The sequence below is a fragment of the Tachypleus tridentatus genome, chromosome 12 (assembly GCF_004210375.1).
Source record: "Tachypleus tridentatus isolate NWPU-2018 chromosome 12, ASM421037v1, whole genome shotgun sequence".
Taxonomy (NCBI): domain Eukaryota; kingdom Metazoa; phylum Arthropoda; class Merostomata; order Xiphosura; family Limulidae; genus Tachypleus; species Tachypleus tridentatus.
In genome coordinates, this window is record NC_134836.1 from 18,911,552 (window position 1) to 19,174,641 (window position 263,090).

General features: G+C 34.8%; 4 protein-coding genes and 1 long non-coding RNA gene across 10 annotated transcripts in view; 3 read left to right on the forward strand and 2 right to left on the reverse strand.

Moving 5' to 3' along the window:
• LOC143235063 (prolyl 4-hydroxylase subunit alpha-1-like) overlaps positions 1 to 7,306 on the forward strand; it is a 29,264-nt gene extending 21,958 nt beyond the window's left edge. For 2 of the 4 annotated variants that reach the window (XM_076472836.1, XM_076472835.1), the window contains exons 13-16: positions 1,115 to 1,156; positions 4,076 to 4,144; positions 5,897 to 5,993; positions 6,266 to 6,822. In XM_076472836.1, coding sequence (XP_076328951.1) covers positions 1,115 to 1,156; positions 4,076 to 4,144; positions 5,897 to 5,993; positions 6,266 to 6,453 — 396 coding nt within the window. In that variant the 3' untranslated portion in view covers positions 6,454 to 6,822. Of the gene's footprint in view, positions 1 to 1,114; positions 1,157 to 4,075; positions 4,145 to 5,896; positions 5,994 to 6,265; positions 6,824 to 7,180 lie in introns of those variants that run through there. The other 2 variants (XM_076472838.1, XM_076472837.1) reach the window with 2 other exon arrangements.
• A 5,007-nt stretch (positions 7,307 to 12,313) lies between these two features.
• LOC143235065 (oplophorus-luciferin 2-monooxygenase non-catalytic subunit-like) lies at positions 12,314 to 16,192 on the reverse strand. The gene is made up of 3 exons (XM_076472839.1): positions 15,916 to 16,192; positions 14,227 to 15,066; positions 12,314 to 12,593 (listed from the first exon to the last, which is right to left on the reverse strand). The coding sequence occupies exons 1-3, from the start codon at positions 15,920 to 15,922 to the stop codon at positions 12,457 to 12,459; spliced, it is 984 nt and encodes a 327-aa protein (XP_076328954.1). The 5' UTR covers positions 15,923 to 16,192; the 3' UTR covers positions 12,314 to 12,456.
• Positions 16,193 to 24,683: 8,491 nt separating this feature from the next.
• LOC143235067 (transmembrane protein 117-like) lies at positions 24,684 to 179,616 on the forward strand. 3 transcript variants are annotated; one of them, XM_076472843.1, is made up of 8 exons: positions 24,684 to 24,982; positions 67,679 to 68,779; positions 85,220 to 85,479; positions 89,124 to 89,359; positions 92,786 to 93,046; positions 96,707 to 96,833; positions 97,739 to 97,894; positions 179,256 to 179,616. In XM_076472843.1, the coding sequence occupies exons 2-8, from the start codon at positions 67,731 to 67,733 to the stop codon at positions 179,330 to 179,332; spliced, it is 2,166 nt and encodes a 721-aa protein (XP_076328958.1). In that variant the 5' UTR covers positions 24,684 to 24,982; positions 67,679 to 67,730; the 3' UTR covers positions 179,333 to 179,616. The 3 variants fall into 3 exon arrangements, with proteins under 3 accessions (XP_076328958.1, XP_076328956.1, XP_076328957.1); XM_076472841.1 differs by lacking the exon at positions 179,256 to 179,616 and adding an exon at positions 101,154 to 110,777; XM_076472842.1 differs by lacking the exon at positions 179,256 to 179,616 and adding an exon at positions 101,154 to 110,777 and having other exon boundaries at positions 67,682 to 68,779.
• Positions 125,631 to 235,710, reverse strand: LOC143235071 (uncharacterized). The gene is made up of 3 exons (XR_013018912.1): positions 235,591 to 235,710; positions 193,544 to 193,675; positions 125,631 to 126,082 (listed from the first exon to the last, which is right to left on the reverse strand). It is a non-coding gene; the product is annotated as an uncharacterized LOC143235071 (long non-coding RNA).
• Positions 190,394 to 235,427, forward strand: LOC143235069 (embryonic protein UVS.2-like). The gene is made up of 3 exons (XM_076472844.1): positions 190,394 to 191,159; positions 201,519 to 201,863; positions 234,754 to 235,427. The coding sequence occupies exons 1-3, from the start codon at positions 190,646 to 190,648 to the stop codon at positions 235,029 to 235,031; spliced, it is 1,137 nt and encodes a 378-aa protein (XP_076328959.1). The 5' UTR covers positions 190,394 to 190,645; the 3' UTR covers positions 235,032 to 235,427.
• Positions 235,711 to 263,090: the final 27,380 nt, after the last annotated feature.

The following is a 263,090-nucleotide window of genomic DNA, read 5'->3' on the forward strand; positions in this document are numbered from 1 at the left end:
TATCCGCGGGGGGTGACAGAACAGATGGTAGCTTTGTGTTTAAACAATAAAAGTTTCATTTCTTTCCTATGTTTAAATAATTTGAAAAAAAAATTAAAAGAAACAACTGCTCATTATTTAGAACACAAACAGAACGGTCACTTTTAATCCTAGTTCAAAGATTGCCATAATGATAGCTTATATTTGATTTTTCTATACTTGTATGGCCCGGCATGGTCAGGTGGTTAGGGCGCTCGACTCGGAATTTGAGAGTCGCAGGTTTGAATCTCCGTCACACTACACATGCTCACTCTTTCAGTGATGGGGTTATTATAATGTGACGCTTAATCTCACTATTCGTCGGTAAAAAAGTAGCCCAAGAGTTGGCAGTGGGTACTGATGACTAACTGCCTTTCCTCTAGTATATCACTGCTAAATTAGGAACGGCTAACTCAGATAGCCCTCATGTAGCTTTGCGTGAAATTCAAAACAAAACAAATATAATCTTCCAGCTGTAAAAATCCAGTTATGTCAGTCACATTTTTGTTTACATCGCTGTAACTGAACTGATTTCAGGGTATTTCGATATAACACAGAAGACTTACTAAACTATTAAATTATTCGTTGTTGTTGTTGTTGATAGAAGCCATTTATTTAGGAATGCAATTTATTAATGAATGATAAGAATACGTGACATTCTTCAACGACTTCGGTTTCACAAAAATTATTGTGTTTAAGTCTGTTTGTTTTTTTATTTGTGGTAAACTCCTATTATTATATTATACAAAATCATTAACAAGTACAAAGCTAGCTATCTGTGCCCACTACGAGTATTTAAAGGGTTCCTGCGGAAGGATAAAAACAAATAAAAATAAAAACTACAAATAATAAAAAAGCTTGATGTATTTTAATTTTTTTTTATTAAAGTTGATATGTTATTATATCTTAATAGTTTTTTCATCCTGACTCTTTACGTGTATAGGATATTCATTTTTTTCTCAGTATTCTTTTCTCTTAACCCATGATGAACCTTCCGCATCTATCCCATTATTTTAATAATAATGTTAAATTTGTATAAATAAAATCGATTATTTTTATGCCTTTTAATCAACAATAATTTTTATTTCATCTGTAGGATTGTGGCAGTGACAGATATGGAGCCAAAATAATGTTTTTCGTAAGTATCAGAATTCGTGTTGTTAATGAGAAAACGTATAATTGTCTGAAACGTCTGCTATCTTCTGCTTAGGGAACAAAAATTGTTTAATTAGTCCTAAGGTTTTGGACTGATGAACCATCATTTGTCAAAGAATAAAAGAAACACAGTGTAATTGATTGAAATTCGAATTTAAGTGAAAATCAATAATATGTTAATATGCATGAACGTGTTACGAGAGCATTATTTTTAAATGAAGTATCGTTGAGGTAAAAAACTTGAGATACGTATAGTTATTGCAGTTTGAATAAAAGTCATAAAAATGGATGCTTATACAGATAATGCCGGTGTTGGGGCACTTTTCCAAACTGCTACATCGTAGGCGAACTGTGATGAATATCCATGATTAGGATCTTTCAGTAGCAATTGTTCATATACGTATCTTTGGACTTACAATGCAAGAAACCAGGTTTCGATATCCGTGATGGGCAGAGAACAGATAGCCCTTTGTGTCACTTTGTGCTTAACGTTAAAAATCAAACTAGCCATCTCAGTATAAAATTTTCTTTTATCTATCAACGTAGAAATTAGGCCAACTCCTTTTAAAATTTAATTACAGCTAAAATTGGATAAAAAATGCAACATTTAAAAACAACATTTCGCCACATTAACAACATTTTTTTCTATCCCATTTTATCTGTGTTTGAATTTTAAATTTTGTAGCGTGTGGGGTACCTTCATCATTGAAAGTTGAACTTTTCTCAATAGAATTTTTTAACAGTTACACATCAGGATCAGAGAATCAAATTAAATTTAAGATTGTGATAATTCTTACATTGTAGACACTAGCCAAAACTTCCAACAACACTGAAAGAACATTTGAAAGTCCCCTCTCATATAGTTAAACATAAGGTGAAACGTAATTATTCCTTTGATGTTTGAAGTGTTGGAATCATTGACAGAGAAAACAATATAAATCATAGAAAAATTAAAGAAGTTCTCTTTGTTAAAAAAGGAAAAATTAATATTAACAAATATATAGATGCAAATTTGTATTTGTTGAACATTTTTCGTTACTCAGCTATTCTTTATTTTTGTTACGTTGCTGTTAAAGTTTGTTACGTATTTCAGGTAAGCGTTGTGCTTAATTGCATACAAACAAATTGTTTTTGGTCTGGAACTTGCTTGATGTTTTATCAAGGATTTACGATGAGCGAGCTAATTTCGAGTTGATATAATTACAATTCACTTAGCAGAGAGCAAGCAAGTTCTGCTTTCTTCACATTTAGCTGATCACACGTCGAGGTTTTTACCGCTGAAGTTATATAGCGTCTTCGATATCCGATGTGAATCCGCTGAAGTTAAATGGTTTGTAATGTTCGAAATCTATAAACATTCTTGGTCAATTATCTAAAGTTTTTCGATTAATAAGTGTAAGTAACAGTTATGGCTTTTGAAGTTTATAGTATACCAAATATGTGTAATTGTTTGCTATATACTGTGTCTTGGCTTGCCGCGTTGGTTACCTTTGTGGACATGAGGAAAGTTTCTAGAAATTTAAGCCTGCACAACAATATACGCGATACACTAGTGTTTACGTACACACATATATTGTTGATTCTACGCTGGAAAATCTTTTACAATTTTAGAGAATAGTCAGGGATTTCAGAATACAGATTTAACAGCATAAGTTCCGTGCATTTCTAAATATAAATTTAACTTAAACAAACATTGATATTAAAATATATGTGTAATAATAAATCCGTCACAAGTTACATAATATAATTCCTGACATTATAATACGTGGCAGTTTGAAATAATCTGCAATTCTGCTTGCCATGTGATGAGGGTCACACACACACTTTTTAAAAGAGGTTTAAAACCTCTTTATTTATTTCTGTATTCTTAAATAAAAATGTTTTAAAATTTCAATAGGGCTGAAAGTTTATTCTTCTGAGTAATATTTATAAACATTTTTGGGAGTTAATGTATGAAAATATTATGTCTTATATACTGATTGTAATTATAAATGTTATCATTTTTTTACAAATTTAAGCAAAAAATATTTTCAGTGTAAATTAAATTTAATAAATATAAGTTTATTGTTACCAAACAAAAATAGAAGTGAAACACTTTTTAGCTGTGCAAAATTATTATTTTTTTAGTTTATCAAAGGTAATTTTTCACCAAAACCTTTTATCTCAAGCTATTTAGGTTAATCCAAACAAGTCTTTAAAAATAAAACAACTTTAGTCCATTTTTCCATTGTTAGTGGACTCAGCAGATAGTCCAGTGTGATTTTGCTATAAGAAAAACAAACAAAAACAGAAACAAACAATCCATTGTTAGTAATAAATGACTCGCCCTTAGTGGCGTAGCGGGATGTCTGTGGACTTATAATGCTGCAATCCGGGTCTCAATGCCCGCACTGGGCAGAGCACAGACAGCCTATTGCTATTGCTTTGTACTTAACTTCAAGCAAACAATAAACTTCTCAACCATACATTTTGATAATGAAGTTAGAAAGGAAGAGAAACGACCTCTACAATCCAAATGATTATAATAGTGTTTTTGTTTTATTTCAACCCACATATCGTTTTGGAGGCTTTTATGTGGCTAGTAAATAAAACTGTGATATCAAGCATATTTATGTAACAGCCTTGAAGAAGGCGCAAAGGCGTAATTTCGGTTTAAATGAAGGTTTCTTATAATAATTTGGGGTGTAGAGGTCTTTTTTATTCTTATGTGTAAATCCCTTTTGTACGCTCTAGAAATTCTAAAAGATAATAAAATATTTGTTTTATCATTTCCTTTGCTTTGTATTGACCCTGTAACTCAAGTCAACAAACTGTACAATATCAGTCAAACTTAACAATCTGACGAAAGACGACAGAAGTCCTTAAAATGTTTCTTATCTCTCGTGACTTTCCTTTTTCGCAGCTCAATGGTGTAAAGAAAGGAGGTTCTACAGTTTTCCCGAAAATTGGAGTTGGAGTCGTGCCAATAAAAGTAATTAGTTCATTAATTTTCAATCTGAAACTCATTTAATGTCAGTCTTTGACACTTAAAATTCTGAATTTCTAATATGAATAAAGAAGTGAGTTTGGAACATTTATATTATTTGTTTTTATTTGATAGAAATAAAGTAAAACTTTCCGTAATTCCATGACTGTTAAGTGAAGAAAGATACAAAGTTTATTTTAAAGAGTCTCCGCGGGTACAGCGGTAAGCCTACGGATATACAACGCTAAAATAAGGGGTTCTATTCACGGCGGTGGACTCACTAGATAGCGCGATGTGAATGTTGCTATTAAGAAAACACATACATGTATTGTTTAAGAGAAGTGAAATTTTTCTTAGTTGTTGATTTTTGTTAATTTCGCGCAGAGCTACACGACGCCTATCTGCTCTAACCATCCCTAAATTACTAGCATAAGACTAGAGGGAAGGCAGCTAATAACCACCGCCAACTCCTGAATGCTCTTTTGTCAACGAATAGTGGGACTGCCGAACTTTATAATGTCCTCACGGCTGAAAGGGCGAGCGTGTTTGGTTGACGGGGATTCGAACCCGTGACTCAAATTGCAAGTCGAACGCCCTAACCACCTGGCCACAAAGCGAAAGTTATTTGAATTCTTGTGTTGCAGAAAACAGCTTTATTGTTAAACATAAAGTTTTAGTTTGTTTTTTTATCAACATTTTCATGTTTCATATGATCGTTGTTTAGTCATATGACCTGGGAGGATCCGTTACATCTGGACTTCTACATTCCTCCTTGACTATTGATTTGGTTCTTGAGTATCGTGGATGAAGCCTGTAATAATTCTTCAGTAGAATAAGATCCTGTAACTAAGAACATCCGTTCTTACATCATGTAGTCACAGCGGGCATGTAACAATAGTTTTCATCAACATAATTCTGTTTTTGTTTGTTTTGAATTTCGCGCAAAGGTACTCGGGGGCTGTTTACATTAGCAATACCTAATTCTGAAGTGATAGACTAGAGGGAAAGACAGCTAGTTAACTTCGCCCTCCACCAGCTTTTGGGTTACTATTTTACGAACGAATGATAAGATTGATCGATACATTATAACGCTCGAACAACTGAAAGAGGAGTACATGTTTGGCGACTGATTTGAATCTCACGACCCGCATATCGAGAGTCAAACTCCCTAACCAATAAGTCACGAACTTCACATCAAGAGGTCGTATTAAAAATTAAGATTTTCTTTATCATCACTGATTACCTTCGTCAACAAAACTCGTATTTACACTCAAAGTAAAATTATATTTTTACCTATGAAATAATAGATAAATATATAGTTCCAGATATGTAAAAGCCGTTGTTATTATATGTAGAATTTGATAAAGAACAAACACCAGTAGACTGAACCCTACAAGATACGTAACATTTACTTTGTCTCTCTCTTCACGTATTTGATTATCAAGATCTCCTAGTGCTAATGAACAAAGTTACTTCACGCAAAAACATTAATGGATTAATTTCGAAAAACAAGGAACAGGATCCTCAAATTTTCCAGAATTAATCTTTCGGGAAATCTATGTATTAAAGTTGATTCCATCTTTCTAGTGCTAACGAGAAATAAATATTTATTTATTTTATGTATTTTATGTTGCGTTTCTTACTGTTCTATTTATTTTTGAAACTTTTAAGTCAATCGAATACAACAGGAAAGCATACTTGTTAGATACTGGGTGTTTAATGAACACATATTATATATAATGTATGACTTATTTACAGGGAGCAGCTCTTTTGTGGTACGACTTTCCTCAAAATGGCGAAAAGGGTGTTAGGACAATGCAAACCACGTGCCCAGTACTTATGGGATCAAAATGGGGTATGGTTATTTATTACTTAATATCGCAACGATAATTCGACAGTGTCAGTTTTTCTATTTAATATGAATATGAAAAAGTTTATAAAATTCACTTTAACTTTCATTCTTATAAAAATATTTGATAAAATTCTGTAATAGGGAATAGAAAATGATAAAATAACCCAAGGTTTTGTGAAATTTACTTGGAAATTATTTTCTAACATGAACTTCCATTAAATAACACTGCACAACAAAGTTTTTGTTTCTTGAACACTGTTGGGTGTTCCTTATAGATTTTTGGCTGCTGATCACGAAAACCACATCCAAATTTGCCCATCACGTGCCGTTTCATCGAAATCTTCAGTTTCACCAGGACATTGCTACAATGGAAAAACGATATCAGGGCAACTGGAATCCGTCAATGCTTGCTGACTACTGTTGGACACTGCAACGTAATGCACCGGACATTGAATACAAATGAAAATCAGGAGCAAAACATTTTTAATTATGTTGAACTTAATAGCATATTAGAAACATAAACGCAATTAAATATGTTATTGCCGGTAAACAGTTAAATGTCTATTTCTCAGAGTTCCTACGTGATGAAGCAAAACCACAACTATATTTGTGCATACCCACCAGGTACCTGTCACAATCAGCAAAAACTTGTCAGGAAGCAAAACTTTTCAAAAAATTGTTGTGCAGTGTAATTATTTGAATTTCCACGACGTGTTTGTAAGAATTAACTTTAGGATTTTTGAAATTCAGTTCATGGGTTCTAATAGTTTGAAAAGTTGCAATACTTTTGCTTTATCTCTAAATAAAGAAAATGATAAATCAGCATTTCTATTACGTATAATACTTGTTAATCTAGTTTGTTCTTCAACTCTTTTTGTATTTATTTAAAAGTTGGAAATTATGAATTAATAGTATTATAAAAGGTATTTAGGCTAGAAATATTTTAAACAAAATCTAGAATTTTTAACATTGTTTTATATACTCCATTAAAATAAAATACTTTAATTCCCTTACCTTTATTTCATCTTAATAAATGTTAAAAGGAGGTATAGTTGTTTCCGAATTCAGATGAAGGTTCTTAATACAAACGTTTAATGCTAAAACGGTAGATCATGTATCTATTTTAATTTCTATGTCATCGTTTTATTTCTAGTCAATTTATTACTTTTTTCTCTCTGTATATTTTTTAGTTGCAAGTAAGTGCATCAGGAGGGTAAGAACGAGATGATACTGCAAAACACATTCATAAATTGAAATAAATAAAAGGTTTGTGGGTAAGAATTGAAAGAGAGGTATTAAAAATATTTTCATATAAATACCAATTTGTTTTTATTAATTTACAAATAAGTATACATTATTAAGAGGTATTTGGTATTTAAAAGCAATTATATGGAAATCACTAATCGTGTTTTGAATAAATGTTTTAATTTACTGAAAAGGTAAACTGACGCACTGGAAAATTATTAGCTACCATCCTAGAAAAGAAGATGAAACACTTATAGAATATACTCAAATGGTTTATCACCTAATCGCCTTAATTATAATCTAAACATGTCAGTAAAAAAAAAAAAAAAATCCTTCTGTTGTGGCTCAACAGTAATATTGAGATCTTATAACGCTTTTGGGGCTCAATTCCCTTCAGTTAGAACAGTGCAGATAGCTCGTTGTAAAACCTGAGTTTGAAAGAAACTAACAAGATAAAACATCAAATTTTGTTAAAATATTAAGTTATTTCTCAGATAAAGATATTTCTCGTAAACGAATAAGTAGCTCTGGTTGAACTGGTTCCAGCATGGTTGCAAGCTCCAATGGTGTGGATACTTCCTGCCCCTTGTCTTTCGTCCTGGTAATTAGCCAGTCCAACTGGTATACCTCCACTGTGAGGTCATCCTCTGCCACACCATAGTTTGCTGCCATTCCTAAGAGTACTTGCTTGTCCAGAAATGTGGAGTGTTTGGGGTTCAGTGCAGTTGCACCCATAGAACACTGCAGGCATCAGAGGAGAATCTTCTTTTCAGCTCGTTGAGCATCCTTCTATGATGACATAGAAGGTGTGTCTCCTGGCGTCGAGAACATATCCGTGAAATACTGTTGGAGAAAGTGTTTATCTTTAACCACATAGCACAAGTACTTAATTAGAGGGTAGTGATAATGTAAAATTACAGGGCTAATTAGGGAACACAAACACAGCTTTGGTAAGGGCATGTTGTAAAACTGTGGGCAGTTAATGGGTGTGAGTGGGGGCGTGCGGGTGGCATCTGGATCTCGATCGGGCTGAGCCGATCGTTAGCTGTATGAAGAGCGTACACCATGGTCAGCGACTCGGTGATCATGCGCTTAAGGCGTTCGAGACGGGAATCGTGCGCTCGAACAAAGCAAACCCGCGGCCTGGATATTGAATGATCATAGTAGCACCAAAACAAAATGTCTAAATTGCAGTTGACCTTCACATAAAGGCTGGTTTCTTCATAAGTTCACATTATTCATACAGGCCAAACTGTGATTGTTCTTATTATCATAAATGTGACAAGAACTGTTACAATAATGTAACTACTTCCTTACATTAAATTAGGCACTTCTAAATAGTCCAATGACAATTTCAAAATTCATTGTAGAATTGTTTAGAAATATTATTTGGTCAGTTAACATGTAAGGTTATTATCTAATCACAAGTATAACATTAATTGGATTGTAAGTCACAATTTTAAGTGTATGCCACAATCATCAGTACAATTTTGGATGGCTGATACACAATGCAAAATGATCTCACAGAGGACACAACACCGGCTAAATGCTTCATAGTTTTGACCTATACACAATACGCTTATACATGCATGCTATGTTTTACTTTTTAATAAAAGATAAATGAAATTAATGGGTAAATATCTGTGAAACCTTTGGTTTATCCAGTAAATTCCCTGATGACCTGTTGTAACTTGAAATCAAAGTGGTTGTCTAATCTTCATCAAAGCTCAAGACAGAATGGCATTACGCAGGGAGCGGCAATACAGCGCATGAGTTTCAGTGCATTCAGTACATTGCTATGGGACGCATGACATATACTTTCGTTATAATGAAGACGTCGAGTTCTACAGATCTATGTCTCTTTGATGTTAATTGTTAAGCAACAACGACGATTGTGTTTTTCATATTTTAAGAATATATGTAGGTAACAATATTGGGGCGCTGAGGGGGGCTTGGTTCATTTGGGGGGCTCAAGCCCCCTTGGCGCCGCCACTGATGTTCTAAAAGATCTAAAGAAAGCAGCTTTTATGAAAGAACCAGATTTAAGCTATTTGTACTAGTGACTTTCTGTTTATATATATATCATGTGATAATTATCAATTTTTTAATTCGCTCCGATATCATGCCTAAACGAAACTATTAATTAAATGTTTTAAATAATTCATAAAGATTGTGAAAAGTCATCATACTTTTCTCAGATTTTACCAAGAAATATTTAGGAAATAAATATAAAAGTATATTTTTATCGATTAATATATACATATATATATAAAACGTTTAAGATGCATTCCGAAAAATAGTAAGAGAAAAAAATTCCACGAGTTTCCAAAAATGGTCTGTCTCTTCACGTGTTTTTATGGTTTGATGTTAGATAACTGTGTGTGTTGAAAGGAAGCCTAAAACAATGAATCTTTCACAACAGTTTTACTCGCGTCGAGAATTAACCAAATTTGTAACATTGTCCAAAAACGTTATAAATCTATAGGAAAATGAAAAGTGGCGCCATTGCAAAAAGGAAAAAAGCTTTTAAGCACGTATTACTAATCTATAATAATATTACAGACGTTTGGAAGTCACCCAACTGGTTTGTTAGCTTATGTATTGTTACGAATAATGACCAGTAAAGCTAGTTGTTGAATGTTTACCACTTACGTGTGAATCTACGACTTCAGGTAGCCATGTGGAATGTGCAAATAACTAACAAGCATACATGCATATAAGGTGTTATATCCTATTGTATTTGTCAAATAGTTTAAACGTATTTAAAATTTTGTGGTTAAAAAAGTTCGATTATTTTCAACTCAAAAATACAACTTTTTTTCGTAATCAAGATAAGACGCTTTAGGAATAGCAAAAAATTAAAAAAATGACAACAATTTTACGACATCTGATATCGGTAGGTGGACAACGTATTGTTTTATAATACATTTCGACATGTTTTAGAAATTATAATTAGTGTACTGACGTCTCTTAAAACAACTTTTTTAACTAATTGGTTTTGTATATGAAGGCTGACGCTTGAAATATATGTGACTGTATGTCACACAACAAATAAGTTATAAGCTACTTTTGTACATTCAGTGACAAAGGGATATTTTTCTGTTTCTTGTTACTCACGTAATTGCGATGTTTCTTTTTTAGTAACGTTTGCAGCTGTGAGTGTATGTCTTAGAATTAATTCTCTGCACAAGACGACATTGATACACGATGGCCAGGTGGTTAGGGCGCTCGACTTCCCCTTATGAAGGTCGCGGGTTCAAATCCCACGTACTATCAAACAGAATCGCCTTTTCAAACATGATGGCGTTATAATATGAAAGTCAATTTCTCTTTTCGTTAGTAAAAGAGTAGCCCAAGAGTTGGTGATGGGTGGTGATGACTAGCTCCCTTCCCTCTAGTTTTTCACTGCTTAATTAGGGATGGCTAGCGCAGGTAGCCGTCGTGTAGTTTTGCACAAAATTAAAAAAACAAACGATTTTCCAATAAAAACTTTTTGGCATTTGTATCAAAATCACTTTCAACATCTGACTGACTACCTGTTTTATTGTTGGAAATGTTGCTTTTTTTATAGTCATTTGATATGATTTTTAACTGCAGTAATACGTATTCCAACCCCCCCCCCCCAGCAGAGCTACAAGGCTAGAAATCGGATTTCGATAGGCGTGGTGGTCAGAGAACCTTCAAACAAATGTATCCAAATGTGATTGATTGTTTTGCACCAATAATAATTTTAGTTATGTACGTAAATGTTATCTAATATTTTTTTATGGTTAATTTCTAATACGCTATTTAATTGTCTGATTCATATCTTTTAATGGCCAAGTGAATATTTGGTGAATGTGCAAGCTTAATTACTTATTAATTAAATATAATGCTGCAGAGAAGGTTGTATGTGAGGTTTTTTTTGTAGCAAAGCCACATCTGATTGACTCCCGAGTGCACCGCGAGGAGTCGAATCACTAATTTCAGGGTTGTAAATTCATAGACTTACCGCTGTAAGAGCGCGGAACTGTGGAAAAGGGAAAAATAAGCAAGCAAATAGATATATTCAAATTCTCGAACTTAATTATTGAATGAAATGACACGTTTTAATAAAAATAACCCAGTTCAGACAATAGATTAACATTGACGTGCTATTGTTATCAACCCATAAAGCTTCTAACAGTGGTTACAAACAACTGATTTTTTGGTTTGCTAACTTGCATGACCCATTTTTGGTGTTTTTGTTAAGTTACAACCGGGCGTCAAAACTATTGTAAATAGCAAATACCGTTCTTAATAATAAAGTTTTCAATTACCATTTAATTTGTCTAGGAAGTTGCTTAAACATGAGACTAAAATAAACAGAAGGTATATTTTCGTTTTTTATTGCTGATTTTCGCACAAAGCTATACGAGGGCTATCTGCGCTAGCCGTTCCTAATTTAGCAGTGTAAAACAAGCGGGAGGGCAGCTAGTCATCACCATCTACCGCCAACTCTTGGTCTACTCTTTGGCCAACGAATAGTGGGATTGACCATCACAGTATAATGCCTCCATGGCTAAATGGGCGAGCATGTTTGGTGTGACAGGAATTCGAACCGGGGACCCTCGGATTACGAGGCGAGCGCCTTAACCACCTGGCCATACCGGGCCCACATGTTTTCGTAATGTCATTAGATGTTCTTAATTTAGTGTACGACGTTCCTTTTTTATTGCTAAGTTACAGAGGTTAAAGAAACTATGGATAATTCCTGTTTCCACAGGCTTGGGTTTTGTAGTTCAGTGTTATCAGTAAGGAAAGGATTCAGAATATTGAATATCGTCTGCCTGGTTACTGAATTTAACCGTTTGTCTTCATATGAAAGACTATGGCTATTACATATCTTTATTAAAACAGTTCAAATGCAAGATTGGGTTTCCTTTGAGTGATATCACTCTTAGAAAAACACCAAATAAATCTGATAAAATAGTGAAGTGTAGAAAACTGTTCGACCTTTATTGTGTTTCGAGTCGGTTTACCGCATGTTTATTCCACTTTTTACCATATATATTTATACAACTGTGTTATTAGAGACAGAATTAAATGAAGAATTACACTTTACTGTATAAACTAAAGCACATTTATTCCAGAGCGTATGTAAAACACAAAAAAATATTGCAAATGCATGAAGCGAATCGTCAAACAGATACGTGATATTGTTTAGACTCGTCACCAATATTTGCATCTCTTTGGCATCAATCTAACACTCTTCAAGCTCTTCCACTGTGTATGACTGTATAGCTCTACCATCGTGACAAATCATTGCGCCGATATACGGCCAATAACTTTTGTTTTCGACGATCCATTTGACGTGACAGTCGCAGTAGAACGGGTTATCTAGATACATAAACAAAAGGCAAACTGAAATTTCCTGTTTAAATCATATTCGTGAAAAAGAAAATGTTCTTTTAAAAAGGTTGTAGTTAAGGTTAACACATTTCTTATACAAAACGTAACTAATAATATTCACGTATTATAAGTTTTCGTATTGACTTGTTTAAACAAAATTTTAAATTTAGTTCCATTATAACAACATAATTTTACAGTACTTAGAACTTTCAACTAAGCAGAGACCCAAAAATATCTAGAACCATAGACGCAAAGCGTATGCATAATTACTTGTACTAAATGCATAAAAATAACGTCATTTGCATGAAAACATACAAATAAACGAATATTTTGTATGACAAGAATCATACTTTTGTTAAGAAGCAAGCCAAATTTATAAGACTCCAAATTACAAGTAATTGAGATTATAAAACCTAATTCAGCAGGTATTCAAACTATAAGGAGAGAGGGTCTTTAACAGAGTATGGAAACACAATTTCATACGATTATAGCTGTGCTTCTAAAATTACGATCATGTGATAGTAATATATCCTATACATAAAACCAAATGCTATAAAATGGCCCTAAAATGTTATCAATGAGATTATCGATATAACATCTGTCCAAAGGGCAAAAACATTCGAATAACTAGTCTTCACTGTTCTTGTGGAAACAGAAAAGTTTGAACAGCTTAACTTTAACAGAATTATGGTCCCACAAACAACACAATAAGTGCTTCGTGGCAATACCCTAACCTGCAAAGTGAAGACTATAGTCATGGTAGGTAACTCCCCCCCCGATAAAAAAAAACTGCTCTTTGGAGCTGGACTTTCCTTCTGGAGCCACTAACAGTGTAGTAAACAAAGATTTGAAGTTAACGCAAGCTCACCAGTTCCGAGTTTACAAGCATCCAAATACACTTTGAAATCAACGAATATTTTTGTAAGAAAGACATCTGAAGAAAGTATATCACGGCAATTCCTTTTTACTACATACCTGTCAAGTCTTACGATACAGCTTCAATTAACTATTATGTTTTGTACCTTCTTAAACTTCTACTTGAAAGTCGCAAACCCACGGCATTAGCTACCTTGTAGAAAGGTACATAAGAGGTTAGAACAGCATTGGGATGGCTCTTGCCCGAGGAAACACAATATTGTGGAAATATTACTATAGTACACTGTTTAGAAGCAGGGAAATGGAAAAACAAGATCATAGAGGAAGGTACAATTTTTAATATTTACACTTTAATTATCGTTTCCAAAAAAAATGTTAATGATCCGTTGTACTTTATTACATTTGTTGTACTTGAGTAACTGATTATCCAGTTTAACGTACTTTCACATAAAAGGTTAACATGTTGTAAAAATGTGTAAAATTTTTGAATCCCGCAACTGAAGTTATCGAACAGAAACTCTCATCAGTTAAGTTACTTCATTTTACTCACTATACTTTTTTTACTCACTATACTCTTACTTTTCGCTTCATTGATTACGAAGAGAAACATTTGGCAGGTCTTATTGGCAATGCCTTGCCGCTGGTAAATCTTAGAATTAGCTTATGGCAATTCATTGGTTGGAAATTAAAACATTTGATTAAAATATTTGGAAATGAAAGTAAATTACCAATAGACTAGTCTCACCTTTCAGAACAATTGCCCTTCCTTCGAATTTGACAATATTCTCGAGATATGGCTGGAAAGCTTCAGCTTTTAAAGTTGTCAGTAAATTATTAATTAGAAGAAGTTCGGATCTCTTTAGACCTACTAAAGCGCCATTAGACACATCATAAATCTTATTGTTTTCTAGAGCAATAGAAATATAATCCACCGTTGTCTGAACAAAGTAAAAAACATTATCTTGTAACATAGTGATTAGGTTATCTCGTAGGTCTAATCTCTGAAGGCTTGCTAGATGTTGGAAAGCGTACTGACCAACACTTTGAATTTTATTGTTTCTCAAAGATATGAATTGTAGTAATTGTTTTCCAAATGCGTTATCGGGGACCTCTATAAGACTATTATTTTCTAAGTTTATATATTGTAGTCGGCCCAGTTTGGATATTGCTTGAAATACAGATGATGAAAAAATGGCATTGTTTGACATATCTATCAATTCTGCAAAAGGCTCGGAACCAGCAAATGCGTTGTCTTCTACAGTATAAAGGTTAAGATTACCAGTTATTCTAAAAGAATAAAATTTTGCCGGTCCGAAGAGCCGAGACGGTATTTTAGATACGGTAGTGTTTTTCATGTGGAATGTACCAAATGCTCCGAAATCTTCGAATTTTTGCTTAAAGGATTCAACAACTTCGTCAGTAGTTTCAGCTTTGTTGCATTGAATTACAGCAGACCCTTCACATTTACATGGCAAGAAGAGCTCTTCTGATGGGCAACCTGATGTGGGAACCCCTTGCCCAGGACCTATGCCCCTGTCTCCTGCTGTGAATATAAGCATGCAGGCAATAGTCACCAAATGTAAACCTGTGGGGAATAAACAAACACAAAATATTCAGTCAACGCTAAAACATATCATGCTCAACGTGTTGAGAAATAATAACTACACTATGAATTATACTGCATATATATATGTGCATGTGTATAGACATATTTACTTGAAATATAGCTTTCATTATAGTAATCAACTCAAAGTTGTTAGCATGTAAAGAAAGAAATAACAAGCATATGAATATGATGCTACAACCAACATAGAATATGATACCATGCAATTTGCGCCGCATTCAGTAGAAAGATCTACTGATATATATCTGAAAAACGCTTCAATAACCAGTGTCAAAGTAAAAAATTGTGTTTAGTTTGTTTCTAAACTCGCGCAAAGCTACAAAAACAATATGCGCGTCAGCTATCCATAATTTTGGACAGATGGCAACTAGTCAAAAACACCCCTGTTACTTTAATCGAAAAAATATATTTCATTTTTACTGCCACAGCACATCCACACCCCCAAAACACGAAAAGTGTTTCTGTTCAATGGGCCACAAACCACAAATCCTCGGAATTAGAGTTTGGCATTGTAACCATTTGGCCACATTAGATGTTAGAGAAATTTTCCTTTCTGATTTAATACACTTTAATTTGAAAGATGCTAGAATAGAAAGAAAACGTGTTGTTATTATTTGCTATTAAGCCTAAAGCTACACAAGGACTATTTGTGCTCTGTTCACAAAAGTGTACGTCCGTAGAATACCATTGTCTCACTGAAGAGCACAGAAAAAATGCTTACAACATAGCAATTTAAAATATATTTACACCTATGAGAATATATATATATAACGTTCTTACCTTATGAGTATATATCTATACCGTTCTTACCTTTCATTTTCAACGACGTACAGGAAACACCACCTTCTGTTCAGTGTCTAATTACAACTAACCACGACTTATTTATGACACACACGATAGTGAACTTTCGTCTAAGTCTCTTGAAGCTATTTGCACGGGTTATCTCTTCCAAATATATAACAACGAACAGAAAGCGTTTCGTGGAAATAGTTAGCTGATAGCAACGGTTGTGAAACGCAGCCCCAAACTAATGTCAGGTTTTTAAGAGTGTTTTCAAGTTTATCGTGTTTCTTGGAAAACAACTCACTCGGTTTGCAGCAATGCCCTGTAAACCAGTCGTGAGCACGTGTCGTAGGAATAAAGTTTTCTGATTGGCTATAAATAATGATTATTATTTTAATATCTTGAGCTAAAATCTGAATGTGAATCTCTAGCCAGTCAACTGTAAAGAACCTGTTTTTGAAGTAATCTCAGTGTCGAAACCTATGGACAAATATATGTCTAAATAAGATGGAACGCTACTTAAAAATAGTTGTTTTTTATCCACAACCTTGCTACTGGTTCATTTTCATGGCATTTGAGCAACATTGTTAATGTTGAATGTTAATTAAAACACAATAACCGCTTATTGTTAACAATGATTATAACACAAAGTAGAATTATAGTTAGTAACAAAAACTCTTAATATCTTGCAGTAAAATTTTGTTATATCATTTCGTTTCCACAGCCATTAATGTACTGTTGTAAAGCTTTCCGAAGTCGTTTCATTATTGCAAAGAAATGATAGCTTTAATTTTTGTATATATATATAAACGATTGCTTAACTCTTGAAAATAAGAAACCCACTTGAAATAAAAATGTATCTCAGAACAGCTGGTATGAGTATTAACACTTTTATTGATAAAGCAGCAAACAACGTTTTGACCTTCTTAGGTCATATTCAGGATAAGATGGCCTAGAAAGGTCGAAACGTATTCTCTGCTTTATTAATAAATGTATTAATACCAATACCAGCCGTTCTGAGATTGCTTAACGTTTTTACTGCCCTCTATAATATATATATCCCTATACAACGAAACACCGCCACGTGAGTTGGGAAGTTTTCACTACCACGAAGAAAGAACATTCCTCTTTAAACTTCACAAAGTTTAACAGTTTCATGACAGAAGTAACGAAGTAGTAAACACACTTCCAGGAAAGAACATCTGTTACTTTATTTAACAGCGACGTTTAGGATAACTGTGCTTCATTGGGTTTAGCAGGACAAGTGTACGACATAGAAAGGATTTGTTTTCGTATACACATGTACGACTTACGACATCCAGTGTATATCGATAACACCAGCTTGAAACATTATACATACACATTCATGTATGTAAATATAAACACTGCTAACTGGTGACATACGTACATAGGTATATATATATATATATAAATGTGCTTGCTCTCTACCAAATGAACCTAGTAAACCAGAACAGGAAGTTGTCAGTTTCAATATGTCGGTGACTGCATTAACCCTCGTTTTGGTTTCTTTTGGAAGATGAATTTGAAGACGATCATAATGAATGAAGTGGAAATGGAACAAAAATTGATTTATTTTTAACAATTTTAATTGATAACAATTGTTTTGTTAGTCACAGTAGTGATTATTAAACGACCAGTGTTGTTGTAGACAGCAGATGTGAATTTATATTTGTAAAACATGTTCTACACTGAAGCAAAATATTTCTCGCACTGGTACACTTATGTTGACATCTTCATGATGTCATTGTGTAATTTACAAAAGAACAATCGGTTTGGTTTGTTTTGAATTTCGCGTAAAGCTACACGAGGGCTATCTGCGCTAGCCATCCCTAATTTAGCAGTGTAAGACTAGAGGGAAGGTACCTAGTCATCATCACCTACCATCACACCACAACTCCTGAGATACTCTTTTACTAACGAATAGTGGGATTGGCTGTCACATTGCCTCCCGCTAGTACAGTGGTAAGTATACGGATTTACAACGCTAAAATTAGGGGTTAAATTTCTCTCAGTGGGCTCAGCAGATAGTCCGATGTGACTTTGCTATAACACACACCGTCAAATTATAATGCCCCCACGGTTAAAAGGGCGAGAATGTTTGGTGTGGATTCGAACCCGCGACCCTCGGAAGAAACCCTGACACGGTTACGAATCACTATATTGTTGTGGATGAAGTTCTGTTCGAGGTTTTTTTAAAGTATACAAATATAATAATGACCAGAATAACTAAAATAGTTAGCACTAAAATAGTGCTAAAGTCTTGTAGGCTAAATTTTATATTAGATAGAATTATTGCGTTATTTTTACCTCAAATTTCAGTTCTTATAAAATGTTATCACACTTTTATAAACAAGAATTCCATGTAATTGATACTTTTCATTTATAGGTGTGTACTTAACAATAATATAAGTATGGAATTTACCAAATTTCATAACAGTTTGTTTCTAAGATACTGATATTCCTGTTATCATGTCTTGATAAAAACGTGTTGTGTACCACACTGCTCGTGAACGCACAGCAGTTACCGACGGCATCTATCGATGGATAACATTAATCTAGGCAATATTTCAATTTATCATAATTCTGTGGTGTCATAATTTCTGTTAGTCGAACAATATAATGAAAATTTATCTTTCGTAATAGTGTCCATTAATTAAGTGATATAAGCTAATATGAAGTAAAAGAAAGGCAATTTTTCGCGCATGCGTGAAAATAATGCGGATACGACATGTGAAAAAAAAAGTTTCAAATTCTCAATTATTAGGGAAACTGAACAAACATTTTCTCATAAATTAATACATAAAACAGTGTGAACCATTTAAGTTTTTTCTTATTTTGGAGTATTTAAACTTCTATTTATAAACTTTCAGTCAGTTTTTTAATGGAGGAATAGGAAAATTACAGAATACACGATGAAATTAAAGAAATATTCTTTTAAACTAAAAATTGAGAAGTAAAGAAAATTCCCATCTTTGCAGAGTTCGTTAAAAAAAGTTGAATTTTAAAGCACATCGATTTTTTTATATTTTTGTAAATCTAATTCTAAAATAGAATATTTTTGTATGAAGTTTTAGAAACTGCAATATTTTTCTCACTATTTTTCAAACAAGTGAAAAATAGTTAAATAGAACTAGAGAAAGTAGCTTCTACATTTGTCAAATAATATAGACAAAAAACAAACAATATCCGTTTTTACGAAAAAATATTCCTTTTCTACACAGAGAGATGTAAAAATCTGCTAACCTAAACTTGTAAAGAGCATCGTTCATAGCCCATTAAAGAAGTTTTTTATACGATTTTCTCACTAAGTCAAAAAAGCGCAAAATCTCCAATATAGCTTTACAATTGTTCTGGCTTGTATAGAAAATCATTTAAATATTACGTAAATTTACGTCACTTAATTACCAATACCCAGCGAAAACCATATGATAGACATCTCTCCCGCCAATCGCATTGAGCGAGCTTGAAAATAGTTTTCCAAACGTGATGAGCGACTGGAAGTTTAAGAAGATGTTACTTTCAAAAAAAGAATCATTTATACAACGAGGTTATAAAGAAATACAGAGAGAGCCATAGAAAACATCAAATTTATTACTACTTGTTGAGTATAGTGAAAATATTTTTTATTCGTGCATTTTACAGTGCTTGTTTGTTTTTGAATTTCGCGCAAAGAAACTCGAGGGCTATCTGCACTAGCCGTCCCTAATTTAGCAGTGTAAGACTAGAGGGAAGGCAGCTAGTCATCACCACCCACCGCTAACTCTTGGGCTACTCTTTTACCAACGAATTGGCCGCAACATTATAACGCCCCTACGGCTGAAAGGGCGAGCGTGTTTGGTGCAACGGCAATTCTAACCCGCGACCCTCAGATTATGAGTCGCACGCCTTAACCTCCTGGCTATGCCAGGCCATTTTACAGTGTAACATGAACTTTTAATATTGGAAGTCGTGTAGGGATGATCTTTTATAGCTAGCTGTATTATCCCTATATTCTTGTTTCATGGTTTTTGACACTGCCATTCCTATATCTTTTTAAGTTTACAAAATTTGTTTACTATTTAACTTGTAATGTTTTTTTCATGACTGAAAGTTATAATATTTTATGAATGTATGTAATAAAATTTAATATTATGTATATTGATTTTTTTATTCCTTTATTTGACACATAACATAGGGATGGCTCCCTAAAAACACCTACTGTAGAGTGTACAAAGCATCGAGTATTCTATATGTTACATTAATCTAATGTTCATTTATTATTAGCTGGTAATTCTTGTTAAAAACAAAAGCAAAAACAAAAACTATGGCAGGTATTTAGTTTTGAGGAAAGTTATTCCACTTTTCCAACTGGAGTGTTCAGGGATATAGGTTATCCCCCTTCACTCCGCTCGCGAATAAATATTTAATAAAGTAAAGAAATTTCTTCTTTCGAAGTCAGTAGAAAGTTCAATTAATGCCAATTGTGAGAATGATAAGATTTCGTAAATGTCTAGAGGGCGTGGAGGCAAGCGAAGCCTACAGTAATGGAGGTGGTGACTTCAAAGATGTCGACGGAGTTGTAAAGAATTAATGGAAAAAAGCAAGATGGCAGGATCTTGACAGACCATTACCAGAGCCACTTGGTGGCAGGGATCTATAAATCCAATGTCTAGGCTAAGATGAACCGTACGAGTCAGAGAATTAGATGTTGGAGGAAAACCCATTTTTACAGAATAGGCGCCGAATAATCTACCTATTCTGTGCTCATGTCTGTAAAAGAAATTAGCACAGTTATAAACATATGAAAGTAACTTCAGTGTGTTTCTTGTTGTTTTAGTGTTAGATACAAGTTGTACGAAAACGTTGTTTTCTAAGGGGCGCTTGTCATTGTCTTTAGGGTGTCCGTGAGAGGGTTTCGTTGTTCTGTTTTGTTGTAGTATTTTGTTGAAAGAGAGACTAATCTGTCATCGATTGTTTCAATGTTACATTATTTACGTAGATAGGCAATCGGGTTGTATTTGAGAAGTCTTAAAGCTTATCTAAGAACTCTGTTTTGTTGTATTTAGTCATAATATCTAGCAGTAGTTTAAAAAATCATATCATACTTATAGTGTAAACGATGTTATCATTTACCCCTTGAAGTGAACTTTTTTTATAAAAATCCTATGCTCCTTTGTAAAGCTTACGTGCTTTTATGAAACAAGAATTCAGCACTATCCAGGAACACATAGAATGAATTCAGGTTTAAGCTTACATTAATGAGTAATTAAATGTATAGTTATCTCGACTGAAACAAAAATAATGATAAACAATTTAATGGGCTGGTCACTTTCTGGTTTGGTATTTTAAAAATGTTTTTTTTTGGTAAAGAAACAAATGAACGTTGGTAGCAATCAACTTTTAAAGTAAAACTTTCTGTCACTGTTGATTATTACCGTACATATTTGTATTATGTCTTTTAAGTATGTTGATCATCTCTAAATTTAGTCTACAATAAAAAAACTTCAATCTTTAATAAACACAAGAAAGACAGAAGTAAGGTGAAAAATGCGCCATTATGATGTCACATCGAAGCTACATAATGAGTTATCTGTGTTTTCCTCAACACTAGTACCGAAACCTAATTTATTTAATGTTATAAGTCTACAGACGTATCACAGACACAATGGGTGAGAAGATAGACAAGAAAACAATAGTGCAAAGTTGGATCTAAGAAAATTGGTTTCTTATTTGGTATCTTCGACCTGACCGACACCTTTAGGGCACGTGAACTAAACGACCAGATCAGAGGTCAATATTGTGTTGAGGTATAGCCATCTCTAATTTTGAAATACTAACCAGAGAGATAGCAACACCATCCGCTACAAGGATTTTGTTTTACTTTAAACAGGATAATAGGCACTATTATAACGCTAAATCAAATGAAGTGCTGATTGTGTTCAGTGACATTACAGCGCGAGTTTTATACCTATCGGTACAGACCTGTATATTAACAAGTAGAAAACGTCAGACCCAAAAATGTGACTCTGTGGAAGAGTTATCTGCGCCACCACCCCCCCACCCCCAGAGGCACAGCGACGTGTCTGTGGACTTAAATGTTTGTTTGTTTTTTTAATTTTGTACAAAACTACACGAGGACTATCTGCACTAGCCGTCCCTAATTTAGCAGTGTAAGACAAGAGGAAAAGCAACTAGTCATCACCACCCACAGCCTACTCTTGGGTTACTCTTTTACTAATGAATAGTGGGATTGACCGTCACATTATAACGACACCACGGCTGAAAGGAAGAGCATGTTTGGTGTGACAGGGATTCGAACCCACGCCCTTCGGATTACGAGTCAGTATCTTAACCACCTGGCCATACCGGGTCTCTGTGAACTTGTAACGCTAGAAACTGGGTTTATACTCGTGGTGGACACAGCCCATTGTGTAGCATTGTGTTTAACTACAAACAAAGAAAGAGTTATCTGTGAAAGTGAGATTCGTTTTAAATTTAAATTATAGGAATTAAGTGAGAAAATTACATTTTATATTTTCTTTGTTTCAGTCTTGTTGTTGAAATGATATTATAAATATATTTTAACGCTTCCTCGTAAAACTCTATGGATATAATTTATACTGCAATAGTTGATTACGTAAAACTATTTTTGGATGCATCGAATTTCATTTTAACATAAGTCACTTTCCAGTTTGAACATTAGAAAATTTTTGTTTTGCACCATATTTTAATCACCAGAAAGAGATTATATGTTGGTTGACTCCATATTATTTACCGTACATATATACACTGCTGGCCAAAATCTTAACTAAAGGCCAATGAACATAAAGACAAAATATGCATTTTGAGTTGTTAGACTCAACCACTTATTTAAGTAGAGCTTTGAGAGATGAAAATAAAATAAAAACTATTTTACCATTTAATAAAGAACATGTGAACACTATGAAATTAGCCTAAATACTAGGTGGTCGAAACACGTAACGAAATTTAGTCATTTGTGTTCAAACATTAGCGTTGTCAACATCTCCCACTAACATCTTCTGTGTTACATTAAGTAAAAACATGGTAAAGGCTAAAAATTTGACAGTGTTTGAACGTGGCAGAATTGTCGAGCTGCAAGAGCAAGGTCTCTCTCAACGTAACATCGCTGGTGAGATTGGGCATAGTAAAACTGCCGTTGCAAATTTCTTAAAAGACCCTGAAGGATACGGAACGAGAATTTTAAGTGGTCGGCTTAAGAAAATTTCGCCGGCGTTGAGCAGGAGGATTCAGCGGGTTGTCCGGCAAGACAACAGCCGATCATCGAACTAGATTAAGGCCCTTATTATGGAGAATTCATATCAAGAACAATAAGATGGCATTTACGAACGAGAGAAAGGCTTTAAAACCCGTAAACGTCTTCAAAGGCCACGCCTCCTTCCACACCACGAAATAGCTTGGTTAAACTTTGCTGAGAAGCACCAAACATGGGACGTAGAAAAGTGGACGAAAGTTTTGTTCTCTGATGAGAAAAATTTAACCTGGATGGTCCAGATGGTTTCCAAAATTACTGGCACGATAAGGATATCCCACTGGAGACATTTTCTACACGACATAGTGGAGGAGGTTCCATCATGATCTCGGGTGCTTTCTCCTTCCATGGAACAATGGAGCTTAAGGTTATAAAGGGGCGTCAAACAGCAGCTGGCTACATTGGCATGTTGTAGAGAGCATCCTTATTGACTGAAGGCTCTCGCTTGTGTGGAAATGACTGGATCTTTCAGCAGGACAACGCTGCAATCCATAATGCCCGTAGGACAAAGGACTTTTTCATAGCGAATAACGTGATTCTTTTGAACCATCCAGCTTGTTCGCCCGAACTGAACCCCATTGAAAATGTTTAGGGGTGGATGGCAAAGGAAGTCTATAGAAATGGATGTCAATTCCAAACAGTGCATGATCTTCGTGAAGCCATCTTCACCACTTGGAATAACATTCCAGCCAGCCTTCTTCAAACGCTTATATCGATCATGCCAAAGCGAATGTTTGCAGTTATTCGCAATGACGGCCGTGTAACTCAGTACTGAGACCTCTTTTTGGGCATTTCCTACCCGGTTTAGGACTTCTTTTTGGTATGGTCTTAAACTTTTGACCAACTAATATTTAGGCTAATTTCATAGTGTTCACATTTTCACTATTAAATGCTAAAAAAGTTTTTTATTTTTATTTTCCCTTTTCTTATTTTCATCTTTCGAAGCTCTACTCAAATAAGTGGTTGAGTTTAACAACGCAAAATGTATATTTTTATCTTTATCTCCATTGGTCTTAAGATTTTGTCAGCAGTATATATGTGTGTGTGTGTGACAGAGAGAGACATAGACAGTGGAGTGAAAGCAAAAATCTATTTTTTTGTTTGTCTAAAGTCATTGGATATTTACTTATTTTTCTCCCTGCTGCAGTTAAAAATTTGTTCGAATTTTTATGACCTGTTAACCTAAGTCTATGTTTTTCATCGACATTCATTCACAACTATCATGTTTCGACGTTTGTATAAGTTTGATTTTTGGTCAATTTCCGCTTTCACTTTTATGTGTATAATAATTAACTTTAAAGCTGTATTAATAACTGAAACAGAGATGAACTCGCAGCTCACATTTCTAACACCAATAAATAAATTGTAAGGAAAAAAACATATTTATTAACTTAGGGAGAAAGAAGGTGGAAGCTCTTTCGAAATCGCAGCGTTATGATAGTAGATCTATATTTTACTCTCAAACTATGTGTTTGAGAAAAATACCCACTAGAGGGCAGGAAAGTTTCTATTCGCCAGGTCTGAAAGTGGACGAGACAGTGATATGATACCAGCTAGTTAAGTATAGCTTGTGAATGGAAAAGTCAAGTCCTTTTGCTGTGTATTGAGATAAAATCTATCGAGGATTATTATCTCAGTAAAACAACCTACACATACTTCATTTGATCAGGGTACAGTGTGGTCTTGTTTGTCTTAATGAGTCGTGTACCGTCGAATATCTTCCTATGCATGGCATGACTCGGGGATGTTACACCACCGTTACCCGTCGGCGGCGCCTATGTCCAGGTCATCAAACGTTTTTTAGTAAGCTAATGTTTTATATGTGTTAATTGAGAGATGAGATTTATGAGAAATATTTCTTAGTGGAGAGAAAAGAAGGTTGATTCTATACCAAATATGAAAAGATGATTCGATTACATATATAATATACTTGTTCTTAAGCAGTTGGTTGTAGGTACAGTGAGTGCCCTTAAGTTTAGGCCTACAACTTATAGTACAACTAAGGAGCTCTCGATTCTCATGTTATTTCAGAACAGTAAAAAAAGTCGCATAAAATTAGCTTCTCATTTTTCCAGCTTATAAAAAGACGAAATTTTCAATTATGTAGCTGGTCAATTTAACACAAACTTATATTTGTCATACTGATAAGTAACCTGTATGTAAATATTGTTCACAACGCTATAAAATCATTAATACAAGAAAAATGCACGTTAAGATAACATTTGAACAGTGGTATTATTTGTGTTCGTACGAATAATGCAAGGTAAGAGAAACGTTTGGGAAGGTAAGATGAACTATCACTAATGGTAATACCACCTGTGATAGTTAAGATAAATTGGAATTGGTTTGATGGTTCTGCAGTAACAAAATTGGAGCGATAGTGGAGCTTTTATTAATAACAAAAATATTGGGGTAAGACGGAATACGATAAGATCAATAGCAGAAATTGTTGATGTTTGACTTGTATAGTGTTTCTGTTAGCAACAGAAGGTAAGATAAGGTTTAACTGATAGTACTGCTTGCGTTAGCATGTATAATTTGAGTAAGGTAAGATTTAACAACTTGAAATGTTTGTGTTATTAACATAAATCATTGAAGTCAGATACAGTTTAATTGGTGAAACTGCTTACGTTAGCACAAATTATATGTGTATGTTTGTTTGTTTTGGAATTTCGCACAAAGCTACTCGAGGGCTATCTGTGCTAGCCCTAAACTAAAATCATTTTAGTTTATTCCTCCCATCTGAGCTAATTCGGAATAATAACTCCTAGGAGCTTAATCGAATAAATACTGGACTCAAATCATCATTAACAATTCCTTAGATATACTCATGTATTGGGTCGAGCAAACTATTGAAAACCAAGTAGCGATAGAAAACAACTCATTACTGAATAAATTAAAACAGTTGGAAAGATTCAACTTTTATTGTAAGAGTCATTTTGTCAGTATATACAGTCATGTGAAAAAGTTAGGACACCCTATGAAAGCCTGTGTATTTTTGTAACATTTTTGGATATATTGATATTTAATCTCAATTTTAACAATACTGATAGATTATAGGAATGTAACTAAACAATTAAAACTGAAGAAAAGACTTTTCAAGATCTTCTTTAAATGTAATCCTACAAAAATGCATATTCTAACTGAGGAAAAAATTAGGACACCCCCACATTTATTCCCACTTAAAATGGCTCAACTCACACACAGGTGTATCACACCAGGTGCACATGATTAAAAGATTGTTACTCAGCATTTTGAATGAGGCTTGCCCTATTTAAACCTCAGACATTTAGTTTGGTGTGCTCCTGACTGTTGAAGTGAGAATGAGCACCATGGTGAGAGTAAAAGAGCTGTCTGAGGCCTTCAGAAAGAAAATTGTAGCAGCTTATGAGTCTGGTAAGGGATTTAAAAAGATCCCAAAATATTTTTAAATCAGCCATTCCACTGTCCTGAAAATAGTCAACAAGTGGAGGGCTTTCAAAACAACTGCCAACATGCCCAGGTCTGGTCGTCCAAGCAAGTTCACCCCGAGAGCAGATTGCAAGATGCTAAAAGAGGTCTCCAAACACCCTAACATGTCATCACGGGACCTACAGCAGGTTCTGGCTACTGTTGATATGAAAGTGCATACCTCTACAATCAGAAAGAGACTGCACAAGTTTGACTTGCATGGGAGGTGTGCAAGGAGGAAACCTTTGCTCTCTGAGAGAAACATCAAGGCCAGACTGAAGTTTGCCAGAGAGAAAGTAGACAAAGACCAGGACTTTTGGAATAATGTTCTTTGGACAAATGAGTCCAAAATTGAATTATTTGGACACCAGAACAGAGGACATATTTGACGTAAACTAAATACATCATTCCAGGAAAAGAACCTCATACCAACTGTGAAGCATGGAGGTGGAAGTGTCATGGTTTGGGGGCTGCTTTACTGCAGCAGGACCTGGACAACTCACAATCATAGAATCCATCATGAATTCTATTGTGTATCAGAGGGTGCTTGAGGATCATGTGAGACCATCTGTACGAAAATTAAAACTGAAGCGAAACTTGACCCTGCAACATGACAATGACCCAAAACATACCAGTAAATCCACAAAGGACTGGCTGAAAACTAAGGAATGGATAGTCCTGGAATGGCCAAGTCAAAGCCCAGATCTTAATCCCATTGAGATGCTGTGGGGTGACTTGAAACGGGCTGTACATGCAAGAAACCCCTCAAATATCTCACGGCTGAAAGAATTCTGCATTGAGGAGTGGGGCAAACTTTCTTCAGACTGATGTCAGAGACTGGTAGATGGCTACAAGAAGCGTCTCACTACAGTTATTTCAGCCAAAGAGGGTAACACTAGCTATTAGGGCGTAGGGTGTCCTAACTTTTCCTCAGTTAGAATATGCATTTTTGTAGAATTACATTTACAGAATATCTTGAAAAGTCTTTTCTTCAGTTTTAGTTATTTAGTTATATTCTTATAATCTCTGAGTATTGTTAAAATTGGAATTAAATATCTATATATCCAAAAATGTTACACAAATACACAGGCTTTCATAGGGTGTCCTAACTTTTTCACAAGACTGCAGATTCCAATTATTCTTGAACGTAACGAAACGGAATCAAACCATTTACATAAATAAGCGAGTTCAAAAATTCATCCTTTATTTCTTCATTATGGTGTGTCATCACCTATTTATCTGGTAAGTTTTAATAATATCCTAAATATTTTCACATGGGCCACAATGAGCATATTCAAATGCCTTAGCAATATTTGAGCCTCGTATCGTCAAATAAGCTTTGTAGAATTGCCAATAGACAATTTTCAGAAGATTTATGATTACTAAAACCAAATTTCGAATACTTAAGATTTCTGTGTTCCAGAGAAACACAATATTGTATAGTGTATCTTCAATTATACGAATGCAGACAAAATTGAAATAAGCCGATTAAGATCACTGCCCTTCGTACAGCCTTAGTAACGTGAATAATTTTAAGTAATCTACCAGGAATAGATACTGTTATTAACAGCTTAACAGATCAATATCATCCTATCCGGCAAATGAAGTTGTGGGACCCAGCATGGCCAGGTGGTTAAGGCACTGGACTCGTAATTTGAGGGTCGTGGGTTCGAATCCCCGTCGCACCAAACATGCTCGCTCTTTCAGCTGTGAGGGCGTTGTAATGTGATTGTCAACCCTACTATTGGTAAAAGAGTAGCCCAAGAATTGGCGGTGGATGGTGATGATTAGCTGCCTTCCCTCTAGTCTTACACTGCTAAATTAAGGACAGCTAACGCAGATAGCCCTCGTGTAGCTTTGCGCGAAATTCAAAGAACAAACAAACAATGAAGCTGTGGAGAGTGTCTTAATTAAAGGTGAAACAAAAATTATTTAGAATTAACTGTTTAAAAATGGTTATTTTATGGCTAAATGATAAAATAATCGTAGACTGAATTATTGTTTATGAATATTACATTGTCCAATTTCATTTTTGCTTCCATTATTTGTTTTTAAATTATAATACAACGAACTTCTGTGATTTTCCTCTGTCTTTTTAAATAAACAGATCCCGTTCGTGGATTTACCAGATTCAGATAGTTTCGAATGAAATAAATTTGCATGTATTATATTTCGTTGATGCTTGTTTATTAACAGCTTTCTCTCCTATCTGTAACTTGGTGCGTCGAATGTTGGGTCAGCGATGCGTGTACAAATTTACAATATTAATATCAGTGGTTCGATTCCCGTCGAAAGATAGTTGTATGTTTTAGAGCAAAGTCATATAAGGCTACCTGCTATGTCCAGAGTGGGTAATCGAACTCTTGATTTTAGCATTGTAAGTCACCTTACTGCTGCCCAACCGGGGGACTCTGAAAACAGAGCGCAGATGTGTCATTGTGTAGCTTTGTACCAAAACAGCAACGGCAACTCACTGGTGTAGGTCAAGATACAAATATAGAAGTTTTAAAACTGTTAAAAGTGTTAATAATTTCACTTGACCCTTGACAACCTTACAGGACGAATGTAAAATAATACCTTCTTTTAACACTTCACGTTTATCAAATTCTCATTTAAATAAATGTATAGATACTACATGAAAATAGATATTGTTTTTTTTAAATACTAGATTTAATTTGGCACAGTATGTAAGAGTCAAGTCGAAATTTTTTTTTTTTTTGAATACGAACGACACTCAGTCCAGAAATTCACAAAGAAAAGACACGTTCTAATAATTATACAGGCCTATCAATGTAACAAAGATCTAATTTAAGTCACTGGTCTCTCAAAACAAGAATAAGCTGAAGTTTGGAAACAACCGACAGACCATTATAGCACGGTTGACATATTGTTATTTTTCTTTACTTTCGATCGTAAGTTCTCAAAATTAATTAGTGAAAAAAGGATGATTTAACACACAAGTTAAATCCATGAACCATGTTGTGCTTGCTGAAATGTCTTGGTGTTTATTTAAAAAAATATCCTTTTATAATTTTATCGTCTTTAAAATTAGAGGAAAATGAATTATTTTGTAAGTATTTTACCAGAAATTTCATGTATAAGTAAACTTTAAGATAGGTAGTTTCAACTGTATAACTCTATTCTCATATGACGTCAATTTTCTCTCTCTTATTCAGAGTTCAGGTAGTTTTATTATTGTGAAAACATGCAACTAGACTGGTGGTATTTCACTTAAGGAAGGCTGCCTTATAGTTGTTCTTTGTTATAAACCACAAAACTCTAGAAAGGGCTATCTGTGCTCTGCCTATCACGGCATTTTTTAGGGTAAAACCTCTTTTCTTATATAATTAAATTTAATGTTTATAGTCATGTGAGGCAAAGAACAAGTTGTACTTTGTTAAAGTTAAAATAGCTGTAATAGATTCATCTGGAAACTGTTGATTAATTACGCTTTTAACATTTGGTAAAATCATCAAGGTTAATATTTATTGTGTTATTTCGCTCCGGGATAATAGATACGTAGTGCAACTGACAAAAAATCAAAGTGCCTTTCGAAAACCTACTCATTTCTAAATGATCTATGAAAACATTATGACGTAGTTTTAAAGCAACTTGAAATCTGTTGTTGTGACCCATTTGTTACATGGAAGTTGGTTTTTAAATGTATTGTTTTGTTTGTTTTTGAATTTCGCACAAAGCTACTCGAGGGCTATCTGTGCTAGCCGTCCCTAATTTAGCAGTATAAGACCAGAGGGAAGGCAGCTAGTCATCACCACCCACCGTCAACTCTTGGGCTACTCTTTTAGCAACGAATAGTGGGATTGACCGTACATTATAACGCCCCCACGGCTGAAAGGGCGAGCATGTTTGGCGCGACGGGGATGCGAACCCGCGACCCTCAGATTACAAGTCGCACGCCTTAACACGCTTGTCCATGCCGGGCCTTTTAAATGTTGGTCTTATATGATGAGCTTGTTAAAAATCAAGGGAAATGTTGACTTTGAGGACCCGGTAATACATCACGGAACATTTAGGTTAATTGAGCGAGCTTGTTCTGTTTTGTTTTACCTTTTTCTGACTTTCAAACTAAATACGACAGTCATGAATGGAAAGTAAAATATGAAAGTCAAAATCGAAGTTATTTTAATATTGATACTTGCACTGCTACTACTATGTAGAGTTACGAATATTTACTCTGTAATAGAGATTTATTTACAGACCATAGCAGGTGGACTTTCTTTTTATTTCCCTGCACTCGGATTTAGCGTTTGAGTGACATTGTTTTATCTGAGCGATATGTCGTGCCGTAAAAAAAACACACAAATCTACAGGTCATCTTATAACATATTTTATTCTCAGCGTAGCATGACCAAACCGCTGGTTGTCTAGGGAACTCTTCTGTAGGCTTGACAGCAATAGTTGTCGGAACACAATATTTATACACACACACACACACGTAAAGGATTTCATGGCGTCGAACGAAACCAAGTTTGTTCACCGTGAATATGACATGACAATGAGTTATAATAAGAAATTTGAACAGATTGTTTACTTTACAACAACAAACATAAACCTCACAGTATTGTAGATGTGACACGACAGTAAGTAGTAGTGAGAAATTGTGACATATTACTCCTATATAATAACACACATAAACCTCACGACGTTATGGATGTGACATAACAGTAAGATCTAAAACGAAATTTCATCATTTTGTTTGCTTTACATTAATGCAGATAAACCTCACGACATGGTGGATGTGACATGGCAGTAAGTTGTAATAAGAAATTCTAGCAGATTGTTCGGTTTACAGTATTAAACTTAAACTTCATGACATCAACTTCTCAAATTTCATCTACTATTAATGTAAACCTTCACAGATACTGAAAATTTGGATGGAGTAACTTGAAATAAACAGCAAATGAAGTCGTAAGTTCGTCATGTCCAAAGCACATTACTTTTTTGTGCTCGCTTTCCATAATACAGCTCCTGAACAAAAACGACGGTATCTCAGATTCCGTTTGAAGAAACTGAATGCACAGAATTACTTAAGTATAGTGTTGGGCGACTTAACTAGTAAGGATACTCGTTTTAACCTCAAGCTACTTGTAGTATATGACGGTTGAAGAGATATGATATAGAAGCAACATGTGAACATGTAAGTTGTGTTACTTTTCCAAATGGAAATCCGTTTTGGTTAAGTCACGAACTGTTGCTTAGCAGACTTGGACAGTTTATGCCACTGACCTGTGTGTTATAGATTTCTACCTGTTACAAGACGCCGCAGTTTGCTTATCACGACTTTTTAAATATTTCTTTTTTAATATACCTGGCTCTCTGAGTTGATCCATATTATTTTGTTCTCCATTGACATTACGTACAAGAAGTACGCTTATCCTTATGTGTGTTTCAGAATTGAACCCACCTTTATGGTATGAGTGTACGACTATTTTGCGTTTGGAAGGGGTGTTACATATTTTCCCCGAAACTATCAGTTTTCAGTGACATCACTATATATACGATCGCCAAACAATGTTAAATATGGTTCTTTTACATGCCGTTCCAACACGATTTTATATCTGTTGTAACTGTCAAATGGCTTGCATATTCAAAATCGTTTTAATGTAAAATACGCAACCCTTTGTGTTTGAACGTAATCACCATTCCACAGTTGAATGTACACCCATGTGATTGTACTTAACTGAAATTCTCGAATTGGTTTGTTATCCAACGTTTACGTAATGTACTTATCTGTCGCTTTATAGCCAGCTGTATACAGTCAACTCGTGCGCTATCTGTAAGTAGTGCTGCACTATGTTTATTACGTAGTAAAGGAAAATAGGAAAATTTTCGTGCCAAATGAAAATTAGTGACAATTGCAAATGGTAATTTGTAATAATATTTCTATATAGTTAACATATACGTTCTCAGTTTAAAGACAATAAAACGTTAAACTTAATGTTTCAGTCTATTATTACCCCGTTTTACTTTTTTATGCTGAAAATCACAATAATTTAATTTTTTAAAGCGTCTAAAATACTCCTTAAACTTCCTTAGAGCGTTGAATATTTTGTTCATTTGTCATAATTTTGCGAAAACATTTTATGAGGTCTTTCAAAATTCCACTAGAGGTCGATTATTACAATTTTCTGTAAATGTTTTGTGTATTTTAAGTTTGCAAAGACGTGTTATATGGTCTTCCTAAATCATCCTGGAGCGTTGAATATTATTAATCAATGTATCGCGGAGCTTTAAATGTGGTAATTTTACAAAATTTCCAAAATTCCTCTGAAGCGTTCAGTAATATTTTCAGTTTTTTTTTGTTTGTTGGGTAGCTTTCATATTCTATAAAGCAAACAACACTCACAATGATATGATTTAAAAAAATGAAATGTTTTAATATTTATTGCAGTCCTACTTCCAATATAATTAAAACTCCTATTAATAAAAATCATTACACAGATAACAATATCGAAAAAAAAATAAGATCCGAAAACTATGTTAAATGGAAAACCCTCGCCGTCCCTAATTTAGCAGTGTAAGACAAGAGGGAAGGCATCTTGTCATCATCACCCACCGACAACTCTTGGGCTACTCTTTTACCAACGAATAGAGAGATTGATCGATACATTATAACGCACCAACGGATGAAAGGGCGAGCTTGTGTGGTGTGACGAAGATTGGAACCCGCGACCCTCCGATTACGAGTCGAGTTCCTTAACCACCTGACCATGACGGGCCGATAATTTGTTATTTACGTAATAGTATTTTCTGTTACAGTTAAAACGTATTTTAAGGTATATCATATAATATAAAATATATTACTTTTTAACATGACCGTTTTACATTTAATATGGATATTAATCTGTTAATTAGAAGTATACTTGTGAAATATGCTTTTTAATAAAATAAGACTGGGCATAGTCTAGTGGTTAACGTATTAGACTGCGAATTAGAAGGCACAAAGTTCGAGCCACGATATTCTGTTTAATACATCCAGTGTCTTCAGCCGCGGATGGCATTATAACCATAACAGTCAGTTCCATTATATGATTTAGCGGTCTCTAACGGGTGTTGCCTCTGGTCAACAGCTTCAAATTATTGGATGGCTATGCTTGAACCTTAGTGTTTCCCACCTTCCATGTCCCGCACAAGGTGATTCTCAGATTGAAATACCATATACTATCTAGTAAAATACATATTTTGGGTAATAAGGTTATAGTTTTGCTTTATCTCATGTATAACAAATATACATTTTTTAATTACATGGAGCTTTGGCCGTTACACATTAATGAGCTGAAATAACATGAAAACTTGAAAGTACTTTAAAAACCCAGTTATATAATGGGCTAAAACAACATGAAAACTCAAAAAGTACTTTAAAAACCCAGCTATATGATTCGCTAAAACAACACGAAAACTCAAGTAATACTTAAAAAACCTAACTGTATGATGATCTAAATCAATATGAAAACTCGAACAATACATAAAAAACACTAACTGTATAACGGGCTAAAACAACATGAAAACTCGAAAGAACGTAAAAAACTCCAACCCTATAATGTTTTTCCTACTGGTTGTACTCCGCAGATAAGTGATGTCGTCTGGTGAATAGCACATAAAACTTAGTATTAATATGCACGCTGACGTAATCACGTCAGAAACAAATATCTTAAACGTTACCTTAAAAGAAGAACGTTATAAAAGAAATTGCCACAACATTTGAATATCTCATGAATATGTATGTATGCATATTTAGCCTATTAGTGATAATGTGCTTAGTAAGTTAAAAGATAATATAAAAGTTTGAAAGATATGGTCTTCCTTCGATTCCAGGTCCACTCTCCTGTCCACACCACCTACTTTGTTTTCTGTGCTTTGAAAAAAACTAATAAGTTTTAGGCATTTGTCAACGTAACACCGGAGGAAACCCGTTTCTTCCTGTAGGCTGAGGTTAATGGTTTGAGTCTCCAACAGTTACCCCCCCTTCAGTGGTACAGCGGTATGTCTGAAGACTCCGATCTCTAGAACTGGGTTTCGATACTCATGGTGGGCAGAGCACAGATAGCCCAGTTGTGCAGTTTTGTTCTTAATTCCAAACAAACAGACTTCCAAAATTTATACTGCAAGCTTGTATATATATATAATTTCATGATTTTGTACTCATTTTCTTCTGATATCTTTATAAATTATTTAACATTTTGTATTTGTTATTCGTAAGAGAGCATCTGCATATATAAAAGTTATCTTGCATGTTAATGTTCCTTAATTTCTTAAAATTATTTTTGTTTGTAATTAAGCACAAAGGTACACAAAAAGATAGTGGTGCTCTGCCCACCACAGGTATCGAAAGGCGGTTTTGAGCACTATGAGTCCGCAGACCGCTGTGCCACTGGGGATCAATCATTTTTGGAAAGATACTGTACAAAAACCAAGCAAAGTAGCTTCATTAATAAATCAAGAGATAGTTCAGGACCGTTAAAAACCAAAGGTTTAATTCTGTTCTTCTGATGAAACTAATTTACGAGAAGTTGTAGAAGGTAAATAAAAATGACAATTCACTTTGTTATTACGCTTAGATTAATGTGCAGAATTACAGGGCTATGTAGTCGTTACCACGTGTTTTGAAATTCTTCTCGTAATTTGAACGTTATTATATATATATGTTGATGATACATAGGTATAGAGGGTTTTGTATTCGTTACTATTAGAGCAACAGTGAGCAGTTTAGGACTTCTCATTGGGCTAATTGACAAACTGCTGTTGCCTAGTAACTAACTGAGTTTCCCATTATAGTTAACGAACGGATAAACTTTTTTCTTGTATTTTTTAGAACTAAAGGTCACTTGGAGCTATATCTTAGGATGATGTTGACAGAAAGAGTTTCATTGAAAGATACTTCTACAGATTTAAGACTGGTTTATTTAACCAATCAACTTCAGATCTTATCACATATTTATGTAACAGTTTCATTTAGAGGAAATTTTTAATCCTCGAAATAAACTTTTAGAAAGCTAGTTTTCTTATTCATAGTGTGATGATTTGGGAGTTTTTACAGGGGGTTTAGCACGTACTGTAACATGGGAAAGAGCGAAGTAAACGGTTCTGATCTGGTACTTTGGACACTCCACAACACGAACAGATCACAAGAGATTGTATTTAGTTGCACTCTTTTTGCAAGATGCCAACTGAGCAAATTAAACTGATGTTACAAATATCGACATGCTATCCATTGTAACTAGTCATATATTAAAGACTGAACCTACGAATAATATTACGCGTGATTGACCGTAAGGGGTAACACAAAAAGAACCATTTCCAGTATCATTTGACAGAAATTAAAAGCAACAAATGAAATTAAAGGATTTATGTACACTACTAAACATCTAGATAGCAGTACACCAGAAGTTTAAATTGCAACAGCCAATGAAATGCTGATATCGTTGAACAGAAAGTGATATCCGTTATGAACTGACATGCCAATATTAAGACGACTACTAAAGGACATTACAACTGTACAGTTGTTGTTTGATATTAAGCACAAAGCCACACAAAGGACTATTCAGTCTTCCCGTCACGGGTATCGAAAGCCGGTTTCTAGAAGTACAAGTCCGCTGTGTTTCTGAGGAGCATAACTTGACAGAGTATGGTGGAAGGTGTCACAACACGTGATTTAAATTATGGTTTAATAAGACCTGTAAACGCAAAAAAATAGTTTATTTTGTGGTTTTACCCGTGTGAACACCGCAATTATTATTTACAATAGCCTGACAGTTGCTGGTGAACGTGACCACAGATATGGTGTTCGTTATTACTTGATAGACCTGAGTACAGTTCATAGTGATCGTAATGGCTTGACGAATACCAGAACTCACCAAACCGGCTGGAATACGACAGACAGGCGCTACGTATATTATCCATTTCACGAACAATAACTGTGAACAAGATAAACTAAGTAAATGTAATTATTGTAACTTTTACCAACATAAATTAGACTAAGGACTGATAACAGAAAACGATGAAACTCTATTCATTATTATTTGTTTGTTTTGAATTTCGCGCAAAGCTATACGAGGGTTATCTGCGCTAGCCGTCCCTAATTTAGCAGTGTAAGGCTATAGGGAAGGCAGCTAGTCATCACCACTCACCGCCAACTCTTTGGCTACTCTTTTACCAACGAATAGTGGGACTGACCAAACATTATAACGCTCCCATGACTGAAAGGGCAAGCACGTTTGGTGTGACGAGGATTCGAACCCGCGACCCTCAGATTACAAGTCGAATGCCTTAAACAACTGGTCATACCGGGCCTTATTCATTATTACTGACACATGTTGATGAATGTGAACGTAACATTTAGGTAAACATGAATACACATGATAATGTTGAGGGAGTTAAAACTATCGTATATATGTTAAATTTACAGGATAAAATACTTGTCTTACGAATAAAGCTGTATCCCTACTTCGTAAAAAGAACCAGAATTACTATATATGTTGCATAAAAAAACAATAACAAAAAACAGTGGCACAACGGTATGTCTGCGAACAATCAGTTTTTCGATATTCGTGGTGGGCACAGCACGGATAACACATTCTGTATCTTTGTGCTTAACTACAAACAAATAAAAATGTATACTATCTCATTTCTAATAACGGAATGCATTCAGCAAGATTTACTAAAACGCATTTTAAAAAGTATATATTTTTATGTATCTAAAATTCCTACAAGAATTTCAACTGGTTACTCTTAAACACAGACGTGATTTTTAGGAACAGATAATTGTGATTTTTATTGTCATGTTTCGCATTATGTATTGTAGATATTATTTACAGAGATAATGTTCCAAAGTTTAGCGTCAATATGTATATATATATACATTCTGAGTATAATAGTGTTAAGTATTCAGTGATATATGTTTATATTTATATTTATGGTCAAGCTAGAAAGACTACTTGTCGATATCCCTACTTTTGAACTTCTGACACCTCCCCCCCAAAAAAAAAACCAAAAGCAGCTACTCGATCAGCACTATCCTACCAGCCATCATTAAGCTAAAGTCATTACCGCCATTCTTTTTGTAACATACAGATACTTTAAAGTACCGAAAGTGTTTTGTGGTACCGCACAAATTCGAACCTGGTTCGCCAGCTCCGAAATCCAGAAATCTTCCATGTGATCAGTCTATGCCCAAGTTTCCTCTAACCTAAAATTACCGGTGGGGATCAATAAAATCCCATTGAATTTTAAACATGATTTTGTTGGTCACTAATAACGTATGTGCTTTTCTGTAAGACAGAGCAAACAAATACCGTAAATATTGTAATAAATTTACATAATTACTACAGATGGCTTCCTGTAAATTTTGCATTAAATGAAATGGCAAGGTGGACCTTACTACATCTGTGGACTTACAACGCTAGAAACTGAGTTTCGATACTCGTGGTGGGCACACCACAGATAGCCCATTGTGTAGCTTTGTGGTTAAAAATACAGTAAACAACAATTTTCCTATTGCTTAACTTCTAAGAAACACAATCTGAGAATCGCAGTTTTGTATTCACGTCCCCCAAATATACTTGTCTCTTCAGCCGTAGGAGCATTATAATGTGACGGTCAATCCTACTATTCGATTGTAAAACAGAGAGTTGGAGACGGGCGGTAATCACTAGTCGCCTTCTTTCTAGTCTTTCACTATTAAATTAGGGACGGCTAGCGCAGATAATTCTCGTGTGGCTTTGCGAGAATTCAAACCAAAACAACCCCGAAACGCCAAATTGTTGAAGTAATGGTTTTATAATGCTTGTCGAAGTAAAAGAAAACAAACAAACAAAACTATTCAATACGGGAACCCAATCCGTAATGAATTATATATAAATGAGTGAGTATCTGCATATTTGAGATTCGTGTGTAGAAGTACATAACTGAAGTTCTAACTTAAAAACAACATTGTTCGCTCCTCTACATAAAGCTTTCTCTATCCATACCAGCCGTTCTTACGCATATAATTTTCTCTACAAGTGGGATTTTTCGTCATCACGGATTATTGGTCATGAAAATCGATTGAGATGATAGATACTGATGATACCACTAGAGATGATTTGGTACGACTTAAAAAATGACGTCATGTAATTTTCAAATTAGCAAAGTACCAAGCCCGGCATTGTCGGGTGGTTAGGGCGCTTGACGGGCAATGTGAAGGTCGCAGGTTCAAATCCCCTGTACCACCAAACATGCTCTCCTTTCAACCTAATGGTGTTAGAATGCGACTGTCAATTCCTCAATTCGTTGGTAAAAGAGTAGCCCAAGAGTTGGCGATGGGTGGTGATGATTAGCTGCCTTCCCTCTAGCTTTACAATAGTAAATTAGGGACGGCTAGCGCAGATAATCCTGGTGTAGCTTTGCGAGAAATTCAAAACCAAACAAACGAATTAGAAAAGTGCCTAAACATTTATCTTAGATCAAAATAACAAAACCGTATTTTACAGCTTATATCTCAGTAAGTTTACTAAGCAAGGTACAGAATATATTTTACATTCTATAATCAGTAATATAGTTCTATTGATGCACATGTGTAAACCAATATTTTATAAGATCAAACTCTAAATGTAACATAACCTTCTAATAACAGATTCCATTTAAATAACAAGTTATACTTGTTATTCTAGTATGTATTTTATATGGTTTGTTAATAATAAGTGACTATTTTATTGATAGATTGAGTTTCGGTACGAATACACCAGATCACAATAATTTTCCTCTTATAATAGATGGCCCGGCATGGCCAAGCATGTTAAGGCGTGCGACTCGTAATCTGAGAGTCGCGGGTTCGCATCCCCGTCACGCGAAACATGCTCGCCCTTTCAGCCGTGGGGGCGTTATAATGTACGGTTAATCCCACTATTCGTTGATAAAAGAGTAGCCCAAGAGTTGGCGGTGGGCGGTGATGACTAGCTGCCTTCCCTCTAGTCTTACACTGCTAAATTAGGGACGGCTAGCTCAGATTACCCTGGAGTAGCGTTGTGCAAAATTGAAAACAAACTTATAATAGATAGGCTTCCACAGGATCTGCGAAGGAGTTCTGGTTCAAGAATAAATAAGAACAAAGTTGGGAGTAATAAATATTCGTGTTTCTTGCTTTCGAAGTTATATATCATCTTGTGGTGTAACCTACAAAGTGCAAGATTCTTCTCCTGATTCATGATATGCGCACGTTTTACTGATATTACGATAGTATGAATTGCAACTTTAAGCGTCCCTTATGTGATGTTATTCTAGTATCTATTGACTGGCGAGTGGTTAAAACAGGTGACCTTTCCAGGTCTTCGCCCACCCACCCCCCTCCTCCCACCGTTTTTAGGAAATTATTTTCTCCTGCTTTTGACCATAATCAATGATTTATATACTATTACAACATACAGCAGGCTCTCTTCTAAGTTCGTAAGGCTTTTTCTTCGATACCGATCTTCAATACTTGTACATAAGTTTAAGTGAAATGTATATAAAGTATATTTTGAGTACATTTTGAGGGTTTTTAAAATGATAAAAATTGAAATATCTTTTGTCTTTTTTTAGTGAGGAATGATAAAGTTAAATTCTTTTTCATTAGTAAAAGTTAGAAGTTTTTTTCTGAATATTATCACTTGCGTTGCCAAAGATTCAGATATCTTTGTTCTGTATTTTGTATATGTAACCAAATAACTAAATCTATCTAACGGTATTTCTAATCTTGAGCTATCGACTGGTGAGAAGGCTGCCAATCTGTTTCTTTGTTGTTGTTTTTTAATTTCACGCAAAGCTACACGAATGCTTTCTGCGCTAGCCGTCCCTAATTTAGCAATGTAAGACCAGAGGGAAGGTAGCTAATCTTTAACACCCGCCGCCGAATAGTGGATTGACTGTAACATTATAACGTCCTCACGGCTGTAATGTTCGTGTGATGGAGACTCGAATCCGTCACCCTCAGATTACGAGTCGAACGCCTTAACCACTTGGCCATGCTGCCAGTCAGCAGCACCCTATCATTCACTACCCACGTTTAAGGGCTAACTCTCACTATTATAACGCACCTAAAGTTCAAGAAATATTTTGTGGTATTGTATGGATTCGAACCCTACTCACCAGCTCCAGAAAGCCAGAGTTCTATCACAGGATTAAGTAACAAAAGTTTGCTTTATTGACATTTACTTAAGTTTTTTTTAATCACTTAAAAGCAAACTTAAGAAGAATCGAGTCCCAGAGAAAAGAACGTTGTAGGTATCTTTGTAGTGTAAATGATGCAACTGATAGAGTGGCGTATTAAATATAACTTGTTGTTCCGTAAAGGAATGTGCATGAAAAGCTGAAAAATGGCATTATAATTCATGAAAAAGTAAAAAAAAAAAAACAGAAAAGAACGAACAAAAAAAAAGTATAACATCTGTTACAAGTCAGGACATGTTACAAAAATCACGTGCTAGATAAGAAAAGCATCTTGTGGTGGATTGCTTTCTTTTTTTTTTTCTAAATGGGAGGATCTAGTAGGAGGGGATTATTTTTTCTAGATTATTTCTGTAGTTTTACTAACATAAATATGAATTCTGAATGCAAAAATTGTAAAAATAGTCTAAAGTTATATAAAAGTGAACGCATCTTTGTTAATAGGCTACTCTAAACACCGAGAGCTCATCTCTGAGAAATTTGTAATTTAATGAAGCGAGCTTTTATCTCTGTTGAGAAAAGTATTTCAGGATTTACTGAGTTTGAGGCAGTACTTAAGGAAACACTAATAATTATTTTTTTTCGAAGCAATGATTTATGTCGGAAAGAGCCATACGTTGTTAATTGCAGCAAATTTCTGAAGAAGAATTATAAACTAGAATATTAGTACGTATTAAATAGGCGCTATCATTTTTATGTATTTGCATTTCAAGGTTTTTGAAATAGTCTTTTCATTCCTGCCCCTTGACGATATGAACTTATGAGCTAAGCCTTTTACGAGTTATCCATGATTTGGAGTTATTAAATGTATGTTATAGTGACACAGTGCCAGAAAGTGCAGAGAGTCTGATGATGAAGCAAATATTCTAACTGGTTTACAGAATATAAAGTTTTGAGGTTTTTTTAAAAACTTCTAAATGAGCAACATTAAAAATGTTAATAGTGTTGAAGAACCAGCATATTTTTACCAGTTTTTATCGTGTTTGTGAATCCAAATAATTCACCAGTAATGTAATTTGAAACGTTCCACTTGTATAATTATTTTCCAGTATATTAAATAATCAACATAAGAAGAAAGGCAAAAAATAGGTTCTTTTCAGAGTGGACATAAAATTTTAGTGGTTTTGAGATGGTAACGAGCTTATACAAAATAATCTTGATAACCAAGTGAAAGTATAAGAGCCTTAGGAAAATCGGCTCTTTATAGTGAAAGTAATATGTGAATGCAAATATTTTGAGCTGTCCAGACTTTGTAGTTTAAGCACTTAAGAGAAGATGATGTTAAGTTTAATTCCCAAGTCTTGAGATTCATCATGACTTGAACAGAAAATTTGTTTCTTTATAAAATTGATTTCTTGTTTCTTGGCATCACGATATTTATAATCTTATAAACTACGTATCATAAGTTCGATAGATATTTTTGTACTGCAATTTTCGATATCAGGAGATCTCTTAGCTTTTAGATAAGTGGATTTACTAGTGAAAGACAGACTGTATTAAATGCCAAATGTGTCCAAACATAGTAAAAATTAACAGACTAAGTCAGACATAATGTCAAGGATTAAAATTGAAGGCTTGTTTAAAAATAGCTTTCCCAAAAATATGTAGTAGTGTTATGTATAAATAAAATAAATTCATATACAAATTCATAAACTCTCCTAAATATTTTACAGTTTACCCACAATTGCATAAAGAAAGGATGCCTTTTAAATTCACCAACGCTTGCAACAACAGTCCAACTTACTCATTAGTCAAACACTTAACCAAAAGTTTGTTATATATACAAGACTCACACAAGTACATCGCAAAGAACTCTGAAAAACATCAACCTCAAAGACAAGTAGATGGTAGCATTTGATGTAAAAAGCTTGTTCATGAGATTAACTGGGGCTCTAGATGTTTTATTTAAAAAAAAAGTGAGGAGGCAAGCACACCTTCAGCAGAAAAGTCATTATCCTATTAAAATCATGTCTTAATAACTCCTATTTTCGATTCTACAATGAATATCACTAACAGAATCACGGACCTCGCATGCGAAGTCCTCTATCACCTCTCATCTGTAATATTTTCATTGATGACTTTGAAAACAATTTGTTCATCTAGATACTACTAAAACCATATTTCTACATATGCTCTGCGATGACATTTTCACTGTTACAACAAAAAATAACTGTTGATTAAGAAAATTCCGTGACTCATTTAACTCCATTGATTCTTCCATACAAGTCCCTTATAAAGCCTAAAGTGATACTAAAATTGCCTTTCTAGATATTTTAACCACAAGAATTCCAGATGACAAAATTGAAACAGAAATTTATCGAAAACCAGATAAAACTATGATTGCCACAAAAAATTGGTGTTTACAAAACATGAATTTTGGCGCATACTCGAACCTGCTCAAACCAAAAAAGGAAATCATCTACGTAAAAATCGTTGTTTTGTCACGAGGATTTGATACAGATTTAATTAACAAGTTGTTACACAAAATCAAAAACTAATTAGATAAACAAAGCCAAGAATATAATGTGGGAAAAAACAGTAGAATATACATGCGTATCTTATTACCCGGAATTCTTAAGTGGAATAGGTACATTATTGAACAACAACCAAATCAGAACAATTTTCAGATCTAGTGGACAACTTTCAAGTTAACTAAATAAAGGGAATTACCTTATCAACAGTTTCCAGAAACATGGAATATATTGATCCAGTTATCATGGTACAAAGTATGCATAGGTCAAACTAAACAATCATTGAATATAAGAATAAAAGGACATGAGATCACTGCTGTTTGGAAATAGAAACATCAGTCGTCATCTTTCAGGTATAGCAAAGTGACCACATAAGCAAATTCACAGAAACAAAATTAATTGCAGAACCTAAATATTTTCACCAAAGAAATATTAAGAGAACCTATTGAAATACACAAGAATGTAGACGAACTCGTAAATATTGATATAAATTTACAACTACACTCATTGTGGAAGACATTTTTCAACGAAATATGTATCAAGAAATCAAACTGAGAAAACAACACTCCCGAGATGTTGCTGTATACAAGTACAGTATACTCTTGGAAATGACGTACGTGGTACGTCGAGAATAGTCATCTTCATATCTTCCAAATTTGTGTTTGTTTTTCATCACATAAGTTGTGTTTACAAAGCTGTTACTCTTTGCAACAATAATTTTATCTGATTAAATGCCTATATGTATTAAGATATTTTCGAAAGGAAGATCATGGATAAGTAGTGACATAATCAAAGAATAATCTTTCCATAAAAGTCAGTCATTATAAAATATTATATTAGTAACAGGTTTTCTAAGAAAATTTTAAACATGCCAGAATGACCAACTGACATTTATCTGAAATCTCCTACGACAATATTCAAACCACCGTTTCCTTGACAACGAAATCAATTTTCAGTCCAGTCGCCATCTACTTACTGTTTACTAAGTTAGGACTAGTAAGTACCGGTTTTATAGTAGGGAAAGTTGGCATGGAAGAAGGAAAACATTTCATTACGCAGCAGTTTCCACCACAAACCCAGCATCTAAATCCATCCTTTTGCTAAGCAGCTTTAACTCAGGTGTATTTGTTATAGTTTCAAAAATTTGCGTTCCTCTTGTAGAAAAGATGATTTAAGTTGCGATGGCCAATATGAGTTCACACAGAGATGAATAAATCTCGTCGATCATTTTCCTTTTCATATGTTTTCTAATTGATTTTAAAGAAAAGGTTTTTAAATACGATCGTAGGAAAAGTAAAAAGAAACAAAAAAACTTCAAATATTACTCTGAAGCCCACCAACGTTTATCACCTATGTTGTTACGTATGTAAATTACGGAAGAACTTTTCTCTACGTTAAAATAATTTTATTTGTGAATTGATAATTTTAGTCCATTAGGTATTAAGATGCACAAATGACATCTGTTGAGAATGGTTAAATGGTTTTTACTTCTCGATAGCTTATTGCTCGTATTTTTTAATTGCTTAAGAATATTTACAACACACCAGCTGTATCGAGTTTTGGCTCGGCATGGCCAGGTGTTTAGGGCTCTTGACTCGTAATTTGATGGTCGCGGATTCGAATCCCCGTCACACCAGAGATGATCACCATTTCAGTCGTGGGGGCGTTATTATGTGTCGGCCAATCCTACTATTCGTGGGTAAAAGAGTAGCCCAAGACTGGGCGTGGGTTGTAATGACTAATTGCATTCCCTCTAGTCTTACACTGCTAAATTAGGGGCGGCTAGTGCAGAGAGCTCTCGTTGAGCTTTGGTCAAAATTAAAAAAAAAACAAAGAAACAAACCATATCGAGTTGATATGTTTAAGACTTGTGGTAAATTAATATTATTTACATATTATTATTATATATTTTATATCAATTATTTCTGAATAAAAGTACTTTAACCTGGAGATGCTTCTGTCTATAATTCTACATATTAACTTACCTACGTTAAGAGTTTTAAACAGCACATTTGTTGTTACACTGAAACGTCGTTCTATCATATTGCAATATTAATTTCATTGTTTGCTGGAGATTTGTCTTCTTTATAGTTTTCATATAAAGAGGCTTAACTTATACAGCTTAAGTTATTCAAGGTTTGAATAATTTTTATATTTTTTCATGTTAATTGTTTGTTAACCGAGACAAAATTATAAAATATTTGATCCCTTTTTAATGTGAATAAGATTCAATTATAAAACCGCTGTTTGTCAAATTTTGTAGTGATGTGTAACGGCTTCATGTAGCGGTTCTATATAGATCCGCGCTGTCACAGAATGAACATGGCATATACATGTACACATATACACACGTGTGGTTTCACTTTAATATAATAACATTTACGAACATATCATAGTTTGTACTATCATGTTTTCTTACCTTTAACAGGATAAAACATGAAATTTATATACATTTTCTCGCAGTTTAACAGAAGAAAATTCAACTTTAAGAGCATGAAAGTTGACACATACATACATGTGTTTGTAACAACATTCTTTGTTACATTTTAATGTAATAAAACTTAAAATTTATTTACATATGTTTATAATAACTTCATTGCTTATAGTTTCACAGGATAAAGTATTCCATATCAATATCAGTCATTTAGCTTTTTTTTTGTTCCGAATTACAGTTGATGTATATACAACTTAATCCATGGTTATGCAGCAGATGTCTTCAGGATATCCATAACTTAAACTGATTCCCTATCTTTGTGAACTTCAAAACTATGAATCCCAAGTTGCAATAAGTTTAAAATGTTGGTAGAGTCTTAGAAAACTGACATTTATTTTATAAAGTAACTTATAAATCATTTTAATTCATTTCAGAATTGAAACTTATTCCACTTTTACGTGCCCATTTTCCGTTATTTAGTAACGTGTGTGTGAGTTGTTTTTTAGCAAAGCCACATTGGGCTATCTGCTGAACATCCCGAGGGGAGTGAGCTCGTAAAGGGTGGTGACAATGAGAGTTAATCTCACATTAGTATCTATGGGCACTGCGACCTTCAATTCCTAACACTTGACTATGCGTAACAGTTTGAGTGTGCTATACTTGTCAGCAAAACGAATCATGCTAGCATGTCACAATGAAATGATGCCAATGGTTCATGATGACTTGAGATATAATTTATCATAAAATATTTGTAAACAACATGTGTCTTTAAAATCTTAAATAGAAGGGTAACTGTTTCGAAAAGAAGAAAAGCATAGTTTTTAATTTTCTATTTTCTGTGGGTGGTTATTTGTTTTTCAAATTTTTGCGCAAACTTATTTAACGACTCTCTGCGCTCGCCATTTTTAAGTTGATCTGGTAAATTAAAGGGAAGACGGCTGGTCAATTGCACCAATTGCCATATCTTAGGCTACTCTTGTTTGATCGAATAGTGAGATTGACCGTCATCCTTATAATGCATCTAAGGACCTAAGTTGCGTAGCGCGACATTTTCATTTTTTTCGGAACTCTAAGTGTTGGCTTTTCTGTTTTGATCTACTGATTGATACTTTCTAAAGTTATTACAAATGGAATAGAACTATGAGCAGTAAACATAAACTCTTTACGTTTAGTGATGTGGTATTTCCGAACTCGGATCACGAAGTGTACATCTTCGTGGCCTTCTATCCATAATGACAAAATTTCAATGTATACCCTTCGGAGGAGGAAGCGTAATGAAAGAGACAAGATACGGTGATAAGGCACAAATAAGGTAATAACGTTATTCACAACTTTCGAAATAACGGCAGACCACCTTAAACACTGAGCAACTTGAATCGATGTCATATGAGCGTGGCTGGTGCTGACCCGTAGGGGGGGGGGATGAAGCGGTGATTACAAGAAATAAAAGTGCATTTAATTTCAGATAAAATTATGCATTACACTGAACCAGACTTTTGGTACCTGTGGATACACGCTTGAATTTTCTAATAACATACAGCAATCGGTGTTTGGTAGCAATGTGTTGTATTATGTCAGCTTTGATTCTGAGTCATTGTTTACAACTATGACTTTACTACCTTTAGAAAAAAAATACAGTTGGATGCTGATTAAACTTTTAATACACCAACTCTGAAAACTTGAGTATTTATTGCCAAACCAGTATTTTCAAAATTGACGAATTTTGCAACTAAGAAATCGCATTTTCGGATTAACGACAAGTTTTTATCAAGAGATTAGTGCAGTTTGCATGGATCCCAGATTGGCGCCATCTTTGGACAATGTTTCTGTGTTATCATGAAAAGCACTATTTGAAAAACTGTCCAGAGCCGTTTAAACCGTTTATACGGTATACAGAACCAATATGTCGTGGCTCGAATCCCCGTCGCACCAAACATGCTCGCCCTTTCAGCCGTTGGACGTTATTATGTTACGATCAATCCCGCTATTTGTTGGTAAAAGAGTAGCCCAAGAGTTGGCGGTTGGTGATTATGTTTTTTTTTATAAACTTCCCATTAAGTTTCTCATTTTCTTTAGCACGTGAACAGTAAACGTAAGAATATAAAACTGAACATTAACAATGTTATAACTTGTTTATAATTGTGATGGTCACTTCTAACATTAAACTTACCATGTAACAAGAACAAAAGGTGTACTGATTTTTATTTCAACTTCGTAAGATTCGTACTAAATTTTAAAGAAATCTTTCTTTAACTCATACATCATCATGTCTACAAGCAGGAAAATGCTTAGGAAGTTTAGCACAGATAATTTAATATTATTAAATAATTCTTATAAAAAAATTGTTTTCCATGTATTCTGTTGACAAAATGCTTATTAGTTATGTGAATGAGCTGAGTTTTGATAAATCATCTTCATATGAAGTTCCTAAATATCTTTGATATATAATTTTGCCACATACTGGTAAATATTCATTGAACATCAAAAATCAATTAACAAAAATACTTTGTAGGTTGCTCCCCAGTGGCTCAGCGGTATGTCTGCGGACTTATAATGCTAAAAACCGGGTTTCAATACCCGTGGTGGGCAGAGTACAGATAGCCCATTGAATAGCTTGGTAGGTAATATCCTCAGATCTATCTGAGATGTGTTTTTAAGCCTAATTATTAACTACAAAATAATTTTAAGCTTAAGGCTCGTATTTCTACATCAAGTCCATTCAAATTACGATAAGCATAGCTTTCTAGAAAAATAGCTTCCCCAAACAAAAACGGAGACGAGAATCATTTAGATTCATGTACAAATGACTTTTTTTTTAGAATTAATAAGTCTAAAAGTGGCGAAACTATTTTTTTAAATTCACATTATCTTTATTCATACGTGAAATTCTAAGAATTATCTTTACTTCATGTGACGATCATCAAATACCCATTCATCTAACTTTAAACCTTCGCGTCTCCACGTTGTAACTGTAGGTTGATTAATCGAACTTTTTGCTGTCATACGTATACTCTAAATGTTGATTCAATTCTTCTGACTTTAAACTGTCACACGTGTATGTTGTAACTATTACTTCCATTCATCGCACTTCAAGTTGTAACTGCAGGTTCAGTTCATCTAACTTTACACTGTCACTTGTGTATGTTGTAACTGCAGGTTCAGTTAATCTAACTTTACACTGCTACACGTGTATGTTGTAACTGTTGACTTTATTCACCAATTTTCTGTTTTATTGCTGGTTTTACATGTCTACTTGTAGTATCTTATATACCAGTCTATTCTACTGTGCACTGGGTTTCATTTAACAGATTTGTCACAAATTATTTATTTTTCAGGTTTTTAAACATATGTGAAGCTGTATTGTTAACATGGCCCGGCATAGCCAAGCGTGTTAAGGCGTGCGACTCATAATCTAAAGGTCGCGGGTTCGCATCCCCCTCGCGTCAAACATACTCGCCCTTTCAGCCGTGAGGGCGTTATAATGTGACGCTCAATCCCACTATTCGTTGGTAAAAGAGTAGCCCAAGAGTTGGAGATGGGTGGTGATGACTAGCTGCCTTCCGTCTAGTCTTACACTGCTAAATTAGGGACGACTAGCACAGATAGCACTCGAGTATCTTTGTGTGAATTTCAAAAAACAAAACAAACAAATATATTGTTAACAACAATTAAATATAAGTACGTCTTTTACTAATATTTCAGAACTTTTATTTAGGTTTTTAAGTTCGTACTTTTGTAAAATGTTATAGATAATATAATACGCCATATAATATGCCAGAATTTTCCAGTAATTATCCAAGAAGGTTCTAAGTCTTTAAATAGGATCGTAATATTTAAACTAAACACGTAAAAGTTTTATTATTTCAATAACTTATTCTTATGTCTAATACTGTGATGACGTGATTTGTTTTCGTTGAGGTTGGTGATGCTTGTTGGGCTATAACATCAGGCGAAACTTAATTTACCTCTTACAGGTTGTTTTGTAAGGAAATAAAAAGTCTAGAAGCGCCAGGCCTAACGTAAGCAAACGTTAATTTGGAAATTAAGCAGATTATAATAACCTTAATTTATATTTCAATTTGTTTATTTTTTCTCTGCCCTGGTACTGTGGCCACGGAATTACCAATTGAAAATTTCTCTCTGTGGTCCAGCAGGTTTGATTTCAGTTGTGTGTCCTTGTGCTTATTGCATTCTGTTAAAATTTGACTGATTACAGTTTTATATAAATTAAGATGAAACACTAAATATTTTAAACAATTAATGAATAGGAAAAAATGTATTGAAAATAAGAAAAAAATCGTTCGTCATAGAGCAGAACCGGAAGACTTAATTCACACCAGGGGCGTAGATTTCTTACACCTTATGGGGGGGATGATTTTTCCAACCACTTATGTGGACCGTTCAATTTGCAAATTGGTAATCTCTGATTACGTGAACCTGAAAACTGTAAACATGCAGTCACAGAGTAATCTTGTTGCCACGATACTTCAAGGTTTCCATGTAGGTTTGTATAAGTGAGGTGTTGTGAACAGTTTTCAAAATGTCAATAGAATAAAGACAAATGTGTCACAAATTAACTGCCACATGAATTTATTCCTGCACACTGCACAGTATAAAAGATGGCCATTATACTTCACAAGGTTACTAATAACTTTCATTGCATGAATTACGTTTTCAAATATTAATAAAATTAGTAATTACCCTTGATAAGTTTATATCTACTGAAAAACTGTTCATGTTGTTTGATAAAAATAATTAAAATGTTTTTGCGAACTCTTGAAAATTGCACATCAATACAATGTAGCACATAATTATCCATACTTTTCATTCAAGTAAGATTCATTTAGTTCTCTAGTCTACATGTTCCCAAACGTAGACCTCCTTTGTTATGATATGTTTATGATTTTTTTTCATAAGCTCTTCTATATTTATCTTGTCGACCTCATCTTTGTGAGTTTGACAAACTGCCACATGGTTGAGGCGGCACTGAGACATAGTTGATCTTAACCACGTCTTCAGTCGTCTTAATGCAGAATAGCTGCGTTCACATTCGCAGCTGGATACTGGACATACAAGCAAAATTTTCATGAGAAGAAACACTTCACTAAACATCTGCTGGCTTGTTTCATGCATTTTATAGTAAGCATCCTTCGCACCTTTCAGAGATACTGCTTTTGTTGTTCCTTTGAACATGGGCAACTGAAACTAGAGCCGTTGGGCAGAGATTTCTGGATAGAAGTGTATAACCGAGTTGTCAATCTTGCCAGATGTGATAATGTTCTGAAGTGCCAGATATTGCCTCAAGTCATTGTTGTCTGCATTGAATCTAGTGGTCAGATGTTGTATGATTGTGTCCACAAATTCGAAATATTAGCTTCTGTAGTAATCTCTAGCTGTTGCAGAATGGTGTGCTGAGCCATCACCTGTGATCCTTCTGGGGGGTCTGTGAATGCATGGTAGTTCAATAGGCACCAGATCTAGGGAAGTTACCTTTTTCTTAGCTTCATCAAATATCTTGTTGAAATTTTCCTCTGTTCGCAATACCCACAGTTGCTCAACTGTCATTGCAGATGCTTCAATCATGCCAGATACTGTCACTGATTTTGCTTGAAATGCACGGTTTAGTTCCTTTAATGCATCTAATGGATGCTGAGCCATCAACAATTCTAAAACTGTCTTTTCTTTGTCAAATCTATCCAGCAGACCTCATGCATTCACTACTATATCTGATTTTTCATTTGCTAATTCACACAAAGAATCAACAATGTCATTGTAGTGATCATTAGCACATGTAATTGCAGATAGGCGGCACAACCAGCGTGTTGCACACAGTGGGCAGACGTATTTAACTGGATCATTGTGGCTGTCTGACGATACAATATTTTCAAAGATTGTCTTGTATTTGCCTGACCTCTGAAGCAAGATACCAAGTTCATGTACCCACTGGATAGAATCTCGAACACATTCACAGGCTTCAACTAAATATTGCATTATTATATTAGCTTTGTGTGCTCCGCAGTGAAAAAACAAAGCTGACGGTTGCTTCTCTTTTATTTTTGCTTGGCATCCACTGTACGCACCATTCATGTCAGCGGCTCCATAATAAGTTTGAAGTCTTAATCTTGACAGTAGAAAATTGAGTCTAGTCAGTATATTAAGTATAGTCGAGGATATTGTTTCACCAGTTGTATTGGAAACACTGTATAAACCAAGAAATGTCTCATGAACGTCAAAGTTCTCATCTACGTATCGTACACGTATTGCTTCCTGTTCGGCACCTGTAACATCTTGAGTGCCATCAACCATTAATGCAAAGATTTTACTTTGCTGCATTTCGTGTGCTATGTTCCTCAGTATTTGATGGCTGAACATCTCCATTATTTCATTCTGAGTCTGGGGTGATGTGAATGTGGTTTTCTTTGACAAGTAGGCCATCAACTCAGGATCTTCCTCTTCCAGGAGCTTCATGAACTGTAGGAAGTTCCCCTCCGTATCAGTGTGTCCACGTAATGCTAAACCGTGATGCAGTGAGAAACGTAAACTATTTTGGCTAGACTTCTTTTGCATTCTTCCTGCTGCTTCTTTTTTTTTTCCATCATGTAGCTGGACAATCACTGGAGTTACATCAAATGAACCTTCTGGAGATATAACGAATCTGTGCTGAGAGGAGGATTGGTGTTCGTTGAATTTCTGTTTTGCCTTTTTCCAGTTGCAAAAATCGGTGGATATGAAGGTATACTTCACTGGCCTCTCCAATTTCCTTGTAAAAAGGCCTCTATTTTCCGCCTTAGCACAATGAAAGCATATGACTTTTTGAGTCTGATTGTCGAAGTGCAGCCATGGGAACTCATCAAACCACTTCCCCTGTAAGTTGATATTTTGAGATTTTGCTTTCTGTCGTGGTATTAGTTGTGCGTCTGGATGATATGGCTTTCCACACTGTATCTGTGGAGTGTCAGATTTTTCATTACTGCACAAACTTGTTTTACAACTGTCTGGTGGTTCATGATGTGCAATAGTTGCACAAGCATTTTCAGACTCAAGTAATTGCAAGTTTCTTGAAAAATACTTAAACAATCATAAATATATTATATTCCTGTTAAAGCTCATCAAAAGGCAAACACGTTGTGATATAATGTCTATAAGCACGTCTATTAAATAAAAACACCTAAACAAAAACTAGCAATACAATTCGAGTAGAGGCTTCAGGCCGTTGAAATCGCTCCTTTTGTGTTTTAATTGTACAAGAAAATACAATATTTTTACTATCTATGATAAGAGAATATATTGTTCTTTTACCATAAAGCACCAGCACTTTATTAGAGGGCGGTGATAATCTGAAATTTCATGAATTAATGAGGTCCACAAACACAGGTCTAATGAGCCCTGTTGTAAAATCGAGGCTTGGACTAAAGGGAGCGGAGGGGGTGATGTAGGGCGCGTCTGGATCCGAGCGGCCCGAACCTGTCGTTAACTGTACACTAAACGTACACTGTGGTCAGCGGCTTCGGCAGCTAGGGAGAGTAAGGCGTTCGACAATAAAACCGGCTAGACATGCATAAGAACAAATGGCGTAGGAAAACCTCACAATATACAAAAAAGATTGATGCAGCTACAAGCTACAAATGGCCTGCCAGATCTAGATCACAGGAGTTTACGCTTGGGAGTAATATTTTCGAATTTCATGCTCTGTTCAATCTGTTGTGATGAAAAGTTTACTTAATCTTACATTACGTACAAGACGTAGGTAGATTCTGTGATAGTGCTTGCAAGCCTTGCATGTATACTTAGGCCTACTGACTGATACTTACGAACTATCGCTTAGATCGAAAAGCTTAGAAGCACGCCTATATTAAAGATGTACATTTCGGCTACTTAAAAAGCCTACATCTAGGCCTAATTATGTAATTCGATTTGTAAGAACACGAGAATCACAAGAACAAACACACAATTTGTAGACCTCTGATGCAATAAAACAATGCAACAGACCAAACTGTAGAGGGGTATGATTGTATGCACCATACCCACCAACTAAAATGAAGGGGGGATGTATACCCCATCCCCCAGGATCTACGCCCCTGATTCACACAAAGTTAGAATTACTTTGATATCATCAAAAGAGTTTACATAATTAACTGTCAGAGGAAACTACTTTTTTACACCATGACTGAAGGAACAGAGTAAATGTCAATTACTTGAAGTGAAATACAAACTTAATCCCAGAACTCAATCTGATTACACATAGGTATTGAAGATACGAATTCTAGAACACTGGTTTAAGTGCCTTTTATGAAATCTTGATGTCTGGTTTAATTCCATGGTGATCAGGGTCTCGACTCGAAGTTTGGTGTTCGCGATTTGAAACTCTTAAATAACTAAACATACTCCCCCTTTCAGATGTGAAGAGCGTTGTAATGTGATGTTAATATCACAGTTCATTGGTAACTAGTAGCCACAGAGATGGCGACAAGTGGTATTGGCTAGCTGTTTTCTCTCTGTCGTCTTACCATTAAAAATTCGGATGACTGGCTATGCGAGAAATTCAGCAAAAGAGAACAACATAAACTGATATAAGCATCATAATCTCTCAGCATATTCTAGCAGATCTCATCAGAAACTTTGCCATAATAATTCAGTAATTAGAAAATGAACTTAACAGAGAGCTTTGAAAGGAAAAATATATATATATTGTGTGTTCAAAGAACTGAAAAACAAACTGTTATGTTAATCGAAGTGTTGGTAGGAGCTACGCGTTCACTTGTTCCATTTTTTCATTTATTTGAATGCACGAAGGATAAATATTATGTAATGTATACAAAGATATGACTACGACAGCTATATAAGAAATAAGTAGAAGTCATGTTATCATTGCGGTCAACACTTATCAGGTTAATATCAAGTTCCCGATAAATGCTTGTAATTTAACAGAAACCTTCTTGTCGTTACTGTCTTATTATGCTCGTTGTGTTTGGTGAATGATTGGAATGAAGTATATCGTTTAATTTAACGTGTTTGTTTTAGGACTATTTAAATCACGTCGAATTGCAGATCAGAGGGTCCGAGATTCGAGACGCCACGCACTGCCATGTCAGCTGTGGCCATATCTTGAAACTGGCAGCTAATCTTGTTATTTGGTTTCAAGAGCCGGACAAAACCCGTGTGGCGGCAGGTGTTGCTGTCTGCCTTCTTTTCCTATATTGAGCAGTTCAACTTTAGGGATGGCTGTACCTGAAACCTAAAAATACCTGGCTGTTTAGCTCATGAGTATGTAAGATGCATTCAGGTTGAAAATATCAGTTATCTGTGATTTTATCAAACTCTTTACATATACAAAAATCGTTCAAGTTAGAATAAAAGAATGAACTTTACAAAGATTTGATATTTAAATAAAAGAGCAACTAAAACGCAGTCTTAATCGAATTCACTATTCCCTCATTTCAAAATTTCCACCTACTACATGTATTAGGGAATTAAATTATTAGGCTTAACTTGGTGGCTCTATTGAGCAATTCATTATAACAATTATCGAAAAATATGTATAATAAATGTGAATATACGTATTAAACCCTGAGATATTCTGTTAATATAAACCAATAAAATTTTCCTTTTTTACCGGTCCTCATTTGTTTACAATATATTTTGAGTCTTCTTTTGTCTACTTATTTCTTTTAACCTGAAACAGATACGACGTTTCTGTTATTAATGTGATGTAAGATTTCTTTTATATATTGTTTTATACATATATATATTCCGAGAGGTAAGAGTAGTGATTGTTCCAACGTTTGGAATAACTGTAAATAAGATATATTACTTTAAATAAGCATTATCTTGTCATTTTATAGTTAGTTAATAGTTAACTTTTGGATTATTTTTCAAAAAATGTTTTTGTTAAAATTCGACAAATATAGATAATTTTGTGTGTGAGTATTTGATATTAACCACAAAGATACATAGTGGGCTGTTTGTGCTCTGCCCACCACAAGTATCAAAACCCGATTTCTAGTGTTGTAAGTCCGCAGCCATCAATTTTAACGTTTTTTTTATAGGGTGTCACAAAAATACAGGAACTGAACAAGTAAATTTTCAGAGCTAAACATGAAAATCCGAAACAAATTAGGAACTTAGCTTTATTTTAATTAATATCATTAGCGCTAGCATGTTCAAATAACAATAGGCAGGTCTCACAGCCCGACGGGATTTCCAATAGCCTGTACTTTACATTTTTAGGACAATAACCTCTTTTCGAACAGGGTGCTTTTAGTTTTATTTCAACTGAATTAATTTAATGCAGTGTTCTACACCTTTAGTAACAAAGGCGCATTATAATTTTACTCCTTAATTAGTGGAAACTAGTTAGTTTAAGTTTTAACAGTTGGCATCAAGTAGCATACTTAACCTGAATTTTAACGTTTTAATGACCGATGATTCTGTTTAGCAGAATATTTTAAACCAATTTATTCTGAATCTTAAAACCGTAGCTGCCAAGAACTCAATTATAATCCCAGATGTTAAGTATATGACTGTGTCTTACTTTTTTCATTGCCCATAAACGATGTCATGGATTTTTACGTTTTCTTTTCAGAGGGACAAAGCTTGATTGCTATTGTTTTTTATCCTATTTCTAGTATACGGTAATACACGAAGCAAAACGCTATTGTTTGTATGTTTCTTAATTAAATATTACTAGAAGTAGGATAAACTATTATTTTCTTTAACTTTACTTTCAGTAACAGTATTATTTCCAATGTTTAATGCATCCATTTTTATTATCATAATCGTATTATAAATATTATATTGCAATGTAAGCTAGTGTATATTTAGGGCTCGTCTAAATATTATAAAAACTAACACAGTATATTCTACAAACTACCAACAGGAACTTTACAAGAGCTAACACGTCACATTACAGAAACTGTTAACAGAAACTTTACAAGAGCTAGCATGTCATATTACAGAAACTACTAACAGGGTCTTTACAAGAGCTAACACGGTATATTACAGGAACTATTAACAGGAACTTTACAAGAGCTAACACGGTATATTACAGGAACTATTAACAGGATCTTTACAAGAGCTAACACGGTATATTACAGGAACTATTAACAGGAACTTTACAAGAGCTAACACGTTACGTTACAGAAACTACAAACAGAAACTATACAAGAGCTAACACGGTACGTTACAGAAACTACAAACAGAAACTATACAAGAGCTAAGACGGTAAATTAAAGAAACTCTTAAAAGAAACTTTACCAGAGCTAACATGATATATTACAGAAACTACTAATTCAAACTTTACAAGAGCTAACACGGTTCCTTACAGAAACTACTAATTCAAATTTTACAAGAGCTAACACGGTTCCTTACAAAAACTACTAATACAACTTTACAAGAGCTAACACGGTTCCTTACAGAAGCTACCAATAGAAACTTTACACATGATAATACAGTGTATACTCATAAAATATGATTGATTGTGGCTGAAAATATCGCTAATAGAGATTGGCACCCATCTGATGAAACAAAGCATTTTAATTTTTATAAATAAAATTGTAAGAATAGTGTATTTAATTAGCTGTACTCATTAACGAATTGATATTTAATTATGATTTGTGTAAGTAGTTTCTTTGATCTGAAGCCACTTTGTAAGAAAAAGTCTCAAGCGGTGAGAACATGGCGACTTTCTTTGAGTTGATTGTGAAATGGGCGTCACCTGTTTATTACAGAAACACTTGTAGAAAAATATTTGGTGATTATACAACTTAGGTGTGTACGTCTAGTGCAGAGAATGATGTTTCCAAAACGTGATGATGAAAGTAGAAGAGTTTCGAAATATCGTCCTCTATACTTAGCTGCATAAATAGATTGCATGGTCATCAATATATTTCTAAAGGTCTTGTTGTTGTTTTTTTTATTTCTTACAAAGCTACTCAAAGGCTATCTGCGCTAGCCGTCCCTAATTTAGCAGTGTAAGACAAGAGGGAAGGCAGCTAGTCATCACCATCCACCGTCAAATCTTGGGTTTCTCTTTTACCAACGAATGGTGGGATTTACAGTCACTGTATAATGCTCCCATGGCTGAAAGAGCGAGCATTTTTGGTGTGACGGGGATTCGAACCCGCGACCCTCGGATTACCTCTAAAGGTCTATCTCTAATAGTTGTTGCCGCCGTCAACTAAACATGAATAATCTGTCTAAACTATCAAACCATACCTTTGATACCCTTGTTCTGTTATTTTTCTTTTTTTTTTCTTGAGGATGTTTAAGTTAATGAAAGATTTTTGCAAAGTTTGGACAAACTGGAAACTGAGTGTAAATACAACCCATTAGTTTTTATTTTATTCAGAAACATTATCACCCTACATGTACTCTCATAATTGACATGCATAAAAATTGTACTTTTTAACTGCAAATGTTTCTGATCATTCGTGCATGAACGTAACAATACTAACGTGTACTTTCTGTTTATACTGCTTTGAATGCATTAATAAGTTTCATGTTCATACTTTTTTCTTTCTTTTTAGGTTTACGAATCTTATAAATGTTTGAATTAAGTTATTCTAATATGAGATAGAAATGTTTTATTCAATCTTTGCTACTTTTTTCTTTCTAAACGTTTTTTTCACAAACTTAAGAATTTAGAACATTTCGTGATCCGAAGAAAATTTTAATAACACTTTTCTAAAAATGCTGCCATCAAAGGATATTAAAACATTTTTTATAATGAAAAATATTTTGTTTTAATTTGATTCACTTGTAGTTATGTAATAGGTTTATAAAGAGAAAAAAGTCCTTCCTTTAGGTCGTACCAAGATGGCGTTACGATTAATATGCAATGGTAAGATTAACTGAAACAGCTTATTATATTTAGTAAGATACAGAAAAATGACTTAACAAATTCTGCTCGTCCAGTCTGTTAAGCAGGATTAAAACAAAAATGTGACCTTTTCCCTTTATACTTTGCATTAAAGCTAGTTTTGCTGCAAATAACCATGTAATCAGATTAAATGACTTCTTGCTGAAGACATGCCTCACGTATTAATAATGTAACTTAGCAACTGTACGTGCGAACAGTTCTACCCATTGTACTAAGCTTAGTTTGGTTTCGTGAAGTGTTAGTACGGTTCCTCTTGGGGTGTACAAGAAGTTTTATTTTGTTTGTTTCTAAATTTCGCGTAAAGCTACACGAGAGTTATCTGCACTAACCCTCCTTAATTTAGCAGTGTAAGACTAGTGGGAAGGCAGCTAATCATCACCACCCACCGCTAACTCTTTGGCTACTCTTTTACCGACGAATAGTGTGATTGAGTATCACATTTATAACACCCACAAGGCTGAAAGGGCGAACATGTTTGGTGTGTTTCGAACCCGCGACCTTCAGATTACGAGTCGAGGGTCCTAACCATCTGACCTTGCCGGGCACCACATGATAAGGATTGCGTGGATTTTTGTTTAGTTAACCATTGATCCAGCAACTCCTTCTTGACGACGAGAAACCCACTTGAAATAAAAATGTTTCTCAAAGCGCCTTGTATGGGTATTAACACTTTTATTGATAAGGAGAGAACAACGTTTCGACCTTCGTAGGTCGTCTTCTTAACCTGAAGATGACCTAGAAAGGTCAAAACGTTGTTATCTCCTTACCAATAAAAGTTTTAATACCCATATCAGGTGTTCTGAAATACATTTTGACCCAGCAAGTGTTGCAAAGACAAAACTTCGTGTGGATTTTTTATTTGCTGATTCAATGGAAATCTTGGAAATCTTGGAAATCTTTCCTTGATATACGCGTTTATCGTAAGCCGTTTTGTTATCTATTTATTAAATTAAATATTTTACATAAACTGGGAACGTGGATTCGTATGTGTGTGTGTGTGTGAATGCCTAGAGAATAAATATTTGCAATTATTTCCAAACGAATCTCTTTACACTAAGTCTGTAACAGTAATGTACACGTAAATGTCCATTGTAGATTTCAGTTTACAACGGTGATATTGTTTCTGTTTTACTATTACTTGTACAGACAATTTCCCATTTAAGTTGTTATTTGAGTTCTTTCAAAAGTAATAAATCTGGTTTCACTGAAAATTGTGTTATGAAAAACACACTAATCTTTTTTTTTACAAAATTATTATTTCTCGTCATGGAAAATATAGATTTTGCCCTTTAGTAATTTAAATGAAAATATGTATTAATGTTGATATAATCGGAGAGTGCCCTAGCATTCTCTACGTAAGGGTCACAAGAACGCTCCTATAAAGCAATACGAAAGCCATATGGATTTTCTTCACTGTTCATCAAAAGCTATCCCCATCGCACCAAACATGCTTGCCCTTTCAGTTATGGGGGCGTTATAATGTGATGGTCAATCTAACTATTCGTTGGTAAAAGAGTAGCCTAAGAGTTGGCGGTAGGTGGTGATGACTAGCTGCCTTTCCTTTAGTCTTACATTGCTAAGTTAGGGACGACTAGCACAGATAGCCCTTGTGTGGCTTTGCGTGAAATTAAAAAAACAGCAACAAACAAACAATCATCAAAAGCTAAATATACTACTTCGCAAAGTAGTTCTATCTCCGGTGTATATGCTGCTTTCAGCTATCCCGAGCGTCCCAAAGTCAAAACATGTGAGTAGCCAAAAGCAAGATTTCTTATTTTAATTTATCATAATCTTTCTTCAACGGGCCTAACACCGACCAAGTTCTAACAGTAACTATAATTTTACTGTCTTCTGATATAGTATAAAGGTCTTTACTATCTGTTTTTTTATTATTATAGGCAAAAATTCATAGAGCTTTATAATACACTCTATAACCTAATAACCCACGTACACTATCTTATAAAAGTAAACAAACAAGTATTAGGGGAAAAAATCATCTGTTGAAATAAAAAAGCTACATAGAGCTGGTTACTGAACTTGAAAAAGGAATCAAACAAGATGACGATGGAAGTAGACAAATCACTTGATCGGGTTAATAACCGCATAGAACATTAAGTCGTCTTGACTTTACATAGACATTAAAATACATATATTACTGGATTTCCCACTAGCACAACAAATGAACCAAACTTTCCAAATAAATTGTTATTCTATTGTAAAAGAGTTATAAAAGTAGTATTCTGAAATTAACTAAAGAAAAGGTGACATTGACAAAACATGTTTATAGCTACTTAAAACATAATTGCAGCATCTGAAAACAATACTGGAAAACATAAGTTCTGTCCAGTGAATAGTCATGATTCTTGCTTCTGTTGTCCATGGTGTGGATTTAAATACTGGAAGACATAAATCCTGTCCAGTGGACAGAATTGCTGCTTCCTAGATTTCATGACCATGGTGTGAATTTCAATACTAGAAAACATAAGTCCCGTCCAGTATATAGTCCTGTTTCCTGCTTCAAAGGTCCATGGTGTAAATCATAAGTCTTGCCAAATGGGTAAAGCTCCTTTTTCCTGCTTCTTAAGTCCATGGTGCGAATTTCACGAACAGTTCTTTTCACTTGATGATCGTAGCAATCCAGTCGAAAGGTACTGCCAGAATTAGTTAAAGGTTAGGATAGATAAAGAATTATATATAAAAAAAGTTAAGTAATGAAATAAGACGACTTATGTACCATTAACTAATAGTAAAGTCAGCGCTAGTATTAGAGATAGAGTCTTTAAAACATTTACTTTTAAAGTGTGTTATTTAGTCTTACAACTCAACGTTACAGTTGATCTGTTCTTCACTCCCCTCTTCTTATCAAGCCTTCATTCGTAGAATCATTAAACCTTCATTTGATATATCATACTGTAGAATAATGTTTCTTTAGCTACGTTAAAAACAAGGATTTCTTATGCATGTTTAATATATCCATGATGTTTATGAACGTGTATGTTAACAATACATGACATAGAGTTCTTCTCACTTAGAGGTAAACGAGATTCCATGAATAGATTTAATATATAAAAATAATCGAATGTTATTACACACGGGGTAGTGTGGTGGTAAAAGTAATGATCAAGTAATTTTCTATCTTGTCTAGTATAACATAAAAAATGATAATAATTGAGTGTGCCTATTAAGGAAGCTCAAATTATATAAAGGACAACATTAGATTCTCTTTCTTTCTTTTTGTTAATAAATAAATCCCTAATGAACTCATTAGATGCTAACATCATCCCTTTTTGTGTAAGATAATAATTGACTCATTAAACCGAGTAAGTACTCGTGTCTTTCAATTCAGAAACAACAGTTTAAAGAAAAATGAACATATGTTCTATTTCAGCGTCTTTTTATTCCCTATCTTTTGTAAAATCCCTAAAACAAATTAGTCCATGCACATCGTCGAATAGTTTCAACTAGCCAAATCTGAATATTGAATACCAACAAACAAACACGTAAGGTTGAAAAAAACCTACTACAGTAAGAAGTGTTTAGTAATAATGTCATTTTGTACACAGAGTATGTGCACTTCATTGCAAATAGCAAACATTAAAGAACTCAAGTTATACTCAAGTCATCATGGTAAAGTTTAGTAGACTAACTAATAATTTATAAAATCTCTTATTTTTTTCCTAAAAGAATAAAGAAGAAAATCCCGATAAAAGGTATGTGCTAGGAAAACTTAAAAAAAATTTGGTTTAGATACCATGTGTTTATGCTAAGAAAACGTGTACATTTATTTATTTTAGATACCACGTGCTTATGGAGAAATTAAAATTGCACGTAAGTTGTGTGTGTGCCTACTAACTACCGTATTTTACGCCTTGTAAGACGTTTCACCGTGAAAAACGCACCCTAATTCTGTAAAGACAATTCTAAGAAAAAAAATATTTTGACTCAGCAACCAACACCTTGATGCAGCTTTGACGTTTCTTCAACCTACTGAGTAAATACAGTCAAATACAGCATATTTTTATCGACAGTATTAGTTAAATTGAATGTTTTATGCGATTGCAAATACTTGTAATTGGTAAATAATGAGATTACAATCTGTATGAGAGGCTGTTTTGAGTAGGCTTTAAACTAACCTTTTGCCTTAACCCATCACTTTTGTCTTGGAAAACGCATGGGGATTTTCCAAGGTATTTTTAAAGAAAGAGTGCGCCTTACAAGGCGTAAAATACGGTAGTTCAGAAAAAAATTAGTAACTTCACACATTTTGTTGGACATTTATTTGTATTTTCCACTTGCCACTAGAAAGAGAATGTTTGTATTGTGTATTTATGGCAATGCTACTAAGACCATTTGCCGGCATCTATATTTTAAAAGGACAGACCAGAAAGAACTTAGCCGGTCTTTCATTTTTATAACGCACCCACAGCTTAAATATGTGGAATATTTTTTGTGATCGCATGGATTCGAACTTGTCTCGCTAATTTTGAAATCTAAATCGAGCCCTACTACAAGAATAACCCGTGTTCTCAGAAAGAGACACCCCAAAATTTAATACCCCTGTGTGGTTCAGTCAAGAATGGAAATTGAAACTATCTGAATTGTGCAAAGATAATTAAAATACAACAACCTAAAATTCGCTAATATTCTCTTCACATTTTAAAATTTGATTTTTTTTAAATATTACCTAATTAAAAATAAAAAGCTTTCACACAGGTATTTCCTCACACGTGCCAGTTATATTGATATGTAAATAATGTAAAAATATCTTGTAAATGTAAAATAATGTAGAAATGGCAGTGCCAAAAAGACTGCAAACAAGAATATAGGGATGATACCGCTATAAATAAATCATCGATATTAAAGTTGGATGTTACATTGTAAAAAGCACGAATGCAAAATGGCTACGAGATTCTTATAGCGAGAGTCTGTAATACGAACAGTCTTTAAGATCAAGACATGTTTTGATTCAACTTGATTTTCTTTGTACGTGATTCATAGACACTTAGTTACACTACAATGATGTCTACCCTGACATGACCATAATATTATGATAAATATACTTCATACTAACTGTTAATCAGAAATATATAACTACCAACTGCAGTAATATTGAAGTCAAATTACGTTAACATAATCTTAATACAACCTATATACACACATACGTCTGTATGTATACTTGAACGTCTTTCTACACGTACTTTGACTAAATAGCAACTCAGAGACCTCAGGGTTCAGGTATAAATAGTCAATACGATTATCCTCTATTCTTAGCTACTGATAAGTAGGTAGAAAGTCAGCACCACCAGTGGCCACAAGAGCTTTAAATCGAATTGAATAATGAAGTTGATTGCTACTCTTATATCGCACCCACAGCTAAAATCAACCTTGAATCTTCAGATGAGCAGCCTAGCACACTAACCACTAAGCCACGCCCAGCTAGATAATATAAACATAGTTAGACATATTACTGTTAATAGGGATATTGGATGGACAACGATGTATTTTGGAATGAGTGCTTCAGTTAGAAAAAATAGGAAAGGAAGAGTTAAATGACTTGAAACAGTTCTTTATGTCTGTAGAAACAACATTATCTTTACGGAGTATAGTGTCAAGGGAGAATCCGAAAGTTAGTCTTCACTCTATTCGATTTGTGTTTGAAGCCAGCAAAGTTAACATTTTTAACGCATTTTATAAGAAAGAAACTGATCCCTATTTGCAACCAAAATTTAGATAAACACTACTTGATTTCATTCGGTCTGTTGAACTTGCGGATAGTTTTATTTCTTAGTAGTAATCGCATGCTAATTAAAATAGTAACAAATGTTACTAATCTGAGTTAATTCTGAACAGAAGCACTCAGATATTCCGAATTTGTAAGTAGATTGTCTTTATTGCGTTCCAAGAAGAGTGGAATATTTATAACCGTAAACTGAGAAGCTAGAAAAATATCATTATAGAACGTTTAAATAACTTTTTCTTAATTCAAAGGTATACAAGGACATAAAAAGACATTAATAATAATAATAATTAATAATTACATATATATATATTCTTCCACTAAATATACGTACATCTTTCCGGTTATATTTAAAGTTGAAGAATTAAAATTGTTTCCTGATGGGACACGGTAATTCTATAGACTTACAACACTAAAATCCTGTGTTCGATTCCAAGCAGTGGATATAGCAAATAGCTCAGTGTGACTTTGCTTTAAAATAAACGGAACTAGAATTATATCTCATGTAAAATAAATAGGCAAATGATTTTCAACTAGAGAAATTACACTTAATGAGATAATTAGTCGGATCCCCTTCCCTTCGCTATGGGTGGAATGATTTAACTGGATATTCTATAGATAAGTTGATTACATCATTTAATAAATAGTGTAACCTATTTCTAATACGTGTTGTTTATTTTAGAGGTACATTCGATAATAAAAACTAACATATTTCTTCTTCTTGTGTTTTCTTCTCGTGTGTTTGCTGAAAAAACCTATTGATGATTAAAAGTTAAATTCTACATCTTCCTGGGTATTGTGCAAATAAATTTATGTTTCCCTTTAGGATTATTAATTTGTCTTATACTTAGGATGTGATTTCATACTTAAGAGATGTACTGACTGCTTTTTATTTCTTGTTTTCCGGTTCTACACAGTCAGTTATCATCTTCCGACAAAATATTTGGAATTTGTAATACGTTTTTTTTTGGTCATGTCTCCCAGTGACACAGCGTAAGTTTGACGAATCTACAACGCTGAAATCCGAGATTCAGTTACACTAGGGCTATCTGCGCTAGCCGTTCCTAATTTAGCAGTGTAAGGCTAGTGAGAAGGCAGCTAGTTATCATCACCCAACGCCAACTCTTGAGCCACTTTTTTATCAACAAATAGTGGAACTGACCGTCACATTATAACGCCTTCACGGCATGTTTGGTGCGACGGGGGCTCGAACCTGCAACACTTAGAGTACGAGTTAAGCGCCCTAACCACCTGGTCATGCCAGGCCTTCTCACAAGGTTCGGCCACCTTTGAGATTTGGGTTAGTCCTAAATCTACATAGCAAGGCCAACAGTGCAAATAATTTGTATGTTAAAATTACGAAAATTAATAAAAAATAATGTCAAATAGAAAGAAGCATAGGATAATCTTTTCTTACCCATACGTCATACAAATATTGTTTCCTAAGGTAACAGTACAAAATAATCTAAACAATAAAATCACAATAATAAATTTAATAACTTGTAATTATAACGTACAAGAATAAAATAGTTTTCTAACCTATTGTTTTGTTCGTTTGTTTGAAGTTAAGCAAAAATCTACACTGTGATCTATCGCTACTCAGCACGGTAATCGAAACCTAGTTTAGAGCGTTCTAAGTACGTATATTTACCGCTGTGCCACTGAGGAGTGGATTTTAACTTTCCAATGAACAACAGTGTAAATGACAAAATAAGAAAATAAATTCGAAGTTGATATCTTGTACAGTTTTCATCTTTAGTGCGAAGTAGAAGTAAATTATACACACTGTACTAAAAAGTGTGAGTTTCCACCATATTAAGTTCCCGAGAGTTAAAAAATACACATGCACATCACATCAAAGGAAATATTTCTGCCTTGTTGAATAGATTGGTTTCAAACTTCTGATACACAAGCCTGATTTATATTTAACAGGAAAACTTGTAGTACACTTTTTATCTATCAGAAGTATATAAAAACACTGGTATCTGTTCTTGAGTTTGATGAGTAGCCCATGTAGATAAAAGTAGGTACATGAAATGTTTTTAGAATTGCGCAGGCGTGTTAGGTTAATGTTCTTTGAAGAAGACTAAAATTTAAAAAGAGTTTCTATTATTATCTGTCTCCATCATGCATAAACAATACTTTTATTTAACTAATTGAGAGGACGTCTCCGATAGGCAGGCGCTACTGGCAAGATGGAGTACTCACTAATTAGCTAGCTTTGTTTTTAAATGAAAAAAAACAACAAAAAAACCGAATTACATTACATTTTAACCCCGACAGGTTCGACATAAATTGCCTTTTCTGGATGAAATAAAATGTTAAATCACGTTGTGGGTAAAAATGTAAACATAATTAAAGATCGTTTTTACTTGTTGACGTGCACTTGTTAACTTGGGGAAATGTTATAAGTCTAATTAAATACGTTTCTCTTTCTTTTTATATGGTATCCCTTTTAAAACCTCCAATTTCAAAGTGATGAACAGTATAGTTGATATGACAGTTTAAAAATCAGTTAATATCTGTAATTTGTATTTATGACATAGCTACTAAGTCTATCGGCCCCGTCTCAAATTTTGTGTTACTAACCAGAGGAATGTCATGAATTCAACTGCACCCTACACCCATCATCCATGTTAGAGAATTAACTGTCACTTTTACAAGGTACCCACAATTTAAAGTATGAGGAATACTTTATAGTTCGGTTGGACTCGAACCAGGCTTATCATAAGCATAATTCTGATTGCAAGGTGGTCAGTTTTTGTTTGTTGAATTTCGTATAAAGCTACTAGAGGGCTCTCTGCGCTAGCAGTCTCTGATGTTGAAATGGTAGACTAGATGGAAGGCAACTAGTCAACATCACCCACCACCGTGTCTTAGGTTACTCTTGTAACATGGAAATATAGGATTTGGAATAATGGGTACTCACGCTTCTTAACTAAGGAGCTGCAATACAGGATCCGCAGTCTGGCATACTAGCCATTAGGCCACACTCAGCTAAGTGTAATATTTAAACTAACATACATATTTCTTCCATTTCAGAACGAACATGCTTGATCGTTTCATTATGTGCTTTTCACCTCATTATTCTGTGCTGTAATCGTTTTCGTTTTACTTGACCGTACCTGCTTTGGTATACAGGATTACTGTATATGATAAGAAAACATAAGGTGTGTTAGATGTGTTTTCGTACATGTTCAGCCGTAACTAGATTTTCTGGTGTGGAAATATAAACTTAGCAAGCGTTGTGACATGCAAAACAGTGAAACTGTAGTAGGCACTTCCTAACGTTTTCAAAAGCCATTCAGAGCAACTGATTTTTCTATTTCAGTAGATCCACTAAAAGGAATGACTAGAACAATGCTCAAAAACCATTCCCAACCATGCCATTGCTATTGAGTCCCTTAGTTAGTGTCATGTGTATGATGGAGCAAAAGGAGAGTTGGAATTACTGCTTCAGTAATGATACCTCAAAATCATGGATGACAACTACTAATCAGTCTTATCATCAAATGGAAGACGAGTCGGATTCTGACGAGAGTGAATCTTGGAAGACGAGTAATAACCTATTCTTTCCTCACGAGGAAGACCAGACTGATTCTGAAGACAGGGAATCGTGGGTAACAACTTCTAATCTATCTCTTAATCAGAGGGTAGACCAAGGGTGTTTGAACTCATTCTCAGATTCTGAAAAAATTCATTCATGGCCTGCAGCTACTAGCACAATACTTTGCCAAAGTCATGGTCTAAAGGTTTTAAAATCTTGTTGCGATTCAAAGGAGATAGAGTCATGGATAGTTGCGACTAACGCTGCTATTCGTAAAATGGAAGAAAGATGTCATAGAAGAATCAGAGGTCCTCAGCTGATGTGCTCAGAACCACCACTAATTGAAACCAGGCTTTCCGTGTCATGTCCTGCAAAACTTCTAATTTGGAAAGACAGACTAAAATCAGACCCTTTTGTAGAAGAGAAGTTTAAATTGAAATCTTTTGTCGCGCTCAGGACACTCTCAGACCATCGGCAACTTTCAGCTACTTTTCAGACATCATCTGATCCTCTTCCCAAACGTGGAGTGTCTAATCAAGCCTCGTTTTTGGATGATATTATGTATATTGATGATAGTACTAGAAGCTCTGTTTCTACTGGTCACATAGATTCGTATACTTTACCACCGATTTCAACCCCACGTCGTCTCTCAATGATAGCAGACAAAGTTTCGAGTTCCTTGAAACTCGACAAATCCACGTTTTCCAAGAATGAAAGACTCTTGTTCCCAAAAAACTCTTCACAAGAAAAAAATTATTACGACTTGCCTGAGGATGACACCTCCGAAGTACCCAAGAGTGATGTACAGCATCCACTTACTGGACCTTCGCAATGGGATTTTGATGGCCAAAGCGTGTATTCACTACATATGGAGAAAGATTTCAGGTAAGTCTGGATAATATTAACATTTGTTGTTGTTTACATTAATAGAAATAAGTGACATCATATATCTCCAGAATTTATTTTTATTTGCTCAATAGTTCAGTATTCAGTAATCCGGTTTTAACTATTCAAGTACCTAGTAATAAACTCCAATATGTATTAAAATGTTGGAAATATTATTACCTTATAAAAACTCAAAAGGACAACGTTGAAATTACATAATATAAAGACTTTTAAAACCCTTATTCAAAGCATCAGACTCTTTCTAAAAACATTCTAAACGTTTCACTTAGTTACAAGGAAGAGACAGTATTGAGACATTATTCCAATGTTTACATATTTTTCTATTTTACACAAAGCAAAGCTTCGACCAAGCAATTCACATATGGTGCTCTCACCTATTTATATTTCTCTTTTATAACAGATTTCCAGAAGTAAAGTTCTGCAACTTCTGAACCGCAATCTCTGTTTAAAATTAACTTCAAGTTCTTGGAAAATCCGAACGATTCCTTTATATTTATTTCGTATGTAGAATATCTCATAAATATAACACTGATTCACTCTAACCCTATGAGAACGAGGATTATTCGCCATAACCTTCAGCTAAACTCAGTTCATGCTATTTAATGCTAATGCTAACTTATGCAAATTAAATCTATATTTTAAACCTATACATATGACGAAAGTCACGAGAGATTTTTATAAATACCACATTTATGAGTTAATCTAATTTTGTCATGAAGTCTAATATTAAAATGAGTGAGTTTGACACGAGGTAAAAATCTTACACAGCAGCTACATATTTCTTATATAATTACCAATATAGGGAAATCAATTCAACATATACGTATATAAAAAGATACTAACATTATGTTACCGTTAGTAACCGTAAACTTGAAACTTTGTGAAACTCTTAAATATCTTATTTTTTATGTAATTATTATAAACTCAAGTATACACATACACACTACATGGCTAAAAGTATGTGGACATCCGATCATCACACTCGTATGTGCTTGTTGAACATCTCGTTCCAAAACCATGGGTATTATATGGAGTTGGTCCCCTCTTTGCTGCTATAACAGTCTCCACTCTTCTTGGAAGGCTTTTCACTAGATTTTGGATCATAGCTGCGGGGATTCGCTCCGCTTCTATTCAGCTACAAGAGCATTAGTGAGGTCGGGCACTGATGTCAGGCGAGAAGGCCTGGCTCACAGTCGGCGTTTAAATTCATCCCAAAGGTATTCGATGGGATTGAGCTCAGGACTCTGTGCAGACCAGTCAAGTTCTTCCATACCAACCTCGGCAAACCATGTCTTTATGGACCTCGCTTTGTGCACGGGGTCATTGTCATGTTCAAACAAAGTTGGAAGCAGACAATTCTCTAGAATGTCATTGTATGCTCTAGCATTAAGATTTCCCTTCATTGAAACTAAAGAGCCTAGCCCAAACAATGAGAAACAGCCCCAGGCTACTATTCCTCCTCCACAAAACTTTACAATTGGCACTATGCATTCAGGCAGGTAGCATTCTCCTGGCATCCGCCAAATCCAGATTCGTCCGTCAGACTGCCAGATAGTGAAGCGTGATTCATCACTGCAGGGACGCGTTTCCACTGCTCCAAAGTCCAATAACGGTGTGCTTTACACCACTCCAGCTGACGCTTGGCGTTGTGCATGGTGATCTTAGGTTTGTATGCGGCTGCTCGGCCATGGAAGCCTATTTTATAAAGCTCTCGACGAACAGTTCTTATGCTGACGTTGCTTTCAGTGGCAGTTTGGAACTCGGTAGAAAATGTTGCAACTATGGACAGACGATTTTTACGCGCTACGCGCTTCAGCACTCGGCGATCCCGTTCTGTGAGCTTGTGCAGCTTACTGCTTCGTGGCTGAGCTTTTGTTGCTTCTAGACGTTTCCACTTCACAATAACAACACTTACACCGGTGCAGCTCTAGCAAGGTGGAAATTTGACGAACTGATTTGTTGGAAAGGTGGCGTCCTATGACAGTGTCACTTTGAAAGTCACTGAGCTCTTCAGTACGACCCATTATACAGCCAGTATTTGTCAATGGAGATTGCATGGCTGTACGCTTGATTTTATGCACCTGTTAGCAATGGTTGTGGCTGAAATAGCCGAACTCACTAATTAAAAAGGGTGTCCTCACACTTTTGGCCATGTGTATTTTTATAATCACAATTACGCCCCAAATTATTACGACATGTGGACTTCGATGTGTTTTTCGATCCACTTTTCCATCGTTAATTTGAGGTGCATCGAATAGTCTCAAACGAACAATGATTTATTTTCTTGTTTTAAAATGTTGGCGCACGAGGAGTATTTGCGAATATTCGTCCTTAATTTTGAACTTAATAAACTAGAGAGAGAGGGCAGCTAGTCAACAGTACCCACTGTCAACTTTTGAGGTACTCTTGTTCGGTCGAACGGTGAGATTTGAATATTACTCTTGTAGCTTACTCGTCACCACAAAGTCCGAAGAGCAGTTTTGCAACAACGGGACGCGAGCCATAAACACTCAGATCCACAGTCCTGAAGGGATGCACCTCTTGTTTGATTGAATGATAGGGTTTGACTATTAATTTTTAGTTCACTCATGACCCTAAAACCAAAATCACGGTTTTGCAAAAGGGGGCACGAACCATGAAATCTCGAATCCACAGTCCTGACATGCCAACATCTAGTTCGCGCCTGGTCCAGTGACTAATTTAGAGGAGCTTAAAAACAAAAGATCAGTTAATACGAAACTACTGCAGAAACTAACTTAATCCCTGAGCCACAGAGGGGGTCTACTTTCCTAAATACGTGACTCCGTTCGTTACGGAATTCTGACAGTACACAAAATAAAGGCCTGAAGATAGTAATCCCACTAATTATTGTGAGGATTTCCTTATTTGAGTGATTTCACTTTAACTTTTTCCGATCAGTTATTTATAGATGCAAAAACAAAACAGTAAATTATTTAACATAATATGATACATTTATATCAACCCCCCCCCCCAACGGAAAACCACCCCAGTGATACAGCGAGTTGTCTGCGGACTCACACCACTGTTAACCGAGTTTCAATGCCCGTGATGGTCAGACCACAGGAAGCCCATTGCGTAGCTTTATGTTTAATTCCCCAAAAAACAAACTAAACAGGTAACCGTTAAGATTAAAATATTGCCGGATTTACCTTTCTACCATATCGCAGCGTAAACTTTTATGTATTTATAAATGTATGAGACCTCTTGGAAGAGAGAAGCACATTTGTGAAATTCACACAAATTTCGACTTCCCTTAACCATTTGAATACTTCACTGGGTTTATGACGTGATATGGTCCTTTTTTTTTTTGTAAGATTGTTTGTTATGGATTTCACATAAAGTTACACGAGAACTATTAGTCCAAGCAAGTCTCTAATTTATCAGTGATAGGCAAGATGGAAGGCAAATAGTTATCACCAGCAGCCACCAACACTGGGTCAACTGTTTTCCCAATGAACGGTGGGAATAATCGTCACATTATAACGTCCCTACGACTGCCAGAGTAAGCATGTTTAGTGAGACAGAAATTCGAATCCGCGACCCGCAGATTCCAAGTCGACTGTCCTAACCACCTGGCCATGCCGAGCCTGTTTTACGAGAGACAAGAAGAATCTAACAGACACCTTTAACCAGTGTTGGAAGCAAACATTTCTTTCAGGATGTAAGATATTTTTCGTCTGTGCAAGTGTTTGTTTGTCCCGGATGTTCACGCAAAGTTACATAAGGATTATCTTTTCGTCATCCCTAGTTTTGAACTGATAGACTAGGATCTAGAACGAAGGCAACAGCATCCCGTGTTAGCTCTTGGATTACTTGTGTCTAATAGAATAGTGGGATTTTACCGTCACTCTTGTAATACACTCATCACACTAAAATGCATAGTGCAACTTAATGGGACGCGAACCATGGATCCTTGGATCTACAGTTTTACACGCTAAGTTTTGGGCTATTAGACACATTGTGAGGAAGTAAATTTGTTCTCCATTTTACGGTCACAAGGAAAATGTCTATTCTGTGATGTAAAAACTAACTAGAAAATTAAAATAATTTAAACCTATTAAAGTTGATTGCTGTGCGAACGATTTAGTTTCTCTTGTTCTTCAAATAATATATGAAAGTAATAAAATATGACTGTTCGAGGAAAGTAATTTAAAACTGCGTTATTTTTATGTATATTTAATGTTGAATATTTAGCTATTACTCGCGATGTGGCCCGGCATGGCCAAGCGTGTTAAGGCGTTCAACTCGTAATCCGAGGGTCGCGGGTTCGCATCCCCGTCGCGCCAAACTTGCTCGCCCTTTCAGCCATGGGGGCGTTATAATGCTATAGTCAATCCCACTATTCGTTGGGAAAAGAATAGCCCAAGAGTTGGCGGTGGGTGATGATGACTAGCTGCCTTCCCTCTAGTCTTACACTGCTAAATTAGGGACGGCTACGCAAATAGCCCTCGAGTAGCTTTGCGCGAAATTCAAAACAAACAAGCATACTCGTGATGTACGTTTCCGTATATAGGTTTGCAAACTAAATGTCAAAACGAATGCGGTTCAAAGAAAAAACTTACTATATAACGCTCATCTGTTGAAACTTTTTAAAATTAATATTAAGTGTTTTCCCATTGTCTCTTTCTTCACCTCTGTTATTGATATTCTATCCTCGAAACATGTACATTAAGCCACAATGAAACATTTATTACAATGACTTCTGACTCTAAAATGTTGTTTGGATTAATTGTTATTTTAAGAAATAGTAGATTCTTATACATTATTGGTTCGATGCAAGTTAACCTTTCTCATTTTAATGTCAGTAAAATGTTATGTTTAAATGCATTTAATATTAGCAAATATTCATGAAATTATACTGTTTTTGTGTATGGATACATAAATGTATATATAGTTTGTATAACGTAAAAACAAGCCGAAACAAAAATAAATTAAAAAAGAATAAACGTGAAACTTTGTACTAATTGAAAAGATCCCAGGGATATAAATGTACCCTAGGTTTTGAAGGTATATAAAGTGTTAGGCCTATTTACCAAAGTTTATTTCGCTAGCTAGTATACCTTCAAAAAACATGTACATTTTTGTTTTATCTTCTAAAATTTAATTTTTATATTTATTTAGAAAATTCATCTAAAGAGTAAATTAATAATTTTATGTATCATTATTTGATACAGTCAGTCCTCCCAGACATCGTTTTTTATGTACGTTTTCCTGTCATGGTGAGTGTGGTGGTTAGGATGCTTCATTCACAATCTGCAGGTTCGAATTCCTATCACTAGATATGCCCAGCGTTAAGAGCGATGTAGTATACTCTCAATACCACCATTCATTAGTAAAAGAATAGCCCAAAAGTTGGCGGTGGATGGTACTGACTATCTGCCTTCCGTTTAGTCTGTCATCGCTAAATTAGGGACGACTAGTGCAGACAGTGAAATCCAAAACAAGACATGACTGTTCGATCGTGTCGGTCTACACACTAGATGGTTATGATTTAAACGTCGTCACCTGTAGAAAATATAAAGTTCAATACGAGATTTCGTAGTTTTTGAGAGGTAGGACCAATGGCTACAGGTACGCTACTGAAAAGAAACACTCAAGAATTCTCCATTTGAAGGCTTTCGTATACAACCAATAGAATTCTTAACATATGAAAATTTAAATTACTTACGCACTAAACTTGTGAAAGTAGAGGACTATAGAATGAAAGCATTAGATACAGTTTGCTTCTATTGATTTAAAGGCCCGGCATGGCCAAGCGTGTTAAGGCGTGTGCTTCGTAATCTGAGGGTCGCGGGTTCGCATCCCCCTCGCGCCAAACATGCTCGCCCTTTCAGCCGTGGGGGCGTTATAATGTTACAGTCAATCCCACTCTTCGTTTGTAAAAGAGTAGTCCAAGAGTCGGCGGTGGGTGGTGATGACTCGCTGCCTTCCCTCTCGTCTTACACTGCTAAATTAGGGACGGGTAGCGCAGATAGCCTTTCAGTAGCTTTGGGCGAATTTCAAAAACAAAACAGACAAACAAACTATTGACTTAAAGACCGAATTGAAAAAGACACTAATGTTTCTGAAGAATGTCGATTATTAAATAATACTCTTTGTTTGTTTGTTTGTTTGAAATTGCTTACACGCTGACAACATGGCCATAGGTGCAGAAACAGAACAAACAGCTGGGTGCATACTCCTTGTTAGTCCTTGGGACATAAAATAAAATTTAAAGACCGTGAAAGTGCTTGAAGAGGAGCCTTTTATTTCATTTTATTTTTTGCAAAAGTACGTGAATGATACTTTAAAATATTATAATAGTAGAATACATTAGTGTATTAATGTTGCGGAATTGAGCGCAATAAATAAAGTATTTTCTGTTTTTTTTTAGTCTGTATTCATACGTTGAGCAAATAAATAGGAATTTTATAAAATTTCATTGGAATCCCATTAGGTTTGACGTAGATTTTAGCTTTCAAAAAGTGCTTGAAAAATATAGTGAGAGTGCTTCGTAAGTCATTAGAAAGTGCTTGAAATTGATCTGAGCAAATCAGTATGAACCATGAAACAGGGTTACAACACGGGATAATTTACTTATGAACCGCCTAGAAGTTTTATCAAACAAAATATCTCGGAGACTTATATCTTGCCAGGGATATCAGACAGTACATTTACCCGTGTTCAATTGAATATGTGTGTCATCAATGTGGACTGTCTCCTAAAGTTAATGAACCCTTATCGTATAGTTCCATTTATTGGTTTCTTTTGAATTTCGCGTAAAGCTACACAAATGCTAACTGTGTTAGCCAACCCTAATTTAGCAGTGGTAGATTAGATAGAAGACAGTTAGTCACCACTAAATACCATGAACTCTTAGGTTACTCTTTTACCGAGAAATAGTGGGATTGACTAACTCCTTATAACGCTCCGACGGCTGAAAACACAAGTATGTTCGGTGTTGCATATTCGAATGCAGAAGTTTTTAGCGCAAAGCTACACAATGAGCTATTTGCGTTTTGTTGACCGTGTATAGAATAATTAAATTACTGTCGGTAGTCAGAGACATTTCTATTCAACATTTATTACCTAACTCTTGCGAAGTATCCAACTATTAGCAATTCTTTAAAAGGACCGTCGGAAGTAACATCTTTAATTTTAAAACTGAGTTAGATATATATTTAGTAAATAACTAAGTAACATGTTGTCCAGTAAATGCGAACGTAGCTTGGTTTTTGAATTTCGCGCAAAGCTATACGAGAGCTATCTGCGCTAGCCGTCCCTAATTTAGCAGTATAAGACTAGACGGAAGGCAGCTAGTCTTCATCACTTGAGCTACTCTTTTAGCAACGAATAGTGGGATTGGATGTATCATTATAACGCCCCCACGGCTGAAAGGGCGATCATGTTTGGTGATACGGGGATTCGAATCCGCGACCCTCAGATTACGAGTCGAGCGCCCTAACCACCTGGCCATGCTGGGCCACCGAACGTAGTTTATCTCCTTAGAGTTATTCTTCCCTTGGCCACGTTCTCACCGGTAACTTTCACATATTGACCAACGAAGGTGTATCACTGCTAATGAAGAACGGAAATGTCCAGAGACTAACTGGAAACGCACCAAACAGATAATTAGTAAATTACTAAGTTAGGTTATATCTAAAGAGAATAAAAAAGGAAAATTTAGAAAATGGATTAAAAATTAGACCCATAATCAACAACGAATATAATTAAAGAAATTCATTTGTAACAACAATGAATTGGTCATGAGTAAGAAAGACGTTAATGAGTAATTAGTTAGTTAATTTACATAGTAGATATTTCATAACTTCCTCAGATAAAGCAGCTAGTAACTTCCTTTTCATTTGTAAAAAGCTGTTTTCTACTTGAACCTTATGTAAAGAACTAAAATTTAATTTTAAAACATTAAAATATTCGGGTGACAAAGTATATAAAGACGTTAAAATCAGTATAGTAAATATCATAATTTTATCAGTGCCCTGCATGGCCAGATGGTTAAGGCACTGGACTCGTAATCTGAGGGTCGCGGGTTCAAATCCCTATCACACCAAACATATTTGCCCTTTCAGCCGTGGGGGTGTTATAATATTACGGTCAATTCCACTATACGTAACCCAAGTAACCCAAAAGTTGGCGGTGGGTGGTGATGACTCGCTGCCTTCCCTCTCGTCTTACACTGCTAAATTAGGGACGGGTAGCGCAGATAGCCTTTCAGTAGCTTTGGGCGAATTTCAAAAACAAAACAGACAAACAAACTATTGACTTAAAGACCGAATTGAAAAAGACACTAATGTTTCTGAAGAATGTCGATTATTAAATAATACTCTTTGTTTGTTTGTTTGTTTGAAATTGCTTACACGCTGACAACATGGCCATAGGTGCAGAAACAGAACAAACAGCTGGGTGCATACTCCTTGTTAGTCCTTGGGACATAAAATAAAATTTAAAGACCGTGAAAGTGCTTGAAGAGGAGCCTTTTATTTCATTTTATTTTTTGCAAAAGTACGTGAATGATACTTTAAAATATTATAATAGTAGAATACATTAGTGTATTAATGTTGCGGAATTGAGCGCAATAAATAAAGTATTTTCTGTTTTTTTTTAGTCTGTATTCATACGTTGAGCAAATAAATAGGAATTTTATAAAATTTCATTGGAATCCCATTAGGTTTGACGTAGATTTTAGCTTTCAAAAAGTGCTTGAAAAATATAGTGAGAGTGCTTCGTAAGTCATTAGAAAGTGCTTGAAATTGATCTGAGCAAATCAGTATGAACCATGAAACAGGGTTACAACACGGGATAATTTACTTATGAACCGCCTAGAAGTTTTATCAAACAAAATATCTCGGAGACTTATATCTTGCCAGGGATATCAGACAGTACATTTACCCGTGTTCAATTGAATATGTGTGTCATCAATGTGGACTGTCTCCTAAAGTTAATGAACCCTTATCGTATAGTTCCATTTATTGGTTTCTTTTGAATTTCGCGTAAAGCTACACAAATGCTAACTGTGTTAGCCAACCCTAATTTAGCAGTGGTAGATTAGATAGAAGACAGTTAGTCACCACTAAATACCATGAACTCTTAGGTTACTCTTTTACCGAGAAATAGTGGGATTGACTAACTCCTTATAACGCTCCGACGGCTGAAAACACAAGTATGTTCGGTGTTGCATATTCGAATGCAGAAGTTTTTAGCGCAAAGCTACACAATGAGCTATTTGCGTTTTGTTGACCGTGTATAGAATAATTAAATTACTGTCGGTAGTCAGAGACATTTCTATTCAACATTTATTACCTAACTCTTGCGAAGTATCCAACTATTAGCAATTCTTTAAAAGGACCGTCGGAAGTAACATCTTTAATTTTAAAACTGAGTTAGATATATATTTAGTAAATAACTAAGTAACATGTTGTCCAGTAAATGCGAACGTAGCTTGGTTTTTGAATTTCGCGCAAAGCTATACGAGAGCTATCTGCGCTAGCCGTCCCTAATTTAGCAGTATAAGACTAGACGGAAGGCAGCTAGTCTTCATCACTTGAGCTACTCTTTTAGCAACGAATAGTGGGATTGGATGTATCATTATAACGCCCCCACGGCTGAAAGGGCGATCATGTTTGGTGACACGGGGATTCGAATCCGCGACCCTCAGATTACGAGTCGAGCGCCCTAACCACCTGGCCATGCTGGGCCACCGAACGTAGTTTATCTCCTTAGAGTTATTCTTCCCTTGGCCACGTTCTCACCGGTAACTTTCACATATTGACCAACGAAGGTGTATCACTGCTAATGAAGAACGGAAATGTCCAGAGACTAACTGGAAACGCACCAAACAGATAATTAGTAAATTACTAAGTTAGGTTATATCTAAAGAGAATAAAAAAGGAAAATTTAGAAAATGGATTAAAAATTAGACCCATAATCAACAACGAATATAATTAAAGAAATTCATTTGTAACAACAATGAATTGGTCATGAGTAAGAAAGACGTTAATGAGTAATTAGTTAGTTAATTTACATAGTAGATATTTCATAACTTCCTCAGATAAAGCAGCTAGTAACTTCCTTTTCATTTGTAAAAAGCTGTTTTCTACTTGAACCTTATGTAAAGAACTAAAATTTAATTTTAAAACATTAAAATATTCGGGTGACAAAGTATATAAAGACGTTAAAATCAGTATAGTAAATATCATAATTTTATCAGTGCCCTGCATGGCCAGATGGTTAAGGCACTGGACTCGTAATCTGAGGGTCGCGGGTTCAAATCCCTATCACACCAAACATATTTGCCCTTTCAGCCGTGGGGGTGTTATAATATTACGGTCAATTCCACTATACGTAACCCAAGTAACCCAAAAGTTGGCGGTGGGTGGTGACGGCTGGCTGTCTTCCCTCTAAGAGGGAAGTCTTATAGTTCTAAATTAGGGACAGCTAGTGCAAATATCCCTCGTGTAGCTTTGCTCGAAATTCAAAACAAACAAACCAGTTTTATCAGACGTAGGTGTAAAATAATTAAAACCAAACTACAAACAATCCAAAACACACTCCTCACAACTGCATACAGAGTTCCAAGAACTATTTCATCTCAGTTCATTCACAAATACTCGAACATACCAACCATACCAGATAGACTCCTACATAGTACAATAATGTACTTTAATAAGAATTGGATGAAAAACGAATTACTATGCGAACTAGACAGGTACCTTATACATGATAAAGCTAGTCCTAAATATCTCTCCCCAGTTAACTTATATTTTAAATATAAAAATAAATAAAAAATATATATACTAAATAATAAAAAATATATACATATATATATATGTATTAAATAATAATAGTAAAAAAAATGCCACCAACCAACTTAACATTCTGCTGATAGAATAAAATAATCACTATATATGAGCCACAATACATGAACATTGCCCTGAAAAGTATCAAAATAATATTCAGTTCTACAATTATAAATACCAATTTCTCAAGAACATAAGTACGGGGAGGAGGAAGAGGTCATAGAGAACCTGACCCTCCAGGGTATGAACTTTTTCTTACCCAAACACCGACAGACATTCGAGACGTAGGTGTTAAGAAGTGGCCTGAAGACGCGTTCAAACCAGCAAAATAATTATACACCTACCTGGAAACAAACCGCAGTCTAAATCTGTCGTTATTCATTGGGTTCACTTATCGATAACCACTGACGACATTAAAAAAGGAACTTCGTGAGCAAAATATTCCACACACTTATATCAAAAGTAACACAAAAACTAACAAACCTAGTACGAGTCGACACAGGATACACTTACAATGCACTAAATTTAATAAATAATTGAATTATACTCTGATATCAGAAATACCAAGTAGAACAAATAAAAATAACAGCAACTGTAATAACAGAATGCTACAATTGCCAGATTTATTGTCATGTTTCAGCAGCATGTCAAGCAACACCGTGTGTTTTTTCATTTAGTAGTTTCGTTGTTTTATTTGTTTGTATTTTTCACAACCTTTATAATTTGCTGTGTGTTCTTAGCCACAGTTACAACATTTTGGTTTTTCTTATTCTTTTTTACATTGCGGATGTGGTGGGGAACATCACAACAGACACTAATACACAACAAACAAAATCAACACTGACACAAGACAAAATAACATACACTTACGAGATACCTGCTATCAACTCAAATTCACTGTTGTATATATCAACATCCAAGGTGCACTGGCTTCCAAGAAATATGAAATCGAAGACATAATTCAACAAATTAACCCATAAATTGTAATATTAAGTGAAACCTTACGACGCAAAACCAATAGATTTAAAATACCGTACTACACAACCATCAGGAAAGACAAACTAAATAAACAGGATAAAAACAGAGGAATGTTGATGCTACACAAAACAAATCTATCAGTTACTGAAATTCATATCAGCAGCAACAATGAACATATTACTACCGATATTCTGTTAAATAATCGTTCAACCGTTACAATAGCAGGAATTTATTACTCACCCACAAAACAAATAGACTTAAATATAATTAACAACGTCTTTTCCCACACTCAAAATACCATTTTAATAGGAGATTTAAATAGTAAACACATCAACCTTGGATGCAACTCTACAAATGCAAAAGGAAGGCTTTTCCTCCAATTCATAGATGAAAACAACATAGTCTTCCTAAATGACGACACACCTACGCATACTAATACCAGTGACATACTAGACATATGCCTAAGCTCGTATAACATGAGCCAAGAACTAGTTAAATTTCATATGGGAAAAGACGTAGACGGCGATCATTTACCTGTATGGTGTGTCGTCAATCTCACCCCTCATAAAAATACAATATATAGAAAAGAAATATTTGATTACAAAAAAGCAAATTGGAAAGAATACCAAAAAGAATTAGACCATTGGCTACCAAACAAAATTATGAAAACAGCTAAAAATAAAATAGATATTGATAATTACTATCAAATAATTACGAAGTGCCTTCTAACCGCAGAAAATAAAGCAATACCAAAACAACATAAAACTACAAATAATGCTTGGAGACCACACAAACAACTAATAACACTAATCAAGCATAGACGCCAACTAAGAAGACAATACATGGAGACAAGAGACAGTGAATTAAAAATACAAATAAATAAAATAAGAAACCAAATCAGAGCAGAAGTTAAATAACTAACTTAATGAAAAAACATATCCGAAATAATTTTAGACATACTTAAAAAGACTTACAAATGGAGACACAGCAACAAGAAAATACCCACCACCAGAACACAATAATACTACAACACAAACGAACAAAGAAAAAGCTTAAACATTCAGACAACAACTTCAAAACAGGTTTAAAACACACAACAAACCAGACATGAACGCACACTTCTATAACAAAGTAAACAACTTTATAACGAATAACAGTGAACTATTTGAAACACTTTTCCCAGTCAACTTAAACAACTAACAAATCAACAACACAAACAAATACATAAACATAGTGCTAACAAACACAATTTCCGCACAAGAACTCATAGAAGCAATAACTAACACAAAAAAATAAATCTCCAGGAGAAGATGGTATACAAGTCATCCTTCTTGAAAAAGGCACTCCGAAATTATTTGAACATCTCACAGCAATTTTTAATTTATCATTATATTCTGGTTATATCCCGGTTTCTTGGAAGCATGCAAATGTATTAATGTTCTGTAAAGAAAGAAAGCCAGCATATAATCCAAATAGCTACTGACCAATCAGCCTGACCAGCTGTGTAGGCAAAATTCTTGAGAAAATAATTAGTAAAAGACTCTCTACATTTCTGGAGATAACATCAAAATTACCAGAAGAACAAAATGGTTTCAGAAAATTCCAACAAACTACAAACCATTTAGTCAGATTAACCGAAGCAATTGGTGATAAGTTTTAATAAACGAAAATGTACTGTCGCTTGCTTTTGTCGATATTGAAAAGGTTTTCGACACTCTATGGCATAACGGTCTCCGGTTCCGAATGTAAGAAATGGGACTACCGCGGGGAATTATTTGCTGGCTATCAAACTTTCATGGAAAACAGAATATGTAGAGTTAATGCTGGATGGACTTTTTTAGTGTTTTACTCCAGAAGCTGGTGTCCCTCAAGGAGGGATGGTTAGCCATATCCTATTCATCATGTACGTGAATAATATGCCTATAAAAGATCCAAATAATGGATAATCCTCACAGTTCGCTGACGATGTGGCAGTCTGGAAAAGTGCACCAACACCAGCAATAGCAGCCACAAACATTAAACCACAATTAAATAGAATAAGTGAATATTGTCAAAAATATAGAATTAAAATAAACACAACTAGTAGTATTCACAAAGTTAACTAAACATAAAAAAGCACAACCACAGATCTATATGAATGGAGCACTCCTTCAGACTGCTACATCTGCAACTTTTTTAGGACTTACATGTGACTCAAACTAACGTGGGTAAACCACATAAATAATATTAGAACAAAAATGTGCCGAAGAACAAACTATGCTAGGAGTCTAACTGGTAAAAATAGTGGAGCAACGGCAGATAACATCATAAAAATATATAAAACGTATATTAGACCCGTTACTGACAATGCAACCCTTGCATGGATAAATGTAAGCAAAAAAACTACTACAAATAATGCAAAATACACTACTTGCAACAGCTTAAAGTACCCAGAACAACATCATCAGAATTCATGTATAAATACGCACACATAGAAACAATAGCAGATAGACTACTACATAGTACAGTAAATTATTTTGACAAAAATCGGAAAAAAATGAACTAGTAAGCGAACTAAACAGGTACTGCATACATGATGAGGATAGGCCTAAACACCTTTCCCCAGTGAATATATATTTTCTAAAATAAAAAAGGCCACCTATAAACTAGACCCCAATTAGTTTAGGGATTAATTACAAAATATTGAAGGTTTTTTTTTTTATGTAAATGTTTCATAGTTAATACCTATGTAATGAAAGTGCAAATAATTATGGAACTATAAAGAGAAATGATTTATTTGCACCAAGTGTATGTGTAGATAGATCATGGAAATTGCCTTGAAAGGGACCTGAGTAAGTGCGGGTTACTCTGGCCCTCGTGTGCAATGTATAAATATACTTGACAGCTTCAAAAACAAATATAAAGGAAGGAGGAAGAGGTCGACGAAACCTGATCCTCCTGAGTATATAAACATCAATACCCAAACACCTATGAGAGAAAGAGACAAGACTTAGATGTACAATCTTTTAAACAGTGTGATACCTAATTTATATTGAACACTATACAAATTTAAAGGTGTGATTTAAAAAAGCTATAAATGTTGATTTGTCAATTGTGATAGAGAATGGTATAAAATATACTAAAGAATATTGTAAAAAATACTGTAATATTATCAACAAAATGGCCGGTATTATACCATTCGTTATCATCGATAATTTGATTGAATGTAGAGAGAAAATTAAAGGTTTTGAGGCTATAACAATAAAATACATTAGATTTCAGTAATGATTACACTAATCTTCTTACTGATAAAATTAAAATGTCTTTCACAACAGTTTTAATGTATTTTACTAATTAGGGTAAATGTTTGTTTTTTTTAATTTCGCGCAAAGCTACACGAGTGCTTTCTGCGCTAGCCGTCTCTAATTTAGCAGTGTAAGACGAGGGAAGGCATCAAGTCATCACTACCCACAGCCAACTCTTGGGCAACTCTTTTATCTCTTTTTATTTTTATGTTAAGAGATTTTTGTTTTCATTTTATTTGTGGAAAGATGTCAAAGCATCTTCTGTGATGCATAACATTGTTAAGTGTCTCATTGGTATTTCAAGAACTAGAAGAGAAGAAAGGATAAAACAGATTTAACAATATAATTATAACTAAACGTGACAAAGAAAACGAAATCGAACTATTGATTAAAATATATCATATTAATACATTTCGAATAATTTCAGCGAAAACAGTTTACACGAATATTTGCCAAAGATAAAGTACCAATGTTTAATAAACGACAATGAATATAAATGGGTTGTATCAACAGCATCAAACACAGGTGTTTTATATGGAGTTATCCAAAGTATGTAAAGAAATATATCCGAGAAGAAAGACTGTATTTAATACTGGCAGGAGCGTAGATTTTTTACACCCGATGGGGAGGATGATTTTTGCAACCACTTATGTGGACTGTTTAATTTGCAAATTGGTAATCTCTGATTGCGTGAACTTGAAAGCTGTAAACATGCAGTCACAGAGTAACCTCGTTGCCATGATACTTGCATGTATACTTAGGCCTACTGACTGATACTTACGAACTATCGCTTAGATCGAAAAGCTTAGAAGCACGCCTATATTAAAGATGTACATTTCGGCTACTGAAAAAGCCTACATCTAGGCCTAATTATGTAATTCGATTGGTAAGAACACGAGAATCACAAGAACAAACACACAATTTGTAGGCCTGTGATGCAATAAAACAATTCAATAGACCAAATTGTAGGGGGGATGATTATATGCACCATACCCCCCACCTAAAATGAAGGGGGGATTATCCCACCCAGGATATACGCCCCTGAATACTGGCACATATAATAATAAAAAGGTAGAGTTTCGTGTAAAATATATCAAGTTACTAAATATTAATGTTTTCTACTTCAGACAGCTTTCGAAAGAAATACAAAATTTAAGTAGTGGAAATAATGTTTATCGTGCTAGCATAAATACTGAATCATTCTTCAGAAAGTTACCTTTAACCTTTAAACTGTTTAGAGTTTTAAAAATTATGAAACTGTATGGTTAGTAAAGTTAATTCTCTCTATTTGTATAGTTCAATTTAACCATGTAAATGCTGTATTTTATCTTTACTTTCAGGTATTATTTTCAGCACCCGTACGCCCGTCTCTTTGTTTGTTATTTTGTTATATTTTGCAATTTTCTCATATTTGCTGAAGATCCAGTCTCGCACAGTCACACCGAAAGCGAGATCCCTGTAGTAGGAAATGTCTTCTCTTTTGTTGCAACAAAGTACCCTCCCGAGTGGACCTGGTGTCTAGTTAAAGTGGTATTATGGCTATTTGCCATTTTTATAGGCCTTGAATTTGGAAAGCATCTTATTCACCATTGTCTTTTACGTAAGTGCTGGTGTTTTTATCTCTTATTTGTTTGTTCGTTTTAAATTACTGCAAGTTTAATATGTTTTATTTATGTTCTAGGAATGCTTTAAGATATGACATCGTCACTGTCAAAAATAATGTAACTCTGAACTATATTGAATATAATATGTATGGATATCAGACTCTCGGCTCTCCTCCGGTTGCTCACGGTAGTGATCGTACTCGAGATTTGATTTATCGCGATGAGCATACTGCAAATAGCCCATTTCACTTATAACAAATGTATATTTAAACCGTCATGATCAAGGGAAAACTAAAAGGCAAAGTGATTTTCAAATGTGTCACAGTCTTTACAAATTGAACAATAAAAACATTACAATTATAAGTGGGTATAATTTGAATATGGCACTGAAAATTTTATTTTAAGAATTACCATCCTATTTAACCACTTACTTTAGTGTCACCACTTACAGGAAAAACAAAGCAATTATAGTTCAAAATCAACTACAAAGTCGTCTCGTCAATTTGTCTACATACTGAATTATTGTTATATTTAAACTTGAGAGTGTATTGAAACATTTTGTTAGGTTTGAAAAATAAAATAATTATATTCAAATCTTCAAATGTTGTATAGTATTATAAAAGCTCTAAATGTTTTTCACCTATCGAATCCACTACTAGGTGGCTCCATAAAAGAAAACGTAAATGTGAAATAAATGTCAGTTTTCAACATTATGAACTGCGTATTACAAGAATGAACAATTTAGTCTTATCGTAAGCAGGTAATAAGCAGGAATTACGCGTGTGTTGACATCAGTCAAGGCTGAATGAACAAAAATAACTCAGTTCGCTATTACTAATTTAGTCTGTTCCAAGGCTCAAATTAACATAAAGGTTTCATTCGTCGGCAGTTGCTCCCTTTTTACAAGCTAATTCAAGACATGATTAACAACCGGTAGACAAATCTCAATGTTATCCTTCATTCCTTTCAGACACGAAAAGCAAACACAACGCGTTCATTTGGTTTTACAGTGGCTTTTATTGACACATATTTTTATTTTCACCAATATTTACTATATAACACTATTTCTTAGATATATTTGATTTCTCTTGAGTCTAAGCTAAAGGATCTATACACCATGCTACTGCCTTATCTTCGTGATTATTTGTACAACCTTTCCATCGGCCACCCGAATTCTTTGTTTTTTTTTAATTTCGCGCATAGCTACACGAGAGCCGTCTGCGCTGTCCGTCCATAATTTTGGAATCATCGGTTAGACGGACGACAGCTAGTCAACACAACCTACCGCCAACTCCTGGGCTACTCTTTTACCAAAGAATAGTTGGGACTGACCGTCACGTATTAACGTCCCACGGATGAAAGGGCGAGCATATTTGGTATGAAAGGGATTCAAACTCGCCAATCGCAGATTCCAAGCGCCCTAACCATCAAACTGGGACCATCTGAAGAAAGACCACAGACTGAGAACCTTTGAGTATAGAGCTTCAGAGTCATTTGTATAATTTTGGTTTTTTTTTTTTTTTTTAACTTTTGGACCATCCAGCTTGTTCGCTCGAACTGAACCCCATTGAAAATGTTTAAGGGTGGATGGCAAAGGAAGTCTATAGAAATGGACGTCAGTTCCAAGCAGTACAAGATCTTCGTGAAGCCATCTTCACCACTTGGAATAACATTCTAGCCAGCCTTCTTCAAACGCTTATATCGACCTTGCCAAAGAGAATGTTTGCAGTTATTCGCAATGACGGCTGTGCAACTTATTACTGAGACCCCTTGTTGGGCATTTCCTATCCTGTTTAGGACTTCTTTTTGGTATGGTTTTAAATTTTTGACCAATTAGTATTTAGGCTAATTTCATAATGTTCACATTTTCCCTATTAAATGCTAAAAAAGGTTTTTTTTATTTTTCCCTTTTCTCATTTTCATCTTTCGAAGCTCTATTTAAATAAGTGGTTGAGTCTAACAACGCAAAATGTTTCTTTTTTTGTTTGGGCCTGGCATGGCCTAGCGCGTTAAGGCGTGTGCTTCGTAATCTGAGGGTCGCGGGTTCGCGCCAAACATGCTCGCCCTCCCAGCCGTGGGGGCGTTATAATGTGACGGTCAATCCCACTTTTCGTTGGTAAAAGAGTAGCCCAAGAGTTGTCGGTGGGTGGTGATGACTAGCTGCCTTCCCTCTAGTCTTACACTGCTAAATTAGGGACGGCTAGCACAGATAGCTCTCGAGTAGCTTTGTGCGAAATTCCAAAACAAACAAACCTTTCTTTTTTGTTCGTTTTTCTTTTTGGAATAAAAAATATCGATACATTTTTAAAATTATATTTAAGAGGACTGTTTTTTGCCCTAAATTTTAATAAGTTTTTAACAAATATTTATCGTGTGGAACATCTGCTTATATTTCTATGAATAACCAGTTTGTCCTTAGACATGTATTTGTTTCTTATATAGGATATTAATATGTTCACTCGTGTTGTTTTTACAGTTTTATACATACAAATATATAGAGCTGTATTTGTTGTATAGACATTTTATTGATATTTATATTTCAAAAACGTTCTTTCGCGATTCAACGGTAAATTTAAAAACTGACAACGCGAAAATCCAGGTGTTCTATTTCTCGCAGCGGACAGAGCGCAGATAGCCTAAACTGTCGCTTTGCACTAAAATAAGTAAAGAAACAACATTCAAAAAAGCATACATAGATTACTTGAGTAAGAAAGATTATATATTATATTAACATAATAATAAGTTGACAAACAACGATTTATAAGCTTAATGAAGTGCCTTAGCTTTTGCCGGAACATAATGAATGTTTCCTCACACAAAAAAAGAAACACTTCTTTATGCCTATAAATCGTTGTTTGCTAGTTTATTGTTAACCTCGTATAGGAAAAGTAAATTTCAAATTATTTTTTGCATTAAAATATAATTACCCATTTTTTTTCATTTTGTCAAAAACAATTTAATAGTTCAAACAAACACATACAAAACACTTGTCTGTGTGTGTGCATGTGAAACTAAAGTCACACTGAGCTTGCTACCGTGTCCACCGCGGTAAATCGACCTACGGATTATTGCGATCTGAGTCCGTAAAATTACCGCTGGGCTACTGGTGGAAGGGGCAACATTTGTCTTTTGATAATCATTGGTATGAAGTATAAAAAAACACATATGGAAATGGCCCGGCATGGTCAGGTGGTTAAGGCACTCGACTCGTACTCTAAGGATCGGGGGTTCGAATCCCCGTCACACCAAACATATTCGACCTTTCAGCCATGGGAGCGTTCTAATGTGACGGTCGATCGCACTTTTCGTTGGGTAAAAGAGTAGCTCAACAGTTGGCAGTCAGTGATAATGACAACCTGCCTTCCCTCTAGTCTTACACTGTTATTATTAAGGAAGGCTATAAACGCAGAAAACTTTGATTTCGCTTACAATTTTATGGTAGTTATTAATATTAATGATTACAGAACTGTGAACTCCTTAAGAACATGGTTACATGTGCATAAATCAGGAAAACTGGATATAACGAACAGTCAAAATTCAGAGAAATGTTAACTGCAATAAATATTTGATAACTGTTCATTACATTGAAGGAAAACGTTTGAAAAGGATAATGTTTCTTTCTTGTTTGCCTTTATCACAGGAAATATCTTTAGACTGAAGATGTTTCGGGAGGAACAGGGATCATGGATGATCATGTTTCTGACTGTCATCATCCTTGTTTACATCTTTTCTCTGGTTTACAACGCTTTTCTTATCTCGAGCTATCCCAGTCCTGATCCCTATACGATCACGGCAATGATGGGGATCACGAATGTGAACTTCATGAAGGCTGCTGCATGTGGTACTTGGCTAGGAGATTTCATTACTGCTTGGATGGTGGGTCAAAAACATATAATAGTATTCCATCTTACTTAGATGTATTTCACACTTTTTTCTCTTCTCTCCATAAGTACCACACTTTTCGAACAAACTTTAAAGCATTGCTAACGTAGAATATGTTCCCTAAAGGAACTCAAAAAATTAATTTAAAGCTTTCAACCCCCTAGATCAAACACCAAGTTTATTAGTACTTTATTCGTTGATTATTGCGTTGCTCACCGACATAACGACTGATTTATAGCTTTACACATACTAGATCAAAGACCAAGTTTATTAGTTCTTTGTGCTTTGATTAATACTTTGCTCAACGACATAACGAGAGATTTATAGCTTTGAATGTACTTGATCAAAGATCAAGTTTATTAATGCTTTATTCGTTGATTATTGCTTTGCTCAACTACATAACAACTTGTTTATACCTTTAAACCTGCTAGGTCAAAGATCAAGTTTAATAGTGCTTTATTCTTTGATTGTTGATTTTTCAACAACATAACACCTGGATTATAGCCGTAAACCTACTAGGTCAAAGACCAAGTTCATTAGTGCTTTATTCTTGGATAATTCTTTGCTCAACGACATAAGAACTGGTTTATTGCTTTAAACCTACTAGATCAAAGATGAAAATTATTAGTGCTTTATTCTTTGATTCTTGCTTTGTTTGCCGACGTAACAACTGGTTTAAAACTTTAAACCTACTAGATCAAAGACCAACTTTATTAGTGCTTCATTCTTTCATCAATACTTTTCTCACCGAGATAACGACTGATTTATAGCTTTCAACCTACTAGATCAAATACCAAGTTTATTAGTGTTTTATTCTTTGATTATTATGTTCTTCAATGACATAACGACTGATTTATAGCTTCAAAACTGGTAGAACAAATACCAAGTTTATTAATGCTTTATTGTTTGATTCTTGGTTTGCTTCATTAAAAGGAAACAACTCGTACAGGGAAGTTATAAATATAGACCAGGATATTGCTAATATAACACAGAATGTTAAATAGACTAGAAATTATGTTACCTTTAAGGATAACAACGCCTGAGAAAGAGCCCGAAGCAGCAGTGGCACTAGATGGCACTCTCGTTCTAAGCTGAGCTTTGGGAACGAGAGAGATCGGGTGAATGAAGAGAAAGTGTATTTCATTTTTATTAATTGATGTAATTTCTTATCCGCCTATTTATTTAGCATTAAGAAGTAAGTAATTGTCTCTGCTAAATAGAAGCAGATTGAATTCATTACTTTATACCACTGACGCTAGGGTTTGTATATATTGTAACCTTTATGACACAAAGTTAGGATGGGTTTTAATTATAATAAATGCAAGATAATGCATGCGGGTTAACATAATTTGAATTACAAGTATAATTTAGATGGCAATAGCCTTAATTATGTTATGAGGAAAAAGCATCTTGGTGTAATGATTGATAAGTCTCTTTAGACATCCAATCAATATGCTGCTGTAGGGAATATAGGATTTTAGGTTGTTACTACAGAAATACTGAATGCTAGTCTAAAGACGTTATAATTTCATTGTACATGTTTCTGGTTAGATCACATTTGGTAGAATGTGTTCAATCGTGGGTTCCTTACCCATGGAAAGACATTGAACTGTTGGAAGGGGCTCAGAGAAGGGTTACAATAATGATGTCTGGGATAGAAAGGTTGCCATACGAGGAGAGGCTGCAATCTCTCAGATTGTTTTCCTTTGAAAAAAGAAAGGTTAAGGGATCTGATTGAGGTGTTTAAGAATGTAAAGGAAATCAAGAGTGTTGATGCCTTATCTATCTTCTTCATATTTAACAGTGAGAAAAGTAAAGCTAAAAGAGACAAATATAAATTTTGAAAGGGCAGGAGTTATATTCAGCTAAGACAGTTTAGTTTTTCTGAGTTGTTGGTCTTTGAAACGAGTCGTCTTTGGATGTTGTAGAGGCAATAAATTTAAGTGAGTTTAAGAAAAATCTTGATAAGTACACGAATAAGAAGGACAGGCTTTAAGAGTTTATAATTAATTTAGTTTACAGGATGAGTCAGTCAAGATGAACCAGTAGGTTCCATGTTCTTCCAAAGCATTACGTTACTTCTATAATTGGCCCGGCATGGCCAGGTGAGTTAAGGCGTTCGACTCGTAATTCGAGGGTCACGGATTCGAATCCAGGTCGCACCAAACATGTTCGTCTTTTCAGCCGTGGGGGCGTTATAATGTGACGGTCAGTCCCACTATTCTTTGGTAAAATAGTAGCCCAAGAGTTGGCGGTGGGTGGTGATGACTAGCTGCCTTCCCTCTATACTTACACTGCTAAATTATGGACGGTTAGCGCAGATAGCCCTCGAGTAGCTTTGCGCGAAATTCAAAACAAACTTTTATAATTATAGTTGTGTATAGACCGCCATCTCATGTGCACTGGAAGAAGTTACAATAAGATTTTTGTCAAAATTAAAATATAATAAACAGAATTCAAGATTACACAATAAACAGATATTAATTAAATCAGTGTTAATCACACAAGAAACAGATATTAGTTGAATCAGTGTTAATTACACAAGAAACAGGTATTAGTTGATTTTCTTTTAGGTTGTTAAAAAACAGTCGTTATTTTTACCACTATGGTGGCTTTCAAAATGTAGTTAAGAACAGTATCATCTACATTCATTTTATTTTATTTCTTTGTTATTTTGAGATCGGGAAATATGTTACAATAGTTTAGCCTAACAGCATTAGTCAGTCTATGAGCTGGAGTTACCTAGTGGTTAGAATAACAAACTATAACTCCGAGTGTCCGTGGTTTACATCCTGTCGTACAAAAACACACTCCACACTCTCAGTTTGTGGGTGCTCTGTGAAAGCCATGGTCAAATCTCTGTTTGATTAAAGTAACTCAAGAATTATCTGTGGGTGCTGTTGACTAGCTGCCTTCTTTATAGTTCATCAGTTTAAAATTAAGGGCAGCTACTGCAGATAACCCTCATATAGCTTTGTGAGAACATATGATAGAAAGAAGCATAACTCGTTTACAATGTTTCGGTGTATTTATATTGAGATGTAACTTGATAACTTGCATATCATTTACTTGTAAAAAGTAGAAGGCTTAGACTCTAAAACTAGTTGTTCATAACCATCATCACTTTATTGTAAACAAATATTATAATTTGGAAAAATTTCAATAAATCACAGTTGATTTTAAAGTAACAATAAAATGAGGAATAGTCAGAGAATTGGAACACTCATGAGCTGATGTGATAATAATAATACAGAAGTTTAACTATAATAGGGAAACATTTGGAAGATAATCCACTTGGAATATACATGTGTTAATATGGCAAACCTAGGATAGACTGATATAGTGAGTGAGAGACAAAATAAGTTTTTCCTTATGGCCATTCTTTATTTGGATATGTTTGCTATCCACTGTTGACCTCAGGTTACAGACATGATGCTTCAAGATAACCTATATGTTGACTGGGCCAAGCCAGCCAGGAAATTTTGGAGATCTCATGGCCAGATTCGTATCTTCATCTTCTGGGCAGGATCTTCTATCATGACAGCTTTAGTAGTAACATTAATAGTTAGTGACTGGATCACGTGGGACCTTCTGAACAGGGATTTTGTGGCTACCAGTGAATTGTCTCGGGCTTTTCTTGCCTCCTTCATTCTTGTTATGGATCTTTTTATAGTGATGCAGGTGAGTGATGTATACCTTTTAGATTGTAAATAGGTTCCATAAAGTTCAACTGTCTTACTGGATGGTATCAATGATTTAATACTTTTATCTTGCATGTACAGTACTGTGCCAAAATATTAGGACAAAGTTAAAAATAAGATTCAGGCTGTCTTCAAAGAACAATGAGAGGTAAATCACAGGTGAAATGTCAATATGTTATTAATCTTTGTATTTAGTACATCAGAAACTCAGCAGAAGTGCTTCAATTCACCAAACAGTTAATATTGTGTGTATTTACTTTTGTTTTAATAACTTCAGACAGTCTTTCAGGCATTGTTACAACATTTAATCAAAGTGTCCTTTGGAATTTTACTCCAAATGTCTCTAATACACTCCCATAAAGTTTCTTTGGAAGTAAGCTTTGATTTGTCAAGTTTTTGATCTATCCAAACCCAGATATGCTCAATTGAATTGTGATTGGGGCTCTATGGAGGCCATTGGATCATTTGAGCAACTCTAGCAACTTCTTTCTCATCTAAAAATTTCTGTATAGGTTGGATGATTGTTTGGAGTCATTTTCTTTTTGGTAGTAGAATCCTTTACCAATAATATGCAAACCACTGGATATACCATGATGGATCATTATCTGATTGTATCTGTGCTAGTCCATTATTCCACCTATTTTGCAAATATCTCCTGTCACCTCATCAGTAAAACACCCCTCAAACCATCACATTGCTTCCATCATGATTCATGATAGGTGCTATGCATTGAGGAGTATCTTTCATCATTTTTCTGACAGACATGCAACCTATGCTTGCAAATAGATACAGTGGTACCTCAGTTCTTGAACTTAATCCATTCCAGAAGGCTGTTTGAAAACCGATTTGTTCGAAAACTAAATAAATTTTCCCCATAAGAAATACTGTAAATTAAATTAATCTATTACAGACCTCCAAAAATTATGCATTATGAAGCATTTTAAGTAAAAATATTGCTTATTTATACCTGTATAATAATACTTATGTGCATAAAGTCAATAACAAAAACTATAAACACAATAAAAAAACAATAAATGAAAATTTAACTGCACTTTACCTGTGCTGAGGAGAGCTGATGGCGTAAGTGAAAGGTGGTGAGGGATGTGGAGAGTAAGAGGGTTATTATTGTTTGGAAGGGGAGTCACCTTCCATAAAAACATCAGATAACTCTCCTTCTGGGGTTCTTTCTCTTTTCTGTGTCATTGCACTGCTACAAACTGCTTGAGAATCACTGGACCTATTTCTCACTAAAATCTTGTCTAATGAGGTTTGTTTCTGCCTGGCACCCTCCCCATGTCTCACTACAATATGTATGCCACTATTCTTCCTAAATTTTTTAAACCACCCCCTACTAGCCTTAAAGGCATTACTTGTATCAGCACTGTTCCAGGGGCGTTTTTCAGGAGGTCAGAATGCAACTGCTTTGCTTTCTCACAAATGATGGTCTCAGAAATGCTATCACCAGCTAACTGTTTTTCGTTTACCCAAATCAACAACAGTTTTTCTACCTCTTCCATTGTTTGTGATCTTTGTTTCGTAAGCACTGTCACTCCTTTTGCAATATCAGCTCCTTTGATGACCTCTTTATTTTTCAGTATGGTGCAGACTGTAAACTTCGCCATACCAAACTGTGTAGCAAGGTCAGACACATGAACACCACTCTCATACTTCACTATGAGATCTTTTTTCACCTCTATTGTGGTTCTAACAACTTTTCTTTTTGGTTTGTTGCTTTCATTATCCTTCTTTGACCCCATGGTGGCTTATTTAATCAGAATATTTAGAAAAAATTAAAAAACAAAAAGAAAAACGAGAACATTCACAGCAGATTTCAGCGGGGGTGTGGACTGAGTGACAGGTGCAGGTAAAATGTTTTGGGCAAGCTTGGTGTGGGCCAAAAATAGTTGAAGGGTCGTTCGGGTCATCAGTTTGGTTATTTCAGGGATTTGGGCCACAACAGCTTGGTTTGGGAACCGAGTTTATGTTCAACAACCGAGACATTTTTTCTCAAACAATATGTTCAAAAACCAAATTGTTTGAGAAGAGAGTCGTTTGAGAACCGAGGTACCAATGTATTTCAAACTCGGGCTCATCTGTCCATGACACCCTTTTCCAATCATCAACAGTCCAGGTTTTGTACTTTATAGCAAATTTCATTATCTTGACTATCTGTATTTGGAGATCAAAGTAAAAGTTTTTTAACTGCTACACAACCAAATATCCTATTCTCATTGAGTCTTCTTGATGCTGAAGACCTGTACCCTTTTCTATCATTTGGTAAATGGTTGTTTATCTCATGCTTAAGATCAGTGGTAGTCTTCCTTCTATCACAATAACTGTACAAACAAAAATACTTAATATCATTATTATTAAGTTTAGGTGTTCTGCCTGTTTTTGTCCTGGTTTAACATTAACCTGTCTCCATCTCATAATCTAGGGTGTACTTGACAGAGTTTGGAGATCATTTTAATTATGCAGCAATATGTTGGAATGTCCAACCAGCATCACATAAAGCTTTTATGTGAATTATCTGCTCTACTGACAATTCTCTGTGCTTTTTAGCATGACAACAAAGCTTAATATATAGTGTTAAACACTATTTTTATCAAGGTTTATTTGTGGAGTGCTGTTAATTTGATTTCTCCATGCATACACCAGTACCATATGCTAGCTCTTTGCTAGCATCTTTCTATATAGTTAAGACACTGCATGGGGTATCATGACTGTTATTTCAGATCCTAAATTTGATCAGTATGTTAATTCAAGCAGAACCCTCATGGCAAGCTCTTGGTACAAGTATGCTGGAATTTTAGAGAATGGTAAGTATTCTCACCCTGGCTCATTCAGTTGTAAATGTGGATCAGTGAAGCATTACCATAGTGTTGAAATTTACATTCTGTGATGGCATGGAAGAATTAACCCCATAAAATGGAAATAATGGCAAAATATTCTGTTGTCCTAACACTTTTGCACAGTACTGTATGTTACTTTTTTATGCTAAAATTCATTCGAAATTTAATCCATATTATAACCATGAGTAAGTGTTTTATCTTTCTAATTTTCAAATCTATACACTACAATAAAAATTTTTAGATTTTATCCATGAGTAATGCATAAACATCCCTAATGTAAACTTAACAATATATTTTTCAATACAGACATAGGATTTTGCATCTTTAATCTCTGAGAACATTTTAAGACAATTTTCTACCATTTATTTTTCAAATTGGGAATTGAATATTATTTGTGATATTGACAGACATATGTCTCATATTTTAGATTGGAGACTTTCCAAGTTTTGTATTTGATATATGCATAAGTAACTATACTAATGCAACCCTTTATATTTAGAATTTTTAAGTTATGTCAGAAATTTGAATGTGGCTTATATGATATAATCCTTTACACCATATCATGAATTATACATTTTGGATTTTTCACATTATTTCTGTGATTTGAATGTAGTTTCTTTAATTTAACTCTCTGTAGTTTATTCTTTTAATGAAAATTCAGACCTTTCACGTTAAAACTGTTATTTGAGCATCAGTGTTCATTTAATCTGATAAATTACAGAGTATCTTTCATTTCATGTGTCATCTTGACATTGAATACACTAATAAAAGCTTTTAAAATATTACAGGACTGGGACTTCCCACACTTTGTCTGTGATCTGGATATAAAGCTTCCTGGCATGCATGTGGCATCTTTTAAGTACCGGATGTTTCAGAAGTATGTTAGCATCTCAGATGTGGTCTTCCACATTACTGGTTTGTAAATTCTTGTAAATCAATGTATCTCATTCTTAGCTAATAAGCACTTCTACAGTTACAAACAAAATGTCCTTTCTTAAAAGTTATATATTAGTTTTTATAATTCCTATTATATTAGTCTAACATTTAACTATTATAAAAAAATAAAACTTTCTGGCAGTAATTTCTTACTTATGGATGAAGAATGTTTTCAGGATAAGAGAAACATTTTAGTTGTTGTGGTCTAGTTATAATGTATTTGAATTGGTTTAAAGCAGCAGAATTTGTTTTCAATTATTCACAAAAGGATACACAAGGGCTACATGTACGTAGCCAATACTAGTTTTAAATGCACAGATAGAAAGGAAGGCAACTATTCAACAGCAGCACCCACTAATTGGGCTATTCTTAATTGACTAGATAATAGACTTGACTGTCATCATGCATGGCTGCAAAGTTTGGAAAGAGTTTTTGTGCAACAACACAATAACAATATATTTTTTATTACACAGTTCAGGCATGCTATCTGCTTAGCATCTGCTTAGGATTTTAACCCACTCATTTTGTACAGCTGTTGTGTATGTTAACAAATTAATGGTCTAAACATAAACTTATTACCTCTTTTTTCAATCTGTTGCATCAGTGTTATATGTAACCTGGTTTATCATCTGAAACTACACACTAATCACATTAACGAAGTCAGGTCTGTAAGTGAAAAATTAAAACTTTATGTCATTTTATATTCTCATAGTTTCAATTTTGCAAACTAAAGAATCTAAAGTGGCAATCCTTATTCTATGTACTCCTAGTGTAAATGTAAAATCAACTGCTTTTTGTTAAGCCAAATTAAACTAAAGAAAAGCTACCAAGTTAATGTTTTTCTTCATGTCCAAAGTAAATAATCATTGTCTTTATTACTGCAGGAAAGTGGTTTAACTATGGAATCATTGTGTTTGTCATGATTCTTGATCTAAATATGTGGAAGAATCAGATTTTCTACTCGCCTAATGTTTATGGTCAATATATAGGACCTACTAACAAAATATACACTGTAGACGATCAGGAAGTTCTAAAAACAGGTAAGGAATCAACTCACCTTCCTTTTTTTGGTAGAAATTAATCAGAAAATGTAAACTATAACTAACTACAAAACTCTAGAAAAAGGTTTTGTAAAAGACATTATTAGTTTGTTTATACAAGTTAGTCATAAAGTTTACACTGAATTTCTCTGTAATACGATAAACACTTATATGGTTTTATTGTCTTCAATCTATAGAGCATAATCATACATTGTACACTGTAACTGATATGGCTACTCAAGTAACATGTAAAAGACCATTTTAGTTTTTATGTACAGTATTTAATCACGATCTTTCTAACGAAAGACTGACCGATGATCAATGGAGTAAAATCTACAAGGTCACGAAAAACTGATGCTTTCTGTAGCTGGTTAAACTAGCAGAAGTGTTCGAATCTTATTGCAACAAATTATATTTAAGGAAACGTGTAGAGTTTGAAAGAAATGATATTTATACAAATATTAATAAGCATATTGTTTAAGCACGTATTATTTTGATAAGAATAATACCAAATAATTCTAATACTGGAAATACAATTATTATAAATAATTATCAATATTTTTTTTAGAAGTATTAGTTTACAATATTAAAGTTCGTTGACGTGATGGTTCTGAGCTGCTCAGTGAAATCTTTAGATTTTATCAAACGATGGCACTGTGATTATTATTAAATTCGAATAAAAGTAAAGTAAGAGATTTATATTATTTTATTGTCTAAGACTATCTGTTTCTCCGGAGTAGTTTTATTTTTACGTTTATAAAGCCAAATAGTAAATGTAAGATTTTGCTGGGTGATGAAGTACACTTTATTGAGCTAACACTAATTTTAAAAAGGTATGTATGATATATATTAAAAAAAAATATATAACTAGTGACATATTATGGCAGTTCGTGTTATGCTAATACCATATCAAACTTTAATATTACTTTTCATAGTAAATATCGTCAATTTTATCTTCTGTTTTATATTTATTTTTAAAAATATATACATGTATGTATATTTATTTCAAATTGCTGAAAAGAGGTGGCAGCACTATCATCAGAACCTGTACCATAATCGTTATGACCACACACTATCGTTGATAATGGTTGAGTTAAATGGCAAACCTTACGAAAATAATTATAATTTCAGAAAGAAACAATATCGGGATATATGAATAAAAATCAATGTATCAAAGTAATCTTTCTGTTCTAGTTCTAACTAAGAACGTACATTTTCCCTCACTGTTTATATATAACAAGAAATAGATGATGACATACACACAGACGATAACTGGTGGAAGTCAGTGCCAGTGTTACAATAACTGTAAGCGTAGAATGGTTGTCCCAAGCGCGTTATGATAATATCAAAGTTTAAAATGTTTGTATAATAAGTATATCTATACTGTTCATGTACTTAGCAATGCACCATCATTAACAAAGTTATCTAAATAACAGCTTACAATACGAAACAAAGATGAAAACGGGCACCTTGCAGAGATAAGAGAAGTTTTACTGAAAGGGTTTTAATGAAGTAAAGGCTAAAGCGACAACATTTAGAAGTCGTAGGTGGCGTTATGTAATCCTTTGTTTCATATTAAATATGCTGCCTACATTATCAACGAAGTTTTACAAAATAATAGTGTATTCTGTAACAGTAGTCGCAGTGTGCTGCTAGCTGTAAACGTCTTCAAAACACTATAACATTATTATGTAATTCGACTTTACCTATCTATCTATCTTTTAGCATATTCGTTGATAATATCATCGTGTCCGATTTCTAAAGCCGACCAGTTTTCAATTTACAGAACCACCAAAGCTGATTTTAGCGATCAGTGGTATGAGACGATACCGTTGCATTAAATTAAATTCAAACAATTTTTTTACGTTCAACTCGATTTTATTCTGTAGAAAGCTCATTAGAGGGCTACGATTAGATCAATTGTCTGTTTCTTAGGTAATCGACTAAGTTTTAGACAGGATCTCATGAAATATATACTTGTTTGTGTTGTTGTTAAGCGCAAAGCGACACCATAGGGATAGAACACCGAATTTAAGCATTAAAAAACGTTAACGAAGAGGGAAAAATATTAACTACTAAACAAATTAACGCAAACATTGGAATGAAATCATAAGCTGCCATTATGAGACAAAATTGTAGTATACGAACGAATTCAATCAACGGTGCCAGTATGAAGCACGAAACAGTAGTATATGAACAAATTTAACCAATGATGCCAGTATGAGCAAAATCAACCATTGATGTCAATATGAACCCAAAACAGTAGTTTATAAAATATATCAACCACGATACCAGTATAACGCTTAAATAAAATTAACCATCAGCGTCAGTATCAGATCCAAACAGTGGTATATGAAAGAAATCGACAGACAATGTCAGTAGAAATTAAAGGGAGATTTAGACAATAGAGATGATTAAGAAAACCAGGATATGTGAAAATCAGAATTATTGAATTAACCTGTATGCCATATTTTAAAAACGAATGACTCTCCTAGTCGATAACTCAAACTTATAAAAGATGCCATTCTTAGTCGCCAGATCAAAGAGAAAAATGTCTTAACATCTAATTTTAGTAGCCATTCTGCACCCATTTGGCTTTTGACTTACAAAGAATAAGCTGAAATGGATATAAACTCGAGCTATTTCACTGTACTCAAAGGTTCTGAAGACGTACAAACAGGCCGGAACAATACATACTTTATATGTGTATAAATAGTGAAGAGACGTGAGTCTCACAGTTTACAACTCTAACATTTGGGGTTTGCTACCCGCTGGAGCGGAGCACAGATAGTCTGTTGTGTAGAATTACTCGTAATAACAGAAACAAAAATGGTTTTACATACATATTTCATTGGTTTGGGTGGTAGATCTTTCGATGTATTACAAATAGTTTGTCAATCAGGCAAATATTTAACGAATTGTTCATTTATTCATCAACTACGTTTTCCGTGATACTTTAGTAACACTTGTTTTGATGCGTGTTAGTATGTTTCATGTTTAAGCACAAATCCACACAGTGGGCTATGTGCTCTGTGCCCACTTCGGTGATCAAACTACGATTTATAACGTATAAGCTTGCTGCCGAGCCACGTAAATGTACTCACTACTAAGCACGAATATAATTTTTTGTCAGTACACGAAATACATATTATTGTATCAAAAACATGATATTAAAAAGATGATATTAAGTTTTCGTTTTCTAACTGATGTTTTTCCGTCTTTAAAACGTCTCATTGCGCAACTGTTTACATGTGAACAGGTAACGCAACTTTATGGACCTACGAAGTGAGATCGACCACCATCAACCTAGAGACCAATAGGACATACGTGGAGGACGACATGTTGATGAATTCTCGTTATCTTAATTATCCACTATCTGTGAAGGGTATGGCTTTCATCCCTTCAATTCTGGGGTTTGTTATGTTCGGTACCCTCACTTATCTTTGTGGTCGTTTCCCGCCAAAAACCGATGCGACAGCAGGAGGAAGACTCAAAAAAAGGAGCAGCTGGCGACGCGAGCGAGGCAGCAGCCGCAGAAGGCACGCCCTCTATCATATTAGAATATCAGATTTAAAGAAACTCAAACTGAAAAAACATAGAGGGATCAAAAGGCCTTCCACAGACGTGGTGGTTTCGTGGAACGAAACTGTTGGTACATCAACTAGTTGTAAGCGGTAATTAAGGTTTCGTTGATCTTCTAAAAATGGCGGCACAATGGAGCCTTTATAGTGTATATTATGAGTTTCTAATTTCAAGAAAAAATTATTTTTTCTATAGTTGTGGCGATGTTTATTGAAAAAAAAATGTATTTATTCTGTGTGGTATGTCTCTTGAACACTTCGCTGATTTTTAATGTTTGTTTTTGAGGTGACCAAAGTTAAAAAAACGGGTTGTTAAAACAGGATGTTTTTGATAAACAAAACAAAAAAATGGTTTTGATCGTAAATTTTAAAACCATGTTTGCACTATTCTTAAAACATTGTAAGCTTTACTTTAGATTTTGGCGAGTTTTCAATGTTGTTTAAATTGCTTCTTCAGTGGGTGTATTATTGTTTGCTGTTTGGGGAAGTTTTCTTATCCATTTGTAACGTTAGCAGAAATCAATCTTAGCGAGCCAGCTTTGTTCACGTAGAAATCGAGGATCTGTCAGGTCATGGCGAACGTTTCTGTGACACTTTACCCACATGATCATTACTCAGTAAACATATATTCTGTAATTTTACTTTCCAGTTATACATCTGCATTATAAAGTACTGGAGGATAGGTTTGCATTCCGTAATGTAAACAAATTTTCCCAAACATTACAACGTTAGAATTACAAATTTCACTGAAGCTATTCATTCACATATTATATAGGCTCTTAAGTTTCAGAACTCTTGGTATGCAAATAAAGAAGAAGGAAATTTGAAAATGAACCATCCAAATTTCTTGACTGAGCTTATCTGATTACAGTGAGACACGATTTACTCACGATGGCTATCCATAACATAACTGATAATAATACTGTAGCTCTAAAAATTAAAAACTTGTGGGTGAAAGTGAGGAAGAATATGCAGTAATATGTCATCCACAAAACAAATGCCATATCTATTTACCTATGAGGTCCTTCGCTCAGTACCAGGTGTCATGAGGCCGGTGGGATATTACAGACACAGGAGTGGTCAAAAACCTACTTATGCTATCAGTTTCCAAAAATAACAACTATTATTGTGTAGACTAGATTAAATAAGTGGATCTTAATCGTTATAAAATATATTTGTAATTTACAAAACAAAATTAAGGTAACAATTGATAACACGTTTATTTATTGTTTTTATTATTCAGCAAGATATCTCGAAAACTTATGAGTGGAAGCAAGGAGGAATATGTGACAATATGTCAATCACACTATATCTGCAATATCTAATGCTGACTAGGTCTTTCGCTCAATGCCAGAGTTCGTCAGGACAACTAAGATAAGATAGGTGTTTGTGATTGTTCCGTGAAACATGACTTAATCTCATAGCAAAGCCTGGCATGGCCAGATGTTTTAAAACGTTCGACTCTCAATCTGCGGGCCGTAGGTCCGAATCCCCGTCCCACCAAACATGAGGACGTTATAAACTGTAATTACCTACGTTCAGTCAAGAAATCTTAACCATTTATTTTAGATAGTTTCGTTGAGATTGATTTAGTTAGTAATGAATTTCGCGCAAAGCTACACGAGGTCTATCTGCGATAACTGTTCCAAATTTAGCAGTGAAAGAAAGGCAGCTATTCAGCACCATCCACCGCCAACTCGTGGGCTACTCTTTCACTACCGTATTGTTGCCTTGATTATTTTAAGTTGAAGAGAGACATTTTTTTAACCAAAGACAAATTTAAATTTTGTGTTCGGTGAAATACCAAACCCGACAAATCAGATTATTTATAACGTAAACAACGCCATTCCTCTACACGTAATGCATTAAAACAAGTAACTGTGAACTGTTGTGTTTCCTACAGAACAACAAAATATTCAAGCCAACCTCTTTTTCCCCTTCTTAATAACTGATTTCAGGCAAAATTATAATTTTCTACTAATTTAGTACTAACGTAATTGCTACCATTATTACATGATCACAGCATACTTCTGTTAAAAAGAAATTAATGTGCACCATACTTCAGTCAACTGATTTTTAAACATTAAAGAAAAACGAGAAACAGTTTCTATCTTATGAGGTTTTAAGTTGTCTTAGCTCACCACAGTGAAATCGGTTACAGGAGGTGAATCGAATGATAGATAAGGTTTAATATTTATCTTTAATATTTTAGATTGCTGATTAGTTGAATAATTCAGAATAATATATTACTAACATCAATGCAACGAATCCTACGTACATATAGGCTTGGACAGGTGGTTAAGGCGCTAGACTCTTAGTCTGAGGGTCGCGGGTTCGCATATCCGTCACACTAAACTTGCTCGCCCTTTCAGCCTTGGGGGCGTTATAATGTGACGATCAATCCCACTATTTGTTGATAAAAGAGTAGCCCAAGAGTTGGCGGTGGGTGGTGATGAATAGCTGTCTTCTATCTCACACTGCTAAATTAGGGACGGTTAGCGCAGATAGCTCTTGTGTACCTTTGCGCGAAATTAAAAAACAAACAAGGATATAGGTTCAGTGCGGATAGTAAAAGAGAAAACATAATATACAGTGCACCAATATAAGAAGCGTAATGAAACTTTGTAGAATGGACGACGTTTCGAAAGTCTTCCTTTACACTTGTGTCTCCACAACAGGCAGTTGCCGTCCATTCTACAAAGTTTCATTATGAATACTCTGCGCAAACAAGAAGCGTAAGATTGTGGTTTTCGTTTGCCCTTGTCCGTGGTTACTGATGGTAACGAAATCGGTATAAACACCTGTGAGGAGTCGAGTGATAGATTGGACCTCGTATTTATTTTTACTTTTCACCTTAATACAGTTACATTACCGAAACGCTGAAGACCGTTTGTAACCATTTCGAAGACCAGCTAGTTCAATGTTTACCGAAACGTTGACGACCATTTGTAATCACGTCGAAGACTAGTTCTATATTTACTGAAACGTTGACGATTGTAGGTAACCATGTCGAAGACTAGTTCAATGCTTAACGAAACGTTTAAAACTGTTTGTAACGATTCCGAAGACAAATAGTATTTCCTGAGGCTGTGCGTAAAAATTCGAATTTTGTGTGTGTATGTGTAGGGGGGTCGTTAAAACACGTATTATAGATATAAAAAATATGATTAAATGCACGTACATCATAATGCATATACAGTGTAAATAAATAAAATTACATTCACTAAAATAAACGAGTTTATCTATATACATAAGTTACTGAGGCCTAGGACCGTACCTGATACTTGCCGTTCACGTTTAATGTCAATATTGAGGGTGATTCTTAAGATTTACCCAAGTAATGAAGACTATTTCCAGCCATTACCTTCACAATGAGGACTGTTCTCACCATTTACTGAAACTTTGAAAGCTATTTTCAACGTTTCGGTATGCCTTGGTGGTTAAGGCGCTCGAATCCCAATCTGAGGGTCGCGGGTTCGAATCAACTTTGAGCTGTTGGGGCGTTATAATGTGACGATAAATCGCATTATTTCTTGGTAAAAGAGTAGCCCAAGAGTTGTTGGTGGGTGGTAATGATTAGTTGTCATCCGTCTAATCTATGATTAGATAGCCTTCTTGTAGCTTTGCACAAAATTCGAATCAAACCAGACTTTCTTCTGGAAAGATCTTTTATACATATGCTTTTATACAAATGCTGACATTTATTGTGATTTTATTTAGAGAGCGATAAAAAAGGTATATTTATATGATATACGGCATCCTGTTCGAAGCAGGTTTGTTTTCAAACTCGACAAAAGGCTGTGTTTTTATAAAAGATGGTTGCATCGTCAGAAAACGAATACATTTATATCTTCTTAAAATATCACAAATATATATTTAACTGGTTATACAAGTCTGAAGTAGTTTCTGTTGTTTTTTCGTGAGAAGAAATTTATAGCACTAAAGTTTCAAAGACATTAAAATATCCAATAGCTTTTGAGCCTTTTCATTTAACGGTTAAAATACGATAAAGGCAGCTGTGGTGTAATTCAATTAACCTGAACTGGGGAAAGATAATAAAAACTTGGCATTACTTTTACAAACGTTGTCCACCGATAGAACAACAGTAAATCTAGGGAATTACAGAACTATATCCAAGGTTCAATTTCACGCGTTGGATACAGCATATAGGTCAATGTAACAAAGAAGGTAAAAGTAGAATTATATAATCTATCACTAAACTGATACGTTTTTATTGCTCGCATTTGAACAACAAATCAATAGTCTATTATATGAGTTTTAACAGTGTTCTAAAAAGACCTCTTTTACAGTTTTTTGTGAAGAACAACAATTCGTAATTGACACATCAGAATGTAAACCATGATGCAGTAATTTTATGAGGGGGTTCGAAATAACGAAACACTTGTGTTACAAACGCCACCAGTCTTGGTAATCTCGCTACTTTCTTCTGTTTTCCTCTAGGGCAGTATCTGCTGGTTTATTAGGGTTTGTTTGGAATTTCGCGCAGTCCCTAATTTAGCAGTATAAGACTAGAGGGAATGCAGCTAGTCATTACTACCCATTCTTGGGATACTATTTTGCCAATGAATAATGGGATTAACTGTACATTATAACGCCCCCAAGGCTGAAAAGACGAGCATGTTTGGTGTTACGAGTATTCGAACCCGCGACTCCCGGATTGCGAGTCGAGCGGGCTAACCACCTGGCCATGTCGGGCCAGTTCGTTTGGACATAAAATAATTAAATGATGCAAGAATAAAACCAAACCAAAATATATAACGAAAATTAAGCAACTAGGTTATCATTTTACTGGTTCCAGAGCAAACATTTTCTCTCTCTGTGGGTTTGGTTAAAATAAAATCGAATCAATTAACGGTCACAGAATAATTAAGCATTTTGCAGTTATGGTACTGTTAGTAAACCACATTCTAATTTCTTGGTGTTACAAAGGTAGTTTGATTGTAAGTAAATTAATTACGTTGGTAACAGAATTTAATTTATTTTTAAATAATGCCGAATAGATACATAAAGGGTATCTGGATAAGTCGTCCCTAAGTTTTGAAGTGATAGGTTAAAGAAAAGATAGCTGACCAACAACTCCCACCATGAACTATTGGCCACTCTTATCTCATCAAAGAGTGGGATTAGCCGTTACATTATAACGTACTCAGGGCCCTAAAGAGTTAAACGCGATTTTATAATTTTATTTTTTGAAGGTAACGGGGCACGAAGGACGGACCACACATGCATAACCTACATATCTATATCTAGGGCGTGCTCAACGTAGCAGCGGAGTTAATGGTCACAGAATAATTAAACATATTTCATTATAATGTTGTTAATAAACAACGGCTGAAACCTCTCATTGGTCAGTAGACTTGCGCCCTTGGCTTTAAGTATACACTTCTCCCTCGTCAATAAATATACTTCCCGTCGGTAGACTCAGCAGATAGCTTTGCTATAAGAAAACATACACACACACAGTAAATTCTTTTTCTGCTTTTGTTTAGATAAAACATAAACGGAGAATATTTTGGTTTCAGCAAAATATATCGTTTGTTTTTCCAAAACCTGAATCTCATTGAATAAAGCAAAAAAAAAAAAAAAGATACATGCAACGCCATCATTAACTGTAACACTGTTTCCTTAGGGCGCCCTATTAATCGACGATGGTAAAAAAATTTCAGATCTAAAAAGGCTTCGTTAATACCTATAAATTCGTTTAATGAAATATGTCATAACTCTGACAAGACCTGATTTTATACCGCTGACACACACACATTAAGCCTCAATTTCAAAGTGCTTCTATAAATACGTTACAAAAATGGTATGCTTACAAATGCATCCTGTAAGTAAAATTTCATTTACGCGCAATCTGAAAAAGAGTATTTATAATGGTATTACAATCTCGAGCGAGTAGTAGTTTTTATGTTGAATTTAAAATTTTCTTATACATGGTTAGGACCTATGTTTTAATCACTTAACATGTTTAATGGACTGGTTGGCTGATTTGCTTCGTTTAAAAGACTCCTTGCGGACGTAAAACTAATTTAGAATTTTATATCAAACGTGACTTATCTTAATTCTTGAGGCAAAAACATCGTCAGAACTAATTTTGTCGTGATCGCTTTTAGGCAAGAACACCACTAACAGTAATTACTGTTTGAAATTTCCTGCCCGGTTATTTCGTCAATATATGACTTGTCAAACAAAGTTCTCTATTAATTCCTATTTAACATTCTTAACGACAAAGTTCTGTACGTCATAACTACACTCCAAATTAATAGATTTTTTTCATAAGATCAACCAAAAATACCAAGATCTTTTATCAAACAAAACACTAAATTATTAGTTGTTCTTAAAAAGTGTTATGTGGTTAATTATTTAAACTGGATGCTTTCCAGCATTTCGTGAGTCTGCAACATAAAACACTTCGGTTTCTTTTGTGTTAAAGCGCAAAGCCATACAATGAGCTGTCTGCATTGTTAAGGCATTCGACTCGTAATCCGAGGGTCGCGGGTTCGAATTCTCGTTACACCAAACATGCTCGTCCTTTTAGCTGTGGGATCGTTATAATGTGACAGTCAATCCCACTATTCGTTGATAAAAGAGTAGTCCAAGAGTTGGCGGTTGGTGGTGATGACTAGCTGCCTTCTCTCTAGTCTTATACTGCCAAATTAGCGACGGCTACCCCAGATAGCCTTCGAGTAGCTTTGCGCGAAATTCAAAACAAACGAAAATCAAACCAATCTTAATTGTGCCCTCCCCAGGTATCAAACACTGAGTTTATAGGGTTAAAATACCTCACGGTTACTAATAAGCTATGGGAGAGGGGAGCAGAAAGATCTCCCACTGATGTTTTGTTAAGGTTTGGGAACGAAATGCACATTTTTGTCCTACAGGTGTGCGTTGTGATTCGGATATAAAATGTCACAAGTCTCGCTTCTAATCATGAGAGAGGCCTGGCATGACCAGGTGGGTTAAGATGTTCGAGTCGTAATCTGAGCGTCGCGGGTTCGAATCCCCGTCGCACCAAATATGCTCGCCCTTTCAGCCGTGGAGGCGTTATAATGTGACGATCAATCCCACTATTCGTTGGTAAAAGAGTAGCCAAAGAGTTGGCGGTGGGTGGTGATGACTAACTGTCTTCCTTCTAGTCTTACACTGCTAAATTTGGGACGGCTAGCGCAGATAGCCCTCGTGTAGCTTTGCGCGAAATTCTAAAACAAACAAACAAACAATAATCACGAAAAACCCTGATGTGGCGAAATATTGAAGGAAGTTAATAAACAAAAAGTACCTCGGTGAATTTGGGACTCGATTCCCCGCAGTGGACAGAGATCAGATAGTGCATTGTGTAGCTTTGCGATGAATCTGCAGTGACGGAATGTTGGCTTAAACAAAGTGATTTTTACTTGTTATGGAGTAATGGGGTGTCTTTTATTATTGCTAAACGTGACCACTACGTAAAACAAATTAGAGTAAATATAGAAATGTAAAGACTATTTAAATATTTGTGTATGTTGAGAATTACTGGCGCTCTGAAAGAATCATATTCCAGATCACGTGCTGAGCTTTAAACTACACATAAAGAATCATATTTCAGATCACGCACTGACCTTTAAACTACACTGAAAGAGCTATATTCCAGACCACGTGCTGACCTTGAAAATACACTGAAATAATTTTATTCCAGATCAGTGAAGACAGTTGTCCATTTCAGGAAAGCTTTCCGCTTTTGGTATTTGAGCCACCACTAGCTTCAAATCCTTGTTTTATTATTTTATTAACGGTGCCAGGAGATGTGCCTAACTTAATGGCAGTGGCTTTTTAGGTTTTGGGTTCTCTTACGTTACCATAGATTGTTCTATTAAACGAATAGCTGTATGAAATGTTTCGCCTCAGCGGTAAACAATGAAAGTCATCTTTGAAAGTTGGCTCAGTCTTGAATATTGCTGGAAAGAAATCGTCCAGGCGTAACTGTGACGGCAATTCCACAATCGAATAGTGGGAAATCCACCATGATCCAGGTATATATATATATATGACAAGCATGTCACGTATAACGTCACGGTTCACACCTGCAGTGACACGTCACTTCACCGCTTTGCACGCAGGAGTCGTTCTTACAAAGTGTGATTAACTCTGTACAGTTGTCTATTTCAAATGTAACGCAGAAATTGACAAAGAATGATCCACAGTTAATTAACAGGTTATAGTATGTTACAATGAGACTGATAAGAAGCATAATCGGTGTCTTTCGCCAGCTTGGCGCGATTATGAATATAAAATACTTAGAGATTGGATGCCAAATATTCATAGTTCACAAAATTATTAAACACAAACTTGATATGTACTTGAATGTGTATATTTGTATAAATATTGACATCATCTATGTTTTTTCAACAACTTGAAATTTAGGAACAAATCAAAGGTTTAAATAAAGAGTGATTTTAATACATTTTGATTCTTCTTCAGTGAATGTAATCCACACTTTTGTTTATTCTTATTACCTCAGTATTTCATTTTCTCGTAGTTAAAGTATTAATTCTTGTTACATCTTTTAAAGACTGGTGTTTATGTGAAGCTTGTATGTTGATACACCTTGTATGCAATATGGTTAAGGTACAGGGTGTTCGGAAAGTCTCTGTGCAGTTTTATAATCATATTTTATTCAGTCTATTTCAAGCCAGCAACTGATAGCGGTGTTTAGAAACAAAATAAGAAGGATCCAGGCCTGTATTGATGCTAACGGGGGGTCACTTTTAACATTGTTTATAAGTGCCATTCATATTTACCTCCTGTATTCTATACTGAAACATGTCTGTTAATAAATATATAAGTGCACAGTGACTTTCCGAACATCCTGTGTATACATATGTATGATGTGTAATCTTATACATTTTTACTATTATTGTGTTAAGGTCACCTGCTGTGACCTCATACTTTGTATTCTGCGATGTAGGTCTTATTAGCTGAACTGTGGTTGAGAAATTAGCTTCATGTTTTTGTATGAAACAACAAAGAATTTATATTTTGGCATTTTATAAAAAGAAAACAACAATGTTAATACTATTATATTGAGGCTCTATAAATTGTAAAAGAACTGTAAAATCAACCTCCTCTCTAGGATATTTAACTACATTATATATACAGATTTGAGCTTTGTGTAAGTGTAGCAGTTGAATCTGACTGACATTCGTTTATAGTACTTAAAACCCATAGCTTTTGTTTGTCACTTTATATGAGCTTTGTGTTCAGAGTTTGAGTGTATGTGGATTAAAAACCATTGGTTCAACGTGGTCCATGTTTGTTTATATACTGTTTGATATACTAGAACAAAAACTAGATAGATTACAATCTGACATTACCGTTAAAAATTAGGACTTTTCAGACATGTATTCATTCGATATCCGCTGGTTTAGAGAAAAAAATTAAGAAAACAAATCTATAACATATTCATGAAATACGTCCTAGCATAAACAATATTGTACGATTTTGTTTACCATGTACAGTTATTGTACGGAGATCTTTAAAAGTAAGTTTCTGTATTTTAACTGCAAAAAAAGATTTGTTTTTCCAAGGATTTACTGCTACCAGTGGGACGAAGAATCCATTAAACGTAACAAGAAACGAGTATAAAGTTTTTGCTCTTATTTTTGACAAACTAACATGAAAATAAAGAAATAAACAAGCTGACGGTTCATGCTTCGTGTTCTTATGGATAAATAAAATGGTTATTTTGTCAGCCTGAGTTTCATATTCTATCACATATGTTTTTTTTGTAGTGTAGCATCTGAAACTGGTTTCAGTATCCAAAAGTGAAGTCATATTGTTTTTCTTCTGAAATATATGATGGGTAAAACTATCACAGCAGGTAGGCTCGCTTCATGTTTTGTTTGTTTGTTTGTTTTTGGAATTTCGCACAAAGCTACTCGAGGGCTATCTGTGCTAGCCGTCCCTAATTTAGCAGTGTAAGACTAGAGGGAAGGCAGCTAGTCATCACCACCCACCGCCAACTCTTGGGCTACTCTTTTACCAACGAAAAGTGGGATTGACCGTCACATTATAACGCCCCCCACGGCTGGGAGGGCGAGCATGTTTGGCGCGACTCGGGCGCGAACCCGCGACCCTCAGATTACGAAGCGCACGCCTGAACGCGCTAGGCCTTGCCAGGCCCTCGCTTCATGTCTTCTTTTTATTTTTAACATACCATTGAATCATATACCTATGTTGAAACGTTTTATCCTTAGATGTTATCAACTCAGAGCAAACAACATTAAACTGTGTAATAACTATCCAAATAATCTACAGCATCGACTGGTTTTGTTCGAACCCTTATAATATGCACTAACTCTGAAGGCTCTTGAAGATATGACGAATTATTAATGATTTTGTTCGGAAGCAAAGTACATAATAATAATAACAAAATTAATAAAACTTGTTAGTTCAAAAAGGGGAATAGGGATCGTCATAAAAGTACAGAATCAAGTTGAAGCAAAATGTAAATATTATATTTTCAAGCCTACAACAAGGGTCTCTAAAAAAAGTAAACAGATTAGGCTGGAAATAGTGTCTACAAATCACTGTGTGTTACGGTACTTTGTCATAACAGGAATTTGTAGCTTGAAAAAATAATATAGGCACTAGCCTTGTTTGCTTGCTTTTGTAAGCTTGGAAATATGAGCTTTCCATTTTGATTCAACTTCATTCTCTACACGTTTAACTAATTTTGTTTTTAAGTTTGTTATGCCCACTTATGAAGAACAAATTCTCAATCACATACGTATGTATGCGTTCAGTTAAATTTTACACGTTTAACCATTACTGCTGCATTGGCTTTATTTTCCACCAAATCACCACTCTGAATTTATTAAAAATAAATAAAAATAAACACATGTACTGGTGTTTACCTGCAACAAATAAAATCTATACTTGTTCTCAAAACACTGCCTTAAAAGATTATATAATTACAGATTTAATAGCCGACTTCCATCAATGTCACAGAGTAATGTAACAAAAGATGAGCAGCAACAAAGCAATCTCATCAGAATGTAATAATGTTCTTCTAAAATAATACAACAGAGATCTATGCAAATAGACGAAATAACATGCTTATCTTGTTAAGTATAATATATGTTCTTCAACAGCTTATTGTTTAGATGTGTTTGCTTATAATAGGGGTGCCAGAAATAAAGCGTGCAAAGTAGACAACAGGGGCACACTTAGCTTAACTTGTCAATTATTAACAACATTTACAACTGCTATTTTAATACCAACTATGCTGAAATATAATCGCGGAAATCCACGTAGAGACAGCAAATTTGAGTAACGATGAACGATAGTGATTTGAGTAAGACATTCAACAGCAAAATCCGGAACCTTTCACATAGCAGTTTCCAATTAATACGCTAAAAAATGCACGACTTTTAGCTTGGTTTCCAATTAATACGAACGTTAGGAAAACATCGGTTTTGTTATGGCAAAAAGTGAAGGACTTAAAAAATTTCACATCACGACAAAATTAAAGGTCAGATTAAATTTAAAAGTAGTCTCTTATTTTTCTTTCAAAACCCTGTGTGATCACACATTACAGTAGATATCACTTGCAAAAAATTTATAGTGGAGTCATGATAGAGATTTGTAGGTTGAGTAAACTGTTAGTAGTGGATCTCAATCCTTGTTTGCTCACTTTCTTGCGATCCATATTTGTAGATTTTAAAGTTTTTAATTTTTAGTAATATTGCAATGGGGTAAGACAAAACCCCTTCTGAGAAAGTACAAAAATGTTCCCATTAAAAAAGCAGCTTTTCCAAAGGAATCAAATACGTCATCACATTAAATAAAGCGTCATATCTTTCAAAGTAATTATATTTTTAAACAGATTATTTTGTGTTTGAGGTTTTGTGTAAATGCGTTTAACACGCGTCGAGTACAAAAGTAACTGTTCATGACAACATCACATTTATTATGTATTCATATATCATATGAAACATCTCTTTAGGTTTAGGTGCAAAATACCCAGCTGGTTTTGCTGTAGGCTTGTGAAACAACAACAATAATAATAATAATATGAACAAATAAAATTTTGATTTTGTTTCTTGGGAAGTATTAAACTCATTATCTTGAAAGATGCCACCTAGTGGTACAGCGGCATGTCTCAGGGCTTACAACGCTAGAAACCGGGTTTCGATACCCATGGTGTACATAGCACAGATAGCCCATCGTGTAGTCTTCAAACAAACCTTGAGATATTGAAGTCAGAATAAAAATAAAAACGATGAAACAGAGACGTTATACACGTACCCGAGAACAGTAAAATCCGCCATCACAGACAAATTAAGTACTTGGTTAAACAACTGAATTCAGTGTAATAATTAATGTGTACTCCGAAATTTGCACCAAGGCATAACAATATTCATCTACTGCTTACTCGTGGAACGCGCGTTTTTTCACAACAATTCTCAAACGATACAAGTAATCAAAACGTAAAAACTTTAAGAAGTAAAATTAAAATAATATAAAATGTTCTAATGTAGATTAAAAGAAGGTATGAAGAAGAGCAAATATACAACCACAAAATTTATATTTGTTGAATATAACTACAGCAAACCGTCGCACAAACAACAAAAGTTAAGGGAAAAAATACATCTTCATAATTTAATAAGTTTTCCTACAGCTATGTGAGTTTTTTGCTTCCAGTATCCTAATTTTTTCACTTGAACAGGTTTCTTAGCTTCGACATTTTGGTAAACATGGCTAGTCATAGCCAGGTGGTTAAGGCGTTCGACTCGTAATCCGAGGGTCGCGGGTTCGAAACCCTGTCGTACCCAACATGCTCGCCTCTTCAGCCGTGGGGGCGTTATAATGTGAGGGTTAATTCCACTATTCGTTGGTAAAAGAGTAGCCCAAGAGTTGACGGTGGGTGGTGATAACTATCTGCTTTCCCTCTAGTCTTACACTGCTAAATTAGGGAGGGCTATTGCAGATAGCGCAAGGGCAATATTACTTATTTACGTAGTCACCTATACTGGCTTCGTACTTAAAATACAAACATAATAAGGCAGCGTAAGATAGGCAAGATTATGAAATTTAGCAATGTCAGTACTGCCTGAACCATCACCATCTGTCTAAACATGAACTTATGGCAACATAGCTATCAAAATGTTCCTATGCTATTTGATCTGAACTTACTCCATGTCAACTGAACTCAGAGTTACAATTAGCTGATTGAAATAGTTATCAGAATGAATGCATGAAATACTGTGTTTGGCAGATTATGGCTCACACATTTACACTGGCAAGGCTAATAACTTTGTCATGCACATCTAATGAGCTATATAATATCATCAAGAGTTATAAAAACACCTTCTGGTACATTGGCAGGAAGCAGCAATTTAGACACAACGTCATTTAGTCTTCCAAAGGATCAAGTAGAGTGAGTTAGCCTCAGTAGCATAATTTCATGTAGCAACCTGTAAACGAGCCCTGATTTTTATATTATCGTTAAGTGCCTCATTTATTGGGGGTAGTGAGTTGATTATAGAATCTTTCTAATTATGAGGGCCCGAGCTTTCTTTCGAGAATTAGAGAAAACTGAAAAATTCTTCAATCTCTAAGCAGTAGTGATGAATGCTGCTGGCTAAGAAACAACACTATCAAAGGGCAGTTCAATCACTCCGACATGTGAAGAAGAGTAACCTTTCAGAGAGATTTTATGCCTTCACCATTTCCAATTCATAGTAATTTTCTACTATTTTACATCCAAATAGTAAACGAGCTGCTAGAACATTAGAGAATTTAGTTTCGTGTTCCATGATTGTCGCCCTTATGTGAATTAGACTTTCCTTGGACAGATGACTCCATCATTACGCTCCCAGATGTTCATTGTTATGGTGCATAAAAAGGATAAAGGCATATGTATCATCTGTTATTACTTTCACATGCTTCCCATCCTTACATGCAAGTACACCTTATTGTTCTGCCTCCTTAAATGTTGTAGTCAAGTCTTTCCTTTATCATCACACCACCATGACTCACTTCAAAAGGGTTGTCATTTTTTTCGTTATTTCTAGCTTGTTGTTTCAGATCTGTTGGATGATGATTTATAATTTGTAACAAAGTCTTCACAAAGTAAATTAATCAGCTGTTTTTATGTGTAAAGATTAATATTCCTTGGGAGGGCAGTTTTGATTGCATAATGAGTTGGTATGTCCCACCAGTTTTAGTAGCTCGTTCAAATATTGTGAGATCTTTGATGCTGTACTATTTATATTGATCAAGTACAAAGTAGATATCACTCATTTGTTTCTTGTCACGCAGCTTTTAAAGTTGAAAAAGTTCACTACAATTCTCTCAGTTGAAGAGTGAACTGTCCATAAAAAAGCTGAGTCATCAATCACAGTACAATTCATTCTTTGAGAGGCTCGTTCTGATGAAAGTTCAATCTGCATTTGTTATTTTTCTCATATTCACAGCCACAATTCATGAGATGTTTGTGATGTTAAAATCCTTGGAACGTGCTTGAATTCCAGTCACTTTTGAATATATCAAAGAGGTGTCCTACTTTTGTATGTTTCCTAAATGCAGACATTGTGACAACATACTTATCTATTCTGCTATAGAATCCTTGTGGCCATGACTTCTCAAATTCTTTCATTTGAAATGTGCCAGTGAAGAATGAACCATCCACATTTACTGAAGCAGGGGGATACATTCTTCACCGGTAGTGATGTTGACAGTATTCAATAACATATTATCAAATGGATGAATTGGCATCTCCAGTTTCTCTTGGATTTCATGTTTATCCTCTATGAATTTTTATTTGTCTTCTTCTTTGTGAGTATTATTCACTTTCTCTGCCTTCCTATCACACTTTCTATGAGCGTTAGCTGTGAATATACTCTGAATGTACAAACTTAGAGCCCATGTCTTTAGCGCCTCCTCATTCAGTGTAATCCCTATCATTCGTCTTGGATCATGACCGTACCACACGAATGTTTGAACATATACGTTTTTACAGGTTCCATTCCATAATGCTGTAATATGATGCAAGAGATGTTGTCCCTTGATATATAACTGCTGGACATCCTTTCAAAGCTCAGGTCCTCAGGTAGTGCAGTCCACACCATGCAAATTTGACTACTACCAAATAAGTACAGCATAATAAATTTAACAGCTGTGATGTGTAAGGGCCAACAACCCTTTCTTTCAGTACAAATAAACATCCTCAAAATAAATAAATACAGATTTGACCAGGTAGTTTGCCAAACGCTCTGCTGTTCCACCCCTGGAGACTGATTCAACAAGAAGTCTTGCTAAATTATTGTAATACTTAAGCTAATTTTCTGAAATCATCATCTTAAAAACAACTTCATTCACTAAACACAAAACACAAACATTTTGGGAGAAATTCTTCTACACAATATCTTTGATGCACCGTTGAAAAGTGCTTTCAATAGTTGTGCTAAAGCACTGTCAGTTATAAAAGTGTCCATAACTCCATCAAAACTCATCAGCATATGCATGTCACCAAGCAAAAGGACAACATTTCCAAATTGCTCAAGATATGAGAACAGATTAGAACGGATGCTCACAAGTAAAGACGGTGAATTCCCGTCAAGTATCTGATTCTATCTGTTTATCTTTAGTCAGTGTTTTCATTATTGTGCCAGAATCCATTAGAGACATATCTATGAGAAGTCCACTGCTTTTGTTTTAGTGTTCTTTGATTGTCCTTGTTCCCTGGCAGGTTTGGTGCTGTAGCTATTGTATTCTGGACAATTACCTTAATAATTAATATCCTGCATAAAAGCAAAGTTATTTTCATTTTACTCTTCGCTGTATTTTTGCCGCACGTGCCAGAAAGCATAAAGTTAAAACTGACTTCTTTCCAATATGAAAATGCGTGTATGGTTTCTTAGGACTGATGTGTATAAGAATGTCAAAACTGTCTACAACGACTGAATTGGCATAAGACCAAGGATGGTGTCACGTATATCCTGATGGTTCATGTCAATGTTAGCGGCAGCTGCAGTATATTTTTTAAAGCACAAACTTCTATCATTAGAGCATGTTACTCCAAAATCGTGCAATCTATGTATTATGTGACAATAATCTTTGACACAGATTGCAAGAGTCACTTGCAGAGGGGTTGGACTGTTATTCATCTGAATGGATAGAATGTTTTCCATCAGAAATGTTGGCAGTATCTGATCAGGTTCTTATGAAGTAACAGCCAACGTATTAGCAAGTATCAGTACGATTTTATCTTACAATAACTGTATTTATCTTTAAACAATAATGACGCTGGTCTTGTTTAAGTGCTTTTTAACTCTTTGATTATTTGTTTTGAATCTAACGTCTAATACCATCTCAGCATCATCTCCATCAGTGTCATCCACAGGTTTTAGAAGGGACGGAGCTTTACTTCTAGCTGTGACAATACTATCAATATCAAGAGAGAAGAGTATAGACATATTTTGTGAAAAATGCTCAGATATTCTTTCCAAGAAGTTGCCTCCTTGAAAACTTGGACCCCATCTGCAATATACATGTCATGCAGTTCAAGAGAATTCCAACTTACAGACAAATCACTCGTAAATGTTACCGTAAGAGTTTCAACGGGGCCATCAACATTTTCATTTTAGTTATTATTTGTTAATTTAGATCCACAGTAGACAGGTCGATGACTGATACATTAGACATGCATCAATCTGGCATCTTGTATGTCCTGCATGTAGGTTGCTAACAGAACTTCTCCATCTCAGTCATATTTCATTTGCACACTTTTCCACATTGCTTTTTTCAACGTCTTTTCCTCTTTCACCTGTTCTACATAAGGAAGCAGGCCTTCACCTCCACCGTGGTAGATTTTTGTTTATCTCTGCTTAGGTTACATGATCCCCCACAAAACAAACAATGAGTTGAAAGCTTCGAAAGTGGCATTTCTTCAAATTAAATTTTTCTTCGGAACCTTAGTTTTTCATGACTTGTATAAGTGGGCATTCAGTTCCATTGGCATCGCAGAGTAAAATCATTATTTTCTATCATACTTTGTTTAAGATCTCCATCAAAACAGTTATGAAGTACAGTGAACACCATGGTGACAGTTTTCATGGAGATCTTGGACCCGCTGTTATTATAACATAAGATTCGGACAAACATCGAAACTTTTCATGGAACTAACAACTTTTCATACCTGAAAACAGCTAAGTACAATTGTATACTTGATTGTTATACAAGTTCATTTTGATAAGAACGATAAGATATTAAGATATAAAATTCAAATGTAAAATATGACTTACCCATCCCACCCTTATAGTTTTGACAATTGACCAATTTTAACTGTTCAGAAAGATATTTTAAATATCAATTATGTTTGGTGTGTAATCATAGGTGCTTTCAATTACCGCTTTCTCCTTTATTAATGGACCCAGCATGGCCAGGTGGTTAAGGCACTCGATTCCTAATCCGACGGTCGCAGGTTCGAATTCCTGTCACAAGTTTCAGTCGTGGGTGCGTTATAATGTGACGATCAAGTCCCACTATTCATTGGTAAAAGAGTAGCCCAAGAGTTGGAGGTGGGTGGTGATAACTGCTAAATTAGGGACGGCTAACGCAGATAACCTACGTGTAGCTTTGCGCTAAATAAAAGAAACAAACAAAACAAACAAACCTTTATTAATAAATTTGAGACCATAATTCGCAAATTCCGCAGAACTACTGAGGTGTTTGCGGGTTAAAATCCCGTCGCACCAAACATGGTTGCCCTTTTAGTCGTTGGTGCGTTATAATGTGACGATCGATCCCATTATTCGTTGGTAAAAGAGTAGCCCAAGAGTTGGCGGTGAGGGGTGATAATTAGTTGCCTTCCCTCTAGTCTTACACTGCTAAATTAGGGACGGTTAGCGCAGTTAGACCGCGTGTAGCTTTGCGCGAAATTCAAAACAAAGAAATATTTGGTAAATATAACCCACTAATGTTTTTTTATTAATACACGGAAAAATTGTTATAACTAAGTTATTTTTTATGAATCGTAAGCACTTGTATTTGAATCTAATCGTTCACAATAATGATCTATAAACGCAAATCCTTCTCTCAAACACTAACGCCTCGATACCAAGGATAAGACAAAGAAATTTATCTGAGTTCGGTGAAACTTATAAAGGATGCAGCATACGCTAAGATATGACGATTATCAAACCGAACAAACATTATGGCTGGCCACGTCATCAGCAGAAATTCCATGGTGAATGACAATATTTCTTGTGTAACTGATGGGTCACCTATGAGAACCTTATTCTTTTTCGCCCGTCTTTGCACCCGTTTTACAGATCAGAGTAATAGATTTCTCAGTACATAGTTCCAATTTCTGCTAACCGAGACTGGAACTTTGCAACTCACTACCAAACATCGTTATTTCTTCAGTTACCATGCAAAGTTCCGAGATGTTTGACGCGCAACCCGTGTAGTCGTTGTGGATGCGATCACGATGATATTTTTGAAGCCCTTTTTGGGGCAAATCCATTTATAAAGCCTAAAGACTCAGGGACGTTACTCAAAAATAGGTTTGATGCTGACAGGAAGAATCTTGATGGTAGTCTCACACTTCCGCCAGCTCAGAAGACCAAGAGCAGTTTCTGACGTCAAACAGACAATGATGCGCATGATTTAATTTTTTTTTAAAAAGAAATAATCGATTAATATATGTGACGATTGTCGCCTCTTTAAAACCCTTGTCATTCTTTGACTGCTCATAAGACTCGATTGGAATATGTTACTATCATGTGGTGTGTTATAATGTTACGGTCAATCCCACTATTCTTTGGCGGTGGGTGATAATAGCTATCTGCCTTCCCTCTAGTCTTACACTGCTAAATTAGGGATGGCTAGCGCAGATAGCCCTCTTGTAGCTTTGCTCGAAATTAAAACAAATCGAGCCAAATCATGAATAAAGTAATTTGTAGCATACAAGTATTAATAATAATATGTAAAAAAATGTAAAAATTAATTTGTCTCATATGAAACTAAGCAACTGAAAGATATTATTAGTACGACGCTTTTCATAAAATTGTCTTGTCACAAGCATAATATGTAAACTTAAATGTATAAAAAAAGTCAAATTTACCTATAGTTTCAATTTCGTATGTGTGTGTATGTTTGTTTTGTTTCTTTTTATAGCAAATTTGCATCGGGCTATGTGTTATGTTCACTGAGAGAAATCGAACCGCTGTTTTCAGCATTGTAAATTTGAAAACTTATCAACGCCTAATCAAAGAACCTTTCAGTTTTTAAAACACACTGTACTACTTACAGTGGATAGATTCAGAATAATACCACCCAAGTGCATTGCGTTTTTAACATAATAAGTATTGGGGTATTTTCTCCACCACTGAAGGAAAAATTTGCCTTTTTGAAAAAAAGGATGAAAATGAAAGTTTATGAATAATCAAAAGGACAACTAATTTATAGTTTGGACTGGAACTAGTTTACACTGTGCTAATATGTTTTGATGTAACATTTGTAGAAAAAAACTTGCTAAACCTATATTTATTGAATCATAATTTCATTAAAGGCTGTAAGAAAGATGCCCATTTTTATAAATTGTGTTTCCGCATATATTGATATTTTGTTTGCAAAGATCATTCAGTGTGATTAGTAAATTTAAACACAAAATAAACTCCCACATACATAGAGCAAATGTACATAGTAAGAAAACACGTTCGCACGTGCACTTATGTTTTTTACAGAATGTGTTTTTTTGTATACTAGAAGTAAAGCAGATATGTTGTAACTGTGGACGAAATAAAAGAATTAAATAAAGCTCAGTTACTTTTCAATCATCTTAGTTGATTTATATGCAAAAACGGTTCGTTTGGGCTGAGAAAACACTTTACATAGAAGAGCGAACACAATAATCAGTGATGATGTTTTCTCAGCCCAAACGAGCCGTTTTTGCATACAAATTTCTCAACAAGTGGGTTTCTCGTCATCACTGATCACATCTTAGTTGATGAAACTTATCCAAGAAATGAGTTTGATTCTTTAGTATTGTGATAATTTACAAATTCCTGAAAAATTTCTTAGCTTTTACGTCGCTGATGAACTGATGCAGCATCATTGGTAATATATATTCTAGAGGAGTTAAAGGACAAAGGAATTGATGTCATGAACCTGATTGGTCAAAGATATGAGGACATCGTTGTCCCGAGCGGCAAGTCCCTGGGGATAAACAAAAAAAAAAAGAAAATTCCTACCTCAAGCCATTCAGATTCGTTGTTTTTCTTATTGTAGAAAATGTGAAATTTGTTACCTCAGTAGTTGACTGTTTCTCAATGCTTTAGACTTGCTACATTTTTTTACGTGGTTCTAATGTTCGCGCACAATGGATTGCTTTCCAAGAAAGGATAGGCACCTAAATGAAAAGCCTTTAGAATTTAAAACAATGTCGAAAACACGATTGTTTTGCCAGGTGAATGCTATTAAGTCTAATTGTAATAAGCTTTGACTGTTTTATTAAATTTCCATGACATGCTGCTATAAAGACATCAATCGAGACGTTCGTTAAATACCCGATCAATTTTGACACTATTATGCTGTATGCTGTTACAATTACATCTTACGTGAAGCTAAAGAGCCATGAGATGTGTTGCAAAGTTTCAAGTTTGATTACTGGAAAGCAGCAGATCTCACTGAGAGTCTTCCAGCAGTTACAAACCTAGAGATGGGACGAGAAAGCTCCACATTATTTTCAGCGTTTTTGTGACAGCGATACCAGAAATTATTCGAAATGTTGCCGTCGAAGTCAGTTTCAGAGCTCCACGTCCCCAAACGTGAACGACTTTGTAGTTCTAATTACTCTTGGAAAGCAGGACACCATACGAAATTCATCTGATACGAAACGAAGCGTCTTGATTCCTACCATTAATAGTATTCTAGGAGATCTAAACAGACGATTCAGTGGGGAAATCTCCCAAGTCCGTTACTAAATTTCCAAATAGAAAGTTAACGTTGGTTTAAAGACGGAGAGGAGGATCGTTCTGATTGGTGACTTGTTAAGTTCATGCTTTTTAAAGGGGCTTCTTATTCCTATCCCTCAAAAAGTTGCTAGAATGGTCAAAAACCTTTTGTTCCTTTCCAAGTTCTGCGTGTACTTTGAAACTTCAAAATTCAATACGAAGTACTTTTTAAAGCTATCGTTGCTTCAGTGTATTTTATCATTCTACAATATGAGGGAAATAACTAGTCCCTTTAAATTACACGTGAGTATAAGATGTCTTGTTTTGTGTCCTCCTATTCCACATTTCTCTGCTGGCAACGTCAATTCCCACCACTGAAAGTTACTTTAAAAATTCCTTGCCCTAAAGCGACAGAGAAAAGAAACCAAATTAACCTTCTTAATTAATTTTTGATTGGTAATTAGTATAATCCATTCAACATGTGTTCAACTGAGCTCTTTTTTTCTGAATTTTTCAAAATATTATTTTTCTAAATTCTACAAAATATTATTATGTTTAAAAAAATTTAGCTACAATATACAAAAAACTACGGGTCTTAAAATATAAGGTATGTTCGGTTGATTATTGCTTATATCGTTAAATTAACCGAAAATATTCATATGGCTACTTTCGAAATCTTCCTTAGAATCCGCATCTAAGAAAGAAATCGGTTGGGAATTTTACTAAAGTCTTTCTTTCTACCAGAAAAAGTAACAAATGTAAGTTGTTTCAGCGGTGTAGAAAGTAGAAAAATGTACAATAGAGTAGTATAAGCAGATATCAAGGGAATTTCCACTATGTGGAATAAAGATAATATAAAGGAAAACGAAAGAGTTCGCGCTTCACCGTACTTCCCTGCAGGCAGAGCTACATAACCAATTACAGCGTGAGATGTGATCAATACTTGGGCTTCTGACTAACATAGGCATGGAACTGTGCAAATGAAAATCAATCTCAACCAAAACCTAGAAAACGTGCAGAAAAAACAAACCAAATGTGCATATTTATATCTATAAAATCCCTGGGATCAAAGAAAGGTAGGTTGGGAGCTTAATTTTCTGTAGCGTCGAGAAAAAACCCTGAAGGTTTGAATTTTAATCAATTTATACCAAACGCTGTTAGTACTCGTGTATTTAAAGAGTCATATGTTGTACCTGTCGTAGCTTCAACTCTCATACTTTGAGCCATTCACAAACGTTACTATAACACATGAATTTTTCTATTTTAGAGAGGAAAGGTTTTCTTTTATGGCTAAGATTTATAGTTATAGTTATAAATCTCATGCTTTGAGCCATTCACAAACGTTACTATAACACATGAATTTCGCCCTATTAGAGAGAAAGGAAAGGTTCTCGTTGGTGGCTAAGATTTAAGCTTAGCACTTACAGGTAGCTATAACTCTCATGCTATGAGCCATATACAAGTGTTACTATGACACTCGTGCTTTGAATGACATATACATCATGGAAAATGTTCCTATGACTCCCGTGCTTTAAATCATATACATTATATTAAATGTTACTATGACTCCCGTGATTTGAATCACATTAATTATAACAAATATTACTCTCACGCTTTGAATCATATACATCATAACTGACGTTACTATGACTCCCGTGCTTTGAATGATATACATCATGGAAAATGTTCCTATGACTCCCGTGCTTTAAATCATATATATTATATTAAATGTTACTATGACTCCCGTGTTTTGAATCACATTAATTATAACAAATATTACTCTCACGCTTTGAATCATATACATCATAACTGACGTTACTATGACTCCCGTGCTTTGAATGATATACATCATGGAAAATGTTCCTATGACTCCCGTGCTTTAAATCATATATATTATATTAAATGTTACTATGACTCCCGTGCTTTGAATGATATACATCATGGAAAATGTTCCTATGACTCCCGTGCTTTAAATCATATATATTATATTAAATGTTACTATGACTCCCGTGTTTTGAATCACATTAATTATAACAAATATTACTCTCACGCTTTGAATCATATACATCATAACTGACGTTACTATGACTCCCGTGCTTTGAATTATATGTACATTTCAGTTTTTACCTCTACTGTAGTCATATCTAACAGAAACACTCACCAAGTGTCTCAAAACGTTCCGCATTTTATTTGTTGTTCTGAAAACGTAAAATTTTGTTACAACAGTTGCAATCGTTGGTCTTTTGTTCGTTTTATTCTAGCGTAAAAGAGACTCAGTTGAAAATAATACACACAGCTTATTATAAGTGCGAAGTCCAGAGCTTGTTAAATAGGAAAATATTGTATTTTTTCTGACTATATTTATTTGTTTAAGATATTCGGGCAAAGCTACACAAGAGTTATCTGCATTACTAATTCCTAATTATAAATTAATAAACTAGAAAGAAGTTAATAAACAGCAACAACTGCCAACTCTTGGGATATTCTGATCAAGTATTAGGATTTCACTGCCATAAATCAGTAGGCCACGCCCTGTGCTTTTCTGATGATCCAGTGTACTCTTATCATCGTAGTTTTCAGTTTTCTTGTGTATTAATCTACAACATTAACAAATTCTGGTTAGATTTTATACAGGTGTGGTTTATTAATGTATTATGTAGTTCTTAATTATGTTCAATATAATCATATTACTTTTAATCAGGTGCTTTCAGTAATATTTGTAAACGTAAGAAAGTGTTTTCCATTTATTTAATCTTTGTTTTTTAAAGTTAAACAAAACTTGTAAGTTGAAATTTGTTTGTTTTTGAAACTTGATCAAAGTGTGGTTTAGCAGTTAGTCTGCCAGGCTAGTACTCAAAAGGTCAAGGTTCGGCCACTTATCTCTTGTTGAATACGCTACAATGGTTTAACTGTGGACTCGGTATAACCATGACAGCCAATCCCGATTCTCGGTGAATGGCGATTAGAGCTGTTGAATGGTTTTTATCCTTTTTACCAAAGGATCTAAATTAGGGATGACTATGACTGAATTATAAGGGCCTCTGTCTTGCCCATCAAGCTCACATTAAAAATATCGAGATGTTTATTCATTATAAAATACGCAGTTAAAACAGCTGTCGCTTTGAATGTTTGTTAAAACAAGACAAAGAACTTAGTACGTTGATTATTTGTGGTTTAATTATTTTGCAATGCAAAAACAAGCATTAAAGACTTACATTAAGTTTTGAATGAATAAACTTCAGAACTGGAAACTGAAATCGTTTATAAATAAGTGATAAAAAACAATAAATTACAAAGGTTTTTTCTTTAATTATGGTGTATAATTACACATATCCAGAGTAAACTTCTACCAGTACTACCTGGAAGTCGGTACCAGTTATTTTAGGAATTCCAGTTTGAATATGTGTTTTATTGTAAGCCATTACTGAATTATATTCTTCCTTCTTGTTTGCATTTTTAACAGTATAATTTTAACAGTTTTTTTCGGTTTCTTATTAAAAACAAAGAGCTTTCTGTCCTGTGCTCACTGTGAGTATCAAAACCAAATGTTTAGCGTTTTAAACTCTCAGAGTTTCAGCTGAACCACGGGGGAAGGGAAGTTGATAACTGCTGAAAACCTTTCTACTCTTGCACCATCAGGCCGGGTCCTAGAAAAGACGAATATCTCCACTTATTTAAGGATAATTTTTCCAGTGCGTCTGAAAAGATACAGTGTTAATTTTGCTCGTTTTATAATAACTTTTTAAATATAAATTTGTATAATTGAGATGCAATACATATTTCTTTTCTTGCGTAAGGCCTGTCCACATAAACTGTTTGTCCATATTTAAAGGGATAAGCGTGGTCCAGTAGTTAGCATGCCCAGCTGTGAAAACAAAGGGTAAATTTCACGTCTCGTTAACTTAAAAAGTTACACCACGCACTTTATAGCCCTGATTACATGATAAGGTGAGGATCAGATCGAACAGAGTAGCCCACAGATGGCGATGGATTATGTTGACTAGTTCCTTTCCCTCTAGCCTATCAATTCAAAATTAGACTTCAAGTGCAGATAACCAAAACAAACACACAAGCCATATATAAAAAAATAATTTTTACAGAGTTTCGTTTCTTTATTTATCTTAATACAGCTACATTACTGGCTTATTGTTGGACGTATCTAACCCCGAGTTTTAGCATTATAAGCCCTCAAGCTTTCCCCTGAGGGACGAGGACTTTTACGGAGAAGAGTAAAACACAATATATTGACCTTTGTTTGATTCAATGACTCTCGCCAAGTAAGCATTATCACGTGACTGAAAAGATTATAGTGACTACAAACAAAGGAAGCTTATCCTTTGACCTAAAAAATGAAAATTTTCAAAAAGATTCATGATCGGGTGAAAAACATTCACCTTTTACAAGGATCTCGGATCAGCCCCTGATGACTGTTGATTTGAATTTCGCGCAAAACTACACGAGGGCTATCTGCGCTAACCGTCCCTAATTTAGCAGTGTAAGACTAGAGAGAAGGCAGCTACTTATCACCTTACACCGCCAACACTTGGGTTACTTTTTTAATACTGACTAGTGAGATTGGCCGTCACATTATAAGGCCCCCCACCGCTGAAAGGGCGAGCATATTTGGTACGACAGGGATTCGAACCCGCGATCATCATATTACGCGTCGAGTACCTTAACCACCTGGTCATGCCGGGCTGACTGTTGATTTATTATAATCTACTTACGAAAGAAAAAACAGCAGCCAAATGAAATAACATTTTCGTAAGTTGTTCATAATCCACGTACTTCCACTTAGGTTGTTTGGTTGAAGAGCTGGAAAATGAAACGAATGCGAAAATATGCATAAGGTTTATTTATAAAGCTTAAATAAATTACACTTAAATTCATGGTGTGTTCCCTTCATGTATTATAGATATTCTTCAAATAGAATAAGTCAGTAAAATCAGGTTAACCGTATAATCCTCTTTCGTATTTAGCCAGCACTGGTTCGGCGCTGTCTATACACAAATACTCGAAAATTAATAAACACTGTTCAGTAAACTCATTCCAACTATACCGTCCAGTCTTATCAGCACACCAGTACCTCCATTGCATAAAAATTCTACAGCTATTCAAACAAGTTATTTTGTGTATTCTTATTAATTCGCTGTCTGCTGTTTCTATAAAATATTTGTTAACAACATACTAATAGAGACAAACAGCTAATGTAACCTACATTTTCTATCCTTGTTCACTAAACGGCTATACAGATTTCTCTCCTTTTCGGTTAAGGTCTCTAAAATTATTGATGGTTTATGCCGCACACCCATGTGAAAATGGAGAACAAAGCTTTGATTCCTACTTGAAGTTAAATGCTTAATCAATCTCCGAGAAATTGTTTCATCACAGCGATAAATTTTTTTTAATTACTTTTCACTGTGTTTTAATATATTGTCACCATACGTGTGTGCGCGTAAAGTAATGGAATAAGTTTTAAAGCACCTCAAGCAGAATTAAAATAGAGCAAGTTAACAAAAGCTTAATATTCCGTTTTTATTTAAAATAAAGATTTACTCTTTCAAACATATTCAAATTTCTTTGTTTTGGTTTTTTAAGGGGTGCTTTCTCTACTTTATAATTAACGTTCGTTAACATTTCAAGTTATTGAAGCTTATATCGTTTAGATTGTTGCATCTTCTATAAAATATTTATTTAAGTAAAAGATAACGCACATTTTAGCAGCTGTGATCAAGATGTGATGTTTTAATAGGTTGGTGAATAAATATAAGACTCAGCATAGCCAGGTGGGTTAAAGCGTTCGACTCGTAATCTAACGGTTGCGTGTTCGAATCTCCCTCGCACCAAACATGCTCGTTCCTTATAGCCGTGGGGGCATTGTAAATAACGGTCAATCCCACTATGCGTTGGTAAAAGAGTAGCCCAAGAGGAGGCGATGGGTGATGATGACGAGCTGCCTTCCCTGTAGTCTTACACTGCTAAATTAGGGAAGGCTAGCGTAAATAGCCCTCGCGTAGCTTTGTGCGAAATTCAGAAAACAAAGAAGTAAATATAAAGTTGTGATTATCTCTCTAAAGGTCTGTTATATTGTAAAAAAGAATGTATTTAAAAAAGCTATTTTTATTTGAAATATAAAAAAACGGAATTTTAATATTATGCGAATTTACTTTATCGTATGTAGGTACTTGGAGAGTAACATTAATAATTTAATTAGGCCGGTTCAGCTTAATTTGTCATTATTCTGCATAGTTTATATTTAAATCATAAAGTTTCTATACGCTGTAAAATACTATCAGGTCATTCCATAAGTAATGTCTGAAAATTTAATACAGAAAGTGCATCATGATTTCTGTCTTTGTAGAAGGCTTTAATGACTAAAATATGTAGTAGGACATGTATAAAAATGTTTAGACAAATAAAAGAAACTAACCCAACTCCACTTTTTTAGATCATTAATCAAAAACCCCTTTGAAGATTTATGTGTCCGAGGAGCGCATTAGACATATAATGCTTTATGAGTTTAAAAAAGGCAATAGTGCAGCAGAAACTACACAAAACATTCAAGGTGTTTATGGTGTGAAGTCTCTCGATGAAAGAAAATGTCGAAGGTGGTTTCAGAAGTTCAGATCAAGTGACTACAGCTCATGTTATGGCAACGTTTACGTTGTCCTATTGAGTTTAATAATGACTTGCTGCTGGCTGCACCTGATGAAAATTGTGCTGTAACAGTTGAAGAACTAGCACATAAGCTTAATTCAACCCATTCAACAGTTCACCGTCATCTGCAACAGCTTTGAAAGGTGTCAAAACATGGAAAATGGGTCCCCCATGGTTTGACAGAAGCCAACCTAAGAGCAAGAGTGGGCATTTGCTCTTCTCTGCACTCTCGTGAACATAACTCACCTTTTTTGAACAGGTTAGTGACTGGAGATGAAAAATGGATATTTTACAAAAATGTTGAGCGCCGCAGACAATGGTTCAGTACAGGTAAACTGGCTAAAGCACAGCCCAAAATGGACCTCCACCCTAGGAAAGTCTTATTAAGCGTTTGATGGGATATTGTTGATGTGATCCACTTTGAGTTGTTGCCACTCAATGTAATGATTACATCAGACTTTTACTGTCAAAAGTTAGAGCTCTTGAATGTTGCACTGAAAGAAAAGAGGCCTTCTTTGATCAATCGTAAAGGTGTTGTTTTACACCAGGATAATGCATAGCCCCATACAGCAAGGATCACATCTGCAAAGATGGAAGAGCTAAACTAGGAAAAGCTTCCACTTCCTCTTTATTCTCCAGACCTTGCCCCATCTGATTATCATTTGTTCCGAAGTTTGCAGAACTATCTTTATGGAAAAGAGCTTGAAACATGTGACGATGTCAAAACTACCCTCTCTACATTCTTTTCCTCCACCACCAAGAATTTTATAGAAGTGGCATTCAGAAGCTTGTGAATCGTTGGCAGGAAGTAATTAATAGTAAAGGAATATACATTATTGATTAAATAACATTAAAAGCGATTGAAAGCCTTTTTCTTTTTCTGAACCTAAAGTTTTATAAGCTTAACAGTAACCTACTTTATTATCTTACACAATGTCTCGGGCCTCGGCTTATGAATGAACAAACTCTCTCTTATTGAGAGGCCAAGATTTTCATAACTTTTGATGAACAGCTACGTTATCTTTGTCTATGGTATGTTCAAATACACTTCTCTTAACAAGGGAAATTGATAGCATGTTCTTTCACGAGTGTTAACTATTTTCTTTTAGTGGACTCAATATATCCATATTGACTATGAGAACAAGCAAATTTACAAAACACATTCGCCATTTTATTAATCAGAATTCATGTTATTAAATCTAAAACTCAATTGTAGAGGACAGTTAGGTTTAAAGACACTTCACTGTATCTGCGGATATACCCTTAGATTGACGTTTTAAATTTACTTTAAGTATAGAATATTTAGCCATGTATAGTACAATGACGCAAAAACCAGGAACTTCAGATATACATAATATTATTGTACATAACGCTGCTCTTAGCAGCAATAAAAGGTTAGGCTATGACGTGGTTAATAGTTTATTTAATCTTAACATTTAATTTACACTTGAAATTTCTTACAAATAACTCGATCGCTCATATAATTATACATAATTCTGTTCATCTGGTGCTAACATGGTTCACAAATACTTAAAAATGATATTTAAAATATTCTAAACGTAAATTACGTGAATATTTTCGAATGAATGTAAACATTTCAAAAAAATTCCTCATCATCTTTATCTCCCGCAATTGCACTATTCAAGATAGTATCACAGAGACCATTGCAAACTGTTTAATTTTAAAATTACACACAATTTAAATTACACAGTAATTTAAATCTTGAACCCGCCAATACTTAAAACTTTTTAAATTGTTAGAAAACACAGTAAGTAGGTTAGACTGTTAAACATTTTATTCTATTGGAAAATAATAAACTTCTAATACAATTTAGAGAAAGAAACACCTGGTCAGGATACATAGTTTGAGGCAACAACTAGATAAAGATTGGTGTAAACAACGTGATAACGTTATTTTTAAGCATTAAAGTTATATTTAGAGTGATGTTAAAAATATTATAGCTCGTAGTTTGTAATTTAGCATCCATTATGGGCTTATGTTTTTGGGTCATTTTGTACAATTTGAATAATTTTTGCAATAATTCTCACATGATCCAATTTGGCGTAATTTTGGTCAAACGCTCAGTAATAATAGAATTCAGATTACTGGTATACGTATACATTTAACAATAATTAAACCTGTGAATATAAAAAAAAACTGAAAAATTAATAGTTACAAAGAACTCAAGTAAAAATACCAGTGCTATCGTATGATTCTAAATGCAAAAAAGGAAATTGTAATTTTATATAAAGATGAATATTTAAGGAAAGCAGAAGACGTTTTTTAAATGATTCAACCAAGTTTTGAAGTTACACTATATGCCATGCGATACAAGGAAAGTTAAACTGCATATATACTTATTCAAACTGAAGAATATCCTTAATGAACCGACATCGGAGGTTAAAGAATCAAAGAATTTCTATAGCTATCGTAAAATCTTTTGAAGAAGTCATTTACTACCTATAGTTTCTAACATCGGAAATTAAGACCATGCTTCGTCTGGTTTGGGGGAGAATTTCTGAAGATTTAGTGTTAATGGATACAGTTTAAAAGACAGTTTTGAAGTTTCTGATAAAGTACAACGGCTCGAATTGAGTAACAGTGTTCATTGTGCCAACTGTGATGCTGAATTGTTATATACAAGTGTACCTTTATATGGAACAACACAACTCGCTGACAATTTTATTTTCAGCTGTGATTGTAATAACGTGACTTTTCCCAAATCGTTATTTTTCCTTTAAAAACAAACAAACCTAGCGAAACCTGCTACTAAAGATTGACATTATTTTCTAAATGGGTTATTCTATCATTAGACTCATGGTGTTGCTTTGGATTGATGTCCGCTTTGGACATTTATGATTGTGAAAAACAATAGTTTAAGTATATTGATGACACGTTTATTATCTTTAAGGCTTCTGATCAATTTGTTTTCAATATTAAAATAATAGAAATAGCAGTAAAAAATTCACTGTAAAAATTGTTTCTCAACCGGCGAGCCGCAAGAAGGCTCAACGTTATACGATCATTTGTAAACAAAAAGACTACAAAAGAATAATACAAACTACGTAACACCTCAAAACACTAAGTATAACTTAAAGTCATGGACATAAACTCAGCATATCAATAAGGATATAATTCTACCCTATTGTTAAAAACTTAAAATTCAGAGTTTGTTTAAATACTTAAAGTGCCCAATTGATCAACGTTACCTAATTCACAGCTAAAATCTATTAGAATATTGATCAACGCTGTTTAATACACGGTTAAAATCTTTATTATAATACCAATTAACGTCGTTTACTATACAATTAAAACCTTTATTATAACGCTGATAAACGGTTTTAAAAAGCCCTCTATACGTTTCGAAGTCTATTCACCTCCTTTTATTAAGTATGAAAAACAAAACTTGTGCAGCTATATAAATGGAAAAAGCCATTAGTCATGTGAGAATTTAGTTTACATAATCAGTGATGACGAGAAAACCCACTTGTAGTTTGTTTGTTTGTTTTGAATTTCGCACAAAACTACTCGAGGGCTATCTGTGCTAGCTGTCCCTAGAGGGAAGGCAGCTAGTCATCACCACCCACCGCCAACTCTTAGACTACTCTTTTACCAACGAATAGTGGGATTGATCGTAACATTATGACGCCCCCACAGCTGAAAGGGCAAGTATGTTTGATGTGACGGGGATTCGAACCTGTGACCATGAAATTATGAGTCACACGCCTTAACACGCTTGGCCATGCCGGGCCCTAGGTTTGAGTTGAGAAGATTTTTATGTAGAAGAGCAAACAACGTTTAGACCTGCCCCCCGCGAGTACAGCGGTATGCCTTCGGATTTACAGCGCAAAATCAGAGGTTCGATTCCCCTCGATGGGCTCAGCAGATAGCCCGACGTGGCTTTGCTATATGAAAACACACAAACACACGTTTAGACCTTTTTCGGTCATCGTCAGGTTCAAAAAGAAAGAAAAAGGTAACTTGACCGATAGCTGATCACATGTTTGAAGGCGGTTGTGTAATTGAGTGTAGGAATGTAGAAGGCGTGCTTAGGTGTTCCTTTGTATTGGCGTATTTTGGGCTTCAGTTGTTGTATAAGTAAGGCTTCTTTAATTTTGCATTTGTTTATGTTTGTTTCTTTATTTAATATTTGGGTGTTTCCTATGGTTATGTTGTATTTGCAGTGTTCGAAAACGTGTAAAAGTGACTTTTGTGTTCTGTGAATATGGTTTCTATTTTTCTACTTGTTTCTCCAATATAGAAGTCGTGGCAATTATCACAATGTATTTTATAAATAATGTTGGTGTGGTGTTTGTCAGTGTAGTTTTTACATAGTATAGACTTTAGTTTTGCGCCTGGTTTTGAATAAATTTTGTATTAACTGGAATGTCATATTTTGTTGCTAGTTTTTGCCAAATGTTGGTTATTTTTCTGCTGATGTCGGGAATGTATGGTGTGCAGCAGTATATGGTTTCGTGATTTTTTAATTTGTGGGATATATTTACTTTTGTTATTTCACTTTTTGTTTAGGTCTGTGCGTATAATGTTTTTTACGGTTTGTGGAGGAAACTTATTGATGTTGATGAAGTATTGTTTTATTTTGTTTAATTCATCGTTAATTTTAACCGGTGAGCATAGTTTTATGGCTGTGTTTATTTGGTTTCTTAGTATGTTGAATTTTTGTTTTGTTTCACGTGCTGAGTCCAAAGGAATGTATAGTCCAGTATCGGTGATTTTTCGGTGGATTTCTGTTTTAAATTGTGTATCGGTTTTTGTAATTTTGAGGTTAAGAAATGATATTTGATTGCTTTCTTCCTGTTCACATGTGAAGTTGATGTTGGGATGTATAGAGTTAATGTGATTGAAAAAAATTAAGTGTGTGTTCTGTAGATTTGAATCCCGCAATCGTGTCGTCTACACATCTTTATCAGTATAGTGGTGGATGTAATGCTGTGTTAATTGCTTGTGTTTCAACTTGGGTCATAAAAATATTGGCTAGAACTGGTGATACTGGGTTGCCCATGCTTTGGTTATTTGTTTGTATATAGTTGTGGTTGTTGAACATGAAATTTATCTTCATCGAGGTGAATTCAATGAGGGTTGCTAATTCGTTGCTGGGAATGTCTATTGCTGGGTTAGGGTCTCGGATACAGAGTTCTAAGGCTATCTTGCAGGCTTCAGCGGTTGGGACTTCTATAATGATGGATATAACATCGAACCTGGCCATTAATGCTTTATGATTAAGTTGATTAAGATTAAACTTGAAAGTAAAGGAGTCTTTGATGAATGAGCTGGCTGATGTTACACATTTGGAGAATGCTCATGCTATGTATTTACCGAGATTGTAATTAAACGATTCATATGTGGACATTATTGGTCGTAATGGACAATCTGGTTTATGAGGTTTAGGGATACCGTATATTTGTGGTGTGCGTGAGACGGTCTTGCGTAGGTAGGAATAAAGTGTTTTTGAAATTGTGTTGGCTTTTTTCATTTTTAGCAGTATTTTGTTTAGTTGCGTTTCGTGTGTCTTTGTTAGATTTGTGTGTATTGGTTTAAATTTGTTTGTGTCTGATAAGATGTTCTTCAGTTTTTGGATGTATTCATTCGTGTTAATTATGACTGCTTTTAGAATTTTTATGTTTTTGTCTTGTTTTAGGTTTTTAATGGAATTAATGTCTCTTTTTGTAAGATTGTTTTTAGTTTTCTGTTTTGTGAAATTATGTTGATGGTTTTGTGAGAAAATTCTTTGAAAAAATCGTTTAAGATGTTGTTTTTAGGTGTTTCTGGAAAATATAAATTTGTAATTTTACCTGGGAAGTTTGGCTGTTGGATGTCTATAAAATTGTCTAAGTTGTCTTCTTTCTGGCATGGCCAAGCGTGTAAGGCGTGCGACTCGTAATCCGAGGGTCGCGGGTTCGAGCCCGCGTCGCGCTAAAACATGCTCGCCCTCCCAGCCGTGGGGGTGTATAATGTGACGGTCAATCCCACTATTCGTTGGTAAAAGAGTAGCCCAAGAGTTGGCGGTGGGTGGTGATGACTAGCTGCCTTCCCTCTAGTCTTACACTGCTAAATTAGGGACGGCTAGCACAGATAGCCCTCGAGTAGCTTTGTGCGAAATTCTAAAAAACAAACAAACAATCTTCTTTCTGTTGGTTGTTTTCTTGTATTTGTTTTCTGTGGAAAGTATCACAAGTCTCCTGGCTAGGTCTTCTAAACATGTTTTAATTTCTGAGGTTGGAATGTACCTAAGTGCTATTGCGAAGTTGAGTCCGTTGTTAAGTAGATGTATCTCGACTGTGTTTAATTGTCGGTCGGATCTGTTAATTATGAGGTTAGTCAACGGTTTGTCGTGATGTCTTTTCTGCTGTTTGCATCTTAGTTTTTCTAGTTTTTTGTTGTGGCAGATCTTTTTGTTTCTGTCATTCCTAGTGTTAACTTGGTTTATGTTTCGTTGTATAAGTCCGTAAATTTCTGGTTAATGCAGCATGCCAATTGATGGTCTAGATTCATTTTTTGTTTTTGTAAGTCATGTAGTTCTTTGTATTTTGTGTTCAACATGGCTTTAAGTAGTTTTTTTCTGTAAATTTTAGATAATATTTGTGCATTGATTAAAATTTTGGATAGTTTTACCTTTACAAAGTTATGTGTTAGTTGTTCCTTTCTATATTGTTGAATGAAATAGATGTCATCTCTTATGTTGATAATTCTTTGGTTTAAGTTTCTTAGTTTCTTTACGATCGTATGAGCGTGTACTGTTAATTGTGGTGTAAGGTACGTTAGTTCGGGCATAATGGTTACATAGATAAGTACAAATACAAAAAGAAAACACAAAGACTTACATTTCTCGTACAATCGCCGTGATGAAATAATAATGAGTGATGACGAGAAAACCCACTTGTAGAGAAAAATATATATGTAAAAAAATAACCAACATTTGGCAAAAACTAGTAACAAAATATGACATTCCAGTTAATACCAAATTTATTCAAAAACCAGGCACAAAACTAAGGTCTATACTATGTAAAAACTACATTGACAAACACCACACCAACATTATTTATAAAATACAATATGATAACTGCCACGACTCCTATATTGGAGAAACAAGTATAAAAATGGAAACCAGATTCAAAGAACACAAAAAGTCACCTTCACACGTTTTCGAACACTGCAAATGAAATAAACATAACATAACCAAATAAAACACCCAAATACTAAATGAAGAAATAAACATAAACAAACGCAAAATTAAGGAAGCCTTACTTATACAACAACTCAAGCCCAAAATAAACCAACACAAAGGAACACCTATATACCTATATTAATAAATATAATCAAACATCTAAGCACGCCCTCTACATTCCTACACTCAATTACACAACCTCTTTCAAACTTGTGGTCAGCTATCGGTCAGTTACCCCTTTCTTTCTTTGTGAACCTGATGATGACCGAAAAAGGTCGAAACGTTGTTCGCTCCTCTACATAAAAATGTTCTCAACCCAAACCAGCCGTTTTTACACATATGTTAGTTTACATACATATTTAAAAAGAAGATCACGCCATCTACATACTTTCTGATTTTTCAACACTTCATTATTGTTTAATATGTTAATTGTTTTTTTCTGTTTTCCCCTATAATTTATCTTATCTTTCTAGCTGTCATATTATTCGGTTGATCCAAAATAAGTTTTCCTCACTGAATGGCTTGATCAGTATAATTTGCATATTTAGCTTGTGCAGATTTTTCACTTCTGTTTTCAACACTTTATTTATGCTCAGTTATTCTAAAGTTTAAATTTTATCTAGTCGACCAATGTATGTACAACCATTTTACCTATTAGGTTAATAACAACTTCGTTCTTATTTAATATGAACGACCAATTTTGTCCAGTGTTCTACAAATCGAAATAACATTTTTGTTGTGTTTTATAAAATTAACGAAATATTTGGTATGACAAATATGGGACATATTATAGAAATAACATTTCGTTTTTATCTATTCAATCAAATATTGATTTATGCTTGTTTTTACTGTCATTTGTAATTTAACTAAAATTCCTCACGACTCTACTGACGATATTAGATAGGAAATCTCTATGTAAAGCAATACGTTTGATTAAAAACACTTTAATTTTTTTTAATATTCTTGTTTAGAACACAACTTATCATGACTATAAACATAAGAAAAAAAAAGCTGACTTTTTTGTGACTTCGTATGACATGATTCCTGGTATGGCGACATGATAACAAAGGTTTATGATAAGACAGTAGTTTCTGACTAAGTCCAGAAATGATAAATTATTTTTTTAAATTTCACAAGTAAACTGAATAAGGGGTTCAAGACTATTTAAGTAATTAGGATGTCATATTTACCATTCCCGCAACCCATGAAAGTATCATCGACATACCTAACCTATATTTCTAATTTCATATTGTGTTCTGTAGAGCATCAGCTGCCAATCTGACAACGTCATTCAACAACAGAGGTAATGGAACAACCATAGCTAGGCAAATAGCAAAAAGTACAAGTATATTATATTATTATTTAGACCTATTTATTTATTTGTTTACAAATTCTATAACACTTTTAAGAGTAAGTATTTTTGTAACTAAGGAAAGAAAATTTGCTTTCTAAAAACTTAAGTTACGTTGTGAAATGATTAATCTATATTTGACACTGTGGATTTATAAGAATTGCTTTTGAACTTTTGGTAAGGTAAAGACCTGGAATTACATGCTACTTGGAACCAATTTTATTTTCTCTCTTGTGGAGTTAGGCTTATGAAGTCTATAATTCTAATCATTTCGTGAATTTAGTTAGAGTTTGTTTTTTAACCTTTTCATATACAACTTTTATTAACTCCTCAGTTATAGTACAATTTTCTTTATTATGGATAATTAGTTAGCTACCTTTGTCAACTGTGCAAATTACATTATCTATATCGTTTAACGACTTTAAAACCTGTATATTTTCATTTTTCTTCAAACTGACTCAAAATTACTTTGTAACACTTTGCATTCACCTCTGATGATATCAACTTAAATTTACTCAAACCTATTTCCAACTTCTGTAATAGTCTTCCTTAAAAAATGATTTGGGTTTACAAGCAAATTCTATCCTTTTGTTATGTGTATCAATCGGTTTACTTGTTTAATACAATATTAGATTTGTTAGTGTTAATGAGTTTACTATTTATTAAGTCAGTTCAGGTAAGTTGTCATATCACAATGGTTTTTCTTTTTATTTACATGGTTGCGCAGTTTTTTTTTCACACACTTCGTGAATCGATATTTAAAAATGTAGAATGCTTAAGACCGTTGAGTGACCTTGGAATAAACATTTTAATGTGTTAAAAAACATTGTTTGTTTGAGTATTTCAGGTATTCTAAACATTATTATGTGTTTCATAGTTCTATAATTTCCTCTTCTGGACCGCAGGAAATTTATTGATGTTTACGTGAACGATATTCCTTTTTCTAAAAAAATAGGGTTACTCTGCTGTAGAACTTCAGCAAGAACATCTATTTCTATTGCTTAACACTTTGATTAGTAACAACAATGGACACTTTCAACTTAATTGTACCAAAAAAAAAAGAATAAGGAAATATTAGTTTATTTTATCGTGTATAATATCTATCGTACTGCAGCCTATATTTTTTATTTCATTTTATTCATCTAATTAATTTTGTATAGATTTAAGAACTGAATGTATTTTATAATTTTCCTTGTCTCTGTCGTCAACAAGGCTGTGGCTATATCGGATTCACTAAAAGCGAACGGCTAAAGCGAATGAAAGTACATGTTAACTAAGGGCAGATGACGAACAGAGCTTCTAAATAAAAGAGAGCTTGCTCATTCACAAGTTGAGGCTCGAGAGAATGTAATATAATAAAGTATGCTATTTCTAGCTTTATAGAATGTATTTTTCTATATTCAATTGTCAGTTGAATGTTGACTTTAATAATAACGATGTAAAATATCGTGAAAAAAATGAACCAAGTATTTTGTTTTATTTCACAAAAGGCAACTAAAAAAAAGGGGGGTATCGGCATGGCCAGGTGGTTAGGACGCTCGACTCGCAATTTGAGAACGGCGGGTTCGAATCCCTCTCGCACTAAACATGCTCGCCTTTTCCGCCGTAGGGCGTTATAATTTCAGGGTCAATCCTACTATTCATTGGTAAAAGAGAAGCACAAAAGTTAGCGTTTGGCTATAGGTGGGGATGATTTGCACGAAATTAAAAAAAAGAAGAAAAAAGACGTGTGACAGTTCATTTCCCTGATAGTTAATAGTAAACTTTGGGGTTTATAACACATAGTAATAAAATTGTTCGATTGTTACAGTGTGAACAGTCCCTAAAGCCAACCAAATAACTAAAATTCCCTGTACAGATCCTTTGTTTTTTCAATAAACTTGCGACAAATTACTATATTAACATATTTGATTCAGAATTTACCTTCTTTAAGTACTAAGTGATTTTTTTTAACTACACCAAGCTTCATTTACTGATGAAATAAATTGATTGTCAGGTTGATTTTGATTTTCTTTAATCAGAAGTAAATACATTCAGTTTCTGGTTCTTGCCTTCTTTCGTGCTGTACGCGTAATTCTTTTCGTATGGCATATAGGAAAGAGCTACCAGTTCATTCTCTGTTATTAAGTGTAAATCTACAACGGACTATCTGTGCTCTGTACACTGCGGGTATCGAAATACGATTGTTAATGTTATAAACCTCCAGTCTTGCTTACGAGCCAGCAAGAGTGAGAAAATTATTCTTCTATTGTCCTTCTATGTATTTCTTTGTTAAATATTTATTTTAAATATTACATATTCTATTGAACTTATCCACAAATATAACCTTAAATCGCTCCGTTTTTTGTTTTTTTTTCGTTTTGTAAGTAAACATGGAGAAAGTAAATCTATTCCTTCGCACAGTTTTTAAGCATTTATGATTTACCTTTATAGCCCCTTTCGGTTATTAAGGCATACTATAATATATTATTAGATTTAACTCATTTTTTATTTGTTTGTATTTAACAGACTCACAGCTGACTACGTAGTTATTATTTCTAAGTTTATGTTAGCATACTATTCCTCTAGGGGCCTTTAATAGATTTCTTAAAAATAATCTATAAAAAATCAGTTGCAATTCAATTAACAGAAAATAAATAATCCAAAACCAACGTTCATCAATCGATAACGACCGAGACTACAATAATTTTAATAGCATTTATCTGTATGTTTCTAGAATATAATTTTTTTCATTGGCGTAGGTTTTATATGAAAAATATATTCAAAATATACAGTATTCAGTATGGTATAGCCACCATATGTAAAGTATAATACCTCTGTACCTAGAATGTGACGTGGGGACGTATATATATCTCGTTGAGAAATTTTTGATAAGTTTCATATTCTTTTTAGCTGCGGCATTCAAACAACTGTAAATAACCAAGTAAATTATTACACGTACTCATTCTTATCGCTCTCTAAAATGTTTTCAGTTTGTTTTAGTTTAGCCTATTTTTCCAGCAACTCCGTGCGATCTTGTGTGTTTATGTATCTTGTACTATTATTTCCTAACATGCTTCAAAATTGATACAGCTGTTTTTTGTCACTTCGATCCAACAAATTGAATTTTACAAAGGACTGTGGAGTTTCCTTGGACATCTTACATGGAAAAGGGGTTTTAACGTTCGAACTGTAGTCACATCATGACTGTTTTTGAGGCCTCTATGATATCATGTTTCCAGATAAAACATAAGTGTGCTAAACATACGAAACCTTAAATGAACATTAAAACAACGTCTTTTTGAATAACAAAACAAATGGTCAGTTATTCACTAAGTGAGAAACCATCTGTTTAGTCAGTGAAACACGGAACTACGTATAGCAGAATCAAGAAGCCTCACGAACAAATATTATATCGAGTGATGCGTGACATGAACCTACGTATTGTTGAATAAAGCCTTATGAATATAAGTTTTGTATCTATTACCCGTCTAGTGACATGAAATACAGAATTATATAATGTTGAATCAAACTTCAAGAATGAGTGTGTATTAATATGCTATCTCTCAATGATGTGAAATACAGAAGTACGTATTATTGATTCAAGCTCCAAGAATATAAGGATGTGTATTGTTTTTCTAATGATGAGATGATGAGAAACACACAATCGTGTGTTTATCAATCAAATCTCGTAAAAATAAAGGTATGCATTACTTATTCAGAGATGTGAAATGTTTTTATCAGACTTCATGAACACAAGATAATGCTTTGTCGTTTCAATAACACGAAATACCATGTCACATGTTTTTAAATCAAAGCATTCTGAACATAAGGGTATGTATTGTCTGCCTGGTGATACGAAGGCAAAACCACGTATTGTTAAACGAAGCTTACCAAACAACAGGCAAGTGTTATCTAAACATAATGGTATGTATTGTTTATTAGTTGATGTGAAAAACAAAATGACTGTTGGCTGAAGCCTCATGAATATGAGTGTTTACTGTGTTTTATGTGAAAGTCAGCTATCATATGCTTTATAGTTACGAATGTACATTATCGGCTAAAAATTATAAAGAGACTTCAAACGCTTAATGAATCACTGTCCTTGGTATATCTACAAAACAAACTGTATCTTATGCAACGCGTGGATTAAACTGCAAACGCAAGGACTCTCTAATTTAAAACTACTTGGGGGAGTAGGACAACTGATCAGCAATATCAATATCTTATGCGACTATTCTTAACCGAATTGCGAAAACTAATTCTTAAACACATCCACAGATGAAAGTACCGATCATATTCACTAACTCTTGCATGCTCGAACCTTAGGACTTTCGATCCTTATTCGGTGGAAGGAAAGGAAGAAGTTCCTAAAGAAATCTTTAAATTCCATTTTCTTCACTTCCAAATGTACATTTTGTGATCATGGATGAATCAGTTTGAAAATTGTCGGTGGTTGCATGCCTCCAAATAGAAACAACTTTTATCACAACAAACTAGATGAGTTTTTTTTGTTTATTTTTTGTCTACTAAAACTGAGGGCGTCGTACAAATTGATTTCAAGTAAGAATATTAAGATTTTGTACATTTTCCTCAGGTGACTCCTTCGGCGGTAGAAAGTAAATATTTCTTATGTAGGTTTCAACAACCAAAAGATTGGATAAGAATATACGGACGTACTCCAAAGTAATTTAAAGTTAATAATGCAATAATATCTTAATGCTTTCTTGAAATGGAAACATCATTTAGTGATTAACAAGGACGATGTACATCACTAAAATTAGATTTAAATAAATTCTGAACGTTTCTGGTTTAGAACAACAACAGACTCGCATCAGGTAGTCTCTTTGAGAAAAGTTTTGAACTGTGGATAAATGATGTCTTTAGTTAAGCATTCTTGACTGAATATCGATAGTGGCATCAACTGTCAGAAATTTCAATAGTATAAGATATTTTCAAGTTTAAATGGGTTATTATTTTAAACCTTCTCCACTGTACTATCCCTGAAGTTACCAAACTGTGAAAGACAGATAGATTCTGCTGACAATGAAAAACCATACGTTTTACTCTAGAAAACAAGTCTACATTCAAAGATGTTAAAATATTCTTGTTTTTCTATCATTTTCAAAAACAAAAGTGTTCTTTGCAGATTTTTAACTCTTGATGGACAACTGAATTATAATTTTTAACATGTTAATAGTATAGTTTATTTCTAGGGACATTAATTGCGTTTGAACCCGTATATAATGGACGACCAATTCAAGAAGAAAGACAATTTAGTTCCCAAGTATCAAACGGATTTTTTTTATTGTCATTGAACTTATTTTTAACCCACATACCACAAAAACTACGCTTCACGATACAGTATGTGATAGGTTTGAAGAAAGATTGAAATAAAATATAGTAACTCATTCCACTTTAAATTTAACCATTACAACAGCTATGTGTGATAGAACTTAAAATATCAGAATGTTCTACAGTCTATCTTATTCTGTGTTTGTTTGTTACGATGTTTTTGTAGAAACCAGTACCATAAACCTATTGACACGTGTCATAACTACAGAATAAACGATAGGCTGATAAAGATCTTCACACCAGCAGATAATTTTAGGTTTCACCACAGAAGCCAAGTGGCACTGTAGTTTTATGTTGCATTCGAACGTGGCTAGTACTGTAAATAAGAAGTGATATTTGTGGCATGATATGTAGAAACCGACGATTACAACTAATTGTATGAAAATAGTGTGATTATGTACGTTCGGTGATTGGGTGCTCATTCTAATGTAAAGATGTTATCGATACCTTCTACTTTGTTGTCTCTAGCCAGGTGGTTAAGGCGCTCGAGTAGTAATCTAAGTGTTGCGGCTTCGAATCTCTATCGCACCAAACATTCTCGTACTTTCATCCGGAGGACGTTATTATGTGGCGGTCAATCCCACTATTGGTTTGTAGAAGAATAGCTCAAGAGTTGGTAATGGGTCCATGACTTAAAGTAAGGTATAGAACAACCTTTTGACCTTTTTAGGTCATCTTCAGTTTACCTGAACAGATCGAAACGTTGTTCTATGCCTTATTTTAATTAGTTTTAATACTCATAGCAGCCGTCTTGAGAATACAGTTGGCAGTAGGTAGTGATGATTAGCTGCCTACCCTCTGGTCTTACACTGCTAAATTAGGGACGGCTAGTTCAGATAGCCCTCGTGTAAGTTTGTGCCCAATTCAAGAAATAAGACAAATACATTATCTCTGGAAATGCGATTATCCTTTCGCGCTTGACCATAAAGAAAACTTGATAATACATTCTGAAAACGTTTTTTTCGAGTCAATGGTTTGAGTTTTTTTACACCTTTACAAAACGACAATTATAAAGTATTAAACATCAGAAGATGAATTCGGAATGAATGTTCATTAAATCACGACTGATTTATAGAATAAGAAAGTCAGTATAGAAGAAAACTTCAAGTTACCACAGTAGTGCTTAGTATGTTAGCATGGACCACGAAACAGTTTTTGCCCCAGTTAATCTGTTACTATATAATGCTTACAAATAATCACTATAGTTGAGTTATAGCCTTATTTGATCACCTTATAGTGTCTTATAGCTCATAATATTGTGTTCCTCTACTACATGTAGTATCATTGGGCCTGCCAAACACAATAAGTAACCAAGTCTTTCCTTATACTGATCTTATACAACTAAATGTTGAATTCCTGTCAGGCGCTCTTATCTTGGTTTGAATTAAAACATTTAAACTCAATAATAATATAGTCTTACAGTGTCTAATAACCGTAGGCTTGTTGGATTGACTCAGTAAATACTGGCTTCCTATGTAGGTTTTGTATATTCATCCTTACGTTGTTCTTGTACGTTTTGCCATGTGCAATTCGTACTTCATATTATTTTTAGCAAATGTTTTATTATGCGTAAATGATACATACAAATATTAAGATTCTTATCATTAAGAGAAACTATCTCATGAAGATGAATATACCTATTAAGGTTGTTAGCATTGAGAGAAACACAAATTAATATAACCATTAGGAGAAACGCTATTATAAATGATGAATGTAATTATTAAGAATTTTAGTGTTAAGAGAAACGCTGTAATAAATGATGAATATAATTATTAAGAATGTTAGTGTTAAGAGAGATGAGTTTATGAATGATGAACAAAGCAATTAAGTGTTAGCATCAAGAGAAACCTCAAGTCTGGTCAGAGCAATTGAAATAGAAAAAAACAGGGACAGCATCTCACGACAGGCCTATGAATTTTACATACTATGCAAAATTCAAACTAAAGACGAATAGTCCAGACTGAAAGAGACGTTATAATGTCATTTACTAATTGATTTTTTAATCAAACATTTAAATATATTTAAAGTTAGCATATAGTAGAACAGATTCGACTAGATACATGAAAAATCGAAGCTATAAGCCAAATGAATTGAAAGAAATTCATTAGTAGAAAGAAAGTTACTTTCTGATAACAAGACTACAGTCACGATTAAGGAACATTAAATTTTCACACTTGAATGCTTGCTTATACAAACTGAAAAATCACAGGCATCGGTGAAAATATATGGTGAATTTAGTATAAGTATTTATCTATATTTGCCTGAATGTTTTAACGATTTATCTAATCGGTTCTCCTGGTAACTCGGAGATAAGAGTGAGGTCTTATAACCCTAATTAATTCGATATCAGTTTAGTAAGTATATATGTCATGTTAATCCCATATCTCTACGATAAGTGCGTGTATGTGTGTGCATAATGTCTTATTAATACTATCAGTACAGTACATTAGTATAACCTTTCATTACGTATTTTGTATTTGGCAATTCCAACCTCTTCCGTTGCCTAAACGGTAAGCTCAAACTTATAAGTCAAACATTCGGGATTCAATTTATTTACTCTTTTTCCCCGCTGTTACAGCGGTAAGTCTACGGATTTACAACGCTAAAATCAAGGGTTCGGTGGACTCGGCAGATAGCCCCGCCCACACACACACACACACATTTACAAGTCTATAGTGTTTTACCTGAATACTAACAAGTTTCTTGAAAAGGCCTTTTTTTAATAATGCGTTTCAAGTTTCAAAAACCATGGATAAATGGATGATATTTTTCAACTGTCTTTAGATCTTCCTTTTTTCTTCGTATTCCTATTTCCAAGTATAACTTCTCATATCTTTAGGCTAAGCGTTCGACAACACTTACCGTATTTTACGCCTTGTAACACACTACATCGTGAAAGACGTACCCTAATTTTATGAAAATAATTCTAAGGAAAAAAATATTTTGATTCGGCAACCAACAACTTGATGGAGTCTTGACTTTTTTTCAACCTACTGAGTAAATACAGTCAACTACATCACATTCTTCACCGAATATCGACGTTATTACTTAAATTGAATGTTTTATGCTATTGAAAATACTTGTAACTGGTAAGTTTGAGATTACAATCTGTATGAGTGGCCGTTTTGAGTTGACCCTAAGTTAACGTCTTGTCTTAATCCATCACTTTTGTTTTAGATGACGCATGGGGATTTTCAAAGTTTTTTTTTTTAAGTGCATCTTACAAGGCGTAAATACGGTAACTATGTCTGAATTGTTAGTTCAAACAGCTTTAGCAATTAAATAATAATCCGTAATGACGAGAAAACCCAATTGTAGACAAAAATTGTATATTTAAAAACGGCTGGTATGGATAGAGAAAGCACTAGTAGAAGAGTGAACAACGTTTCGACCTTCTTTGGTCAACGTCAGTTTCACAAAGAAAGAAAGGATTATTGACCGATAGCTGACTACATGTTTGTAGGGTGTTGAATAATTGAGTGTAGGAATGTAGAAGGGCGTGCTTAGATGTTTGATTATATTTATTAATATAGGTATATAGGTGTTCCTTTGTATTGGTTTATTTTGGGCTTGAGTTGTTGTATAAGTAAGGCTTCCTTAATATTGCGTTTGTTTATGTTTATTTCTTTATTTAGTATTTGGACGTTTCTTTGGTTATGTTGTGTTTATTTCATTTGCAGTGTTCGAAAACGTGTGAAGGTGACTTTTTGTGTTCTTTGAATCTGGTTCATATTTTTATACTTGTTTCTCCAACAGAGAAGTCGTAGCAATTATCACATTGTATTTTATAAATAATGTTGGTGTTGTGTTTGTCAGTGTAGTTTTTACATAGTATAGACTTTAGTTTTGCGCCTGGTTTTGAATAAATTTTGTATTGACTGGAATGTCAATGGAATGGAATGTCATATTTTGTTGCTAATTTTTACCAAATGTTGGTTATTTTTCTGCTGATGTCGGGAATATATGGTATGCAGTAGTGTATGGTTTCGTGATTTTTTTAAATCGTGAGATATTTCTACTTTTGTTAGTTGATTTTGCTTTTTGTCTAGGTGTATGCATATAATGTTTTCTACAGTTTGTGGAGGAAACTTATTGATGTTGATGAAGTATTGTTTTATTTTGTCTAATTCGTCGTTAATTTTATCTGGTGAGCATAGTTTTATGGCTGTGTTTATTTGGTTTCTTAATATATTGAGTTCTTGTTTTGTTTCATGTGCTGAGTCCCAAGGAATGTATAGTCCAGTATGGGTGATTTCTCGGTAGATTTCTGTTTTAAATTGTGTATCGGTTCTTGTAATTTTGAGGTTAAGAAATGATATTTGATTGCTTTCGTCATGTTTATATGTGAAGTTAATGTTGGGATGAATTTACCAAGATTGTAATTAAACGATTCATATTTGAACATTATTGGTCGTAGTAGACAATTTGGTTTATGAGGTTTGGGGATGCTGTATAATTGTGGTGTACAGGAGTCGGTCTTGCGTAGGTAGGAATAAAGTGAAACTGTGTTGGCTTCATTTTTAGTAGTATTTTGTTTAGTTGCGTTTGGTGTGTCTTTGTTGGATTTGTGTGTATTGGTTTAAATTTGTTTGTGTCTGATAGGATGTTTTTCACGAAACCATAAATGGCTGCATACCCTATATTCCCGATATCAACAGAAAAATAACCAACATTTGGCAAAAGCTAGTAACAAAATATGACATTCCAGTTAATACAAAATTTATTCAATAATCAGGCACAAAACTAAGGTCTATACTATGTAAAAAACTACACTAACAAACACCACACCAAAACTATCTATAAAATACAAGGTGATAATTGCCACGACTTCTATATTGGATAAACAAGTAGAAAAATAGAAACCAAATTTAAAGAATACAAAAAGTCACCTTCACATGTTTTCGAACACTGCAAATCAAATAAATACAACATAACCATAGAAAGGGCCCGGCATGGCCAAGCGTGTTAAGGCGTGCGACTCGTAATCTGAAGGTCGCGGGTTCGCATCCCCGTCGCGCCAAACATGCTCGCCCTATCAGCCGTGGGGGCGTTATAATGTGACGGTCAATCCCACTATTCGTTGATAAAAGAGTAGTCCAAGAGTCGACGGTGGGTGGTGATGACTAGCTGCCTTCTTTCTAGTCTTACAATGCTAAATTAGGGACGGCTAGCGCAGATAGCCCCCGTGAAGCTTTGCGCAAAATTCAAAACAAACCAAATCAAACAAGCCGGGCCTACGATATTATTTTTATATAGTGTATTACTTTAGTAAAATGTTGTTGTTTTTTATGCTAAACACTAATCTTCGCAGATTATTATTATTACTTTTGGCATTTTATAACAAATGTCAGAAATAATAATAATCTCTGAAGATACAGTTTTGTTTTGTTTTTAAATAAAATGAAAATGTTTATTCCAGCAACTTATAATGAAATAACTTCAGAGTTTAAATAAATGTATTCTTTCCAAAGAATTAATTATTTGCAAGAGTTGTTGATAAAATCGCACTCTGGCTTAAACGAAATTACTAACAAGGATAAGGTTTAATAATTTATTTTCAGGAGGTAGTGACCGTGTACAACTTCTGACAAGCAGTATGGAGAAACGCGTGTACTTCCTCTAAGCCTTAAATCTAGAATGAATTGCAAAGAAGACTAAAATCGACCTTGTTTTCAATGTAGCATGAAAATTATAATTTAAAACTCTCAAATAATGGGATGACGTTAAAAAAACAACACTTAATGACGACATGTTGGTAAAATATCGAAAACTAACTGCACTGAACTAGGATTTAAGCTTTACACCTAATGGTTGGTAAGAAAACGAAAATGCCGCTGATTTGAGAAAAGGGGATTACCTTTCTTCACATTTTTTGCATGTGTTTCAAAGAGAACAAATGTTGTAAGTAATATAAAAACAACTGAATAAATTGGTATACAAAGAAGTTACCTCCTAGGAACACGTAAATGATGATAAACATCGGGAACTACACTTCAAGTACTTCGAAGATTGGACTTTATCCTTGTGGCTTTCAGACACACTTCTAAACACGTTATCCCCAAGGTTTAAATTTCCATTCCTCCTCCACTTCTGCTGCTTGTCTACAACTTGATCAATCTATAAAGGTATCTTTGAAATGTTTATCCAGAGATGTATAGTGTTATTCCGTCTTGATCACTCTCTAGACCATTTACTAACTTACCTTTCTTGTAAACCCAAACACTCTACCCTGTAAACCGTTTTCAGACAATGTTATCATGCATAACTTTAGCCTCTCCTGTATCTCAGCAGTAAGAGTAGGGGTCTTTGAAATTTAAAATTAGGAGTTTGATCAATACAATGAGCATATAATAGATAGCTCACTATGCAGTTTTGTACTTAACAACCAACGTAAATATCTGTCCAGTCAACTAAATGAAAGATAGATATAATTCTTCTTAATAGTTTGTATTGTTTTTATTTGATTTACAAACTAAGTGAGATAAGTATCGGGCACAGTAAAGGTTCTCCTCTTTAGTTACGGAGTCGCTTTTCAGCACATTTGTGAATGCACAATACAGATTTCGTAGCGACAACTACAGAGAGGCAACTAACTTTACCTTTTACTTCATTATTATTAATATTGTATATTTCTTTCTATATTGGTACTTGGGGTTAGAAAAATAAGATGGTAAGAACTAATTAAGTTGTTACTATTATAATGCTAGCAATATTAGGAACAAAATGGACGAGCCCAGAGCTCAAGTTAAAATGGAAGCCTACGAAATCTATCAACTTAACTTTGCAAGTGAAAAAAATACGTATTTAATAATATGTCAAAAACTATACCTAACATATTTAATGCTGAATAGAACTTTCGCCCAGGGCTACTAGGATGCGACTGGCGTACAACTCGTCTGTGCTATCTCTATCATCAGTTTTATGAACAACTGTTATGGTATTAATTAGGTGGAGTAAGATAATTACAATATTCATCAGGTTTATCTCAAGTTATTTGCAAATAAAAATGAATTAGGATAAATATTAATAACATCATATCATTTATATTTTTATGACATAATGATAGAAGCTATTTTGAAATTTCATGTGTTATTTAATAGCGATACACTTTCAGAAGAGTAGTGGTGTGTTTTTCTATATTATTTCAGCCTCATCATAATAATGGAATATCTTCATATCTTGGAAACGTACAATTCTAAACACGTATTCAGTTCATCATAAATGTAGTTTTAGTCTGCTATCAAGAATAAATTTCGGACAAATGAATCTGTATGTTGCATTTCTGCGAATATTAATTTTTTTCTTATGTTACATTTTCTGTGTATGAACTTTATGTAAGGTCATCTTAAGATTATGTTTTTTCTGAAGGCCATTACTAAATTTTCTGTTGCGAAACTAATTATGGTTAGAAATATTTCTGTTATTTATTCTTCTAACACTAGCAGCGAATTAGATTTGATGCTTTACTCATTTCATTTAAACAGACTGAATAAACCAAATCTGGAAAATATTATAGTTTCTTATTATTATTGTGTGTGTGTATGTGTAATATACTTCCAATAGTAGAAGTGGATTGTTTGATGTTACAGTAGTTCGATTTGAAGAGGCTTAATGGGCCTAATTTGGTTAATAATTGGAGAGAGAAAGCTAAATGTAAACAGGCTAGTAAATTTCCAGAACCACAATGAAAAATTCGAATCATAAAGAAAAAAATTCCTAAAAAGTATTGGCGTACAAACAGGACTGTTGATGTTTAGAGACTGCGTGAATATATGTATAAGAATATAATTCCTTAAAACACTGCTTTCATTAATGTTCTAACAACCAACAACAGTTTCCAAGAGCTATTTCTGATAACTTGTTTTCGTTCGGTTGTTAAGCATCAACAATTATTTCTTTATAAATATATGGTAGATATGTAGATTATGATAAAAAAAATTATAGAATTGGATAGTGTCAAATGTTTGGTTGATTTTATAGCCTAAAGATATTAATTATTTAACACGTCCACAACTTGTTTGTCGTTTAAAATGGCCTCCCAGTCGTGCGATGACAAGTATGACGACTTATAGAGCTGAAATTCGGAGTTCAATCTCTGCTGTAGACACGACATAGATTGCTCGTAGCGCATCTTTACACTTTAACAAAAACCAAACAAATCGTTTAAAAATGATATTACTGAATATTGTAGTTTATTTTTCTTGCAAGACTTTCGTGGCCAGCAATGTTATCATAATCCATACGTTTTTGAAGCCGTTTACTAGTACATATATTGCTACACACATTTTTATGGAATTTGAATAAACAGATCTTGAGCTTTGATAAAAAAATATCCTATTTGAGCAAATCTGTTTATACAGGTATGTATAAACCTATTGTAACATTTTCTAACTGAAAGCAAGTTCATTTTCTCAACTATCCTACAATAAGCGTACATCCATTTAGTTACCGTGTGGTAGCCCAAGGTATAAGGTATATGAAGCATACGCTTATATTACCACGGATTTAATTCATGGAAAGACGGGTGTAGTGAATTTTATATAATAGGAATAAATAAAACATAATGCTTAAACCCAAGAAACGGCAGTCTATGAATTTGAACACAAGAAAAAAAAAAAAAAGAGTTCCTAAGAGTCTAAATATAGAGTCCCTGTGATTCAGGACATAAGAAATGTAAAAGCCTCCTAAGATTCTGGATATAAGAAACGTGGAAGTTCCCAAAGACTCTGTACACAAGAAACAGAAGAGTCCTTATAGTTCAGTGGATAATCGTCTATGCGGCGGAATTTGCTCTTGTTGTAATTTTAAACCTTATAAACTGTACTCAAGTGAAAAAAATGGATCAAATAAACAGCATTTAATCACAAACTAGAAATATATTTTACTTTAGAATAAGCTAAAAGAAAAGCTATGTATAATAAGCAGGATGATCAAATAACCGCAGACTGTGCTTCACAGAAAGTTCTCTCTCCTCCAAGACAGGAAAGAATGTGACTGGAGAAACCAAATCTGCTCTTACAGTCTACATTCTCTCTGTGTCTAACCAGTCACAAGATTGTATCACAAGTAGTTGTGGGGAGGGATCTAACAAGTAGCTGTGGGGAGGGATCTACTTTCCGCACAATAACATACACCAGGAAAAGCGGAGTACAATATAACTAGTCTTTTTAAAGTCGTTGGTAACTTCCTTTACGGAATCCTGTTTAAAAAAGTATCACCTAGTGTGAAATTAGCATAAGACTTTAACGGGATTTAATACCTTCGAAATTAGAGCCCTAGGCATTACATGGTAATTATTACAAATTATATATTATATATAGGGAACTACGCCAGCACATAAAGCTTGTGATATTTCAAAACATGAAGTCATTAGGGTACTAGAAGCATTAGAACAACACTTGAGTACAAAATTAGAACTCGGAGACGTAATCTCTAAACCTTCTAAATAGTTTTCATATTTCTATAACCTTCTCTAATACGTTCTGAGAAGTCGCTTTAATCGTTTAGAAATTTGTAAAACGTGAAATTTAAAGCAACAATAATCGCTAGCTTGAGTTTGGAATAACTGAAAGCGTCTGTTTTTAATCTATATGCATTTGATTGTATCGTAAGTCAACCCTCAGATATCTTACTTTCTTATAAAATTATAGCTACTGAAGTTAATGAGCAACCAGTGGAGAACTGTATACATTAGAAATTAGCTCTATAAACATGTTTATTATTACAGATCCATTCAGAATGAAGGTCTCAGCCTTAAGTGTACTATACTGTAATATTTAACAAGTGTCAGTCTTGAGTACTGCAATACTTAAATGTAAGTTCTTTACGTCAAGTATTGTATTTATTGAAATAGGGCAGTCTTACTTTTGTTTCTTTTTTATTTATTTTTTTTATCAAACACAAAGCAACATAATGGGCTTTACCCACCACTGGTATCGAAATTCGGTTTCTTACGGTGTTAGTCCGCAGACATGTCGCAGTACCACTGGGGGGTAGGTCTCAGTATTAATGTCATATGTAATTTCTACACTCTGAATAGTCAAAACTTAACTTTTTTAAGCACTGTAAGTGTGACTACTTTTGTTTTTTAACTACTTAGGTTTCTTCTTTTCCCTTATTGTGTACGAAATAAACAAAGGGATTTGGCAACACATTCCATCTAAAGCATGCCGTATATATATATATATGTACAACTTGTATGCTTGTAAGCTGTGTTTATACTGAAAAACATTGTGTGTTCGTAATTAAATTTCCCTATTGAAATAGTTTAAAAAATCGGGGTTCATTTCATCAGAAAGGAAAAAAATACCTAAAGTATTAATTATAAACCAAACCACGTTATAATGGTAATAACTTTTTTGATGTCCTTCCCTCCAGAACCGAAGACCTTGCTACGGCTCTGAAAATAAGTATTTGTGTTGACATAAATTTCAAAATATTTACAACATACAATAATTTCTGGTATTAAACTATATGTTGAAGAGAATAGTCTTAGACCTGAAACTTGAATTACAATTGATTCATATTCATTTTCCTTTTGAAGAATTTCGCAGCAAGCCAAACTTGCTGTGTTTAACTGAAAAGCACAATGTGTGATGTCATGTAGTTTGCGCTTCGAATGTCTTACTAGAGTACACTTTCGTGTTTATATTATTTGCTACTATCGTCCCAAGTGATGTACAATGCCGAAAACATGTTTCCTAAATGGACTTGTAAAGCTGTGTTTCATGCAAGTGGTGTAGCATGAATGACGTTGGGATGGCTTTAGTTCTCGACATTGAAAACGTTCCTTGCACATCTGTGATGTATGTAACGCCTGACCTGCTCTAAAGTTTTCGGGGTAGAGGTGTGAGTTAAGCAAAACTGGAACCTTTTGCAATCCCATATCGACTACATTGTTGTCTGGAATGAAACAATTATAAAGTTAGGCTTACCAAAGTGATTGCCACCAGTGCTTCCCCAAAAAATCTTATCTTCCAAAAAGGAATACCGGTAAATGGATGATCTTTCTACATCAGGCATAATATACGGCAAGACGAGTTCCCTTTTTAAAGTACTTCTAGAATAATTTGCGTTTCAAATTCACAGTCTTATGATTTGCATAATTTAATGGGTAATGGCCAATAGTTTTAAACAGTTGTGTTAAATATTTGTTCTTAAAATCTTATAAATTTCATTTATCCGTTAACTGTTTTATGTAATGTACAGTGATAATATGAATCTGTAATCAGGGTGTGAAGGAAGGGAGGAAGGGTGTGACCAACAAAGAAACACTGAGTTTTTAACTGTGATTTCATAACATGATGCATGTTAAAGAACATTTCGTGGACAAATAAGAAAATTCTTCCCCAAAAGTGGTTTGGGTTTATATTTGAAAATATATTATGAAAAAAGGTGTGAAAATGTTTTCTTTTATCTTTTATTTAAATAGGTTTCTACTGAATAAACACGAGTATTCAAGTATTATTTGTTTGTGTATTAAGCTACAAATGTACATTTTTATTTTACCTGTACATTACAATGTGTAATATGGTAAATAAACGTTAACCCAACGTTAATGTAACGTACATCTGTATAATGCTGCATTTAATTTGTAGCGTGGAACAATTTTTCTGTTACTCGGGCGTTTTTTCAAGTTTGAAAATCTAATTACTCATTTTAACAAAGTGAGCAATGTAACAAGTTTACAAAAATATTTGTCAAAAGATACAACAACTCGAACAAATAATATTTCAAGATCTAGACAGATTGTTATTTGGCAAGTTCTCAATATTCATTCTCGAGAACTTTTTTCCGTGTACTTGAAAGTACGCTTTAAATATAAAATAAGTAAATAAGAACGTTTGTTCAGTGAACCCTTTTAGGGTTCATTACTTAATGCATTACTTAAAGACGCTTTTTATAATGTCGTCACTTTACTAATACGTGTGTTGTTATTATAAGTTACCCTTCGGGCTTCTGGAAGGCTTACGTAGCCGCCCGTTTTCATGGCAATATATACTTTGTCCTAAGTTGGATTTGACATGTAACGTCATCTCGAGCACTAGGATTTTCTTCCCACTGGTGTACAATAAGGTAACTGGAGGAATTCTGTCGTTGACAGAACTACTTGAACGATCTATATTTGTCTTTTATTTAGTTATTTACATACATGTACATTAGAGTTATCAAAAAGAACATAACATGAATCGAATAACAAAAAAAAATAATCGAGAGATGATATATCAGGCATCTTTATTGTCCGTACAAACAACAGCAGTTGCTATGGTACCCAACACGAAGCACATTAAATACATCACAATGTCGTACTTAATGCAGTGAAATTGTATTTTCTATTTTTCGGGGACTACATGCAAGCTGTAACTGAGTAAAACGTCGACAGTTAATTGAGGCACCCAGGATGAAAATAAAATTCAAAACTTCTGAGTTTCTCGACAAACATATACTTCGGGTTTAGTATACACTATATGACCAGATGACTAAGGCACTCGACTCGTAATCTGGGATCGCAGGTTCGAATCGCCGTAACACCATATATGCTCGCCCTTGGAGCCGTTATAATGTTACGGTCAATCCCACTATTCGTTGGTAAAAGAGTAGCCCAAGAGTTGGCGGTTGGTGGTGATGACTAGCTGCCTTCTCTCTAGCCTCACACTGCTAAATTAGGAACAGCTAGCACAGATAGCCCTTGTGTAGCTTTGCGCGAAATTTAAAAGCAAACAAACAGTATACTCTTAAAAACTTTCATTGGTTAATATCAAATATTTGCTTGAAATTGTTTTTCCAAGATATATCAAACTTGATTAGCTTTGTTTTTCTTTTGGCCGTTGTTGTACAAATAAATATTATCAACGATATGCTTCATCTGAAAATGTTTCTTTGACATATTTCTTAAAACTGATTAACATAAATGATAAAAAAGTATTCAAGGTATTATATATACTCTTCAAAAAAAAGAAACGTAAAAGGGATATTTTTGTTATTTTAAAGAGAAATATATGTAATAACGTTACAAGCTCAGAGAATGTGATGTTACACGTATTAAGGCACTGATTGTCAGACCAAAATGACAATAAAAGTTGTGCACTTTGAAAACGGAGGAAAACATCGGATTTTTCGCCAAAACGCATGCGTGTCCAATAAATTTGTTTGAAAGATCTGCATGTTCTGCAAGTGCAACATGTGCAAAATCCCTATAAAAGTGACGGGTTCTCGGTTTCCATAGCTCAGTGTTAAGCCACCGACACGCAATACAGTTACGCCAAGACTGACTGAAGCACAACGCAACAACGCCATTGGTCGCTTGGAAGCAGGCGAATCTCGATCAAATGTTGCCAGAGCTGTGAATGTCCATCCAAGCACCATCACAAGACTATGGAATCGTCACCAACAACATGGATCAACTCGTGAACGTCCACGATCTGGCAGCCCTCGTGTGACCACGCCCGCACAAGATCGCAACATCCGGTTACGTCACCTTCAGGATAGGACCACCACTGCGACGTCTACTGCCTCAACTATACCAGGGCTGCGTAGGATTTCCGATTAGACCTTACGCAACCATCGACGAGATTCTTAGGCCCCATGTGCAACCCATCATGGTGAACGTCAACGACGTTTTTCAACATGACAACGCCCGTCCTCACACAGCCCGACTCACAACTGTCTTCTTGAGACACCACAATATCAACGTTCTTCCCTGGCCCTCCAGATCACCAGATTTAAACCCCATCGAACATCTTTGGGACGAGTTGAACCGACGTCTGCGAAGGCGACAACCTCAACCGCAGACTCTACCTCAGCTTGCAGCAGCTTTGCAGGCTGAGTGGACAGCCATTCCACAGGATGTGATTCGTCATCTCATTGCTTCCATGGGCAGGAGATGCCAAGCAGTTATTGATGCTCACGGGGGGGCATACTCGTTATTGACGTTGAGTGACGTTAAACTTCACCTAGTGAGCGTGGGCTTCGCCTTTGCAGACTTTGGATGTTCAGCAGTAAATGTGCAAAGTTTCACACATGTCATACAGAACTACCTGGAATAAACTTGTTAACAATTTGTCTCATATTTTGCCTTTTGCGTTTCTTTTTTTGAAGAGTATATTTTTTCACCGTTTATATGATAAAGTTCCGAAGTAATTAATTTCACAATGGTTGTTGTTTATTGTAAACTGTGGTTTAAATAGAAGAAATGTACAATAACCGTTAATAATGTATTAATTATTTCTTTATTGAAAGAAGCCAAGAGTGAACCAAAAATATCGAAACATGTTTATGACAAAAATAAACTTTTGTCCATGAGCAATAGAACATTTACGCAACTAAAGTCAAACGAACAAAACGCTTCAGAATAACTATATAAGAAACGAAACATTTACAGGTAGAGTTATAATGATGAAAGCATGGGAAGTTGAACATTTACAAAAGCAAAGTCAAAACCAAGAAAAGCATTTGCAGAATAATCCTATGAGAAACGAAACGTTTACACGTAGTTATTCTGAACAAAAAAATTAACACCAAGGGGAAATGAAACATTTATTCAAGTAAACATCTCCTTCTTAAACTGGCGTTTATGCAATTAAAATTGTTGATAATGGGCTAAATATCTTTTGAAAACTAAATAACTACAAAATTATGTCTCTAACCGATTAAACGATAACATACAAACTTATAAATAGTTTACATTTACGCAAGCAAAACCATAATAAATGTTCACCTCATTACGGATAAATTATTGCATAAATTCATGTTTCACAATGACCGAAACATTTAACACCCCCTTTAACTTTGTTATAGACATTTTGCCCCAAAAAAGTAATAACACACGAGAGGGACACAATTTGACATAATCAAATTAAAGTCGAGAAGAGTAACTTTAATTATGGGGTTTAATATTGCAGGTAACTAAACCTAGGTTTTTGAGTGTTATAAGCGTTCAAACTTACCTCATTGGTTTCATGCAAATTCCGTTATCCACCGTGGAACATAATGGAAGTAACTGAGCGTTCAGCCATAAAGCGCTGAGTTACTAGAAGTGGAAATATTAAAACGAGGAACGACGTGTTATGACGCTACTGAATTCTCCTCTGTCGTACTAAAGAAGTGACCAGATAAGTTTATGTACTACAAACTAGAGAAAAAACTGTTTTTGTTTTATCTAAGATGTTTTACTAACATTTCTTCATTTTGAGAGTCTAAGAAATGTGAGCTGCAGAAAAACTCGGAAACCGCTGTAAAATAGAACGTCCTTTTAGTCAAAACATTCCGATTTAGTTGACAACTCTCGATGAAGGGTACATTAATACAGAAAAGAAGACGATGGGATATCAATAAAGCAAGCAACTAACAAGCAGCTTCTATCGTCCTCCAAGATAAAGTAAAAGAAAAACAAATAGTAGTAATTAAAAATCATTCAACTGAAAGTATTTTATATTAAAAAAACAAACAAACAGCTTATTTTGCACGTGAAGACCTCGCTGAAGATCTGTCGTTTTTTTATTACTGTGGAGGCTACAACATAAAAGTGACAAAAATTGGTTTCCGTTTTTGTAGGTGAATTCGCCAAAAAAGAACGAGTTTCCAATATCCATCGCATAGCATTGTCAAACGTGCTTCCTACTATTTCGGTGAACACTTCAGATACTTAAACTCATCAAACTTGGCAGTTGTTTCTTGTTGGGTTTTTTTCTACCAAATTTGTTAAAACAAATATGTATGTTTTAATAACTGTTGCATAATATGGCCAAACGTGCTTATTAATATTTCGACACACAATGTAGATACGTCTAAAATACAGTTGACAGTGATTTTATAATAAAGTTTAAAATATTCTGTCAGTTTTCTTTTTGTTGTTTGTTTGTACAATTTCGCGTAAAATTATTCGAGGTCTGTCTGTCCCACCTTTGGCCCGGAATGACCAGGCGGTTCAGGTACTCGACTATTAGAGATAGACCTTTAGAGGTAATCCGAGGGTCGCGGGTTCGAATCCCCGTCACACCAAGCATGCTCGCCCTTTCTTCCGTGGGGGCGTTATAATGTTGCAGTCAATCCACGATTCGTTGGTAAAAGAGTAGCCCAAGGGTTGGCGGTAGGTGGTGATGACTAGCTGCCTTCCCTCTAGTCTTACACTGCTAAATTAGGGACGGCTAGCGCAGATATCCCTCGAATAGCTTTGCGCAAAATTCAAAAACAAAGAAACACACTGTCCCACCCGCCCTTATACTTAAAGTAACAGATTAGAGGGAATACAGCTAATCAACAACAAATAACAGTAGGATTGACCCTCACATTATACCGCCCCCACGGCTGAAAAAGCGAACGTCTTCTTGCGATATAACGATATAGGGCTCCAAAAGAATACAATTTGAGTTTTACGAATCGCAAGGGCGTAACATTTCTTTCCAGCCTCGCACGGCTTGTTGGTTAAGGACGGTTGAGTCGCAATTTGCGGATGGCAGGTTTGATTCGCATCATCTAACAAGTTCGCTTCTTCAGCAGTAGAGTTGTTATATGTGATGACCTATCGTTGGCAAAAATTGGCGATGAATGGTGATGACCAGCTGCCATCCCTCTAATATTTCACTGCTAACTTAGTGATGGCTAGCGCAGATAGCTCTATGTAGCTTTAAGCGAAATTCAAAACAAACAAACGATACGAGTATCGTTGCATCGCCACACCATTAAACAAACTATGTGTTGTAGATATACACAGTGAAAATCAAGTATGTACAGGGAGGAAGTAAACAACTGAGAGTGAATCACACAAGTATGCTTTACAATTAGAGCTCCGATACGGTTTGACGCAGTGAAGGCCTAAATATAATGGAAGTCGGAGAAAATACATGAACAACATTAATGCACATATAAGCAGTTTAATGAGCAACTTACATTATCAAGTGTTGTGTAACCTCTGTCTCTTATCTGCAGCCTCTAAAGCAGTTCATGTTTGAGAAAAAATCGTATATATCGAAAATTTACGGGTGAAGAGTAAAATAGTCCTGCCCCACCCCGTTCCCTATTAAAAAATAAACGAAAATAAAATCATTAGATATAGCTTGAGTAAGTTTTCAAACTATACACTGTATATATGGCTAGAAAAAATCAATTTTTAATTGTGAACTTTTCTGTAAAATCATAGTATTTTGCACGTTGAAATATTTGTTGTTTATTTATAGTTTGCACTCCTTTAAACAGAAGTTTGTAAAAAATCAATCCAAATCGTATATAAGCAGTGCGTGAAACACATTTTCATCGCAAAACGTATCTCTGTTCGTGTGATAAGTTTCTTGTTTTGTCAACTTGGTCACTAGTTGATGTTTAGTTTATTAATTAAAACGGGCGATAAGATTATTAGCTTTAGAGATCATGAATTTAATTTGACTAACAAGCGATAAAACAACTTGTTACAGTGTTATAAAATTTATCGACTATGTTTCAACTTTTCACAGGTTACTGTTATAAGAAGAGGCTCCAGTTATAAGACAAGTAATTTATTTTTGGTCTGATGACTATCTCAAAGCATTAGGAAATGCTACGATCTGACACCAAAACTTTTCATGAAAGTTGGCGCAAATTCATTAACACTGGATTTTCAAGTCCACTTTGTAACCTTTTTTTTTTCATGCACCAAACTTCTTGTGTATTCATGGCAAAAAATGCCGTTAATACTGCAGATAAGCCTACTAATTATACCATGGTTACAATTCATTTTGTTAGAAAATGAGTGATTTCACATATTTCTTTTGATCAGTTCTTCATGTTGAATGTTGCTACAAGCAAAAAGGCGAAATTATTCGATATACGGTTTGTTTTGAATTTTGCGCAAAGTTACATCTTCGCTTGTCGTCCCTAATTTTGCAGTATACGACTTGAGGGAAGGCAGATAATCATCAGCATCCACTGCCAACTGCTGGGCTACTATTTTAACAACGTCACATTATAACGACTCTACGGCTGAAAGGGCGAGCATGATTGGTGTGAAGGGGATTCAAACCCACGACCTTCAGATTACGAGTCGAGTCCCTTAATCACCAAGCCACGCCGGCCCCCGATATATGGACCAATACGTAGTAAATTGTGCGTAGAGAAGTCGGTCATTGGAACTTTAAACTAACGCAAACAAATTTCTATGTTCAAGTTGATACGACCTGAAAATTTGACAACGTGAGTGCCTGGTACATCTGATAACAGTACGTTACGTCATATATTTTTATATTAGTTCTTAAAAATTGGTAGTTAACAAATATATGTTCAGTTCAAGACATTTAAAGAAATTCCTTATAGATGAAAATAGTTACATATATCAAATCAGTCATGCATAACCACGCTTTCTACTGATATTTCTTCAAATCTTATTGATATTGCGGTTCTTTTAAAAATTAAAATATAACATATTTTTCATTTTTGACTAAAACGCTTCACAGCGGAATATAAATAACCACGTATCTAGTGTTCTGAACTAGAACAAAAGTAGTTCAACTCATCAAAGCGCTTTTCTCATTTACATGGTTCTCTCTCTCGCACAAACAAACGAAAAAATTGTACCTTTCAAAAGGCTGGATTTCCTTCATATATTTCTGTGTGGTTTTTGTTTTTTTTTAATTTCGCACAAAGCTACTCGAGGGCTATCTGCGCTAGCCGTCCCTAATTTAGCAGTGTAAGACTAGAAGGAAAGCAGCTAGTCATTACCACCCACCGCCAACTCTTGGGCTACTCTTTTACCAACAAATAGTGGGATTAACCGTGACCTTTTAACGCCACCACGGCTGAAAGGGCGAGCATGTTTGGCGCGATGGGGATGCGAACCCGCGACCCTCAGATTACGAGTCGCACGCCTTAACACGCTTGGCCATGCCGGGCCAATTTCTGTGTGGTGTCCACAGTTTAGGTAGCCATGCCACCACGTGGTTGTACATCGTATTAAGAAACAAAAAACAAAGCTCTTTGCTGAAACGTCATTACAAAACTATTTCCCGAAATCGAAGATATCATGCAAAAGTTCCAGTTCAACTAATCTTTTCCACAGGGTGCGCGTTGTTTTAATAGTTTGGTGATACAAGAGAAAAGAAAAGTTTGATAACGCTCATATCTAAGAGTTGTTTTCTTATTCCTATGTAGAATACTTTCTTATGTGTCAGTAGCTTCCCAAAACAATACTTTTCACAATATCGCTCTCTATAACAGTTAATGGTGTGTTTTAGGAGAATCTTCAGAACGTAAGCTCTAAATATGAAATGTCTTGAGCGGCCATACATATTATTTACAGACAAAATTGACATGTTTTTGTGTCCTTTGTTCGCTATAACAACGCATATACGATTGTTATCAGTATATGTATATAGATTTCCATATGTAAATGAATGTTATCAGTACACGTATATATGTTTTCATACGTATATACATGATTGTTAACAGTATGTGTATATATGTTTTCATACGCATGTATCAGGTCATCCCAAAACTAATGTCCGAAAATTTAATACAGAAAGTGCATCATCATTTTGTCTTTGTAGAAGCTTTAATGGCTAAAATATGTAGCAGGACGTGTATAAAAATGTTCAGATAAATAAAAAAAACTAATCCAACTCCACATTTTTATATCATTAATCAAATAAACCCTTATGAAGATGGATGTATCTGAGGAGCACATTAGACGTATAATGCTTTATGAGTTTAAAACAGGCAATAGTGTAGCAGAAACTACACGAAACATTCAAGGTGTTTATGGTCCAGAGTCACTCAATGAAAGAAAATATCGAAGGTGGTTTCACAATTTCATATCAAGTGACTACAGCTCATGTTATGGCAACGTTTACGTTGTCCTATTGAGTTTAATAATGACTTGCTGCTGGCTGCACCTGATGAAAATTGTGCTGTAACAGTTGAAGAACTAGCACATAAGCTTAATTCAACCCATTCAACAGTTCACCGTCATCTGCAACAGCTTTGAAAGGTGTCAAAACATGGAAAATGGGTCCCCCATGGTTTGACAGAAGCCAACCTTAGAGCAAGAATGAATATTTGGACTTCTCTGCAAAGGTGTTGTGTTACACCAGGATAACGCACGGCCCCATACAGTAAGGATCACATCTGCAAGTACTGAAGAACTAGACTGAGAAAAAACTTCCACATCCTCCTTATTCTCCAGACCTTGCCCCATCTAATTATCATCTATTCCGAAGTTTGCAGAATTATCTTGATGGAAAAGAGCTTGGAAAACATGAAGATGTCAAAACTACCTTTTCTACATTCTTTTCCTCCAAACCCTAAGAAATTTATAAAAGTAGCATTCAGAAGCTTGTGAATCGCTGGAAAGAAATAATTAATAATAATTAATTAAATAACGCTTAAAACGTTTGAAATCCTTTTTCTTTTTCTGAACATAAAATCGGACATTACTTAAGTACTGACCTGATACATGATTGTTAACAATACGTATATATTGGTTTTCATACGTATGTACATGATTGTCAGGAACACGTGTATACAGGTCTTCATACGTATATATGCACTTTTATTAATTATTAAGTTTTCCTGGTGTTATTCTAAATTGTGAGTTCACAGATTGGCCATTGACTGAAAATATCGATATTTTCCCTTACTCCATAAATCACATTGAATGAGACGTTTTGTATACACTCAACGAACACCATTATTATTTATTGATATTTTTCTGAGATTTCTTATCCTTCCCCCTTCCCCGAATGAAACAGGTAATATCAGTAGAGACTATTTTACTGTAAATAGATCGTTGTTAGTTTGACGAAAACAAATAAGCAACGGCGAAGTTTGATATTGATGAGAAAGGCAGAATGATATACCTAACGATGTAAATACATAGTAATTAACGCTAACTTCTCTTTGTTGTTCACGTAATTATGTTAATCGGACCTCATTTGAGAAAATATAGGTGGCTAGTTTTCATATGATATAGATCCTACTTGTGCTACGTACTTATAATGAAAAAGGTTAGCCTAACCCTAACCTCTGCTGAGTAACGTCTAACTAATTTGCGATTTTTAAGAATAAATAACAACTTTCAATGCTTAAATCAGCCTTAACCTCATAAACATATACATATATACATATAATATATATATATTATATTTACAATAAATTATAACATCTAGCTGTTATTGTGAAGTTTTGAGAGTTAACCGTTATTACTAGATTTACATACAACCTTTATTTTTTTGTTAAATTAAACACACTATGGCAAAGAAATTTACTTTTTAACGATCAGTGTTAGATAAACAAGTTAGTTAGTTAGTTAGTTATCACCATTAGATTCCATCTAGAACATAGGGCCGCAATCGCTTGCGGATTCTTCAACAAGTATTTAAGTGAGTAGGTTGTTAGCCCACTGCATCGAGCCGTCCCTAATTTAGCAGTGTAAGACTAGAGGGAAGGCAGCTAGTCATCACCACCCACCGCCAACTCTTGGGCTACTCTTTTACCAACGAATAGCTGGATTGAACATTACATTATAACGCCCTCACGCCTGGGAGGCGAGCATGTTTGGCGCGACGCGGGCGTGAACCCACGACCCTCGGATTACGAGTCGCACGCCTGACGCGCTTGGCCATGCCAGGCCCAGATAAACAAGTGGTTGTATACAATATTTATAGACAAGTTAAATACAACCGGTGGCTCAGTGGTAAGCGAAATTATTTATAGTAAAAAAAAACGCGTTAATGATGTAAACTGCGCTAAAATGTTACACGCAATGTTAGTTAGAAAACCTTTTTTTAAAATTTTACAAGTTCTATTATTATTATTATTATTTGCATTGTTATGGTCTTCTTTTTGAGAGCCTTTAAGATAATTTAATCGTGGTGCACTGCCCCTCCATAACTACAGTAATTTTTGTGTCAGAGTTGAGTGTTTTGATTTGTTTTAACTCAAGTGAAATCCGCTGTATTTTTGAAACTGTCACATAAACTAATCATTTATTAAATGAAAAACCAGAATGTGACATCTTAGTGAATTATACAACACGAGAAAAGAGTTAACCATCACTGTACAGCCATCAGTTATTGCCCTTTTGGCATTATAATGTCAACTTAAATATTTAACCCCAACAAAACACTTGTCACTCTGGGTGTTGTTTGATAAGATGTTTATCGCAAATGTTCATTCATTAGTTATCCAGGCCGTGTTGGTTTTTTTGTTCAACTTAGGCCATGTTGGTGGGACAAATGAAATACTAGGCCTAACTAACTAATCAATGAATATTTGCTGTAAAGTTCTTATCAATGTAACTACCAGTCTTGCCTCCAATTTTGATTTCATTCCTTTAAGTCTCACGTTAAATCCCTTTTTGGCTGCACTTTTGTTCTGACACTTAAGGTGTTTTGTATTAAATATCATGGCTTTTTCTCAATACACACCAGCAAACCTTAGCAAGTAAGAGAGTGATACTTGAAAGTAATCCATATTAGATTTAGGATCACAACCCTATTATTCGGAACAGACCTATACTTTACAGAACCAAACAGATTCTTTAAAATATATGTTGATAGTTTCTTCTCTAAAACAATGATGCCAATTGTTTTCTTTATAGTAATGCCCTGGAATTTAGAATAACAGTTTCTTATCATCCCTTTATAGTCGTATCAAGTCTATGCTGGATGCTTAAGGTAATAAATATGATGTCACGCTAAACGCTCTTTGATTAGAAATATTTTATAAAATTTAGTAAATTTGTGCTGAAAGGGTGGCAATGAATAACCGAAAATATTATTCCTTTAACAACTTGAGCTAGAAACTGCTAATATAGTTTGCTTGGCCTAACTAATACTTATGCATCTTCACGCACTTTCATCGAATAGTTTTAACGCTTTAAATCAGCTCTCTTTAATCTGACTGACAAAAAAAAATCGAAACGGTCCATTTTTGCTCTTAGGTAAATGTGCAGTAAAAATGTTAGACCGGCAGCTCACACAGACATGCGCAAACATGAGCAGTTTTTGTTGAATAATTTTGCACGTGTGGGTTATATTTGCACCAAATAAGTATCGTAATTTTAGGTTGAAATAACCTACCAGTGTACCAAATTTGAAAAGATTTATGAAGGTTAGGTATGTTTTCTATCAAATAAAATTTCTGTACTTTCGATGCGAAGAAGAAAAAGGAAAAAATCAAAATTTCAGATTATCTCAGATATTTCTTAATGGATTGCCTTAATACTTGGTGTGGGAAATAAGCGCCTATTAGAGCTCATGCACTGAAAATATGTGTGACAGTTTGTATTACTACAGCTAAACTGTTATGCTAATAGTCCATAGTGTATTCTGCATTAAGTTGTTTTAACCGCACAACACACACTACAGTGTGCCTTGATGCTTTAAGCACGTTTTCTAGTCATTACTATGGCTTCAGATGTGATACAGTAAGTATGTTTACTGGTTAATATTATAATTGCAATTGTAATATTGTAAGTATGTACACTGTTAAGTGTTGTAGCTACAAGTGTAATACTGTAAACACGTTTTCTAGCCAATATTCTAACTGCAACTGTTTTATTGTAAGCACGTTTACTGGTCAATATTGCAACTACAAATATGATACTGTAAGCATTTTTGGGTCTATATTGAAATTGTCAATGTTACATCTTAAGCTAATTTGCAAGTCTTTTTTTGTAGCTATAAATATAATACATTGATCTGGTCCAGATTATTGTATCGCAATTAAAAATGTGATACTGTAACCACAATTCCATGTCATTGTTTTATGTTTTGGACTTAAATATGGTACCATGAAGACTATACGTCTGTACCTATTTATCTCTTATCACTAATTATATATGTGTATATATATATATTATATTTTTATCCTATTGACACAAAGACATATTCTGCAATTTCAGACCATGGATGACCTATAACATTAAGGATCAAATATTATTATTCTTTCAAGCCAGAATGACTCGAGAGTTGCCAATAGACGTTGTTGAGTACGTACTTTGACTCTAACCAATCAATAGAAATTAGGGACGGTTCTTCTGGAGTGTAGCTTCACAAGAATTTCTGAAAAATATAAGTAGCCTGTTTATATGTGAGCTACACTTGTCCATTCTTTAAGCATCGTGGACACTTTTAAGAGTTACGTTAAATATTCTGTATTATATATCTTTCAGTAGACATACATTAAAGGTGGAAACTAATAAACTGGTAATAAGATATTCGAAACTTTTAGTACATTGCAACCCAGACGTGTATGCTAATATATATTCCGACTCGCATAATAGTATTTATTTATCTCAAATACTCCTTGGCAACGAGACTACATTGCATATCACTAGAGGTCGGCTATCTCGTATTTTTCATTTGATTGTCTATTTTAAATAACACGTAATTCCTAACTTTATTCGAGTTTTATTTGTTATTTTTCTACTCTATTTCAAAATTTACTTCCGATGACTGAAACGAAGTAATCAGTTCTGTGCACTAAATATAATCTATGCCAGTATACAACTTAACAATATAAGTCATCAGTGCTGTGACCTAGATATAATCTATGTCAGCATACAACTTAAAACATTTCTCACAAGAAACTTTGTGTTTTTAGATCAGTAAATAGTTTGGTTGGGCGTGTCGAGGTGCAGATCGAGGGGTTCAAGAGATAATGGTAATGAACAGATTTCGTATGGGCGTGTCGAGGTGCAGATCGAGGGGTTCAAGAGATAATGGTAATGAACAGATTTCGTATGGGCGTGTCGAGGTGCAGATCGAGGGGTTCAAGAGATAATGGTAATGAACAGATTTCGTATGGGCGTGTCGAGGTGCAGATCGAGGGGTTCAAGAGATAATGGTAATGAACAGATTTCGTATGGGCGTGTCGAGGTGCAGATCGAGGGGTTCAGAGATAATGGTAATGAACAGATTTCGTATGGGCGTGACGAGGTGCAGATCGAGGGGTTCAAGAGATAATGGTAATAAACAGATTTCGTATGGGCGTGTCGAGGTGCAGATCGAGGGGTTCAGAGATAATGGTAATGAACAGATTTCGTATTTTCAATTGTGGATGTTTGTAACAGTGGTAGTTATTCAGCAAAAAGAGCCACATAAAATCATAGTATTGGCGAGATCTTCTAATTACCTACCTCCTCTTTGATTGACTTGTTGATTGTTTGTAATTAAGCACAAAACTACACAATGAGTTATCTGTGTTGTGTCCACTTCGGATATCGAAACCTGATTTCAAGCGATATAAGTCCGCAGGGATGCCGCTGTGCCACTTTTTCTCTTTGGTCAGGTTAGGGAGGGCTATATCTGAACCCTAGAAATCTTTGACCTGGCCGTTTAGCACACGTGCAAATAAGGTTGATATTTTATTTTTGCTTGTTTTTGTTAAAGTGTAGTAACAAAACTCTAGAATTTTATCCTTATAAATATTCACCCTCACCACTGAAACATAAAGGGACCCAATTCCAAGTACTTTTGTTGGACGAACCTGGCAGAATACTTGTATCTGCCTGCGAATTCAGCCTATAAACTTTTCGTCGACAGTCAGATTAGGTTAGCGAAAGAAATGAAAAGTTAGTTCCTCATAAAACATTATTGACTTGACTATTCAAAACATACATCAAATTTCCTGGGCGTAGAAATACCAGTTTAAACACTTAAAAAAACAACAAACTTTTATCTATTTTGAAGATAAGCTGCATTTCAAGGTGAAGAAGAACGTCATTCTTAAGGATCATTTTACTCTGAAATGTATATTGACCGCAAGAAGGGATACCAATTTATACGTTAAGTGGCAGGAGGTTGTTCTATATACCTCATTATAACGATGTGATTACCATTAGAAACCTTTATTTTCGAAACGACTGGTCGTTAGAATCCCGTTTTTCCAACTGTGATGTACATATTAGATCAACATATGATACAAATAACTTTTTTAATAAACTGATATGAATTACGAAATACGTTTTAATAGGTCTAACCTCACCACCAATAGCTTAGTGGTTAATAGGCTTAAACGCTAACAATCGAGTTTCGTTACCAGTGATGTGCAAAGTACGGACAGCCCATTGTGTAGTTTTATGCTCAACAGCAAAAAGAAACAAACGCAATTGTAGCTGGATTTTTTTTTTTTTTTTTTTTTGCTGATGAGGTTATTTATACTATATTTTTAAAAGTGTAAAAATATTTTGAAATATACCACCAACTGATGTAAAACCAGAGTTACACAACAGGAGAGTAGGTACAAAATAGGTACTTGTACTACGTTCAAATACATATTCGTATTTATTTCTGGAATGTTCGCATCAAGTTACATATGTGTTATCTGCGCGTCATTTATAATTTGTAACTGATAGACTAAATAAAACGCAGCTAGTTGAGAGCAACTACAGCCAACTCTTGGTCCTATCTTTTCTCTTCGTTTATTAAGATTTAACTGGCACTCTCATAACGTATCTATGGCCCCAAATTGCGTATCGCGTTTTTCCAGCAACGACACTCCAACTAGACAACCTCGGATTTACAGCCCGCATACGCTAATCACTAAATTATGCATCGTTCTCTAAGAAAGTGGTACATTAAATTAAATATGTTACAGCTATGTGCATACATTGCGAAAAAATCAAGTCATCACAAAGAGTAATTCAAAAATCGAATTTTACCACCACCACCAGGATGTTCTTAAATTCAGTGTCTTTGCGCTTCACTTACTGTTTGAGAGTTCTTCCCCTCGGTGTGAATTTCTGTACGTGGTGAGGGGACGTCCCAGAGAAGGTTCTTTACTTTCAGTTTACCTCCTCTGGAATCTAAACATCCACCCACGTGTTTGCCGTTTGTGGTGACCCGTGAAGGGGAAAAAAGGATCCTGGTGGTTAAGGGGTCCAACCCTAACAAATCACTTTGCCCTTGAATTCCTGTAGACGGGCGGCCTTTGGGTACCCCCATGGTCAATCTGCTGGTCCATTTGGGCTAGGGTCAATCAAGTATCAGTGTTGGACGTACTCAACGGGAGTTGTAGACATTGTGTCTGATACTGTTGTTTGGGTATAGTGTTTACAAAACTCAGGCGTTGCTACAGTGTCCTTGTTTGGCATTGCAGTGCGTCCCCTCGTATGGTTTCATCGTGGGTGGGGTCATTGGGCACCGAAATATTCTTTATTATGGATCCCCAACAAAAAACAAAAAAACAGACCATAAGTAAATGACCACGTCTTGAATATTCTGAACAGATATCTTCAGCTTTTGCAACACCTATACCTCATTTTCTGATATTACATTTTTCATCAGACAAATCATTATGGCAGATGTCTTCTTCTTTTCATTCAAAAGGGACTAGACGGAATTGCTGGCTCTCTTAAATCAGTCAAAAAGCTACGTTCTGGGGACATCTTGGTGGAAACATCCACTCCAAAACAGAGTGAACTCCTTTTGCATTCGAAGGTCATTGGGGATATACCCATCGGAGTTACTGCCCATGCTACTTTGAATTCCTCATAAGGAGTTATTGTTGAGAGGTATTTGAAGAAAATCCCTGAGTCAGAGATCATTGCTGGTTTCTATACCCAAAGAGTTTCTGCAGTGAGGCGTATCTATCTTCACTCGCAAAGATGGAATTATGATGTTTACTAATGTCTTAATTTTGACGTTTACATCACCACCTCTACCTGATACCATCAGGGCAAGTTACTAAATTGCAATGTGTAGCCATATATTCTGAGCCCTCCCAGATGTTTCCAATGTCAGCTGTTCGGTCACTCGCAGACATCATGTCGTGGTTCTTTGACGTGCGCTCATTGCAGTGACAAGGACCTTAATGTCTACGAGTTCAAGATGAACCCTCATTTTGCTAATTGTAGTGGCTCTCACCTTTCTTATTTTTGTTCTTGCCCGAGGTGGGTGGAGGAAAGAGAAATACGGCGTTTGAAGACGGTTCACAACATTTCTTACCCAAGGCTCGAAAGCTACTGACCACCACTCAATCTCGGGTGTATGCTGCTGCACTCAGTTCCACTGTTAAAGTGGGTGTTCAGACAGATCTATATCTCCGAAAGAGTTATTTTTAATTCATGTGAAGAATCATTTGCCCTCCAACATCAACACTTATCTCTATCCCCATTTCTTCCAGTGACTCCCTGGATCCACTGCTTTTGGCTCCAGTTTTTGATATTACATCTTCTTTGACCCAGAGATGCAGAACGTTTATTTTGTTTACGACCTCAGTCACTGGAATCTTCATCTACCAACAGAAACCTACCCACTCAACTCATGGAAGGACCCATGAAGGTCGATAGATCTTCTAATAAAGAGAAGCGACGTGGTCGTAAACAAAAGGGCTCTCCTTTCAATTCTCCTTCACATGAGTAAAAATGACCACTTTAATATAGTAGAACTGTCGAGGTTCCCGTTCTAATTTAGATGACATCAAAGTATTGATTGATTCTTACCATTCTGTGTGTCTTTCCTTACAGGAAACATTCCTCAAACCTACCGATACAGTCACCCTTCGGCAGTTTTCTTTGTATAGAAATAACAGATTGTGTGATGGACGGGTGCATGGAGGGGCGACACTGCTGGTTGATCAGCATGTGCCCACCCTATCTTTGCCACTCAATACAGACTTAGAGGGTGTACCCATCCGTGTTTCCTTGGGTCATATCATCACTATTTGTTCTTTTAACCTGTCTCCTGAGGAGACTTATGATCAGTCAGACCTTTACCCTCTCATTGAACAGTTATCATCTCCCTTTTTAATCCTTGGAGACTTTAATGGACATAATCCTCTCTGGTCTGGATTGGTGCTGATATTGATGAGAGGGGTCGTTCTGTAGAGTTTATGCTCTCGGATCATAACCTTTCTCTTTTCAATATTGGTACTTATACCTATTTTCATGCACCTAGTTAGTCTTTTACTGCTTCCCTTTACTTTTCTGTCATTTCTCTTGGGGTTTGACAGTGATCCATGGAGCAATGATCATTTTCCTATCATAATGAGGAAGACTGGCCGTGGTCGATGCCACCCGACCAGTGTGCTATGGTGGAAGCTGGAACAGGCCAACTGGCCCTCATTCACTGCTCTCTCTGAACTTGATCCTGCCGTCGTCTATAAACTATCGATAAACGACTGTGTGGCAGCAGTAACCGTCTGTATTGTACAAGCAGCTGCTCAATCTATTCCTAAAACTTCGCACATTTTCCATAGCGTCCTCGTTCATGGTGTAATCTTGCCTGCCACATAGTATGAAAGGCTCAAAAATGGGCCTAGAATACCTTTCATAGATATTCCACACTTTTAAACCACATCGCTTTCCAGCGAACCCGTTCACATGCTCGGCAGGCAGATAAGATGTCAAAGCCAGAGGGAATCTTGGATTAAGTTCACAACTAGCATTTCTTTTACTACGAGTTCCAAAGTCATATGGGACAAGATTCGGAAGGCCAGTGGGTAGTAAACTTCTGCTCCCTTTCGATCTTGCCCTCTGAGGAAGTTACTGATGCCAAGAGCATCATCTTGTTCATCTAGCACTTCTGCCTCATTCCCCATCTTCTTAGCCATCAAAGCTCGGACAGAACCAACACCTGTTTCCTTTCGTAGTGATCATCTTTATTACTATAATCGCTCCCTTACACTGGAGGAACTTAAAATTGCTCTTCATTGGTCTGACAGTACATCAGTTGGACCTGATGATATCCACTATGAAATACTGCACCATCTCTCTCCTGCCTCTCTTGCTATTATTCTGGTTGTTTTTAACTGAATCTGGCAGTAAAACCCTTTTTTTGATGCTTGGCATCGTGCTATTATTTTCCATTTTTCTAATCCTGGGAAGGATCCCAAAATTCCTTCAAACTACCATTCGATAGCTTTGACGAGCTGTCTCTGTAAGATTTTAGAGAGGATGTTAGTACTCATCTTGTTTGATGTCCTGTGTTCAAGGCTCGACTCAGTTGGCAGTTGAATTGAAATGAGCAACGTGATAGCAAGCTTTTTCAGATAAAATCTTCTATCAGACTTTGGTCATCTTGCTTTCATAAGGATCGAAAGTAGGAAGTTGTCCTAGCTCCGATACGCATTGGTCACTGGTTTGTAATGCATCGTTTTTTTTATCTGGAACTGCTGCGCCAATGTGTGACCTGTGTGACACTGAAGTCACAATAGCCCACATTTTATTGTCGTGCTGTCGTTACAACCATGAACAGCGGCACTAGATTTGACATATTTTTGCCATGGGTTCACTCTTGACGTTGGGCAGTGTAATTAACGATGGTGGCACTGTCCACCTCAATTATGTTTTTAAATTTCTGAAAACCATTGGCATTTTTAGCTCTGTTTAAGTTTTTAATTCATAATTTGGTCTATGTTTTATTTTAACATGATCCCATTATACGAATCTTAATAATTTTACTTTTATTTTTGACCCGGCATGGCAAGGTGGTTAAAGCACTCGACTCGTTATCCGAGGGTCGCGGATTCGAATTCTCGTCACACCAAACGTTATAATTTAACGGTTAATCCCACTGTTCGTTGGTAAAAGAATATCCAAAGAGTTGGCGGTAGGTGGTGATGACTAGCTGCCTTACCTTCCCTCTAGTCTTACACTACTAAATTAGGGACAGCTAGCACACAGCCCTCGTGTAGCTTTGGGCGAAATCCAAAACAAACAAACAAACTTTTATTTCTATTTTTAACTGGTTGTATGGCGCAGATAGTCTAGTTGCTTTGCGCCAATAAACGCCAAACAAACAAACAACCTCTTTCTTTCGTTACAATAATTGGCTTGGACATCAGTAAGCCTTCAATAATGTGTGGAAGTTGAAGAGTGACACTATGTTGTGAAACCAATGGTGTACGTTTCAAACAGCTGTGAAGGCAAGACGTACAAAAATAACGGTTATGGTGTATTATTAACAGCTAACTGATAATTGTGTACCGAGAGCTCATTCTATTTTTATAAACAGGATATTCCATGTCCTGTGCTACACTTGAAATGATTTCCTTCCTGCCTATAAAGCTTAGTCTCATGGACATTGTTTAGCAATCTCAGTGTATCAGATTACCAGTAGCCTTCTTTGGTAAGAGTTGTTCAAAATTCATTTAGTCATAAGCCTAGCTGTTACACTGCAGGAAATTCGAAATAAATCAAATATAATGGTATCTAGAGTGTTGCCTGTAGCACCATGCTCACATCGACGGCGACATGTCACTACAATAATATAGTTTAACGACCTCGTTTGTTTTGTTTGTTTGTTTTTTAATTTCGCGCATAGCTACACAAGGACTATCTGCACTAGCCGTACCTAATTTAGCAGGTTAAAACTAGAGAAAAGGCAGCTAGTCACTTCCACCCACCGCCAACTTTTGGACTACTCTTTTACCAACGAATAGTGGGATTGACCGTAACGTTATAATGCCCCCACGGCTGAAATGGCGAGCATGTTTGGTGCGATCGGGATTCGAACTCACAACCTTCATATTACAAGTCGAACGCCTTAACCCACCTGGCCATGCTGGGCCCACAGCTCTTTTCTAAGAATGATATTGATACATTGAGGTCATTAAAGGGCCCAGCATGGCCAAGTGATTAAGGAACTTACACTATTAAATTATGGATAGCTAGCGCAGGTAGCCCTCGTGTATCTTTGCGCGAAATTAAAAACAAAAGAGCTGTGAAATATTCCTCTAGCCTTAAGCCTAGCTGTTAAACTTCAAGAAATTCGAAATGAGTCAAATATAATGGTATCTAAAGTGTTGCCCGTATCACCATGCTCACATCAGCGGCGATATGTCACTACAATGTATCAGTATCATTCTTTGAAAAAAAGCTGTGAAATATTCCTCTAGCATTAAGCCTAATTGTTAAATTGTCGGAAATACGAGAGTCAAATATACTGATGTCCAAAGTGTCGCCTGTGGCACCATATTCGCATCCTCGGCAACATGTCACTGCAATAACATAGTTTAGTAATCCCAGTGCATCAACATCCTTCTTTGAAAAGAGCTGTGAAATTCTGTTTAGTTTTAAGCCTAGTTGCCACATGATCGGTAATCCGCGTTGAGCTAAATACAGTAGTGAGTAATTTACCACACTACTATCAGCGACGACACGTCACTGCATTAATATATACAGATTACTCTTATCAAGTGTGATTACCCTTCCCATAAAAACTGAAGAGAAAGACGTTAAAGAGATCCTTATATAAAGTGGGCATTGTTTTTATGAAGTATTTGTTAGTCTCAATTGATGTCTACGTTTTGGTTGTTTCTCATCAAAACAAAACATAACTCCCAGTTGTTAATATAAAAAGCGTGAACCAAGAACTGACAAAGAATGAGTGTACTGAAGCTAAATGTCCTGAATTATTTTTTATAAAAGTGTATGAACGAACAAATAAACAAGAAAGAAGCATGTGGAGGGGACTCCCCACTACTCCCCTTGATGACTTATTATCTTACAAAAAAACTAGGTTGATATATTTCATCTATTCCATTTAGCTCCTAGTGGAGTTAAATACTACTAGAAGTTGGCTAGTAGCCAGAATGGACAGTATTTCTTAGCCATAGAGTACATACATGTTTCTAATCATTAAAAATAATTTTTTTCTATAAAATCAATAAGAGAGTGACAGATAAACACTAAACCAAATCCAAGCATCTATTGCCAAAAGCCCACAAAAACACCTTCCAAACAGTTCTTCTGTTCTGGGTTTTTTGAAGGCTCCTGCGATTGTCAAAGCAATATATTTTAAATTAATGCTAACTTTTTATCAAAGCAAGCTACCTATACAGATCGGAAACTAAGTTATACACACAGCAACGAACACAGTTGGTGAAATACAGTGTTTATAAAGACTATTACTTCTAGTTTAGGAAAAGAATCATGTGTCACTATCTGCCATTTGGGACTGCAAAACCGATTTTTCCAGTTTTAGTTTTTTAATTTTGTTGTGGCTGAGTTCCATTTTATCAGCCATTTTTGTAATAAAATATTACGTGGAATCGGTCGTAAAATGTTTTCTTCAAGTTGGTTTCCATTGGCTAAATGACTGGCTTCGTACGACAGATTTCGTGTTTTTATTATAAACATTTTTAAAGTTATTTTCCCCTTGACCAGAACTCAAAATAATTGGGTAAAAGAAATAAATGTGAGATAGTTTTTCATCATGGTTGTACATTCTGCATTCGCCTTGATTTTTGATTCAGTAAAAAAAAAAAAAGACAGAAAAACCTAAGACATTTAAGTTAAATAGCGAGTGTATGATCATCTTTGACCCGGCATGGCCAGGTGATTAAGGCATTCGACTCGTAATCCGAGGGTCGCAGATTCGAATCCCCGTTACACTAAACATGTTCGCCCTTTCAGCCATGCGGCGTTATAATGTTTCGGTCAATCCCACTATTCGTTGGTAAAAGAGTAACCCAAGAGTTGACGGTGAGTGATGATGACTAACTGATTTCCTTTAGTCTTACACTGCAAAATTAGGGACGTTTAGTGTAGATAACCCTCGTGTATCTTTGCGCGAAATTCAAAAAACAAACAAACGATCATATTTTCATTTAATAACATTGCCTTAACACTTGTACCCCGCTGGTACAGCGGTAAGTCTACGGATTTATAAAGCTAAAATCAGCAGTTCGCTTCCCCGCGATGGATTCATCAGATAGCTCGATATGTCTTTGCTATAAGAGAAAGACACACACACTATATTGTATGTTGACGTCCGCTTCTAACGACATGTTTAAGCGGTCCAAAGACACAAAACTTTATTGGACCTGTATTTATCATCGTTGGACTCGATAGGTGCATGAAACAAAATTGGTACAATTGAAGTTTCTTCGGCCTTCTTTTTTCATGAAAACAATCGAAGACACTGAGGTATGATTGAATATTGGTAAATTTTATCTCGTTAGCGTTCATTCAATTTCAAATCCGTTTTTCATATTGTTGAAGTTACCAGAAGACATGCCTACCTTCATTACAATGGCTTTCCGACTCTTATTGTTCTGTTTGTAAACAAACACTTCTCTTTGCGAATCGAATTGTTGAGGCATCGTTTCTAAGTCTATTGTCCTAAACGCTTTACAGATACACGAGTTTCCGCTTCCGTGTAAACTTTTGTAGGTTTCTTTCTTGGATTTTACATCATTTAACAATTTTGTTCTATGAATATTTCAATTCAGAAACACTAGTCACATACCTTTTCTACCATATAGGTCTATCCTGACGGTATTGCAATGTCGAATAGCCAGGAATTTTCCGTGAGCCAAATATATAAATGTCAAACCTGTCGTACATGTAACTACGGCCACTCTGTTAGTGTGTGCAAGTCGTTCTTGTTAAATGCATCAACCGACTTGGAGTAGCGTAAGAAATTCTGGAATTTTAAACACTGCACGTGACATTACTGTAACTGACGTAAGATAGCGTTTACCATTCGCTTATTATTAGACGTGTTTAATAACAAACGGACATTTTAATGCATGCCTTTCCGTGTGCATTTTATAAATTTTAAACTTCACAATTCTAAACGAAAGCTGATGGGTGATATTCTACCAATAACGATCAATTCCAAACAGATAAAACTTAATGTGTTCCCTGAAATATTTTGTTCTCGTGGGACGATTGGGCGTATATCATTGGATAAATACCTTTAATGTTAAACGCATCTATTTACTTGCGAAGCTTTTACGCAAATTTTTTTTGATGTTTTTGAATTAGAAAGCTCCGTTTCTTGTGTGCTGTCCCAATGTTATTGTGAAAATATTGCTTTAAAGAATGAACATCGGGACCGCCATATTTCAGTGTTTTGTGTTATAATTTCTCACACTACTATGGAAACAACATTTTTCTTTGACATTAAAGAGCATGATGGAAAGACATCTCGAAAGACAGCACTTTATTCAGAATACGAGCTTTCTAACGTGGATTGTTTCAGTATATTTTCAATAATACAATGAACATTCATTTCCTAAGTAAGATTGACCTCAAAGTAGATTATTTGTAAATAAAGAAAGAGGATATGTTATAGTATATTACAAGCAGAGCAGTGCCGTCACTAAAGTAATTAAAACCGTAATTTATGAATACAATGTATGTACGTATAATGAAACCTTCTTTTTCTGGTTACTAAAATAGAAAGTGTTCATTTGTTTCACGAAAACAAAATTTATGGCGTAGAAGTTTCTCGAAATTGGAATCTTAGATCTTCATTTAGAACAGGTCTAACTTTGAATAAAATAGCTGGCTTTCGTTAAAGAAATGTGAACATAAAGAAATAAAAAATATAAAACAGGATATTGAGAGGAAAGGCGCAGCTAGAAAGAATAGACTAAAAATTGTTAATTATCATCTCACGTTTACCTTGTATCTACTGGCGCATTCACAGGCTTAGAATACTGTTTTTAGCTTCTGAACGGCGTCACGTAAAGGACACTAGAGAGTTAATTTCTTTTGGCGTTAGACTGTTTAACAGGTGTGTGTGTGTTTTTCTTATAGCAAAGCCACATCGGGTTATCTGCTGAGCCCACCGAGGAGAATCGAACCCCTGATTTTAGCGTTGTTAGTCCGTCGACTGACCGCTGTACTAGCGGGGGGCGTTTAACAGGCACTTGTCTACATAAATTCAGAATCATGACAGGTTTGGATTCAAACAATTTTAATAGTAGTTGAGTTAATTTTAGATTTTGGAAGTGAAAATGGTTTCAGCTGATGAAAACTGTTTAATCAGTGCATTAAACATCTAAAAACATCATTACGATCTGTTCATTTCACATACGCGTATATAAAATTTACATATCTGTACTGCGTAATTTGGACATAAGGGTCACCTATCTATAATAATGTAACAAAGGGTGCGTTTTTTGTTGTTATTTCTTGGCTATAGATAATTGTTTTGTGTGTGTCATACTTGTAAAAACTGGTGTCGTTGTAATTCTACAATTTTCTCTCTTTGTCTGTCTTACTACTTTTCTAATTATAGTATCAATAGTCCTAAATACATAAATATAATACATATGGTTTGCAAAATATAACATTATTTTTTCTTATAATTCATCTTTGCATTAATGTTGATGCTTTTCAGTCATTTTGAATGTTTAAGGCTTTATTTTAAAAATAACAGTAAAAAAACCTCATACCTTTAACAAATGCGTTACACCTAGCACAACTTGGTTTTCTGTAATAAATTATTTTGCTCTTCCCCTCACGCGTTTGTTGAAATGAAGAAGCAGCTTATGAACTAATGTAATTACGACACGACGTTAAGACGATAGAACAAGACAAGTCTGCAGACTTTCTTAACCGGCCCTTTTTTCTCTTTCTTTCTTGTTCCAGTTGTCAATAAAAGCGAAAGAGAAGGACATGCTACGCATGACATCACCACGGATTACATCCTTTTGACTGGATATTAAGTTCGGCATTTTAACTTGGCGGATTTCTCCGACACCTGAATTCGCGAAGCATTAATAAACACGTGAAGTGCACTGGAGTTGATACAAGACTACACAGCTTGTTTAAACAGTAAGTGAGCTGTTGAGGACCTCACTGCATCCCTCGGATTTCTCTGAACAAAGCGATGTGCTTTCTTTCTTCTCTTTGACCTTTTCCTGTTAAAGAGGCTCATATTTACTGTTATTAAAACTAACCTAAGAAAATCAGCTAAAAACTGAAACTGTAAAAAAAATAATTTTTACGACATCCATACACTGTCTCAGCGTTTATTATTTGCCAATAAACCTACTAAGTATAATTGAAAGATCATATAGTATGCAACGTAAACAATACAAATTTACGTATTATGCTTCTTTATTACAGCGTCGATGTTTGAAATTTTGTGAAATATCCCGTATTGGTTTTCACAGACTTCATAAAAGAGCCATAAAGATTAAAATAATAAAATACTTCCGTATGCAGTGTTGGCTTGTGTAGAGAAACAATATTTTTGGAAAATAATTGTATGAAATATCGCTGTATTACAAATTATTTAGACTTTTGAAAGTGATACATAAATATTAAAACACTGTGTCTGACTACAGAGCTATGTAGAGAAACAATATTTTTGGGAAATAATTATATGAAGTATCGCCGTATTACATATTATATAGACTTTTCAAAATGATTCATATATATTTAGAGCACTGTGTTTCTGACAGAGCTGTGTAGAGAAACAGTATTTTAGAAATTATATAATTATTTGAAGTATCACGGCATTACAAAGTATATATACTACTCAAAGTGATGCATACATATTAAGAGCTCTGTAGTTCTGACATACGAGCGGACTGCAGAAAAAGACTTTTCGAATGACTGGGTACTTGTAACATACATCACTCGTATATGTCAGACCGTTTTCGTAGTCATAGATGCTGGCGTAAAACTTGGGCTTCTCCAATGCTATTTCATTCGTATAAAGCTGATTACGATGTAGATGTTTTACCGTATTTTAATAGATAATCTTCAGTATCACAGCGTCGCGTTGCATTTTTATACAAGGCGAGATTATATTTGTTGCAGCTATAAAAGCTGTAAAAAAGTGTAATTTTAAACAATCGGTTTTTAAAAGAACTTAGATACGCTGCTCGAATGATTATTCTTTAAATAACATTTTAATGCAGTTCTGTCAAAGTACGTATACCATTTCAAATATGGGAAATCTAAAAAGCATCATGAAAAAGAATGATAGTGAAATTGAACGGAAAGTTTTTATGTTCCAAATTCAATAATAAATTCTACAAACAATTATAGGGGACCTAAATTTAAAGACACGGGTAAAAAGAAATACATACTTCTATTTTAAATAATTAATATTTGTTCTACCAGTGATATATCTTTATTCTACAACGTGTCAGTCTCTTAATAAATAAAGTAAATATACAACTCTAGTGGGAGTCGATCTTAGAAACATAAAATGTTCTGGCGATTAACCAAACAAAGTTATCTAATAACATTACCAACTTAATATTTTTCTAATGAGTTGAAAAATTTCAAAGATGTATTTAAATTCGTATATATTTTACCAAACATTTGTAAATGTAAAATTAAAAACAATATTATTTTTGACTAAACAGTTACATTAGAACTTATTTAATGTATATTTTTATGTACTCTTTCATACCAAAATGGTTGATTACATTTAAAATCATTAGCGTTTTACTGGCACTATAAGTCTCGCTTTGACAAAAATAAAAGACTTGAATTAAACATTACGTTACTGACGGTTAGAAAGGCATGTATTAAATAAAAAAGAGAGTGTGATAAACTACACAAGTGTAAAAAATAACATATTTGCAATATAAGCTTTTCTTAAATGAAAAATTAAATTTTGTACTTCAAAATATTGTAGACAAAGTAATTCTTTATTTGGGATTACTAGTTCCTTACCTAGCAGACAAAGTTTAATTTAATCCTTTCCTAAATTAACATAAGTATATTTAAATTTTCCTGGAAACGTATCTTTGTCTTATCCCTTGCGAGTTAAAGCATCTTTAGGATTTTCCAAGCCGGACAAAAATAACTGAAAACTTAAAAAGAGTTAATCAAATATCTAGCTGGTTCAAAAAGTGAACTTGTTTAGATCATTGTAGGACGTACTTTTCCAGGCCAAAATTAACTGAAATTACAACTGATAACTATTAAAGTCAACATTCTGAAACGAATACAAAAGTCCTTCCTCCATTTGCCTTATTCAACAAGGTCCTCGGACACAGGATGTTTCAGAAGAGGATAGTATTCAAGGTAGGGAGATAAGGGGAACATAAACTTCAACGTACGTACTTCAGAAATAACTTCTGTGAGGAAATTATATTTGAAAATAGTAAAATCTGTTCTTTTAAATACATTCAGTTAGATTCTATATAAATTGATTTATTCACAATAGTGCCCTACCCCCCTTCTCTCCAATGGTTCAGCCGTAAATCTTACAGTTTATACCGCTAAAACCTGGTATAGATAAATACTGATGAGAAAGGTACAGATAGCCCATTGGATAGCTTTGCACTTAACTAACAAACAAGACGATAAATACTTTACAGCTTATGTTTGAGCACATAAGACATAATCTTTGACATGTTATATGCAATTTCATGTATTACGTGAAACAATACATTATTAATAACAACGCTTATTACGTGTACATTCGCAGATAATATCCCCAAGTATGCGTTGTTTCTCTCCCTGTAGAAAGCTTGAGGGCTGATACACGAGAAAACCTGGAGTTTTCTCCAGGTACCTACCTGCGGTAGGCTCAGTGTATATATTAGGTTGAGGAATAATTCGTGAGCGTTTTTAAATAATTTCATTCAAGCATTACATGCAAGACTATACAATACTTCAATGCATGAACACATTACACCCAAAACATTTATTATGATACTTTATTTCATGTAATACCTAGGTATATAGTATGCATTGTTTTAAACGAAATTGCAAGAAATTAAATGCGAAAAGCAGATGGTGTCGAAAATGCTCGATTTTGTCCACTTGACATTCCATTTAATGAGCTGAAAATGAAAGCAAAAAATTAAAGACATATGAAAATCAAACACACCATCTATTAGAGCAAAAAATTATCTACCAAATGACATGAAATATTTTGCGAAAGCGTTTCATTTATGAATATATTTTGTTAACTTGGAAAAACGCTCACGAATTATTCCTCAACCCAATAGTTTATTGTGTAGCTATGCATTAACCATATATAAACAAAAACCCAAACAATCAGGTTTCTCTATTACATACATTGAGGATCAGAAATTTATTTCCTGAGATGCAACCTCAATATGCCTTTTGATCATTGTCACATGTTCAATAACATTTATTAAAATAAGAAATCCCAGCCAATTTTGTGGTCAGTTAATTACGTTAAGTGCTGAAATAGGACAAAACAAAGCACCCTAAAAATGACTAAATACGATACATATTCTTTGCTGGCCAAAATCTTAAGGCGAGATAAACATAAAGAAAAAAATATGCATTTTGCGTTGTTAGACTCAACCACTTATTTGAATAGAGCTTCGAAAGATGAAAATAAGAAAAGGGAAAATAAAAATAAAAAACTTTTTTAGCATTTAATAGGGAAGATGTGAATACTATGAAATTAGCCTAAATACTAGCTGGTCAAAAGATTATGACCATACCAAAAACAATTCCTAGACAGGGTAGAAAATACCCAAGAAGAGGTCTCAGTAGTGAGTTGCACGGCCGTCATTGCGTATAATGCAAACATTCGCTTTGGCATGGTCGATATAAGCGTTTGCAGAAGGCTGGCTGGAATGTTATTGCAAGTGGTGAAGATGGCTTCACGAAGATCATGCACTGTTTGGAATTGACGTCCATTTCTACTGCCATCCACCCCCTAACATTTTCAATGGGGTTCAGTTCGGTCGAACACGCTGGATGGTCCAAAACAATGATATTATTCGTCATGAAGAAGTCCTTTGTCCTATGGGCATTATGGATTGCAGCATTGTTCTGCTGAAAGATCCAGTCATTTCCACACATGCGAGGGCCTTCAGTCAATAAGGCCTTCAGTCAATGTTCTCTCCAACATGCCATTGTACCCAGCTGCTGTTTGACGCCCCTGTATAACCTGAAGCTACATTGTTCCATGGAAGGAGAAAGCACCCCAGATCATGATGGAACCTCATCCACTGTATAAAATGTCTCCGGTAAGTCATCTGGACCAGCCAGATTAATTTTTTTTTCTCATCAGAGAACAAATCCTTCTTCCACTTATCTACGTCCCATGTTTGGTGCTTCGTAGCAAAGTTAAACCGAGCTGTTTCGTGGTGTGGAAGGAGGCGTGGCCTTTGAAGACGTTTACGGTTCTTAAAGCCTTTCTCTCGTAGATGGCGTCTTATTGTTCTTGAGCTGCATTCTGCGTCCGTAAGGGCCTCGATCTGGTTTGACGATCGGCTGGTTTCTTGCCGGACAACCCGTCGAATTCTCCTGCTCAACGCCGGCAAATTTTCTTGGGCCGACCACTTGAAATTCTCGTTCCGTATCCCTCAGGATCTTTTAAGAAATTTGCAACAACAGTTTTACTACGCCCAATCTCACCAGCGATGGCACGTTGAGAGGGACCTTGCTTTTGCAGCTCGACAATTCTGCCACGTTCAAACTCCGTCAACTTTTTAGCTTTTGCCATGTTTTTATCCAATGTAACACACGAAATGTCAGTTGGAGATGTTGACAAAGCTAATGCTTGAACACAAATGACTAAATTTCATTACGTGTTTACCGATTAACGCTTCGTTTCAGTATGGTCTTAAACTTTTGACCAGCTAGTATTTAGGCACATTCATAGTGTTCACATGTTCCCTATTAAATGCTAAAAAAGATTTATTATTTTTATTTTCCCTTTTCTTATTTTCATCTTTCGAAACTCTTCTCAAATAAGTGGTTCAGTCTAACAACGCAAAATGCATATTTTTCTTTATGTTCATTGGCCTTAAGATTTTGGCCAGCAGTGTATATGAGCTCCATAGCTAGTGAACAATATGTATAGAAATCAGTAATATGAAGGTTAAAAGTATTGTCAAATCACGACCATACGATTCACGAAAAATTTACTGAAACATTGCTTGTTGCGTTACACCGGTCGTTCAATGGTATTCAAGGCGTGTTTGATTGAGTACTGTACAGTACAATAATAGCATCCGTTTCAGTGATGACGAACCTGACGATGACCGAAGAAGGTCGAAACGTTGTTCGTTCCTCTACATAAAAAATGTTCTCAACCCAAAATAGCCGTTTTTACATATGTAATAGCATTCGTTTATTTTTCAATAACCAGGAAGACTCGCGAGCAAACAGGAAACCAGACTGCTGGCACTGGATCTATATTCTTTGTTTAACACTTTGGTATAACAACGAACGTGTATTTTATTTATTAGTTACTGCACAGGGAATGATTGGGTTACATATAACGTTTTACCTTGTCTTACCTTTTATGGGAGAGAAGTTTAAATAAGTTAGCAATCTTTGTATTCACAGTACTTAACTTCTCTGCTTTACAATTACAAACGACTGAAAACTCAAACATCGGTAATGTTCAATAAAACATAATAACACGTTTCTCTGCTTAAATGCACAACATATTTCATTATTTAATCATTTTAAAATCTTGCTGGCTTTCAATGATTAATCAGAAACAAAGGTGTCATAAAAGTTACTAGTTAACTTTGTTTAATCCTCTGTTAATATTAAAACAGTAAAAATCTCTTGCAGCACGTTATAAAAATATGAATTGATATGCATGGCAATCACAATTCTAATCAATGATATTAATTAGCTAATGGTTGTTATAAGGCGGATTCGTGTTTTGTTATCCTTAATATAACCATTTAACAACAATTTCTCACTCTGTTATGGACTTCAATATATCTAAAAAGTTAAATGGTGGTTTGGCCGTTCTCGAAGTACTTACTTTTATACTTTACACATAAAGTCTTGTCCAAAATCAACAATTTTTTTCAGATTTTTTAACATCGTCTTAAACGATGCGTCATAAGTGTGACAGTCAACTCCCATTATTCAGTCAGGCAAGAGTAGCCTAAGAATTTATAGTTATGCTGTTGACTAAACTGCCTTTCCTCTAGTCTTTCACGCAGATCAAAATTTGGGAAAGCAGCTAACCAACAGTACTCACAGCCAACTCTTTGGATATTTGTCTATGATCGAAAGAGTAGTATTTGGCTGTAACTCTTATAGTGCACCGAGGCTAGAAAACGTAGAAAGAAGTTTTGCGATAACGGGTCACAAGCCATGAATCCTTTCGTAGTATTATTATAATAGATAATTTTAACAACCTGAAGCGTTAGGCTTTCTTAACATATTTATTCCAGTTTAACTATAAATTTATAAAGTGTGTGTTTAATTTAAAGTAAGTGCCTTGATCTTACGTTAAAACTGTACCAGATATCACTGTTAACATTTATTTTATTCCGCTGTAAGAGTTACATAAATGTTTATGAAGTTTTATTTTTATATTAATTAAAATAATTATTTATAATGTATTATGCTAACTGAAAATGAGTGAAACACAATGGGCTATATACACTCAGTTTACTATGGAGGATCGAACCGCTATATTTGTCCTTAAATTTAGAGCTGATCCTTCGAGCGAGTTTACAAGTGAAGAGTTTGGTTTGTTTTGAATTTCGTACAAAGTTACACGAGGGCTATCTGCGTTAGCCGTCTCTAATTTAGCAGTGTAAAACTAGAGGAAAGGCAGCTAGTTTTCACCACCCATCGCTAACTCTTGGGATACTATTTTACCAACCAGTAGTGGGAATGACCGTCACTTTATAACGCCCCTCGACTGAAAGGGCAATCATGTTTGATTTGACGGGGATTCGAACCCGAGACCCTCAGATTATGAGTCGAGTTTGTGAAGAACACATTGAAGTTAACTTACTGATTAGAATATTATACTTATATTCGCACGAATCTGATTTAGTAAATATCGTCATCAGTTTTTGCCCGTTATTTAAGTTTGCTGATGGGATATCTGTGCTCTGCCCACCTTGGGTATCGAAACGCGATTTTTGCGCTTTAAGCTCTCAAACGTACCACTCAACCACCGAGTTCCATTGCACTATGTAACATAAATTTTGTTCCTGGATAATATGTACTATTTCTTAATTGCTTTTGTTGTAAAAGTACAGAAAATGGCCATTATTCCCTTCAAACTTTGCTTTTGTGACCTGGATAATGAAATTTAGAAATTAACCTATTTTCTATGTAAAAACAGGCAAAGTTGCACATTTTCATTTACATAAGGTCTGAATAAAACAACATATGAATCAAGATTTACATGTATTTATATTAAAGTTATACAAAAATGTCTAGAAGTGAGTAGTTTTTCGAGATTTGCGACTGTAATGTAAATCACTTTCAGTATCAGCCCCCAAATATAGTCTCCTATCATGTTTTCGTTATACGCTCCTTGGTAGCGGCGTTTAAAGTCCAGTATATCTTAGTGGAAGCACTCGCCTTTCTCCTCTGAGTATACTCCCATGTTCTCATTGAATTTATCAAGATGAGCGTCAAGATGGACTTTCAGGGTCATCCTGCAGCCCATTTTGCCGTAGTTCTTCACCCTAAGCTTTTTTCCTTCCTACTGAGCTTCTTGGGGAATTCTGTGCACTCCAGGATCTTCTTTATTTGTGGTCCAACGAAGACTCAAGCTTTGACCTTTGCCTCAAAAGGTACTTGAAGACTGCAGACTCCTTATCAAGAGCTGTGACAAATTGTTTTATAAGACCCAATTTTATGTGCAATGGTGAGAACAACACCTTCTAGAGGTCCGCTAGTGGTTAACACTTGACATTGTGCCTCCCCACAGAGAACTCGATCCGTTGTGGCCGGTGCTTCCTGTTATAGTGCGCTGCGGTGTCCCTGCTGTCCCAAAGACAAACATAACAGGGAAACGTGGTAAAGCCTCCTTGTAGACCCATCAGGAATGCCATCATCTTGAAGTCTCCGATAACCTCCCAGCCATATTCATCATACTTCGAGGTTTCTAGCAAGGTCTTGACGCTGTTGTATTCCTCTTTGAGGTGCATCGAATGAGCCAAGGTAAGAGACAGATACTTATTCCCGTTATGGAGCAGAGCAGCTTTGAGGATGCTGGATGAACTATCAGTGAAAAGGTGCCACTTGTTCGGGTTACAGGCAATTCCAGTTGTCTCGCACAGACCGGATACATTGTGGCAGAAGCAGAGCCCATCTTGACGAGTGAAGAAGCTTGAAAAATATAGTTACGTTTCCTCTGACTTGCGACTCGCACACTTTCATCTAACAAATCCCACTCCTCGAGCCTAGATGTCAAAAGCTCGGCATTCCACTTTGTTAGACCAAAATCTGTGGAATGTTCTGGAAAATGAGTACATTTGAAAATTTCATTACCCATGTCACCAAAGCAAAGTTTGAAGAATAAAAAAAATAAGTATTTTCTATTTACTTTAGGCATAAGCAATTGGGAAATAACACTTTTTGCCCAGGAACAAGAAAAAGTAAAAATTTTGCTACATGGTGTTATTTAAGTATTTTAATGACTGATAAATACATAACTATATCAAACAGAATTAGAAGAAATACTATACTGCTTTTCTGGAAAATATATCAAGACTGTAATGATGTGGATAAAAAAAATTAAATAAAATAATAGACGATTATGATCTGTATGTTTGTTTGTTTGTTTTGAATTTCGCGCAAAGCTACTCGAGGGCTATCTGCGCTAGTTGTCCCTAATTTAACAGTGTAAAACTGGAGAAAAGGCAGCTAGTCACCACCAACCACCGCCAACTCTTGGGCTACTCTTTTACCAACGAATAGTGGGATTGACCGTCACATTATAACGCCCCACGGCTGAAAGGGCTAGCATGTTTGGTGTGATGGGGACTCGAACCCACGACCTTCGGATTACGAACGATTGGTAACCGAACGCGAACTTCGGACCCTAAGATCCCCTATCCGTCACGCTACCCTCTAGGCTAGGCTTACCCCATTTTCCATATAGAGGCAAATCTCCTGGTATAATGGACGTAGTCTCTTAATCTACAAATGATAATGACATCTGGTGTTTACAACAAAAGCTTGGTATTTTAATCGTTATCGTTTACCAGTTACGACCAAAATGTCTTTTTTCTTTTATTTACAGTGTAAGAAACGTCATCGGAAAATGTTGTTCACTTTGCGTTTTTTATAGTGTGGTTGTTTCGCGCTATACTTTCGAAACGTCATATTATCAAGCTATTTTTAAATGACCTTGCAATGAAAGATATCGCTTTACAAGTTAAGTATTATGATGAAGTTAAACTATGATACAGTAATGGTTTAATTATCTTACATTTTGAGTTGCTCGTTTGTTTATGTCAAAATGCACCCCCAGTGGCACAGCGAACTTAGAACTCTATAAACCGGGTTTCTGGCAAAGCACAGATAGCTCACTGAATAGGTTTATGCTTAACTCCAAGCAACTACTTGCCCCCCACCGCCACCACCAATGGCACAGAGGTTTGTCTTACAACGTTAGAAACTGGGTTTCAGTATCCCTGGTAGACAGAGTACAGATGGCTCATTGTGCAGCTTTGCGCTTAATTACAAACAAATAAATAATACCAAAAGCAAAATAAAGTTAATATTGGAAGAAATGGGATTTCCAACTAAGCCTATAGAAAATTCATTCGCCAATATAAATTACAATATTTGTATTGTAGTATTTGCATTATTTTGTTGGTATTATTCTTAAAATATTTCTTTGCTGGATACGTAGTGGGGTTAGCAAACTCTTTCATTAGCAGTAAGGTGCCATTGTAGAATGTTTGTGGGCTATCTGTGCTCTGCCCCGCACGGGTATCAAAACCCAATTTCTAGCGGTGTGAATCTGCAGACATACTGCTGTGCCCCTGGGACCTCCGCTATTAGACAAGTACCGGTTTTGTTGAAGTTCTCCCGTTGCTAGGATCGTAACAATGCATTAAAACGCTTCCTTTGTTAGAAAAGTATCAATATTTTAAAATTATGTCGCTACAAGCATGACCGTTGTTGTTGTTTGGCATAAAGTTACATAACTGAGTATATACACACTGTACACTGTAGGGTATCAAACCCAAGATTTTATTGTTATAAGTCCATAAAACGTCTGCTCACCCAGAAGGCATCAAAGTTTTTTCATCGGTAAATCACTCAACATATTTTTCTTAAACGATTCCACACCACAAAGTCGTGAAGAGAAGCTAGTGTTTTTGTTCTATTTTTATAATTACCTCATATTAATATTTTGTGTTTAACAAATTCCTATTATATTAATGTTTTGTAGATTGTTAGAGCGCTCGACTCGTAATCTGATAGTCGCAGGTTCGAATCCCCGCTCCACCAAATATGCTCGCCCTTTCAGCCGTGGGGGTGTTTTAAGGGAAAGGTCAATTCCACTATTCGTTGATAAAAAGTGGTGATGGCTAGTTACCTTCCCTTTAGTATTTCACTGCTAAATTAGCGACGGCTAACGCAGGTAGCTCTCGTGTAGCATTGCGCGAACTTCAAAACAAACAAAAGTATAACATTCTTCCATGCGGTACTGTTATGAAAAATAACATCCGACTACTGAACAGTTGCATCAGGAGAAACATTGTTTGAGCTACTAATATTTGTATCTAGTAATCTTAATTACTCATTACTTGGAACTTTATACGTGGATGGTTTGACAAAAAAAAAATTTAAACGAATATATATATATATATATATGTGTGTGTGTGTGTGTGTGGGTGAGTGGGTGTATGTGTATTTTTCTCCTAATCTGAACAGGTTGTGAAAAAACGTATTTGTCAGTGTTGTGTTTGCATGAAAAGCGCGTTTCAGCTTTTTTCACGTTCACTGGCCTTTACTTCCTTGGCCCGAAGGTATTATGGGATTGGAAACAGTATAAAAAGAGAGTCACCGAAGTAAACAACTCCTGGGTACTATATTGCCTTACCACTAGCGATCGTGTGATTCTTTTCGAACTGAGCAGATACTTTAAGTAGAAAATTCCTGTACTTGGCTTGGCTTGCGCTTACTTGGCCACGTTCTTCAATCGATAGCTGTTGACGACATTTGCTACAACAGAGACCGCGCGGGAAAGAGCGCGAGTCAGATAGCTTGTGCTGCTGGCTCGTGAAGTCGATCGTAACGACCATTTAATAATCGGGAAGAAATTTTCATTTCTGGAATCATCAGTAACGATGTTTAGACAAGTTTTGTGGCTTGCATTCCTCTTCCTAACCTGGTCCGGCGGATATTTTTACATTATCAACGCCACTGAGGGGCAAAATATAGACACCGGAATCGGTAACGGTTCAGATCCAATACTCATGCCGATTGAAGACGGAACCGATTCCGCTGTGGATAATACTTATCCTGTTGATGAACCAGCAGAAACCTTAACGAATGTCTCTGCTCTAGACAATGAATTCAATGACCAACTGACAACTTTAATCTACCAAGACGACACTCTGATGTCCGACTGCTATATAACCACACAGAGTCAGCTGACGGTCATCAAAAGTACTTCATTTCCCAACAACTATGGTCCTAACTTAGACTGTCTGTACACAGTCCGTCGGAATTCCTCTAGGTGGTGTTCCGTGACGTTCCTTTTCAACGTGTTGGATTTGGAGGCAAGCGACGGATGTACTAAAGATTATGTCGAATTAGCCGGAGAAAGATTATGTGGTTACAACCCGTCAGGGGTTACTCGTAAGTCTAAGTTAATTTCAGAATAATTGTAGGTTGGTTTTCTTTAATAATCACATCATATAAATGTGTTAAATGCGAGAGATCTTAGACATAACATCACATGTAATTTTCGTGAATTGTTAACAGTAAATTTAATATTATATATTTCCCAACCATTAACTTTTAACTGTAATAAAGATTTGCTCTCACGTTCAAGAGAAATCCCAGTGGGAAATCACACATTCAGGAACTAAACATCTAAAAAAAGATGAATGTATCCCTTTATTTTACACTTCTGCAACGGGCAGCGTGGATTCTTGCCATTTCAACGACGTGTAGTGTTAATTTTGAAATCGCATCTTAGTGTGTTTTTCGTTGTTGTTACATAATTGGCCTTTCTTTTTTATATGATACTCGTAATATACAATCATGTTTCGTATTTCAGTTAAAATATTATTTTTGACTCGATTTAAACAAGGTACTTATAACACAAAACATTGTACGAGTAACCCTGTTTAAATATCTGTGACTTAATGTCATACGCTTCGAACATGGTATAAAACCTTGCAACTGGACTTACAATATATAACTTGACGAAAATTTTGTGACCAAAAATGCTGTACTTATAACTTAACATACAACCTTGTGACTTAAAATATTTTAATTGTGATCTGAATAAATTTTTACGATTTGAAATGTTGTGACTGATGATGTAAAACATTTTGTAACTGTTACCTGACATAAATATTTGTGACTTAAAATGCTATAATTCTAAACTGATACAAATTTTGTAATTCGACTAAAAATCGTTGCACTTATATAATCTGACATTATCCGGTCATGGACCAATCCAGTGCACTACCTACGGAACAGCACACACCCCGACGGATATGTTTTGACGAGGTCTGATTTCATCTTTAATACCCGTAGAAAATATCTGAATGTTAACTTGAATATTTAGGATGTTTTGTAAGTAATTTCAGTTTCCAATACTCGAATAAAAGACACATTTAATTTAAAGAAAATGTTCATGGCCAAGTGGTTAGGGCGCTCGACTCGTAATCAGAGGATCACAGGATCTAATCCCGTCACACCACATATGCTCGCCCTTTCAGTTGTGTGGGCGTTATAATGTGACGATTAATTCCACTATTCGTTGGTAAAAGAGTAGCCCAAGAGTCGGCGATGGGTGGTGGTGACTAGCTGTCTTCTCTCTAATCTTATAGGCCTCGTGCAGCTTTGCGCGAAATTCAAAACAAAGAAATTGTTCAAAAGATAAATTTGTTGAAACGTAATCGGAAAAATGACTGTCGAAATTTTAAGCAAATAAGCACATTCTAAATTTCCGTTATTTGTCTCTGGATTAGAGATTTGCTTTATTACCGTAAAGTAATCCGAGATCTGTATCTGCACAAATATGAGAAACAGATAAGTTGTTTCGACTCGGTTTCTCGTTCATCAGCAATTCAATAAACATTCGTCTGTAAAGTGTTCATATGTAATTTAACGTATTGTAGTTATCAAATAGCCTAGGTTACTGAATGGTAACCGTAGTTACTTATGCATTGTATATTCCTATATTTAATTTAGTCACCATAATTACTGAATGATAAACTTAGGTACTTGTGTACTGAGTAATAATAGATTCGGTCACCAGTAGCCTTGGTTACTGAATGGTAACGTTAGTTACTTAAGTATTGAACAGTCATAAACGTAATTAAATCACCCACAGCCTTCACATACCTTTCCATAAGAACTCACTAGTTCTTTATGTCCCGAACTTTCGAAATCACTCATCAGAAGGCTCTCCCTGAGCTTCCTAACAACTCACTTTTTACCTAATACTATTGCGCTCGGTTCACTTCAGTCAACAGTGGCATTTATTTTATGTTCCTGAATAGCAAAGAACCGAATTCACCATATCTTAACAAAAACATTTTTATCGGCCGAACTTTTATTGCAAGAATAAAGATGGAATTTTTGTGTAGAAATAAATAACTAAATCTTTGTCGAAGTGTTTTTATAAGAATACCTATGAATGTTTTAACGGGGATATAATTTCAGTCTCTTAATGCTAAAATAATAGTCAAATTTTAGTGAGAATATATACCCAACTCTTAGCATAAGGTTATCAAATTCTTAATGCAAGATTAACTGTTCCCCTCTCACTGCAAGATTTTTACCTATTCAATTTTTAATCTAAGATTACCCATTGAACACGTAGTTTAATATTAAGGACTTTTAATTTACAATTAGCTATCATGATCTTAGTGTGAAATTAACTATGCATCTGTAAGCCTAAGTTTGATTGTTCAACTCTTATTCTGAGATAATTATTCAACTTTTAATGCGAGATTAACTTGGTGTAAAAATGGCTAGCTATCTCTTAATCTAAGCTTACTTACCCATCTCATGGTATAACGATCCAACTCTTAATATTCTCGTGTTTTCAGTAGTAGAGGAACCATAATACAACGGTCAGTCCCATTCTTTATTGGTAAGGAGTAGCCCAAGAGATAGCGGTGGCTCCCTCTAAACTATCACATCAAAACTAGAGACGGATAGCGAAGATAGCTCTCGAGTACTATTGCGCAAAATTTAACCAACAAACAAACTTTTAATCTAAGATTGACAATCTAATTTATACTGTAAGATTAACTACTCAACTCTTAATCTAAAATTAACTTTTCGTCTGTTAGTCTGGGCTTAACTATCAACTCTTGTCAACTCTCCATGGTGGCTCAACGGCAAATCTAAGGACTTATAACACTAAAATATGAGTTTTGATATCCACAGTGAGCGTAGCACAGATAGTCTATTGTATAGCTTTGTGCTTAACAACAAAACAAAGAACTAGCAGAGTGAAATAAATATTGAAGTATCATTACGATAATAGTTACCAAACTCTTATTAAAAATTCTAGTGTGACTCTTAGGGGAAGAAAAGTTATTTATCTTATATTTGTTTGAAGTTAAGCACAAAACAACAGAATGGGCTATCTGCGCTCTGTCTACCAGGGGTATCGAAATCCGGTTTCTAGTTTTGTAAGTCAGAGGACATACCGCTGTACCACTGGCAAATATTACCTTACCTACAGCTAAATATTTAATAATCACTATAAAAACAATCCTGAATTTTTAGTTGCATTACTTTACGCTTTTGAAAATACTAATACATGTTCGTTATTAAAACAAGAAAACAACGAAAAGCAATCATGTTATCAAATTAGCAAGACCATTATATAAATAGTCAAGTTTATACGAATATGTTTAACTAATCGCACATATATGGGGAACAAAACGTATGGCGACCAGTTTTCTAAACTTTCGAAAAGAAATAAAACAAACAAAAAACCCATTAAAATTAGCTGTTAGTAACTTTGGAGGAGTGAGGGTGGAATTCCTGGGATCGGATCTCTGCAGTAGAATGTAGACGCTGGAGATTCAGTATACGATTCTCAATTTTGTTTCTAAACTGAGAACAAACAGTATTTGTGTGTGTAAAACATACAGTGTAATTCAATATGATCGCCCAGCATAGCCCTGTAGGGGTTCCAGAAATTCTCTGATTTTACCTTTAGTTATCATGGTAATAAAAGTACTACCGCAACATTGTCAATGAAGTCTGATTAATGAAAGGAACGATTACAAAAGAATAAAAATACAGAGATACACGCTAAAACTACGTTTCTAACATATTTGCTTTATCCCCCATTGACTTAGCGTTAAGTCTGAGGGCTCACACTGCTAAAAGCAAATCACAAGGCTTCGATAGTCGTGGTGGGCACACGTGTGTAGCTTTGGGCTCAACAACAAACAATACATACTTTATCTTTGTAAAAGATAGCGGACTCTATTGGTCAAAAATGTATAGATACCAACTCGAAAGTAAAGAAAAAAAAAAAAAAAAAAAGACAGACATTTCTCTGGTGGACTAATAATTTTTTAGTTTGCAGTATGTTTTATAAAACACTAAAACCATATTAATTTTATTAATGTTTTTCTTAAAAGTTTGTTTAATACAATATGTTATTTCCCTGAAATACGGCACGACATGGCCAGGTGGGCTAAGACGTTCAACTCGTAATATAAGGGTCGCGGGTTCAAATTCCGGTCGCACCAAACATGCTCGCCATTTCAGCCGTGGGGGCGTTATAATGTGACGGTCAATCCCACTATTCGTTGGTAAAAGAGTAGGCGGTGGGTGGTGATGTCTAGCTGCCATCCCTATAGTCTTATATTGCTAAATTAAGGATGGTTAGCGCAGATAGCCCTCGAGTAGCTTTGCGCGAGATGGAAAAAGCAAACCCTAAAATAGATATGAAAATTCGAAACGTGTTCTAATAAACCTCTGTTTTTACCACTAACGAGGCAGTAATTTTAGTAATACTGAAACTTAATCTTAAAATTCTATCTTCATAGTTAATTGATATGAATTAATAATATTCTTTAATCCTTTAGAAAATCTCACCCTTTTAATTAATTAAAACAGATTTCCACTATTAATTAGCACTTCAGAAAATATTACCTCTACAGTTCTACACTTCATTAATACGAGTTTCTACTATTTTTTAATCTTTCTGAAAATGTATTTTCATAGTTAATGAAAAGCGAATTTCTATTGTTCTTTAATTTTGAGAAACTTTTGTCTTTATAGTTCATTAATACGAGTTTCTACTACTCTATAACACTTCAGAAAGCTATGAAGACGACTTTCTAATCACATAAATGAGACTTAACAGATATGTTATGTGTTATGAAAGCAGAAGTGAAAAGCAAGTGATAAACTTTTACTTAAAAACATTTTGTTTTAAACATTACCAGCAATCGCCTGGAGGCTAATAACAAAAACTGTATTAAAATTTCTTCATTATTATTTGAAATGAAGTGTGTTTCAACCAAAAGAATTTCTGCCACTAAACTCTATAAACAAAGGCACATGGGAATTCAGCAATTAATTTTACGGGAACTGCTCTGACACGCATTAGTAACAATAATCTTCTATATGATGTAAATATGTTCAAACAAAGAATTCCCTGAACAAGCCACCTGACAACTACGCTAATATTTACACACATGATCAATCGTCACAGCGCCACCTAGTCAACGCAAGGGCTGATCTCAGCTCAGGATACAGGAAAGCTATCTTGATATAAAGCGAATTGTAATGGATTTCAAAGATTGTTAGTTATATATTCGTAGATTGATTATTTTGTAAATAAGGACGCGTAGATGGCTGTTCTGTAGTGGGTAATATCATAAATCCAACAACCTCTAATTCCATTCTTTGAAAGTATTTCAATGTGTGATCTGGTATTTTATTATTACGCGACGTTCAAAGAATGATGAACATGTCCCTATCTCGTAGAGTTGTTCTTTATTCGTAAACTTAAGAATAAAACTGTTCAAAAGGATTTTCCCTTTAATATTTTTGAAGAGATATTTAACATGTAATGTACACGTATGTTATTAAGATTAACTGGACCGAACGTGGCCTAGTAGTTAACATGTCGGTCTGTGAGTTCGCTGTCGGAAAATCGCCTTCCGCACTTTGGGTCCGTGGTGCGTTATAAGATGGTCAAATCCCAATACTGAATGAGAGTAACCCAATCGTGGGTTGTGTATCCCTACTCCGTCAGTTTAAAATTAAAAGCGTCTAGCGCAGATAGCCTTTGTGCAGCTTCGTGTGAATATCCAAAAGAGACCCTGGAGTAACAGCGGTAAATCTTCGGATTAAAAATAGTAAAATTAGGGATTAGGTTCACCTCAGTGGATACAGCAGAAAAGACGCGACAAGATATCTGAAACAAACAAGATTTTGCAGTAATATATAGTACAAATGTATCTGGTTCATCAGAGTAAATTAGAACGTAAATTAGGTACTGTGAACCAGTACAGATGGACTCATTACTGAATTTCTGTTACTTACAAAATTAAACAGAAAATGACCACTGACATTTGAGTTGTACTTATTAGGCGTACTACAGAGAACGATGCATTGTACACCATGCGGGAAGATCATTATTAAATAGCTTTATGGTAATGTTTTTAGGTTGTTCGGATAAATTAAAAAATATTATTTTATTTATTGTATGGTTTCTTTCGTTATGGAAAAAAATAAACTAAAATTGACTCTTAATGAGTTTTAGGAATAGCACGGATACTAAAACAGACGTGCTACTTATTATAGGAATAAATTATTTTTAGGTACATATTGGGACAAAAGGTCATTTTCTTAAACGCAAAAAAAAGGAGCATTTATTTCGGTTTTCACTGTTGTCCGGTCCCCCCCCCAGTGGTACAGCGTTATGTCTGCGGATTTCAAACGCTAGAATCAAGGATTCGATACCCATGTTGGGCAGGGCAAAGATAGTTCATTGCACAGTTACGACAGAAAGTGTTCGTAACCCTGCGTCGTGAGTAGTTTTTTCCTCATAACTTAAAAAGTATCAGATTAGGATAATGAAAGTAGAGTATATTATAAATAGTATACTAACACACATCAACATAAAGTTTTATGTAAATTGAACGACAAATAAACTGTTTATAAACAAATAATCAAACATAGGAGGGACAGAAAGTGTTCGTGCGTCTACTTTATTGGTCAGTGGTGTAGCCTTTCAGGTGAATTACTTAGCGCAATCTCTCCTCATAACCCTCCATGATCGTTTGACAGTACTCGACTGGTATTTTCTTCCATTCTTCTTTACAGAAGGCCTCCAACTCTTACAAGTTTTTCGGATGACGCTGACGAGCCCTGGTCTTCAACTCATGCCAAACGTTTTCAATTGGGTTGAGATCAGGTGACTGCGATGGCCACTCCAGAACGCTTATATGGTTCCTCTGCAACCAGGATTGCATATATTTCGATGTGTGCTTAGGGTCATTGTCGTGCTGGAAGATCCAACGACGCCCAAGCCGCAAGTTCCAAGTATCATTCTTGATATAAGTGCCTAATATATCAACGTACTCTTCTTTTTTCATGATTCCGTTGACGCGGTGAAGGCTGCCTACACCAGAAGAGCTGAAGGAACCCCATAGCATGATCGAGGCACCTCCGTGTTTAACTGTAGGGACGGTGTTCTTTGGAAGATTTCGTTCCCCCTTCTTACGGAAAATATTGCGAACATCATTGTGGCCGAAAAGCTCGATTTTAGTCTCGTCTGACCAAAGAATACTCTTCCAATAAGTAAATGGTTTATCTACATGCTTTCTTGCATACCTCAATCGTGCTTCTAAATGAACAGGCTTTAAATATAGAGTTCTACGAGGACAGCATGCTTTGAACTCAGAACTGTAGAGGTGTTTACTTCAACCCCAGTTTCCCTTACCAGTTTCTGTATGTCATTACGTGTTAAACGATGGTTCCTACTAACTTCTCTGAGAACCTTCCTCTTGGTTCTTACTGGAATTTTGGTGGGGCGTCCGTAACGACGGAGGTTATCAGTTGATCCTGTAAGCTTAAACTTGGCAATTATGCTTTGAACACTAGATTTCGGCACATTAAGTTGTGTAGCAATACCGGAAAGAGACACACGAGGCTTGTATTTTACAATAATTCGGTTTTTTAAATCACTGGACAGTTGTTTCCTGTTCGTCATAATGACCAAGCAAATAATGACGGAGACGGCGCTAAATTGCCGGAAGTACATTTTTTTGCTGGCTAAATTCCTATAATTATGAACCCAGTGTCTAGTTTTGGAATGATATAATGTAATCTATTCGCCAAACTAAACAAAATTTTTACGGGAATATCAGTTTTTTCACACATTCTGAACAGTACGAACACTTTCTGCTACTCCTATTTTAGGTTATTTGTTTATAAACAGTTTATTTGTCGTTTAATTTACATAAAAAAATTATGTAGATGTGTGTTAGTATTATATTTATAATATACCATACTTCTATTAGCCTACTCGTGATACTTTTTAAGTTATGAACAAAAAACCACTCGGGACGCAGGGATACGAACACTTTCTGTCGTTACCGTATTTCTCTGTGCTAACCTCAAACAAATAAAACTCACAGTTAATGACAATTTAAAAGAAAAACCGGAAAACATGTTAACCGTCAAATTACCGAGTTGTATTCTTCACTACCGCGAGGGTGTATTTGTGGATTAATCTTCGTGTTTTGCCTGTTACAATATTCAAATGTAAAGAACTGCATATAATATAAAACATTCATAGAAAAAAAATGATTTGTCACGTAAAATACATAGTTGACCCCGAATAATAATTAACTGTATTAATTTCAACATTAGCTCTATTTATATTTATATTTGTATTTACTTTCCTTCTCTGACTTATGTACTATTAGGGATTTTGACCATAAACTAGCAAACAGTTTGGTACATTAATAATTTAGATTTAAGTGGTAGTTATAGGGCTAATTCAGTTTGGAAAGAAATAGTTCACCCCTTACTTTGGAGACCACACTTAGATGTGTCAGTGCTAGAGTTGAATCCAAACCTTCCCACCAGAGTGGAGGGAAAGAGAAGCTAGGGGGAGGGAATGAATTAAAATTCAGGTTTTGTTTTTGTTTTCTTTTGCACAGGAGGAAATTCCCTTTGTACACTGGATTGTGCATACTTTCATTACATTTTGAACCTGAACTATTCCTTAAAATAACCTGAAATCAGACGTTTACAGGCAATAACCTATGAAAATGTCTTTCACAATCTCAAAAGGTGTAATTTCTGTTTTACTAGAAAAGTTCCAATAATTGTGGTAAGAAACATCCTCTCACTTAGATTAACATGGAAAATTTTTACATCCTGTAAAAACGTTGATTTAATTAATGAAATGTTAGTCAAAGGCAATAAATCAATGGGATTTAGGTCTTTTTAATGATCTTGGAAGGTCAAGTGCTTAGTAGATCTTTTTTCCCTCTTGAACTGTTAGGTGTCCTAAACTTGGCTTTAACCCTTAAACGGCGGCCATCATCAACTGATGCTACTATACAACATTCCGCTGTTTGAGAGTTAAGTAATCTGATTTGGATACCTATTGATTTCTATTCCAACTTTCCTTTTCAGGGCTATGTCCACTTTATGTTGGCAGGTTATATATCTTCCTTCACTTATATTTGCTGTGTATTTGAGTGTTGTGTTGTTTGTGATAGTAATAGTTACGTATTCAACAGCTATTTTAATTATTATTGTTATACTGTCATCTTACTTTTTTAGGGCTTCTGTATTGTGATAGGATTTCGTAGAATATATGTTTAGCTGTTTCTATTAGAAGATCTAGTGAGTTTGTTTGTTTCGAATTTCGCGAAAAACTACACGAGAATTATCTGCGCTAACCATCCTTAATTAAATAATGAAAGACTAGAGGGAGGACAGCTAATCTTCGCCACCCATCGCCCACTCTGGGGCTATTCTTTTACCAACAAATAATGGAGTTTACCGTAACGTTATAACGACCGCACTACTGAAAGGGATAGCATGTTTGGTAGGACGGGGTTTCGAACCCGAGACCTTCAGAGTGAATGTCAAATTCTCCATTCAGTGAGCGAAATATAGAAATAGATTTGAATTTCTTATAATGTTTACACTGTAAACTGTCCATGTAATCTCTAACCGTCAGAGATTTAATGGTTCAATTTGAATATTTTTCCTGAGTTTTTAATTATATCAAATATTTCCTTTATAAAGGTAAAGTATAATCATTTATTAACGATAGATCTATTGATTTGGCCAAATGTGACCTGGTAATTAACGAGCCCAGATTTTGAATCTAATTCATGGTTCTAAACCCTCTAAAGCGTACTACACAATCTGTTTGTTTGTTTGTTTTGGAATTTCGCACAAAGCTACTCGAGGGCTATCTGTGCTAGCCGTCCCTAATTTAGCAGTGTAAGACTAGAGGGAAGGCAACTAGTTATCACCACCCACCGCCAACGAATAGTGGGATTGACCGTCACATTATAACGCCCCCACGGCTGGGAGGGCGGGCATGTTTGGCGCGACGCGGGCGCGAACCCGGGACCCTCGGATTACGAGTCGCACGCCTTACGTGCTAGGCCATGCCAGGCCTTACTACACAATCTACGAGCATCAATTCGAGCACCGACTCTGGCAGTGAGTGTTGTTTTCTATGTCGTCAGCTCCAAATTAAAAGTGGATATTTGTAGATGGCGTTTTTGTTGTTTCGTGCGAAAGTTCTGAATACCTTTTAGATTCTTGAAATAAATTATGGTTTTATTTATTTTTTCCGAAGCTTAACAGAAAATTTGAAAAACTTATAATTCTGAAATTAGAGGTTCGATCCCTTCAGTGGACACATCGCAGACAGACAGTCTATTGTGCAGCTTTAACACTTAAATAATTACAATTATTTATATTTAGATATACTTATTTATAAATAATGTTTTGCAGGTATTATTGAATTTGATGATTCAGAAATTTCGATGAAGTTTCACTCTGATAATGAGGTGACTGGACTCGGTTTTCTTCTCACCGCTGTACAGCAAGAGTGTCCACCACCGAGTTGCGACAGAAGGTTCACAGAGCCTCAGTTCAAACTGTCCAGCCCCGACTTTCCCTCGAATTATGATAATCGCCGAATTTGCGATTATGTCATCCTAAAAAGCTCAACTACGGTTTGTAAACTTCGCCTCCAGGTGGAGCTATTTGACGTTGAATACGACGATAAATGTGAAGCCGACTTCTTTGAGTTGGATGGAGAAAAATTCTGTGGGATCATGTCAGAAGGACAAATTGGTAAGCATTTTGAAATTTTGACTTTCAATAGGCAGCACGTGGAAAGAAATTAAGTGAACATGAGTTTAGATATATAAGTAAACGCCATGTATGTCTTTGTCGCTTGTTAAGTTACGATTTTGTAATAAATATATTTTCAAGAAATGTGTCAGATATTTTAATATTATACTTATATATATATATATATACCCATGTATTTTAATATTATACATATATGTATATATATATGCTTTATTCTGTTTCATACCTGATTAGAGATTATAAAATCGTGGAGGGTCCATTTATTGCATTAGTTCCTTAAACAAAGGTAGAAAGTCCATTGCACTTAGCTGAATTTGTCTTTCAGTCTTTTAGTTAAATTGGTTTTATGGTAGATTATAAATAACCTGAAGTAGAGTTTCATTTCTGTAATTTCATGTCAAAGCTACAGTTAATTAGCAGTGTCTCAAAACAAAATGCTACCTTCGTGTCCAAATTGCACCTAATCAAAGGAAAGGACTTCTTAATGCATGAGCTGCATTAACGTTCATTTAATTTTCCATCCCATTTCATTTGTCCTTCTCAATTATCTCACCGTACTAAGTTCATCGAGCTTTTCGAAAGTAGTTGGTCTCAGACCTCAAAAGAGAAAACGGTCTATGTCCATAATCATTCAAAAGGGGTGGTAGGTGAGCTAGTATAAGTTAATTAGTAACTACGCTTTGTGTTTTTTACATGAGAATAATGGACTAATCCTTCACGCACATGTGGTTTTACTGGTCTTTCATATCTTCAGCTGATTGTGAACCTTTTTATTTTTATTCCTGAATTTCAGGTTCATCACGTAATCCTGTGACTAACAATGATAAATAATAAACAAAAAAAAACAATTAGCTTTGGTATTTTCAACCCTTACGATGCCTTACGCCAAACGAACTGACTTAGAACTGTTGGCCGGTGAGGCTACTTTACTTCAATATTAGGAATGACTGTCACGATCACAATGTTTGTTTGATTGTTTTCTAAATTTTGCTCAAAGCTATACGAATACTATCTGTGCTAGCAGTCCCTAATTTAGTAGTGTAAAACCAGAAGGAAGGCAGCTAGTCATCACCATCCACCGCCAACTTTTGAGCTACTCATTTATCAACAAATAGTGAGATTGGCTGACCAAATATAGATACAACGCCCCTACGACTAAAAGGGCGAGCATTTTTAGTGTGACCTTCAGATTACGAGTCAAGCGCCCTAACCACCTGGCCTTGTCAAAACTCACGATTATAATACGTTCACAAGTAAAAGTATGATGTGTATTTACCAGTATATCGTGATTCGAACTTTGGGCCTTTCAATTTTTAGCACCAAACTTGAATAGAATAAGTTATTAACTGGAAAACTTCAGAAAAACCATATATACTCACTGTACATATTAATTAATCATGGCACTTGTCAAAGCTAATAGCCAAAATGACCATCAAATGACACAAAATCGAAGAATTACCTGTCTTATAATACTTAATGTAGATCTGAAAGATGTGATTAGATGAGACAAATATTAATAATAAATGAGATGCGAAAATAAAAGCTGCATTCAAATTTAAAATTATGATACTTCTGTAATAAAGTAAGAGCAGACATAACTTACTTTTCATAAATTGTTGAATTGTTCACTAATCAGTCTGGACAATATATAAAAAAACTACACAGTATGATTTCATTGCTCAGTAATCAGTCTAGACAATATATAAAGAACTATTTATGGTCTCATTTTTCACAAGTTAGTCGGGAAAATATATAAAAACTGCCTGTGGAAGCTGTTTCGAAAATTAGTAAAACGAACATGAAAGAAAAAATTCGCCGTAAATTACTAACTTGAAATTACCTTTATATGCCTTTTTAATATAGTTACATTAAATACTATATGATTAGAATACAAGAAAAAGAACATAATTTTATTTTTCTATATAGTATACTAATCACTGTATGGCTCTTTCCTTCTAGGTTTGCTTGTTTGTTTTTAAGTGCAAAGCTACACAATAGGGTATACAGTAATGTGAAAAAGTAAGGACACCCTTTGAAAGCCTGTGTATTGTATAACATTTTTGAATATATAGATATTTAATTTGAATTTTAACAACACTGAGAGATTATAGGAATATAACTAAACAATTAAAACTGAAGAAAAGAATTTTCAATATCTTCTGTAAATGTAATTCCACAAAAATGCATATTCTAACTCAGGAAAAAGTAAGGACACCCTACCCCCTAATAGCTAGTGTTACCCCCTTTGGCTGAAATAACTGCAGTGAGACGCTTTTTGTAGTCATCTACCAGTCTCTGACATCGGTCTGAAGAAAGTTTGCCACACTCCTCAATGCATAATTCTTTCAGCTGTGAGATGTTTGAGGGGTTTCTTGCATGTACAGCCCGTTTCAAGTCACCCCACAGCATCTCAATGGGATTAAGATCTGGGCTTTGACTCGGCCATTCCAGAACTCTCAATTTCTTAGTTTTCAGCCAGTCCTTAGTGGACTTACTGGTATGTTTGAGGTCATTGTCGTGTTGCAGGGTCCAGTTCCGCTTCAGCTTTAATTTTCGTACAGATGGTCTCACATGATCCTCAAACACCCTCTGATACACAATAGAATTCATGATGGATTCTATGGTTGTGAGTTGTCCAGGTCCTGCTGTAACAAAGCAGCCCAAAACCATGACACTTCCACCTCCATGCTTCACAGTTGGTATGAGGTTCTTTTCCTGGAATGTTATATTTGGTTTACACCAAACATGTCCTCTGTTCTGGTGTCCAAATAATTCAATTTTGGACTCATTTGTCCAAAGAACATTATTCCAGAAGTTCTGGTCTTTTTCTACATTCTCTCTGGCAAACTTTAGTCCGACCTTGATGTTTCTCTTAGAGAGCAAAGGTTTCCTCCTTGCACACCTCCCAAGCAAGTTAAACTTGTGCAGTCTCTTTCTGATTGTAGAGGCATGCACTTTCACATCAACAGTAGCCAGAGCCTGCTGTAGGTCCCGTGATGACATGTTAGGGTGTTTGGAGACCTCTTTTAGCATCTTATGGTCTGCTCTCGGGGTGAACTTGCTTGGACGACCAGACTTGGGCATGTTGGCAGTTGTTTTGAAAGCCCTCCACTTGTTGACTATTTTCTGGACAGTGGAATGGCTGATTTCCTCTTCTTAGAAGAGGATCCTTCTAAGGTGGTCGGGCATGGCCAGGAGGGTTAAAGGCGTTCGATTCGTAATTCGACGGTCACGGGTTCGAATCCCCGTCACATCGAATATGCTTGCCCTTTCAGCCGTGGGGGCGTCATAATGTGACGGCCAATTCCACTATTCGTTGGTAAAAGAGTAGCCCAAGAGTTGGCGATGGGTGGTGATGACAAGCTGCCTCCCCTCTAGTCTTACACTACTAAATTAGGAACGGCTAGCGCAGATAGCCCTCGTGTAGCTTTCCGCGAAATTCGAGAAACAAACACACCTTTTAGGATATATATATATATATTTCTATTCCTTCCGTTAATATTTTATGTTTGTATCACGTGTGCAACGTCATTTAATTTTTGCTTAATGGTTTGTAAAATATTTATTTATATAATAGTATTTATTCCTTTCGTTTCTTGCTTATTTGGATTTAAACATAAATCTACACAATGCGCTGTATGTGCCCTGCCCACCATGGGTATCGGAACTAGGTTTAAAGCGTTGTACCACTGTACAACTGGGGAAGCATTTCTTACGAAGTGATTTGTACAACGCTATTTTTGGCCGGAAAGTTTGGGCAGTGCTCTTTATTTATTACCCAATTGTTTGAAATGTACGTATGTATTGTGATTAATGAGAATTTCATCTTTAGTTACGTTACAAACTACAACTGTTTCTATTATGAAAACTTGCATCAGGTGCTTAGTACTTACAGAGATTTGTATAAAAACATGCATTTATATATTTACGTTTGTCTGTTTTTTAATTTCACGCAAAGCTACACGAGGGCCATCTGCGCTAGCTGTCCCTAATTTAGTAGTGTAAGGCTAGAGGGAAGGCAGCTAGTTATCACCACCCACCACCAACTCTTGGGCTACTTTTTTACGAAAGAATAGTGGGATTGAACATCACATTATTACACCCCACGGCTGAAAGGGCCGAGCATGTTTTGTGTGACGGGGATTCGAACCCGCGACTCTCAGATTTTGAGTCGAGTGCCTTAACCACCTGACCATGCCGGGCCATATATTTACATCCTAAGCAAAACCCGAAGACAATTTTACTAATGATTTCAACATCACAAAGATAGGTTTACGTAAGTAGCATAAAGAGTTTATAAAACTAAAGATAGTATAAAAAGAAAGGATAGTTATAAAATGTTCATAGTATATCAACGTTTTTAAAATAACATATAGACCCATATTTCTTCTAATCTTGTGTCCAGTGCTACAGAGCCAGTTCTCTTCAAACTCCTGATAAGCCTATTGGAAAATTTAATTGAATTTATGCATTCTAAAAGCTTCATTTTTGCTTACGATTTTAACATTGAACGCTTTCTTCAATTTAATCTTTTTTTTTTTTGTTACTTGTGGACGTTACAGCTTCGTAAAATATTATTCATAAAAGAGCCTTGATTTAATTCATTTTGCTCTATTAGAATTATCTAATATTAAGTTTGAAAAATAAATAATCTGTTCAGTGCAGTTTTCCATCGCATTTCCTTCGAACGTTACAAAAGCGCACTGCGCATCTAATGCTAAATGCCTATTTACTTAGAGATAGAAGAAGAAAGAACATAACAAGAGACTCATTGTCGCGGAGATCAGTAATAACACTGGGCCTAAATTCATCTTAATGCTAAAATATAAAGCCTAAAAAACAAGGAATACTACATTTGGATAATTTCGCGTGCAGTTTCTGAGCTTAAAGTTTTTCGTACTTGCTTTGCATTAAATTAAACGATTGCAATAAGCAAATGAAATATAAAGCAATTTCTGTTACTCCTAGCAAAGGCCCAACGCGACCAGGTGGATAAAGATGCTAGACTCGCAAAATGAGGATCACTGGTTCGAATCCCCTTCACACCAAACATGCTTACCCTTTCAGCCGTGAGGACGTTACAATGTTATGGTCAATCCCACTATCTGTTGACAAAAGAGTAGCTCAAGAGTTAGCGGTAGGTGATGATGACTAGCTCCCTTCCTTCGAGTCTTATACTGCTAAATTAGAGACGGCTAGCGCAAATAGACCTCGTGCAACTTTGCGCAAAATTCAAAACAAACAAACAGACATCTAGTAAAGAAGACTGAACCCATAAAACTGTTTATTTCCTCTACGCCCATCTGGTCTGCCATGACTTGTTGTCAGGGCATTCGACTTTCTAGGGATGGGTTCGACTCTCCTTTATAAATCATGTTCACCATTTCACAAACATATATACGGAATAAAGTACTTGTTGGTAAATAAACCAGAGTCTTCCAAAAATCCTTTTTCATCACATGAACTGACATTTTGTCACGTACAAAAATCAACTATGTTTACATGTTCCCTATTAAATGCTAAAAAAGTGTTTTATTTTTATTTTCCCTTTTCTTATTTGCATCTTTCGAAACTCTACTCAAATATGTGGTTGAGTCTAACAACGCAAAATGCATATATTTTCTTTATGTTCATTGGCCTTATGATTTTGGCCAGCAGTATATGTGTGTAGAGAAACGCCAAAATTAAAACTAATAAAGAATATCGCGTGTGACTGTGTGTGAGGAATATTTTCTTTGTTTGTGTGTTTGTTTTTGAATTTCGCACAAAGCTACTCGAGGGCTATCTGTGCTAGCCCTCCCTAATTTAACAGTGTAAGACTAGAGGGAAGGCAGCTAGTAATCACCACACACCGCCCACTCTTAGACTTCTCTTTCACCAACGAATAGTAGGATTGAACATCACTTAGAACACTTCCATAGTTGAAGGAGGGAAAGCAGCTAGTCATCACCACATACCGCCAACTCCTGGGCTACTCTTTTATCAACGAATAGTATGATTGAACATCACATTAGAACACCCCATTAGCTGAAAGAGCGAGCATCTTTGATGTGACGGGGACTCGAACCCGCGACCCTCAGATTGTGAGGCGAACGCCCTAACCATAGCCATGGTTGGTTGGGTGTGAAAAGTAATTCCAAACTTACGACTTGTGAGAAGAAAAATGCGTGTAAATAGAACTCAAAATTAAGACCAGTAAGGGATGAAATGTGAATGTGTAAAGTTACCTCAAACTTATGGCAAGTAAGGAAAAGCATATTCCTATAGAAATCCCAAAATTAAGACAAGTAAGAAACAATATTTGATGGATAAACTCTAAAACTGAAAGGTAAAAACCAACATGTATATAGAGGAACCTCCAAATTAAGACTAGCAAAATAAAAACTATGTAGAGAACCCCAATATTAACATGTTTAAATGTTTGTGTAGCTTCTTAGTTTATATCAGAATAATTGGCCCGGCATGGCCAAGCGTGTTGAGGCGTTCGACTCGTAATCCGAGGGTCACGGGTTCGAATCTCTGTCTCACCAAACATGCTCGCTTTTTTAGCCGTGGGGGCGTCATAATGTGACGGTCAATCCCACTATTCGTTTGTAAAGGAGTATCCCACGAGTTGGCGGTGGGTGGTGATGACTAGCTGCCTTCCCGCTAGTCTTACACTGCTAAATTAGGGACGGCTAGCGCAGATAGCCCTCGAGTAGCTTTGCGCGAAATTAAAAAAACAATCAGAATAATTTATAATACCATGATAGTCCGCTTGTTTGAGGCTAAAGAAAATTATAGATATTATCATTCTGGCCTTCATTTCTGTTTCAATTAAGGAAGACTACAGCTGCACTTGATCTTAGTTAATAGCTTTCCCAATGGCATAGCGGTATGTCTGCGGACTTATAACACTAGAAACCGAGTTTCCAAATGTGTGGTGGGAAGAGCTCAAACAGCTCATCGTGTAGCTTTATGCTTAACTAAAGAAATTCAAACAAACAAATCCAATTAATATTAAGTTGGAAGCCTTAAACAAACATTTAAATGAGTTTTCTTTAAATGACCAAAAAAGAACTGGCTACGATAGAGTGACTAATACAACCTAGTTGACTTCCTAGACCTAATAAGTAACAGACACCAAGATCACATGTACTACACAGCAAGCTCTGAAACCGTAAACGGAATTTTACTTTAGTTTGTTAAGACTATTTAAAAGCGTCAGTTCACACATGAAGTGCTACTTTATTTATTTCAAATAAAAAATACATTGGATTAATCTTAAGAAAAGATAAAGCTTAGCTTTCATTGTTACATTTATGATATTTTGATTTATGCTTTCTATACAATTTGTTTTTCTGGATTATTTAAAATCATTTTTCATTATGACACATTATCGTTTTCTGAAGAGCCATTTTAACCTTTCATAAGACAGTATGTTTTTAAGACGGTTCCACCAATATATCATGTATAGTTTATTAAAATACACAAATTGAGAAAACGAAATATATATTTGAAGTATATACTGTTACAGACTTAAAAGATAGTGTTCCATTACAGCTATAAGTTATAACTTATATAACTCCGTTATAGCTTACCAGAATGCTACATTTATGTAACTCTGTTACAACTTAAAATGCTCAAAGTTATATAATTCTGTTACAGCTTAAAAAATTCCATAATTCCATTACAACTTAACAGAATGGTATAGGTTATAAAAGTATAGCTCAGTTACAGTTTATCAGAATGTTTTACGTCATAAAGGCAGAGCCCCGTTACAATTTAACATTGTTTTATTGTTACTATTCAGTAAACACGAAATTTATTTTAAACCCTTTCTGCTATAGTTTATTTGTTTAGAATTAAGCACAAAGCTACGCCATGAGTACCGAAACCCAGTTTTTAGCGGCGTGAATCCTCAGACATACGAGGGTCAGCACTTTAGTTTAATTTCCAATACTCGTACCAAAGTTATGGATATCACAAAATAATGATAAACCTTAACTGTATCTCTGTACGGCATTTGAATAAATTGTATCTGGGATATAATTAGAGATGCAACTGAATGACAGCAATAAGAAACTTATTATTGTTTTTTTTAACGAAGTGCTTCAGATTTGTCACTGGAGTCGGAAAGATACACTGCTTGGCAAAATCTTAAGGCCAATAAACATAATGAAAAAAATATGTATTTTGCGTTGTTAGACTCAACCACTTATTTGAGTAGAGCTTCGAAAGATGAAAATAAGAAAAGGGAAAATAAAAATAAAAAACATTTATAGCATTTAATAGGGAAAATGTGAACACTGTGAAATTAGCCTAAATACTAGCTGGTCAAAAGTTTAAGACTATACCAAAAAGAAGTCCTGAAGAGGGAAGGAAATGCCCAACAAGAGGTCTCAGTAGTAAGTTGCACGACCGTCATTGCGAATAACTTCAAATATTCGCTTTGGCATGGTCAGAAAAAGCGTTTGCAGAAGGCTGGCTGGAATGTTATTCCAAGTGGTGAAGATGGCTTCACGAAAATCATGCACTGTTTGGAATTGACGTCCATTTCTACTGCCATCCACCCCCAAACATTTTCAATGGGGTTCAGTTCGGTCGAACACGCTGGATGGTCTAAAAGAATGACATTATTCGCCATGAAGAAGTCCTTTGTCCTACGGGCATTGTGGATTGCAGCATTGTCTTGCTGAAAGATCCAGTCATTTCCACACATGCGAGGGCCTTCAGTCAATGAGGATCTCTCTTCAACATGCCAATATAACCAGCTGCTGTTTGACGCTCCTGTATAACTTGAAGCTCCATTGTTCCATGGAAGGAGAAATCACCCCAGATCATGATGGAACCTCCTCCACTGTGTCGTGTATAAAATGTCGCCTGTGGGATATCCTTATCGTGCCAGTAACGTTGGAAAACATCTGGACCATCCAGGTTAAATTATTTCTCATCAGAGAACAAAATTTTCGTCCACTTTTCTACGTCCCATGTTTGGTGCTTCCCAGAAAAGTTTAACCGAGATGTTTCGTGGTGTGGAAGGAGGCGTGGTCTTTGAAGACGTTTACGGTTTTTAAAATATTTTTCTTGTAGATGCCGTCTTATTGTTCTTGAGCTGCATTCTGCGTCCGTAAGAGCCTTAATCTGGTTTGACGATCGGCTGGTGTCTTGCCGGACAACCCTTCGAATCCTCCTGCTCAACGCCGGCAAATTTTTTTTGGGCGAAAACTTGAAATTCTCGTTCCATATCCCTCTGGGTCTTTTAAATAATTTGCAACAGCAGTTTTTCTACGCCCAATCTCACCAGCGATGGCACGTTGTGAGAGGTCTTGCTTTTGCAGCTCGACAATTCTGCCAAGTTCAAATTCTGTCAACTTTTTAGCCTTTGCCATATTTTTACCCAATGTAACACAGGAGATGTCGGTGGGAGATATTGACAAAGCTAATGCTTAAACGCAAATGACTAAATTTCGTTACGTGTTTTCCGATTAACGCTTTGTTTGAGTATGGTCTTAAACTTTTGTCCAGTATTAAGGCTAATTTCACAGTGTTCACATGTTCCGTATTAAATGCTAAAACAGTTTTTTATTTTTATTTTCCCTTTTCTTATTTTCATCTCTCGAAGCTGTACTCAAATAAGTGGTTGAGTCTAACAACGCAAAATGTATATTTTTTCTTCATGTTCATTGGCCTTAAGATTGTGGCCAGCAGTGTATGTTTGAAGCCTACTACGTTAAATATATTTCATTTCATTTAAGATTTGTAATTCCTTTGGAATAACAGGAAAAAACTATAAATATCTTTTAAGTAAATGACAGAGCTGTATTCCTATTTAAAGTAATGGCTCGTCATCGCCAGGTGGTTAAGGCACTCAACTCGTAATTCGAGAGTCGTGGGTTCGAATCCCCGTCACACCAAACATGCTCGACCTTACCGTGGGGACGTTATGATGTGCGGTTAATCGCAGTATTCGTTGGTAAAAGAGTAGCCCTAGCTGCTTTCCATTTAGTCTTACACTGCAAAATCAGGGATGGCTAGCGCAGATAGCTCTCGAGTGGCTTTGCGCGAAATTAAAAAAAAAAAAGAAAAATGTTATATTAATGAGTATACGTAGAAGACGCGTTTTTTTTGTTTTGAAAACAAAAATAGTTTCACAACGTCATAAATAATCATGTCACATAATGTCATTGAAATACAATTGAGTAACAGAGAACATAGAGGATCACTTAGATACGTTTGACCCTAATTAATAAAATAAGCGAATGAACGGGTTTTGGACATTTTTGAGTCTTTCAAAGGCAGTGAAAGAACGTCATTCACGAGAAACTTATATATATATATATATTAAAGCTAAATTGGATTAAATGGTTTAATCTGATAAATAAACAAGCTTCACTGACGAGTCATGTCGCTAATGTGTTCAGGGTATTCCCACATCGTGGATTTCTATTCCGCCTAATTTGATTTGGAAGATTAGATTTACTTCTATACCGTAACAACCTCACACAAAAAGAAACGATCATTATGTTTTCAGAGAAGCTGAGAATTTTTTCTGTCTCGTTTAAGTTAATAGATCACCTACAAACATGAAATGTGCATCGCCTCATGTAACGACCACAAGTGATTTCTTCTTCCATTTACCTCTTGAATTCAACTGAAAGTTACTAGTTTTCGCACACAGTAAGATAAACGCCCCCTATCCACATAATTCCCCGAGGTATTTGCAACATCTTGTCATTTGACGATGTTGTACTGTATTTGATTGCTTAAACACTGAATAACTGCAAGCCGTGCGCTAACTACGTCATCAAATTTTATACTGAGTAGTTCCATTTACAAAATATGCTTAAAGAAAATTTGATTTTTTCATTTTCCAATAAAATATTTGTTTAAATTATTTCTCTGATCCATTTTACATTAGGCTGTATCACACTTAGCAGCCGAATTAGTAATTCTCAAACTGTTAGAATTAATTAGGGTTTCTAAATGTTTTACAGGATACATTACAAATCATTTAGTAAATGTTATGTTTAAAAGTAAATTTTTCTACAAACTAAATTTATGGTACGATCAAATCAGCCCTTTTTTTAAAAATTAAAACATCATAGAGGGCGCTCTTTTCTATTGTTTTTGCCTGGTGAAAGACGTAGATAGATTTTATTCCTCCAGGTGGCGACGGTTTAATCTTGTTTACCACACAATATGTCCTCTTTTTTTTGGTTCGTACCTGAACTAACGTTTAAAACTCGCGTGCTCTTCGGTACGTGATGTGAAATTTGCGTGTTCAATAAGAATAAAACACTTCTCAAACGTATGATGTTTCTTAAAAGGATGATCAGAGAAAAAAGGAAATCTGAGCATGGATATGTAAGGAAAGGCTGAGAAAAGGTGAAAAATCGAATGGTATTTGATCACTAATGCAGTACTTACACTTTGCTACCATGTCAGAGATCTCTCCCAAGGCGTATTGGTTTCTTCGCAAACAGACCAACATCTAGGAAGGGTACTATTCCTCGAGCCATAACAAGTGCGTGAAAGGAAGTAATGAACACGTACAGACATAAGACTAAATAGTACAAATAGAAGAAAAAGATGAGGACTATCTTCAAAGTAACTGTTCCTTGTAGCCTTTTGTGATAAAAGTACCTTAAATTGAAGTATAGACCGATAATATGTTTTGAAAAACTGTTACAATCACGCCGAGTAGTTCAAACAACTTCTTTATGAACATATATTTTAAGACAATCACAATGCTCAAACAAAAAAAAATCATTAATCGCAAGATAAATGTTTCAACCAATGAAGAAAAGTTTCTTCTTTCAAAGTTGCATCGGCAATAGTTCCAACAGTAAACTGCTTGAAATGTGACACAGTAAACGCAACACAAAGTTCATTAGGTTTAACTTGAAGAGACGGATTATGGCCTGTTAATTAATATTACTTTGGAAATGCTACCAATAAATAAATAATAATTTTTATAATCTTGTTCATACGTAATACTTTTTCTGGTTTCCCTTTACTGAATTCTCAAAATATAAGTCCCCACCAAAATGCATAAATTAGCAATAAGAATAAAATATTGACGTAGTTTCTGTGTTTAGGAGGCGTAAGTATCTGTCCTTTTCTACGTATTATTATTATTAATTCCTCCATTAATCAAAGGACTTTGGAATAAATACAAAATAATGACACGAAATCATATAAAGTAAGTTTAGGCTAAAGACTTGCACGTATTTACAATTCAGCGTCATTACCAAGTACACGGGTTTTGACCGATTAAAATGCAGAGTTTCAGTTGACTTTATTTGCTACGTATCTGTGGACATTTCCACAAATTTTACTAAGATTGTTCAACGATTACAAACCAATAAACAGATTGATTTGTTTTGAATTTCGCGCAAAGCTACTCGAGGGCTATCTGCGCTAGCCGTCCCTAATTTAGCAGTGTAAGACTAGAGGGAAGGCAGCTAGTCATCACCACCCACCGCCAACTCTTGGGCTACTCTTTTACCAACGAATAATGGAATTGACCGTCACATTATAACGTTCCCACGGCTGAAAGAACACGCATATTTGGTGTAACGGGGATTCGAACCCGCAACCCTCGGATTACGAATCGAGTGCCTCAACCACCTGGCCATACAGGGCCCCAATAAACTGAATAAAGTATAATAGTTTGTATTGCCTCATATAACAGATGGATTTAGCTACGTGGAAATGTTTAAAATCGTTGTAAGAACAAAAAATACGTGGTCAATATTTTGTTGGGAAATGGGCAAGGCTCTGATGAAATCATTTAACTGAAACGTTGACCTCATAATCTCCCTTTACATCAATTTAACCATTAATTTTTATCATTACATTTTAAAATATGCTAATAGAAAAGGTAGCACACAAGAAAGTAATAACTGAATTAAGGGTAAAATAAATGATAGTGCTCCTTGCTAAAAGACAGTTGTAGTAATTCATTAGCCATATATTTTATCCGAGGTTTTCTTTAAAGTTTCATAATTCGATGCAAGAAAATGTTAATAGAATTTAAGAATGAGTACATGAACACCTGAGCTCTCTATCGCAAAGAAAAAAAGTTTACATAACGTAGATTAAAATATTCGTATGTTAAATGGTTTGAATTCATTGTTCTTATAAAAATGGTGAAAGTAATACGTTTTATTCTTTGAAACACTTGAAAACGAGCTTCTTGGAAAACGCTGCAGCAAGCTTCAAGTGCCTGTGTGTTTTGCTAATAATAGAAAAGAAGTTTGAAACTAATGAAGAAACATTTCTGAAAATACATTGAAATGAGAAAAATATTGTGAACAATAGTAATATTTTGTTCCTATCATTCTAAAATATTAGAAAATTTACTGTTATCAAAATGAAACTTCCAAAATTTATCGTGTCAGACATTTTATGAGTGAAACACGCATACTTTTCCATAACGCTTCTTTTCCAAATATAGCATGAGAATAGCATAATGTTTAGGGAGAACAATGGACCTGTTGGCTCATCTCGGCTGTTAAATCCTCTAAGCCAAACAAAAACTATTAAAAGAAATTAAAGTCAGCCCTTATCATTCATGTATCTATCAAACTTTCTTTTAAACTCACTCAAATTGACTGCCTCCGGCTCGGCATGTCCAGGTGGGTTCAGGCGTTCGACTCGTCATCTGAGGATCACGGGTTCGAATCCCCGTCGCATCAAACATGATCGCCCTTTCAGCCATGGGGGCGTTATAATGTTACTGTCAATCCCACTATTCGTTGGTAAAAGAGTAGCCCAAGAGTTGGCGGTGGGTGATGATGACTAGCTGCCTTCCCTCTAGTCTTACACTGCTAAATTAGGGACGGCTAGCACAGATAGCCCTCGAGTAGCTTTGTGCGAAATTCAAAAACAAACAAACAAACTTCTGTTTTTGAAACCTTTACTGATGGAACTCATATATTCTCATGTTCTAAAACATGTTGTGAAGGACGAGATACGATACGTGATTGCGTCCTAACAAATAAGATTATTGGAAAAGTTTTATTTCTGTAGGCGATTTCGAATACATATGAAGCAAGATACAGCTTACTGTAGGTGAAAAAAGAGCAACTGATATTTTATGTAAGATATACTTTAGTGTGTCGTTTATTTAAAAATGACGAATTTCGAATCATTTTCTCACATGCTTTTTTCCCGTCAATATTCCACTCCACGTGACTTATTCTATAAATCCGATCTATTTTTGGATTTATACTACAAGTTATAGAACTATGTTACAGCTTACCAGAATGATATAAATTATAAAGCTTCGTTACATCATTATTCATATTTACTGAAATATGAATTCAACAAATTTGAAATTGAGTGGAAATAGATAGAAATCTCCTGTAGTAAAGTGGAATTGAATTGCTTTATTAATGTGACACTTGAAAGGAAGAGATCAATAGAGCAACGTAAAGTAACTAAAATATCTTACATGTAAATATCCTTAATGCTGTGATTAGTGATAAGACGATCACGTATATGATTGACTTTTCCCATCCACAGATTAAATGCAATTGTAGTGATGGTAGATTAGTGAACTTCTCTACATGGCATTCAATGATTTGCAGGTTTTCATTAATGTCTCAGTGGTGAGAAAACAGTCAGTTGATACAGATTTTTTGTTTCCATTTTCAAGGCTTTGATGTAAAATCAGTGAATTCATATAAATTCCTAGTTATGTTATAATCCGACTTAGGCCCAGCATGGTCACGTGGTTAAGGCACTCAACTAGTAATTGTAAAAAATTATTTCTATAGGTGTGGGGGATAAGTTATCAAATTGGATTCCTCTGTGGCTTGATGGACAAAACAAGAGAGTTATTACAAATGGAGTTCACTCAAACTGGATTAGTGTCATAAGTGAAGTATTTCAGTGCTCAATCTTAGGACCTTTCCTCCGTTTGATTTACATCAATGACATCAATGAAATAATACTCAATAAGTTATTTAAATTCGAAGATAATATTAAGGTCTTGGATGTTGTTAGCTTTGAAGAGGATGCTGCTAATTTACAGAAGGTTATAGATCATTTAGCAAGTTGGGCAAATAAATGGCAGATAGGTTTTAATTATAATAAATGCAAGATAATGCATGCGGGTTAACATAATTTGAATTACAAGTATAATTTAGATGGCAATAACCTTAATTATGTTATGAGGAAAAAGGATCTTGGTGTAATAATTGATAAGTCAGCATATCCAATCAATATGCTGTGGTAGGGAATATAGGATTTTAGGTTGTTGCTACAGAAATACTGAATGCTAATCTAAAGACGTTATAATTTCATTGTACATGTTACTGGTTAGACCACATTTGGTAGATTGTGTTCAATCGTGGGTTCCTTACCCATGGAAAGACATTGAACTGTTGGAAGGGGCTCAGAGAAGGGTTACAATAATGATGTCTGGGATAGAAAGGTTGCCATACGAGGAGAGGCTGCAATCTCTCAGATTGTTTTCCTTTGAAAAAAGAAAAGTTAAGGGATCTGATTGAGGTGTTTAAGAATGTAAAGGAAATCAAGAGTGTTGATGCCTTATTTATCTTCTTCATATTTAACAGTGAGAAAAGTAAAGCTAAAAGAGACAAATATAAATTTTGAAAGGGCAGGAGTTATCTTCAGCTAAGACAGTTTAATTTTTCTGAGTTGTTGGTCTTTGAAACGAGTCGTCTTTGGATGTTGTAGAGGCAATAAATTTAAGTGAGTTTAAGAAAAATCTTGATAAGTACACGAATAAGAAGGACAGGCTTTAAGAGTTTATAATTAATTTAGTTTACAGGATGGGTCAGTCAAGATGAACCAGTAGGTTCCGTGTTCTTCCAAAGCATTACGTTACTTCTATAATTGACCTGGCATGGCCAGGTGAGTTAAGGCGTTCGACTCGTAATTCGAGGAGTAGCGGATTCGAATTTCCGTCACACCAAACATGCTCGTCCTTTTAGCCGTGAGGGTGTTATAATGCGACGTTTAATCCCACTATTCGTTGGTAAAAGAGTAGCTCAAAGGTTGGCGGTGGGTAGTGATGAATAGCTGCCTTCCCTCTCACACTGTTATATTTCGGACGGCTTGCGCAGGTAGCCCTGATGTAGCTTTGCGTGAAATTCTAAACAAAACAAACTAATCCAACTATCAATATCATCCCAAGATTTTTGGTGTGAAATCAGTGAGTTCCTATCGTTTCTTGTTTTATTCTAAATCGACTTACAATGTTTACCTACTTATTGTACCGTGACAGAGAAATGTGGTATCACCATGCCTCATTCAACGTATTCTAATAATTATCCTAAACTGACTGGACCCTACCATTTTTACTCGTTGACTTAAGTAGACACGTGTTTCTTTATTTTCCTGAACTACATTGTAGTCCCAGTGTACATAAACACGTTCTGTAATTTGTGTCATTTTCACTAGCCTAATCTAGTTAGCCTTTGGTGAGCTAAGTTGTTTGTTTTATTTATAGGCTATGGATAATAATACAGTAAAAAAGTTGAATTCTAATTGGAATTTTTCCATGTAGTTAAACAAAGGGCTATATGCTCATAGCCGACCTTTATATCAAAATCATAGACTATAAAGAATGTATTTAGTTAATATCACCTCCCTCCAAGTTTTGGGATACTTTTCTCTCATTGAACAGCAAGATTTGACCGCCACTTTTATAACGTATCCACAAATCCAAAATGAAGAACTCATTTTTTGGTGTTTTTTTTTTTTTTTTGCGACAAAGGGATGCTAATCACGACCTCTTGGATTCACTGTCTAGGGCATGCCTGGCTTCCCTTTACTATGAGTTGATGGTATGTTATTTTTAATACTAACAAGGCTTAACTGTGGTGTCACCGTACACAATTGTTTCTTATAATAAGCTGTGTCAACGCAATTCTTATATACTAGATATAGTTTCTCTTTCTTTCACTTATATATACATTGCCTAACACTATGAAAGTACTTTAAAGAAAATAAGTATATGCTGTTAGCTCGACCATCAGTGAGTGAAAATATTTTATTGTTATCCATGGAATGAAATTAATTAAAACATTAACAGTGACTCAGTTTTTCGAAGAAAAAAATATTAGATTTTGAGGAATTTTGTTTTTTATTCAAGCAGTTTCTTCGACTTCATCGAAAGAAAGCGTTCTATTTTATTTTGTAACTAAATAGGTTCACTTTCTGCTTTTGATTCCAAAGTCTATGGAGGTCCATCCTCTTAAATTGGGTTTTTTCTCGCTTTTGAGTGGAGATAAATGCTTCGCTACCACGGAAAGCGAAGCTCATTCGTAGTTAATGGAATCACGAAAACTGACATTTATTTTACTGATTACTGTCTCTTAAATCCGCACCTTTAATTGGTATTATAATACTTTAAAACTCCACGTTCGGAAGACATTTGAACTTGTTTAGTGAACAGCGTTTAATTGGCACGTTAACACAAATTATGTATTGTCTCAGGAAACAGTACCACCGTTTGGTTTGGAGATATCATGTACGATGTGAATGATAGCTCTTCTGCGTTTACTGTTCAGTCAGTTACCGTAAAATAAAAAACTGAATTGTGAAATAGACAAAGCTTGATAATGTTCGAAATGTATGATCCTCTTAAGTCATTTTAAATAACAGTTAAGACCCGTTATTTAAGGGGAAAAAACATTGTATATAAAAAAAAAATAACGCAATAACATGAACTTTGGAATGCCTCGACAATATTTAGGGTCATAAAATTCGTTGCCTGATGTGATAGATGAAACATCATCATAAGAATACTTGATTGAATCAATATCAACTATTTTTTGTTCTGTTGCTCATCTGTGTTAAAATGGAACGAGAGTGAGTGATCAAATGAAAAGTCCTTTATCTCATTTTCTGCCCAAGATGAAAAGTTCTGCTTCATTGCTAAGAAACATTATCTGTCCTGGAAAACTGAGTGGTGCCCACGACTAAGGTATAAACAATATGCATACATCAGCTTGTAATGTGTTCATTATGAGCACGGTTACATCCATTGCCCCTTCAGAACCTATAATGTGTTGGTTTTTTAACTCAGTTGGATAATAGTACAGGCTTAATTTACATTCTTTTTAAAACTATGTGTGTAAGGACAACATTTCGTAATATATTTTTCAATCTAACACGTGTTTTATACATGTTTTACGTAGCACAGTATCATAATTTCACATATCTGTCTCATTTAGCATATATAAACCTTTGGGCAAATTTATGCCTTTCAAACATCTAATTCGCTCTGTAAAAATAATTTTATAATTATTCTACGTTATAGAAACTTTTTATTAGGCTTTGCACCTCTAAATTTATTTACCGTTATAGAGTTTGATACAAATATAAAAGCAACAATAAAATTACCTTATTTAAAGCCCCTGTTCTTTTCTAGTTTAGTATAATGTCACTCACTACTTTTCTTCAGACTTTTAGATATGTTATCATTGGAATCAAATCAGCCTTTATAAGTACACATTTGTAACACAATATCAAATATGACCTTATGCAACTATGATATTTGTATTTTTTAAGTACTCAAGTTTTTCTATCAGACGTTTTGTGGAGTATTTTCAGAGATGTTTACTCATTCCCTAGTGTCATCTTTAGCTTGTGCTTCATAAAACAAGTGAGAAGTGTTGTAAAGTAACTGTATATTGAAACAACACTAAATAGTATCTCCGTATTGAAACAACACTACGTGGTATCTCCTTATTCAAACAACACTAAATAGTATTTCTGTATTGAAACAACATTAAACATGATATCCATATTGAGTAAATAACTAGTTCCTCCATATTGAAACAACGATAAATAACATCATCTAAGTAGCATCTGTATAATGAACTAACACTTATTTCATATCTGTATACCTAACGAACAACGAGTAGTATCTCGATATTGAATCAATATTATATGGATACTGAACAAACACTTACACACTGTGCATACTGAATCCACGTTTGGTATTGTCTACGTACTAAACTATAATTACATATAATTATTCATACAGAACCAACATCCACGTAATATATGCATACATAGCTAAAACCAAAGTGACATCTCTGTAATGAACCAACATCACGACATGATAAGTTATAGAGTAGATTATTTTTAAACTGTTTACAAACATAAATAGTTAAGGTGTAGATTTGTTGAATCGAATGGCATAACTTTGAAAAGCTCCGTGATTAATTCACACTTGAACTTACACTAACAAGGCCCGCCATGGTTAGGTGGTTAGGTCGCTCGACTCGTAATCTGAGAGTCGCGGGTTCGAATCCCCGTCTCACCAAACATGCTCGCCCTTTCAGTCGCGTAGGCGTTATAATGTAGGATCAATCCCACTATTCGTTGGTAAAAGAGTAGCCCAAGAGTTGGCGGTGGATGGTGAGGACTAGCTGCCTTCCCTCTAGTCTCACGCTGCTAAATTAAGGATGGTTAGCGCAGATAGCCCTTTCGTGTAGCTAGGCGCAAAAAACAAAAAAATTAGACTAATAATGAAAAGTTTTATATGCTCTTGAACGATGAATCAAAAAGGTGTGTTTTATGTTTTGATTTTCATTCAAATTAGCTGAATACTGTTGAGTTGGCTCATGTTTTCAACCTAACTTAGTGCGGTACATAAACACAACTACACAAACATATGTTATGATATTTTGCTGTACAACAGGGAAAAAAATCATGTGTCAGTAAATCTATTTTAGGTTTCGTGCCACTGATTTGTATTGCATTATTAACGTGAGGATTACATTGAGGGTTTCATAAAAATCATAGGGGGATATTTTCTCTACGTATTGATTAAGACTAGCATTTTTCTGTCAAGTCAGACTGGTGATTGTTTTCTTCCCTTCTCTGACGAACAGCAATATTTAAAGTTATCCCTTCAAAATTACACGTTTCGTTTATTTTCTTTCTGCTACTCTGAATAAGGCATAATAAGTTCTAAACAGAACCTTAAAAAACCTTAAGTTGGCATTTTGGGAGCATGAGGATAATGATTAGAAATGAGGTAAGCAGAATTTATTAATCGCCATATACAAAATTGCTCTTTTTTTTTTTACAAGAATAAACAATTTTAACCACTGATCATAGAGTTTCAGATTTAATTTTCAACTGTGGCTGAAATTAATTTTCACTTTCCTAAATTCCGAGTTAATTTTACGACAAATAACAAAACGGGGAAATAAAAAGAAAAGCGTGTGACAGCAGATAAATGTGAAAGTGTGCAACTTTCATAAAGAAAGTTTTTTATATCGCCTTCACTTCTACAAAGTAGGTTGCTGGTAATCATATAAAAATAACTCGTAAGGAAAACATTCAGTTAAAATTCTAAGTGTTAGCAGGGCGTGAGGTTGAAAAGAAAAATGGAAAATAATTCTTAGTTTTTATTCTGTCTCTCTTTTTTTTTTACTTATACAAGCATATTACTTAGGGGCATGTTTGTGTTTTATATGTGCGTATATATACGTAATATTTTATACACAACACTGATATTATCACATTTGCTTTCTTTCTACGAATTTTTTATTTGAAAACATCCTGTTTCTTCTACTACCAGAAGAGAAGTAAGAAATATTCCCATGAATTCAATTTCCTGAACTTTCAAACGCAAAAGAAAAACTCTTTTGCTGTGATATACAAAACAGAATGTCGTTGCCCAGTGAGAACTTTTGAATGATCTACAGTGTTACGTGTGAATTATTCATGAAAGAATAAACTCATTTTTTTTATAGTCCACCTTTGCCGTTTACTCATTCAAAAAAAGAATGTAGCTAGAAAAATAAATATATATAGACTTTGTGTATCTTTGCGCAAAAACAGTAAAACAAACAAAACCTATATAGAGAGTTATCTGTACTTTGTCCATCTTAGAAAATCGAACCTCAAATTTAAGCCTTTTAAGTCCTCACATTCATCTCTGATCCACCACATGACTTGGAAAAGTAACTCTCAGTTTGGTTGTTGTATTTATTCCATATCTAGTTTATTTCTAGGCATAATAATACATTTTTAACCATTCAAAATGGATATTAAAATGTTTATTTCTTCTAGATGATGACGAATGCCAGAGCTCCAAGCTTTTAAATTTAATGCGTTTTCTGAATCGTTTTCCAAGGAGTTTATAACACTCATTTTAGATGAAATTGATATGTATTCCAGTGAGAGTAAAACAGACCGGTGGAAGCATCTAAATTGTCAAGAAGATAGTGTCACTCATTGAAAATATATTATCATTATTTAAAACTTCACGCTGGGTTACTAAAATGATCTTATAACTTATAGCAACACAAAATAATTTGAATTGCAGAAAACTGCGAATACGTTATGAAGCACAATAAGCTAAAAGTTTGTAACTATCTTATTTCTGTTCACTTATTTAATATCATAAATAATATAAATATGATATTCGTACTAGAAGTAATCGAAATAATAACTTAACACCAGAAATTAGTTAAATACTAATTTAATGCGAGAAAAAAACATATACTAACTTAGCAACATACAGAATTCAGATATTAGTTCAATACCATAAGTAGTTCAAATAACAGCCACCAATTATCTCGACTTTTGATCCACAGAGTTTTCTTTCTGATTTTGTTGGGGCAGGGGCGAGTTCCTGTCCTACCAAACATGATCGCTCCTTCAGCTGCAGGGGCGTTATAAAGTAGGTCAGCCCCACTACTCGTTGGTAACAAGAGTAGTAGAGGGTGGTGATGCCTAGCTGTCTTCCCTGTTACACTGCTAGATTAGGGACGATTAGAGCAGATATCTCTCGTGTAACTTTGCGCGAAATTCATTACAATCTTTTACTAATAGGATATCATAAAACCAAGAGCTGAAGTATTACTGATGTATAAAATTCCAACAAATTGTCGCAGGTGTCGCTTAGAAATTATCGACACTCTGCACACTCAAAGTAAAAGATAAGTATTATGACGAAAAGGCGAAGCAAAAAAGAAAAGTGAGACCTAAAGCACTTAGCTTTGAATACTTTACTCTAGCCCCGCTTCATCCCTCATATTTTCTTGGAGCGCTTTTTCATTCCTCTTGTTCGTTTTGTCGCCAGTAAATCATCCTCAGACACATCTGATAATCCCATAACGACGATGCTGGGTGTGTTCTTGATTGGCCCAGTGAAAGTTTAGCAATCGTTCTGGAACTTTCTGGAGTGACCAGTCCTTTTATTTCCATCTCAAGGACGACTTCACAATGGTCTTCATTACGGCTTCGTGCCCAATAGTAGAAGAAATCAAACGAAGAAATCTCCTAAGTTCACTTTTATAATTGTGAAAGAAGCAAAGTATAATAGAAATGCAACTAATGCTACAAATGGAAACGCTGATCTCACGAACACTTGCAAAGCTGAATGCCTTTTAGTTTTTCCTTAAGCTGTATTACTTTATAACGGGTAATATGTTAAACTGTTAGTAATTGTGTCCGCGTAAATTCAAAAATGACTCAATTATTAATATATCTCCACATTGCTAAGATAATACCTTCTGGTCTTTTTTCTTATTTCATATGAGCATTAAAGGCAAATTTGAAAAAAAAATTAGTTACATCATAATTTTATTTTAAACCCTATTTTCTGACACTCATGTACATAGACATATTTTTCAAATAACAAATTAAACTTTTTGCAAACGGTTCGTAAAAGTTCCAGCAAGTGTTCGTAGAAATGATTGGCTAAATAGGCCTTATTTTTAATATGTTATTTACATTTATATATTACATATTATTTGGATAAATCAATATTTTTCCAATCGATCTTTTATTCACATCACCATAAAATATTTGTCTGTCTCGCCTATAACTCGCAAAGTAATCGACATTTGGATGTGATGGAAGTTAGGGATTCAGTTAATTAGGCCATGAGTGTAAAAATTAGCCATTTCCGTGACAACTGCTTGGTTTGTTTGTTTTTTTCAAACATAAATGACAAAAATTCTCGTCTGGATATTACTTCCTGTTTTAGGTAGAAAAGATTTTCAGTACAAAACTAAAAACCTCATCGTATTATTACATAAGCTTTAGCTATAGATACAGTTACGACAGAAAGTGTTCGTACTCCTGCATCGTATCACAATTAGGATAATGAAAGTACAGTATATTATAAATATTGTACTAACACACATCTACATAAATGTTTATGTAAATTGAACAACAAATAAACTGTTTATAAACAAATAACCAAACATAGGAGGGACAGAAAATGTTCGTGCGTCTACTTTATTGGTCAGTGGTGTAGCCTTTCAGGTGAATTACTTAGCGCAATCTCTCCTCATAGCCCTCCATGATCGTTTGACAGTACTCGACTGGTATTTTCTTCCATTCTTCTTTACAGAAGGCCTCCAACTCTTACAAGTTTTTCGGATGACGCTGACGAGCCCTGGTCTTCAACTCATGCCAAACGTTTTCAATTGGGTTGAGATCAGGTGACCGCGATGGCCACTCCAGAACGCTTATATGGTTCCTCTGCAACCAGGATTGCACATATTTCGATGTGTGCTTAGGGTCATTGTCGTGCTGGAAGATCCAACGACGCCCAAGCCGCAAGTTCCGAGTATCATTCTTGATATAAGTGCCTAATATATCAACGTACTCTTCTTTTTTCATGATTCCGTTGACGCGGTGAAGGCTGCCTACACCAGAAGAGCTGACGGAACCCCATAGCATGATCGAGGCACCTCCGTGTTTAACTGTAGGGACGGTGTTCTTTAGAAGATTTCGTTCCCCCCTTCTGACGGAAAATATTGCGAACATCATTGTGGCCGAAAACCTCGATTTTAGTCTCGTCTGACCAAAGAATACTCTTCCAATAGGTAAAGGGTTTATCTACATGCTTTCTTGCATACCTCAATCGTGCTTCTAAATGAACAGGCTTTAAATATAGAGTTCTACGAGGACAGCATGCTTTGAACTCAGAACTGTAGAGGTGTTTACTTCAACCCCAGTTTCCCTTACCAGTTTCTGTATGTCATTACGTGTTAAACGATGGTTCCTACTAACTTCTCTGAGAACCTTCCTCTTGGTTCTCTCTGGAATGTTCGTGGGGCGTCCGGAACGAGGGAGGTTATCAGTTGATCTTGTAAGCTTAAACTTAGCAATTTTACTTTGAACACTAGATTTCGGCACATTAAGTTATGTAGCAATATCGGAAAGAGACACACGAGGCTTGTATTTTGCAATAATTCGGTTTTTTAAATCACTGGACAGTTGTTTCCTGTTCGTCATGATGACCAAGCAAATAATGACGGAGACGGCGCTAAATTGCCGGAAGTACATTTTTTTGCTGGCTAAATTCCAATAATTATGAACCCAGTGTCTAGTTCTGGAATGATATAATGTAATCTATTCGCCAAACTAAGCAAACGTTTTACGGGAATATCAGTTTTTTCACATGTTCTGCAATGTACGAACACTTTCTGCTACTCCTATTTTTGGTTATTTGTTTATAAACAGTTTATTTGTCATTTAATATACATAAAAATTTATGTAGACGTGTGTTAGTATAATATTTATAATATAACATACGTCTATTAGCCTACTCGTGATACTTTTTAAGTTATGAGCAAAGAACTACTCGGGACGCAGGGATACGAACACTTTCTGTCGTATCTGTGAGTTGTCCCTATAGAATTTATACGGACTCCATTTGAACCTCCATTCCTTGTATCATTTACCTAAATATCTACAAGCTCAAATCGTTTTAGTAACAATAAAGACTGGCGTCGTAGTTCTTGTTTCAGTGATAGTGTTGTTAGTTATTTGTAATTAAGCACAAAGCTATACAAATGGTATCTAAGCCCGGATTTTGGCATTGTAAGTTCACAGATACACTGCTGTGCCACTTGGGAATGGGGAGTGGGGGTGGCCAGTAATAGCGAAGATAGGTGTTTCAGTTTAAGATTCAGTTTTTGCGATGACTGGAATTTCAGTTCCAGGTTCATCAGTTGTGAAGATTGGTGTCTTAGTTCTGGTTTCGGTATAAGTGAAGACTGGCATTTCAGATTCAGTTCAATTGTTCTGAAGACTGGCGTGTCAGTTACAGGTTCATTGGTTGTAAAGACTGGCTATTAAATTCCAGATTCAGTTGTTGTGAAGACTAGCGTTTCAAAATACAGTTGTGGCGTATATCATTTAGCGCAAAGCTACACGAGGGCTATCTGCGCTAGCTGCTTATAATTTAACATCGAAAGACTAGAAGGAAGTCAGCTAGTTATCACCAGCCATTGTCAACTCTTGAGCTACATTTTTATCAACGAAGAGTGGGATTGGCTGTTATATTATAACACCCCCACATAAATTCAAGTCATGATTGAATATCGTCTCGTTTTTATTTCTAGCTCATATTACGTGGCAAAAAGAAAATAATACATTGTAGTGACACAAGTTGAAAATGCACACAAATTTCAAAATTTAAATAACTTAAAACTAAGAGGACCATTATTTGTAATTTTAATATGGAATTAAATGATAGCGATGCCGGAAAGACTACAAACATAGAAAAGTGGTGGACAGTCAAATAAAAAAAAATGAAAATATTGGGTTACTAGTTTACGTATTTCAGACACAAATTAAATGAATAAAATCATGAGAGCAACTTTTGAAAACATTATGTGCGATGTATTACCACAATATTTCTCCAAAATAGTTATAATTGAAATGTTGCAATTTTAAGTTTTCTTTCGATATAATGTTATTAACATTTGTATTAAATGATTTAATTAGAAACAAAAAAAACTTTACCCTTGTCTGTCGATTGTTAGCCTCCTGTTGGCTTTTTTTTCAGGTTTTGGAGATAAATCAATTTCTCGTTGGCGTAGTAACAACTTATCAGTAATCACTACCATGAGAGAAATGCGTAGAGTTATAGCATTTTTCAAACGTTAAAAAAAATTGTTATTGTTAAAACGTGGGACTGCCTCCGTTTTAATAGTGGGTTGAAAATAGCTTCTTACTCGTCTCCAGCGCCTACCGTAGATAAATACATACATGCATGTACAACTAATGAGTACAACGTAAATCAATAAAGATAATTATTTTAAAGCGATTAGAGCAGTTTTCGCGTAGTTTATAAAAATATTTCCAATGACAAACTCAACGCTGTAACGTCTTTGTCGAGCTTGGAAAGTATATGGTAATTTATTTCGTTATTATCGCTAAAGTTTAAGAAGTAGTTTAGCAGTGAAAGACTAGAAGAAACGTAGCTAGTAATCACCACTCACTACCAACTCTTGAGCTATTCTTTTACCAACGAATAGTGAAACTGACCGTTACATTATAATGCCTCCATAGCTGAAAGGGTGAGTATGTTTGTTGGGATAGGGATTCGAACTCGCGACCCTCAGATTACATATCAAGCACCCTAATCACTAGGCCATACCAGGCAAAGACCACCTGTTCTTCCCGCCCACAACGGATATCGAAACTCAATTTCTAGCAGTGTGAGTCCTCAGACATGCCGTTGTGCCACTAGGGTCTCCGCGGTGTAAGAATGTGAACTTTTTTATCTTGCCGAGTTACCACGTTGTATCTCTGTATTAAAACTGATGTTTATTGTCACATGTCTATTAAAGTCGATATTTATCTTTATTGTCACATCTAGCGCGTAGACTCATACTTTTCTATCTTTTCAATGAGCTGTTTCTTACAAATATACTTAGACACTTTCTGGAAGTTTAATACATTCTTTCTCGAGCAGTAATCTGGACATTTATACCTTTCTGCAAGATCTAGTTTTGGTCGAGTTTTCCACGAAATAATAACTTAAAAATAAAATAAGAAACGTCATCAAAAGCCTATTCCAAGGAGACGCGTGACAGCTTTATTCTCATGCGTCTTACCCCACATGACTCTTTCAGAAAATTCTTCTCTATCTAACCACGTGAATCTACTTGAGAATGTTCGTCCTGTTGTAAAACCCTGGAGAAAATGAGTTATTATATTGCCTATAAGGAGTGCTTAAGCTCGTCAGATCTCTGTACCATACAGATATATATTTACTTCAACTGCTTTATCTGAAGCGTTAGTTCCTTAAACAGGGTTATCCCAGTGGTATACACGTTTGGAGTGAGTAAAGTGCGGATTTATTTACTTAATGTAATCTTATAATCAAATGAGTTTTCGAGTAATATGCTAATATATGGCGCACTTGTGTTATCTCTGAAAGCATTTATTTGGTTGCGTCTATTTCAAAATAGAAGTGATTCATTTACAAGTTGCGCAAGACTAAGTTGTTCAAAGTTAGAGCAATTAAAATACATATATATAGAGAGAGAGCTATCTTTTTAAAAGAAAACGGATACTTATTTATAAAACTGTAATAATTCTCTAACAACGAGAATTATATGTATCGCAATTAAAACTGTTTATGAACAAGAGGGAATCCTTAATAGCTGTGGCACTTGAAATTCTTTTAGGCAGTAAATTAGTCTATGAGATTCCCCCTCCATTGTTTTTATTAGATATACATGATTGCACCAGCAATACCAACTGTAAGGAGCGCCTATACCCCACCTGGTTTTATTACTCATCAGGATCTCTACCAGCATAACCTCAAATTTGAATTCTTTTAGGCAGGATTGGAGTAAATTAATCTATGAAATCTGAAGATGACAGGCCTATGAGTTAAACATTTGCACTTGGAAACAAAAGAAGAATTCGTAGCCACTCTACGAGTCGATTTGTCTCGGCTAAAAACAAGGTTTTTACTAAAACTATTTTTCATACTCCGCGAACAAGTTTAACAATTCCTGAGTAATGGGTGGTGTTAAAACGTAGAAGGCAAATAAACTAAGCGGATTTCCACGTGTAAATAAAATACTAATTTTAAAAGGATTTCAGCTCTATTTTTCGCCAACATTATCTATATGCTCGTTAAATTTAACCTTACGTTCCATCTAACTGGCGAAAATTCTGTTATAGTGTGATGTTCAGTGCTTTTTTGACATCCTCCACATATCTACTTGCTCATTCATACATACGTACATGGACAACGTGAACCAAATACTAAAGTAAAATAAAATCTATTGTTCATCAACAAACAAATACGTTCTGGTTACAGGAAGTTAAATGACGGAATATGTGCTTCGTTTATGTTCTATCAATGAAGAATCTTTCATCACTGTACAATCCCCCAATAGGCTGGTGCTACATACAAGAGAAGCTGTTTCTAAAATATTGCTTGTTTTCTTCATTTCTACTTTGCTGTTTCCACTATACCAAATCGTTCTATGGCTACTATATTCAACAAAAGTAGGTCTTGTTGAATGTCAGAAATAAGGATAATGCAACCATATAAGCAGTAAGACAATCACAAGAAGTATAAATAACGTACGTAATATGTAATTTAAAATGTTGTGATTCTGAACTAAATTTTGTTTTGGAGTACATATCTTATAACATTTTACTGAATTTATGACGTGATGAGAATATTGCCTTAAATTAGTTTATTCTCTCTATGCTTTCACTTATTTCTCGAGAGAGATGTAATCTGCCCATTCTTTCTTCAGGGGACACTTAGAAAAGTGCTATATTTTGTTTTCGTATCTTGACTTAATTTTATGCAAGTTAATGGCAATCGGAAAGAATTTCAAATCTAATTAAAAACACGCCTTTATCCAGTCGGGGCCCGGCATGGCCAAGCGCGTTAAGGCGTGCGACTCGTAATCCGAGGGTCGCGGGTTCGCATCCCCGTCGCGCCAAACATGCTCGCCCTCCCAGCCGAGGGGGCGTTATAATGTTACGATCAATCGCACTATTCGTTGGTAAAAGAGTAGCCCAAGAGTTTGCAGCGGGTGGTGATGACTAGCTGCCTTCCCTCTAGTCTTACACTGCTAAATTAGGGACGGCTAGCACAGATAGCTCTCGAGTAGGTTTGTGCGAAATTCCAAAACAAACAAACAAATTATTCAGTCGGTTAATGCCTACCCATGTTCCCTCATCAAATGATAACAATCGTCCTCAGACGTAAAAAAACTTGTGGATAAATTCTAACAAGATAATACAGGACAGAAAATTCTGATTTGGTCGTTCAACATCAAATGTCTTGACTAATAGAGTTGCATGAAATATCCTTAAATCTGCTAGTTTATATACCTAAGTTCTTCGCTAATTTTGTATTCGAATCAGGCTGAATGATTACGAATTTTCCCAAACTTTGTGGTAAGGTAAATTCCTCATGATTAATCACTGCGTAAGATCTTGATACCGAAAACTTTCAGAGCTGTGACAAAGGAAGGAAAACGCAAGGAAATATTGTTGTATAGTGATACACATATCTCTCTCTATTGGTGTCTAACTGCATTCAGAACCAGATTCCAACCTGATTCCGCTTGGGGCTATAACTGTTAGATATCATTCTAGCGGTGATACTGAGTTCTTCCTGTAGTGATATCTATATACAGTTGGAAATAGGTTTGAGTCGGATATAGCTTCAGGTTATAACAAGTTGAACACCGTACTTATAATGAGATTTTCCTCTAGTGGTAACCATCTAAAACTGGAAACAGGTTTGAGTCTATCGCTTGTGGTTATATCTCTTCGGCATTACTACTGAGATGGCATTGAGATCCTCCTCTGACAGTATCAAAGTACCAATACCGCTGGAGATGATATCTATTCAATATCATTATTCATGTTATTTATGAGTTTTTTAAGCTTTTTCTACTTCAGTGAACAAACTCTAGAAATGTTAGATTTATGAGAACTTTAAACAGCTTTGTGCCTAGAGACTATGGTATGTATTTGTGATGCTTAACCATGTATTCTGTATATATTCCAATTTTTTACAAAGTTTTCTAGTCGCAAGATACACCTGGAGCTACTAAAAATTATAAACTGTTGTAAATTTAAACTAACGTTACACATACAGTTTACTATTAAATATTCAATTAGACATCACATTAAAAGTGTTATTCTATTAAATATTCACTTGTTCATCACATTAAAAGTGTTATTCTCTTAAATATTCACTTGTTCATCACATTAAAAGTGTTATTCTCTTAAATATTCACTTGTTCATCACATTAAAAGCGTTATTCTATGTATTTTACTGTGTTTTCTGCTTTTTCTCGAAAAACAAATATAAAAAAGTGGACATTCTACGACTCATTTGTGTGCTGCAACAAGTACGTTCATGTTTGAAAACGTAGTGTCGCGAGAAAGGTTTGTTTGTTTGATTTGTTTCGAATTTCGCGCAAAACTACACGAGGGTTCTACTGATCACTAATTTGTCAATGATAGATTAGAGAGAAGGCAGCTAGTGAGCGCCACCTACCGGCACCTACTAGTTCTTTACCAATGAATAGTGGAATCGACTGTCACATTATGACGAAAGGATGAATATATTCGGTGTGACAAGGAATTCGAACCCTGGATCCGCAGATTAAAAGTGTAATTCCCTAACCACCAGGACTTGCCATGCCCTCGTATACAAGAAACACGTTAATTCTATGAAGCAATACAGAATAGTTGTATAGCTTTCTACCAAAAAAACATTTATAGATTCTGTCTATACTTAACACTATATTCTACAGATTATCAAATCATAGTTAAACATATAAAAATCATAACCTTGATATTGTACGTTTAAACCAGTTTTAAATTGATAATCTGGTGCTTTATCTTTTACATTTTAGTGCAAATATACAGATGAATGAAAAAAATATATATTCAATCACGTACGTATTATAGATTTAAAGTTTCAGAATTTTAATATTCCATCACAGAAAACGCTAAAAACATGTGGTCAGAAATAGTACTCTGCACTTTGGGGACGTGGATGCACTTTAAGAGTGACAATTAATGCTTTCTCTTCTATCAAATAAACGTAGCCCAAAAACTGATGGTAGGTAGCATCATCTAGAATAGATGCTTTCATATTAATGTGTCAGTTCAGAATTAGGGACGGCTATGCACAGACAGCCTTTTTGTAGTTTCGCTGGATATTTCGATACAAAAAACATTGGAAAAAAGTAATATGGTTTGCAAACTGCGCATAAAAGGGCAAAGTGAACGTAAAGTATCTCAAACGTAAGACATGTTCTCATGGTCAGGATTGAAGCGTCGGAACGTTTTTAGTGAAATTTGTTACGTATTAAAATATAGTTCGGGTGTGTTTCTATTTTACTATGTTGCGTGCGTTACGTATTACTATTTACAATAACTGGAATTTAATTTGAGCTTAGTCGTTAATTAAATGTTAATAATATGTACTATATTTATATTATTTGCCAACAAGATTGATACATACAACTTTCTTTTTTGACACAAATATATTTTAATATACAAACATAAAAACAATACAATTTATAATAACAGTTATTACTAATAGTTATTACATATGATGGTTTATATGCAAAAGTTTTACAAACTTACAAACAATACTGACTCTTATTTCCAATCTAGAACTGAATATTTTACCGACGATCCAGTTCCACGACGAGCAAATTAATTGATATTGTCACACTAGCTTGATTGGCCTCACACCTTTACATGCTGACTTTTCCCGGCGATGATATTTAAAGCCCTCGTAAAAATTCTAACGTCCGAAGTAATTCACTGATGTTGAACGATTTGTAATGTTCAAAATCTATAAACGTTCCTCGTCAAATTCTGTAGTTTTCTGATTTACAAGTGCCAATCACAATTATAGCTTCCTAGGCCTATAGCACACTGGCTGTAGCTGACCAATAATGTTCTTCCTCTCTCTCGATGCGTCGGTTTTTATATATCAATGACGTAAGACTCTAGAACATTCGCCAAAGTTCGCTTGGAACAAAACTGTCAATCATTAGTATTACATACACACCTACTACATTGTTGATTCTTACGTTCAAGAACGTTCTACAAATTTCAAGAACAAGTGGAACTTGTGCAATACACAGTCAAGAATATACGCCACACGCAAAAAAGAATGTATACAAAAACAAACGTCGGCACTAAAATCAATGTACAACGATAAATCCGTCACAAATTTCAACAGTTTTAGACAAACAATGGTGTTATAGAATCATTTTTCATGGCTTATTTTATTTCAACTTGCGATTTGGTTTACACCTTTTCAGTTTGTTTTGCAACCTCTTAAATCAAAACGTCTGTTCACACCAGTGACAATATTAATAATAAACTTTCACTGGTAAATCATTTCAAAAATATAATAGTACAGTGATTTCATTAGATGAAAGGGGTATTATTGTTCCGTTGGCGTCACGTGACAGACTATGTCAAACGATTTTCTCATGTTTTGCAAATTAACAAATATCTGGTATATTCCAAAACAAATACTCACAAAAACAGTGACGCAATGACTGGAGTTTTAGAGATACAAAAGCTCACATTGTATTTCTAAAGGGCATCAGTTAGGCTTAGAGTAGTCTCAGTTATGAATGTAAATACACCGACATCTTGAAATTGACAAAAATGAGTAAAATTTGCTATTTTATAATCCTCTATTTTGTTTTCAGCCAAGTGTAATATAAATTGTTTATTTTCATAACTGCCGATGTATTTTGTATTTATAATACATATATCTGTTCAATTTTCTCGTAAAAATATTATGAGTATCATTTAATACGGAAAAAGCTACAGAATGAGCTATTTGTGCTGTGCACATCACAGTATCGAAACCCAGTTTTTGGAGTTATAAGCCTTCATACTCACCGCTGAGCCATTGGGGAGAATCATATTATTAAAATCATAATTGAGGTTATAAGTTGAGATCATAAAATGTATTAGTATATTTTTATGCGTATAAAAAAACGTTTTACAGTTAAATGTAAAATTTAGTTTTTAAGAAGTCAAAGGTGCATATTCAGATAACGAGTATAACACTTTGGTGATACTTTTATGTTTCTTTCGATTTCAGTTGAGATGGACTTCCCAAACAGTGAAATGATGGGTCGATTCCGAAGTGACTACGCCACCTCTCGGACAGGTTACCTGTTTGAAGTCACACAGATCGAATGCCCGTCAGAAATACTACTCACTAACCAAACAAATGTGAAAGAAATCTCAGAAGAATTATCATCCAATCAAGGGACTGAAGGTATTACACCCAGTGTTACAGAGATGAATCAAGTCACCATTGAAGTCAAGACAGCAACACAAGAGAATATTGAAGTCGAAACACCTAATGAAGACTAGAATCTTGTTGTTGTTTACAAATGTTCAAAGCTAGAGAAAAAAATCGCTTTACTATACTTTAAAATTTTGGACAAATAATTTGCAAAGGCAGTAAGCTTAATAATAATAATAATAATGAAATTTAACTGTATAATATGTAAATTCAAATATCTCATACTTTACTCCTATCGCCAAATATCCCCTCCCCCCAAAAAATGAAAGAGACGGGAAGAAAAACTGCATTAGTATTATCACGATACGGCTGCACTTTTTCCTCAGATAATACGCTACGAGCAGGCTTTACAAAGAGATCGTCTGTATTACTGCACCAAATACGCTTGTATCCTGGACAATACGATACTGGTAGGCCTGATTTAATGTAGATTTTCTTTTAATATTAAATATATATGTGTATTAGTCGTGTTTTTTTATGTATGAATGTCCTCTTACAACATAACAATCCTCGACTATTCATTAAAGATTACTCGGATATTCTCTAAAAATCGTGAAAACCTTGAAAATTAATGTTCGGAAACATTCAATATTCTTTAAGTTGCCATTGATTCTATTTGAAATTTACCTGTGTGTAGCTCCTTTTCATCGTGGCAAGATTGGTAGGCTATGACAGAAGATAAAAAGGCTTTGTAGAATTCTTCTGTTTCGTACTCCTAGGAAAATATCACTCACGACCTTCTTTATCGACAAGAGAAGAAGATCTTAAAGGTCGATCTTTTTAATCAAGCTATTAGGTTGTCGAGTTTCGGATTAGAAAATGTCTCCATATTTCCTTTCTCCGCGTACGTTGGAAAGAATTGTTTCCAGATAAAGGGTACATCAAGAAACTGCGTAGCCAACGTTCATAGGGCGTAACCGCAGAATTGTTCACAATGGCTGCTCGACCGGATGTAAAAGAAAATTGGATTTGATTCGTTGAAGAAACATGTGAGAGAAAATTGCAAGAATTTCCCCTGGATCAGTTAGCTCAGATTAAATTAGAAATGGATCAATGATTCTTGTTCTGTTAAAATTGATGAATGATAAGAAAGTTTTTATATGTAACAGAAACGAAACGAAAAAAAAAAACATTTCACGCCTCTAAACACTCTAGAAATAAACACACCAGCTAATGGCGCCGACTTATTTTTAACTACTAAATAAATTAATCTATGTGGCAGGTAAACTTAGGTCAAGCGGATCTACAGGAAACACAAACGATATGTAATCACCGTATTAAAACTTTTAATATCTAAAACTACCTTAAATATTTTCATACAAAAACATTGAAGCCACGCTAAGTTGAAATAATAAATGCTGATATTTTGCATCGTTTCCCTTTTGTTATCGTGTTTGAATCCATTCCTGTTTAACATTAACATTTTAAACATAAATATTATATCTTGGTCACTGATGAAAATATTTTTCTCTCTTGAATAAAAATTCTCAAAAATTCCACATTAAAGTAGAATAAATTTCTTAGTTTTTACTTACACCCGAATTTGTGAGAAAATATCAGTACTTATGTCAAATCAGTCTAAACATTGATCTAGAATTAAGCATAAGTCAATGAGATCTGCGAAAAATCTCAAACGAAGCCATATATGGTGAACTTGAAGCCGCTTTCCTACACACGGATATTTCACTTCTATATCCATCTTAAGCTGAGTTTATTACCATTACATGTATAGGGTTTTTCTGTTCCATCCTCACCTTACCTAAACCTCCTAAGTCAACCGAATCTTGTAAGATATTTTTAGGTTTACGACTGAAAATATGGTTCAGAGCGAGAGTGTCAACGGATAAAACAATGCATTATATTATTTATGAGTAAGACCGTAACAACAGTGTGATTAATCAGTTGTACACGTTACCTAGTTCATTTTTGATCTGTGGGAGTAGCTTTCTGTCATCGGAATTTAATCTCTTTCTCTGAAACCTTCCTAGATAAACAAAAAAAATATATAACACTGAAATATTCTGGAAATGTTTTATATCAGGTAATTAGCTTCACAGTGCTGTCTGTAGAAGTTAAGTAACTAAAATTTCAACAAAATTTCTGAAATTCGTCACGAAACTAGGAACACCTATCTCCTTTGTTTTCAATTACCAGTAAACTTAACTTTCACTAGAAATATATCTATTTCTGTTGATATTTCACTGAATAGTAGAAACTCCATCCTCATTTGTTGATTGAAAATATGATTATATTGATTTGCATGTTTATGTTAGGCACGCGTAAATAGACGTTCATATTAAAAATGCATAAAGCATAAAAAAACAGAAAAAAGCTTTTTATTTTCGAAATCTGTCTACATTACACTTTTCAGGTTTTGATTTCATTGCGCGTGGGCCCGGCATGGCCAAGCGTGTTAAGGCGAACGACTCGTAATCTGAGGATCGCGGGTTCGCATCCCCGTCGCGCCAAACATGCTCGCCCTTTCAGCCGTGGGGGAGTTATAATGTGACGGTCAATCCCACTATTCGTTGGTAAAAGAGTAGCCCAAGAGTTGGCGGTGGGTGGTGATAACTAGCTGCCTTCCCTCGAGTCTTACACTACTAAATTAGGGACGGCTAGCACAGAAAGCCCTCGAGTAGCTTTGTGCGAAATAAAAAAAAAAAAAATCATTGCGCGTTTCGTTTAAAGTTCAGCTGCTACCTTCAAGGATACTAGATAAACACTTATTAACTGCCCAACATGTCAAATTTTAAGATGTAAGTAAGCTTAAAAATGTCCTGCGACATCGTGTAAATATGAATTTGTCACTATTGTTTTTCCTCTGTCTTTTTAGCTAGTTCTTTACGGGCGTTAACAAATGTAGAAATAACAATTCTGATATAACTGTTTTTCATTATCACAAGCAGAAACAAGGCATAAAATTATACGTACATCTGAACTTCAATTTTTTATATAGTTCTGGTTTAAAATATGCAACATAAATGTACCGAGTAAGAGCATCAAGACCAAAATAAATTAATCTACAGACAAGATATTTTGTTTTAAAACTCTATTAATTCCTGCCAATTAACAAACTTATTGTATAATAAAACTTAAAAGTTCAAATTACCATAACACACAATGCAGAATATGGAATAGCGTAGAGATTGTAAGTTTTACAAACTAGATTTGTATTTTATCGAAAAATGTTTGCATAACAAACATATAGCAAGTAGTAAAACGTTAACTAGTGGTAAAAAAAAACATTCGAAAATCTGTATTACTTATATTCAAAGTAATATTCCTCAAACTTAACTAGCCAATAATCACCAAACGATATTGTTATGCTGCTGTTACCCCTTACTAAATACATTTAAGAAAACTTTATGTTATTTGGAGACATACGCTGAGAAGTTGAAAGTTACTCAGTCGATAATTTCGATGTGATGAATCATTTTCTTATTTGAAGATGTCAAACATTTACCACGAGATGTCTATAAAAAGTGATGGATATTACTGCAATTTCCAAAATATCGTATTATTTTTGTACGTTTTCTAAGTATGAGTTGTCATCTTAAACTGTCACGAGATTGTACGGGAAGAAGGGGTTAGGCCTAACTTTCACCAACATACGAAGCGTTGGAAGCGTTGAGTGCAGTAAAAAATGGTACATCGGTAGGTCAGCGGTGGACATACTACGGACAGCTGATCGCGGGGTTTTACACTAATAAAAACAAGAAACAAAAATAAGCATATGCTAGTATATTGAAATGTAACTCACAAATTGAAAAACGTACACTACAAAATTATTGATCCTATTATAACGTTAAATTCTCTAGGAATCATTTGTGGCTTTTTGAATTACGTTAAGAAAGATTACGTAAGCTAATCTTGTCAACGATGTTTGGTAAGAAATAAAAATGATATTTTGTTCATATGTAACTTTAAAATACTGCAAATTATTCATAAAATAAAACGTTCTGACAATATCGTACACAAGAAAATAACCTAAGTTTTTGTGTATTTTTTAATTTTTATGGAAATGATAGATATCCATATACATTAATTTAACAAACGACAAAGACGTATGTATAAATAAATAAGTTAATTTAATCTTTAGCTAAGTAAACATATATAAATTATTATATATATAATTTCGGATACAAGAAAATTAGTTCGTAATATAATGTAGTTCGTAGTTTGCTTGAAACTCAATTTATCTTATTAAACACTTTCGAAGATATACTTGTAAAGTTTCAATTAACCAAATATACCTGCTTGAGCCACGAACAGTTTGGCCTAATTACTGTATGAACTACTGTACACAAATTCTTTGTTATCGAGAGTCTGTATTGTTTGTTTCGCTGACATTTGTTGTGTTATCTAGCGCATATTATCGCACACAATGTTCTAATTGCTACTTGGAAGTTCGTCGAAAGAGAAATGTACATCAAATTAGATCACGCAAAAATCTTACGTATATAATGTGCAGTTTCTTCATCAAATTTAACAGTATTATCTCAGGATACAAGAATTCTTCGTTATTCTCAGCATGTATACTTCTATAAATTTCTGTAACCGCAGTTTTAAATAATTTATTCTCTTTTTAGCAATCATAAAAATGACATGTTTTGCATCCTTTACCAACGATGAGTCTTCCACTTTGTAATAATATATGAAAAACAAACATACTTGTCGTGTAACTGCAATATATATCACAAGATATTAAATTTGTCACTGCTGGATTTTTTATCCACCTTTAATACATTTGATTGCGACACGTATAAAATCAAACTGCAATTGCAGTCAGCTGATCTTTCAACAGGTGCTAATTACTAAAAGTCTTTATTTTTTTAATTTTGTATTAATGCTGGCTTTAAAATATCAAGTTATGTAAATGAAGTGCTCTTTCCGTCATAATATGTTTGACATAAAAATTTGGTTTGTGATTTCTGTAACGAAATTACCATATTATCACTGAGAAACGGATGAATATTTATGAATATTTCAAAACTAAAAACCACACAAACAAACTTGGCTCCTTTCAAAATCGACTTTTAGTCACTGGGGAATTTATCTTACGCTTAATAAATGATGTATTATTTTATACATTGTATGTCTTAAATAAGTTGCGAAAACAATATTAGTATTTAGAGTTACACAAGTTGTTATTATCGATGTTCCATTAAATTAATTTTCACTTCTTTAAACAATGAATTAAATTATTTGACCACTTTCTATTGGTTTAATGGATTATACAAAGTTCAGGAATAACGTTAGAGGTTTAGCACAAAAGGTGTAAGTTATTTAAATATATGCATTTTAAATAATTAACTAATCATTATTATGCTCCATACAAAATATGCAACAACATGCTTCCCTATATTCCCAATAAAGTCGGCAGTGTGGTTATCTTGTTAAAGCAAACGAATCTTTTTCAATTTAACATTATTGTTAAGGAATAAAAACCTCGAATCCTATTTTACACACAACAAAAACAAATATATGTGTGTGTGTGTGTGTGAATTGAAAAACTACCACTCAAAATCACTAGAATGTTTATTGTTTTTCTTTGTGTGAATATAATATAATTTTATTATATAATTCAGAGAGAAGGTGACTATACAGCTGGTTCATGTTTAGCACAGTTTAATTTCTAATGCACTACTGTGAGGCAAACAATAATTAAATTTAATTTCAATTGCCTCTGTACTTTTTCTTTAGTTCCAAACTTATAATATCAACTGCGTAGTAACGTTTACTTCGCCCAATATTTTTTTATCAATCAGATAATTAGAAGAAACTATGGAATAGTTAAAAAAATTATTAACACCCTATAATTACGTGTAGTTAACTTAGGATGTTTAATAGAGAAGAAGCATGTGTATGTTACGTTTCACTGATTACTGCTTATGTTTAAATAATCATGTATTAGCGACTCAATTCCTTTCTAATACCATAATAGTGATAAAATAGCAGTGATATAATTTAAAGAACAACTGGCTAAAAATGATATATAAATATATTATTTGATATAATTTCAAGAATAACTCAAACATAATTTATATATGTAGAAATGAACACATTAGTTATTTTTTTAAACTTGAACTTTTAAAAACAAATCATTTTTGCTATAAATTAATGCTTGTTATTGTGTTACACTGAAATACAAAAACAACTTTATGTGTTTCATGAGTACAGTCTGCGCTTTCATTTTTGTTTCTTTTGTGCATTGTTAACATGTATTTGTGTTAGGAATCTATCAGTTTGACTTATATATAATATGGATGTTCTTTATATGCGTGTATTGTGATTAGTAGCTTGAAAACACTAAACTGTGAATAATAACATGTCATTTTGATGCCTGTGTCAATAGCCTGAAGATGAGCGTGTGTTTGTGTGTTTTCTTAAAGCAAAGTCACATCAGGCTATCCGCTGAGCCCACCGAGGGAACTCGAATCCCTGATTTTAGCGTTGTAAATCCGGAGGCATACCACTGTACTAGCGGGGGCTTTAAGATGAGAAACACGCTTATGCAAGTTTCCTTTTATTTCGTACAATGTTGTGTTGGAAGGAAAGAAGTTTATGAAGAGGAAAGGAACATTTGGTTGTCGATGCAACCGGAAGAGGTGTAGATATGTAAAGTAATCAGAGAATATTGGTTGGTCTCAGTTATCTGTGTTTTGGCATCTCTGATAATACACATGATAGGACAATACAAATAAAATCTAAAAATTATTGCCAAACAATAAGATACGGTTTCTAATATATTTTGAAGGAATTCTGTTCGAATTTTGTAAGTGTATACGCCATGTTAAAAATCGAGTATTTTTGTCTGGATTTTAAGATATTTGAAAACAATACAATTTGGCCAAAATTTGAACTATATTTTCCATTGTCCACAAGTGTGTCATGATATTCCTAAGTGTTTAACCTATACATAAAACAACTACGGTAAAACATTTTTACTACGTTTTTTCTATTTTTTTTCTGGTAAATATGACGATATCTATTTGTAGTTCAAAACCAATTGTACTCATACAGACAAATAAAGCAAATCCACTAAATGACTACCAGCCATATAATTCCGTTTGGACTTCAATAAATAAATCGACGTACATTTGATTAATTCTTTTAATTAACTAATGAATTATTTCATGTCAGATAAATTTGAACAAGAATATCCGTAAATTAATGTAGTTGTTTTTATCTAAAATAAGTAACCCAGGTTTTAGAAGTTTAAACAAACAGTTGTTACATAAAAAACAACACTGTAAATTTGCGTTACACGTAAATATACTTCATATCTGTAAATAATGTTACAAACTAGCACGTATTTAAAATGGATGATATATCAAAATAGCAATTTCTTTCGTCCATAATATCCAATATCAAAGTAATAATTGTTTAATGTTGTAATGATATTTTTATACTAAATTGTTTACCTGATATAGTACATGACGGTAAGCTGTAAACCATACTTTTGCATAAGCTAATAATAAATGTTGACAGACAGACAGATAAATAAGAATTTATAAGCAAAAATAATTTTGTTTCAATTTAAGAGAATAATTTAGTTTAACAAGAAGTAAAACACTGCTGGAAATTCAAAATATCAAATAATGAATGTCCGAAAAAGACACTTTACTATCTTAGCAAGTTGTTTGATCAGAAAGTACTTATCCCAACTAGCTTGTTCAGCGGTGGTTTATTTAATCTATAGATGAAGTAAATTAAGACAGCTAAGAAAAATGTGATCTAATATATTCAGTGGTAATAACATTTTTGAGTAACATGAAAACTTAAAAACCCCACATTTATCATATTTTAAACTATAATTAATTTTGTTTGATTGATTTATCCAAACAACTGCAATTGAATTTTTCAACTATGTTCCAAACATGTTACTGTATTTTATTAAAGTGAATTCATAAAATATCTTATTTTTTTCAGTTATATTATCGATACATATATTATTTCAGGTTTTCAAATTGAGCTCACGTAAATACTATTTTCTAATTCATGAATTTACCTACTTAGAATTATTATGAGATCGTAACTAAAAAGTTATTGTCAGCATCAATAAAAGAATATAAAAATGAGTAAAGTTTTGACTGATCCAACAGTTCCTTGGTAAAGATGACTGAAACATTTTACAAACTAAGTATACGATTTAAAGTGTCAAGAAAATTAGTAACAGGGTGTTAAAACGTAATTGTTATTTATTTTTATAATGCAAATTTCTGTCGAATATTTGCCTTTTAGAAATTTGTTTAAGAGCACGTGAATACGCTCCAGTGACTCAAAAGTAATTCTGAGAGCTTATAACACAAACATCCGAGTTTCAATAGTCACAGTGTGGAGGGTACAGACATCTCATTGTGTAGCTTTGCGTTTAACAATAAACAAACGCACAGATCAAGAGGACTTCGGTGCGTTGTGTTTAAAATCACGTGACAATACAGCCGATGAAAGTCACGGTGGAAGGGAGTGTATCAGAACTATATCTTTTATATAGTTTGGCGTTACGTAGGTAGAGTGATGCCATTTAAAATTGATTGCTTTTGGAAAGGATGTGTAACGGCCCTTTCCAACGTAAAATAATCGTACATTTAAATGACAGAGATGTATTTAGAACGGAGGCTAAGAATTATGTTACTTATTACAATTCCAAATAGCTTAAAACTGAATTAAATTGTAATTTAGATTTAGAAGTAGAATAAATGTTGATATGTATCTAGTTTATGATACTTGCACATAACTGATACAGACAGTTTATTTGAATATAAAAACAATTATACAGTTTACAATAACGGTTATTACGAATAATGATACCTCCAGCAGCACAGCGGGATGTCTGTAGACTCACACCGCTAGAAATTGGGTTTCTATAACCGTGGTGAGCAGAATACAGAGTATAACTTTGTGCTTAATTTCAAACAAACAAATTTAACTAAAACAAACACCAATAGTGAGATAGTTATACGGTACTAAGTCCGTGACAACTATCACTTGTACTTAATCGCATTGGAAAACAAAGGAATTTGGATTAACCTGGGACAACCAATAAGTCATATCCCAGCTGTAGTAAGCACAGAGTGACGCCTTATAAAAGGCGAGAACCCACGAGTACAAAGGTCAGCGACAAAGCCTGTCTACGTGTCTCAAACAACACAATCAAGAAAGGTTTCCATCTGCAAAATTAACACAAATCACGTGTACACAAACTACTTCTTCACATTCTTTCAACGACCGCATACTTAAATCAATTAGAAAATAAAACGGATATTCATGCTATTCCATACAAAGACATACCACGCATGTTGCCAAATTCGAGGCCTATGGATTTCTATGCATTCGTACAGTTGAAAGGGGAGCTAGGAATAAGTTTTCTTCATATATTAAATAGATTATGCAAATTATTAGGAGAGTTGTTTGTACTTTGGAAATATCATTTTTACAACGGCACATTTTACAATAAACATTACGCTATAGAAAAGTTTCCAAGACACACGAACGGACGCGGCGACATAGTTATAACGACGTGGTGAGGCCCTAGAGTCGTTTTGATGTATATACTCGGTTTTGTGTAAGAGTACTTTATTTCGTCGTTTAAACCTATCACTCAGTTTCGTCATGAGCTTCCTATTATTATTACTTTATGTCATAATTAGCAATGTACATTAAATCACAGACTGAAAACTACAAGACAGGAATTTTGACTGTTCTTTAATAAAAGTCTTCAAGACCGCTCTAATGGTGTTTCGCGTATGCGAACTGAACATTAAGAAACTAACCCTTTCATCTGGGAATATCGATATTATATAACCAACAGCGCAAGTCCTGATTATCACTAAGGCTTCTCGATAATGTAAAGATGATAAGAGTGTATTTGAGACTAAATGTTCGTTGGCAAGTCTGTCTATTTGTTTGATTTGAATTTCGCACAAAGCTACACGAGGGCTATCTGCGCTAGCCGTCGCTAATTTAGCAGTGTAAGACTAGAGGAAAGGCAGCTAGTCATCTATTGGGCTACTCTTTTACCAACGAATAGTAGGATTGACCGTAACATTATAAGGCCTCCACGGCTGAAAGGGCAAGCATGTTTGGTGCGACGGAAATTCTCGTTGGCAAGTGTGTGAGTTTGCATGTGTGACATAACTAACAATATGTATGTATGTTTGTTATATAAAAGTAGAGGAGAAAACAAAGCTGAAAAATATTTTAAAAATCGAATATTTTTTATTGTCATTAATTGCTTTATGATTGTACTTAAAGCTTTCTTTCCAAGTTCTTGTATTTCTAAAAGGTGTGCCCTCCACTCGCACAGCAATATATTTGCCGACATACAACGCTAGAATCCGGGTTTCGATACCCGTGATCGGCAGAGCACAGATAGCCCATTCTGCAGCTTTGTGCTTAATTGCAGACAAACAAACACATTTAAAAGTTGAAAGTCAAGTTTATTCCAAAATATTATGTATCTAACTTCTTATTTTATTAGCAGTGGAAAAGTAACTAAATGATCACTCAGGTGCGTAGCTAAACATGTACACGTACGTCCGTGCGTAAAGTTCATAAATCAACATACAAATTTTGATATAAAATATTAGTTTGATTGATTTCTTCTTGCGAAAGTGAGAGAGAGAAAAATTAATCTATGACCAATATGTGAACTCTGACTATACATTATGTCTCCACATGATTGATTATATATAAGCGCGAAACGATCGTTAAAACGTGCTATTTCAGGTATAAATTTCAAAATTTTCCCGGGGAAGACCACGGACCCACATTAATGGTGGAAAAAGAATTCCAACATTCGCTTCTCGCCTCTCTACGCCCTCGTCACTAAAGTAAGAAGATTCTATAACTGCCACGAGTTCCTGACCCGGAAAGGCCAAGTGGTTAGCGTGCTCGACTCGCGAATTCAAATCCCCATCACCAAACATGCTCGCTCTTTTAGCCGTGGGGGCGTTATAATGTGACGGCCGATCCTACTATTCTTTAGTAAAAGAGTAGCCCCAGAGTTAGCAGTGGGTGGTGATGACTAGCCGCCTATCCTCTAGTTTTACACTGCTAAATTAGGAACAGCTAGCGCAGATAGCCCTTGTGTAGCTTTGCGTGAAATTCAAAACAAACCAAACCAAAATCAAGACGTTATGATAAAAAATCAGTAAAGCAAGATTATTTTCTTGCGTAGAGAATAGGAAAATGTGACCTGCTTTTGAAAAGATTTATAGAACAGTAAAAGTTTGTAGTGTCCTTATACACCTTTCTGATAAAGGTAGCGTTTAATTGTTTACAATTCTTTTGGTGTAATAAGAACCTTGTTTCTACAACCGTGGACTTTCTTCGGTATCAAACACTAGAATGCTCAAAGCATTCCTTTTATAATCTTCACGTTAGAGTGAAGACTGCTTTAGGTAAAAACGTGAATATACATGTAATAGATTTATGCCTATATATACATAACATTTAGGAGAAGCTGTTGTTTTGTAACATTTAACAAGAGACATCTTGTTCGATTTTTTATTCAAGATATCGACGTATAAAGCAGAAGTCTGCTGCCATCTGGTAGTAAATAACATTCTTGAAATTTCGAGAAATAAGGCTTTTGAATAAAATTATTATAATTATTTGTTTTATTTGTTTTGAATTTTCGCGCAAAGCTACTCGAGGGCTATCTGCGCTAGTCGTCCCTAATTTAGCAGTGTAATACTAAAGGGAAGGCAGCTAGTCATCACCACCCACCGCCAATTCTTAAGCTACTCTTTTACCAACGAATCCCTATTGACCATCACATTATAACGCCCCCACTGCTGAAAAGTTTGTTGTAACAGGGATTCGAATCCACTACCCTCGCATAACCTAAGTACCTGTAGTTAAAACTTTACAAACATGATCTATTTCTTACATGTAAAATTCAAGAGCATTAGAGTACGTACATTTCGCTTTAGTTCTGAAAAATACAACACGAATTATTATTATATTTCTAATATAAGTTGCATTAAAAACAACTTTGTTTATAAACTTACCGCTAGAAGTAAACAGTTTTGTCAATATAATTTTTTGACGCACTGTGCGTAAAAGTAAATCTCGTGATGTGGAGTTCTGTAAAGAATTTCTCACGAGGCCTTAATTACCTTTATTTTTCAGGTGAATAATGTTTGTTTGTTGTTGGAATTTCGCACAAAGCTACCCGAGGGCTATCTGTGCTAGCCGTCCCTAATTTAGCAGTGTAAGACTAGAGGGAAGGCAGCTAGTCATCACCACGCACCGCCAACTCTTGGGCTACTCCTTTACCAACGAATAGTGGGATTGACCGTCACATTATACACCCCCACGGCTGGGAGGGCGAGCATGTTTAGCGCGACGCGGGCGCGAACCCGCGACCCTCGGATTACGAGTCGCACGCCTTACGCGCTCGGCCATGCCAGGCCTGCAGGTGAATAAGCAGCTCCATAAAGATACACTAAGAAAATGTCATAACAAGATGCGTTATACCTCTAATGACGTATACTATCAGAATTATTTGAACAAGATAATTTACTTTTAAAATAATATTTTATCAAACATTTAGAATAATTTTTCATTTTAATTCTATTGTTTAAGTAACAACAAAAGAAGCAACAGTTTTCTATTTCTATTTTGAAAAAAAAAAACGAAAGAGAACTTTTACCTCAGTTTTATTTCATATTTGCTGAAGTTTAAGTGGTTGATTTTGTTGTTAAACATAAAGCTGCACAATTGTCTACATGTGTTGTTCTTAACACGAGTATCGAAATCCGATTTTTAGCGTTATAATCCTTCAGACTTTCTACTGAACCAAAGGGAGACTTCTGAAGTTATATAAACCATTTCATTAATTGTTATTTTGAATTATTTTTGTTTCGGTAAGACTTAGTAGATAGCTAGCTAAGCTGGGGATCTCATGGTCAAAGGTTCGAGTCGCAATATGACACTGAACACGCTTCATGTTTTATCTATGGAATCATCGAAATTGTGATAGTCAATCTCGCTATTTAATTCACAGTATCTATGTAGGCAAAAGATTTTGCTTACTGAATACTTTCTCTGTAATGACAACATTCTAAGTTAGGGCTGGCTACATCTGAGACATAAAAGTCTATAAGTCTATCCAATATGCCGCATAAGTTGCCTTTCATGTTAAAAATACTTATGTCAGTTTTTAGTTATGACAGAACTTAGAATGGCAGGGAATTCATAATGTTTTGATATCATTCAAGCTATGTTTGTTAGTTTGGATCTTTATTCCGGAATTTCCCTTAGGCATACAAAAACAAAACAAAAAAGAACATACGAATATTTTCTCTGCATGAAAAACCTTAAAGTACATCATTCAGTTCAGTTTTGTTCATATATAACTAACAAACGTTTAAATTTTTAAGCTCTCAGTCTTTGTGACATTGACAAAGACTAACAAACGTAAAGTAGATAATAAGACAAGCACTTCTTTAATAGATATTTTTGGTGTATTTGTGCTACTGTTATACGCATGAGAAATTTAACATTGGCCTTGACATGGTCTCTCCTCCCTTCAAATAATCTCTTAAGATTTTTTGTATTTTGAATGACAACTGATACTACAAATAAATATCGCCTTTTAAACTTCAATATTCACAACCACGTTACTTTTTTTTTTTCCAAGCAGGTATCTTGCTCTGATCGTAAGTTAAAATTAAATTGTATGTATTACGTTATACGTTAAGTAGTTTGTGAAATGTTATACTATACATTCGATGTTATAAAATAATATAATAACGAATTGTATCTGTGTTATATGTATATTAAACGTTTAAAAATTAACAACTATTTATTGGATATATTTAAAATAACTATTGTTCAAGAAAGCTTTGTTTGTTTGGAAATTTCGCACAAAGCTACTCGAGGGCTATCTGTGCTAGCCGTCCCTAATTTAGCAGTGTAAGACTAGAGGGAAGGCAGCTAGTCATCACCACCCACCGCCAACTCTTGGGCTACTCTTTACCAACGAATAGTGGGATTGACCGTCACATTATACACCCCCACGGCTGGGAGGGCGAGCATGTTTAGCGCGACGCGGGCGCGAACCCGCGACCCTCGGATTACGAGTCGCACGCCTTACGCACTAGGCCATGCCGGGCCATTCAAGAAAGCTAAAAATACAAAATGTGGAAGTATCTATCTGAAGTACTAAGCAAAAACAGTACACACTACGCTTAGTTGTATCTACAATCATAAATAAGCCTGAAAATAAAAAATATAAAATCCGAACCACTCTCATTAAAAATATTGTAATTTAACTACACCAGGATTCAGTAACAATAATTAAATGAACAAATAAAATACTTCTACTACTAATTCCTTTTTATTATTTTATTTAGTACTTACATTTCTGAAAACACAATAATTATTGTATTTCTGTGATAAACCGCGCATTATTACTGGCTTTAGTGATAGTATTTTACGTATGATTCACTGTACAAATTGATAGAATAAGATTCTTTGTATCCATTTTGATGTTTCTATGATCCTATCATATTCGCTTTAATATTTTTTTTATATTTTTAAAGATTCTAATTATTCTACAGAATCGCTCTTACATATGTTATCGCTTTGAAAGATTCTGTAATTACACCATAGGTTTGCTCTTAAAACTACAAACATATATATTAGTTATTCTAGTTAGTGTAATTCCTAAAACTAAAGAAAAGCAGTATTTAGGGAAAAGTGTAATTTAAAGCGTAAATTAGAATAACTAATAGTTTATACATACATATATACAAATTTAAGAAAATACAGCATCTTATGTAGCTCTGTGCTCACCCTGATCAACTAAGAGCTGAAGAAGGTTACAGAATATAAGTGTAATAAGTAATGAAATAATACCAAAGCTACAATCACAAGTGTGTGTATGGTGGTGGAGTGTGAATTATTTGGTGAAGATACCAACAAACTCAAATATAGATGTGCATATAAAAGTCCAAATTTTAGTAAGTTTGTAGCCTGAATAAGCCAATAAGCTCCTATGCCCAGTTGCTTGATACCACTGAAGATTATGAAGTATCCCATTGGAAAATATGCCATAACATCGACAATACCTAATGTTCCTGGATCTTCATTACCAAATTAAATAGGATTTCTTTGGGGCTAGAGTTTGACTAAGGTTCGTTTAAGTGGTGGGCTGGTCAAGCTCTACTAGTAACAGTAACATCGTCCAGCATGGCTGTCAACATTCACCAAAGCTAACTTTAAAGGCGTATACTTCCATCAGTGCTCTGCCACCAGAGTTCGAGTTCCCAACAACTGTAAGCCACGTCTTCATGCATTAGTAGCTCTCTATCCTAAAACAGTATTGTCAAGCCCAGGCTACGAGCTATGCATAAACATAGGCCCTTTACAACAGGAAGGAAGATCAACATAAACATAAACCCTTTACAACAGGAAGAAAGATCAGCATAAATATAGAACCATTACAACAGGAAGGAAAATCAACATAAACATTGAACCTTTACAACAGGAAGGAAAATCAACATAAACATAGAACCATTACAACAGGAAGGAAAATCAACATAAACATAGGACATTTACAACAGGAATTTAGATCAACATAAACATAGAACCTTTACAACAGGAAGGAAAATCAACATAAACATAGGACCTTTACAACAGGAATTTAGATCAACATAAACATAGAACCTTTACAACAGGAAGGAAAATCAACATAAACATAGGACCTTTACAACAGGAAGGAAGATAAACATACAACCTTTACAACAGGAAGTAAAATCAACATAAACATAGGAATTTTTCAACAGTAAGGAAGATCAAAATAAACATAGGAACATTTCAACACTAAGGAAGATCAAAATAAACATAGGAACATTTCAACAGTAAGGAAGATCAAAATAAACATAGGAACATTTCAACACTAAGGAAGATCAAAATAAACATAGGAACATTTCAACACTAAGGAAGATCAAAATAAACATAGGAACATTTCAACACTAAGGAAGATCAAAATAAACATAGGAACATTTCAACAGTAAGGAAGATCAAAATAAACATAGGAACATTTCAACACTAAGGAAGATCAAAATAAACATAGGAACATTTCAACACTAAGGAAGATCAAAATAAACATAGGAGCATTTGAACAGTAAGGAAGATCAAAATAAACATAGGACCTTTACAACAGTAAGGAAGATCAAAATAAACATAGGAACATTTCAACAGTAAGGAAGATCAAAATAAACATAGGAACATTTCAACAGTAAGGAAGATCAAAATAAACATAGGAACATTTCAACAGTAAGGAAGATCAAAATAAACATAGGAACATTTCAACACTAAGGAAGATCAAAATAAACATAGGAACATTTCAACACTAAGGAAGATCAAAATAAACATAGGACCTTTACAAAAGGAAAGAAAATCCTCAGCTGAGCCACAAGCCAGATAACATAACAGGAACAAGAAATAGTCTTAAGTATCAATCTACATTTAAAGTTCTCAACTGTTTACTTTTGGCTGATTCCCTTTTTTCATATGTTGATCAAAGATTGTTTAATTTTCATTTTATTTTTACTCTGTCTTCTTCTAGCTTGGACGCAGTCATAGTCAGAACTCAGATTCTTCTGTAATGCTTTTCCCGGTCTATCCTCCCGTTACAAGAAAATAACACATCTACAAGGTGCAAGGTACAATTTAAATACAGTTACAGACTAATAAAACTAGAAGTCTGTACCGAACCAAAAACAAATTATGCGAATTAAATTATCAGTTCTATTCTGACAATATACAAAATACTAATCTGTGTCCACTAATTGTTTATTTTGTTATAGTTTATATTTTAACTCATAAGCATGAGAAACGTGCTACTTAAAAATTTTACATCTCATCACTGATTTGAATATATCCTTATATGGTACACAAACGTACTAGTACGATTCCTCCAGGTGCTTTTAAGTGAAGGTTAGCGGATGAGAGAACAGTATTAGTGACTATTTAAACAACTAAATTGAATTTTTAATTAATTTTATGACCGAAAAGCAAAACGTATTCTATTATTAAAAAAAAAAGGTAAAATGATATATAAGATATATTATTTACAGTTGTGTTCATTGGTAGCTTTGGATATTATTATTAATTACTAACTATAAGATAAGTTATCGTAAGAATCGAACCCCGAATTTTACGATTATAGCTCGTTAGCTTAACGCTGAGTAACCAAGAGGAGGGGACGATTAGTTGTTGTTTGTTTTTTTGTTATAAAGCTAAGCCACATTGGGCTGTCAGCTATGTCTATCATGGAAAATCGAAATTTGTATTTTAGCATTGTAAGTCAGTTTATTTAGTTATTTAAGAGTGTAGCAGTAATTAATAATTAGACTTAACAAGTTATCATATAGTCATTTAGAAAAAAAGCAAAATAATAAAAACTACTTGAAAGTATATGCACAGTAGAGTCAATTCATCAGTCACTAAAACATTAACAAAATTAATAACTCTTTAGTAATTAGACTTATCCGATTGTGTAAAATACTAGCAATAACAGCGACTAAATATTTGACCTGCACAACTTTTCTCAAGGGTGTAGTTACTTTTAACTTAAACATGGATTAAATTAACATAATTCAACTTTTATGAATTTTTAATACAAAGCTTTCAACTCAATATCATTCGTTCCTTTTTCCCCCGCTAGTGCAGCGGTAAGTCTACGGATTTACAAAGCTAAAATTAGAAGTTCGATTCCGCTCGTTGGACACAGCAAATAGACCGATGTGGCTTAGCTAAAAAGAAAGCAAAACACATTTGTCCCTTATTAACTCAGCTTTAAGCATGAGGGCTTAAACGTTAAAATCTCAGTTTCGATACCCGTTGTAACTACAGCTGAGATAGCACACTTACGCTAACTTACAAAAAAAAATATACACAATAATATTCTCCACGTAATGGAGGAAAATGGAGGAAAATAGAAATATATATATATATATAACCTGTCTATTTTGTAAATATTAAAATTACTTACTTTGTATTATAAACTCTTATTGCAACAAGTCTTAGACATTTTAAAATTCTTTAGTCCACAAGCATGTTAATAATACCAAAAATTTAATAGCAATTTTTAAACAAACTACATTGTGCTGCCATCTCTAGGTTGTTAAGAACATGAGCTTTAAAGTATTTTAAAATAAATTAAATACATATATACATCATATCTGGTATTTTTCTAGATACAAATATGTCAAATTTACATCTGATATCATATATTTCTAACTACAAAAATAACTAAATTACGTCTGATAGCACTTTTTTTTTCTAAATACAAATATGGCAGGTTTACATCTGATATCACATTCCTCTAAGCAAATTGAGTTTACTTTTCAACACGTTGAGAAATCTTAATTTATAACCTTTGAGAACAAAACGTTTCTGCAGAAACGAAAATTCACTACTTACGTAAACAATTTATTAACCTTACAGCTCACACTCAGGAACTCAGCGGTGTGAAAGTTTACAACGCTAGAGAGCGGGTTTCGATTCCCATTCAAGACACACTGCAGATAGTTCATTATATAGTATTGTGCCTAATAGCAAAATAAACGAATTAACCCTAAAATTACCGCTGGTGTCTTTTGAAGCATATTTTCTAGGTTATTTATATACCAGACTGTTTACGAGTTTAATGAATCTGTTGATACATGGTTGCCAATAACACACGAATCGCATAACAGTTTAAACAAAAATACCGTAAATATTGTATTTAATCCCATCAGTTACTACTTGGATTCTACAGAAAATAAATAAATATGCACTTGAGGTTTGGAGTGTCACAGCAAACGTTTAAAGAGCGAGTTACATAAAAAGTAGGCCAGGGGTTAGATCCCCTGGTCATTCTGTGATTATTTATTTGTTTTTGTTATTTAGAACGTTTTTATTTTCTAACTTTTTATGATACTTTTTATAGTCATCTTAATCTCGGCTTCATTTTTTTCCCTGCGGAAAAGAATTACACTTGCGTAAGTAATGTGAGTAACTGGTAGGAGTACTTGATTAACAATCAATCAATAATTTTGTTTTTCAACAAACCTGAAGGTCGACGACTACGTTCCTTCATTACTTATCTAATTCAAGCTTCTCATCTTCAATTCCTGGTCGAGTTAAGTGAGCCCGTGTCTACCTTTCACTATTCCTTTTTCGATTTTACCCATCACTGTATCTGCCAACCTTCCTTCAAATATTATGATGCGCCCAAAGAAACGAACCTTTCGTTTCCTGCATACGTCTCTTTATCTGTTTGCCTTTGGGGAAGTATTGGGAAGTACTTACCTACACGCTACCTTTCAAACGTTTCCCGCTGTCATTTTGTTTTGGAAGTCAGAGTCCTCGTTTCCTTCCCTTTCGTGACCTGGCATGGCCAGATGGTTAAGGCACTCGACTCGTAATCAGAGGATCTCGGGTTCGAATCCCTGTCACACTAAACATGCTCGCCCTTTCAGCTGTAGTGGCGTATAAGTGATGACCAATCCCACTATTCGTTAGTAAAAGAGTAGCCCAAGGTGGATGATGATGACTAGCTGCCTTCCCTTTAGTCTTACACTGCTAAATTAGGGACGGCTAGTGCAGATAGGCCTCGTGTAGCTTTGTGCTAAATCCAAAACAAACAAACGCCTTTGTAGTACACGTGATTCAAGCGTTGTTAAAAATCTTTCCTATGAAATTTTTAATCGGAATCAGCTGGTTTGGAAAGGTATGGTATTTCACTTACCACAAATAACCTGACAGGAAGACAAAACAAAACAGCATTGCCACATTGTCATTGAATGATTAACCCGTTCTTACAGGAATGCCAATCATTGATGCCATTACTTTCGTAATTCAAAACAAGAAAAAAAAAAACCGTACTTCTTAACTTTTCAGAGAAGTCGTTAATTAACGACAATTCTCTGTGTCTCGCCGTAATACAAAAGAAAGATGATTATGCGAGGATTATCTACTAATGGAAAAAGTTTTAATTTTGGAAGGATGTAAGATTTTTAGCTATACATTTGAGTTTTAGAAATGCACTCATAACTATTAGGACGTAAATGAGCTACAGTTTAAAACTACCATGCTGCGTATTGTAAGATTAAATGATCTGGTATTTTCGACGCTGTTTCTTTGCAGTTAAGATGGGTAAATAACTTGTCAAACATCATAATTTTTTACACTGTTCGTGTTTTACTTTTAACATGCACACGAACAGGCACGTTTTACAACGGCGATGTTAATTCAAATACAGTATCGTACTTCTATTCGATTTCTTAGAGTTATATATATATGCCATATACCCTAGAAGTGTTATTTAAAATACAGTATCATGAGCTTCCAAATAAGAATTACATGGAGATTTCTTGAGATCACGTGACCTATCTCTGATGTCCTGCGTTAAGTTATGTGACGAATTAATAAAATTTCTTATTGCATTGTCCAATTCCTTAAAATAACGTCTCTATCTCACCTCTTACACCTAGATGTATCCCATTAGTTAGATTCCACATCCTTATCCTATCCTGTAAATTTACAGTTCTGCTCCATTGTCTTCATTTGTATCTCAATTCTATTTTCTAGAAATTCATTTTATCTCATCCTTCAGATCTACCATTATATTCCATTTCTAATATATCTATATCCCCTTTTCTAGATATACTGATCTAATTAATTCCTTAAAGCTACATATCCACCCTTAAATTTATATGTATATCTGTATTCCTATCTCTTAGATTTACATCTCTATCCCATTCCCTGAATCACATCTCCATCCTAATCCATAGATCTACGCATATATCGCATTTTCTACATCTAAATCTATATCTCGTCTGTCAACTCCTCATATCTAAATCATATGCTAGGTCAACATATTTATTTCATTAACTGGGTCTATATCTTTTATAATTCTTTTTCTTCGTGGAGTTATAATAAATTTAGTTTCATAACACACACACATACATACGTGTTTGAAATGTGATTTTTATACGATATTCTCGTAATAATATCGTATTATTATTTATAATAATACTGTCTGAAGCTGTTACCTAGTGATTACCTTTTCATTTGATTTAGAACAAAGTCACATTGTGTTTACTGCAGAGGACTGCCTCCTTCTGAACAAAACCATATTAACAATTCCGAGACATTACTGTCGTTTTATACTTACAGATGATATGTACTTTTTTCGCATCTCTTTCTTCCCTGTCTTTTAACATTTTTCGCTCTTTGTTTCTCTTGCTGCACGGTGGTGGTGTGTGTAATCTCCTTATATCGATAATCGATTGCGATATTCGAACATAACTGTTAACAGATGGCGCTATAAAGCTGTTTGGCATATTTTAACGGTAACCATCCTACAGAAATGTTTATTTGTAGGATAACGAAACGAAATTTCTACGTAGAGCTATAACATTGTATCGATTCCAGAAATAAATTACTTTACAAGTTTATTTTCATAGCTAGTCATTCCTCACAAATATCGGACATTTGTAACAACGAATTTCGAAATATGTCAATCCAATAAGGTTACAGTGGTATGAACACATACACACATATATTATACTATATATAACTTCAAACTTCTTTAAAATAATACTTGTTTTTTTATTAAAATTGTCAAGAGCTTTGCATACTCGGGCGAATTTTTTATGGGGAAAAAAATGTTTGAAGAAACTCTTCCAAACCTATCACGGCACAAATGATTATTAAACACCCAGATCAAAGCCATCAGGATTAGTTGTTTTTTTTATTTTCATAATATTTTGTTGGCTTAACGAATCCGTTTTCAATTATGTCTACGACTTTCTAAGGTTTTCTACTTAAAAAAGGGTATTTTGTCTTCTTTAAATATTATAATAAGCTGACACGAAATATATAATAATGCGAATGCTTATTTACGAAATGATTACGTCGATAAATCTGTTCTATATGCAAACATATATACAGTGGCAGGTTTAAGTTTGTGTAGGTCCAGGGTCTACTCATTTTTGTGAACCCTATGTTCCGTGCAATTTTACTTAGAATGAAATTATCAATGGGCCCCATTAAGATCATGTACCCTGTGGCTGAGCCCCCTCTATCTAAATAATTAGTTTTCTTCTATGTTATCGAGTGTGTTTTGTTACAGTTAACGACAGTTTTGATTAATTGCAATATAATTAATGAGCCATACTTATATGTTTCATATTATGATTGTTCATTATTGTGTACATCTTATGTACTTTACTGTAATTTTTTATATTTTTGCATTCCTCGCGGTTTTATCTTGTATATTTTTGTTCAATATGCTACTATAATTTGTTTATGAACCGAACCGTGAACTGTCTTGCGATCAAAAATTATTTAAAAAAAAACACCTGAAAAGACAAAATCTATAAAAAGCTGAGTGTGGTATTTTGTGTTAAAACCGATTTTCCGAAAAAACATCTAAGGTAGATTAACTATATAACACGAAACTAAGTAAATTTGTTTCTGTGTTAATGGCCCGGCATGGCCAAGAGTGTTAAGGCGTGCGACTCGTAATCTGAGGGTCGCGGGTTCGCATCCCGGTCGCGCCAAACATGCTCGCCTTTTCAGCCGTGGGGGCGTTATAATGTGACGGTCAATCCCACTATTTGTTGGTAAAAGAGTAGCCCAAGAGTTGGCGGTGGGTGGTGATGACTAGCTGCCTTCCCTCTAGTCTTACACTGCTAAATTAGGGACGGCTAGCACAGATAGCCCTCGAGTAGCTTTGTGCGAAATTCAAAAACAACAATAAAATTCTGTGTTAATTTTAGAGAAAAGCCACATTGAACTGTCTGCTGTGTTTACAGCGGGTAGTGAACTAGGAGTTTACGTTGTAAACTTCATTACCGTGGATACTACTCACTAAGATATATTACGGAATAACAATGAGTTCCGCTCGATCTAACTGCATCTGTACTACGAAGCAAACGGACATGATATGTAATGTACACAAAAAAACTGCATTTATTAATGTAAACAACAACCAGTCACACTGAGGTGAATTGTAAATTAATCAGGCTGTCCATATTTCCTTAAGCCTTGCTTAGAAGTTGACATATTCAATCATATGACGTTCCAGACTGCTTAAAATGTCACATTGCTTGTTTTAAGACCTTAAAGAATATGATTTGCTTTGTCAATCATACTATATCTGACACATCCAGTACCGATTAAGCCTTTCTTCGAACACCAGAACTCATCAAGCCGGCTAGGATACGACAGCCATAGAGGCGTAAATACTATTTATATAATCAAATTTCATGAACAACGACTGTTCATGACAACGAACTTAACTAAGAAAACTTTAATTATTACTAATTTTAATTAAGTTATTCACAAATCAGATTGTTAGAGTAAGGGTTAATACCACAATATTGTTTATATATATATATTAGATTTTTAATACCGATTATGTATTATAATTATTTTATTCAGAATTAACCTTATTATCACTCAAAAGAAGTGACGAATCAGCACCTAACCGTATTGTTCCACGAGCAAGTTGAGCAACCACAGTGCCAAAAGGAAAAACAAACTACGTTAGTAACTCTGACAACGTTTAAGTAAAGGTAATGAAAAATAATATTTTATAATATGCCAATCACACTACATCCAGTGCCAACGAGGCTTTTCGTCTAATATCAGAACTCATCAAACAGGCAGAGATTCTTGAAAATTCGTACAAAAGTCCCATTTTAACATCGTTACTAAATACCCATTTGTTTGTTATGGAATGTGTGTTATACAAAAGCTATCTATTCATAACTTTCCCTAGTTTTGAATGATAGAATAGAGGGAAAGCAGCTACTCGAAAGGAACTACTGCCAGTAAATGTTTCAACTAATTCCTTGTATTCTCACTCCAGGCACAATAAACACTAAGGGTTTTTGAAGTACTGTAGGAAGGTTAATTTGTTTGCAAGTGAAATACAAACGTTGTACGTGCGAAAACAGAATTTTTGCTCTTAACAAATATTTCTCTAAATACATTCTGAACATTTTATAAAAACACCTCCTCTTCTCTACCCAAACCACACAGTAAATATGAAGATAAGAAGAGCAATGTCTTCTTTGGTATAAGATTAGTAAAATCAAATTTAACAACAATGAATATACTAGAAGTAGCTTCTGGTAGATGGTATAAAAAAAATCAACGTTAATAGTATTTTATTGAAAAGAGCGCTGGCTAGCCTTGTGATAGAACACTGTCTAGCCGTCTTTAAACCCGTGCGATATCACAACATATTCGTTGCATTTGAAGCTGTTGGTGTATTATAAGTTAATACTGTAGCGTGGATGGTGGATGGTAGAGTATTTCTGACTGGTTATCTTCCCTCTGTTCCGTGGTTCAAAATTAGAGATGAGGAGGGTATCTTAACAAATACGTTATCAAAAATAGTTTTCGTATTATTTTTATCGTAGTTCCATAACTCACGAATCACGCTGTTTAAATATTCATGTCTTGAAAATATGCAATATAGTTCGCACTATGTAGTTTTAAAATGGGGAAGAAGCTATTTTTAGATTATTTACATGCGTATGTTTCTGTGTGTGCCACGGCAGTTGGAAATGTATACCATAGATTTACTGACACTGTGCTCGTTCCTAAACGTGTCTGACCTTAAGAAACATCCCAGCATTTAAGGTCTTGTAAATCAGTTTTGTTTTAAAAACAGTGTTTTTCTCTTTTACACATACCTCTGTATATATATTTATAACAAAATAATAGTTTTCTAGCCAACATAAAATTGAAAAGTTTGTTTGTTTTGGGAATTTCGCACAAAGCTACTCGAGGGCTATCTGTGCTAGCCGTCCCTAATTTAGCAGTGTAAGACTAGAGGGAAGGCAGCTAGTCATCACCACCCACCGCCAACTCTTGGGCTACTCTTTTACCAACGAATAGTGGGATTGACCGTCACATTATACACCCCCACGGCTGGGAGGGCGAGCATGTTTAGCGCGACGCGGGCGCGAACCCGCGACCCTCGGATTACGAGTCGCACGCCTTACGCGCTAGACCATGCCGGGCCTAAAATTGAAAAGAAGAAACAAAATTAGTGTCAACTTTTCTGTTTGTATAGCTTATTCATTATGTGTGTTTATTCGTCATTATTAATAATAGCCAATGATTTGTTTTACCCTGAACATTATGCACTTACACCCATGTGAAGTTTATTTAAAAAATTTAAAATATTTAACATCCATAATCATAATTCAACAACAAAAAATGGAATAGTATGGTCGTGAAGAAGGTAAGTTCAGTGAGCATACTTTTAAAATGTATGGTCGTGAAGAAGGTAAGTTCAGTGAGCATACTTTTAAAATGTATGGTCGTGAAGAAGGTAAGTTCAGTGAGCATACTTTTAAAATGTATGGTCGTGAAGAAGGTAAGTTCAGTGAGCATACTTTTAAAATGTTGTCAAAAAAAATTAAAATCTGCTTTACAGTTACTTTCAAAATATTCCGTCATTTATCGCCACTAAGGGAAACAACTCCAAAAGGTGAGCACGCCAAATGGAGTAGTGAATATGGGACCGAACGCTCGTACCTAGCAATCAGAACTAGTATTGTGTCATTCTCCAGCAAATTTTATAATATATACAGGTAGAGGTATGAAACAATAAATTCAGTTTGCGTCTACTTAACTGAGGCTGTTACCTACTTCTTTCCAGTTACAAATAAATATTTATTATTAAAAGCATGCCATATAAGCGATGAATTATTAATAAAAAATAAAATATACCCTCCTCTCTTTCATTCAGTCACTTTCTTCTCCAAAACTCATTTTACATAGCTCAGCTCAGAACAGGAGTCTCACCAGGTGTCACTACTAATTCTAGTATTTTCTCAACCTATGTTATCCTCAAAGTCAACACACTTTCTACTTTCATATAACCTACTTGATGATGCGTCTAATTTTAGAAATATCCTGATCTACTTACTATTTTCCTGTATGAAATGTTTTCCTTTATGGATCTTGTTAAATAATAATGATTATAGAAAAGCATAAGAAATTCAATCACAAAAAAGGTCATAATCTTGCATAAGCTCGCAGTAGCATTTTTTTATCTGTTTTTGTTAGAGGGGTAGTGTGTGTAAAGACTACATTCTGCAACGTTTGTTAGAGGGGTAGTGTATGTAAAGACTACATTCTGCAACGTTTGTTCTATTAACACAGCATTTTTTGTTTGTTTGTAATGAAGCACAAAGCTACGCATTGGGCAATCCGTGCTTTGCCCACTACAAGGATAGAAACTCAGATTCAAGCGTTGTGCTACTGGGGGGGTATGAATGTTTATCTTTTTGAAGTCACATAATTAACAAAGTTGCTGTACCATAGAAGTAATTTTTTTTTCTTGACGTTATATACTTCAAGCAACTTCAAGCATTATCGTACTATAGAGATTTAAAACCGAATCTGTTATCCTTGACTTTTTTAAATGGTTTGTCAGACCTAGTAAACTTGGGCATTCTAGGGTTAGCAAACTTATAATCATTCGATGTGATGGGTTGAAGCTTGTTTTCTAGTTGGTTCATATATTCACATAGGCTGAAACTTGTACCATACCAGAAGTAAAGCTCACTGCGTTTATGTAATTTATAGCACTTTACAATATTTAAATTAGCTAGTTCAGTTATTTGAAGTATTAACTAGGTTGAATATATAACATCAAACTTCTTAACAGCAAGTCAAACGTGATAGGCAAGATACATATGTTACAACTTTGCTTCGGTACATAGTAATATCGCCAAGCAGATCCAACCTCGTCACGTCTATTTGGGTTAAGGACCGAAAACACCGCTAGTAGCAAGGGTGCAAAACAGGTTATCTAGGGCAGAGCTGTCATAGTAACTTATTATAGTTAGCCTAGTTAAGATTAATTATTGTAGAAATTTATCACGTCTTCTGATACAAACTATCACAAGCTTCGAACTAGAGCATACATGTGTCTGTACGGATTTCTTGGAGTAGCAAACTGAAATAGGTAAGTCGTAATCCCATACATCTGGTTTAACATAAGACTGCATCTAAACCATTAGTTGAAGCATGTGACTCGTGGTCTTGTGGGATGTCTGACTTTTTCTGTTTCTTTAGGGTATTTAAGTCGAGTACTTCCAAAGCTCCATCTTTAGTACGGTTTTGCTATACTCTCTTGTCAAAACTAGCATAAAAAGAGACTTATTTGTGCTCCTTCCATAGTTTTGAGTTCTTGCCTGTTGATAATCCCCCCTCGTTAAGCCTTATACCTTTACCATTATTACCTGAATTCATTCGTTATTGTGTATATATGCATAAATAGTTTTTGGTTTTTTACAAACACACCCATCTACTGTAATCCTCACACAAAACTGGGATGAAGAGAAATAATTTTCTGGACACCCCCAGTTTCATTTGATCTTGATTCTTCCTGAGCTCAGATTTAGACGGTCTGAGCCGAAACTGCCACCAAGTTTAGTCCGTCCTGATTTGTTTGGCCTCTTGCAGCTATCTTTCAATCTTACCAGTGGAACGACAGAGAAGAAAATCAATAGTTTTGGTAACAGGATGTCATGTTTTTGTAAGTAACAAAATTAACTCGTGTTTCAAAGAACAATATTGTACTAGCTTGTTTTCCTCTACTCCGATTTCAGTTGATTCTTTGCTGAACTGTCCTGAACACTCAATTTACCGGAACTTCTGATTTTTCTCCTGAACTATGCAGTAAAAAACAGGAACCAGCAGTAAAAACTTCTTTAAGCAAAAGAATATCTTGGAGTTGGAGAAGATTTATCAAGATTGTCATTTATTAAACGTGTGGTAGCACGTGCTCACTTCAAATACTATCTTAGGAATCGTTTCCCTGAACCGATTTTACAACACATAAAATATGCATGTAAGAGCATTTTTTTATTTATTATTAAGTTCCTCTGTGGCACTTGAAACATGATTTATCTTTCTTATCTCTGTTTTTAAGTAGCAGTTGATTCAGAAGTTCTCCACTATTGTTTATGTTAACTGAAGGAATTACTTCTACTGGCGCTTCTTATTGGTAGGTGCGATAACAGTAACACTGCCTCTCTAGAGTTACCAATCTAAGATTCGCTGTTTATCCGTTACATGCTTGAGAA

Excerpts from the sequence above, each read along its gene's own strand:
- LOC143235065 (XM_076472839.1), bottom strand. Across the intron at positions 12,594-14,226 it reads AAGGGCAATTGTTCTGAAAG|ATAACCCGTTCTACTGCGAC; the intron begins GTGAGACTAGTC and ends TTATGTATCTAG.
- LOC143235067 (XM_076472841.1), top strand. The coding sequence starts at position 67,731 with ATGCCATTGCTATTGAGTCCCTTAGTTAGTGTCATGTGTATGATGGAG. Across the intron at positions 68,780-85,219 it reads CATATGGAGAAAGATTTCAG|GTATTATTTTCAGCACCCGT; the intron begins GTAAGTCTGGAT and ends CTTTACTTTCAG. Across the intron at positions 96,834-97,738 it reads TGTGGTCTTCCACATTACTG|GAAAGTGGTTTAACTATGGA; the intron begins GTTTGTAAATTC and ends TTATTACTGCAG.
- LOC143235069 (XM_076472844.1), top strand. The coding sequence starts at position 190,646 with ATGTTTAGACAAGTTTTGTGGCTTGCATTCCTCTTCCTAACCTGGTCC. Across the intron at positions 191,160-201,518 it reads CAACCCGTCAGGGGTTACTC|GTATTATTGAATTTGATGAT; the intron begins GTAAGTCTAAGT and ends AATGTTTTGCAG. Across the intron at positions 201,864-234,753 it reads CATGTCAGAAGGACAAATTG|TTGAGATGGACTTCCCAAAC; the intron begins GTAAGCATTTTG and ends TTTCGATTTCAG.